The sequence below is a fragment of the Coturnix japonica genome, chromosome 4 (assembly GCF_054131305.1).
Source record: "Coturnix japonica strain WE chromosome 4, WE-NBRP24, whole genome shotgun sequence".
Lineage (NCBI taxonomy): Eukaryota > Metazoa > Chordata > Aves > Galliformes > Phasianidae > Coturnix > Coturnix japonica.
In genome coordinates, this window is record NC_140666.1 from 83713527 (window position 1) to 83949642 (window position 236116).

Below are 236116 nucleotides of genomic sequence, written 5' to 3' on the forward strand. Positions count from 1 at the left end.
AATGAATAGCTCAAGTCAAACAGTTTCTGTGACACAGCACAATAGCCTATTGTCTTGGCTCCCATAAATCAGCCTCTCACAGCCTGTGTTTGGAGAGCCAGATGTTCATTATTAAACAGTGTCCTGTTCTCTCTCTTGCATTTGCTCTTCAGCCCTGTTCTGTGCCTTGCACGGCCATTGTCACCTGGACAGGCCTATGGACATGATAGATTCTGGATGGGCACTGTAGGAATCATCCACTCAATAGCAAAATTTCAGCTCAGGACAGCACTGCATTGCACTGAATTTGGTTCCAATTCCCACTTCTGCTCGGTTCAAGGTCTACTCTCTGGGTTCCTGCTTCATGAATAGGGTGCTGGAAAAAAACACCTTGAAGAATCTTTAGTCAAACCAGGGTAATTGGAGCTGCAAAAATGGTAAATCCAGGCACTTTTAGGCACATACACTATTTGTTTATTTTCAGTGTCTCACCCAGCGTGGGCTTGGGAACAATTCGTTTCTCTTGGCTTCAAGTCAGCCTCTTCCTCTGCTGGCAGAGAGGCGTGTTTGCATTGTAAGATACAATGTAAAACCGAGGCTAGAAGGGCCAGGGCTGGTAAACTAGAGGAGGGAAATTACTTTCTGAGTAAGCATCCATCTCAGAACTGGCGACCTGCCCTTGGAGAGAGTGACATTCCTGCCAGTGCTTTCTGAGAGAGAGATCTGGAAGGAAACAGGGTATTACAAGGAATCCTTAAAAGGTCCTGCACTCAAATCACTCTGTTGGGGCATCAGGGGTGGGTTTGGGTGGGAAATCTGTGCTGCTGGACACTCCTGACCATGTGGAAGCACCTCCAGGCTGCTCAATGCTTTGCAAAAGGGGACAGAGGAGAAATTAAAGCTCTGAGAGAAGTGGCATGAGCTGGTGGCAGGCACACATCTCTCCTCGCTGAGACCTCATCAAAAATGAAAGGCAGAATCCTTGAGCACGCAGTGTCTGACTGGAGGGAGCATTAATAGAATGAAGTCTGGCCACGCAGAGCATCTGTGGCAGCTTGTGAGAAATTGTGACTTACCAGGCAAGGGAAGCAGGATCAAAGAGTCGTGCTGCAGATAAGGACAGACTGAAACAAAAAGCTGTCCAAGTGCAGAGATCAAAGCTCTGAAGATGCGACAGTGTTAATGGAGGATGTTGCATTTGGGAGTAACTCCTCATTTAAGAGGTTAACAGAGGAGGAAGTGCTGGTTATAATATATGGGAAGGAATACGTTCACCTTCCTAATGATTTCCCCCAAATCAGTGCCACTTTTGGCTGTGACTGAGGAGGAACTGGGGGTTGCTCCAGAAGCACTTGCAAACAGGAGAGTGATCTGTGTCTGAGATGTCTGTGACTGCTTCTGCTTTGATTACAAAGCAATACTGGCACCATGGGGCTCATCATCATGGCTTCTAATGCTTCCCGCTGCCTGCATGCTGCAAGTCAATATCTCTGGAGGTGTCCAGCTGGTGGTTGGACTTGATGATTTTAGAGGTCTTCTCCAACCTTTATGATTCTGAGATTCTAAAATGTCCATCTTTCTGGAGTTCTCCTTTATTCCAGCGTGGATGCTCAGAGCTCTCCTTGGCACTGCACAGCCTCCACTGACCCCTTTGGTTTCCTTTGATGCTGCTCCACATGCTTCTACAGCCCACTCTGATTTCTGAACCTCTCTAATTCATGTGCCTGGCAGCTCCCCCTCCCTACCAAAGTCCATGAACTTCACTGCATATGTTTCAGTCTTTTGGCATTTCCGAAAGAGATCGGTCCCTTCAGGCCTGTTTTTCTTGGCACTCACCTCCGTGTTTCTCACCCACTGCTGAGCGGACACACATGCTGCAGGTCTGGAAGCAGCAGAGCCCTGAGAAAGGAAGGAGAGCTGCATTGCCCCATGCCCCAGACTTGAGATGTGATACCTGGAGGAAGCAGGGAGCAGACTGAGGTTTGCCACAGCGTGGAGAATCCCTCACTGCTGGCATAGTGATAGTCATAGTGGCTACAGCTCCTCACAGGGAGCAGAGGGGCAGCACTGAGCTCTGATTCAATGATTAAGACCCTGTTAGATAGTCAGGACTCTCACTGCACGTTGCCCCAACAGTAGCACTGCAACATTGGACCTTCAGGAACTGACACATGGGAACATGAGCTGTGTATGTGCAAAATAATGCACACAACCTAAAGGCACAATAATGTTAAGGAGCTGAGCACGGGGCTTTGGGGTGTTCTCTCCTGGGCAGTGAAATGGTGTTGGGAGCTCCCCATCAGCAGCCCGGCTGTTTTCCCTCTGAAGCTCCTTGAAGGATGCTATACAAGGAGCCGATTAGTTGGAATGAGGTGCACCAGCACTATTTCACTTGAAAAGGCCCATTGTGAAGAAAACATTCCCATTTTGGAAAGTTATTCACAACCAAGTGGTGAGGAACTTTTCGAGGGCCCTTGCAAAATGCAGTCCCATGCCCCAGCTCTCTCAGTAATGTTGGTGTCACTCTGGTGGCAGACAAAAAGCAAATGCAGGATCTCAAAGGCCAGGCAAGGAATTCTGAAGTAAACCCGGGGGTTCTGCAGTGACACCTTTTTGTTGAATGAAGCACAGAAATGGCACACACAATCTAAACCACGTGCACTGGCTGATAGAGCACAAACGGAAGCTCTCCGTGCTTGCAACTGAAGACCAATTGAGAAGACTAATATGCCAAGGAAGCACAGGCCAAGGGCAGAGCCCTGGGGCTCAGCACCTCCAGGCAGAGCTCCAGGCACTGGCACAGAGAAGCTGGCTGGGACAAATCCAGCCCTGCCATCTGCCACAGAGAGCAGCGGAGCTGGGCTGGAAGAAGACCAGAAGGACTTTCTTCTGTTGACTCCAGGGAGCTCATCTAAGCTGTGGAAATCATCTGACGCTCCTTTGTTTCCTGGACATCTGAGAATGTCTTTGGTGGGAGGTCACCGAATGAACAGGAGAAAGCATTGGGACGAGCCTGTAGCAATTATCCTCCTGAGTAACATCAGGAAATGGTGTCTTGGTTAGGGTTAATGCCCCCCAGAAGAGGGGGCACAGCACCTGCTTGTGCCAGAATGAACATTTCAGGGTAGTTTCAGATTCAGGCTCCGGCTCTCTTGCAAAGATATGCTTTACTCATATCCTACCAAACACCCTCTCTAGGGGAAAAACAGTTTCTGCAGACAGAATGACCCTTTTTTTTCTGTCTGAAAGGTCAGAACAGTTCCCAGGCACAGTCAGCTCTGCCAGCAGGATGACTTGCTGCCACCCCAGGTAAGACTGCATCAAGTCTTCTGTCATTAAAAAGGAAAAGTGAATCCCTACCAACACTGTGACACTGGCAGACATCTCTGCAGTTGATCTGTTCTGAAATGGACACGGTGACCTCGCTCAGAGCAAGGTTATAGCTGAGTTTAGGGTTGGTGTAACACTATGTGAGACATGGGGTGAGTGGCTGAGACTGTGCATCAGACACAGGTCCTACATCACTTGTGCAGAACTGGCTGTCCCTGACTGCCAGCCTGGGCCCAAAGGCCTCCCCTTGTATGCAGAGTCTTCTCTTGGCATAACAGCATCTGGAAACAGTGCCCATATGTTTCCCCACTGTGTGGGATTAGCTACACTGGAATAAAATGACCTTATACAGGGCTGGCTTCCTCGACTCTTCCTTTCAAAGTAGTTAAAGCAATATGTCTCTGTGCATAGGCAGAACTTGACATTCTTTTCATGCTAGGAAGGTTTTATTCACAACTATAAAGGCCAGACATTTTGTCTTTTTTTCCTTTGCTTAATGAAAGCCTGAGTCCCAGAGAATCTCAGCAGCTTCAAAACCAAGCTGAGCATGGGGACCTGAGAAACGGACTCATTGCATGGGATGGATCAGTTGGGAACTGTATCTGAGAAACCTTTTTTTCATTAAAATTGCCTTGTCTTGTCTCCACAGCTCCCAGTGGCTGGTATTTGCCTGTGTGTGGCTTTTTTTTTTTTGTTATTATTTTTTATGATCTAATACCACAAACTGCCTCTGAGCACACTCTAACGCTGGGTGCAGCATTGAGGCACATCACATTCTGCCATTCGCTCCAGTTCTCCCTGTGCAGCTCCCACTCCTGCACCAAGATTTGGATCCAGCACTGCTCCAGACACAAATCTGATAGGAATAAACCCCACTGAGGGGTAGACCCTCTGCTGCTGAGGCTGCACCTGATGGGGCTGTGGTATTTTTTTGCCACTGACTGTTGTTATACTCATCACTTTGGATCAGCCCCCTTCCCTTCCCTTCCCTTCCCTTCCCTTCCCTTCCCTTCCCTTCCCTTCCCTTCCCTTCCCTTCCCTTCCCTTCCCTTCCCTTCCCTTCCCTTCCCTTCCCTTCCCTTCCCTTCCCAAGTTTGTGAGAGATGATATGATGGGCTCAGGCTGCTGTGACCTGTTGAATGTATTTACAAGCCTGAGCCCTTTGAGTGATGCTAGTTGTTTCCTAAAACAAAGTAGCTCTAGTGACAGATAGTGAAGAGCAACTATTTCAGAAACCATTAAAACTTGCTCTGTGTTTATATGTGAAGGCAAATGAGTTCATTCTCAGGCCAGGTTTGAATTGACCTACCATGTCTAAACCAACCAGTACAACGAGACATTTTGACAGCTCCTTAGGAAAATGAAACAACACAACAGTACTACAAGAGCACAGAAGTGGTGACTAATGAAGAGCAGCAACTGGAACAATGAAGCACTAACTGAGGAAATATGCTGTCTGCCATAGAGAGAGATAGGAAAACCATGTGGAAGCCTGGGAATGTACTGGATGAAAGAGACAAAATGAAGTCCAGACTACAGTGGACATGCTAAATATAGAGGAAAGAGAAGATGAGATGTTCCTAGACCAAGGTAGGTAGCTAAGCAACTAACCCACAAAGAGCCAAGCACAATTCACCCCAAATTCTTCCAAGAACTGAAATGAACTGAAATAAATCCTGAGTCACTGAGTGAAATCTCAGATAAAAGAGAGAGGGGAAGAGAAAATAGCCACTGGCAATCTTTTGCATCTATTGTGTAAGTACATCAAAATCATACTATATAATGAACTGGAGAAGCAGAAAAATCCATGATACATGCAAGGAAAGAATAATAAAAAAGAACTCAAAAATGGCTCATGTAGAAGTACAGGTGAGTAATACTGCTTCATGTCACACAACCACGTTGCAGGAAGCACAAGGAAAGGACTATAAAAGCCCCCTTAGAAACAGATCAATCTGTTGCATCAGGAGATTAAAGTCTGTTTGTTTGCTCATGGAAACAGTAGAAGTTGTGGGAGAGAACTGTAAAAGCAATTCTGCTGGCACAGACCCATTCCCATTGCCTTCTTGTCAGCATGGCCAATGCATCACCCTTAGGAGAAGTGGGCATAAGTCCTCACGTACAGGACATTTCCCCTCTCTCTGGACCATTATATTTCATTGACAGTCTCTCCTGCAAACTGTTACACATTTCTGACTGAGGTATTTTTTTCCTTGTCTTTGCAGTGTTACCCAGGTGCTGAGTACTTGGTGGGTAACACTGGGCAGGTGCTTGATCTGACTGACTGCAAGGAAGGCAAATCAGATCTTCAGCTGCAGTCAACATACAATAAAAACTCCCACCTGATTTTCCTGATGACAGTCATTCACTGGGCTTGTCAGCATCAAAGTGTTGGCAGAGTGACTTCCTCTTTACTGCATCAAAAAGAGAGGTCTTTCCTCCTTCCAAAGAGATGCAGCACTCACTAAAGGCTTATGCTACTCAGAGCTTCATTCTTCTCAATTTGCTCATGCATCTTCATGCCCTCAACCAGTGTGATGCTCACTGAAGGCACCTGTTAGATTCAACCCTTTCTCTTATAGGTTGTTGTACTTAAGAATCTGAAGATTTTTTTTAATAGAACAGTCATTTCGTGCCACTGCTTTTTTCTTTTCTTTTTTTTTTAATCCTTTGATGGTACAACGACAGGTTTTCTCCTGGATCCCTGCATGAGCAGTTGGCAATGGCGAGCAGGATTGCTGCTACCTCTAATCACCATCAAAGCTGCTTCTCTAAGTGCTATAAACATAACAGTGCATAACAGAGGGGCAGGCAGCAGCAGTGGTTGCTCATGGGACACCTGCTCTTTCAATTTAAATCCTCATTCCTGCAAAATTCAGGGACAGCAAAAGCACAGAATGTAAAGAACTTGTGTAAAGCAGCTCTCACCATCTTCTAATCTCAGTTATGCAGAAAAATATATGGGAACAGACTTTGGAAAAAGAGACATATACTGCACATAGCTTTCCACTTCTTTCCTTGTAACTGCGCATGGAAATAAGGTACAGGTATCCAAATATCTACTGCATCCTCAGCTACAGCTGTTCCTATAGCTCCTATAGCACAAAGCCATGTCATCTTAGGGAGCATCCAGGTACTTGCTCAGATTGTAGTGGTGAAGAGAAAGACCCTGAAAGGCTGTCAGCCCAGTGGTGCTGCTGAAATGAAATGGGTTGTGATTTAGCTGAGATCTGTGAAAATACACAGGCTGAACTGACACCAAAATATTTTGATTCAAGGAGAAAACAATCCCAGTTCTAAAACTCAGTTAGTTTTGGACTACATATAATTGAGGGGGGAAAGGGAGATTTTTCCTATGGATCAGATATGGAAAGGCACTTGTCACTGACATGAATAACGCCAGTAAACAAGGAAGTCCCTGAATAAATCTTTTGAGGCATGGATCTTTAGGCTGATAAAAGGTCGACTGAAAACACAGTATCCCATTTCCACTAAAGTATTCTCCATTCAAGACTTTTGGCTCATCTCAGATAAACTGAAGCCAGCAAAAACACTTCCATCTTTTTCCGCATGTATTAGGTCAGGAACTTTCTGAGGAAGATGCATAACAAACCCAGGACACGGAAGGTAACAGGCATGTTTCTGGCTCTGCAGAATATGTAGCTGGGTCTGGAAAGCAAGCAGGAGAGACAACCATTTCTGCAACGATTTTACAATAATAGCTGACTGCGTGTTCATTCTTTTCCATATTTAATAACATTGACCCCTTGTCCCTTCCCATGCCACTGCCTATTGTATTCAGTCATTGGCTGAAATTCTCCTGCAACAGAAATAAGCAATCAATAAATAATGAGAACATCCCTTGTAAACGCCATAAGCAGAAGTGCCAGACTTTTCACAGATTTTGGCTGGCTTTAACAGTTCCCCGTAGTCCTCTTCTGTGCCCTTCTGGGCTGCATAGTGCCAAAGGACTCCACGACTTTGTCTCAGCCTTTACTAAAATGCTGTTGGGAAGTGCTGAGCCTGCTTGACTCCTCTTAATGACAAGGGTATGGCCAAAGGCACTCAGCAGGTTTCAAGAGACGCTCAGCTCCATGCAGGATCTGGCCATGATATATTGCAGCTGCGTCATGGTCAGAGGGATAAATCTGTTACCAAGTTGTGGACACTGCATTACCCTGATGGTGTGAAAATCAAAAGAAGGGGAGATCGTGAATGCCATGCCACATCATGCTATGCCATCCCATCCCATGCCATCCCATCCCATGCCATCCCATCCCATGCCATCCTATGCCATGCCATGCCATGCCATGCCATGCCATGCCATCCCATCCCATCCCATCCCATCCCATCCCATCCCATCCCATCCCATGAAGTAGTTCATTTTCACTTATGCTGATAGTCTGCATTCCTCCCGAATGCTTTGCACAGATTTTTTGGGCAGTGATAACTGTGCTTCCAACAAATTCTGGAGCATAATCAAACAACAGCAAGTTTTCCATCACCTGTTCTCTTCCCAAGGACATGCTGCCACTCCAGCTTGCTGTCCTGGCACCTTGCTCTGGAGCATCCAGCAAACCTGCTCCCAAGTGCAGGCTGTGTGCTCCCCCACCTTGCTTTCAGACATGCTGTTGCCTGGACAACATTTCTGCTCTCAGCACCGACATTCACCCACACACACATGGACAAAAGTGACTGTGCCCCAGTGATCACCTTCCCTGGCTGTAACAGCAAAGGGCCAGAGTGCTAATTAAAAATAGATCAGAGCAGAGGGGGGGAAACACGCTCCGAGCCTCATCAGAAATGTCTGAAGCAAAGACTTTGGGTGGCATCAGGGAGTGCTGACTAAGTGATCATGTCCCCAAGACTTCCACTGAAATGAAAGCCACAGACTGGAGACCGACTGCTCGGGCTAATGAAGCTGAATCACTGTGAAATCGCTGCGAGATTAAAAATTCACTGCGAGGTGGGTAATGGAGGCGCAGCAGGGCTCTGTGCGAGGGATGCCCTCATATGGAGGGATGAAACCGAGGGCTGCAACGAAGGCAAAGTCCCACTGAGTGACAGCAAATGTCCTTAGAAACATCGGGTGCGGGGTGAGTTAAGTCATTGCGCTGGGTGGCAACGCTCGGTCCCTGCAGAGCTGCGGACATCAGCGGTGCTGAGCACTGACACTGGCTGTGCGGTGCCACCAGGTGGCAGTGCCTCAAAGCAGTACTCGGGGAGTTTTTATTTAACTAACTCGAACAGTAATTGATGTATCACGAGAGGCAAGAGGGCCACCCAGGCACCACTCGTGGCAAAAACACACGTGCCCCTACAGCCCACACTTGGTGCCATCGCTTGCCACGGGCAGCACTTCCCAGCCCAGATTTCTTACAGTCCCAATTCCATTTCCAACTGCAGCAGTGATGGCAGATGGTCAGGTAAGCCCTAGGCTGGGGTTTTATTTTCTCTCACTTTAGAGAATAAAAATCAATGAGGCAGGCTCCTCTCTGATTCTAGCTCACCTCGCTTATGGATCCTTAGTACCACAATGCAGCAGGAGGGCGTTTGTTTGAAAACACATATTTTCTTTTCCAAAGAATCATAAAATCGTTTGAGTTGGAAGGGACCTTTAAAGGCCATCTAGTTCAACTCCCCTGCAATGAACAGGGCCATGCACAGCTCCATCAGGTGCTCAGAGCCCCATCCAACCTGACTTTGGCAACAGAAGCAAACTTCCTGTGTAAAAGCCATGCTGGGTAGGAGGGTACCAAGCAGTCATGCGATGTCCCAGCGAATACAGAACACTGGCACCCAGAGAGGTGGTGGATGCCCATTCCCTGACATTCAGAGTCAGGATGGAAAGGGCTCTGAGCCCCTGACTGAGCTGTAGGTGTCCCTGTTCATTGCAGGGGAGTTGGACTGGAAGGTATTTAAGGCTCCCTTCCAACTCAAAAGAACCTATGAAATAAGCCTTTCTCCTTCACCAGGGCTACCAAGTCACACTCTTGCTTATGTCCATTCCTTTCTTAGCAGAGTAAAACCAAAGCCCAACCGCCCTTAAATTCTGCTCTGAAAAGCAACAGGGTAGGGGAAAGATCCTCAGACCTGACTGTGAACATCCATCAACCTTAACTACCTCAATCACCCATATACACAGCCGCATACAGAGCAGGAGAGGCAGGAAATCTGGCCCAGTGACATCCCACTCATGGGAATGAGAAGTCCCTTGGATATAAACAGGGAGCTGAGCACGAGCAACTGGCAGCACAGTGCAGGGTGATACAAGTCAAGTTGTTTAAGGAAATAAAACAGTGAGAGATGTTGAAGCCAGTCATTGTCTCCTTCTGGAGATCTGCCCGCTCTGCAGGCACTCACTGCTCATCTCAGCTTCCAAACAGAATCCAGTATATCCCCAGTCCTGGAAATGGCCCTATCTGTGTGTGTGTGTGACACGCAGCACAAATACAAACACCTCCTTCTGTAGAGGCATCTGGTTGGATTTCTGCTTTTTTTTTTTTCTTGCCAAAACATCATTTTCTGCCTGGTCTAGAGGAACTTGGCCCATCACCTCAACATGACATTCTTTGGAGCATCGTCAGTGATTTCCTGGCCTACATCAGCACGCAGCCAGCAAGCTTCCAGTCCCCTTAAATATTTCCTAAGCTCTCAGCTCCCCGAGGGAAGAGATCTAAGAGGAAATTGGCGTGCAGTAAAGCTACTCCAATTTGTGCTGCTGCTGTCAGAGAAGCAACTGTGGGCTTTTCTGTAAAGCTGCAGGTCCTGGTGAGTGCTTGGACATGTGGAGAAAAGAAAGTGGATTTGGATGCTGTAGGAAGTCTTCACACATATTCAAGCAGACAGACAGAAGTGAAGCAAATATTGACTGAGTACTTGTGACACTGCCTTGGAAAAAGCCTTCTGTGGCTCAGCACGACACTCGATCAGACCATGTTTTGCTCTAAGGTTTGTAGCACAGAGACATTGTCCCAGTAATGTCATTTCAGTCTGGGAATGTCTACAGAATGTATTTACAATTGAAAGAAATGGAGAAGAAAATCGCTGAGAGAAACCTCAGGCGTGTTACTGTGGCAGGATGATGAAACACAGAATACATGAGAAAATAGGATTTTAAACATCTTTGACATTTCCACCTGAGCTTTCTAATGCCTGCACTGGTAGGAGGATCCTTGGTGCAGATCAAGTGCATCCTGCTGTGCAGGGCTGACACAGGAGGCATGGAATTTTCCCAGGCTATACAGAAGAGCTGCCCAAGTACATCAGTTGGCCATCATTATGGCTGTGTCTGACCAGAAAGGTGAGAGTTTGTAAAGGGCCTTATCTTAGCATAGGGGAACTGTGCACTAGCACTTGGGGGTTTAGATTCTAATGCCTGCTGACCCCCTCTGGCATGCAAGACCTGTACTAGGAAGCAGAGCTATTAGAAGGTGCATACTGGGGCTTGACTTGAGGAAGGCAAATAGGGAAAGTGAATTCTTACAGACATTCAGCTGCTCCCTCCCTATACATGGCGTAAGCAGGCCCAGCCAACACAAGTTTTAAGTGTAACCTCCACTACAAGAAGCTACAACAGCAAACAGCCATAAAGGTTGAGCACTGACTGATAATGAAAACAAACAAGTTACAAACAAACCTTCCTCAGGAAGTGCTTGTATAACTTACTTTGAAAACCAGATTTCTGTGTTTCTGTGCAGGTTTGGGACTTGCAGTGCCGCAGTTGGGCTGTGTTAAGCTCTAACTAGCCTACTCAGCACACAGGCTGAGCAGGCAGATGGCTCCGGGAGGGACGAGGACAGAGAATACCACCATAAGGGAAGAAAAATATGTAGGAGTTCAGTTTACAAAGCAGTCAAACCAACCCATGGGCTACAAACCAAGATGAAGTTAACGCGTCTTACTTCAAGAAGGCCCCAAGCATTGAAAAAAAAAATGAAGCCTGACTAAACTAATTAGACTGATTTGAACATAATGAAAGAGAAATTTGGTGCTGGTGTGACAGCAGAGCATTGCCAAGGCAATCTTTGTGAGACGTGCTAAATTGATCGTTGGCATTGCTGAGTGAGGGATGTTCACACTAGGAAGCTGATCCCAAATCATCTTACATGTCTGGAGCTGCCTGAAGCTGGATGCGTGGAACTACCACTGAAGCAAAGCAGCTGCTTTTCATTGTTGGGTTGGATTCTGGGAAGAATAAGGCTCCATGCTGCACTGAGCACTGTGCATGGGCATGCTTACTTGGCTTTGATTGCAATTCTTAGCCACCAGCAGAAAGAGCTACCTAATATTCACGGGATTACAGCATGGCTTGGGTGGGAAGGGGCCTCAAAGATCATCCAGTTCCAAGCTCCAGCCACAGGCAGCGTTGCCAACCACAAAATCAGGCACCAGATCAGGCTGCCCAGGGCCTCACCCAACCTGGCACTGGATCTTCAAAGGGAAACATGTCATCTCTGGAAGGTTTTGTTTTTAATCCTAGATAAGCAGGACAGCTGGAACTTAAAGCAGAGCTTCAACCACAAGCAAAATACATCAGCCAGAAAAGCATGTTAATTAGCTTTTGAGATATTTGTTTCTCCCTTTTGGAAGTTTCAATTCTCACAACTGAGACACCCATACTCTTCATAGAAATATGAACCACCTAAGCCAAAAGGCACAGCACTGAGTACGTGCATCCCACCCCTATCATGCACAGCCTATGGCAAAACCAAGTCAGCAAAAAGAAACAAAAAGAGGAAAAGCAAAAGAAACAGAGCCAAGAAGTTAAAGAGAGGAGATGACTCTATAGAACTGTGACTCACCAGAAGGCACTAGAAATATGCACCATTAATATTATGGAGCGGGTAGGATGGTGCAGGACTCTAGTGCTAATTGCAGAAGCTGATGTTGAGTCCAGAATGTCCCATGCTGTTCTAGGCAGGGGGCAACTGTTCTGCAGTGGGTTTTGCACCTGAGCAGATTTGTGTTACTATTGAATGGCGTACATCTTGGCTATCAGCTGAGATCAGGTGTCCGCCTCCTCCAAGCTGCTGCACACGATAGAATTGCTTTGAGCCCAGATTACTTGCAGGTGAAACAGGGCAAGATTTAGGAAAACACGATGCGAGTTTCACTCAGCTGATCAGAAAGTGGGGTACACAGGGACTACAAGTGTTCCAAACTCTGGAAGATGAGTTGGCTTGTGATGAGCCTCAAAGCTGTATCTGTGAGCCCTCAGCAAGGAACATCAGTTTGTATTCCCCAGCGAGCTGTGATGGTGATTTGAAGGCAAAGAGAACGCTTTTGTTTCCTAATAATTGCTACAGACAGAGTGTTAGTCTCTCTCTCTGTGTTAGCCTTATGCAAGAACTTGACTTCAGCTCTAATTTTACTTTGAATAGATTTTGAGAGGCTGCAGGCTGACCCAAAAGCCCTCAGCAAGCAGAAGAAAAATGCTACTGCCAACAGCTCAGTGATCACCTATGGCAGCCCAGCAGTGTGCTGAGCAGCAGGAGCATCTCAGTGCCAGCTTGGGAGCTCGCTGCTGCCCATCTCCAATACCTAATTGGCAGAAAACTCTGTAATTGCTGCATGTCAATGGTACCAGGAGTTCAGTGCAGAAATCAAACAGGGGCAAATTAAATGACTGTACATGGCAGGTACACGCTTCTAGCAAGAGAGCCAAAGGCTGTGCACCTCTCAGCAAATGAACTATAAAGCATATTCCTAACACATACATAGATGCCAGAATGCAAATGTACTGACCTCAGGAAATACTGATGAGCAAGGAGTGTGGCATGAATTAAACACCATGTTGTGCCATGGCATGGGCAGGGAAACATTTGCTTTCTTGTGTAAAGGATTTATGAGATATATCTAGACCTTTAAGACCAGACGTAAATCCCTGCTTTACCCTGGCCAAGCTGCTGTTTTAGGATTGACTTTTCCTTGCAGTTACCCCGCTGGATGTGAAGAGCTACCATGTACCATTTCTGGTCAGCGTGCCTCAGCAGTGTCAAGGACTGGTCTACTAATTCAACTCCAACCTCTGCAAGTACAGCAGCAGCCTACACAAAGCCAAGAGCCAAGAGGCCTGTTCAGTCCTTCTGACAGCTGTCAGGCAGTGACTCCAGCACCTTAACTCCACAGCCTTTCCCTAACCAACCACATGAAAACCTTCAGAGACACCTCTCGGTGAAGTGCACAAGACACATCTGGGGTTTATCCCTTTTGATTCACATAACCCCTCTACGTGGCGTCCTGCCTGGGCTCTCACATGGTTTCCTCTGCTGCGTTATCTTGTTTGCCACTTCACTGCAGACTCACAGAAGAGCAGCCAAAATACGAGTGACTTCAAAGCAGTAGTGCCAGCCTGCTCTATAAATAATGCATGGGGATCTTTTGTAGTGGTGAATTTTGCTTCTAAATTGTAAACAGTGTTATCTTTCCGATTTCTGCCTTCTGCTGCAGCCTTCCTATAACCCTTAGCGAAAGACACTAAGAAACTGCAGTTACATCTACAAGCAGTATGGCTGATAAATTATGACTACTTCATGTCCTGAAGGCCTGGGCTTCACTAGTCTCATTGCTGACATTCTGTACTTCACCTACTGAACACTGGGTTCTTCCTATCTATCCCAGGAACAGTTTGGCAGCAGGGTACAATTGCTTGCTAATTGTAAAACTAATTATTGGAATAGTGGAAAATAATACTAAAGAAAGGCTTCCTTTTCTAATGGCAGAATTCTTCATTATCACATTCAGCTTGGGCGTTTTCTAGCAGTGACTTTCAGCAACAAAAGAAAAATGCACTAAAATACTGTAGTTGAAAGTGTGTTAAACCTTATTGACAAGGAAATATCAAGGCTTTGGAGGACTGCGGAACTGAAGCCTTTGGAGAAAGAGATACATTATGTATAAGAATACATTATGGAGCGTAGCCAAAGGGAGAAGTAAGAAGACTTGAACAAGTGTGACAAAGAAGAGGCTTCCAGCCTGGATGCTTAAACTCCTCTTGAAATCTGATGCTGAGAACAGATCAAGAGGCTGAAATCAATGAAAGGCAGCTCACAGGTTTCACACAGCAATGAGCCTCTTTAAGTCGGATGGATGGATGGGGGAGCGACAGGCTGGGGAAAGATGTGGCTGCTCACTTTCTGTTAGATATTAGTCAGAACTGGGTTTTTAATTTCCCTGAGGGACTCAGGAAGAAGTGAAATGTAACTTAACTGTCATAAAGACTCACAGGTAACTGTGAAACTGTGTGAAGTTAACATGAGTGGAAATTAAGTCATCGTTAGCAAATAGGAAACTTCAGCCTGAACTGCTGAGCATACATGGCAGGCAGATCCAGCAGGTACAGGAAAGACCAAGAGGTCCAAATTTACTCCAAACCTTGACAAAAGCTAATAACCAAACAGACAAACATTGCAAAAGAAGGATCAAAAGTAACCAGTCTGAGGCTGACAGCTGGATTTGAACGGCCACAGCCAAAAGCCTTCCTCGTACAGTTCAAGTTCTCTGGTGATCTTAGTTAGCTTTGGTGCCCCACAGCAACTTGTGTTTCAGACACCTAAATGTTTTAATAAAAGGCATTAAAAACTAAAATGCTTTGTTATTTATATACTGGAACTGTATTATATATCTTATAAGGGCTGCTCTGAACTTAATGTCTCCTATTTTATGATGTTGACCCATGACATCGGGGGCAGATGTTGGTGGGATGGCAGTAAGGGCTGAACCTTCCCACCAATATTCTGTTAAGTGTTGTTGCTGTGTGGCAAATGGCAGCAGAGGAGCAGTCTGACAAAATAAGGCATATAAAACCCCTCAACCTTCTGCTCAAACTTTCTGCCTGCCTTATGAAGGCCAGCTCCTCAGCATGGTGACAGCAGACCGCTCAGTATTCTACTCTCAGACCCTGCCCAGCAGTGGCCATTTTGTCTGCTCCCTTGCATGGGCCATTCTAGGGCCTGCAAAGTGGGACCTTGTAAAGGGCACACAGAGTGGCACACAGAGTAGTCTGGTCATGGATTGTGAAGTTTCCTCCTCTTTCATGTTTGTAGCTCTGTACTCACAGATTAGACAGGTCTGCTTATTAGCACCCTGTACTGACAGCCTGGCCCTGCTAGTGACATTCTTTTTGAACTACCAAACTCTTCATGGGTCCATCTGGCCTCTAAAGGCCTTCTGAATTCCCATTCCCATCTACAATGTATGGAATACTACAAGCAAGCTGCTGCATCAAGAGCTAGGAAGAAACATCCATTCTGGATGCAGATAGCATCTATCTTTTGTACTATCACATGGAACACTTTGTGCACAAATACAGCAGGGGGATTGTATGAAATCCAAACAGCAGTTCCATCAGAACAAATACACCGAGTAAACATAGCACTGCGTTAGTTAGTGTCAAACAGGCCTGAGTCACCTTCTGTGCTTTCCAGTGAGTTCGTGAAGAATCCCATGTGGGCAAGTGAAGAATTTGGGCCACAGTGTTGAGAGAACAGCTCTGAAAATGATTTCAGAATAAACAGAAACATATGGAGTTCAAAGAAAGCATTCACACAAGCCAGAGTGAACAAAAAGTCCACACTTTACCAGGGACTTTTCTGCTAAGAGCTGCTGCATGGACAACGTCGTAATGGATGTAGTGAGTTGAAGCTTTAATAATAGATATTAATGAACATCATCATTTATGGTAATACTTTTTCATATACTAGGGACAGTGCTGTGCTTACACACAGAGCATGCAGCTACTAATAGATAGATAACGAGAGCATATAAGTTTGTTCACATTGGGTTTGACCAGAGGTCTTTCTAGGGGAGTAAAAACGACACTTTGTAGGTGACACAGACAGTGGGACTGAGTGCACCCTCAGCAAATCTGCAGATGACAGCAAGCTGAGTGGTGCAGTTGACTCCCTAGAGGGCAGGGATGCCATCCAGAAGGGTCTGGAAAGGCTTGAGAGGTGGGCCCATGCCAACCTCATGAAGTTCAATAAGGCAAAGTGCGAGGTCCTGCCCATGGGTAGGCACAAGAAGCTGTGGAGATGTGCTACCAGGGTTTAGCCAACATCTTTCCTACCCAGAGGAAGTACCACATTAACACAATTATACCAATTCTTTTCTATAGAGAATGTAACTGTGCATGTTTACAGCCTACCACTTCCACTCCATTGTGTTCCAATGCTCTGTGCCCAAGGCTTTCTGCAGCAGCAGTGAAAGGAAAGACACAGCTTGATTTCAAGAGGTCACAGACTTTATCTTGGATCCACAGCAAAATGGTGCTTTGAGTGCTACAACTTCCTGATTTAAGACCTCCTGCAACAAAAACCTTTTGTAAAATGCAGTTTCTTCTAGCATATGGACTTCATGAGCAATAATAAATTAAAGCTACCTAGCTCAGTTTTTAGTTAGCGCTACCTCGCTCATTAAAAGCAGCTTTGCCACAGCTACCAAGTTCAGAGTATGGAGTCTGCACTCTTAGGTTACATCAGTTACGTTAAATCAGCAACAGGACACATCAGACAATGCAGTGCATCTTGAATCTTTATTATTGTAGACAAAGAGGAGTACATCTCATCACTGCTGTCACAGCTGCAAACTTGCAGTGTCCCTGATCCCTTTGGGAGCCATAGAACACCCACCCATCAGTCATCCCACCTCTATCATAATAAGCTGCATATCAAAACTCAGCTGTGTGCAATCACTTTTCTAAATAAAAACACAGCCAAAAACAAGTCAACCCCCCCCAGTCCCAGCATTTGCTAACAGGATTTTGCCCTGTTCTTTAAGGTACCAGCAGAATAAGCGTGCACAACAGCAATACAAGACCACAGACATGCTGCTGTCCCCAGGAAGTGAGCTGAGCTGAAAAACTCACAGCTTCCATGCTGAAATCCTCCCTCCTGCCAAGAATCAGTTCTAGATCTGTGCGTTGCTTATGTTCAAATTGAAGTGGGAGTAAAGCAACCTAAGGCTGGCATCTGAAAGTAGTTGTGTTACGCCCGCTGTTTGAGTTGTCAAATAAACCACTCCATTATGAGACTCTCTCGCTTCCCTTCAGCCAGTTTCCAGTGCTTCAGTGGAGCGTAATGCTTCTACAAGCAACGTGTTGCAGCATCACGATGCTTTCCCTTTTATACAAGCAGGGTCCTGATGACCTATAAAGGGTTTTTCTAAAATACTACAAAGGACAACAAAATTCCTACTTAAAGTGAAGGCAGAAGGATGCTTTTCCTTACTGAGAACCAGCAGCCTTTCAAGTTACTTTGCCAGAGCGCATTCTAATGCTATCTATTACTGGCCAGTGAGAGTGGTACAGCCCAGGCTGTGATTTGCTTAATGAAAGACACTTCTCCGGAAGATTTTGGCAGACACAATCAGTTCTATTGCCAGGCAGCATTCATGTGATTATAAACGTTAGCGATCGCTTTGGATACTGAATAAATCCCTCCAAAAAGATCACAGCTACTGCGTGGCTCTGAAGAAACAAGCGCTGGGTACAGATTACTGTTTGCTGTGTGCTGGATTATTGATACAATTGGGAACAAATACCTCCTGTGGGCTGCCAGGCAGGCACTGACAACTACTAATTTCTGTATAAAAGCACGAGTGCCTGTTTGCAAATTTACAGCAGGGCATCCACTGCAAAGCAGCTTCATTTTCTCTTTAGGGATGCACTTGTAACGTAAATATATAAAAGAATTTGACTCTGCTTACTATGACAGATCTGTGGCAATTCATGTAAGCTGAGGGGTTGGCCTGAGAGTCTAAGGTCAGTTTTTGGCATGAAACAGCAGGAAAGTGAGATGCTGCCCTTACACAAAACCCAGGAATGAGACACTAATGCCTCTCCTTCTTTTGACACTGCAGCAGATGCACTGTGACATACAGTACTGACAAAACACATTAATGGCAAAATGAGCTAACGGGCCTGTATCTGTTTGGATAAAAATTGTTTTCTTGTGGTGTTTCTTCTCTGTACCCTCCTGTAATTTCTTCAACAGCCTTTTGAAAATGAATGCATAATACATGTCCATTGGCCTAATCCCAGCGCTCATTTCAGTGCATGGCAGGAAAGCAGTCACACAGGCCTCTCTTCTCTGCTCTCAGGAGGAGGGTTTCTGTCTGTGGGGAAAAAATAGAGTTAAAAAGAAACAGAAAGAAGGAAAGAAAAAGAAAGGAAGGAAGAAACTGAAAAAAAAAGCACTTTAAAAAGGTACGAGTGTAAAATCGATTGACCTAATTCTGCTACACAGCTGTAGTCAAGGTGCTTTGCTGAGTGAGAAATCATAGTTATTAGGGTTGGCTTCCATCCAGAAAAAGTGACACAAAATAAGCATATTCAGAATCAAGAGTCACGGAGTGTATTTTGGTAACCCAAATGTTTCCATTTCCATCATTAACTTCCAGGGACAGAGCTGTCAATATTATTAAAATGTCCTTTCTAAATGCTGAGCAAAATTCCATTTTCAGCTGCGCTGCTCTTAATTCCTTCCCAGTGATTGATGGCTTCCTGTTGATGAAGCCTTCAGAGCTGTACAATTTAATTGTGCCAGATAGAGTGTGCTAAGGGGCCGATTATGCTCTCCATTACGCTGCTGTTTCTCCACTGGGCTCAATCCCACTGTCAGTCCAACCACCTTGTCTAACTCACCTCTTTTTAGGGCAGATCTGGACTTGAGCTTGTGGCTCTTGTGTCATCCTGAAGTATCTCGGTGGCAGTCGCCTTATTACCAACTCTATTTGGAGCTGTGCCTCTAGATCCCCATCAAAAGCTTAAAAACCATTTTCTGTACAAATCATTTAGAGCTATTTGTTCTGAAAACATACGAATGTTTTCCTGAGCATAAAGTTGTAGTTTTCAACCTGTGGTCTACGGCCCCTTAAGTAGTTTGCAGACTAACTCTGAAGAGTTCCTCGGGGAAAAGAAAAATCCTTAAGCCTTTCCAGGCTTAAATTCAGCATAAATGGATTTCCCATTTGCACTGGGGGAAAAAAAAAACAACAACCAAAGAAATGAGAATACTAAAGCTTGGAGATTTCTTATTAGCAAATGATCAGAAAGTTCTGTGAAACACCAACTCTTCGGCTGGTGTTCCCCTTACAGGATGCTTCCAGACAAAATCAGCAGAGGCCTAATTAATGAAGATACCCAGTTCCCATAGCAATAGCTGGGCACTTCTACCCAAGGATCTACTCTGCCGAGCCCAGACACCCTGACCCCCAGCCCAGTGCCTCCATCCCCAGCCACTCCCACTCTACTGCTCACCTCTTGCTCTCACAGTGCAGGCTTTGCAGGCAGAGGCTATTTGAGAGATGCTTTTTCCTTCCTTCACTTCATTCTTTTCAACCTAAACTTCTGACATCTACCTTTGCATCAAAGACGACTTGCTCACATTCCTTGTCTGCTTTCACTTATCAGCTTAGTGCAATGGCGAGCGTTATTGTTGTACACTCAAGAAGCGCTGCTTCTTGGTTACACAATGCAATCCTGGATGAGTGAATGCTCCCATTGTTGGGAGCCCAATAGAAACCACTGAATCATCTTAATGTCACACAGGCTTATTGGTTTGCACTGTAATGCCAGCGAGCTGTCACTGTTACACAAACCCCGCCAAGGCATCACTCATGACTACATACAGGCAGGAGGAGTAGCTGCGGGACCACTCATCTATAAAGAAAAAGACTTTGAGAGAGAAGCATTGATTACCAAAATTAACTGTGGCCACATTGGCAGTGGTGTAGGAAGTCCCTGACTGATCAGTCCTCCATGAGGTTTGCCCTTAGAAAAAGAATTTTAAAGACTCAAAGCTGTTCAGTGAAGTTATGTGTGTGTAAAACGTGAGCAAACAGAGTTGGGTCAGTACCAGCCAAACCAAAGGAATAAACATGTCCACCTTTCCTCTCTGCCAGCCCTGTTTGCCACCCTATTGCTATTCCATTCACCTGCTGCTCCCACCCATAGAGTGATGAATCCACTGTTAAGAAGCAACATTATGAAACAGAATAAACCTTCTTCCTCACTCTTTTCTCCTACACACATCTCCTTTTCTTCTTTATTTTATGCATGAATTGTCTGGGGTAATCCTTTAGCCTGTTATGCAAGAAGTCAGGCTACTGAAGCTCTCCAACCGGGTGGCAAATAATCTGCACTTGGTACAATCCTATTTGCTGGAACGAAAGTGAGTCAGCAGAGATGTGGTGTCTGCTGTATGCAGACAGGCAGACCTGGCAGCTCGGAGACAAAGGCTAAGGAAAACTTTTCCTACAGAAGCACATACCCGCGTGTCTAGGTTATACGCCATCTTCTTTAAGTCCTGCAACGCCCTCTGCATGAACTCAAACGCATGGCAGTCAACGCAGGGACGGCCTGGAAAAAAAAGGTATAGAAAAAAAAGACATCAGTGACACAGCATGAAATGCGGAATGCAGCAGTACAAAGAGGGAGCACTCAGAGACCTCGTAACGCCACGAGGAAATCCATTGTACCAGGATCCACACCTGCATCTGTGCAAAGTTAAGGCTGCCTATGGCCAGGCTATGTGTGAGTGCCCACTTCTTGAGTGAGGACCAGCAAAAGCATGAGTGCTTTGCTGCTTTGCCTATTCCGAACACAGCCCAAGCTTTGTTCTGCCAGGTGCTGAATGCCTTCAGCCCCCATCCCCTCTCTTTGAAATGGAAATCCTGTTCCTCCCCACACTGGGTTAATTCTCCATAGGTTGGCTGCAAATAACAGTTGCAGTGGATCAAAAATCAGCCAGCCAGCTCCGTTTTTATGAGAGCAAGATCTTACGAGAACATATTGGCAAGGGTCAGCACCAGATCTGTACTTGTTTCCTTCACCTGCTGCTCTGTTTTTTCTCTGCCAGTAATGCAAAGTGTCCCACTGGCTCTGCAGCTGGTGCCAATGTGTAGAGGGACAGGGCAGGAGGAAGGCAGGGAGAGGAAGAAGAAGGGATGTGCCAACAACCTCCTGGGTTGGGCATTTCTGCTCTGCCAGGATTCACCCTGCACCGATCTTGTGCCCTTTAGTAAAAGAATAAATGGAGTATGTGCTTTCAGAGGAAGAAATTGCAGACACAGGGAGACTCAGGAGGAATGGAGAGAGATGAAATCTTACATTGATCACGGAGCCCTGACAGTGTGTGTGGGGAAATGTTAAAATCTTTGTCCCCAGGCAGCCACTTGTGCTGCTCTGACAAAGCGAAATGAGTGCAAAGCTGCTGCTGAGGTGGCTACAGAGCTCCCTGCAGCCTGTTATCAGTATTTAGACAGTCAAACTGCTCTCACTTCTGAGCATGGAGGAAGCCTGAATACTCAGTGTGCTGTTGGCAAACCTGCCACTCTCTTGGGGCCATGGCCTACACCTTCCCATTGCAGGGCTCTTCTCAGAAAGCAGCCTACCCTGGCCTACTTGCCTGCCCTGAAGTGAATGTCACCATATTGCACGTGTAACCAGGAGCTGCACTCAGTGATCCTTGTAGGTCTCTTCCAACTTGGGATATTCTATGACACTGAAACACCCCGGCTGTTCAAACTGACCTACATTTTTCTCACATTAATTTGACATGTCATTTCTTGAATCCATGGGAACTTTCAGCATCTGCATCACGCTGTGCCAATGAGTTCCACAGCTCAGCAGCTCACTCTGTGAACAAACTGTCCATCCTGTAGGTTCTGAAGTTAACTTCAACGGCTGTCACTTTCTGCCTCCAATTTTTTTTGCAGTGAAAGAGACATTTATTACATAATCCCCATCTTTGCCCCACTTCTGACTTTGCTGAACTCCATCACTCCCCACCTCGGTGTCACCCTTCCAGACTGAACAGCTGGCCTGCAAGCTGCCCTACCTAAGCTGGGCTCATCCTCTCTTCATGCTCACTACATTTTCACTAAGACGCTCGTGAACATTTCCTCAGACTAACTCTGCCTGGTTTACAAGGGGGTTGAGCAAATCTAAGTACATTCTGCTTTCTGTCCTCAGCTGCAGGTTCCCACACTTTCCCTTGCTCACAGCAGCAGAGACCATGCACTTTCTCAATCAGCTGAATTGCTGATTACTTTTTCTCCAGACCAGCTCTTGAATGTACAAGTCCTGTGGCCAGAATGAGGACAAGGGAGAAAGGGAGGGCAGAAGTAGCACAGGCTTACATCAGCTTAAAGCAATCGTGGAACCAAACCTTAAGTCCCACCATAGCAAAGTACAGCAGAGTGCTATTAATTCCTTGCTGACAGCTGGGAACAGGCTATCATTCATAGGAAGACTTAACAGGTTTGTGGATTAACATAATGAGAATTATCAAGAGTCAGCTATAATTCTTTAAATGGATCCTGTCAGCATGAGGACTGTGTCTGCCTTTGTGTGTCTGGGGAGAAGTGGGGGAGGAGAGCTTAAAATATGCTTCTTGGCTTCTTCTTGGTGAAAAAACAGAGCTGAAAGCACTGTGACTTTCCCTCGCATACACATGCATTTTCTCTTTGTATCTCTTGCACCTTGGCTCATGCAACCAGACTGACCGGCTTCTTTCTTCAGTTCCACATTTCATCCTTCATACTCTTGAAAGCACTAGCAACACCACTTCAGACTTGAACAGTCTTTGTAAATGCAAAGTAGCATGTATAAAGTATAAGGACCTAATTAATCACTCCTAATCAGCATTATTCAGAGAGAGCTGGGCCTGGCTCTGACTGGCAAAGAGAAAGCAAAGTGGAGCTTAGGAGATGGCACCCCAGGCCAGAGATCAGCGTCACACAGCAGCACAGGACCTGTGCAGCTCTGAGAAGACAACATGGACTTAATCATATCAGCAGCGCTGTCCCCAAAATGGGTCAGTACCCGGGAGGATACAGAGCTCAGTGAGAAATAGCCCGTGGAGCTGACATCAAGCAGGGAAAGATTCAGGAATGTCTGTACTAGATCACATCAAAGCTCTGTCTGGCCCAGTGTCCTGAATTCCAAGCACTGTGTCTCATTTTATGTGTCTAGGAGCATTTCCAGGCTTTGAGAACAGCTGGCACTGATGGGTAAAGGAGGGTAACTGCAGCACTGAGCAACTGTGCAGCATTTCCTCAACCACTGGCTGATGAGGAGCGCTGCAAGCTCCTTGTTGCTTTAAAACACTGCTCCTGCAGCAGCAAGATTTATAATTCATGATGAGTCTGGTGCCTTCCTCCTGGCCTGGCCTCAGACAGAAACACCATTTGTGCATTCACAGCAATGCTGCCAGCCTCTGCGATTCAGGGCAGGGCAGCGTGTCTCTGCAGAAACACTGAGTGCCCTCCTTTCCTCATTCTCACATGCAAAAGCAAAACAAGACAAGGAATCTTTCTCAAGGACTCCTCGGGGGACTTAGTCACAGGATATAAGGAAGGTTAGATCTGATTTGAAGACAGTGGCCAAGCGTTCGTTCTGCAGATAAAATGGGAGTTTCTGCTACACAAGAGGTACAAGGAACCATCGCATACTTCTCCTCCAAGATGTGTTGACTCACCTCTGCTATCACAGACACACAGAAATCACGTAGGATTTATTCTTAAGCATGGTATTCTCCTTGAGCAGACAGTACTGACCACTTGCCACAAAACCGCATGCAATTGCATTCCCCCTTTTTAAAAACAAAAGAATTCCCAGAGGGATTTTAAGCTTTCAGCGAGCAGCTGCTTCAAACTTCCTGACCAAAACACCCTGCGAACACTGCCTCCATTCCCCAGTGTCTTCTAACTACTGCCTCATTTTAGAGCTGAGGAAGTTAAACTAGAGACACTCTCAGAATGATAGAAGAAATTAATACGGAGCTGTGATCCAAAGCCAAGAGCTCCCAGCTCCAAGGTGTCCATGAACCAGTCAGCAAGGTATGTGTGTGTGGCTGCAGGGGTAAGAGGAGGGCGCAAAGCAGGACACGTGCAGCAATGAGAGCAGCACGGCAGTACGTACTTTCAGCAGGAATGACACTCCCCGAGTCCTGGCTGGCCCCCACAAGCCTCACGCTTAGCAGGCCCAGCACCGAGATGAAGGGGATCACCACACGCATCGCACTCCAGGCAGAAGGCAACGCCATCACTCGTGTCAGTAATTCGAACTCTCTTCCCAGCCTGGAATGAGGAGAAAGAGTGAAAATCAGCAGTTTGCTCCCTGCAGAGAAGGAGATGAACTGTGATACGCAAAGACCCACAGGTACACACAAGGCCACACTCATGCATCACGGTGATGACATACTGTGGGCTGCAATACTCCCAAAGGAGCAGTTTGCCCAGTACCTGAGCTTTCTCTTCACCCGTGGAGCAGCTGAAACGAGCAGGCGAGACTCCAGCATTCACTCTGAGCATGCGTCCCCCTGCATCCCCCCTTCCCCGATTAGGGTCATTGCCATGGAGATTTGCTATAGCAACACGGAAAAATTGGAGCTGCCAAGTGGAGGAGAAGATTTAAAGGGACCACAATGCTGTGGATGGTCACTGCTGTTCTCTGCTTTCACCCCTTCCAAGGCCACCTCATCTCCTCAGTGGACACCAGCCACTGCCATCCACGTCAGAGGGTCTTGGGCAATGTTTGGGTTGGCTGCTTTTATTCTTGAAGTGACTGTGCTGAACCATGCAGCTCCCATCCCTTGGCTGAACTGTAACTCAAAGTGAGATTTTATTCCCAGAGATTACAAATAATAAGAAGGAAACTCAGAAGTTTGCTTGGGAGGAGAAAAGATCCAGTGAGTGCTGGCGGTGTCTCAAGCTGCCTTGTGTAGAAGGTCCAAATGTTGTTCTCAGTCACTGGGGTCTTGAGAAGGTCATTCAAGGCACGTGTGTCTACCAAAATATCTCCACTGACACTATAAGACTCCCAGTCCAACCTCTGGAGTTGGGTGCCTGAGGTGAGACTGTTTGAGATGGCCCAATTTAACACCGCCTGTCTCTTAACAAGCTTCAGATCCCTGCTAAATGAGCAGCCCCACAAGAGCCAGGATGTAATGGAACAACACTGTACAGTTTGCCTGTACACTCATCTAGGGATGGTCACATAGTCTAGCCTTGATCTGCAGTTTTAAATAACACCAAATGGAAATTCTGGCACAAAATGTAAACCTTACACTTCCATTTACCCTGGCATATGTGTTTCTAGCACACACACTCATTTTGGGCCTGTGGGCCATATCACACCCTTCATACATGAGCTTAAAGAGGAGGACAGAAAGCAATTACCTACATGTGCAACAGTCTTTGTTAATGTGGGAAGCATTGTTTATCCTAATATTTTTTCGAGGTACTAATACAGTCTTTTCTGTAGTTGTAAAGATTATATAAAATCATTTCCATAGTTGCTTGGTCTTTTCAGTAGGTTGATAGGACAGGCAACACAACCCACAGTGAGATAAGGAAAGGAATGAGACATACTGGGGAAGGAAAGCAACCTCAGAATTAAACAGAGGTCTTTCCCTTCTTAACTGCAAAGTGTAAGAGGGGATCAGAACAGAGAACTTGGGAAAGTTCTGAATAAAGGGAAGTTGAATGTCCTGAAATTTGCCATGCTCAGGATGCCAAGACTCCAGGGATACCTACACATAGTTTGGCAATATCTCATCATTAGGGTCTAGATATCACAGCTGAGTTTTGCTTAGTTGTGTTTACGTGCAATAAAGCTTCTTTGTTAGTGGATGGACTGACTTAGTCTTGTTTTCTGACTGCTCAGCCACCCACTATCCAGGATTAACACTGTGATAGCACCACAGAAGGAGTACTTGCTGAATTGGACTATTGCCATCCAGACAGTGCAACAACACTGAACTTGCTCCCACTTGTAACAGTGGGGGAATCTACAGTAGGGCCCTTTCTATGCACAATCTAATGGGGCAGAAGGCATTATTTCTGTATTAAAACACTCTACTAAGCTTAACATAATGTCCTTTTTTCAATTGCGTGGTGCCAACATAAAATAATCAGACCTTGCACTTGCAGAGTCCATCCAGTTTTTGCCTCCTTAGGAAGCATGAAAAACATTCCCAACACCTCATGTTAGCACAGGTGTGTGGTCCAAGATGCATTTCTCAATTCACAGGGCAAAGAGCCAATATCTGTGGATAACCTCCAGGAATCACCTCCTGCAAAGCTGAAGAAGAGAGCACGAAAGTACTTGAATGACTCCCTTTGCTATTACATTCACTATTGCATACCTCTGTGACTACACTATGTAGCTGTAGCTCCCTGCAAAGTCATTTATTGACTTCTAAATGTTACAGGTACTGAAAATTACAACTTTGTAATGAAAGTCTGGTTACTATTACTTGAATACTAGAGTGGCAATAGAACACAGGAATAACACCAGAATGGTCAAGAAAAAAATGTGATGCAAATATTGAGAAGCACAAAGGCTTTGCGGGTAGGGAAAAGCCAAATTTAATCAACTTCAGGCCATTTTCTGCTATGGGGTCACACGTCTGTGAGAAGAAAAGCAGCAAAACTGGTACAGGGCCCACAGAGCTGGCTGGGTAACTGCCCATAGTCAGCAGTGAGTCACCATCAGCATGGAGGGAAGCGTCACATGGGGTCTGGAAAGACTCAGTTCAAGGGTTATTTGGCATTTTGTTAGTCACCTGGGTATCCAATAAGCAAAGGGATTATTTAAGATCATAGAATCATAGATTTACCCAGGTTGGAAAAGACCTTGAAGATCATCAAGTCCAACCGCAGAGACCTGATGTAACACCAGCTTAGGAAGTTATGAGAAACACTAGGAGAGAAGACTAGAATTGCAAATCATACAGACAAGATGGGGAAAAAAAAAAAAAAAAAGCCTAAAAACAGAATAAAATTTTATAAGGATGAGGACAAGGTGCTACACTTCATCAGGAATAATCAGGAGCTCCCATTTAGAATGGGGAACGGCAGGTGAAGTGGCACTTCTATGGAGGAGTTGGGGAATCATGAGCTGAAATCAGTCTGTAACATTCTGTCATTGCCAAAAAACAGGCAGTTATATCAGGATGTACAAAGAAGAGTGCAAGAGCTCCTCTCCTGTCCATCACAAGGTCTCAACGGTTGTACTACATCTGGTTTGGTCACTGCAGTGCAAGAATGATAGGAACTAGCAGAAATGACTGAGGTTTAGGAGTCGTGCTCCCCCAAAACAGCTGGAAGAACTGAGCTTTGTGGGCTGAAGGACAGAAGGGGACATGAAATGTCTTTAGGAATATAAAATACAGAAGGCTGTTGCAGAGAAACCATAGTTCTGAGGGTCTCTGAAGTACTGGACAAGAAGCAAGAGGTTAAACTTTATCCAGGAGGCACCACCAACAGCCCTAGAAAACTTCTTTATGGTAAGAAAAGCGCAGGAATGGATTGCCTGAGAAAACAGGGGGATATTTAAGACTGTAGGTAGAAATTTTACATCTTTTAGGAATAGAATGGGGATGGCTGACCCTGCAATAAGACAAGAGGTAGACTGGGTGATTTCTTTTACAGTTCCTTTCCTGCTTGTTGTGATTTCTCATATGATTATGAGACTCATTTTGCTTCCCAAGTTGTTACTTCTCAGCTGCCTGTGAAGCAACTCCAGCATGAACACAAACACCCCTGGGAGAAAAAGATTGCCTTTATGCAGCATCTGAAATTCTCCTTCCTCAGTTAGAAGGGCAAAGGCAACGCTTTTCTGGTCTAAACAAGTAACGTGTCAAGAGAGCGTTCCCATTTTGGGATGGTCCTCAGACTTCCATTTCTCAAGGTGAGGCCATAGGGCAGAGAAAGAAAACGAGGCAGGACTGGGTTTATGTTGTACAAAGGAGACTTTCCTATCTGAATAATTGCAGAGATCCTTCTTGGCAGTAGGCAAATGGTTTGCAGCACCATTTCCATCGTTGCAAAATGGAAACATGACTCCTGCTTTGGAGCAGTCTCTGCAATGTACAGGGCTGCAGAAGCACGGCCACTGACCTACTTAAGGGAGGTCTGTGTTATGAGTTTAGGAAGCAGAGTTCATTTTTATACATAAGGACAACTGCACCAGATCACACCACAGATCATTCTACAGCTTGCAGTATCTATTTCTGAGGATAGTATAAAACAATGTCTTCCTAAAGAGCTATTAAACAGCAACAACTCATGTGTCAGGGACCTCTTGAGTGCCTTTATTTTTCACTTGAAATCCAAAAGTTGGTATTTTTATATGTAACAGTCTGAAACAGAGTTTTGAGGCTTGAGTCTGAACATCTGCTTCTTAAACTCGCACAAATATTTAAAATCAGCAGTATCCTGTGGCAAAGATTTCCACAACTTAAATATGCAGCAGGTTATGAGAGTCATTCTTCTATTTGCTCTGACTCCACCACCAGCTGGTTTCGATTCATTGCACTTCTCTTCTTGTATTGGAAGGGGCAGCAAGAAGTCATTCTCAGGACACTCATGGTTTTGTAAACTGCTGTCATCTCTTTCTTCAACCATCTCTTGTCCACACTGCAGATTCCTGATTTGTTCTTTGCTCATTACTATGTATAATCCTTGTCACCTTTGTCAGCAGTTTGCCTGGCTCTGCTGTATTCTTTTGCTCTGGGTGTAATTTCCAGACCTCCTTGCCAATCCTTTTTTATAACTGTGTGACATGTTTGTTGTTTTCTGTTCTCCTGCTGTTATGATGGTTTTGAACAAGCAGTAACCGAGGACAGTTGTTCAAAACTAAATTAAAATAGATAGGGTGGGTTGTGAAGAAGCATGCAGCAATTACCATGAGGAAATTCCTGGTTCTGGTGCAGGCTGAAAGGAATCTCTAATTTTTCATACTCTGAGCAAAAGAATGAGAAAGTTATTCCCTTTCCCCTGCCTACAAACATGGAGGGAGATATCAGTGTTGCTCAGCACCGCGTTCACTCACTCCACAGTAGGTGGGAATGCCACACATTGCTCCTGCAGGGCTGTCAGCTGGATCTAAAGGGATGGCAAACTGAGGAATATCAGTCCCAGCACCCACTCCTGCAACAACTTACACACAATCCTAAGGATGGGGCCAGGGGTTCACCAAGAAATTCCTGGGCTTAGAGAGCAAGTAATGCCAGAATCGAAAGGGGAACAAAGGTTTCACTGGAAAGAAGAGCCAAGGCACGTCCAGAGCAAGCAGAGGAACAAAGCCAAGCTAGAACAAGATGAGGAAGACCTGACTGCAGCAAAAAACTCTGAAAAGCTATTCTACTCTAATCAGAATCAGCTGAAGTCTTCTAAAGGAAGCTTTACTCCTGGCAGAGCAGTATTTGTATGTTCCCTCTTATCTACCTGCAGTAAAGTCCCACCATGTTAGTTAGAGAGGTAAGGCCACAGGCAGGATTAAATTAAATACTTTAATTAAAGACAGTGACACTCTTACACAGGATGTCAGAAATTGAGCACTAACATACAAGCTGTTCTGGTCTAAGCACAGCAGACATAATGCATGCCTCTTTACAGCCAACAGGATGTCTGAACGTGGTCACAGTGTAAACAACAAACAGAAAGGACTTCCATCACCTTTAATATACTGGCAAAGCCCACAGGGACCACAAATACTTGTCTCAATATAGCTGGGTCAGTTGTCACAGAGATACGCTCTAACATGTTAGAGACCAAAACCAGCTGCAAGCATCTCTAGAGCATTGTTGGCTCTATTTATGTCATGGTTACACTTGGCCAACTCTGATTTAAAAATCAAAGCAAGCAAAATTTTCCCCCACTTTAGCACCAAGTAGCAGATTTACTGAACTGAGCCCTTACTGGCAATGCAGTGATGTGAAAAGAGAGGACTATTTAAAAACCATCAGACAGAACAGACACATAAGACACAGCCCCCTCCCCCCAGTTTCCTCAGTAGGGTGGGATGTACGTGTCTGCAACATGAACTCCAAAAGGCTGCTTCATACAGCTGCGCTTTAAAAACCACTGAGCAGGTGATACAGCTGGTCTCCTGGATTCAGTTCAGCAGATTTGCAGTTACACAGTCACACAGATTTCTCTTTTCCACCTGAAGAAGCAGTGTTTCTGTCTGCAAGAGGAAGGGACAAAAGCAACACCGAAAATGAAATGTCAGCTCTATAAAACCACTTAGCTTCCAAAGAAAAATCAATTCCACTTCTGTTCTGAAATTGGGAATTAGTTGTACGAGATGAGTCTTAGCACATCAATATTGCTTTCTGTCTGCAAAGTAATTTAACTTCTGCATGATTAATTGGCATACAAACATGGCAGCACTTCACATGATATGAAGAAATTCAGCTTAGTACCCAATCATTTTTTTCACGTTCTGAAGTTGTGTATGGGAATCAGTGTGATCCAAGACAGAACTTCCTCCTTACTGCTATGGGACAAACCAGCTGTGCAAAGTCCACTTACCAAATCACCAGTTACTGTCTTAAGCAGTTACATGAAAAGGGGCACTATAAAGACTATCAGATCTAAATGCCAATGAAACCCACCCTTCATCTGCCTTTCTTGTGATTTTGCTATCAGATGGGATGGCCTCATGATTAAAGGCTATTTTTTAAAGTTATGACATCTATTCACCTGCAGCAGCTAAAGGCTCTCAGAGAAGAGCTGGGCTACAACACTCTGCTTAACTCCTGCCTTCTCAGTACAGGAAGATGCATCTATTGGGCAGATTGTTTTCTCAGCTGACAAATCTCTCATCACAGCCCTGTGGCATTATCTGAAATCAGATATCACTTTTGATCATTTCAGCTACCCTGCAAGACTGAAAAGATCTGATTAGACTTTACTAATTACCTGAAAGATGCTCAACCACCACCCTCTAACCATCTCCTCCACATCTTTTGCAATGGTTTGAATATGGGAAGTTGACAGCTTTGGAGTTAAGCCTCAAGGCTGCTTACCATCTTATCTATCTTTAATAACATTTCCAAGCTTTGTTTTTACTTTCATGGGTACATCTTACTTAATGGGCTTTGAATGTTCCCAATAACCACTGACAGTTTAGAAAGAAATAAAGAACAGAATGAATGGCACTAAGTACATCTTTACTGACTATTTTGTGAGCAGGATTATAAAGTCATTTGCACAGAGATTTGTTATTATCCCCTTGGTGGGTCAAAGCACACCAAAGAAATAAAACAAAAAACAGGGCAGGGCTCAGATTCTCAGCCTACAAAAAAACTTCTATAAGCCATCTAAAGAAATAATAAATAAATAAAAGCAGATGCAGAGCTTTTTAAAGCTGTAATGCAACAGCCACTGGACTGGATATGTTTTATGGGAGCTGTTTTATTGCTTGTTCCCTGCTGGTCTCTGTCTTGAGCAACTTGCAGATGCAGTAGGGAGCTGTCTGTATGCTGCTGGAATTGTTTTGATGGTCACAGACGAGCCCTCTCCTAGTTTGTGATCAGAGCTGCACCTGCCAGATGCTGTTATTAAGTGGAAAAATCGGGGGTATTCCCACAGAAGATTCCTCAGAGTTGTTTATTGCAGTTAAAACAATTAATCCAACTTGCAGCCTGCTCCAAGGGGCCAGCAAATGGGTGGATTGTAGTATGTGGAAGGACACAAACAAATCTAGTACCTGCACAGGTAGCTGCCAGCCCTTGGAGGTGGTCTGTGACCCTTCTCTCACTGCATGAGTAAAATGCATCCAGTCTATCAATCAGTAAGTGATCACCACTTCAGTGTAGGTTACAAGCATTGCTTGTCTTGTAAAAAGAACAGGATATAGCCTATGACCTCCATAAAAAGTTATCTGACCTATGCTGGAGTCATTCTGCTTTGTTAGACGCCACACAGATCAACACAGGGCCAAATTATGTGTGAAAACTCTCTGAGCTGTGCAATAAAACTACAGAGTTTCCACTGTTAAGAACTCCAGAGTGAGATTTGCAGGCGGAAATTAATGGGAATTTCCTCTCTAAGCTTTTGGGAATCCCTCCCCCTCCAACACAGTTAAAAGCTGTTTAGTCATCAACTAAAATTCCTACCTGCAAACAGAAAAGAATTTTTTAAGGAAATGAGTGTCTCCAGTGGGAATATTAACAAAGGCCATTGTATTTTGGGGACAGAAAATTTGCTCCACTCAGCAGCAAAACAGATCAAAACAGTCAAATGTAAAACATATACGTAGCTGAAAGCAATTGTCTTAAAATACTCAAATTGCATCAAATTGGGCTACAGCAGAAAAAACATAAGAACTGAAGCACTGTAGGCAGCATTTCTATGATCCAAGTAGTCCTCAGGTAGTAAATATTTCAATGTCTTTTTGAAGATGTAGGCAGAACTTCTTCATAACTGGGATAGGCCTGTTCTATCCAGAGACACTGAAGGATTTCGATATGGATTCAATTGTTTGGACTCAAAAGTGGTAAGAAAGAGAGAGATCTGTGGCAAGAACGTATCATGGAGCCACTTTGTCAAGCTTGCTGTCAAACCTACAACTGTGAAACTCAACTGTAGGATATTCCTTTCCTACTGAACCTTTTTTTATAACCTGGTTTCCTTTCCTCGGTCATCTTTTATTTTTATTTTGAAATAGTAAAATGCAGTTGCAGTTTTGGGGCTCAGCTGCTCTATCCGCATTATTAGCTTTCAGCTTTGGATATCTATGTTTTACAAAATCACTGATCATTTGTTAACAAGATTTCTTCATGAAAGAGCCCAAAATGTATTTGACCTGTAACTATTGAACAGATTTTGTTCAACTGCAAATCCGCTACATACGAATTTAGTTTTGCTTGAATGTTTGTTTTCTGTAGCACGTCACAATTCAAACCATCTTTATTCCTGCAGCAGCATTTTCATCACGCGCTCTGCTTGGAGTTACTTCAAAGTATTCTTCAGAAATGTCAGTTTGCAGGCTTTGAACTGCGAATGACCTTGACTGTAGACTGGAAGCACAAAGCAGTTTAAATGCCTTCTGCTGAAAAACCTATGCAAGATGCAGATGCAGCACTTCACCTAAAGGGTACATGGGAGGTGGGGGAAAAGATACCCTACTAAGGCTGCTTTCTGACAGCAGCTGGGATGCAGCTGGACACTGCAGGCTGCAGTAGCAAGACTCAACTTCTCCCACTGAAGGGGGATACTTGGCAAATTCTCCACCCTAACTACAAGCCAAACAAGTTCTGGTTTTGATGCTGTTCTGATTTGTGGCATGCTTCATCTTTAAAGAATCAATGCGATGTAAAAAAAAAGTAATTAAAAATTCTATGAGATGATGTTTCCTCCCTTAGCCTCCCTCCTAGGACAGAAACATGTGCAATAGCATATTTTATTTTAATGTGTTTTTTTGTTTGAGCTGACTCTCTCCTTTTGGGCAATAAGAATGATGTTCTGACCTTACCCTCCCTAACACAAAAATTCATGTGTGCACTCAGCATTTGGAATGAGAATTGCAGTGCTAATAGCTCTAACTTATCCAAGAGAAGGGTAGAGAGCTTAGGTCTGCCAGTTTGCTCTTTATTAAGCTTCCAACTTTCTCTGATAACTCAACTGAGAATTTCACAGGTTACTGCCTGGAGGAATGAAATCTGATTACCCAGCATCACCTTAGAAGACAAGACATTACACTCAACTGACAGAGTCCAGTGCAAAATGCACTTTATCTACTTCTATCCGCAGCATTTTCTTCCATAATAAAATATAAAATCAAAACAAGAAACAAAATAAAAGACCAAAAAGAAGCTGAATGTTTCCTTACCCGTGTGTCTAGATTATATGCTGTTTTCTTTAAATCCTGCAGAGCCCTCTGCATGAACTCGAATGCATGGCAGTCAACACAGGGACGGCCTAGGAAAGCATTTAGGAGAGAGCATGAAGTACCAAGGAGAAGAAATAAACAGTGATTCTGAGCATGATGAATTACAGAAGAAGGTCCATAGTGAATACTGACATAAGTACTCCTAAATAATCCAGATTTTTCTAAGAGGTCCATCATGATGGTCCACCCAATGTCTCAGTGGTAAAAGAATTACTTTGACAAATTTGCATTAATAAAAATCATACGCCTTTCTCCACTGCTTCCTCTGTCATTGTTCTCAACACACATCTTTTCCCTTTCCCACTATCTCTCCTCTTTTGTCACAGTTTGTAGAAGTGTGGAAATACTAAATCTATTACTTGAGTCTTCCCTTTTGTTCCACAGTCTGTGAGCACACGTTCAACCTCATCTTCTCCACAATTCTCTCCAAAGCCATGACGCTGCTTCCCAGGAAAATTCTGTCTCCTATTCTCACAAACTTGAACTTAAAACACAAAGCTGATGGAATACAATTGAGATCATTATCACTAAGATCGCTTTGACTCCAACTCTGAATACAGTACAGCTTTATAGAAAGCAAGTGGAACAAGCAGCAGATAAACACAATGCCCTGTCATTACAGGGTATTGCTGATAAGAAGAGTAGTTGCATTCTGGATTAACTGCACTCTTCAAGGTACCTAGATAATCCACACTTATGGTCACAAGGCTTGCTTTGCCTTGATCATCATAACACAAAGCAGCTCTATAACAAACAGTAGCACAGAACCTGAACAAACAGGGACACGATGTCTTAGAATTATGAGGCTCTCATGAGGAATGACTCCTCTCTCACTGCTGAATCATGACCCAACCTTAGTGTTAACATATATACACTAAATAAAAGGGAAGAACAGCACTTTCCACTTAAACAACTTGATGCATGGACCTGCCATTATGTTTATGACATAGATTGAACTCCACACAGGTTAGCAAAAGAGGTTTAGGTGGTTGAGGGCTGACAAAATGTGCTTCTGTGACACCTTCACTGTGAAATTTTAAAATAAGGACTTCTAACTTTACCAGGAATGAAACAAAAGATGCAAGTCAATGCCAGATGAAATAAATAAGTCTCAAGAATGTCTCTGAAAAGTAAAGATAATGATTCATGACTGAGAAGACTAAAACAATGAAGGAGCTGCGCAAAATAAGAAGTGCAAAACACTGCTGGATTTCAGTTGCAAGCAAGACAGAAATAGGCAGGAGAAAAGGGCAAGAGACTAGAGAGCACTGGATGAAGAGGGAAAACAGCACATATTTCAGATCACAGTTTTAAACCAATATAAACAAGACACTTCCAAAACAGTCAGTAATGTGGTGCCTTGCAATATTAAAACTACAGTGCAAGTTGTAAGAGAGCTGTATGGTACATACTTTCAGCTGGTATGGCTGTTCCTGCTTCTTGATCAGATCTAGCAGGCTCCATGAGAAGTAGTGCAGCCACAAAAACTAAAGGAACTGTAAGGACTGGTCTTCTCAGAAGGCAGGGTACCAGCATTGTGGGAACGGGTGCTTCTTTCTTTATCAAGAGACAGAAACAAGACAGGGAGGAACATTATAAATACAATGCTCTTGTTACAAGGAACTTTCTGTTCCTGATGGCTAAAGCAGTGTCAGTTCTCCTCTGAAAGAAAAGAAACAAACAAACAAACCAATTTAAAACAAGCAATCAAAAGATCTACAGCACAGGCAGAAGTTCTCTGTACTTTTCCAGAGTAGCATATAAAACCCAACTGGGAATATCCATAGTCGTGAAGAAGACCAGAAGTCGCTGGTTTTGGTTTCATGTGAAGGCCAGGATGCCCACACTGTGATGTCAGCCTTGTTCCTAACTACACAGTCAGAGACCAGAGCACGAACCTGGCCTGCTGTCTTGTTCTTAGACACTGAGATCTGACTTGTAAGGATTTTTAATTGGAGCTGCCTGAAATTGACTTGAACCTCAAAATGTGCTTTTTTCCCACTCGTTTGCATTACTGGTATACCATCTTTTTACAAGTACAATAACTACAGCTAATTACTGTCATTAACTGCTCACCACATTCATCATAAAATCTTACTCCAGTATGAAAGCAACTGAAGGACAAGACTTCTGTTAAACCTCTGCAAATTCATAGGCAGAGCAGTGAATACATCAGAACTCTTTGAACTTCTGTTTCCCTCTCCAATCCAAGCTCCAGATAATTTGCAGTCACCTATTTGTTCCCAAACATCACAGCCAGGCCACACAATGTCCCGAAGACAGCTTTAATCTGGTTCTGGAACACCCACCCCTGAATACAAATGTTAAATGTTTGGTAAGTACAAAGGCACCAAACAAAGCATTTTCTTGACCCAACAAGTAAACTGTTCAGATCAAGAGGAAACACAAGCTGCAACTGCTTGTTAGAGATTTCAATCACAAGCCTCAAGCACCCAAACCAATAAGGTGATCCTTAGTTCAGCCAAGTTTACCTTCTGGTCCTGTGTGTTCAAGGAAAGGGAAGAAAGAATCAAATAAGATTGTAACAACACAATAAAATCCACATGAATCATTTCTTTAGCTGAGTTCAGGAAAGCGGGACAACAGACCATTTGATCCTGATTTTTAAGTAGGTACCTACTAAACAGGAGATGCTGCATATGAACATCAAGTGCATGTGTGCTGAAGGCAAGAGAACAGAATTCCCTCAAATAGCTGTTTCACATTCAGCAGTACAATGGAAGGAGACAGAAAGGAAAAGGTTTCTCCCCCCATCTTGCCACAAATACAGAATTGAACAACTTTGATCCACGCCAAGTCACTGTTTCAGACACAGCTCATCTGAAGCTGCAAATTCTGTATGAACACTTGCAGCCTGTGCAAACCAGGAAAGGTGCAGCATTACACACATCCCCTTCCTGTGCATCTCAATCTAAATGTAGGATCAACGTAGGAGTTGCTTTCATACTCAGAAGAAAGACACACATAAGCACATACAGAGTAATGAATATATTTGTGATCATATCAAGCAATGCATCTGATCATTTCTGTAATCACAAAACAGTGTTTCTTATTCCTCCCACTATTTAGAAGTGACCAAATGTGATCCTTTTTCTTATTTCTACAGTCCTTACAATAAAGGGATTAAAATCCTAACAAGTGGCTTGGTTACTCTGTTTCAATTAACGATGACCTGAGATCAAAGCAAGTATAATCAAAGACACCAGGCTTCACAACAGGAGGCAGCAGTGTTTCCAAGTATCACTACATCAGGATGGTATCAATCTCCTTCCAAAGCACCTAATGCAGGAGCCTGCTGGTCAGTGAAGGCTGTTCTCATAGTCAACTATCAGTGCTACAGAGGTGCAAAAAAACAAGGCAGACAGCTCAACTTCTTTCAGGGTACCTCACACACCACCCCAACCTCACCTCAGCTTCCTGTGTGAGCCGTGTTGCCAAATAATGGCTCCCTGAGTGCAGCAGTTACCTCAGGTCACATCTGACAACTGCCTCTCAGTAATTCTATGGGAATTTGCTGTCTGTGAGGAATAATCATGACAGGCTTCCAGGGTGGTCTCTCTCTGCAGCGTAACCAGGAACAGAGACATGTGCACGGTTCTCTTTGTAAGAGAAAAGTCACCCCCTCCAACAAAGGAAAAAAAATATCAGTACCTGATCTCTCTCTTGTCTTTGTGGTGGTCTCTTTGAAATGGCCGCTGCAAACTGCTAACAGAACAAGTGCAGCTTTCTGAGCATGTGCACTGTCTCTTTTTAACCTTCCCCTGAAAGAGGTTATTACTATGGGGAGATTTCTGCCATGGCAACAATGCAGAGCACTGCAGCACAGATTTAAAGAGGAACAGGCTGTGTCTGCCAGGTCTGGGGAAGAATTGTTTCTGCTTTGACATGGCCCTGCTGTGGGTATGGTTGTTAAAGCAGGGCCATTTGAATCAGCTTACTTCAGTTCAGTGAATGGTCTTCCCCCATTCAGCTCAGCTGGATGCAGTGTCGAATTCAAGCAACATTCTCGCTCATACCTGAAAATAATCACGATATATTATACCTGCTTTGTGGGAAAGTAGGAACAGCTATTTGGTTGTATGCAAAAACTGCAGTGCATGTCACAGCTGAGATTTTGGGGAAGGCCAGGAACTGTTCAGCCCACAATATGCCACGTGAAGTGTTGTGGGTTACAGGGCAGTAAGCACTCACACGTGCCTTCCTGGATGTTCCTGCAATCCCAGCCTCAGAGCCATCAGAAACAGCTGCAAGTCAGAAGGCATTAAGCTCCGAAAGGGAACGGGAGTCCAAATTCAGAGTGAACTTCGCCTCCCTTTTTCAGCCTGCATCTCTGTTCTTCTCTCATCTCATGAGGTATATTCCACAACAGAACGCTGAGGGTGCACTTGCTGAATGCAGTGCAGGCATGAAACATAGATGATCAAGTACTCTCATTAAAGCAAAACTAATTTCAGGGGTTCCCCCATCAGAAATTAGACACTTCCAGTTGTTGTTCAAGTGACTGAGCACAGCTGAGGGCAGCTGCAGTGCTGGGAAGCACATATAGATCTTCTCTGTGCTCTGTGTCTTAAAGGCTCTTAAGGCAAAATCTGGGGGGCACACTCAGGAAGGTTGGGGACTATCCACTGTTTCCCAGAAGCAGAAAGTCCTTTTTCAGAGTTACAAATAAATTGCTGGCTAACATTTTTCTTTCCAACAAGCTTCAAGTCCCGTCTTTCTTGTATCGCCCCGGGGGAATGTTTTCACTCCCATTAATTCAACTTTTCAAGTCAGATGCTGAGATTCCTAGTTGTTCAGTGTGCAGCTATGATGTGACATGAAGATCCTGCATCCATGGGCAGTGTCAAGGGAGGATTAACTTCAGCACTTCCATTCTTATACATTAAAAATCCAGAAAGAAGGGGAATATAATTTTTAGAGACTGTTCTTTTGGGCAAACAAGATTTAGCATGGTTCTGGCATAGATAACCATCTAGGATTTGGTCTGATTAAGGATCTGTTATACACAAATCACAAATGCCAAACTTTATTCGTGGTTATTGTCAGCCATCTAATCTCACTTCCTGTCTTCTTGATAAATAACGTACATATACACATATATACATATCAGTATGCCTTTTCTTAACCTGTGCTCCTGATCATTCCAAGTAAATCTTACTTTGTTCTCCCAGCTCCTGCTCCCATCTCCATCACAGTGATATCAACAAGCAGGCAGCCTCTGGCAGTCTGGGTGTTACCCCCGACTCACTCCCCCAGGCAATGGGCTCCTGACTCCTCACTAAATGTAAAATATCTGCATCTGTCATTCCTGGCTGCCAAGTTCCTTGCTCTAATTATCTATTATTCTTAATTTTATGTGCTTCCATCACATTTCCATTTCGCTCACCTCTCCCAGTCCCATGCTGAGCACCAGCTTTTCTCTCCACCGAGGCTCATTACTTTATCATGTGAAAAATATTAGTTTACCGAAGTGGAAGTTTTCCACAGAGAAGGAAGTAACCTGGTTTTAGGATATTTCTACTTGAAAAAAAAAATTGTTTTTGGGGGAAAAAAATCATTTTGACATTTCAAATCGATTGTTTCTGGCTTCGTGCTTCAAAGTTATTTCCTTCTCAAACCTACGCTAAATTGAGTAAAAATATATTTCATGCTCAGTTCATGAAATTGAAGAGTGGGAGCAGCTCTTGTCTTAAGGAGATTAGTGCCCACCCTCACCAAAATGGCACAACTGTGACAAAATCCCTCTGATTTGTTCTTCTCACATGTAAGAAGCGTAGGCAGAGCAGATGCAAGCCCTAGTGCATCCAGATTTCATCCCAAAGGTCTGCAGCTGCTCGGCACTGCACAGCACACACAGGGGGATTTTGCTGGCAGTGCCTGAAGCAACAGCTTGGGCTGGGCACTGATAGTGGCACTGGGTGAGAACTGGAAGCTCCTGTCTGCTCTGCTGCCCTGTGGGGTCGTTCACCAGGCGAGAACGCACAGCTTCATTTTGTGATGAAATCGAACATAATGGATTACTTCTTGAGAGCCCCAGCAGCTAAAAAACATCCAAGCACTGTTTCTGAGGTTTCCATTTTTCATCTCGATAGCAAATGTTTTTATACTATAAATATTTCTGTGGGATTGATAGAAAAGCTCAAGCTTTTTCTCTAAGCTACTGTTTGGTCTCTCCCTGGCTCTTAAATCTAATTCTCTGTCACAGCAGAAAACTCTCTTCTCTCACTAAAGATAACACATTCCATCACTACTTCTGCAGACACCTCTATGCTTTCTCACAGCCTGCCCTCTAAATCATGGTAAGAACCTCCCCATAGAGGTGCCATCCCCACTTGCATCAAAGCCCCTTTAAAGCCTTCCCTCTGCCACAAATCCTACAAAGCCTGGCAGAGCCTGGTGAGAAAGCTGGCTGTGAGTTCTGCTGCTATGCAAATGCACTGCTTCCAGCAATTTCTGCCTCACACCTCTCCCTGATCCACCCCATAAACTGCTGGGCTGGATGCCACAGGGCAGGGCCTTTCCCTGTCAGCATGGCACCATTAAGAAGAAATGGAGTTTTCTTTTGCTCCCCTAACACGTCTCACATAACTTGGTTGTGGCAATGGTTCCTCCTCCCTTTTCCCCACCAGTAATTTTAGGAATAATCTCCTTGTCAGTAATTCTGATTCCTGCAGGCTCTATCTGTCACAGTATGGCTCATATGGAATAATTCGAGGCCCCCAAAGTGTTGAGTTCCAGCACAACCCCAGGGCTGGGCTCATATCCAACTCTGCACAGCTCTCAGGAAAACCTGCCCTGTCAGAACAACTTACAGCTTTTTGGATCAGACACCAGAATAAGGTCAAATCTTTCAGCCTCTCCCTGGGATTTGAGAAGCATTTGAAGATCCCGAGGCAATATGCAGGAAAGGTTGCCATTAGCTGGGCTATCCTTGGCTTGTGCTGTTCCCATCTACCATCCCGCAAACACCTTTGGGGAAATAAACTGTGTTCCAAGTTGTAGTTGAGCTGTTTCTAGGTACATAATTGTTGCAACTTTAACTGTTTGTCAAAGTCCAGAGAGATGCATTGCCTATTTTGCAGCAGCTACACAAATGAGCACACATACGAGTATACGACTTCTTGAACCAGAGGGGAATAAACTGCCATTTTTCCCAGATGTCCATTCTAGAACCAGAGCTTGAGAGCTTTCTTTTAGCTAAGAAGCCATTCTAACATTAAGATCTCTCTGACTTAAGGGCTTAAAGATGGATGTAAATTTATGTTTGAAAACAGTATCTTTAGCCTGAGTTCACATTTACAAGATATTTCAAGCTGATAGGCTTCTCCTTTTTACAATTTTATTCTCTCTTCTACAGTTTCAGTGCTACAAATTGCAAGCTGGTTAGAGCAGTATTAACCTGATGTTGCACCACCAGCTGCTGTAGCTGCAGCTTCCAGCTAAAGGTTTACTCATGTATTCAAAATGGCTTGTTAATGAATTCCTCATTTGTGATCCAAGGATGCTTTTAGACACTGTCCAGTTACAATGAGTAATGAATAGTCTTGATGGGTCATTATAGTGGTCACCATCTTGGTTGAGATGACGGAGAACAGACAAAACTACCCCTGCTCAAAGCATAACTGGTTTTAGCTTTAAGTCAAGAATCATGGACCAGAGCTGGAACAGACTCCATTCGTAGGAGGTCTAGAACTGGCTCTGGCAGAGATCACATACTCATTAATAGATTACACTCCTCAAGTCCTCAGACACACTATACTACTCTTATACTACTCCTATACTACTCTTACCTTCTACTAACTTAGTAGTAGCAACAACTGTCAACCTGTGATAGTACCCCCAGAGCAAAATGTGCTGTCCAAATGTTATGGAGGGCTGTTCTTGTACTGTAGGTGATGGCCATCATGCACTCTGACAACCAGACAGTCTTGATTTCTAAACAGAATCACAGAATTATCAAGGTTGGAAAAGACCTAGAAGATCATCCAGTCCAACCATCACCAATACTTCCCATCTAAATCATATCCCTCAACACAACATCCAAATGCATCCTGGAAAATATTTTTGCTTTCTTCCACACTTGTCCTCCTGGTTGGGTTATTGGCACAACGTGCAAACCACAAGGATGTAAGCAGAATGACAGTGTGTAGACTCGAGTTAGTCTGAGATCTCCATCCAATTTTACGCAGCATGGTGGCTCTTCTTTCAGACTGTTCTTTCACTGTCCACTCCCAATGCCTGTTAGAATACAGTAGTAGCTCATGTCCCAACAACATCCAGCTCATCTTAAGAAATACCAAACAGTTGCACAGTAGTGACACCATGTAAAATATACTTTGAGAGAGCCATGAACAAATCAATCTTGTTGAGGGGAGCTGCACGTATAAAAGTAGCTTCAGAAGTAAGAATCAGAGCTTGGTAATGCAGCAAAATCTTCCTCTTCATAAAAGCCTTTCAATAATCAGCAACCTCCTTAGAGGCTGAAGTGCTCAACTGTAATGCTTCTTTTTCTCCTGATTCCTTTCTTCATATCTGCCCATGTTAAAAGCAAGAAAAGGCCAACTTACGTGTAAAAGAGGAGGAAAGATCCATTTTCTCAAACCTTCTGAGTCCTCAGCTTTAATTATAAAACATATAGCTATAACTGCAATAGACAAGAGTGCTTTACATCTAGGGATGAACAACAAATATTTTACTCTGTACCTCTTGAAAAGTATCTGTACATCACTAGATGTACAGACCTCTGGGGAAGAAACACATATCCTGACTTTGAAGGTCTAGAACTGATCCATGAACCACAAAATGTTGCTGCTGTGGGTTAATGCAGGCAGATAGCTAAGCACCGCTGAGCTGCTCACTCACTTCCTCCCACACACCTCGTGGGACAAGGGAGGAGGAAAAGAAAAGTAAAAGCAAGAAAATCCGGTGGTTTGAGATTAAAATTATTTAGTAAGTGAAGAATAAGTAGAAGAAAGTGAGAGAGAAAACAACGCAAGTGATGCAAAGATAATTGCTCCCATCTCCCATCAGTTCAGCCAGTTCCTGTGCAAAAAGATTGCTGATTCCTAAACCTCACCCCCATCTTGCTCTCCCTTTCTATAGCTGAGAGAGGCACTATATGATATGGGATAACTCTGCTTAGTTCAGGCCATCTGCCTGCTTGTGCACCCCTCCATCCGACTCACTGGGAGGGCAGAGTGAGAAACAGAAGTCCTTTGCACTGTGCATACAGCATTCAGCCATAGCTCAGATAGTGAAATAGCACGTTACCAGTGCTGGTTTTGGTCACAAATCCAAGACACAGCACCACAGGAGGTGCCATGAAGAAAGTTAACTCCATCTCAGCAAAACCCAGTATAGCTGCTTGAGGGATTGTAGACATGAAGGTAACATATCATAAGGAATGGAATGCCATAATACAGCTCTATTGTATGGGGTGCTCTGCAGACACGACCCTTTGCTACGATTTCTCTGGATTACTGTTTTTAGAAACTTAAATCTCAGTGAATCAGGAAGAACAGGATTTTCACTGTCACGCTGGAACCCAGAACTGTCAGAAAGCCTTAAGCATTTCTGTCTGATAGGTGAATCTGCCTGCCAAAACAGCTGAACACCTCCTCCAGTGCTCAGCACTGCCTGAGTGGGAGTTGGGCAGATGCTTATACAATTTTAATAGCCTGAAACAGCCTTATATTTAAAAGTAGGGGCAAGTTATTTACAGTGCTACCAAATTTTCAAGGTGAGGAAGAAGAGGAATCATTCTACCAGGTGCTTAGAGGTGTACTCAGGACATCTCCCACCTTATCCCTCTGCCAAAATATTACTGCTCTCTAGAAAGGCAGCTGGAACAAACATATTGGCTTTTCATTCCCTTGTAGTTGATATCCTGGCATAGTAAACCAGAATGGATCACCGAGTGCTTTGTAAAGGGCAATGTGCAGTGTCATTGGATGACTGCATGCTCATCCCATCTGCCAGAATTAGCAGCAGCTTGGCTGCCTTTCTGCTCCAAACATGGCCAGCTCCAAGCAGTGAAGAATGCAAACAAGGATGTAAATGGATGTAAAAGACAGACACCTGCTTTAAAATACCCTGTAACCACCCAAAGAACTTCAAACATGCACGGAAGTCATTCAGAATATTGCAGAGATAGTGGCATGGGTTCCTTGAGATCAGTCAATAAACCCCGGGACTGTGCTGGATCAGTGAACATTAAATATGAGGGTACAGTAAGGCACAAACATACACACTATGCAAAGGAAATATATAGGAAGGGAAGGGCTGGGAGAAAAATTGGTCCAACTCATCTCCCCCCAAATAACAGCTGGCTCTGAGCTGAACCTTCAGACATTAATAGGGGGCCCTAAGATTGCTGAAAATGCCTTACATAGTTTTTTTTCACCCTTTTCACATTGAGGGTCACCTTGCCTTTTCTAGGACTTTCTACCTGTTTTTAGGGAGATGGGAAAGACCAGGCAGTAAGCACTCACCTATTTCTGTTCATTGTTTCTGGATGAGGAGCCTGCAATGGGGAGGACAACCTTATGCCCAGGAACATGGGCATCCCACAGAACAATCTACATTATTCAAAATATTACATCTGAATCTGTGATAATGCACAGATTACCTTCCCATTGTCTCATCTCAAAAAGAAAGAAAAGAGCAAGGCAGAGCTTTCAGTGGTGTAAATCATTTTCTCTTGCCAAGGAATCTTCTCTGGGCAGGCATCCTGCATTTTTATCCCCAGAGAGCAGCATCCTCTTCAGACAGCAGGTATCTTTAACTTACTTCCCCACTGTGTCCTGGAAATGACATCAGGAGGGGATGGGAGGGGGGGGAAGATTATGTGAGTTAAAAGATCCTATTACTCAAAGTGCTTGTGATGTCTATGCTAGTGGTATATTTGTGATATGCTTATTTTGCTAATATCAGCAGACAACTCTCAAGAATTACAGCCTAATCTAATATAACCCTGAATCACTATAGGGTAATGGGTTCGTGTATGGGGCATGTGATATGCTTCAGGGGGAGATATTTTAGTAGGCAATTTGAAGCAAATATTTTTCAAGACTAAAAAAAACAAACCTTTGCTGAATGTATGTTTATTAACAGCACAGCTGAAGCAAAGACAGGTTTTCCTGTGACACCAGATGAAGTATCCTTTTAAAAGAAGAAGCTTTAGGGCTCCATACAGTGTTTGTAAAAGCGCACTCTATGCATGGCAGATAAACATGGCTACAGTGTTCTCAGTTATTACAGCCCAATTACAACTTTTATAGTGATCCTCACTTAACCTCTCCCATTGCTAATTTTTTCATAGACTGCCTTGGCACAGAAGTAAATTTAGGGAAAGCACTTTGAACAGAACTGATGCTCTGGTTTGAGAACAAAACAAGCCTGCCATTCCTTCTTGGTTCCAGTGCTGTTTTCTTTATGCGCCTGAAACATCCACATTGGCTCCGCTGTTATTGTATTTAAACTCGAATAGTTTTGAGTTAAAAAAAAAACAGTTCAGCAGCTTAAAAACTAGAAATATTTAACATTTTTCCCTTGAAGCGCATGGTTTGATTCAGTGCCCTGTTGGATCGATGTTACTGGAAGGGCTTCATGCATGATTTAGAAGAGATATCAGCAGTGCAGGACACCCAAGATAGCAAGCAGGCAGACAGCATGTTGGGCTGGGACAGGGCCAGGAACCACAGTATCTTTACAGAAGCATTTTTGAGAGTCAGTAGCTCTGAAATTGAGTTCAGATTGAGTTCTGAGCTCAAGCAAGAGAAGCTGCTGCCTTTCAGGGAGGCACGGTGCTCTGTTAGCCACCCAGCCTCAAGATCTTGTTAACATGAGAGGCAAGATTTCCTTGTTCCAGACAGGTTTCTGCAGGAATCAATGGCCTCTTTCAAAGGAGAGAAAAACGAAGCACCTCCAGATTAGCAGAATAGTTCTCTTCACCCTGGACTTCAGGAGTGTCTCTCCTCATTATTATCAATCATCTCTGTTTCTCTACTGGCTAAAAAGAAATAAAAACAAACCAAAAAACTCCCAATCACATGTACATTTCCTACAATTTTAAGTCTTAAAGAGGGGAAAATAGTTTTACCATCAACTATTTTATTATTTGGGTGGGTTTTATTTACTCAGCTATTAATTAAAGAGTGTTGGATGCACCCTTTTTAAGAAAGTCTGTGATTAAGCACAGCCAGGAGTCATTAACTTCACTCAATAAGCCTGCTGCTTCCTATTAACTAATAGCAGCTACCAAAACAGATTTTTATTTAGTTATTTATTTCTATGAGCGAGGCTTGGCTCTAATTGTAAAACTATCTTTGAGGGCAAATACACACACTATACTTTGAGACATCATCTTTGGGACTTTGCACTGGACAATTAGTTCCTTCTAAACTGGAGCTGAAAATTGCTTCTTTCCTAACACCTGGCTTAGCAGAGGATTAATCTGTCACCTTCTGCATAAAAATGAACTTTGAAGATTGACTTCATCATGAGTCACCTTTCACCTTGAGATCAGCCATTTAAATGTAATGCAGGTTGTGCACCTTTGCTAATACTTTTTTCTAGGTAGAAAAGAGACCAGATATTGTTGTGGAACGTTTCTGAATCAGTGAATTATTTTGTATCTAAATAGTGTTAAATTGCAAATGTTACTGTAGAAAGAGAGGAGGATACAACGGTATTAGAAGGGGTAACTGAGAATAAAGAAAAGATAATTTCAAGACCCTACTTTCAGCTGAGACAGGCTAAAAAATGCTAAAGAAAAAGAAGAAAAAAAACAACCCAATTTTTTCTTGCAGTAGCAAAAAAAGCCATAGGAAAATGTTTGGGTGCTGTTCATGTCACACCATATTATGTTGGAATTTCCATTTGACACAGAGTTGTCAGTTTGGAGCATAGCTGTGAACTACAGATGCTTTTAAAGTAAAGGATAGAGGAGATTTATTCCCATTCAAAACAGAACCTGCGCTTAACATTTATTCCAGGTCTAAAAAGGTCTCAAATTAACTGGTCATAAAGTCAGTTTTCCAGTTACGCTGACACTGAGGGAGACAGAGTACACACTGAGTGCCCTCTGTCCTTATCTCTTAAGCTGCTTTTGAAATCTCCAATTGAAATCTCCAAACAGAAGTACTTCCTCTCTTTCTAGAGACCAGCTGTTCAACAAGAGGTGGGAAATACAGGGAGCAACATGCAAACAGCTCTGAAATCTGCTCATGCTGGCATGGCAGAACTGTATTAACACATCCTTTGGTTGACAGCGTGCAGAAGACAAGACAGTTCACAGAGGATCTGCCCACCTGTGCATGTTTAAGTACACAGAAGAAATTGAATTATAGTCTTGTTTTGCCATCTCTCCAACAATAAGTGTTTAAAGTATGACTGGAGAGGGACACGCTGGGGTTTAGTAGGTGCATAACCTTTTTTTTCACTCATTTCCCTTAAGAGCCCCTCCAGACATTGTGCAAAGGTGACTGAACCAACAACAGATAAAACAGAGGGACAAGCTGCAGATGCTGACAGTGCAGGAACATCCATTTGCACAGACAGCAAGAGAGGCGCTGATAATAATCTACCCAGCAGTGCTGTACTGCTGAGGTGCATTTCCTCAAATCTATATGAGTTTTGTCTTCAGTCTGTTATCTACTCCCAAGAAATGCATCTAGGTTGGTAGTTCTGATAGCAACAAAGGATTACAAGTCCTTAGCCATCTCATTGACCTTCCCTGCACCTGTATACTGCTTTGCAACACCGGATTCCATGCTATACTCCTTAATTCTCCACCCAGCCCTGTCTATGAATCAACTTTCTTCATTAAGTTCTGCCTCTAGTTACAGACAACAAAGAGGGGTAGTGTCATGAGGGACTGCTGCTCACTTCTACCCACACCTGTAGGCTGCAGCAGGCAGATGAACTGTGTATATCAAATGGCTTTAGAAAAGCTTCTAGATTAGGACTAGATAGCTGCCGGGGTTTGTACTTCAGGCATGTTTTTAATAGGCAGCTGGTGAACTCAAAAGTAATCCTAAAGTATGCCATAATGATTAGACATATTGTTAGCTTTATGTGCATCTTCTCTTGAGCTGGCAAACGGGGTAACCAAAGTTCTCAACATTCTCAAGCACAGAGAGGCTTTTTTTACCCCGGTAAAAAGATTCATAGCACCTCAGAACGTTGCTGTTAACCACAGCCAACATCCCAGAGTGGTGTCTTTTACTGTCCCCAAGCTAGGCCAAAGGGCAGCTGGAAGATCATGACTGAGACCCCAAGTCTGAGTATGGGAAGGCAGTGCAGAGAGAAAGAATCAGTCTGATATGTTTGTGGGTGCCTTGAGTTGTTAAGGAAACACCTGACGCTGTTGTGTAGCAGTTGTGCTTCCTGAAGACTTGAAGCACTGTACATTATGCAGTATCCCTGCAGATCTGAGGGCAGGTGATACTCCAGAATGGCTTTCTCCACCTCCACATCTCTGTACCAGCCTAAATGGGAAATGGCTATTTTTGAGTCTTTCCAGAAGCCTACAAATTGATGTACTCATGCAGCAAAACTACTGGTACATTCTTATTCTTTCCACTTTGGTATTCTCATCGTACCAAGTATTCGCCCCTCTCCCCTCCTCTGCTGCTATTTCAGATGCCCACCAATATCTTGTCTAGTTACCACAGCAGGAAGTAGCAAAGTAGGAACAGAACTGAGTTCAAACCTGACAAACAGTATCTGTCAGATACTATTGGCACGGGATTCTTAACTATCAATACTGTTGATAAAATTGTTAGGCCCCATAGGTATGTGTCCCTCTTGAAGTTACACAACTGAGCTGAAATGTAACCCCTCTTCAAATCTCGAGGCCCACATGGCTGCCTATCTTTGTGTCCTTGAGTAGGAAACCTGCTTTAGCAGGGAGTTAGACTCAATGATCTCTAGAAGTCCCTTCCAACCCCTATGATTCTGATTCTGTGATCTCCAAAAGTCAGTCAGACTGTCATTGAAACAACTGAATAAAATCACCAGTCTTTGATCTATTCCTGCTTCTATTTAAAGGTGACAAACAGATGAATTCACATCAGATCTCATCAGTGTTCCTTAGTCAGCATGATTGTTCTGGACTTCCTGGCATTCCTACAAACTGAGCAAGTAAGGTTATTTAGGGGCTAGGATAGATGGAAAGTAGATAATATGCTGCCACCTTTTGGTTGCAGAAATGAGAACAGGTGCTATCTGGAAAGATCTATCTAGCTGAAATTAAAGACCATCTGTGCTCATTTTCTGTAATGAAACAATTAGAAAGACCATATAGTGAGAGAAGCATCCCATCATGTCCTACACTGCTGCAATAAGTTTAGCACATATATTTCATATTTTTTCAGTCCTGTTTGGGATAATGAGTAGTTATCAATAATAAAGTACTAATTTATCTCATTTAAGGAATAAGGTTGAGATCAGTCACCTCAAAATAACCCTTTGCATTGCTAAAGAGATTTGAGGAACATAGCTGCAAAAAGAGAACATACAAGATCTCATGAATTAATAGTTTACAACGGTTACTGCATGCTACAACTCCCATTTTACTACTTATACAGATAAACACATTTAAAACAGATGACTGCAGAGAACCTGAAATGTATTTTGCTTGTTTCTTTATTCAGATGTCTGCCTAAGAGAGTAAGAAGACAGAAGAACGTCCACCATAATATTAAGAAATGCAAGACTGTTCTGTCAAAGATTTTGTGCACCTTCTAAGCTGAGGCCTGAAATTAAACAGAGGAGCTATCTGTACTGGGGATGTGCTTCTCACTGCTCCTATGAGTCACTGCACAAATTTGCACCAAGCAACAAGATTTTGAAAATCCCAGTTCAAATATGTTCTGTAAAGACTTATGGGAGCCTGTGAGCGCGAGTCCATGGTGTTCTGTTCCTGACAGCTCCTATGCATTAGAGGCTCTTCGCATTTGCTGTGTACAGACTCACTGAGCATGCCCTATTACAGAGCATAAAAATCCATCAAAGACTTGATCTTGTTTCTCAAGCAAGCAATGACTTTTCAATCACTTATGCTGGCATAAAGGAGGAGGATCCCGTCTGCCTGTTGTAGAAGTGAAGGATGCTCCAAGAACTATCAAAGCAGTGTTGATAAGTCTGTATTGCTCCATATTAGTGACACATTGGTCCTTGAGCCCTGGAACTCTTTACAGTTTGCAAGCTCTAGCTCTGAGATTAATTGACAGGGTGCTCTGAGGGTCTCCTGGGTGGAATGCCAGGCCAATAAAACCTAAGAGTATCTGGCTGATAAGAGATCACCTTACAGGACACTGTTCATACAACTCGGGCAGACTGCACTTCGGTGCATCTCCTACCTGGTACAGCCACAGTCAATCAACCAACCATGTGCAAAGCTATGCAGCAGGCCTGAACAAGGCCCTTGTGCTACATCATGCTGTCATTACAGTTCACACATGGCTGCTTATGCAAAATGTCCCTGCCTCAAGAAAGATTTGCAGTCCTCAGATATACTGATGGTGCCACCCTATGCTGTCTGCTGCATCACCCTTCAAAATCTGTAAGTCAGAAAGTATCTTAGTGCCTCTATGAGTTTTGTGCTTCCTTGCCTTTTGGAAGAGTTCCCAGAGAACCACAGACATAAGAAAAGCACTAGGGATTGTCTTGTTTATTCATTGACCACTCACTGGCAGTCCCAGCAGAGGCACTCACAACCACTATCAGATAAAGATCAAGAAGCTGAAGGAACTCTACAACAAGGATGTTGGTAGGAATTTTAAGGTAAAACAACCCCAATCTCTGCATTCTTCAGGGAATTTATCTCCGTCGATCATCAGGAAAATGGAAAAAGGAACAGATTTTATCTTCCTCATACAAGGAAGTAAGTGGCACATGGATTTGTGATATAGTGCCTGACTCAGCCCCTCAGGGCTGAGGGCATCCTGTTATCTTAAAGGCTCTCACAGGCCAGGACCACACCATTAGCACCTGAACCAGATGTGCGAAACAGAAAGACACATCCTTCCAAGGGTAGATATAGAGGTTTCTGTTCCTACCAGTAAATTCCCCCAGCGCTCTTGGTAACTAGGATTCCTCTCCCCATCTCAGCAATAGTTTTCCACATATCTTACAAACTTTTTCACCCATCTTCCAGGACAAGGTTTCTAATCCAATTTACAACATTATGCCATGTTGTCTCCATAGAACTATGATAGGGCATAGGATGCTATTGCATCTTTCTAGTGGAAAAAAATAATAATAATAAATAAATATATATATATAAAGGGTACAATCTGCTTATTTCTGTTGAGGACATCCAGCTCCATCCAGCTCCATTGGGAAATCTCTTTGAATGAAACATATCTAAGTCAAACTCTATGCCTGTATGAGACAGTTCCGCTGGCTGTGGGAGGAGGTGAACACTGGGAACGCACAAACAATGGCATGTATTGTGGGGAGATACAAATCTATGTCTGGCTGTCAGCCACAAAGGGAGACCCACAGCCCTTGTCTACATGTGTATCATGCCATAGCTGAGTTTCTCCTTGCACTGTCCCAAGTCATCCATAACAACATGCCATCAGTGTCCTGGCTCCTGTGCGGCTAAAGTGGGGTGACCCCAGAGAAACTGTAAGAAATGGATGGCTTCTGGAAATGTCCTGTGCCTACAGCAATAACAAAGATACTGAGTTGCCCAGAGGTTAGAGAAGAAGAAAAATAGCTGAACCATCAGACCCGATAGAAAAAATCTCAGGGACAGGCTTTTTGTTTTCCTTCCCTTACATCTATAGTTCTGTCATTTTTAGGGTAGTATATCTGCCTTGTTGGTGTCCAACTATATATAGCTACAGAGTGGATGTGGATGAATCAGGATTGTGTAATGAATCAGATGCTGTCCAGTGGATCCTGCACTCAGTGTGTGCAGGAAGAAAGAATGGTTGCTGCTCAGGATTCTATTTTTGTCTTTAAGACAGACTATTAAATCACTTAAAAACAAAACATTTTTCATGAATGGCCATAAACTGGGTCTCAAGTTTTCCTAAAAGGCTGAATTCTAACCCTGTGCTTTTATTACTAAAAATGTGGCTGAAATGTAATGTCAGTAGCTGTAATGCCATCCTCTACTTACTGTATGCCATCAGAATGCATTGAGTTCTGCTTGTGAAAATCTGTGAAGCTCCTACACTGTTGTATGCCACTCAAAAGACTGACACAAAATCAGTAGCTGTCTTCAAAGCAGAGTTTGAACAGTAAATAATAAGGCACGGAGTCCTACATTAAGCAGCAGAGAGAACAAAATATTGAATAGCTGCTCATTAAGTAACTACCATATCTTCCATGCATTAAATGGGCTTGTCATTAATGACTACCATTTAAGTGAGCACAAAAAAAAAAGGCAAATCAAAGTGTCTACAGACAACATAAATTCTGGCATTTTCTAACTTCAGAATGCTTAACTTTGCACCCTTAAAAGCTTCAGAGGCATTTTTTTTGTGTGGAATTTAAGAGCATAAAGAACCATAAAATGAATCTCTGTGGATTAAAAGCACATTAAGACTGACATTTCTGAGGCTTCCAGAAGCATCCACTGTTGACACACACAGAGGCTGCAATGAAATAACAATTTAATTTCTGAATTTCTTAGTTAGCATAGAGAAATTGTTTTAACCCTGATTACTGTGGATTAATTTGTACTTATATCAGTGTAAACTTTATTGTCATACTACAATTGTAGAAGATACTACAGAGTTTTGATTTAACTAAGCTACTGAAGTAGTGCATATGAATAGGCTTAAGGAAATAACAAGAAACATTTAGAAAAATAGAGAACATGTAAATTAATAATAGAGTATTTTGCTATTTAAACTAATTATCCCCTTTGGAGCATCACACTAATATAATTATTTGCTATAGCTAGCAGTTTTGGGCTCCTATGTCCCATGCTTCAGTGTATACTTGACTATATACCCTGGGTCTGTAGCACTGCACTGAGTTGTTGTTAAACTCTTTGTGCTGATCCACAGAGGATATGGATTGTTTGAGCTGTCAGCAGCAGATCCTGACTCTTTAGTTCATGCTGTAGGAAGTAAAACACAGTTCCAATTCATCAGCTAAGAAGGTATGATCACACTTGTTAATCAGCTATTAAAATACCACATTTTCATGTTTATGGTTTTACACAGATTCCTTCTATACCCACTTTCATCTGTCCTTGTATCTGATAAAACTTTCAGAAACACGCATTCCAAATATCTTTAACTGAATTTTCTCAGAGATCTGCATGTGTGATTAAATTGCCCCCCACTGATGTTCCTCTCTAAGTTCCTTCTAAAAAGTTGGTTCTGGAACCAATTTGGAAAGGTTCGTATGTGAACCATCAGGGACAAGCATTTCATCTTTGAACATTTCAACAGTGAAAAAGCAAAAAGAGAAAGATGATTAAATATGAATATATATCCATCATTGTTTTCATGTTCCTCACCATCCCATGTATTGCTGGGATCAGCTTTCCCTCTGCTTGCTCGTTTCCTGTTCTACATTTTTGTGCCATGTTGTCAAATGTGCAAAGGACTGGTTCATCCCTGCTCCATTTTACCATGTTATTCACCTAAATACTGTGGAAAGGTTCATTGTAGCCCTCAAGTGAGCACTGTGTATTTCCACTTCACTTTCAAGGCTTGCATTTTATGTGTTAGATTAAACCGATACCTTTACAAGGTTATTTGGCAGTTTGCAAAGCTGGTACACAGTGGTGGAGTACACCTTGTTTTAGATAATTTGGTATGTAATTAAGATACAATTGCACTACTAGGCTTTTCTCGTGTCAGTCTACAAACAGTCCATTCCCCCTAGTCACAGTATATTATATGCACATAATTATTCAGTGAAGCAGTGTAGTTAGCACCTGTGAGTCAGTTATACTCAACAGACAGATTGCTTTGTGCTCAGCATGCTCATTTTCATGCCTGATCTTACCATTAAGCTCAATGATGATGCCCCACTGATTAGGAAAAAAAAAGAAACACCTATGATTTGAAGAAATAAGCTGAAAATTGCTATCATTAACCTTTTGTAAAACATTTAATGCTATAAACATGTTTATATACCCATTCTTTGTAAAATGTGCTCATTTGTCTCTTCCCTGTTTTCATACTTTCCTCCTCCATCAATCTGAAAACCTGTCTAAAATGTCTGCTTTAGCACAGGCTTTCACAGCAGTAGATCAAAAACTCTTACATAGAAGCATCAATTCAATACATTTTCCTTCAAGCTAAGTCCTACCACCCCAAAAAAAAGGATTAACAGATTAAGCTGGATTTAAGCACTCCATCGGTACAACTACAAACTGGGAAAGTACAGCAGTATTTTTAAACTCCAGCTTTCTCCTCCAAGTTTAGTCCAGTTAAATTTCAAACAGTTAAATGAAGAGGAAAAATCATCAATTGGTTGCTGAAGAACTAAGTGAAATATCTGACTTCCTACCTGGTCCAGGAAACATCTCTCTTACTTCTTAGCTTGTTGTTCAACAGGGTCATGTGTATAAGCTTCAAAAATTGCTAGAATTATCAAGCACTGGCATGCAGTAAAATCCAGCTGCAATTAGAACTGTATCAACAGGTACAAATAGTACTTGTAAAGCAAATTTATGCCCTCTGAAATTTCCTGTAAATCAGATAATCAGACCAAATGTAGGGACTGTGACTGCAGAGCCTGTACTTATCACTAACAATTCTGATAGAAGATCTGTCCTCCTACAGTCCTCACCTTTCTTGTAGACTACAATGTTTTTGCTTTAAAAATAAAGGCTTTTACAGAAAACACTTTAATATGGTTGATGAATATCAACAAACGAACATACAAAAAGGCAGAAAACTTGGAACTTTCATAAATTAAGCTTAACATAACTTAGAACTGAAACAGATTAATAGATCTACAAGTTCTCAAAGCAGTATCTGACAGACTAATGCTAGAGATCTTCATTTACACTAATTTACATTTAGTGTTGATTTACTCAGACAAGCTGGAAAACTTGTATGCACTTGAATTATGATGTGAGTGAATCTGTATAATTTTATAATTAACAATTCACATCAACTAATTCTTTTGTTTTTAGTGAATTCTCAGGTTCCCCATTAACTCATAAATGTGAAAAGAGTTTTGGACCCAGATACCTCCAACTCCTAAATCACACCTAGAAGACCCAACTGTATCCCCTGGGAAGTCTCTCAAGCAATGAAATAAGGAATCTGTGATATAATATGACTTTAAGTAGCTTAATTCCTATCAGAGTATTTTGGTGTATCTTTTCTCTGCACCTGGGCTTTTGCCAGCGCTCACTATGGAATCTATGCCTAAAAGGTTACAAATTTTCAGTTCTTTTCTATTTTAATTTATACAGGAGGTAAAAAAAAGCAGACATAACCTATCTGGGAAATCAAAAAGTAGAAATCCTTGTCCTCCTTGTCCCTGGAGGTAATGAACAGAAATGATCTTCCTTGAAAGCTTGGTGACTGTCTGGCCAGAGGTCACAGTGTTGTCCCAGTAAGGGCTGGTGCTGCCTGCCTTTCATAGAGCACAGTTTAATTCTAAAAGCTGAAGCATTACTACTTGTAACAAAACAGGAACATTATGTTTTACACAGCATATTCCATGGCATGTCAAGTAACAGATGATCCTGAAAGATTCACTTGAATACCTTATCTACCAAGCAAGGTCCTTCTACTGCTTTTTCATATCACTACAAGCAGAAAGCTTTTGAGGTGCAGTGCATGCACAAGAGGCCCTGAAGGAACGTGTTTATTGCATGCAGCACTTTGTGTTTTAGGTCCTGATGGTTTTTAAAAACTCCTAATGGTTGTTAATTTTTCACATTGCTATGTCTGATTTGTGCTTACCGTGACTGCATTCTTGTTTATTAAAAAGTAACTGAGAGCATAATTTGGATCTGCATTTATTATACATTTAAAATGATTATTTTAATACCTCCTTTTGCTACAATAATGCATTAAGCAACTTACTACACTTGAGTGAAAGGAAAGCACTGTAGGAGGTAGCAAAGGCAGGTGAGTGGCCCTGTTGGTATCAGTGGAAGCAGCTGTGGTGGCTGCAAACAGAAATGCCCACAAAAACCTGCAGTGTTTAGAACTCCAGTTATACACACAGATGTAGAAATAAAACTGCAGACGAATCTAATTTAGCTCTGAAAAATTCAATTATTCAAAGTTAATGGAAATGTTTTTGTTTTTTTTATGGGGAATGCAGGACATACTGCATAGTAGCACATAACTGCTTTGTCTGCCTGCTGAGGCTGGCTCCTGTCATTGTGGTATGAATCACAGCCTGAACCCTTGTTGGCTCAGAAACTGCCATACTTGCCATTGCAGGATGGGATGCCAGTGGAAACTCAGTGCTGCTGCTAATGCTTGTGTCATGTTTATTGCACATGCCTCGTTGCTTTCTAAAACACAGTAAAAACAGCTTCCTGTTCCCTGGTAGCTGAATGTCAGCACCAACTTCAAACCTCTGCCTGCCACTGTGCCACTCCTGGTGCCCAGCAAAGATGCACTGCCACTTCCAGTCAGCAAGGAAAACCCTAAGCACCATCCCTGTAACTCCTGAGTATACACAATTATTTTCAGTCTGACAGGCAGCACAGCACTCTGCTCTCAGTAGTGCAGGACAAGTCAGGAACTTGCAACAGTTATCTACATAATGCAACATCAGACGGAATATAAAGACTTCGAGAAATATCAAGTATGTCATTTCCAGCATAAGGAATCCCTGAGGAATGGGCATTTTTATATTTGAAACTAACTAATCAAAAAAAGCCCATATTTAAGTAAATAAATGCATAATGCTTTCTTTTATTCAAGCATGAAGTTAAGGTCCTAGTAACAAAATGGGGCAAATACCTCTTTTCTTAAAGCTAGCTGGAACTTTGTCTTAACCTCCACAGCAGCTGCAGGCCCATTCAGTTAATGACTGATAGGGATGAATTTGCAGGTGGTAGAACTGGAGCCATAGAGACTATTTAAAACCTCATATTCCAGATATACTTAATGGAACAGGTTCTCTTTTCAAATCACGCTTCAGATAAGAATGTAAGTGATTACACTAGCTCATACCAGAGAGTCATGCAGCCAAGTGCTTTAACCCTCAACAGCGGCCAAAAATAAGTGCCTCGAGGAAGGCACAGAGACAAGCTATGTAATAATACTCCCCTAGCTTCCATCAGCGCATAACTTCAGTAGGTAGTAAACAACCTTCTTCATAAGAGGGAATTTGTAAAGAAAACTTTTGCATTCAAAAAGCTCAGAACAGCAAAAGTGAGTTTGTTGCATAATCCTACCTCCTCTTTGCTTTGTTTTCAGCTACAGACACTAAAATGAACCGTTTATGCCACACAGAGATAATTCCAAGCCTTCTGGGACTTAAGCAATGAATTAATTTTTCACGTTTAAATAACAGGGAGCTGAATCATGGGGGAATACAAATGCATACTTAATAAGCCTCTATTTCTGAGCACCTACTGCTCATCTCAGTCACAGAGATACCCTCCTACACCCCCAAGGCACCCAGCACTGAAATCTCCAGGAGAAAAAAGATGGAAAGCAGCATTTTAAGTCAGCTGGCAGCATTACACAGGGGTTTCATCACCGTGCCAGCGGGCTGAAAGGAATGCTGAAGGCTGGCGGACTAAGGGAGTGATGAAGAACCCAGAGACGGGGAGTTGGAGGCGTTTTACAGAATCACAGAATGACCCGGGTTGGAAGGGACCTCAAGGATCATGTAGTTCCAACCCCCCTGCCTGGCAGGGCCACCAAACATACACCTTTACTAGATCAGGTTGCCCAGGGCCCCGTCCAACCTGGCCTTGAACACCTCCAAGGACGGGGCATCCACAACCTTCCTGGGCAGCCTGTTCCAGGACCTAACCACTCTCCTAGTAAAGAACTTCCCCCTAACATCCAACCTAAATCTTCCCTCTTTTAACTTAAAACCATTTCCCCGTGTCCTGCTATTGTCAGCCCTTTCCAAGAGTTTACTCCCCTCCCGGGAGTAAGTTCCCTTCAGGTATTGAAAGGCTGCAATGAGGTCACCCCGCAACCTTCTCTTCTCCAGGCTGAACAAACCCAACTCCCTCAGCCTGTCCTCATAGTGGAGGTGCTCCAGCCCCTGATCATCTTCCTGTCCCTCCTCTGGACCCTTTCCAAAATCTCCATATCTTTTTTGTACTGAGGGCTCCACACCTGGACACAGTACAACAGATGGGGCCTCACAAGAGCAGAGTAGAGAGGGACAATCACCTCCCTATCCCTGCTGACCACCCCTCTCCTGATGGAGCCCAGGATCCCATTTGCTTTCCAGGCTGTCAGAGCGCACTGCTGGCTCATGTTGAGTTTCTCATCTATCAGGAGGTTTTGACTTGTTATTAGCCAGGAACACAGCGGCAAGGCGCTGACAGGACCTGGTGGGCACCACTGAGGAGCCATTAAAGGGGAAAGGCCGCCATGGGGGCTGTGAAGAAAGGCAAGGAGCCCAGCCATGGCATAGCCCAGCCCTGTGCTGGAAGGCCGGGTTAACTGTAAAGCCTCAGCCTTCCTCCCGCCTTCAACGCAGCGTCCCGGGCTGTGGGAGGAGCGAACTCCGGCTTCTATCGCGTCTCCTGGTTGCCGGCCCTTCACCTCGGAACGTGAAGGAAGGGCCATGAGGCGCTAACGCGGCGCCATCTTACGTTACGGAATAACCGCCGTGGCAGGCGCCATTTTGCATCTGAGCGGGAGAGGAAAACAGCCTCGCTGTGTTCCGTATGGGCGCCGCCATTTTAGGTTACGGCAGAATCTCCGCCTTCCCTCCAGCGAACTCATAGGGCGCCGCCATTTTGGGTTACGAACAAGGCTGCGACCCGCAGGGGTCCTCGCCCGCCCCTTCCTCCTTTTAGGTGTCTTCATAAAATGCCTGTAGAGAACCCCTTCTTTTTTCGCTCCGCTCCCAAGATGGCGTCGATGCGGGAGAGCGACACCGGCCTGTGGCTGCACAACAAACTGGGCTCCACGGACGAGCTGTGGGCTCCGCCGAGCATCGCCTCGCTGCTCACGGCCTCGGTGATCGACAACATCCGCCTCTGTTTTCACGGCCTTTCCTCGGCCGTCAAACTGAAGCTGCTTTTAGGGATGCTGCACCTGCCCCGCCGGGCGGTGGATGAGGTGAGAGCCGTGTGGGGTGAGGGGGTGCTGCAGTGCCGCTATCATCTCCTCCACGTCCCTTTTGCTCTTCGTTATTTATCGTAGCGTGATCCTTGGGGCCGCTTCGTGCGGCCTGTGGGCGGCTGGAGCCGGCCCTCAAGGGCAGCGCTGGGCAGGGGAGGCCGAGCCCCGCTTCTCCCTCCTCGCCTTATGGGGTGGGTAGAAAGCGAGGTGTCGGCCCATAGAGCTGCTGCTGCTTCGGGTATGAGGGCTTATCAGAGCCCGTTTGCCTTCCAGGATTAGGAGTAGTGGATTAGTGGAGCTGTTCAGCTGGCAAGGCGCAATGATGTGTGTAGGGCTGCCTGTGCTCCTTCCCCACTAGTAGTGGCTGGTTGCGTAGGTGCGAGCTGAGCTTCTAACGTTTAGGAAGGACAGCAGCGAGTGCTGAAACTTTGGGAGTGGAAGATGTGGGGTCTGCACTCAGCGGTGTTTTTCCCCAACTTCTTGTAGTTAGTTTTTCCCCCTCGAGCAGGATCTGACGCTTCTTGCTTTGTGTTACTTGTCTGGGAACAGCTGTTGCTTTCCTTTCCTTCTCTACTCAGTTGGGGTACAGCTGGCACTGCTTACAGGCTTCATAGGTCCAGAAGAGCTCCTTCACTTGTCCCAGCCCATACTTCATCTTCAGCTGCCTTATTCCTACCAAACAGCAGCTGCTGATGGTTGGAACAAGAATAACTTGAGAAACATTAGGTTTCTTCTGCCAAGTTGAGGAGTTTCCATTTGTGCCACGAGTGGCATGGTTTGTGGCCATGGCTATGGAGATAGTGCACATTTAATTACTCAGTGAGATTGCGGAGTCTCCTTCTCTGGAGATATTCAAGACCTGGCTTGATTCTTTCCTATGCAGCCTGCTATGGGGAACCTACTTTAGCAAGGGGTTGGACTTAGTGATCTCCAGAAGTCCCTTCTTACCCCTGGGATTCTGTAATCTGCCCCTCAGCTGTGCTTGCACCAGTCCCTTGGATAGAACACAGGTGCTTTGACTTCATTTATGTGTATACCAGGCAGGGTGTGGGGAGATAATGCATTATTCTGGTTGTATGCTTGGCTTTTATGTACATCAAAGTTGAAAATGCAAGAGGATTGAGGACTATTGAGCTCACACAGGCTGGTTTTTTATGTGAAAATTACCTGTAGTAGTATGGAAAAGCTGTAAAAATTGCCTTTAAAACTACTCAAATTAAGGAACCTTTACCTGCGACAGCATGAAAGCAAAATTCTTCATTCAGAAATAACTCCCACGTGTGGAAATGGTTTAATTCAACTGGGGAAGTGTTTTATTAGTCCCCTCGGAAAGTCATATGTAGGTTTTCCATGCTATGTACCAGTCTGTAGATGATGTGTGAGGAGTTCGGAGCTGGCAATTGGAAACTTAATAGCGTTAGAAAATACATTGCATCAGCTTTGTGAAACTTCGGGCGTCTTGATAGTGGATGCAGGATATAATAGAGGTGTGTTATGCAACACGTTCAATGATATTCCCTTCTCTAGATAACAGCCTGAACTTAGTTTTTCTTCTCAAACATCTTTTAATTATTTTTTTTTCTTTATAATGGCATTTTAACTGGCATAGAATAACATGGAAACAATTTGGGAACAGACACATGAGCAAAAAAATCATGTGGGAATCCAGAAAAGTGTGGTATTCCTTGGCTTAGAAGGGATTTAATTGGCTGCTGGTCCTTTCTGAGACTCTGATCTCTCAGCCCTTAGCTGAAGTGCTGTATTTCTTCTTAAACATAACATCCTGTAGTTTTACACTATATGTTCTCATTCGCTGCTTCAAATACTATATACATATTAGCGACTTAATCCTGTGGGATAAGTAATAAACTCGAATTCTGATCACGCTGTGAACCTCGTTACAGCTTATTTGTTCCTGCTGACTAATAAGATGAATTGGCTCCCGTTTTCATTTTCGCAGTTCAGTGTTTTGTAGGCACTTATCAAAAATATCCTGCTGCCGTTCTCTGGGCAGCATTTACAAGCTCTCCAATCTCTCAGCCTCCAAGCTTTTTGCTGCTGTATATTTCTAGGCTATCATGCTTTAAACTAATGCCTAATGCTCACTGCAGTGGGCTCCTAACCATGGAATAGTAGCACTAAGGACTGAGCCTTGGCCCCCTTGTCAGAAGAGGGAGGCAGTTCTATTTGGCCTATACTTGATGTTCTTTGGATGTAATGGGGTTTATTATTATCTAATGTTACTCTTGGCCCCTTCTGTGCTTTTTCAGGATTAAAATACGGAACATACAATGATGCTATTTGATCCATCTTACTTTTGAATCGAGTAAATATTAATACTGTGCTTTCCAATGCTTTTAGCTTAATGAAAACGCTCTATAATATTACAGATACTTATTAAACACCACCTTCTCTATGGCCCTGAATGTTGAAAACTTGATTGGCTTTATTAGCCAGTGCAGCTGTTTAAAGGTGCGGCTACATGCCAATTTAGGCCTAATGGAAAGCAAATTAATGAGGCTGCCTTACAATAAGTCTTGTTGGAGCTCTGGCTTTGTGTGTTCCTAGTATTATCATCTTTCTTTTCAATACTCATTCCCACAGTGCTGTATCTATGCTCTTCCTTCACAGCCATTATTAATCTCCCTTTGTCTCTGTTCCCAGACTCTTTCCATCCTTCCTGATCCTTTCTTCTCATGTTTCTAGTGATGCCTTATGCCAACAGGCTGAGAAAAGTACTTAAGATCCCTGGGTTCTAGATGAGAGAAGTGCCAGAATACGTTGTTTCAGATCTTGACGTTCATGTTTAACAAGATGCTGATTGGACTCTTGCTTGACCCAGTGTTGCAATCTTAATTATAAGCTTGAGATTATGGCTGTGCTCGGTAGGGAAATATGTAGGATTCTTTTTTAGTGAGCTGCACCTCACAGATTCTCAAACTACAGCCTTTTCTCAGCTGTGATGAGCGTTAACATGAGCCTTAAACAAGAATGCCTAAAGGACAGACTGCCCTGTGTTTTATACCTGACTGAAGTCAGAGGGCAATAACACTGTGTGACTGAAAGGGATTGGGAAATGGCAATGTTTGTCAGCCTCTGAGTGCTGAGAGTTGTGAGTGTTTGGGGAGGCAGATGGAGGGCAAAACTAGGAGCTGTCCTGTAGGACAAAAAGGGGTCCATCTTCATTTAGATGCCTGTTTAAGTAACTTGTTTTCTAGTTAAATATTATCACTGACAAAGGTGTGGGTGGGTACATGGAGTTGTAAGTGGGCTGTAAAACGTACCAAGGCGATACCATAACAATCTGGCCTGTACTGAGTGAAAATGATGAGGTGAACAAAGCTTTGAGCTGTCAGAAGTTCAAAATGCATTTGTTAAATTGACCAAAAGTGACATTAAAAATAGATCTTGGTTCATTCTTTGCTTTGTTCTAGAGTTAATGTTTAACTGTGACACAGTCTCCCTCTTCCCTTCCCTAGTGGTAAAACATTGTGCATGTTTATCCTAGTGTCTTATTATAAATTAACCCAACTTTAGCTTGTTTAAAACTGTTTCCAATTGGCTGATTTTCTTTTTCTTTTTTTGGTAGATGAAGGGGGCACTGACTGAAATTGTCCAGCTCGCTACCTTGGATTCAGACCCCTGGGTCTTAATGGTAGCTGATATTTTAAAATCCTTTCCAGATACTGGCTCCCTTAACCTTGATCTTGAAGAACAGAATCCCAATGTTCAAGATATTTTAGGAGAACTTAGAGAAAAAGGTAAGTGTCTGATGAATGACAGAAATATGACGCCTCTTTTCAGGAATAGCCCGTCTCTGCTCAGGCAGTTGAGGTATCTTAGTGCTATTGGACAAGCTGTATGTCTTCTCTCAACTGCCACAGTTCATGACCTGGTATATTCCTGAACGGGCAACTGTGATACTTGAGGAATGGTAACCTCTTAAATTATCTTTCCACAAATCATCAGAACTTGCGTGTCAGGTCCCTCCGTAATTGTAAAGGGCAGCATAGAAGTTAATGTGGTTTCACTGGCTTTGTAGACAGACTCTTATGTGCACTGTTAGGTAATAACAGCTCACCTTATTAATCTGCTGTAACAGTTTAATATACTTCTGTCTTGTATGTTGTTGTATTAAAGACAGCAGTGAGGCTTTTTTTTTTTGTAGCAGCAGCACCATTTGCATTGGGCACGTGAGGTCCCCTCTGTTCAGTCTTCCTTTAGCCAACAAATGGAGGCACTGGGGGACTGGTCAAAAGGAGAATTGAGTTGCTGATGTCCAGCTAGCAAAGCTATTCCTATTTGGTTGGCTTTGATTTAGCAAATACTCCAGGAAAAAAAAACAAACTCGGGCATTAGCGGTCAAAAGTGGTTTTGGAGTTAGGACTGCTGTAAGGCAATAGTTTGAAAGGGTTGGGGCTCTTCTGCCTGGAGAAGAGAAGGCTCCAAGAAGACCTTATAGTGGCCTTCCAGTACCTGAAGGTGGCCTACAGGAAAGCTGGGGAGGGACATTTATATAAGGGCACATAGTGCCAGGATGAGGCGAAATGGCTTTAAACTGGAAGAGGGTAGATTTAGACTAGATGTTAGGGAGGAATGCTGTACTGTGAGGGTAGTAAGACACTGTAACAGGTTGTGCAGAGAGACTGTGGATGCCCCCAGTATTGAAGGTTTTTAGTCCCAGGCTGGATTGTGTTTGAGCAACCTGGTCTAGTGGGAGGTATCCCTGCCTATAGTGGGGGGTTGGAACTAGATGATCTTACAGGTCCATTCCAACCCAAACCATTCTGATTCAATGATCATTTGTATGTTCACAGTTTTGGTTTGGCTTTTCAGTCAGTAGTTTTCTTTTTCATGGGCAGTTTTTGTAAGGAACCGAGGATTTTATCATTTTTATCTGTCTTAAAACTGTAGCACACTTTAAAATTCCTGTTGTTTGAGTAGATGTATGGGAGCTTACAAACTTAATGTAGAAAACAAACACCCTAATAACTGGCTGTGTACTGTTCAGATCAGAACTCATTTACACATGGTGTTTAAGTGAGTTAGATATACTTCAATAAACACCTATAGAGTCTAGTTGTAGAATGTTTTGCAATGTTCTGTCAAAGAGATGCTTAAAGCCCTGTGTACTATGTTAACTCTTTATGCAGTAAGTGAAGGTGAAACGTCAGCTATGTTGCCGTTGGAATGCCAGTACTTAAACAAAAATGCCTTGACAACACTAGCGGGGCCACTTACCCCCCCAGTGAAACACTTCCAGCTGAAAAGGAAACCTAAAAGTGCCACTCTCCGAGCTGAACTCTTGCAGAAGTGTAAGTATTATTACAGCCAGTTCTAACACTGAGTAACAGCAGTGAAAGGAAAATTTGTCAGTCTTATTTATGCAGTGTGGGGAGACATATGCCAAAATCTCTTGCTGTAAGACATGTGACTGCACCCCAACACCCTCTTGATAGCACATGTGGAAGAGCAGGTGCAAGCCATTCTAGCCATGATTATATTAAGATGCTAATCTTGATTTAAATGCTGTCCAGACTTCAAGGAATACAAAAAGCTGCATCTTTTTAAAGTGTAGGTATGTTCTCTCAAAAGTGTATTTAAGTCAGTGGTGAAGGCTTGAAGGACAGCTTTGGTTAAAGCTCCTGAAACAATTTAATACGCCATATGTTTCTGCAACAGGGAGCAAGAGCTGCTAATTAATGCTTCATGTTGCTCAGTATGGCTGTATGGGGGGTGAAAGCCAATAGTTCTCACTAACAAAAGGCAGCATATGTATACATCTATATATTGGTAGCTAATCTGACTGATCTTAAATTAGTTTCCTGAACCTGCTGCTGTGTTGGAGCAGCTTGATACTTTCTTGCATGTGACCCAAGAAATTGGTGTTAAAAAAGCTGTAAATCTTATATGAAAACGTTACATCTCACTCTTATGTGGAACTTAAATGATTTCAATCTTTGAATAAATTGTCTAATGATTTATTGTAGCTCTGACCGTCCTGTCAGTTGCAGTTGTATCTGTTTTGCATTTCTCCACGTACAGTGTAGCTCGCAAATTACTTGATTGTTTTTTTATTACAATATAGTTCTTGTTGATATTCACAGCATTTATATGTTAATAACATTTTATGTAGGAAGCCGTGTATTTTCTAGCACAGACTTTATAATAACTGAAGTCTTGGGTTTTGTTTTCTTTTTGTAGCGACAGAAACCGCTCAGCAGCTCAAGAAGACGGCAGGAGTGCCTTTTCATGCCAAGGGCAGGGGACTGGTCAAAAAGATTGACACAACAAGTACGGCTCACTCATATCACTTCCCTGAAAGAAAATCTGATAAAATAGCTTTGAAGACTAGAATTACTTTTTCCTACAAAAGCTGAATTCATTCTGAAGCAAAGGATTTATCCCCTTCTTTGTCTCTTTACTTCTATTTGAATGTTGTTACAAGTCTTAGGAGAAGTAAGGGTGGTGTTGTGTTAGATGTCAGTGTATCTGCCATGCTTATTTGAGATGGGTGTAGCTGGATCATGCCTACAGACTTCAGTAAGAACTTAATTTGCAGTAATCCAGGAATAACTTCTGCCTAAGCTGCGTTGCTCCAAGAGGGAGCAGAGTGACTGGATCATGGTAATCTCTGGTCTCTGAACTACTGTGAAGTGGACTGGATCTGGCTTGCATGTATATCATTCCCTATAGAGAAGGGGAGGGGAAAATAACGAAGATAGTGTGTAGAATATATTACTACTACAGAGGATAGTTTAAACATAGGGTATAAGAAAAGTGCAAATCTCAATCACACAGATTCAAGCAGGGATAAGGAGCACTCAGTCCAACAGATCATTCTGCTGTTCTTAACTATTTTGTAAGGGTTAACTGGCACAATATCTTAATGGGAAGGTACTCTTACAGTAGCTAAGAGTGTTTAGTGTTGCTTCTATTTAACAGACATGATAAACACATACAGCTATTAATGTGAGAGTTTCAACTGTTCACTCAAGTTCCAGAATTGCCTAATTGTTTTTTAATAAGTTGTAGGAGTAGGAAGCAGGTTTGAAATTAGTAACACTTTAAATAACATCAGAGTTTTTTTGGCTGTCAATATGATGCTGAGCTATAAAACCTGAGTATTTTCTTGGTGTGATATTTAAAAGCTGAATGTACTGTGTCAGTGCACTTAATACATAGGTTTGAGTACCAGAGTTGAGGGATAACAGTGTGAAGTGTGGGGAAACACCATCACAGGTGTAGCAACTTCTACTGAGCATTGTGGCAGCAAGTTCTTTTATTTGCAGTGTGGAGCTAAGTTGGACGCTTCCTGTGCAGACCATAGCTCCAGCATTTTAAACCCTTCTGTGAAACAGTAATTCCACTGGATTACAAAAGATTTGAGCTTTGCAGAGCCAGTGTTTCAGTGTAATATAACTCGCTAAAGAGCATCTTCATCTGAGACAGTGTCCCACCTTGCAGAATTTTGAAGCTTTATCTTCATTTCTCCAAACTCCAAGGTGTCAGTGCTTCTGTTCCTTCGTGTCTTAATAGGCAGGAACTGGGGAAATTGTGAGGCTGGATGTCCAAGTTGTAGAATCACTGAATTTCACTAGTTGAATGGGACCCATGAGGATCACAGTGTCCAACTCCTGGCTCCCTGTATTACCACCCCAAATTGAAACCATATTTCTGAGAGCAGTGTCCAAATGCTTCTTGAACTGCAGCAGGCTTGGAGCTCTGATTGCTTCTCTCAGATGCTTGTTCCTGTACCAGATTGATGCATCTGTGTTCAGAGGTGCAAAGTGTAATAGTCAGTTTTGTGGAGGAACCAAAAATTTGATTGGATTGATGTAACTTTTAATAAAAGTGGTGATTTGGGACACCATGGAAGAACTGGGATGGCTCCTGTGCTGCTTAAGAACTCTCCAAGTGTGGCTCATAACAACAGTCTTTGGCCAGAGTTCTAGATCTTGAAGCTTAGAGAGTAACTGTAAGTAGTAGGGTTCAGATCGTTCCTGCTTAATAGCTTTATATGGGTTTGAAGTTTGTGTCTGTAAGTAAGGAAAGTATCAATATATGTAGAAGAGTATATTCTGATAGCAGTGTGCTGATTTGATTACTTCATTTACAACGCATAGGAAAATACTGAAGGTAAAACTGTAATAAAAATTACTATGGGATTGTAAACATTAGTGGGGAGTGACTCTGCTCTTGTTTGAAGGGTAAAACCCAATCTGAAGTTTGAAGAGCATTTAGTATTTTGTAGAGTTCCTTTTTTAGACACTTCTGAAGTTAGGGGGAGTATTAAGAAAGGGTAAAAGTTAATACCTCATTGTTGTACTATAATTAGTGATGCAGGTATTTTAATTGTTACTTTCTTATTATTTTTTTTTTTTTGTCTTAAGCGCCACTCAAAGGAATACCAAAACAAGCTCCATTCAGGAGTACTTCAGCACCTAGTGTATTTAACCCTTCTGGAAACAGAAATCCTATTCCTCCTTCAAGAACACCTCTGCGTAAAGAAAGAGGAGTAAAGGTAGGTGAATTCCTGCTCAGATCTCCCTGTTTTAAAATAACTTTTTGGTGCTGTTTTGAATCGAGCATCAGCATGTTAAAGAAAAATTTAAGGATAATATTGAGATAGCAACAGCAACATAAATTAAAACTAAAATTCTGCATTCTTTTCTTCAGCTTTTAGAATTCTCTGAGCTGGATATGGTGGGTGCTGGCCGTGAAGCAAAGAGAAGAAGAAAGACATTAGGTTAGTATGGAGCACTACGGTCAAAGGCTGTTAATATACATGCAAATGTTTTATTCTTGGTGTGCTGAAACTCATCTGCTAAGTTTACAAGAAAAAAGGGCCAGAACATCCTAATTCCACTTATTTTACTTTTTTTTCCTCTGGTTTTGCTGGTCATACTTCCATGTGCCATGGTAGTGACTTGGCTCAGTGGCGTGAAAGGACTGAACCAGCCATTTGTACTTTGCACAGCAAAGCTAGACCTGAAAGTAGCCTCGCATCTGAAATTGTTCTGAGATTATGTGCTTATCCCTACCAGTTGCACAGCCAAGTGAAGGAATGGAAAGTAATCTTGATAAAAATTAAAGAAATCTCTCTTCAAGGCTGTGCCTTAGATTTTAACAAATGAATCACGTCTTTTACTCAAGTGGCAGCTCTACTGAAGCATATCAGGAAGATGTGCTAGGCAGTTTATGTTCTGCAAAAAAGAAAATTAGGGTTTTTTGGTAGCAAATGCAATAATTTTGTTCGAAGACAGTAATTGAAAGTTCTTGGTACTTTTTAATATCAGAAAAATAGGCTAGTTAGCCTTAGCTGCTGCATCTTGATGGATATATCTATTGTGGTTCACTTAATCATTGTGTTGTTCATGAAGTTGTGTAGGAAGGTTACTGTATATTCTTTACTGTAACCTTTCAGCATGTGCTTCTTAAGCATGGTCTAGCAGACTCTTTGAAAATGTGTTTTTTCTAGATCACTGTTTGAGTCAAATTCAATATTTAAGCGTATTTCCTTGAACTGACTTGTGTTTTTATGCAACAGATACAGAAGTGGTGGAAAAGCAAGCCAAAGAAGAAACAGTAGTAGAAAATGCTACTCCAGATTATGCTGCTGGCCTTGTGTCTACACAGGTAAAAACAAAACATGAGAGGAGAAACTCCTACCGCACAATCAATAACAGATGAGAAAACAGTGATGCATGGGGCTCTGTTCTCCATTTTCCTTTGTGATCTTGTGAAAATGTTGCTAAATTTAGAAGGCAGCTTCTTCTGAGGTCTCGCATATGTCTGTAACGAGATCCAAGCCAGCCCCATTACTGAAAAGGAAGGAGAAATACAAGGAATTGATTTCTGTCCAAAATGCCCCTGGCTTATAATCCCTTCCTAGAACCCATGAAGTTCAGAGGTGGCCACTTTCTCTCTTAGTGGTATTGTTTTGTGTTATGAAATGTGCACGATATTGTGCTATAAATACAAAACAGTGATTCCTTTTGCTTGATCCAGGATGGTATCTGCATTGTACATTGGTGTTGATTGCCTGTTTGAGTGGAGACAAAGCCTTACTTAAATTTACTGTGGTTAGGCCCTCTGCGTGTCCCACGTGTCCCAGAGGCCTCTTTGCATTCTTTCTGTGGGTTCTTCACCACGCATAACACTTCTGTGTTTTACAGAAACTCGGCTCACTGAACAATGAGCCAGCGTTACCTTCTACAAGTTATTTACCTGCTACTCCCAGTGTGGTGCCATCGTCCTCATACATCCCAAGTTCTGAAACACAGCCAGGTAAGTAAGACACACTTCTTTTAAAAAACACACCCTTCTGTAGAAATCCTTTTTCTCCACCCTTTAATATACTTTCTTGCCGTTAAATTTCCTTCCTTGCTGTGTGTACAGTCTTACAGGAGCATATCAGCTTGCACTAACACGTGTACGTGACTGGGATTCGTTACCAGAGCTTGTAGTTAACAGAGAACCAGCACTGCAGTTTGTGTTATTTTTGTTCTTGCTTGTTAAATGTTACTGTAGCTTTTGCCTACGTGAGCTGTGGAGTGTTGGTCCCCATAGAAAAAGCCATACAGAAAAACTAATCACTGAACTTGGCTCTGAAACGGTTCAGAATCTCTCTGAAGGTCTGTGCAAATCTCTCTGACAGAAAATTGGCATCTCTGGAAGGAATGCAGCCAAAAGCACATCAGTGTTGTCAGCAGCTAGTATTATTTTCCAGAGCGTTGGCAGTGTATTCCGCATCAGAGAAAGCCTGGTTTAAAATTCTCTATTGTCTTTGTCTCCTGTTGTTGGTGGTGTTTTCTTTTTTCTAGCTTCCCTTACAGACAAGGAATGCAGTGTTCTTGAAGATCTGTGAATCTGGTTTCATCTAATCTGATGTTGTGTAATTAAGATATATGTTACTTTATGCAAATCAATCCTGACATGAGATGAAGCTAGTAATAAAAGTGGAGATTTGTACAAAATAAATGGGTAGCTAGTTATCTTACTGGCTAAGAGCCACGTTGCTAAAGCCAGTGCTGTATCCATGCCTAGATGAATGAGAGTACTAGAACCTTCCCATTCTCTAAAACTTGATCTGAAAGGCATCTGCTGAGTTGTGTTCTGTATCTGCCTTTTGGTCTCTTGTAAACACAGATGAGTTTAGGTTAGTTTAAATCTTAAGAGACTCATAAAGGTACTTAAAGAGCTGTAGCTATGTCAGAGAGCTGCAAGAGAGCATGGAGAGTAGTGAGGTCCTGGAACAGGCTGCCCAGGGAGGTTGTGGATGCCCTGTCCTTGGAGGTGTTCATGATCCTTGAGGTCCCTTCCAACCCAGGTCATTCTGTGTTTCTATGAACGTGCACTGTCTGGCTGTCTGTTGGATAATGCAGTCACTTGTGATATACTTTCCCTCTAGCTGCAGTCAGCTTTGGTATAGGAACTTCTTGGATGGCTGAGTACAGGCAAATAAGTGAACTTCTCAATATTGAGAGGGTTTAGCCCTTTTAGCAGTTAGTGTTTAAAAGAATTCTTTTTGTTTTTGATTTTGATTTTAATCTTATCTGTTTAAACATTTATGTATTTTCAGTATTTTTTACTGTCAGAGCCTGCATTAGTTTAAAAACAGATTGCTGTGCAGAAATCAAAACTGCAGTCTGACAAAGTTGGTGGGGTCAGCATACAAGTGTATAAGCAGCATATGTTATAAAGTAGATCAACTCAAGTTTAATTCATGCCCGTTAAAGATGAAATTTGCTTCTAAACGTAGTGTAATCCACATCGGAGATCTTGTCACTGTCTGATTGTTAGAGGTGATTGAGTACTAGCTCTTCATGTTTTCAGATGGGTGCTAGATGACATAGAGTCATGGTAGGTAGAAGAGTCAGGAATCTTAGATCCTTCTAAAATCCATTGGTGATGAGCCTTGTTTATGGATTATACTTTTAATTTCTGCTTCTTTTTTGCAGCTGGTTCTGCACGAGAGGCTTTGCAGACTAACAGACAGACTGAAGAGCCTGCAGCTCCAAATGCTACCACAACTCTGCCTGCGCAGTTCAAGCAGAGAACTCCCATGTACAACAGTAACTCAAATCCACCTGCAACTACACCTACCTCACCCCTCACCCCTACCACACCTCCTGCCATTTCCCCTGCAGCGCAAGCACCACAAGTGGCTCCTCAAACTCAACAACAGCCACCACCGAAAAAAAGCCTCTCTCTTACAGTAAGTAGCAAATAGGTTGTTCTTAGATGATGCTTTTGATGTAGATTGGAAAAGCACATTTTTATTATTGATCTTACTTTGGGAGAAAGGCATAGTTCCAGCAGTGCCTTTAGCCTTGCTTGTAGCATAAGCTACTAGAAGAGATTGCATTGTTGCATTGGTAGGAATGAAGTTATCAGTAGAATAAAGGCAAAACTCTTGATTTCTTTTCCTGCCTCCCTCCCCCAGTCTGTTATCAGTTTTTAAAAGCTTGGGAGTGCAGAAGTAAATAAATAACAATTGCTTACCCTGAAGCTTCTTATTGCTCCTATGTTTGTATATTTCATGGATGCTTGAAATTAGTCGGGTAATCAATTTGAGATAAAGCTGTCTCTGAAGACTTCACAAAGCACCTCTGTAAGCTCAGCTTAAAAGATCTGAACCCTAAGAAGCTGTGACTTCGGTAGCTTTGCTTTGTTTATAAAGAAAAACTTTCCCTTTGAAATTACTGCAAGTCTGCGTGTTATATGATATAATAGAGGCACTTCTTAACTAAGGTAGTAAAGAACACAATATGGAGTGGAAACAGCAGCTCTCTTAGCACATGTTTCTGTAACTGTTTAAAGTGCTACTTTTTCAGTGTAAGTTTCAGAACTGTCACTGCTGCAAGTGTTAGATCTAAGCATTAAAGATGAAAAGCTTTGAGGTTCAGGTCTTTGTGTTTTTCTGCTGGAATTCATGTTTGTTGTACCTTTTGCAGAGGGAGCAAATGTATGCTGCACAGGAAATGTTCAAGACTGCAAACAAAGTTACAAGGCCAGAAAAGGCTCTTATACTTGGATTCATGGCAGGATCCAGAGGTATGTATTGAAATTAAGTTACTTTGCTTTTCAATTTCCAGTCTGAAGTACAATGTGTTGTTTCAGATTGTGCATATGTGAATAAATGTCTCCTGCTTTACCTGCACTCAGGGTGTGCTAGAATCTAGTTTATTCTGGACTGTGTTTATTTCAATGGATTAAAAGTTTGGCTACCTCGAAGTAGTTTTTTAGTCCTTTTCTAATAAAAATAGAATGTCAGCCACTAAGCACAAAACATACACAGAAGTGAACTGAGCGCATGTAATGCTGCTTAGAAGACACACAGAATCACAGAATGACACGGGTTGGAAGGGACCTCAAGGATCATGTAGTTCCAACCCCCCTGCCTGGCAGGGCCACCAAACATACACCTTTACTAGATCAGGTTGCCCAGGGCCCCGTCCAACCTGGTCTTGAGACACAGGCCAATCCAAGTGGAACAGTGAGCAGCTTGATTGGGTTCTCATATTCTGTCTACAAGACAGAATGTAAGTTCTTCCATAGCAGGCTGAGGAACAAACTGTGTAATATGGAGCCTCTTCACTAGCTCTGGAGCATTAAAAATGTAGCTGCTGTTTTCTCTACTTCAGGGGTAGGTGCTGAAAATCATAGGGAGGTCTGCTCTAGGCTTGATCTTGTTGTACATTGGCCTCGATGGACCAAGATTGTACTACTCAGTCATCTACTAAATGTAAGATGAGAAGGAGCTTAAGAGTCTTTAAGTGAACTCTGTCATCTGCGCTGGCTCTGCTTTCTAGGTTGGTGTTTGAGGGCTCTTGTCACAGGAGTGCTGGAGTCTAAATGTGGCTTATGCATTTGGATTAGTGCAGTACATCATTCAAGACAGCCAGGATAGAGTTACTATGATGATCCTGGGGCTTAAAGAAAGTTTTGTGTTGATTACATTTGTGAGTGCTCTTACTAGTAGATATGACTTCAGAATGCTGTAGCAGGATGTACTTTAATATCTGTATTGATGTTTTTTGTGATGTGAGGTAAGCATTTTTTTAATAGTGTGTGTGTGTGTTTCCTTTGTATGTGAATATACATAAGTAATATAAATTCATAACTAGTAATGTCAGTACTTTTTGAAAGTTGGGTAAATTACTGTTCACGAGGATTTTCCTGATTTTCCTAACAATTGCAGTAGTTGGATGTGTAACATTCAGTTCTTGTGCCTCATAGATCAGTAACTTCAATGAATCTGGTAAGGCTTCCACAATTACTAAAAGCTGTTGAGTTCTTTAAACTATGAAATGTATCTCAAACAGAGGAAGATTGGTAGGTTCAAGCTTAGCAAATGCAAGGCTTAGAGTTCTTGAGGCAGACAGCAGAGGCATTTGCACACTTCACCTGCACTGACTCGCTTTTGTTCTTTGTCATTGAGATCTATATGAGGCTTGGTTTTGTTATAAGAGAAATAAAGTCCGATGTATGGAGTGAAGGTCTGTGGCCACGTGGTGTAGAAATAAACCCAGAACTAATAGAAAACACTAGCGTGTTTTGAGTGTAAGGTTTTGAATCTCTCTCAGGTTCTCTTTGCTTTCTCATAATGCCAAGATGTGCAACTTGTTTCTGTTTTTGTTTCCACAGAGAATCCTTGCCAAGAGCAAGGTGACATCATTCAGATTAAACTTAGTGAGCATACAGAAGATTTACCAAAGGCTGATGGCACTGGCAGCACCACTATGTTGGTTGACACAGTCTTTGAAATGAACTACGCTACCGGTGAATGGACCAGATTCAAGAAGTACAAACCTATTACTAATGTTTCTTAAAAGATGCAGCTACAGCAGACTGGACCAAATGAGGCTTAGAGTCAACCAGCTCATAGAGTATGTCAACTGTACAAACCGGCATCCATGTGTACATTTATTACCCTCCAGCATAGAAGCTGTGGCTCTTCAACCTAACTGGGCTCAGTGAATGCAGAAGAAGTTGATGTTGAATTTCCTTTTTTTTGTCTTGTTTTTTTTTTTTATTATCTGGAAAAGGTGGTTTTAGGGGAGGGAATGGTTGGTGGTTTTTTTTGTTCTGTCTCGTTTTTAAATGTGATTTTAAGATGCTGGAAGAGGAGAGCAGATCACAACTGAATGATTACAGATGGGAGCAGTTTACTTCTGAGTACCTGAAGAGAAGACTACTGCACAGTCGTTCACAGTTTACCATTTAAACAAGGGCACAGATCTTTACTGTTTAAAGAAGCTATTCTCTGTGACTGCATGGGTTCCATGAGCGCTTCAAGCACCACGTGGTGCTTCATTTTATAATTCAGTTGCAGTAGAACTAAATACTGCAGGTGAGAGATGTCTGGTGTCTAGTGGTACCCACTGTACGTTCAGCTTATTTATGCTCGAGGCATAGGATGGGATTGAGTATCTTTAATTTGCTATATTGTCTATGTCCATACACAGCATGAGTTAACCTATGTTTGGCTTTACTTGAGATCAAGAGAAACTGAATATCGTAGTTTTCTGATGGAAAAAAATAGCAAAAGCAGAGAAAAACTGAAAGGGAGCAGTGGGCTGTTGGCAGTGTGGAAACTAGTGTTTTGCCATGGCATTCTTAGGGTAAAAGCTTATCAGTGGCTATTGCATGGCAAGTCCTTCAAACAGCCTGGGAGGAAAGGAAGCTAAAACACATCAAGGCTGACTGCAGCATTTCTGCTTTTTAAATGGCCCTGGAAATGGTTGATGCATCTCTGAATGAGATGATTGGGAGGTGGTGGTAACGTATGTTTGGTTGAGCTGTCATAAGGTGCTTGTTACCTTATCCAAAAAGCTCAGAGTGAGTTTAGCTGTGGTTCCTACCTGTGTAGTTATCAGTATAATCATCAACGTGGCTGCAGTTATTCTTCCATACAAACATACCTTACATGTGCCCCTTCCTAGTAGAAGCACGTCTTCATAACAATGGTTTCGCCTGCCCTTAGATGTTCCACTATAGCCTGCATTTATTGACAGGGACTGTGTACATAGTTCGGGATTCACTGTTTGGACACTCGTTCGCATTCTTTGAGAGGGAGACTTGGTTTAAACGTCTGGTTTTTGCCAGTGCTTGTGTGTGTAGAGCTGTGCTTAGTTGGGAATGGTGCTTGGAAGGAAGGCGGCCAACAGAGCAGGTGGGTCTCCTGGTGCTGAGATGGGACCTTAGGCTGAATGCAGTTTGTGTTAAAGCAGAACTTGTAGGACAAAACGAGGCTTTTCTTTTAATAAAAGAAAGCAGACCAAATCCCCTCAGTGCTCGTAACATAATAAGATGTTCAGGTAATTTAGAATATTTTATATCGGAAAATTTTTTATCGCTTTTTTATTTTGGGTTTCTCAAACTAATGATCCAACTGAAGAGGGAAAGCAACAAGAGAATCTGCATTCACAGCACTGTAAAAGGTGACCAAAATTATGATTCCTTAACTTTATTTGAGCAAATAGAGTTTGAGCTCCTGTAGTGAGCAGCTCATTGAATGGCATCTGCTGACACTGCAGAGCTCTGTGTGTGTTTTAGCGTGATCATTAGGCTCCACCTTCCATCATCACCCCTAGGGCTCCCCTCCACATCTTATTAACCCGTATCAGAAGCAGTGCAGGTTGTGGCTCTGATAGTGTGTTCTCCTTTAAGCAGCTACAAACCAGCCTGTGAGGTTGGTCGTGGGCTTCAGGTTTTAGAATGAGCTCCATTAAAATGTGTTTTCACGGCTGTAACTTATTTGATTGTATCTTACCTAATATCTTTGCTAATAGCAGCATATAAAAGCATCCATCTTTTAAAGCAAAGGTTTAAAAGAAAGCAACATTCCTTTTTTTTTCTGTCTGCATTCAGATTTTTAAAGGGTTATTTTTTGTGATGGCCATTTTTAGACGCGTGTCGTAGTTGTCTTTAAGGCTCCTACTTGCTCAATAAGCTGCAAGCACCAAACGTGATTTTAGAATGAATGTTTTAGGAAGCTGAGGGCCGTGTGCTCACACTGCTCCTTCAATTTGACTCTCAACACTAAAGCATTACCGCAGGTTGCTGTGTGAGTCTTAGGAGGTTTCTTAAATGCCAAAAGAAAGGGAAGTTTTTGCAATGGTTTGGTAAGAAGTGAAAGCACATGGAGCTCTTGGGTTCAGAGAAAGGTGGCGTGGCAGGCAGGGCAACAGCAACATCCAGGTTGCAGTGCAGTGGAATTGCTGCATGCAGAGCAGTTTGTTGGGTGGGGGTGGACAGAACCCACACACGCAGCCAGGCTGCTGAACAACTTGCCCTACAAATCCTGGGTTTCTTCAGGCTCCGTTTTCTTCACGAGTAAAGACTTGAAAGTGAAACGAGCTCAATGACGGTGAGCCCAAGGGGGACGTTGAGTACAAGCACCAATTACAGATCCCTTCCTCCTCCTCTTTCCTGCTCTAGTTCTGTAGTTCTCTCCATACGACGCTGTTGAGACTCGGTGTGATTAACACTCTTGTGTTGGGCCGGTGTTGTGTGGGTTAACTTCATTTTCCACTGGTAGCTCTGCTGGTTCTAACCTTCCAGTTTAACGCCATAGGATGCAATGCGGGGTGGGGGGAAGCCTTTGGTTGCTCGATACCTCTGTGTGACATTGGCAATATCACTAAACAATGTCTCAGTGCAAACCCTTGTCTAGATAGAAGAAGCTCGAGACTTTGACATCATATAAAGAGTGAATCACATTCTCATAGTGTAACCTGACTGGAAAAGACTAAGAAACATTCAACCAGAGCCCTCGGGAGTCTGGTGCCTTTAACAAGAACCATCACTTTGTGAGATGTTACATCTATCGCATAGTCTGTATGTTTTCTATTTGGGTTTGGTTTTTTGTTTTTTGTACAGTTGTAAATTCAGAATATCCTGTCTTTGGGTACGTATTTTCAGTGTACTACAGTATGTATAATAAAACTTTAGATTTTCTATGGACGCAGACTGTTTTATTTCAATAGTCACGTTATGTGCCTCCAATCTAAATCCGTCACCTTTAAATGTCAGCGCTGCAATCCATCCCAGCAGCACGGAAGGTTCTGGCTGGTTCCAGGGCTTTGGAATAGAACTTGCCATTAAAAGATACTTAGTGCTTCTTATGAGGAAGGATTTCACGAAGGAGGCAGGTTGTTAACACTTATTACGAAGGTTCCTGCTGGTACCATTATAAAACATCACTTATTTTGGGTTTAGCATTGACTGAATCGATGTCTTCTTGTTTTTCAAAGCTGTGGTGCCACCCTGTGGCCATTTGGGCTGGTACAGCTTTAGTCTGTTTGGAGCTGTTGTGTTCATGCCTTTGGTTGTGCTGGCAGCTCTGCCTTGATGTTCTCTGTTCTACATGGAGCTGGTTTAACCCTCCCCTGGGCCCAGAGCTGAGGGTGATGGCACTCAGGTCCGTCAGCTAAGCAGGGATGTGGGAAGGGCTGCGCTGCTGGCAGGGTGCTGCTGTAACACACATCTCCCTGTATGGCGTTATGGAGCCCCCCAGCTGCAGTTTGGTGCTTTCAGAGCAGGCTGAGCTCAGCAGAGCCGGGATCTGTGTTGTGGTGGGGCTCATCTGCATCCCCCAGCACAGGAGGAACGTAGAGCAGCTGGAGCAGGTCCATGACAAGTGCTCAGTGCTTTAAGGTCCTTTTCAACCCAAAGCAGGTCTCAGTTAAAATGGGAGCTGCTTTCAGCTGTGGTTCTTTCTAAGTTGTTCTTGCTGCAGGAAGCCCTGGGTATCTATAAGCACAGTCCTTCCCCCTGAGGAGATCACGGGGCCTGGCCTGCAGCCCGGCCCAGTTCTGCCTGTTCCTCTTTCCATAGCGCCGTAGTTTTTACATGGGTAAGGAGTAAAGCGTAAGGTTTGCTCTCCTGCTCCAGGCTTTTCCTGCACCTCCAGGAGGCCTCATTGAGACCTTACAGCCTTTATGCACAAACACCCCCATTCTTTTGGGGGGAGGCTGATCCGGCCCGGCCGCATGATCTCAGTCAGGTGACGGCACCGAGCACAACAGCAGCGTGCAATAAGCAGCTCAGTGCGGGAGATCAGCTGCTGCCCTGGCCCCGCTGCTGGAGCGCAGGGAAAATGAGCCCCTGGTCCCCTCCGCTGCTCTGGAGCTTGGCCACGGCGTGGCTGACAGGTGAGCCCTCCATTTGCTTTGTGGGGCTGAATGTGGGGCTGGATGTGGGGTGTGAAACCACTGGGCTCTTGGAGGTTCTGGTAACTGGGTCATGCTATAGGAGCACATATAAAGTGCCTGGATGCTTTCATACTGATATCCCTGCTCCTGCAGCACTCAGGCACTCAGTGGGTTGGGGACTGGGCCTGTGGCCACCAGCCTCTGTTGGAGCAGAGCCCTGTGGCTCCTTCCCCCTGCCCACAAGGCAGCACTATGGTGCTGGGTGGTGCTGGAGCACCAGCACAGGGGCCAGAGAGTGTGTGGGATCTGCTCCTTGGGGATCTCCAGTAGCTGCCTGGGCACTGTCTGTCCAGGACTCAAAGAAAGTAAGTGCGCTCTGCAGTACAGAGCGGTCAGTATCCACGTAGGAGGGAGCCCTCAGAGCAGCCCGTTTCCATGTGATCATAAGTCTGTAAGGACTCTTTCATTCTCTGTCCTGATTTTGCTGTAGAAATGTAACTGGTGTTACCAGCCGACTTCATTGGCGTGTTGTTGCTTATGCTGGGGTGGTGCTGAGCCCTCACACCAGAGAGTGGGAGAGCGCTCCTGCTCTGACAGGGGGAAGGATTTTGGGATCAAAGCTGGTCTGCCCACAGGCAGGTTCCCTTTGGGTTACTTTACGCATCCAGAGCGGCTTAAATACAAATCCCAAACCCGTGACTTTTCTGCCTCAATCCCTTTAACCAAGATGGGATGAAACAGGCAGCGGCTTGACAAGCATCTTAACTCAGATGGAGGGATCTCAGGGTGAGCTGCGTTCAGCACCACCAGCAAAAACAAGTGTTTCAAGCCGTTCTCACAACCCTTTATCACAGGGAGTCAGAAGTCTCAGCACTGGGATGGGCTTAAGGTTGGTTTTTTTTCCAGACTAAATGATATTTATGATTCTAATGCATGTGCTTGACATGGCTCTAGTGTGCAGGTGATGCTGCATGTGAGACACGTATCCACAAACTGTTTAGGTGTTGTACTGAAGGATGCGGTTTAATGGAGGAATATTGGTGGGGGGTGGTTGGACTCGATCTTGGATTTCTTTTCTAACCTCGGTGATTCCATGGTTCTGTGGTGCCAGTGTTTCTGCATTGCTCTGTAATGGAGTGTATCAGAAGACAATTTCTGGACACCAAACAAGGGCACAAAGGTTAAGACCTGATGGTAAGCCTTCATTAAGGAAAGAACAATAACTTGGCCATTGATTATGTCTATTTTCTTTCTTTTAGGTATTGCTTTAGGCCAGACAACCACCACTCAGACCCGTGTTGCATCAACCCCGCTACTCCTGAGTGCTGCTACCACCCAAGTCCCTGCTGCACCATCCCCAACGTCTTCTATTGCCCCTGCGACCTCAGACCCCACATCCCCACCTGCTGCTGGGACACTCTCAGCTGGAACAGTGACCAACGTCACCACCCCTACAGCTGCACCACCTGCTGTCTCAGGCACAAACCCTCCCTCTCCAGCTCTGCCCAGCACCCCACACATCACCGCTCTCACCTCTGGGACTGCAACCACCCCCCACGTACCCACAGCTCCGATGGCCACATCCAGGGCCGCCCCTCCACATGGAACTGCATCTCCTGGGGTCCCATCAGTGGCCCCATCCCTCAGCACCACTGAGCCCTCAAACTGCAGCGGAGTGAACGTGACAGCGTGTGCTCCTTGCTCCCCAGGGACCATTCCCAGCAATGGTAAGAGCCAGGGCTCACTTTCTCCTATTTTGGGTGGCAAAGGGAGTGACCGAGGGAGGCCAGACCAGCTTGTAGTGGATGCTCTTGGGTAACTGCAGAGGACAGGAGGTAATTTCCACCATGCTGTGTACTGGATGTGCCATAGTGAGACCTTCTCCTCTTGCTCATGATCCACTGCTGTGATCAGTGGACAAGCCAAGGGGATGGACAAGGGGTTGAAGTTAAGGCTCACGGTGCTGATCCTGTTCTCTCTGTCTCTGTTCAGACACCTGGAGCTGCTCATGCTGCACGGAGGGCTCATGTGTGGACCCCAGCACCTGTGCTCCTTGCCCAGTGGGGCACTACCAGCCTGCGATGGGGCAGCAGCAGTGCCTGCCGTGTCCAAAGGGGAGTTACACCAAGTAGGTGACGGCCTCTGCTGGGTCTGGACGTGGTTGTGTTCTCTCTTATAGTGCTTCCCATTTTGTGAGCCCTTGGGGCCCTGCAGAGAGAAGCTGTGGCAGCTGCCCAGGGCTCCAACAGCAGCAGGGCTTCACATTTCTGTCATACTTGGACAACATACATACATACTTGTGAGCAGCTCTGTGTCTGATGCAGCCTTGTGCTAGTTTGTTTTAAGCTCAGTATCTTTAATATCTCCAGAGGAGATTCCGCAGTCCCCCTGAGCTGCCCGTTCCCTATTTCTAGTGGAGCCTCAGTAAGAGAAAACCATTCTAACCTCTGCTCCATTCCCAGCACTACGAGGAGCATCGTGTGCTCACCCTGCCTGCCCGGCCACTATGCCAACGAGTTGGGAGCCACAGCCTGCAGCGTGTGCCAGAAAGGTAGGGCTGTTTGTATGCAACCCCATCCCGCTGCACAGGCTTTTACCCACGGCCAGATGCAATTAACTGGGTTACTTGAAAGCACCGATGAGTAAATGGGTTATTCTGTTCAGGCCAAAAATAGACCAGCGTTATCTCTTCTTATGGATGTTCTTATTAAAAATGGAAGCACAGGTCTCGCATGCAGTCACGCTCCTGTTTGCAACAAGCTCGTACTAATACTGTAGGCAATGCTAAATAGCACATGCAATGGAACAGCTATTCTGGGTGCCAATTAGGAGCTCTTTACACATGCACAAGTCGTCCTTTGGAAATCTGTGCACAAAACTGCTCGTCTCACACCCGAATCTTGGCTGTCGTTTGATACGATTGGGAGGAAAAACACAAATAAGCAGCACTGGGAAGCTGCCATTGGTGACAGTGTGTGACTGGTGGAGGAAAGACCCTGAGAACGTTCTCCTTTTCCCTCCAGGTTATTTTAGCTCCCAGCAAAATGCAGCTGTTTGTCTGCCTTGCCTGCCTGGATCGTTCTGCAAGTAAGAAATCCTCGTGTGACCTCAGCTGGGGTGGGGAGGCACAACTGGTAGCAGCCACTGAGCACCAGCAGTGGCCGGAGGGCTCTGCAGGCTGCAGGGATCGTGGTGCTGAGATTGGGGTGAGATGATGCTACAAAAGGGGGAGGGAGGATTCTGCCAGCTGTGCTGGAGTCAAGTCCTATCCCCATCCCCACCTCAGCTGGGCTGGGGCTGGTGGATGAAGATGGCACCTGGGCTCACGGTGGTCTCGCTGTTCTCTCTCCAGCTCCACCGGCTGCTCGCTGTGTCTGGCCTGTCCTGCTGGGCATGAGGCTCCACGTGAGGCTGCTGAGGAGTGTTCGCTGTGCCGGGCAGGTGAGTCGTGTCAAAGCAGCATTAATGTCTTTGAGATCGTGACTTCCCTGACCTGTCATTCCCACAAAGCTTAGGAAACAGTCCGGTGTTAAACTGCACTCAGCAAGCTCCAAACAGCAGGGAAAGGTGCTTGAACCTGGAATTAGAGGGGATGAAACGCTGCTGACCTCTGGCTCCTGAATCCCCTCTGCTTTAAAGCTGCCATTCAGCACTAATCCAGCTCCCACCTTACTCCCACTGCTTTCAGATTTGAAACCAGGTATCGGTCAGACTCCTTCCCTTTGCTTTTATTCTTCCCTTCCTGCCCCTTTGCTGCTGCCGAAGTTCAAGCTCAGCTTTTGTCATGCACATGAAGTATTTCATGCATTTTCTCCTGGTATCTTTGAAAGCAGACTCATCCATATGCAATTGCAAAGGGCCCTGGGTCCAGTCCCAGATGCTAATGTGTTCTTTTGCTATTTAGGTACATTCAAAGGTCCGGGTGATGCCGCCTGCAAACCCTGCGAGCCAGGGGAATACCAACTGCAGTGGGGCCAGGACAGCTGCGACCTGTGCCCAGAGAACCACTACTGTCCTGTGAGTCTGCTCTGGCTGATTTGGCAGCTGGGATTAATGAGTACAGCTAATAGACTTTTAATTAAGGGCAATTTTAGCTTAGTTTGTTTCCTTTTCTTAAATACAGACAAGAGTCCTTGTAGAGCACTGCGGTTGCAATTAGAGCATTAGGAGGCTGGCTTTGTTCCACCCTTGGCCTTGGTGAGCCATCAGGGCACAGTTAGGGGATAAGACATCCATTAATGAGGTACAGAAGTGTTTAAAACAACAAGACCTGAATTCGATGATAGCAGCTTCAGTTATTGGTCCTTGGATATTGCAGGTCTTCAGGTTTGTGGCTGGCTGCTGGTTCTACCTCTGCCTCAGTTTGTCATTTCTAACATCTATTCTGAGACAGCAAGGCAGTGGGTGCTTCGTTAAGCAGGTTTCACAGCACACCCCAACTCAAGAAGGCATCATAGAATCGTTTGAGTTGGAAGAGACCTATCAGGGCCATCTGGTCCAACTCCAATGCACAGGGACTCCTACGGCTCCATTAGGTGCTCAGAGCTGTGTCCAGCCTGACCTGGAGTGTCTCTAAGGATAACCCATGCCAGTTCCTCCCTGGAACATGCTACACACATGCTATACGTAGTACAGAGACAACACTTACCCTCCTGCTACCCGCTCTGCTGTTTGGCACTGAGGAATTTACTTTTCCTCTTGGTCAGAGCCCAGATGTGAACCCAATCAAGTGCCCTCCCGATGCCTTCTGCCCCATGGGCAGCACAGCACCCCAGTACTGCATGGAGGTCTTCCTGTACAAGGTGGGCAGCTCCTGCCAGCTGACACCGCTGGTGATCGTCCTCCTGGCCCTCATCTCAGCAGGTGAGCATTGCTCTTTACTTATGTCTCCACACAGTGCACATTGTGTTTCTTTGAAGTTGGATTTCTTTAAGTCTTTGTGGTTGTTCATCTGTTTAAATGGGAGCAGAAAGCTGTAGTCCCTTCTTTGTTCATAGCAAAAGCGGCTGTGAGCCATAAGCTCTCCTTGTGCCCGTTCTTCCTTAAGGCTTCCCCCATCCTGACAACACAGTGACCTACAGAGTCATAACATAAAGACTGGAGTCAGGCTGCTGTAATTTGGCCAACAGGGTGAAAGTGGTTTATATGCACAAATTGCCTTTTAAAACACGCCTCCTCCACACCAAACAAGTTGTCATTTTTATGCACTACTTTCTATGCAAACGATTCTCCTTTCCACATTTGCAAGTGGGAAAATCACTGAATATTAAGTAGGGATATTACAGTAGTAAGATGATAGATTTCTGGTTGTTGTTCATCCCTGGGAGGCAGCTGTGTGTAGAGGCTCCAAAAGAGGCGTTTCTCAGCCCAGAAGAAAGCAAATGGACAATGTCCCTTCATGTATGAGACTCTCTTCCATCTCAGGTGTCAGACCGCAGCCAAAAAACGTGCCAGGAAAGATACCAGCTAAAGTATTAATTAGAGAAAGTAGCTCTAAATGAAGCACAGGAAGGGGTCATCTGTGCAGGAACAATGTCCCATTAATCAGCGTCTCTAATAAACAAGTCTGAGAGTCACAGAACAATGTCCCTCAGTGAAGCCCTGGGTGGCAGAGTTTGCTATGAAGAGGGGTAAAAGCAGCAGCCCACACAGGAACCTGCCAGCATCTCATGGCTGGGTAACAGCTGAATTGTTTGCCGTGAGGTTGTCAGCTCACACAGTCCACATTTGGATGCGTTTGTCTGGACATATTGCATCATGGTGACAGATTCACGCTCTTCTGTTTAGATCAATTTTCCCTGATTATGCTTATGCCAGAACCAGACCAACAGAAATGTCACAGTACTTGATATTTTGCAATTATTTCCATGTCTGTGCACAGCCAAAAAGAAATGTTTTCTGACAGCCCTGATCCCAGTCTAGACTCAGAGCTGATCTAGGTCAGTTACTTCTTGAGCTTCATTGGTGCTCAAACCGAAGGAGAAGAAAACACTTTGTTTAGAATCATAGAGTTGAGTTAGAAGGGACCTTTAAAGGCCATCTGGTCCAACTGCCCTGCAATGAACAGGGACACCCACAGCTCCATCGGGTGCTCAGAGCCTGACCTGGGGTGTCTCCAGGGATGGGGCAACCTGTGCCAGTGCCTCACCACCATTACTGTAAAAAAAAACTTCTTTTTAGGTTAACCAGAAGATAATACAGCAATCAGAAAGCACTATAACGAACACTTGACGCTTTACCTTCCTCTCTGAAAGTTAACTATCATTGTTTCTGTTCCTCACAGGTGCAATTCTTATAATCTTCGTACTAATCCTGAGAAGAAAGCAAGCATACAGCACAAAGTCATTGAAGTCCCTGCTGCTACCACGAGGATCAGAACAGCACACAACGTATGGAGTGATGGAGCACACGGAGCCGGTGTATGCTGGCTGGTAGAGGGAGAAATGCAACCTGCAAGCACTGTGTTCCCTTAGCAGCCATGTGCATTGCCCTGCAGATGTTCTACATGAAATGGACTGAACAGCAGAGGCGACCCCTTTTAATTCCCATCTCCACTCACAATAAACATGTTTTTTTTCCCCTTTCCTTAAGAAACTTCAGCAGTCAGCTCAACAGCTGGAGCAAAGAGCAGCTGCTGCAGATACTGGGGTTCCCACAGCACAATTGTTTCTACCCAAGCAGGAGCCAACACGAATGTTAAATGTTCTTCCTTTGAGGGATATGCACATTTACTTATTTATTTGCCACTCTCAACACTTCACACTATACTTGAAATCGAGGGTCAAACGAAAAAAGGAATCCCAAAACTTTCCCCTTCCTATCAACTGTGGGAAAACACGTGCGGCTGAACTTATGGCTGGTTCCCAGACAAATATGTCCCTTCTGTTTCCTGCTGTGGTCTCTGATGCTTTGCTTCATATTACTCCACAGAGCTACAGAAGCAACACCTTCCTCCTCCTCCTCCAGTGAAATTCATTCCCATACCAGGCAGGCTGCAAAGCCCTGCTCAGCTCATCCAGCTGTGATGCTTCCACAGTGCTGTGCTTCATCAGCTCTGAGAGCCCTGGTTAAAAACAGTACTTACTATTATGAGAGCTGTGCTTTCAAGTGAGTGTGCACGGAGGTGGAAGCAGGTGTTACTTCTCACTGGAGTCCTTTCCCTGAGCTAAAGCAGCAGCAGCCAGCTGAAGGATCCCAGCTGCTGGGGGTTAAGTGGCCGCTGCCCTCTGCTGCTCGTTCTTCTCACCCCTGGGGAGGTCGTTGTGCTTTTCAAGAAAAAGGAAATAAACAACCAAAAAAAAGCAGTTCTCTGATCTGTTACAGATGAGTAAATGGACAGGAAGAGAGGTGCGTTATCCTCTGTGGTAAGCAATGATGCAGCTGGTAACCCTGCCACCTGCAGCAGCAGCAGCGTGGACTGATCACACACCAAGCTCAGTCCCATCCCAAGGCCCTTTCTGCCCTCGGTCTCAATAATCCCACTGAAATCTGGTTACCTCCCATCCTCACGCTTTGTTCTTTTCTTCCCACCTCCTCCTCACTCCCAGCAACCTGCTTGAAACGCGCTGGCTCTCAGAATCCCCTGTTTGCAGCAGTGACTGCCTGGGGACAGGATGGGGCCCTCACCTTGTGGCTTAAGTGGCTGCAGGAGATGATGCTCAACACCCTCTTCTGTTCTTCCATCCTGAGAGCTGGGGGACAGGGTGTGCACAGCCCCTCTGCCGGGCTCTTAGATGCTGTCCATAGCACGCAGGCACTAAGTTTCTCAGTGGGCACGGTCAGGGCTTTCTGCAAAAGCAGCAAAAAGGATGGAGTCCTGATATCAGCAGAACACTAAACCAACAGTGCCAAAGCATACTTCTGATTTCCTCTTAAAGAAGCACAGCTGCAGTCAGGCACAGAAATTCCACCCATGAAGGAAACCGGCGCTGACCTAAAACCTGGCTGAGAAAGAAAAATGTGGTTGAATTATAACCTGACCAAACAGGAACAGCAGCATCGACAGCTGAATGGAGCCGGCAGGACGGCGTGACTGCAGCTCAGAATACTTGAAGTCTGTGAAACTCTGAGTAAGAGGAAACAGCACTGAAGAGGACTGCAAGAAAAAAAAGACTTTTCTATGGTAAGCAACGCTGCGGAAACAAGCTGAAATAAATACAGTCATTATCACCTCCACGTGAGCTTAAAGTATCATTTCCAGCGAGTCTCTGAGGAAATGGCAGAGTGCAGGTTTGCACTATGAAAACACCCAGTTCTTTCACTTGCAGACCATGCTCAAACAGCGTTCGATTAAAACATACGGTAAGAAACAAAACCCCAGTGTAAAACACTGCAGAAATATCTATACAGATCTGCTTTTCCCACAGAAAGAATGAGCAACTTCTAGTTCACAGTCTTTTTGTCTGATGTGAGCTTCCATTGGCCAAGCAGCTTAGTAGCAAAGAGCAGAGAAGAGGTAGAAGGAAGCAGAAAGTCAAACAGCCGCTGGCTAAGATCTGTTTGTGTCAATTGACGTTATGAAAAGAGCGCCCAGAGAAAGTTCTTTGAACACTGAAGTCTTTATTTACCCACAGACAGATACAAAAGGGGTGGCTGACCTGCATCCTGCTGTACTAAATGTGCTTGTGGCCCCACCTACCAGGAGGGCAGGGGGCTGTAGGCTCCACAACCGATCTGAGAACCGATGGTGTTTCTGCAGCAGTGACAATCGGTAACTATTGGAGCTGGTGGCTTCTGGAAGGGGGAAATCTACCTATTAGGACATTGGGAACAACTGTTCCAGGGCACCAGAGTTTATGTACGAAGAGAAAAAACAATGAAACAACTACAGATTTAACAAATTATAAAAACAGTGGAATGTAAAGGTAAGATTTTATAATAACTTATTTAAAGGTATCCTTATAAAGTCTTCCTTACATGGTATAGCATTCAAACAAATAATGGTCCCAATGACATACAATTCCTTCATTTTGTTTCAAAGCAATGAGGATCATCTTTCTAATTTACTACCTGATCTCACTTTCCTGAAGAAGCAATAGAAATGTACACAACACCTTTTTTTTTGGTTTCCACTTGAGGCACAGGCCTACGCTTCACTCCTGGCATAACAAATATCTACAGAAGAGGGTAAATCTCCCTCCAACTCAACTAAGAAATCTTCATTGTTTCCTTGAGTGCAAGGCTTGGCATACCAGCTTAAAAACACAAACATGTAACACTTCCCCCCCCCACCATCGTTTTGAACTGAGCTGTTTTTTCCATAATTATTGTTATAGAATTATTTGGGAGGGGAAAAAAAAAAAAACCAACACTTTCCAACAGTGTTTATAGAATGGATTAAAACTAAAAAAAAACAAACAACCATCTGTTGGCTTACAAAATAGAAATCAATGAGTTCAGGACAAGGGCAAGGCTACACTTAAGATCCATTTCAGTTAATAACTCCTAATAACACCAAAGTTTTACGTGTTGGGAACAAGCGGGGATTCCAGCAATTCCAAAAACTGAATCTGTAATCAAATTCTGAAGGAAAAAAATGTTTGGAAAGAATCTTACATTTTATGATATAGCGAGGCTTCAATTTCAAAATGGCTACACAGACTTTCTGCGCTATCAAAGGCAAACTAAGCTAGAACATGCACAAATTCTTCAATGAAGGCACGCATTCTGTTTACATAGGCTGGATAACATGGCACAAGTCAAAACATAATTATAACACTGCCTAATCAGTCACACACCAACGACACGCACTGGGAAGAAACAGGTAAAGACATTTTTCTCTACCATTTTTTCCTAGTTCTAGTATTATTTCCATTAAAACTAAGTCTTGGGTATTTATCTCACTGCAAGAGTAGGAGCCCCACGGGAGCAAAGAAATCAAAACAGCTTTGCTGATGCAACGCAGTGGTCATCAGCTGGTCAAGAGCACAGCTCCTAAAGAAACTCAAGAACGATTCTGAGCAGTCTGCTAAGTCAAGTAGCCAATTGTACATAAATTGTATAAAGGAGAATGGAGTTGGGCTAAGCTTCATGTTGGAAATGTTCCTCATATGCTTCTTTTTTTCCTCAAAATTGCCTTCACTTTTAATTAGTTGTTTGGATAAATCAGATTTAGCACTTGGGCAGCTGGTCAAGCTTCACCTTCTGTTCCATCGCCTCATCCGTGATTTTCTTTTTTGTTCCTTGTTGGGCATTTTTTGCATTGCCATAAAGTTGCAATGCCTGGAATCCAAGAATTCCAAAGAAATGTCTGCCTCTGCATGGTTTGGCATTGAGAAAAGAAACAATTTTTCTTCAAACTTGTAGGCTTGGTATTATTTATTCTTATTAAAACAACAACAAAAAAAATCCTAGGGCACTGGGCCTAGATTGCGAGACGAGACACCTTTAAATCCAGACCTGCACAGTTCTGCAAGATCAAATCATTTCTATTTTTGCTGGGTGAAAATATAGGAAAAAACAGTATAGAAAAAGGTCTCTTACAGTGTAAGATTTCCCATCTCTGGTACAGGGAGTGCCTTTCCTGCCATGTACCATAAATCTTAGTGGGAAGATACTGAAAAACATGGTTTAAGAATCATTGGAGAGTTATTTTCTAAGAGCACAAACAAACTGTTCTGTGTGTGGTTACTGTCGGGATATCCACCTGGATCGTGAATGGCATTCAAGCACTTGCTCAAAAACACACAAGGCAAGCAAATCTCATTGGGACCACAGAGCAAGCCATTTCTCACTTAAAAGGACTCAAGAGCTAATATCTTCTTTCAAGGATATACTATTTTAAACATCTGTTGATTGACAAATACTATCTCAAAATCTATGTTTACGCCTACCTGGTTTGATATTAACCTACCTCCAACCTGAAAGAATATTGGAGGGAACCTTATACTTTCGCAACAATTCAAGTGTAACTGTAATGCTGAGTAATAAGTTTGGTTTGTCCTGAAATTTTCTGAACTATGTAGTTCGTTATCAGTGCAGAAGCAGCAGAAGACTGCTGTGGTTGGCTCAGTGGATTTATAAAACAAAACAAAACAAAAAATCCCCCCCCGATCCCTCCCACCCCGTAACCTTTACAGAATATATGTAAAATTGTGTCCTTCCCTGGTAATATTCACAACTTATCTACAAGATAGTGTTGGCAGTAGTTACTGCAGTCCATGACTATTTGCATTCGGCTCTCATCCATCTGTTCCTCTCCTTTCTCTTAGGCTTCAACTTGTTCAGTTTTTTGCGGGGTTTCTCAGTCTTCTGAGTTTCAACAGAATCCACCCCGAGAACGTGTTCAGAGCAGCATAACTGTCCATTCAATGTAGAATTTAGTACTGTCCCATCTTGGTGTTCCTTGCAAAAAGAATTTGGGCAGAAGTGGCAGAACGAAACAGAAGGTTTGCCACAAACATCGCAGTGGTGCCAAGGACACTCCCACTTCCCTGTAACCAAAAACAAAGAACAGATTAGTAGGGAGTAAAAAATGTCACTTTCTCTTTAAAAGTTTTGCCTTTTAGCATCTGAACAACACACACTGTCCTTCAGAAAACAGCAAAACTTCAGCAAACACTATGGCCAATCTCGAAAATCAAAATGCTACATCGTACTTCTGAAGCTCATCTGACATTATTACGTAGCAGACTTGACATCCTTTCATTTAAATACAGCAGTGAATACAAGTAGAAGAAATTATTCATGTTTTATTCAATAGCATTTTAAGGAACTTGCAGGCTGGCAGAATATTCAAGGAGGCCAACGGCATCCTGGCTCGTATCAGAAATAATGTTGCCAGCAGGAGCAGGAAGGTGATTGTCCCCCTTGTACTCAGACCTGGTGAGTCCACACCTTGAGTACTGTGTCCAGTTTTGGGCCAAAGAAAGATATTTGGGCCTACAAGAAAGACTGGAGTGAGTGGTGGTGGAGTCACCATCCCTAGAGATGTTCAAGAAGCATTTAGATGTTGCACTGAGGGACATGGTTCAGTGGGAAATATTGGTGATAGGTGGATGGTTGAACTGGTTGATCTTGGAGGTCTCACCATACAAAAAGAATGTTTTCAGAGAGATACTTGTGAGGTTTCTGTGCAATAAATGAGTTAAGGCAAGGTGACTCACCAAAAGGACGTTTCACCAAACCAAGACAGGAGAGATGATAGGCTTTAGTACAAGATTTCCTGTCGCACAACACCAGCTGGCCTCCGTCACCACAGCGGAAACAATCATCTTCAGATTCTTTCTTCCCTTCGTTTTTCGTTCTGCGCCTCCTTGTTCTCTTTTTGGTCTTTTTGCCTTTTTCTTCTGAGGCATTAGTGGAAGAATTCTAAAAGATTAAGTTGCAAATCTGTAAATGCCAGTTTTGCAAAAGAAAAATTTAACGCAAATAAGCAAAACTGTTGGCATTTCTGGTACAGTGAATACAGGCAAAAATTAGAGATACTATTCTATCCACCAACGCAGAGAGTCCTGCTGAATGGAACCATAATATTTCATTTCTTCATGGCTGTCTGCATAAACTGATCACAAGCTTATACGAAACCCTGCTTAAGCCTCTCCCTTAGGAAAAAGCAGCAATGCAAATTCTGGCGATGGTAAGCCCACGCTCTGAAGCAACTGATGCTGAGCAGTGTGAACAAGAAGGTTTTTATATCCACAGCTGAGATTTTTTTTTTCTCGCTTGGAAACATACTTGTGCCTTCCCTTGCACTCCTTCACCAGGTCTGGATGACAGGTTTTAAATTAACGTGACCTAAATAATCACACAGGAAATGTTGTGACACAATTTTACATCTATTTTTCCACTTCCCATTATGTTTATTTTTTGAAACTCCCATTTTTTATTACTTAGTTAAACTTCAATTGAAAGATCTTTAATGAACTTAGCGCACGCTCTAGATTTTAGACAGAGGAAATACAAGCTGAGAGCAACTTCACTGGCTACAGCCAGGCTTTACAGGGTAGAATTACTCAATAACGTTCAGTTTTGTGCTGCAGTCTCTCCCTGAGTTCAGTTCAGTGCAGAACTTGAGTCCCTTTGGTCAGTTTGTTCTCGTGTCCAGCTCCTACATCCAAGGGGACTGCAACCAACTGAAGGCTATTCCAGTTAGTGCCAGTACCTAGCCATGTTTCCCATTCAGGACCTGACATGAGTAACTCTTATCACAGCATAAAACTGGTTCATCTATACATACCTCAAAGGGGAAAAAAAAACAAGACTAATAGTTGGACAAGACACTCAAATTCTTGTGATATATTACTTGCCTTTGGTCTGTCCCCAAGAAATCCACTGCAGTTTGGGGCACCACATTTGCAGACTGTTTTTTCATTGCCCAGACAGTCAAGGTTGTAATTGAAGGTCAGCTCTGTCCCTGAGTGAGATAAGATGTACCGTTTTATTACGAAGGACAAGGTAATGAAGTCTATCAAAGTTATTACAACAAATAAAAGTTCTATTATCTCTCTTCTGGTTTTGTACTTGTTGGCTGATCTATTCTAGTAAGTTTTTTCCCCTTTTTTACTGATCACAACCACTGACCTCGTAGGCCACATACCTATATATCTATATGTAGCTGTAGATATGTGCGATACAGCTTTATCTACAGCTAAATACGTACGTGTGTGTGTGTGTACACAAACTAGAATACACATATTTTCAAAGATCCTTTTAAGGTTCACTCAAGTTTATCTTCAGTTGAAGAAAAGATTCAGAAATACCATTTGAGATCTCTGAAACAAATACTGCTCTACTCTTTTGACTGACAACACAAAACAAACACACAGATACTAAGGGCTCTTTGGTGCAACCTTAGAAGTAAGCAATAAAAAAACAGCTATATGATTCACTGTTAAGAAGCAATACATTGAAGGAAGACCAAAAGCAGCTCTTCCATGCACCGAGTCCTCTACAAAATTACTTCTACTGAATCAGTTAAACCATGAGCTCCCATGATTTAATATAACCACACACAGTGTTTAGTTCAGTGAATTAAAATAAAACCAACATAAGCTGAAATACCTGCAGGGATATCACACACAGCAAACAGGCCAACACGAGTATCTCCATTTACTGTCCATTTTAGAGTTTCACAATTTGGTTGGCAGCTGTGATTCATAAAACGAGAATAGTTTCCTTTGGGGCCAGCATCAATAATACGGTCCTGGAGATCAAATCAGCAACAGAATGAATGTTTTTACTTTCAAAACAGATACGGCTTGAGTACCAAGAAAAGTCAAAGTAAATTGATGTTACATGTTGTATTGAAAACTGTAGTGTCCCTCGGGGCCTGAAATGAGACACTCCCAAAGCAATACTGTTGATCTAGCTCACATTGTCCCAGAACCCATCTCAGCCACGTGGCAGGATATGTGTTCTTGTGAGCACTCCGGTGGTCCTGCCAAAAAGCCTCAAAACTCAAGACTCAGTCCATTTACCTTTTGCTTTGCCTTCAAAAAGCTGTTATGCATTTACAAGTACTATGCTTTAAGTCATTCACCACATCACTGAATGATTACTTGCAGAGATTATCAGTTTCTTACCAGCTTTCTCTCCCCAGCCTATTTAACAAGCTGATGATGTATGACAGTTTAGTAGAGGAGAAATTCAAGCACTAAGACAAACATGGTTTCATCATTCTTAGGCAATAATGCCTGTGCAATAACTCCTAGGTTACAGGGCTAACACAAACCAGTAGTGATAGAAATACAGAGCCACACAGTCTTGGGGAAAAGCAATTAGGACTGCAAAAATATGCAGGACTGGCATCCAACTCTTCTTTCCTTGGGGATACTTTTTTTTCCTCCTAAATAGCTGTCTGGAGACTAAAGCAATGAAAAAAGCACGTGTTTATAATCAGTCCACCCTGGTCTGCTGGTTTCCCCACTTTCTTCCTCTCAGGAACAAAACACTCAGAGAGCTGCACAGAGAATTGCAGATGCTGAATTAATTTGGCCAGAATCAATTTGCTCAGTGCTAGGTGGCTACTAATGAGGATGGCACATTCAGGTGAAAGCTACTACGAAAACTATGAGCTTATTTCTGCTATAAGCAAAGAATGGGGTAGACGATTAAAAATATAAGTTCAAATGCCCAATATAGGATGCAGCTTTAAAATTATGTCCCCCACTTCACACAAATTATTTTCTTTACTTGATATTTCAGTAACAGCATCATTAACAGTAATTCTTTCAACTGCAGTTATTTCCCAAAGGTTCGCACTTCCTCTTGAGACTGGGTAGATAAATAGTTCTGCTGGAGTTGATTTCAAGCAGCAAAGCACAAAATGTATGGATCTTAATACGTATGATATCATGTTACTTACTTTGAACCAATGAGACAGATACATGATATATTTCTCCATTCTCATGGAGAAAGCAGGCACAGAAATAGAAACTTATGAATGTTTGAAACAGCAGAGCGCCACAGATAGCTGAGTGACCTACCAGGGTGATCAAAAGAAGGAAATTAAAGTACTGTTACAACTAAAGACATATATTTTTAAGTACTCTACCTTATCAATAGTAAGCATATAGAAGTGAGTAATGTCATTTTCATGTGCATACTTGATTCTTGCCATACATTCCTCTTCATCAATGAGCTCACCAACATACTCATTCACAAACTCTCCCTGAAAGATACCAAATATCACTAGTAAAGTATATACCAAACCCACAGACAATATCACAAGTCAGTAATTCCTTGCTAGGCAAGAATGATTCATACCTTTTTAATGTCCCTCTTGGCAACCAAGCCCCACCCTTTCCCATCTGTTTTGATGATCTCTGTCTCAGGGTATTCACGTTTTGTAAAGCACTGGTTTTGGCATCGTTCTCCTGCTGGACAAACTTGTGGATGACATTCATACATCAACATCCGATTGAGGCACTCAGAATCAAAGCCACAAGGGTTTTCATCTGTGGGTTTGCAGTTGCACTTGGGAATCTCAGAAATGTCAGCAGTATATATCTGCACTTTACCACAAGGTTTATTCACCTGAATAATACATTAAAATAGTTCAAACATCACTTTAAAACATTTGTATTTATGATAAGAATTATTACAGTTGTTAACAAGTTGGTTTTGCAATACTAGATGTTCCAACAGTAATGAAATTTCCTATTACATGACTCTAAAGGAAGAACAGGAAACACAACATTACAACATTACAACCTCTACTCCCCATCTACTGTTCAGCTTCTCCTCCCCAGTACTCCCGTAGACCTCTGAGTATCCAGTGTCATTTCCTCACACTTTACCTTGATATGCTTGTATGGTGGAGGTTTACGTTCATTTTCTTGGGTTTCTTTGGCTTCTCGCTGTAGCTTTATTTCTCGAAATCGAGCTTCAGCTTCTTGCAAAGCTTAAAAAAAAAAAGGACTGTTGTATCAACAGAAACACTAGAAAGAGAATGACTCTCTTCTAATCGACCTGCTTAGTGCCCTGCGTGTTAAGGAAGCATTTCTACCTACTAGCAAAACCATGAATTTTCTTGCAAACAGTGCTTCTAGAGTGTTAACACTCTTGACAAATTTATCAGTTCTACTCTGCTTCCCAGTTCTATTCAAGCTTTGCTTCCCCAAAAGCCAAAGTCATCAGAAGGAATTTTAGTTAGATGCTAGTAATTTACAAGTGATGAAAATAATGCTTTAATTCAAAGTTAATAAGAGTGACGGCTAAGCACTAAATACTAAAACAGAGTTTTGTAATTCATCACTGTAAAACGAATGCGCAGAAACAGTCACAGGACTACATGTGAAAACATACAATATGTATATAACAAGGTTGTTTTTCCTTTGCTTCTAACTACGTACCATTTTTGAAGACTTTCCCAATTCCTTTAATCCCCCGGTATCTACTCCCTCGGTCTCCCTCCATATAAGGGAACACCCGTGCTTGGTGCGTCCAAAAGTAATCCTTAGAACCAAAGAAAAACACAGGAAATTCTCCAATTTCATGTTTCATTTTCTGGATATTTGGGGGGACGTTTTTCGGATGGCAAACTTCTGCAGGCCACCATCTAGCACAGAAATACAAATAGAAAAATACAACATTTCAGTAAGCTTAACAAAATTGCCTTGAACAGCTGTAACTGATTATTATTTCCAAATATGGGATGAAAAAAACCCACCAAAGTGCCTCAAACTGAAATACAAAACGCAGCACCCTGAAGGAGTTATGTTCCTCCCCACACTCCAGCTCACTGGGCACAGGAAGAAGACTGGATAGAAAAGGAAAGCCTGACGCTCAGATCTGTGAGACTTTTGCTTGCTTGCAAGATACACATAAATCTCCTTGCATCTGGTTAGCAAAAATAACATCTTTAACAAAGTCTGCAATCTCTGTATTTGTTAAAGATCAGGAAGGAGTGTGTAATAGCTAACAATGCTTTCTAGGATAAACCCCACCCATATCTATCACACTTAAATCTCAGCCTAAGTGTAAAACTATAACAGCCTGAGCGACTTCACTCCCAGCCAAGGACGGTAGTAATTCAGCCTATTACAAGTTATACACACTCAATTATTTGAAGAGAACTCTGAAACAAAGGACAGAAGGCCAGTATGGCAAAAGCACAGAAGTCTGCAAGGAGTCTTGTATGGGTAATGCTGTGGCAGAGAGTGACAGCAAAGCCTTCATGTATTGGGATGGGTGTTAAGTCAACACTAAGAGAGATGTGATTCCCAGCTTAGAGACATGGGAAATCTGTGTGCAGCAAAGCACAGAAAAGCCAACTGTGTGATCCTTAATTAAAACATGCCAATATCACTGTACAAGGAGACAAATTTTTCATCAGACCTGTAATTTCCCAGTTTAACCCAAATAATATCCTGGAAATGGAGTTTCTTCCCCGCCCTGCAGTCATTGCAGTACCAGCTCCCATCTGGCATTTCAATGTTTAAACAGTCCGGGTGAAATGCTGCAGGACACGACTCGCAGCACAACAAGCTTCCTCCTTCCAAGAGAAAAAAAAAAAAAGATTGAAAAACATCAAGACAAAAAAGACAGATTTGCATTCCAACCAGATTCAAAGCAGTGAGGTTTGTGGTAAGGTCTGCCAGAAAAAACATAGTTAAAACATGCCAGCTTGCAACAAACACACATCGTCTAGCTGAGCACAGAACCCAAATGGTCTTAACTGATTTGAATGCTTGGCAGACTCCAGTTAGTAAATACATACAAATTAAAAAGCAAGCTAATGATATAAATGCCAGAATAATGCACCACAGGAAAATTAGTTTGTTTTACTTTAATGACTACAATATATTTAACATAGCTTAATATATATTAGTAATTCACCATATGTAACATTTTAACAACAAAAATTAAGCCTAATTAGATTTTTCTTCCTCTTTTTCCCTCCTCCCTCTGGAGAAGAGGTAGGGATGAGATTGTTTGTTCCATGAATTACCACTAGAAAGTTAGCTGCTGCTTAATAAGCTGCTAAGCTGTGTGTTAATTTGTTAACAAATCAGGTAAATTCTCATTGCTGGGGTTTAATCAGCACGATGCATTTTGTGCTTCTCAATACGAAACAAATTCATTACTCGGCATAAAGCAAAATGCCCTTAATTAGTGGCACTCCACACAGTAATGCGGGTTCAGTTTGCTTTCTGCTTCTAAAGTAAAAGCAACCCTTAAAATATTTATGTTTTAATATTATGTATTAGCAATAAGGAAACACAAAAAGCTTCAGTACGTTGAACACAGGGGAAAGAACAGATATTGATTTATCATTATGCATCTCTGGTAAAGAATTAAACCAGGTTTCTGGTTGCTGGACAAGGTCTGAGTGAACATATTCTTTAATAAATTATATCTGCAAAGAAAGGACGCTCAAAAACTAAAAGCAGCACAAGCCAACCTGAAGGTATTTCAATACCTAAGGGAGATGAACTTAGCACGCCACGTTTCTAATAGCTTTCTGTAAAGAGATTAGTAAAATAAAATTTAAATTGAAGAGTAAAACGTTTTGATGCTGCGCGTACGTAAGAGCTTTGCATCAGTTTACCTTTGGAACACACAAAGCACCAGCTCACATTGACATGCGCGTGATGACTTTTTCCTTTCATGGCAGTGAAATGATTCGTACAAACAATGCTGTTGGAAGCGATGACTGCACATCCTGCAGCAATGCACACGTCTCCAGCATGGTATGCGACAGGACAGCGAACACAGCGCATCATCTTTCCTAGCAAAGCAGAACACTGCCATATTTATTTCTGAACCAAACCCGTTTATTATTTCATCTTCACAAATAATATCACTGCTGGAAAGTGCTGATAAACACAATAAGTATTTCAATGTTTTCAAGGTTTGCATATTTAATTTTTGCAACAACCCTGAGTTAACAAAGGTTTTTAGAGAACATTATACTGAGCTTAAAGCACTACAACATTTAAATATAAAGGCTTCAGCTATAAACAGAGCAGACAAATCTTTTCTCAGTCATGCAGTGTTTACAAATGTTTCCCAAGGCTAAAAATATGCACAGAATCATAGAGAATCGTAGCAAGATTTGGGTTGGAAGGGACCTTAAAGCCCACCCAGCCCCAACCCCTCATTGTGGGCTGGGTGCCCACACCAGCTCAGGCTGCCCAGGGCCCATCCAACCCGGCCTTCAGTGCTTCCAGGCATAGGGCACCCACAGCTCTCTTGGCAGCCTGTGCCAGAGCCCCAGCACTCTGTGAGTGAAGAACTCACCCCTAACTGTATGTTCACATTCAGCAAGCCTTGCTGCAATACTTGAATCCCTCAGTAGTACCTGCATGCGTGTAATTGCAGTGAGGAACTACTACATGAGCAGATTCCTTACCTTAACATACCACAAACAGACTTAATTTATCAGTCATAAACACGTAAAAAATGAAACTACCTTTTGAAATTCGTGGATGGGAGGGGTTACTAACATGACAACTGAGGCAGCTGTGCAGCGGACATCGAAAACCCCTGTTCTCAAACACGGTAAGATGGAACTTTTTCACACAGGCTTCATGGTAGAATTTTCCACAGTGGGAGACGACACAGCGCTTCAGGTCTGCCTTTCTCTCCTTACACACAAAGCAGGTATGCACACCTAGAGGCAAAAATAACAAGAATCACATAACTGTTTTTTCATTCAGATCTGTGTATTTAAAACACTGCTGGGAGTTTTTGTTGGGGGGGGGAGGCTTTGTTTTGTTGTTTTTAATGCCATTAATTGAAGCAGCAATTTATCTGCTTTTACGCTTCCGTGTTACATACTGATTTGTTTAGATACAGATACATAAAACTCAACAAAAATAAAGTTACAATGGAAATCCACCACAGTTTATGTGTGTATATAACACCCCAAGCCTCACTGATCTGCTTTTGTGTTCTTATTCCGAAGTCTCAGCCTGCCAGATCAACTCTGAGTTTTGTTTTTAAAGCAATGAAACAGGATGCTACTTTGTCTGCAGTAAAAATTGGCTTGTAAGTCCACCAATTACAGACAGATATCCTCCAATCCTCTCTCTGGATTGCGTGGGAAGAACCTTATTTAGAAGCAGTCTTTTTTTTTTTCCCCAGCAAGGTTCACCACCTGCACTGAACTGAGCTTATGAGCAAGAACACAAACCTTTATGTAACATTTTGAGTTTAAGAGCTTCCAAGCAGTTATTGCAGGATTGAAAGCAAATTAAATTAATAGCAGTAAGGTGGTCTCGTAATGGGAAAAGCAAAAAATTTATGTGGACATAAAAAGAACTGAGAAAAGACTTAAAATATTTTCACTTGCTGCTCTTTTTTTCCTGGATTTCTTAGGTTTTGTGGCAGATCTTAAAACTATTCTGCAATTGTACACAGACAGATACAATCTGCAATTATTAAGGCTGTGGAATGCAGAGCAAATCAACCAATTTGCAAGAGATTTCTCACTGAAAACAGAGCGAGCATCCTAAACCATGGCACAGCTAATGGTAATACATGAATTCCCACACCATCGGGCACCAAAGGGTAAGTATAGTTTGTTCACAGATACACAATCTGCATGGGATGATTTCCTGTAACAACATATGGGAAAATGACACCTTTTCTTTTTAAAGTTTAATAGAAAGGGACAAACTTGCCTGATGTGCATTCACTACAAACGAATTTTCCTGCTGGTCTTCCAGAGAGCCCAAGGCAGCTCACGTGAAAAGCTCGATAGCAAAGTCCTTCACACAGCAGGAGATCACCTGTTTTTTCACATAGCTTTTACAACACAAAGGCATTGAATGTTAAAGAAAAGTTCATATGCAGAACAAATAGTATTCACTATTCCTTTCCATAAACTGCTCCTCAAAATCTCTTTTCTCATGGTCGAAAGCAAACTTAACAAGTGAAAGGCAACACTGTATCTTCACGTGCCCTTGCTTCCTGTTGCAACAAATGCCAGTCATTAAACTGAGAAATACCACTGACAGAAACATGGTACATGAGAATATGCCCAGAAAAAAAGAAAACAACATCAGGAATTTCTTCCCTGAGCAAACTGAGAAATCTGAGAAGATTTTATAAGAAACCTTACTTTCCTTTTCTTTGGCAAAAGGAAATTAACCGAGGAGATACAATGACACTTCTATATCCAGGCTGTTAGCAGCGACGAAAAGTAAAGATGAACTTAACAACAGTGCTGGCAGAATAAAAGCAATTTGACGACATTTAAAGACAGATATAACCTCATCAACATTATGCACAGGAAGAAATGGAAATATAACTGCTTTTCCAGTCTGCTGGAAAGAACTTTAATCTGCCCAGAGCTATCGTATTACCCTTCCATAAGCCAAGGACTCTGTAAGCATAGTTCCAGAAGTGTTCTGCTGGCAGTGTGCGTGCTGTAAGTGCAGTGCAGCCACCTCTGCTGTGCGCACAACCATGTCAGGAACAATCATGTTCCTTCTCTGTATTAGCAGACAAGCAAGCAGTTCTCTGTCATTTAACTCAGTGACCTGGCAAACTTCACGTGCTGTCCTTAAGGTACAAAACACATTTATTTTACTGATCTGGAAGCTATGTCAGAAAAGCTAAGTCACATATTTTAGATCAAGAATAAAAAATAAATAGGAAGGATTCCATTTACTGATACAGGGACCTGTTCACTAACGTCTCCTCCATGCGACAGGCACCATAAACCCGTTTTCGCTCTAATATTGTCATTTCCCAATATAAAGATACCTTTTCTGGGATAGCTCACAAAACGCAGCTCCCTGCCCAGCTGCTGGCTCTCACCTGACACACATATTCTTTTTTGGTTCCCGTTCCTCGCTCAGATTTTTTGGATGATATAGACACTTCGGTCTGAGTTTCATCAGCACTTTCATAGGGAGACTCTGAGCGCTCATCTCCTGGACCATCGAAGATCTGAAGATTAAACACACACGTTAGAGAAAGCAGCCACGTACGTGAGTTCTGTTCAGAACGTCAACTGAAGGAAGCAAACAGACGGCAATTCAGGCTAACAGATTGAGGTAAGTTCTTTTGGTTTTGTTTCCCCACCTTTAAAAAGGAAGTTTGATTAAATTCAGGGTACACACCTGTGGAAGTCTCATCAATATAACAGCTATTTTCACAAACTCAACGACTGCCAAAACAAAACACCGGGACTTTGTGATATGGCATTTTATTTGTACTCAGTCCTATAACCCACTTAGCCAGTGCCAAGCCAATAACACAGGGACATCATAAGAACCCACCATTAAAGCTTGAATACATGCTTTACATGGTATTAACAATGTGTTTAAAAGGAAACTCCGTAAAACTTCAATCTTCACCCCAGAGTCTCTGGCTCCAATATTCTTCAAGAGAGTAGCAACGTTATACAGAAGAGAGAAAAACTATGTGTAAGGAATGTCACAGTTAACAATGAATTCAAAACACTCCGAAAGATGACCTTGTCATGCATAGATCTTACATTAAAAGTCTCACCAAAAGCGTTAAAGTTAGAAGACTTCTAAAAAACATTTTCATGATTTACTTCGAGGATAAAAATCCTAACATTTAATGAGAAAACACCGCGCTGTTTTCAGTCCAACAGAATTCAGGGATGGGATGCACACATGAGCCACGTGTCCTAATGCAGAACTTCCTATTGCTGCCCGCAGTCTGAACTGTCTGAATTCTTCTAATTGTTATGGCTACAGACATTCTCTAGGAGAGCATCACGATTCGCAACTGCAAAACAAACCTGTCGCTTCTCTTGATACTTGTTCTAATGGTTATTTACACACATCATCACAAATAATGCCTCAGGTTCTTTCAAAGGCTGTCTAACTGTTACCCACAGCTGATGATGCTTTCTTCAGGTATTTCACTTACATCAAAAGCCCTTTGGATTTTTTTCTGCTGTGGAAGTACATTGCAATTAAACTCATTTCAGTCCTTTCTGGTAAGCCAGAACACAGTCTAAATTTCTCACTACATTTTTTTTTCCCCAGCCTCAGGAGAATTTTGGTTGAGTTTTCTCTGACTGGAGACAGTGTTCCCCAAGTCTCCAAGTACAACATTCAAAGCCAATGAGCCTCTGACTTCTCTGCGCTGCCTCTGTTCCACCGCCTAAGGACCTGCCCAAACCTTTTCAATACAGCATTGAAACCCAGTGCTCAAGAGATCATTTTGCCAAGAGCTGTTTGCCAGGACACAAACATCCCCACTCTACATGCAGAATTTGCTTTCTGTTTTCATACATATAATCTTGTATGAATCCATACTAATATACATTTGATTAAAAATGGTCCGGCTCGGTGAGTAATTCAGACAGCTACATGCACACTCACTATCAGCCCATATCCAGTGATATATTTAGAAATCAGAGATAAAAACACAAAGACATCAGGGCCAGTATTACTCTTTATAACATCCCTGTGAAACGATGGCTTTGACTGATTGCTTCTCACAGTTGCTGCCAGCCAACCTGTATTCCTCCACTTAATGTCTGCTCTCCTTGACTGTCTAAAATTATTTCTTAAGTTACATCTGACTTCTTTTTTTTCCAGATTACTTTCAAGACTCACATTGCAAAACCATTTTCTCTGTGCAAATGCAAGCTATTGAAGTGATTCCTACCTACATTTCGTCTACGAATACTTCTACAACTGGATTCTGCCCAATGGTTTTACAAGCGAGTGGTTTTATATCCTTGGGTTGGTTAAAAGAACCTGAATGTAAAGCCATTGCTTTGTTCAGAGACCAGGAAATATCTGATCTCTGTAAGGAGATGGAAAACAGCAAACTGCAGATGCATGCTGTGTGCATGGCCTGGAGTAGGCAGGTTTTGCTGGGAAATGGTGGATTAAGAAAGGTAGTACTGGAGTTCAGCAGAAAACCATAAGTGTTTTCCCTTAGGTTTAAGTAAACTTACACAACACTATTTCTGTTTAAGCTCTTCCCATAGAAACACTGCTTAGTATACGCAGTGCACTGCTCTCACCTTTTCTAAGTACATTATTACGTTCCTGTTAGGACTAGCCAAAATTAGTCATGTGCACTGATCTAATGCTACTGGTGTCCTGTATTTCCCCTGCATGAAAAACTTCTCCTTAAATCCTAAGTTAAAACTTCTGTACACAGATCTGAAGGGTTTAGAGAATTGTTTTCCCACCATTTGCCCCCTGGAGAAGAGCACCCTGCTGCCCCGGCTCCCTTCTCTGAAGGCAGGGCACAGAAACAGAACAAACCTTAGGAGACATATGCCAAGTCACAGGAGAATAAAGCTTGCTTTAAAACAAGTTTCCTGGTGTGTCCTTAGTTTATATAATAGTAATTATTCAAATGAAGGATGCAGACCTCTATATGGAAGTCTATGGACTACTGAAGCCTTTCATAAACCTCTTAAACATGGGCTAAAAACTCACAGTCGTACATGAACCACTGAAAACCATTTCCTTACAGACTTGGAATTTTACTGCCCTACTTGGAGTTAATGCAACAGCCCTTCAGTGGTTACTGAGCCAAAGGAGTGCTGGCAAGAATCAAGTGCTACCATCACAGCTACGAAACCCAAATTCTTGCCAAATTTCAAGACAAAACTTGGCAATTCACAGCAGCCTAGAAATTCATGAAGGATTTCAAGCATGAATACGCATCACGTGAACAAAATATCTGCAGTCAATCAGCTACAAGGCCACCAGGCTGAGAGTATCTTGCAGGAAAAATATGACCTCTGCTTTACAATCACCAGGAGCCTTCAGCACATCACGGGTCAGACCTCCACTCAGCACCAACACTGCACCATGCAGCCAAGCAGGGACACACTGCTGCAACATTAAAGGCTCACTACATCTCTAAGCATTGGACTTAAATTGCTTTGTGCAGGGTGCTACAATCTCACAGGTGCATCCCATCCAACACTCAGAGCTACTACCATCAACATGTGAGTTTTCATGCTAGCTAATTTTAGGGAGCAAATGAAGGGTGTGGTGAGCAGATTCCCTTTTATACTTGTAAGAGAGGAAGGCCTTTCTGGAGCAGAATTCTGAGTTTAAACTCATGCTCTTAATCTCATTTTCTGCTGGTCACCTCCCTCAGCAAATAACCCTATTCTGTACACTCATCCTTTGGGTCTGCTCCCTGTGATGAGAGCCAGAATCAGGGAGCTCAGCCCCCGAGGCTACCCAGGAAAAGCTGATGGAGATATAACGAAACCAAACGTGTGCCTGTCCCCTGGAGGCCTGTGAGAGGCTGGGACAGTCTGTCGAAAACATTTCTTGGAAGACCTACAACAAAACGGCACGTAGAACAGGAAAAGGCCGGGGAGACTGCCTGCAGCCTGAGCATGCTGCGACAGCACAGCCAGGGCTGCCAGCCACCAGGGAACAGTTCCACAATAAAAATACCTTCCGATTAAAAACGCTCGCTGAAGCGGATTTATAAGACTGCTGGAAATGGCTTTCTACAGTCAAACAGTGCCACCTCTAAAATTAAACATTAACACTCGTGGGGTTTGTTAACACAGCTAATACGTCACATCGCGACAGATGCGACGGATATGCGTTCAGCCAAAACCAATGCAAGTTTTTGTGGTCTTTTTCCTTTTTTCATACGTAAATCTTCCTTGTGATCATGCCAGAACTCGCCCTTCTCTTGTTTTTGTAACATAATCTCCCTAGAAAAGTAAATTGCACGTAATTATCTCTTGTGATATTTAGGCAAAGGTTCAAAGGAAGCCTCGCTTACATTAGTGGCAAAATCTATTAATTAGTAATTCACAGCAGTTGCCGGTTTGCCATGTTATTCTGTTGCACATGTTGAGTAACACCTTATTTTTCATAAAGGCAAAATAAAACTTGTAAGAAAGTGTAGATTTAGGGGAAGAAAGGCAAAGCTGCTCCCTTCAGCTGCGCGGCTGACAAGTTGCAGCCATGAGATCACTCCCAGCCCTATAATCACGGGCGCTTTCCATTAGCAATTAACAAAGTCGCAGCACGGAACCAGCATCCTCACAAACACCAGCACACTTCACGTTCTGCACATCACACGGGCTCTCCTCTCATTTCAACTACAAAACAACTCCGTTTCAGGATAGTCGCTGTTAGAGGCTTTAACACTGCGCTGGTTGAACACAGAGCAACCATAGCTGATATCTGAGAACTCAAATCCAGGTCTTTTTACTGAAAACTGTGCATCTGCGAGCACACAGGAGAGATGGGAGAGAAAGGGAAAAGTCTGACTTGAAAACCAGGACTAATTGAAATCATCAGGAGCTTTACTTCCTATTCCCATCAGATTCCCACAGCTGTCTTTCCTTCTGGAAGTACATTATCCACTGCTCACACATGTGAGACTCAAAGAGAACATGGAAGGACACGTGACTGCTTTTTGTTTAAACAACTTTTTGCTGTTTAAACATGCTCTTTACAGCTCCGTTACTGGGAAAATATTCATTACTGAGTCAAACTGGGATAGAATCTTTGGCATCTCAGTACATTCTTTGATTTTAGTATGGTATTCTTGCCACGTTTTAGCAACTGAAAGACACAAATGCTGGCAGCAGATCACAATATTAAGAATTGGGTCTACTGATCTCAATGTACACTGATCATACATCTCATGTACTTCAACATTTGCGTAACAGTTATTCAGATCTATGACGGCACAACAATCAGGGCATCAAGACTTCACATCTCCAACGTTGTTGTAATTTTCTTTGGAATCAAACCTTTTGCATATGTTAAAACTCCCTATTCACAATAATCAAAAGAAGCATTTAATGGATTCTTTCAGACAAACATTGACCTACTTTTAGAAAGACTGGAAGAATGGTTATAAAAGCCATCTCCAGCATTAATTCTTCACTGAATGAAGATGCTTTGCATACCGCAATACTGGATGTATAAAGGCAGATTACACCCGCAACCAATACAGTGGGTGATTGTTTAATTGCTAAATATAAGGTTTTCTACTGCTTAATTACTGCACCTAAAAGGTTGCGCAAAAGTGATATTCATTGTGTACAGAGATGTGGGGACAGACTGTAGAACAACGTACTTTCCTTCTCGATGTTATGCTGAGTAAGTAACAATTCATTTTTGATGGAGGCTGTTGGGCAGGCTAAGTAAGGGGGGAGAAATGTGTGTGTATTTACATTTAAAATACTACATTAGGAGTACGGAAAGGAAGAAAATTGAGTCAGCAATGTATACAACATGATTTTGTATGTTTATATTCTTAATTTTGTCTTTTTAATTGAAGCCGTCTAGAAAGATACGTGAGAAGAGGGCAGGAAAAGGACTCAACAGAAGCATAATGTGAAAATCACTTTTAAAATGTTTTTCTTGTAATGCTTCCCTCCATTACACCACTGAGAGTTTCAACTCACTGCACCATCAACCAAAGCATTCAGCAGTGAAAGGATAAAGCACGAACGTACGGAGACATCTTTCACTCTTACATCATTCAGTACATCTAAACGTTAAGCTCAACTCCACAACAACTTTTAAAGCATTCTTTGCAACCAGATTCCCGATTCGAGATTCAGCCACAAATTTCAGCGGAAATGTGAGCCAATTCCTTATTCCCTCTGTACTCTGCTTTTGTTAAATGACATGGAGGTTGGCATGTACGCTCAGCTCGCAGATTGCCAGAATGATGTGGATGAACTCTGCAAGTGGCACCGTTAGTTCCTAGTTCCACATCTGGATGGTTGAAATGCACACAAACACATACACACACATATATAATATGGTATTGACACATATTGGATGACTGGATGCCAACTGAGAGTATAATACAAGAAAGGATGACGTGGAATTTAAGAAGTCAAATGATCCTGAGTTTCAAAGAACTGAGTGAGAATGAAGTGAAATGCTTTGTGGATATTTACTCCACCCACCCATTCTTTCTTTCCCATTCAAAACTTTCTACTACATTAACAATTTTCCACATCCTTCCTGACAGCTCCCAAATCAAACAGCAAACATCAGTGCCAGCAAAACTACTCCATCCTAATTTCAAGGAAAAAAGATGTTCAGAAATCCCAGACCTGAAAACAAATGTCTGCACTCATCCACTCTGCAGCCTAAGAATTCAAAGGGGAAAAAAAAGTTGCCAGAGGATGAACATAAATTTAACTGTTCTGACCTTCACGGCTGACTCTCAACCAGCTGTTGATGTGGCCATTAAGTGTGCTTCTTGTTTTAACTTTAGGATTAAGTCTCCGTTTTTAAAAGCTGATACCTAAAAACCATTTTGCTGGCTCGTGTTATCTTAGGGGAGGGGAAAAGAGTGTAGGTGGTGACTTTTTTCCTTCCCTGTCTTTAAAGGATGAGAACATCAATATTTGCTGAGGCAAAAGCACACACCCCATGAAACGTAAGGCCTTCAAAATACTATCCACTCTACATTAGCAATTGCAAAGTGTAAAAGCTTCAAGTACACTTCAGTGCTTATTGGCTTCACCAGGAATTCACATTTCCTGGAGCCAATTCACACACTCTTCCCCTGCCCAGCATATGAAGATTCAAAATGAAATTGGAAATTGAAGTGAGAAAGTTGCTAGCATTTAAGCATCCATGGTACACACACAGGAATGGGCTCCAATAAGTCATCGCTCCACCAGTTGCAAACCCCCTCAGATTTTTCTAGCTACCAAAGTGCAATTTTCATTCAAATGCACATCCTCTTCCTCAGAGCACCTACTTTACTTTATCAACACATTCGGTCTTACGAAAGCAGTTCTTGTATTACTCAAATGTTCTTGTTAAACAGCACACATTAAGAATACAAGCTGTGGTCTCAGTCATACTAAGATCAGGTTGCTCTTCTGTCACGTTGTGCTTAATCAGTTAGAAAATCAACTAAAGGGCAAATACTTTCAGACAGGAAAGTTAACCCTCTGGCCGCCCTTCGTTTGACTCAAAAATCTTTTGTTTTATCATCCCAGCTGTAGAACATAAAATGGAAACAAAATCCACAATGTAGACTACCTTTAAAGCTAGGGGTATAGAAAATGAAAAGAGCATGGCAGAAGCAAGTCACCTCTGCTGCAGGTTCATCAGAATCCACAAAAATAAAGTAACCCACTGCTTTTAGGTCACCCACTATCTCTAGCAGCTATTTTGCATCTTCTTGTAAGCATTTTAGATCATGTTTCCATGAATTCTGAACACTGTTGGCTATTAAGCTCCACTGTTCTTAAAACTAAGGACACTGCTACAAGCTCAGCGACTTCAGTGTCAGTGATGTCCATACCACAATCAGCCAGGAGGAAGTGGACTAGTCCGGCTAAGAGCTTCCTATTGGAAGACTGGAGTATGGATCTTCTGATAAGGAAATTTGTTAGTCCTTCCACAGAGATTTACCAACTGCCTTTTCTTCTTAACAAAAGTCTTAACGACTAGTTGTGTAGTTGATTTTTTCCTTTAAATCTAAGCACAAAATATATAGAAGTATATTAACAACATGCAGATAAATCAGACTGTATTTGAAAGACAATCTATTGTGCACCCACACGCAGACAGAAAAACTGACAGAGCCAATTGAGTTACAGTTAACATTTCCTTTATTTCAGTATAAGAATTCCTGAACTGAAGAATGGTATTTTGGCCCATACTGCTAGACTAGATAAATTCTTAAGTATGCGGTGCCACAAGTGTACACAGTACTATCATAGCAAAAAGACGGCCTGGGACAAGTTTCATTTTTATTATTAGCAGTAGTTAGACGTTTCAGGTAAGGATATTATGCATTTCTGAATTTGCCTGGAAAGTTAATTAGAATTTTGAGAACATTTTAAAACATTATAAAATTGCCTATAGACACCCATGATACTTTGGTACGAGATGTGGAATAAAAACCTACATGAGATAAACATTCAGTAAACAGATTCTCTGCACTCTGAAGCCTAAATAATACACAAGCTGAGAGTAATTACATAAGAAACTTGATTTTCTACACAAAATGTGCTGCCAAAAAACAAGATTCAAACCTAGAACTTCTTTTTTTTTTCCACATGAAAGTGAAAGCATCGTAACAAAGCAGTATGGCCTGGTAGGCAACGCAAGTCATTACAACTGTTAGAGGCTTTGGCAGAGGTTTAGCATGAAAGAAGTCCAATTACTTGCAGTGTTCCACAAAACAATACCCCTGACTGCTTATTGGTGCTTTGAAACAGGGAAGAGAAATCTATAGGCATACAGAAACAAACAGGAAACAACTGTCTGCTGGGTCACAAAGGATGTAAAGAGAAACTAAACCTTATGTTATTCTTAAGCCTTATTTTGACAAAAAAATTATCACTGAAGGAAGCTAGGAATAAAATGCCAGAAACACATCGATACACGTTTTTAAAACAACCTGCTAGGATATCTTCAACTATCTTTTCTTCAGGACAGTAGCTTCTTTAAAATAATGCGAATTTCCTTCTTCCTTTCTGTTCTTAGGATCACAAAGGCAGTTATTTTCACCTTTAGTAAGCATGCCTAGAGTATTTTAGTTGTATAACGTAGGACAACTAGACTCCAGGGTTGATAAATGGAGCTGGCGTACTTAGTTGCAAGTTGTACATGTCTCATGACTGCCTTCTGGTTCAAACAGCTTACCTTTTAAGTTCTGTATGTATTCTTTCCATTCTGTATAGATACTAATACCCATTAAACAAAAACCAAAAAACGCAGATAAAAGAAATCTGCCTCAAATTAGTAATTAAAAAAAAAGTACTGTTTAATAAGCACAAAAAAAGCAAAACTGAAGGCTACTGTCTTACATTATTAGGCATTGGAAATACAAGAAGTTGGAGCTACAAGCACCAGCTGAGCATGTTTTGACACTGGATATTATACAAAGAATTCACTCTAGGGAAGATACAGAACTTGCATTAAAAACATCACTTTCAAGATCTTTCACAGGCTTCTTTCAACTGCCATCTGCTGGTCAGCTCCTACTTCATAAGGGTATGATGAATGACAAACTAGCTAAGAATTTAGAGTATTACATGTTCTTTATTTTGTCCTCTTTAAAGGTATTATGATTCTCTGACCAAGTTCAGAGGTAGCTCCTAGACCCTACAGGGTACTATGACATTTATCTACTGTGAACAAACCCATTCAATTTAATGAAGCCAGCCAATAGTGACAAAAATTGATTGAAAAGCTAGAACAGGTATGTCTTGTGCAAGCACACAAAATGTACTAATAATCCAACAACAATGGTAATGCAAAGCCTTTTTTATTTATTAAAAAATACTGGTTACACTCTACTGGCACCTACTACATTATTGAAGGGTAGAAGGAAAAGGTAAAAGACAGCACTTGCATCTCTTCTCAAAAATACGAGGTTCTGGATGGTAACATCAAATCTTATAGCAGCAGTAAAGCACTACTCTGAACTTTTGTAGACCTGGAAGTGTTGATTAATGTTCTCACACTATGCCCCAAAGCTGCTCGTTACAAAATAGATTTCAAGGAAATTACTGTTGATGCCAAGTGCCTAGAAGTAAAATTAAGTATTTTTCTTCCCCCAAGATTAAATGCAGGTATGACATTTACTCATTCATGTATAAATATCAAATAAAAATAAAGGCAATGCTATTTTCTTGCCCAGTGACTTAGAGAAAATCCCTACTGGTCCTGTCCATCATGGTAAAATAACCAAAACCCTAATTTTCTCAAAGGAGCAAAGGCCTACCTTTTACCCTGTGGTATGTTAAGTCTTCTTTATAAGGAAGAAGCCCACTCCATGGCTCTCTCTCACTTCTAAATTAGACACCTAAAATGTCTTATGGATTAATAATTTGGGCTTCCATTCGTTTTGTGTTATTTCAAGTATTCCCATTAAAAAAATGCCCCAAATAACAATAAAAACCATCCAAAATCTTTGTAAATAGTCAAAATAAGATGATCTTTCAGAGAAGAAAAAATACAACTGTGCACACCCCTCTTTACTGAACACACTTCTACTAAACTTTAGTTGCAATAAGTGACATTTAAAGAGGTTTGCAACTAGCAGACCTTAACAAATAACATTTATATGTAGGTTCCCTTCTAGAACAAACTGTCCACAGGTAGTGCAGGGAAAAATAAAGAAGAAAAAAATAAAACCCCAAATAGCCAGAATCCACTTAATATTGCTTGTGAAGGTGTATGTGCTTGTGGAATATGCAGTATTTTTTTGTCATCTTTGTTAGAAGATCATTTAAGTCAACACTTAGAAGTGTAATAGTGAACACAAATATAAAAGCTTGTCAGCAAATGTATTTAATGTTGAAAAGAATTACATCCTATTCAATTAGCGGAGCAAGGCTTTCAGCACTGCATGACTGTGTTTATTTTTTAAAACTCTTTCCCTTGTCTTCCTGAAGAAGGTTTCTCTTTGGATGACCACACTAAGGACATACATGTATTGAGCTGTGTAGACGAGTGCTAAATGACAATATAAACAGGGAAAAGGTTCTTAAAGCCACCCACAACATCCAAGGTTTATATCTCTCCTTGTTTTGTAGAAGATAGTAAGTTCAGAAACACATGCCTGTCACTTATTTATTTTTTTAATATTTATTTAAAGGCAAAATATATCTATCGTCATAGGAAACAAATTGGGTCCAACCCTTAGCTGGTAAAACTTCACGTCAGTGCAGCTTTAAACCATTTAAGGATCCAGCCCACTGTTATCTACTCCTCAACCTACCCAGTTTCCCTCAAGTCTCTGCTTGTTTTTTTAATAGTACATTTCTGTGATGTTGACTGCAGGCAGGTTGAAAATAGATGATCTTTGATGTCCTTTTCAACCCAGGCCATTCTATGATTCTATGATTCAATTGTTTTGAAATACTAGGAATATGTGAATTCACTTTCTGATCCGTGTATCTGTCTTATGAGCACTGTATGACGCTAATTTTTCTCACACTTTTTGCTGTTCAGCTGTAGCTGAGTAAATTAAGAGCAAAGTTTTAAGTTTTTCATCTCAACCTAAATAATCATTTCAGTTTTTACACCTGAACTGTTAAGACACAACCCAAAATCCTACAAAAATGAGACTTTTATAGAGAAAGATTTCTGTATGCTTCATTCTTTTTTCTATTTTCTTTTTAATAATTCTATAAACAGAAATAGAAAGATCTTTCTCTAGAGATTATAAAATTTAGAGATGCATATTTGGAATGAAAAATATAGTATGATCCTTAAATGGGTCTGGCTTAATAGCTGGTCCCAAATACAAACAGCTTAGATTGCAAGTCCCGACAGTAAAGTCAAAACAGAAGAAAGTGTTATGACAATAACTGGGAGTTTCTCAATTTCAAGAACAAAATGAGAAGTATTACTTTTCTTGACCACTGCCCTGGACATTTTTTTTCTGGTGGGACTTCATTAGTTTATTTTATTGGGGTACAGGAGGGAGAATGTGAAGCTTTTTGGATTTGTTTTTTTTTTTTTTATAAAAGGTCTTTTCAAGTTACAGTTAGATAAACAGCCATTAACATGCAACCTTCCCCACCCCCCAAAGGTAAACCATTTATGAACATAGTCTAAATATTTTAACTGCATTCATTATAATGTCTAAGCGCCTCATGCTTTTTGTTTGGGGAGACTAAAGAGTCTCTAGGATATTTGGAAGCCCTACTCCCTCAGTAGCAGGCAAGTATTTTCTCTACAACTTCTGTAATACAAACTTCTTGAATGTGTTTGTCCATGATATTTTAATAAATCCTATCAACTACATTTCTGAATCCACCTGCAACACAGCATGCAAACTTGACCCTCATGCTGCTACTCTTTGGCTGATTTGTTTTAATAGTGTAGATAACTCGGGGAACGGTTTAATGGATTGTATGAGTAACACTTCTGGTGCATACGTTTCATTTATTGTATGTCAGTTGAAAAGAATTGCAATTCCAAATATGCAGAACTAAGACTATGATTAGTAAGTATCAAAAAGATACATTCTTCACTGCCTGCTTAACTCTACTGATGATGAAGCTATTTGCATCACAGAGAAATAGCACTTAAACAGCCTGAAAACTAATCTGAACTTAAAGGGGCTCTGCTCAGAAAACTGTCCAGTTCTAGATTGGAGGATTAGGAAACTTGCTTCAATATAAAAGCTATGGCAACATGACAATATTGAGTTACATAATGTAACTAATGTAGTACGCTTACATAAAGTCTGTAGAAGAAAATACAGAACACACTGGCATTTTACTTTGCCTCTAACAGAAGGTTACAATTCTAAAACTTTGTTGGTAAATACATTAAAAACCACAATAATATTTTGACGTCCCCAAATCAGACGTTCTTGTTACAATAAATGAATTTGCAATGCACACGTTAACAGGTTTCACAGAGGCCAGAACTGTAACTTGTCTAGAGCACCAACGTTAGAGAATTCGCCTTTGTTTGTTTTTTTTTGCTTTTAAACAAAGAGATTCACACCTGAAAATTTCTGTAATTAAATGGCTGTGTGCAAACACCATTTTTTTTTTACCTCATTCTCAGTTAAGGAAGCTGAAGGAGATGAACTTTTGCTAAAAGCAAGAGTTGAAGATTCTGCTGCTGAAGCTCGATTTCGCTTCTTCAGAGGTTTACATGCATCAGACAGATTTTTCGTTGCTGTAAAATAATTTTGGTTTACAAAGTGAAGTTTGGAACTTTAAAACGTTATCTCCCTGAAGCCATTTGAAATATTCCTTCCAATAAAAGAAGGAATGATTTACGTAGGTCTTCTGGGCAAGTATGTAAGGCTGAGAGAACAAGTAGTTTCTGAAACCACATGTTCTTGCTTGATTTTAAAAACAAAGAGGTTTGTATTAAGCAAATATATACTACAGATGGCTAGAAAATGTTTTCCCCAAGCACTTATGCCTATTAAAAGCAAAACATCTTGTGACTTATGACCTCTTCAAAGCAGAGGTAACAGGCACGTCCACAAGTAAGCACTAGAAGGTCTGTTATCTCATCACAATCTGTGTACCACTAATCGTTCATTAAGAGAAAGCTTATATACAGGGACAAGGTACCAGACGTATCACCACCTCTATGTTGCGCATAAGTTTTGGAAGCTTATTCATCTTTGGGATTTCATTATAATATCTATAGAGACATGCTCTTACAGATGTTATCTTAAACTTGAACATCTGATTTTTGGTTTTTGGTACAAGGTGATTTAGAATTCCCTCTCATGCGCCACACTGCTTCCCATAAAGCATCATTTAAAAGGTCTAAAATTACATAGTAACTGATTGCAGAGATGGTCACTGATCTTGTTTTATTGGGCAAAGGAAGAACAAATTAGAGCAGTAGGATTTGTATCACTGCTCTCCAAGATCACAGGGAAATAGCTTTAATTTGGTGCCATCAAATGGTGATCCTGTGAACTGCTGCTCTAAATCAGCAATACACAATTTCAAGCAAGTATAATGCTGCAAAATGGTGGTAGTGAAGGAAAAGGGCACAGACCCCCCACCCCAATTTGTGGCACAGTGGCTGTATCTTGTTATTGCATCAGCAAATTTAGCTGACTGCCTCAGACAACCTGTTTATTTTTATATTATTTAATTGAAAAAGTTACATTAAAACTTCTTCTGACCACATTACCTGACTGGTTCTTTTGTGAAGAGGAGGTTTCTGTGACCTTAGTAGAGTTTGTTTTGGCTGTTTTGTCATTGCTTGTCTCCCTCTGTCACAAAAAAAAACAGAAAAAAAAAGGAAAAAAAAAAAAAAGAAAAAATAAAAAAACTCCTAATTTATGAGTGGTTGGACAGAACTAGCAATTACTTCTGGATTTATGTTATTAAAGTGCCTTTACAAATACCTGAATGGTAATGTCGTTAAGCTAGCCCCATTTTAAGTAATTTTTTTTAAAGCTCCTGTACAAAAACAGGGTACAAACCCATAAACAAATGAGTAAAATTAAAGAACACGATATTCCAGCATCCCACTTATCCATCCCAAACTCAGCATTTCAGAAAGGGGAGTTCTATATGAAAACAAGACATGTAAATTACCCTTACTATCTTGGTCTGAACTGATCAAATTAAAACCTTTAATTATTAAGGATAAACTGCAGAAGTACCATGTAAATTTGAGAATAAATGCAGAATTTAAGTCTCAATGGCTTGCTTTCAACTCCACAACTTGCAGCAGAGCCATTTTAAAAATTACTATGGTTAAGATTGTTCCAGCATTTCCAAAATATAAACACTCTTATCAAGGGAGCATTTAGAATGAATAAAATTGCTCCAGGTTGAGAATTTATCATTAAAAGTTTAGGCCAAAAACTGGGGAAATTGTTGTCAAAGCTGTGTCAAAATCAGACACTGTTCCTTACAGGATATCACTGTTGTTTTCTTTGTATCTTACAAAATCATTCAAATAGACCATAAAACTGTAGCCAAGAATGCTCAACACTATAAAAATGCTCAAATGAGCAATAAGAAAAAAACTCCACAGAACAAATTTTAGGTACTTTTTCATATATTCTTTATCTGACTGCTTTATAAAAGACGTCCAGGTGAGAAGGTACTGAGAAGGTGAGACTGTATTACAACGGTGCTGCACTACACTTGTAGTAAATAGACTAAGGCATCCTGCCACTGATGCTGCTGTGTACAGTGAATAAATATGTACAGGCTAATTCACGCATTTTAAAGCAGGATTTACAGAATCCCCTCCATTAAAGTGCATTTTACATACATCATGAAAGCATCAATGAATGAAAATTCTTTTTCAAAACTTTCATATAATTTAGTCACTTGTGATACAACACTCAGATTCTCTAAGTAAGAGTATTTGGGGACAGAAAGAAAAGGGTAATGTACAGCAAGAGCTCATGAAAGATCATTACACCTTCACCTATCCCAAAACATTGTACCATAAGTCTACACGCAATCTGGGAATAGAGGGATGTAGTGTACAGCTAGCGTTTGGTTTTTTGAGTCACTGTGTAGACACTGTTGCTGCCATTCACTATATTTTCTACTAAGCAGCAGCACATACAGCCAGGACCCTGGGCTGGTGGAGGCAGGAAGATGACTAAAAGATTATCCAGTGAAAAAAATAGATAAAAGCAGAAAGCAGCCATTCTACAATAACTGATCCTTCTGAGGGCAGAAGCACAGAAATTAAAGCCTTATGCATTTAAAGTTTCCAAATTGCACACCAGACTCCCTGCAACTAATTCTGATTAATTAAACAAAGGACACCACTTTCCAAATGGATGTAGCATGTTACCTAAGCCGGTATTATTCGTGGTGCTTATCATTTATCTCAATTATTTTATTTACTTCCTGTTAATAGGCGCACCTGCATCATGGTATCAAAGATATCAGGACTTCCTCTTTGTATGTTACCCTGTAAACACCCTTCATTCTACTTGAGATGGTCTAGGCCAGTTGTTGCAAACTAAAACTGATCACACTATAAAGAAGAAACTTTTATTTCATTCAAAACAGGGACGTTGTAACAAGGGTTAATTTCAATAAATAAACTTAATTATTTCCCTGTATCCAGTGCATTATAGTAATTCAAATCAATGAGACAAATATGTGAAGTTTCTAAAAATCTCTTGGAATATAAAATGGATACTTGATCACTGGACTCTCAGAGCAGAAAGTGTAAAAACACTTTTGTCCCTCTTCTGTAAAGGTAACAAAACTTCTCTAAGAACTATCTTTGTTCCTTACTAATAAGTTACTTAAGTCTGGTTATCTGAAATTCTACTTACTGTCTACAATGAGCTTTAATCAGTTGTCTGGATGAAATAACAAGCCTACGAGACTGACATCTCTAAATGTGACCTCCAGAATTCATTCAAAAATAAATCTATCATCTTTCCATATATTAGTTTGCTTCATTTAACCACTGTGACACTGAAGTCCTCTGGCAAGGTCTGCAATACCCACACCACAGTATGGTACTCTAGTAACACATCTGAAAACATCTATGAGCTAAACTCTTCACAGAAGTAAAACCCAAGAAATTCACTGGTCTGAAATCACAGCTAAATAAACCTGTCCTGGAGCATCTACAGGATTTGGGCTGACACTTACATACATAATTTTAGTGACCTATGTAAGGAAAATTGTCACAAGCAAGTTAAACTGAAAAGTAGCCTGTAATCTGCCTGATAAAGATGCTGTTTTTATCACTGTTGCCTACCTTATGCAATTAGACAAGATGTCACTAAAATGTACTGTAGGATTCTATCCAGTTCTTGAAAATAAGTTTTCCTATTCTGCTTAACTTGCATTTCTCTCTTCCCCAACTTTTGTCTAAAAGAAGTATCACTAACACATTAAAGATTCTTGTACACATTCTTGTATGCAGGCCTGAAATCTGATTCGCGGGGAAAGGAAAAGTACTATAAGGCTTGGCAATACTGAGATGTCATGTCTCTGCATATTCCTTTGGGAAACAGATTTTCTCAGCACACATTTTCACCACAGTCTAAGTAGCAAAAGCAACTTCACATCTCCTTGCTTGAAACCAAAGAAGAAAACCCATGGCAGTAAGCTCACGTTTCTCTGAATATTTACAACAGTTTAATTTGATACAAAGACATTACTTTTTTAGTCCTGAAAATGGAAATGCTGACAAACTTAACTACAGCAATGTGATTGGTGCTGCTATAAATCCACCCAAACAAACCAACAACATAATTACCTTCCGATTATTCTGTTTATCCATCCTGAGTCTTTTCCTAGGTGCCTCCTGAACTTCAAAATCTTCTGTAGGTTCCTTTGTCCTCTTTTTTTGGTTTCTTTTATTTCCATGTAAGTTACCTTGGGATGGGGGATGGGGGAAACTTACATGAAAAATAATCTAAAACCCACTTTCAAATTATTTTGAACTGATCTAGTTATTATTTAAGTTACTTTTCTTTCAGTCATTATTTCTAAACATGGTTAAACATTAACACAGTTTGATGATCTCTTAATGCCTAAGGTCTGGTTTCTGTTGCTGAAGGCAAGCTATAAACACATCCAAATCAACTGCTTAATTGTCATCTTAGAAAGGCAAGTCTGCCTACATAAGCACTAGATCTGAGTATTGCTGCCCAACGTTTGTCTCATATTGTCAGACTGCAAGTGGTTTTAACTCTTCTGCCACTTTCTAACAACGTCTCATCATGAATCTAATTTTTACATCTCTCCAGTTGATAGTGGTGAAGGCCCTGGAAGCTTAAGGGGCTTCTGGAAAAAAACAAGCTATCACCAACTGTACAGATTAATTCTCTCTCTCTCTCTGGCATAGCAATTCTAGATTCTTTCCAATAAGCTTACTTACGTTTTACAGGAGACCATATGATCCCCTTCCTTTGTGAACCAAAATTCTTAGGAACGGATTCACTTTGGTCATTTTAAACCAAAAACGGACTTATTCACACATCTATATTCACTATGAAGTTCAAAAGCAGCTAGCTAAATAACAAAAGGTCACTGACTAACCTATATATTCTTTCCCTAGGTTCAGCAATTGTGTACACTTGCTCTATCACAAAAAGATAGATGAAGGTTTAAGAAATACACTGGCTCATCCGGATGAAATGACAATCATTACACTCTCCAGTACTCTCTAGTTTATGAAGCTACAGAGTATTATTTCAAAGACTGCAAGCTCCAGGGGCACAAATACGTAAACTGAAAATTGCCCTACAGCTACAAGTATTTCATTCCAGTGGGAACAAATAGTTGTAAATATTAAAAATATAGTAACTTGAAAATATGAATAATTTTCAAATTAATGTTCCTATCTAAAAAAACTAGGACTCTGATTTCATAAAGCAGACTGAAGTGGCTCCAGGAGAACCTGCTACTTACAAAAAGCCAGTAAAACAAATCCCACCATTCCAAGTTTAAGATAAGAGGATTTGGGTAGGGAAACGATTCAATCGACATGTTTTCATCTGTAGATAACTATAAATGTACACAATATATGTACTAGAAACACCTGGTACAGGTACAATTTCAATTACATTTCTTGCAATATGACACTGAGGAAGGTGAACAAAATTCAGCACTACAGCGTTTAGATATTTAATTTTGGATCCATTAAAATTCTATCGTCAAGGAAGACAACATCTGAGATAAAATAAAGAGATGATGATACGTGGGCGATTACATAAAAAAATACACTCAATAGCTACTTATAATGAACTATTTGCACACAACACAAATTTCAATTACTTCTGGATCTTGATCTCCTTTTAGGTGAGTCTTGAAACACTTTACGTTTGGCCTCTCCAATATTCTTCAATGATGAACCTTGAGAGATACAGAATGTGGTTTTTTTTAAACTGATATCCAAATATTTGACACTTAAATTTTAAAGTTAAAAACTTTTCAATTTTCCACAAAATTATGTTATTTCACACACACACAGATAGTTAACAAAACTGACTGCCATTTTTATACAAGTTTTTCCAAGTCTCACAAACTTTCAAACACTCACTCTCATTCTTGTCATTGCCCAAAGCAGCACCTGTTCGTTTCTAATACTTCCACATTGTCTTCTTATAGTGCTGAAAATCTATTTAAATTTGAAACGTGGTAACTACTAAAAAATTGCTAAAATCCATGTAAGTGCCAAACTACCTCCCTCCTTTCTCAAATACATGACTCCACAACCCTCAAGTGCTTTGCAAAATAATTGAGACTGATCATCAGATGCAAATGCTGGACAACAGTGACAAGAAAAAGGAGAAAGAAAAAAAACATATTTGAAGTCCTGTACAATGTCCTACAAATTTTGCATAGTACAATAAAATGCCAAGTGGATGAAGGACAAAGAATAAAGATCAGAATACTTCTTCCTGAGCTGATGATGATGAGGTGATACACTGTAAGTATTCATACTAAGAACAGGTGTAGCACTGATCACCCTTCTGAAGCCATTTACTATCTACCCTATTTTTAAAAAAGGCAACTCTAATTTTACTGGTATTAACACTTCATTTTCCCTTTCCAGCATCCACCTATAACAGGCAGTGGATGCAACGGCAGCTGCTTATGGGCAAAAGAAGAATGAGAAATCATCAGTCTCTAAACAGTAGAAGGTTTACATATAACAACTTTTCAGAACAATGAGCAAGAAATGTAGACTTCATGGGTTGCTTTTATTGTAACCATTGGCATTCCTTTGCTATTGGCACAAACACCAAGAATTAAAACTGGAAAACAGTGAAAGCTGTTTTCCCTACAGGTCTCAAATATGTGCTTAGTTTAACACCACTATGCTTATCAAATTTAGTTAGAGTACACTAGCACAGTTTTACGTTTACCAGAGTCTTCTTCAGATTTGGGAGAGGTCACTATGGCAAACTTTGTGTTATAGCGAGCTTTCTGTTTTTCACTAAGCATGTTCCACTGCGATTCAAGCAACTCTTCAATCTCCTCACTTGAAGCATCGGGATGTTCAGCAACCACCTATACATGCAGAAATAGGGTTTCATTAAAAAAAAAGAAGACCACCGAAAAGGACGGAATCTGTTCTTCCATAGCTTCAGAAAACTGGATACAAACAAGTTATCTAATGCTTCTCCTACACATGGAACTACATTTGAGCATTTTGTACCCAGTTTTGTTGTTTTATTTTTTAATAACCATTTCTTTCTCTAAAAAGAGAATCGTTTAGCAGATTCAGAAGCATTAAGAACCATTTTGGAACCATTTGCCTTTTAATATACAGAAAATTGACTACATGTAAATCCTGTGGCATGATGATTCAAAAACGTTCGATTATTACTGGATGAAGTTAAAGTCTATCCCACAGAAAACAGGCAAATGATATTGGAGTATGTGCTCGCCTATAAAGACATCCAGCAATTTATTGCAGAACTCACTATTCATAGGGAATCTCCTATCTTAGCAGAGAGACCTACTCAAATTAGCATCAGAGGTAACATTTGTCATTTTACAGTATTTACACAAATGCTGGGAATTCAAAAAGCTGTGCATCTTTTCTTAGTAGAAACGCAATACGCAATAGCTATCAACATTGAAATCAACTCACTTCCTAGGTAGTTTATTCAACACAAACAAAAAAGCCAGAAACCCCTTCAGTATTTCCATACTTTCTCTTAAGGAAAGACAGATTTGGTAACGTACAGAAATCAGAAAACTCTTAAGATTCTGCACTGTACCAAAATGAAACACAGCCCTTGGTCACTCGCTCACTACCCAGCATTCTCCAGTTCTAATCAACAGTGCCACCATTTATTACTGTAGTGATGCAACCAATACCCCAAAATCACGGAGCAAAATGAGAAGTAGGCCAATAAAGCCAAGTGTTCAAACAGTAACACCATTCAACAGTAAGACATCTTGTTCTGTGGAACTGATTAACCCTAACTAGTTAGAACTGAGTATTTTAACATTATAAATTCTGGTGTCAAGCAAGGTACAAGCGTGACTAAAGCTTCTCCAGAGGTTGGAATGGTTGTAACATCTTCCTTCCACTGAGATTAATTAGGGCCTAGTAAGAAAACACATGTAATTTTCTCCCTACTTCACTAGAATTCTTTTTGCTTTTAGCTCATATAATTTCCTCGCTCATAGGATATAACTACCTTTGGGGGCCTCTATTCAAAGTCTGATTAAACCTGAGAAGTGCCCAAAAAGTTACCGAGGAGACAACACAAACAGATTTACGAGATACCTCTTCTACACATCTCACTCTGTAAAGCAAACTAGGTAGTATCAATTCTGACCACTGGCTGCTGACCGTATATAGTTCACTCTGTCCAACAAGGGCAAAGAATTACTTAACTTTCTAAGGAATATCTACCTTTGTATGCACAAATGGCCTTAGTGTTACCTCCAGCTCCAATAAAATACAAATAAAAATGTGTCGATCAAATAGGAAAGCAGTGAAATGACAGGCAAAATAAAGCCATGTTTCTTAATGATCAGTGGACGCACGCAAAGTTGGACACCAGCACCTTCATACTACAACATTCAATTCCTCCCATACACAGTTGAAACAGAACATGTGAAAGTCATGCACTTCTTCAAGAGATTTTTCTAAACATGAACAAAATTATGAAAAGTCCTGGATCTAGGATCGATATCTCTACAGGTGTATAAAAAATGGTGCTTAGATCAGGCACATACCAGCTCATCCAAGTAAAGCAAACTACCTCCATTCTTATTTGTCTTGATATTCAACAATTCCTTACACTTGCAGAAAGCTTCAATTGTACACCCTGCTATTGATATTAATGCTTCATTTACTAATGAAATCAGTTCTTAATTTACCTCAAAAAAGACTTAAGGCCCAAATCAAGTCATTAACATAAACGATATGGTTTTGTCTCTCATTGAAAATACCTTTATCTCAAGTCAAAACACCTTTCCTCTAACAGTTATGATGGTTGTATTTCACACAGTGAGTGCACAAGAAAACCAACAGTATAAACTACATTGAAACGCCTTTGGTAACTGCACAAAATACTTCAGTGTCTCACTATAACTATGAAAGTGCTCCAAGTTTAATTGCCTCCTTCTCTCATGGAAGCATTCCTGCTAAATCACTACAAACATTCTCCAGCAGTTCATGGAATTACAGAATGGCTCAGGCTGAAGGGAACCTTAAAGACCATCTGGACCCAACAACCACCATCCAACCTGGCCTTGAATGCCTCCAGGGATGGGGCACCCTCATCTCTCTGGGCAGCCTGTGCCAGAGCCCCACCACTCTGAGTAAAACGTTTGATCCTAATATCTAATCTAAATTTCCCCTCTTTCAGTTTAAATTCATCTCTCTTTGTCCTGTCACTATCACCCTCATGTTCATAAGCTCCCTTTAGGAACTGGAAGGCCGCAATGAGGTCTCTCCTTCTCTTCTCCAATCTAAGCAAGCCCAACTACCTCAACTTTTCTACATAGGAGAGGTGCTCCAGCCCATTAATAATCTTCCCCTGGACCCACTTGAACAGCTCTGCATCCTTCGTTACCCTCAAAGAGCCACTATTAATTTCTGAAAACTTCAACTATTCCTGTACCATTCTCAGAAAATCAATACAGAAAGTAGCAATTAATAAAAACACTGATACAAGAATCCTAATACAAGACTCCAAACAAGACACAGTAGAAATGCATCTACTTTTAAGAAGCCCCACATGAGTAGTTTTTAGTCCTCCCTTCCCATTCACTCTCCCAAGCATGGGAGAAGCACTTGTAAATCCAGTTTTCCTATTTCCCGAGTACCTCTCTGCAAATAATTAAGGAACCATACTCTACTCTTTCAGATGACACCAATGTAAGTGGTTTAGAAAGTGGTCTGTTTTTTAAGCTAATACTACCATTCCATAAAAAATAACTGTATCTACAACAGGAAAAAAAACCAACCATCCAAAAAATCTTATATGGACAGCAAGCTACGCAAGTTGAAACAGATAAGCCACACAGAAGGGAAAACACTGAACATTATTTGTATACAGTCTCCACTGAAGACACAAAACTGCCTTTTAGAAGCAACTTAACAAGCTTGAAGTGTTAACCAAACTTAGGTAGCAGGTATCTAAAATGCCAGTCACCTTCATATCAAGAGAAGGGAAAAATTAGGCCCTAATAGTCTTAATTTGATAGAGGACTGGGAGCTGCTGCTATCCATCACTACTGTAACCTCGTTCTGTTCTATGAATAGAAGTGGTTCAGTATCTACTAGAATGAATCACATTATCACATAGATTTGGGTTTTCATGACTGATTTTTATGACAAGGAATTCTAGGTAGAAAAACAAAGAAGCCCTCTCTATATATGTAATATTTTGAAACTCTGCTTTAAACTCTGCAGGATATTAACCGTTATCATCAGTGTGAATTTTCAATTTTATATAAGTTTCTCAGTGTCTCAAAGTGGCAGGGAAGATGAAGCAATTCCTCAGTGTTTAATGGTGCAATATCCTTTGTATTTTCCATCTATTCAGTTGAGAGCTACAGTATAATCACAGAAAGGAATGACACATGTTAATTGGCACAGAAGATAAAAGTATAACATCAGCGTGTCTCTTCCATGGTAAGATGTGTTTGGATAAAACCAATCATAATAATCTCATTTATCCCAGAGCAGTAATTTCATGTGCCTCAGTGTTGCACAAGGCTTCTTGTTGCATATCTTACAGGCCAAGGAAATATGTTCTTGCCATTACATAAGATGCAAGGTTGTCTACAGAAATGGAAATAGAACTCTCTCAAACATGAGACAGATGTTTCACACATATCGCTTTTCATAACGAATATATCACAATCTGTATTTAATAGTCTAGCTACAAAATGCTCATTTCCAGAGCCAGCAAATTGAACTGCCAATGTTTTTCTCAAGTAAACCAGACCCACTAGAAGCTACATGCACACTGCTGTCATTTTTACTCTCATCAGTATCCTGAGATGTAAAGATCTAAGGAGATCCTGAAATTGAACTACAACTAATTTATCACCATTCAATATAATCTGGCTTTCTATTTTTCTTTGTGACGTTCAGATTTCTTAATACTTTCTAACACAAATATCTTAAATTGAAATCAAACATTTAACAGCTGAAGTCTCTGACCAAGTCATCTCTAACTTTCTGCCTTTGTGGGTATTACAGGAAAGTACAACTAATATAGAACTAATATAAAACATCAGAACTCATCCTTCCACCAGTGCATGGAATAGTGCTGCAAATGCAGCAGAGGGTTGTAAGGAAGAAAAATGACGCTCATGATTTTAAAGTAGTGAGTCAGAACAATAATACTGCTTTTATACCTCTAAATGGCTTCCTATGAAATGCTGATATTATGGTAGTTATTTAATCTACCTTGCCCTGGAGTGTAGTCCTCAAGAAGGCCTAGTTTCTGTCCCAAGATACTGCACACTGACAGTGATTTTCATACACTTTGGTAACTGTTGAAGCTTTTTCTGAAGCTCAGCAAAGGACTCTAGGTAGGGAAATTGAGTTTTTGAGGAGTTAAAAGACATGGGAACACACTGTATAATTTGAGCCATGTTATCAAAATGAACGCACAAACTAACTGCAAGTAGATGACCATAAGCAGTATAACCTCGCTTATATTTGCCTGAGCATATGTATAGCATATCTACTATGTTTTACATATATTAAAAAAATTAAAACTAAGAAAAAGGACCGTTAAGTTATGTAGGAAGATACTAATAAGACACACTTGAAGTGAACAGCATTATCACTATTTTGTTCATATTATTTACATACTTCTTTCCTCTCTCTGTCTGGACCAAGATTTGATGCAGGTGTACTTTGTCAAACTCACAGTATTACGCATTCTAAAGTAATAGTTAGATGCCAACGAAAGAGAAGAATTTCCTTTAAGTACAGAAATGAGCAGAGGCAATCATCCATAGTAACAGCTAAAAAACACTAACCTCATCTCTGTGCTTCTGACAAAAGACCAAAAACTGAGATACTGCATCGCCCTTTCTGCTTCGTGGAGTAGATGCTGGAGTTTTCTTTCTACCGAGAGGGGAGCCTATCCCTCTTTTGGATTCAGCCTGTTCAGATGACTTTTGAGGAGTAGTATTCTTAGTCTCCAACTGACTGCTTTCTTGTATATCATCAGTGGCAGACAATTTTGATGTCCTTCTCCTCCTCTTGTTAGGAATACCAGACTCCTTCATTGATTTCAGATTTTCAGTGGTTTCTTCATTTGAGTAAGATGACTCATCTGCCTCCTCCTCTAAAAGCTCCACAGCAATGCCAACTTCTTTTGCCACCTGAGGATTAAGATGAGGTCTGTCCCTAATGTAGATGAAGGTGTACTTTGCCTTCCGTTCTTCCACTGTCATGCCTACTGCTTCACTTGCTTGCTTAACACCCATCTCCCACTGTGGTCGCAGCTTCCCTGGAACAGGCTTTAACATCTGCAAGATTAAGAAAAGACTGTGAGAAATTTGCTTGTTTTTCATTCCAAGATACATCAACAAAGAACAATTCCAAGAGTCTAAGTGTAATGTATATTTACAATTCAGTTATTCAAATGGAATTGTATTTGAGAGTAATAATACCAAGCATTATTCACTGACAAAGCAGAACAATAATGACTTTTAATAAGTAACAGCTATGTGTCACCCCATGCTTCTTATCTGCAGATAAAATATTAGATAAAATGCCAGCTTAAAAGCTTACCAGAACATCTATTTACATCAATACATACCTATAACAGTAAAATAAAAGTCTGAAAATCTTGCCCTATTTGGTAGCCTCTTACCTTTATTTTCTCTGCTTTAGTGAGGGCTTGTTTTGCACTTTCCTGGCACAACTGTTCAAACTGATCTTTTCCTTTGAAAGGCACAAGGCTCTTCTCAAATATCCAGGCGCGTTCTGGAGCATCTCCAAAAAACTGAACATGATACTGACGAAAACTCTTTTTCTGTCCTGAAAAATAAAAACAAATGTATTTAAGAACCAACTGAAATTATTCTCTAATTTTTGCAAGGTGCTACATTTATTACACTGTTGACCAAAGCACAGAATGAACAGTTGACCTTCCAAGCACCCACTTGCTGTTTTCAAAGTGTCTAGGTTATGTGATTACGTTTGATATAAAAACCCACTAGCTTAACCTAAACAATAATATGCTTTGCTAAAACAACTTACAATAATCTGTCGGTGCATTCTGCATATACTAATTTATATATAAGCCTGCATTTTTCTGAAAATGAATTAAAAATCCAAGGTTTCAAAGCTTGGATCATCTACACACTCAGCCTGACCTCCAATCTGCCTAAACTATTCCTGAATAGAAACACACACACAGCTAATTTTAACAACTGCAATAAAAACTTCATCCTAACCAAGCTTTTAAGGCATCAGAGCAAGAATGGTAAAGGATTTGTGTGGTGGATGGGAGAACAGTTCTGAAATCTAGACGAGAAACATTCTTCTAAGTCATAAAGAGGAATACTGTTTCCTCTAAGAAACAAGCATATAATCTTTCCTCTCTGGAGTATTCTAACAAGAAAGGGGAACAGAACACTTTCAAAATCCATGGTAGAATTCACAGTTAGCAATGAATTTCTAAATGGCAAATGGTGGAGTTAAGAGAAGCAGACTTAAAATATCTTCTAGCATCTCCTTCCTATGTTTTAACATGCAGATTTGTTGTTTGCAAAGTATTAGATTAGGGCATCTTTCATAGAAAAGAAAAGTTTCAACTGTAACAAGCTACACATCTGTGCTTGTCAATCCTGCTAGAAAGGATTAGTTGCCCAGTTTGCAGCATTATATGGTTTTTCAAGGTGCCGCCATATTAGTATATGTAAGATGTTACGCCTTTGATTATTCAGCAGCACAGTACCAAGGCAATCTACCTTTTGCAGTGTAATACAGGGTATCTGTACTTGCCTAATTAATTAGTGTAATAGTGTCTGCTGATAGAATAACTAAAGCTATTTTTGAATTTGCAGGTGTCTCCTGGACAGAATCCATAACAATGCTCCTGGGCAAAAAAAGGGACATTACTAAGGATTATCACAAATAAAGACTCAATTTGTGGCTCAAGGAATCCTGGAACCACCAAGTACTAAAGGGTTAGGAGAGTGTTCTGTGGGGCTTACCACTATTATTCATCTTCTACAATACCCCAGCATCTTTACCACTTTCAGAGAGGATACTGAATGAAATGGGAGCTCTACTCTGAATCAGTATGGGATTTCTTATACACAAGCATGCATCCTGCAAGCTGAAACTTACAAACTTCCCAAGTCAAAGCAGCTGGAATGATGAAATCAAGCATAAACAGCAAGAAATTCAGACTGTTTATACATACTGTTGATCCTACTCCTAGAAATGAGAAATACAAAGACCTAACTGGGGATTTCTACAACTCCCACATTAAAGAACTCTTCTAGTTGGAACAGAAGACTTTTGATGATGTCTCTGCAGTAAACACTAGCGGAAGATAAGACAAGACTGGGAATACATACTGATGTTTTGAAAATCATTAGTGTGCATTTATTAATTATGAAGGCTGCCCAAGAGATAGTCAAACTTTCTGAAGGAAAAGGAAAGCCTCAAACCAACTCCAGAGCAAATATCAGAAAAGTCACCCCTCTCCACGTCCCTCCCCCATATATTTCTTCCAAGAGTTTGAATTTAACATCCGAAAATATGTGGGCTCCTCTTTCTGTTGATACTCCAAAGTTAGACTCAGAAATATGGCACTTTTTTAGCTACATCTGTTTTTACAGTTTCTTTTGAAAAGCTACCATAGAAATTCTTGATAAGGAGGCAACAATCTCACTCCTTTCAATGAGCAGAGTTATTCAGCCAGGAACAGAAACCAGCTTTGTTTCCCTCAAAATCCAGCTCTTCTATGTCATAATAGATCAAAGAGTCAAAACTAAAATCACGAGTTACCTGATGAAAACTCTGAAAGACTGCTACAAGAAAAATTCGTCTGAAGAACCTGTAACAGCCTCTTTAGCAATCGCATGAATGCTTGAAAGGGATGCCAAGAAGCCAGTCAGTTTACTACCAACATGGAGTCTACCTACAGTTCCAGAGATCCTCTTTTGTTTTAAAAACCTACTGTAAACAAGATCATGCAGTATCTCCTAGCAGTTCATTCCAATACTTCACTGTCTTTTTCACCTTCAAGTTGATCTTCATATGTAGTCTAAGTGTTTTTTGTTACTAAGATCGCCTCTTTCCAGAGCAAGAAGCATTTCTGCTTTTTCTCCTTTGCGTATTATTTAGGGGCAGTTAATGGGTTTTCCTCGTGAGCTTAAACAAATCCAGTTCCTTCAGTTTGATCTCACACTACGTTGCTGTTTATGTTCTCTCAGTACCTTCTCCATTTGGTTCACATCTCTTGAAATAAGATGGCTCAAATTGGATGAAATGAACATGGTGCCATCACTGAAAAAGCAGAGGATCTACTTCATGTATTTAATGAACAGCATTATTTACGACAGTATAATTTAGGTCCTACTGCTGACAAAACTATACGGGGCTATTATGACACTCAGATTCTTCTCTGCAATAATGCAGCTTACCACTCACTTTCCAGCTTGGTCTTCTATCATTGTAAAAATCTACTTACTCCTACCAAGCAGAATTTTCCAGACCCCATCCACAAAGCACCAAGATCACTCTCATTTCCAATCCTACATGTTTATAGTCTCTCAACGTAAGACATTTTAAACTCTAATATGAAGCCTGTTTTTCAGGTTCTCAATGCAACCCCAATAACAAACGAGCAGTGAAGGAAGAGAGCCCTTTTCCCCCCCAACTACAAAGAACCCTTCTTTTCCCTGCTCTTTCACACACATACAAAAAAACCCAACAACCCTGGAAATATATACTTAAAAGTTTTGTAGTAACAAGCAGGTGTCCTACTCTATTCCCTGCAAAGGAAAAGGAACCCTTTTATTGATCTAATAAAACGTATCAAAGTATTTAGGAGTACAAATAAAAAAGCAAAATTATGTGCTTCTACTTTGGTTTGATATTCCTATTAACTTGCTTTTCCCCTTAATCTCCAATTTTTTTGGATTCCATTAGCAGGTCTTCCAAACTTTCAGTAAAACTTGAAATAAACACAATAAAACACTTCACAGCGTTCAGATTGAGCTAAAACTAATGAGTGACACAATAGGCCTGGAAAAATACTTTCTCTAAATGCAACAGTAGCAAATGGAAAGCCTAAGGAATGCTCACAGTTTGAAGTACCAAAGGACACTGAACAGGCTGAAACATTCTATGTCTTCACTGCCTCCATATTTTTTTTGGTAATGCCTACCCCAAGCCCTCAGATCCCTTAGTCTAGGTACCAGGACTGTAATGAAGCACCACTCTGAGAATACTGTGGAAGCACTTAAGCAAATTGGACATATATTATATTATGGAACCAGATGGGATGCTTTAGTCCAACTAGACAGCAAAAAAAGGAGCAGGGTCCTTGTAGACATCAAATTAAACTTGAAACAACGGTGCAAAATTGTAGTGAAGAGGGCCAGGTACTTGCATTAGGAAGAATAAAGCCTGCCAGATATGCTTATTGCCTTCTCTTCAGCCCCCATAAGACCTCTGAAATACTCTACCTACTTTTGGGTTCCTCAGAAAAATGAAGACGGGGGCCAACAAAAAGCTAAATTACATGATGTACACAGTAAGACGTCCAGAGAATATCTCCATAAAAACAATGGAAAGCATCAGGTAATTTTTAATAGGGTTTCACTCTGTTTCACAGATCAAAAAGTTGATCTCTTTTTGACAATGTTCAGGTTAAAATAAACCCAAAAAACAAAACACCAATACAGCAGAAAAAACAAACTCAGGTTGCTGTGTGCTCAAAAATAGTGCTTGCATGATACTAACATCCCTCTTGACAGTGATGAACTGGTTCAGTTACTGATACAAACAAACAGATAAAACGAACAGAACTTTCCCAAAATAATGTTTACATTCTGATAGAAAACCAAATGTTTGTAGCATCGTGGACATACCTTTTAGTTTAGTGTAGGAATGAAGAATAGGATCAGCAGAAACCATACATGGCCACCATGGAAAACCTGACACTTTAGACCACACTAGATCTCCTATATTATACTTCAACAGATGGACTTTGTCATCTTTGACGGTAATTTGTGTTGAATCTCTCTTAGCAGGAGCCTTAAAAAGAAAAAAAAGGGAAAAATATTATTACATTTCTCCTTTAGATATACACTAGAATTATTAACATCACTCAAAAATAAACAACAAACATTTGTATTCTGTTGAAACATTCAAGTAGAACGTAAAATCATAGTGATAGTGAAAAAAAGTAAGAACTAGAACACTAAAATAAAGGGTTATAGTATTTGCCAGGAAACAATAATTATAGTTCATATATAACAAAAAATAAGACATATTTTTTCATCTTTCACAGCAAAGAAATCTCAGTTCCATTTGTTCTTCTTTTTAGTTTGAAATATCAGCATGGAAGCTGTGGTTTGCCTTTATCGTTCTGAGTAACTGCTGAGAGACCATCGGGAAGGCTTTAATTCCAAACACATTCACTGAGCAGCAACTGAAGATGCAGAAGTGTCAATCTGTTTTTATTGAACATTATCAGTCAAGTTAAGTGCTATACAAACAAAAATTGTCTTGAATTCAAATCTAGAGTAGACTGCAATGGCTTTATGTCTAAACAGTAACCGTGTGCATAACCAGTCAAGGAAAAAAATCCCCAAATTTTGCATTTTTAGCTCTCTTTCTACATTGTAAAGAAAACATGACACAAACCCTCCACCCCCACACCCTTTTGCAATGTCATTTTTCCCCATTCCAGTTTTAGAAGCCAAAGTTTGTGAGTGTCCAGTTCATGCTTTAAAGGTAGTTCAGTAGCTGGAAAACTATCACAAATCTCTTTCTGCCTCAATGGATAGATTTAAACAGTACAAGGGAGTTTTATGTTTCCCACTGACAGGACCACATTTGTTATTATTGATAATGAAATTCACCAGTGCAGGCATTTGTTCAGAAAATAAAACCATGTCACATTCTATGAAGCTAGTGACGTTCTTTTTATCTTCATTTTGTTCTATCTGATGTAAATAACAAAAGCCCTTATCTAGGTAAACTTTAACATTGGATGTGAGAAAGCACAGAACATTTCTCATTGCAGGTGTCAGTAAAAATAAGTAATTATTTTGCATTTCTGTTATTCTATATTTATGTACAATGCATTATATTATTCATCTCCTGTACTACTAGATCAACAAACAGAAGGCAGAGCAGGGCTTCAGGCTTTCAGTGGATTTAATGTTAGAGCTGGAACAAAATTCTGCTTTAATTAATACAAGTGGCAAGAGGAAAGAGGAAATACTGTTAAGAACCTGAAAATCTACAATGTGGAAATGTATAGTATTTGAAACATCGTGTTGAATCAAAACAGACAAGGTTAACTTATAAATAGACTTTTAAACCCAGAGAACGCTATTAAGACTAACACTGTTGTACAAAAGCAAACAACAAATCTTTGACACGCTGTAACAGCAATACTCAAACAGAGGTACATCCTGCTAGAATCATAGAATTACCCAGGTTGGAAAAGACTTTGAAGATCATCAAGTCCAACCGCAGCCTAACCAGTACCCTAACTCTAAAAACCCTCCACTAAATCATACCCCTGAGCACCACATCCAAACGGCTCTTAAACACAACCAGGGATGGCGATTCAACCACCTCCCTGGGGAGCCTGTTCCAGTACCTAACTACCCTTTCTGTAAAGAAGTGCTTCCTAATATCCAACCTAAACTTGCCCTGGTGCAACTTGAGGCCATAACAGAAAAGAAACTTAAAGCTCATAGCACTGAGAAACTCCTTTCCTCAAAGCTTCTAAAGCTGCTCCTGGTAAACACACATGACACCATGTCATCTGACGGTTAGGAGCAGTTACTCATCCAGTGATTCAGCTTTTTGGATGTATTTAGATCTGGTTCATGTGCCTGCAGCAAGAGCTGTGTTCCCATGTCTCAAGGTTTTTGGCTCTCTAAGGAATCTGCAAGACTGTCAGAAATCCCCTGCTGCTGAGCCTGCCTCAAGTCCGGCACTCTCAAAAGACATGAGAGATTCCAAGCAGATGTGAAAAACCCAATGCTCTTTCTAGCAGTTAAACATGACATAAAAAGTTAAGCTGAAAAGCTACGAATTAAGAAACACGTACACTAGGAACACGTCCGGAAAAAAACGTTAATCTTAAGATACAAAAACCAACTTCAACATTTAAACAACATAGATGGGATGAAAATATTTTCAGAAAAATCTAACTGAAAATGTGGAAGTTCTTCAGGATTCTCAGCCTCGTTTTTAATTTACAGCCCCCAGGATTTTTCATGATACGCAACTAAGCTGAAAAGATTTACAGCTACAATCTGAGAGGGATCTGGCTGGAATAATGAAAAGGCTCCAGCAGTGCTTCTTACTGCCACATAATCTAAAAGGGATGGCACTACGGGGGTGAATATTGCATTTCAACACATCTACAAGCGCGTCACGAATTTCAGCTTCTTTGATGGATCATGATTAAAAAAACTGGGAAAACAACAGCCCTCTGATAAGAACCGCAAGGCTGATCTATGTGATACTTTCTGTATTTATGCTTTCTTTTATTGACAAAATGTTACTTAAAACCCTACAGACTGTACTGGCGTGAGCTCATTCTCATTCATCCTCCTTTCCCATATCACCCTGATTTCATTTGATTTCCTCATTCCTGAAGTTACTCTGATCCATTTCATTAGGTATCTCAGCTCTAAATCGTGAGGTGAAATGCCTGCCATGTACTTCTGAAACAAGCAGCCCTCTGATCCTAACAGCCTCTTTAATATTTCCTCTGTAAAGCATTTTTGCACAGCATAGCATTAGAAATCTTAAGTATTAAAGTTACTCAAAAACCATCAGGACAAGATAAGACACCGGCAGGCGGTCACATACATAGATTTAATCTGTGTCATTGTATGAATAGAGCTGGAGCTTTTTCAGGAGACACTTGTATTCACAGTACAGAAACAATGTGGCTCGCAGCATTTTTTCTCTGGAGGAAAACAGGAATTGCTGTTTGGGCCATTTTTTATTAAGCAATAATTGAGTATCCCTAACAAGATGCAGTTAATAACACAGGCAATCACTGTGCATCTGTAGAACATGGAGAGGCAGGGCTGGAAGCATTCCTGTGGTGGTCTGTGATGAGTAACTCATATTGCTGCAACAGCAGACCAGTTCTTTTTGTGATGATTCTTAAACAAGCAAAATACGATGAAAATCTCCTTGTTTTAGAACACAACTGCAAAGCGAAGGAAGCTCAAATGAATCAAGTTACTTTAAAATACCTTCTCCTCAATTTTTGCATGTAATGATGACACTCTTGCATGAAGTAGAAAACATATAGGCTTCCTTAAAACGGTTCAAATCTCTAATAGGATAACCTACCACAAACATAAACAAGTGGAAGCCCATAGGATTTTCTATGCTGTAGAGGAGCATAGATCACTCACAGCTTACTGTAAGTGCTAAACTAAGTCAGGCCTGCTGTTTCGCCCTGTCCTATTACATTTTCCTGTCCTTTTGACAGAAGCAAACACATATAGTTTCAGAATCTCCCCTTCTTCTCCCATATAAGCAAGCTCTGCAACTGCTGAGATAGATACCCACAGTCACCTGCGCCAGACTTCAAGCCTTCTGCACCCAACGGGAAGGCAGAAACAGTTTGGGAGCTTCTTTCTTTCCTACCTCGACCAATAATTTCAGTGGCTTTTTTTCCCTTTTTCAAACACTGAATTGCAGAGAAGTTACACAAATAGGACGGCTGAAGCCCGGGCGAGCAGGTGATGACTGAAGATCACACAGGCCATTTGATAGGCTCCACATTCCTTAGTATTGCAGACGCTGGTTTCAACAGAAATCTCTGGCTTTCTGGATTTGAACCCTAATGAAAGCCTTGCTCTGAAAGGCAGCTAGACAGATTTCAAGTTTATTTTGTCTGGGGGACTGTGGAATAGAGTAACCCAATTACCATAACTGAGTTTTTCTGCAAGAAATTATGCCTTGAAGAATACCAGCATTCTTAAAAATTCATCCAAGACAGCAACTGCAACAGGCTGAGATATACCAAAGAAGAAAAGAATATTTAACATGTCTTTCCTCTCCTCTGAACATTTCCAAGATTTGTTTGCCATTTCTCTCAGCACTTTCATAAGTGATGAGTGACAGGCAGATTGACAGGAATTCCTGACAATTCTGTTAGCATTCTACCAGACCAAAGAAGTGAAATGCGATGGCTTGGTCATAGAAAACATTTGCATTTAATTTGTCTACAACCCATCAAAAGAATTCATCCAGCTTTCATTTAATTCTGGGCTGACTATGAATGTGAAGAGACAAGAACATATTGTGTCTGATGGGTAATTTCAAAGTTTAAAATCATTTTAAAGCAACTACAGAGCGTGATGCATTTAAGAACAACATTGTTGCTGTGCTGAATGCAGAGCTTCACATTTGTCTGTATTGCAGCCTTTCAATACCTGAAGGGAACTTACACCCAGTAGGGGAGCAAACTCTTGGAAAGGGCTGACAATAGCAGGACAAGGGGAAATGGTTTTAAGTTGAAAGAGGGAAGATTTAGGTTGGATGTTAGGAGGAAGTTCTTCACTAGGAGAGTGGTTAGGCCCTGGAACAGGCTGCCCAGGGAGGTTGTGGATGCCCCGTCCTTGGAGGTGTTCAAGGCCAGGTTGGACGGGGCCCTGGGCAACCTGATCTAGTAAAGGTGTATGTTTGGTGGCCCTGCCAGGCAGGGGGGTTGGAACTACATGATCCTTGAGGTCCCTTCCAACCCGGGTCATTCTGTGATTCTGTGTCTGTAGACTTGGTTATGAAAGTACTATGAACATTTTTAAGCTGGCAAGGGACTAATATACTCTTTAAAAACCCACCTACAAGGCTTACCAGGTAATGTCGGACTGAGCTAAGTTATCTGTTTTGAAATTATCAGTGGTGAAGAATAAAGATATTAATAGAATGGTAGATATCAATAAAATAGTAATGATCTATTTAGTGTATATGTGCATTAATGTGTAAGGAATTAAACCCTCAAATTAACTGTGAATTAACTGAAATGTCAAGAAGAATAGTATTCCACTGAACTAACTTTGGAAGCTACAGAAATCGTCAACTTCATGTAACTGTAAATCGCCACAAGGATTAGACACAGAACACCATCCAGAAGTGATGGAGAATGAATTAGTGGATGAAACAGAGTATTTTTTATCCCAGACTTGTGTAATAAAAATAAAAATGACATGGTTTTGTCTTCTCTTGCCTCTTGCCTCTCTGTCAGTTAAGATAGTGAACTAAGGAGGTGCCTATAGAAATATGTTCCTTGGAGAGGTTCAGGAGACATGGGAACTTGTCTGAAGGAAAAGGGCACAACAAAGCAGAAAAGACTTTTTGTCACTTAAAATGTGACCAATGACTGGGTTCACTATTAACAAACAGACAAATATACTCCTTATAAAAAGACAGTGGTTCCAAGCTTATCTTCCTTGAGAACTAACCATCATAATTATGCTGTGAGGAAAGCTCTTGCTTCCTGGAAAATTCAAGACTTTAATTTGACAAAGGACAAATCACTGTTCAGCCTTCAGGCAACAGAATGGAAGGACGCAGCTACTTTCCTAATGAGTTACGTTCTATCATTCAGGACAAAGAAGTGGCTTCTCACTCTCATTAAATGTAAAAATCTCATTAAGTCCCTTCAAAACCCCAAATCAGAACCTAAGCTTGATTAAAATCAGTGCAAATCCCTCAATATATACTACAGCTTCAAATGAAAAGGTTAATAACACAAGACTCATTCCAAAGTGAGGCCAGTACTTATTCCAAATGATTCTATTAAATATAGTATCCTCATAGAAATTACCACCTTAGTGACGCTTTTTTGGAAAAAGCTCAATTATTGCTAGAAAATGGAGAATGATGAGGAAACATGAAGAAGCAATGAAGTGCTGACGTTTCGTGTCTTATCTTCAGCACAACAGAAAAGGACACTACAGAGAATCCAAAGACTGCAGTTCTCAAAACATCACTGCACCCATGTCTGCAAACTGTGCCTTGCTCCAAACGTCTGCAGGACTTCTGCCAAAGATGCATCATATTGTGTAACGAGCTACAGCCTGCAGGGGAAGTGGACATAAAAAGCTCATATATCAAAATAAAATGAGATTTCTAACTGCTTTATACCAACACAGATATTTTACTAAAACCATTAATATTCAGTTTTTAAAACTACCTTCAAGTTGTCTTTTCTTCTGTTACTAAGCACCTGAAAAAAGGAGGTGTTGAGATCATGACACTGTGAAGAATTACCTCTGAAGATATTAAATTTCATTTATTTAGGGGGAAGTTCTTCACTAGGAGAGTGGTTAGGTCCTGGAACAGGCTGCCCAGGGAGGTTGTGGATGCCCCGTCCTTGGAGGTGTTCAAGACCAGGTTGGACAGGGCCCTGGGCAACCTGATCTAGTAAAGGTGTATGTTTGGTGGCCCTGCCAGGCAGGGGGGTTGGAACTACATGATCCTTGAGGTCCCTTCCAACCTGGCTCATTCTGTGATTCTTCCCAGTACAACCACAGTTGTTTTTATTCCATGTGATCATATGGCGGGTAGAGAAAAACAAATAAATCTCTGCTCTACTTGTAGATCCCCTAAAAGCTTTGCTGGGATGGCTGAGGCTCTTCAAAAGCCAAATGCAAGTTTAATTACAAGAGCTTTCTTTCCTCCATTTCCCTCTACAGACTCATCTAGGAGCAGCTCACAGCACCATGCAGTATCCTCCCTTCTGAGATGAAAGAAAGCAGACAAAGAGTAAGTTTAGATGGGGATTCATAATTTAGATTATGGATTTTAAAATACAAGATCAAATTTGTATTTCAAATCGATGACATTTCAATTATTTTTTCTGGCTTCGCTTCCCTCGTTATCGAGTTCCAAGCTGACGACATGTTTTCTAGATGCTTTTACAGTTAAAAACAAATCTGTCTACCCCAGTCAGCAATCTTCCCTTACACAAACACTATATGAGCAAGCAGTTTAGAAATAATCTTCACATGGCATTTCACTAACTAGGACACTATCTTTATTTCACAATATAGGGTTGAAAGGAAACAGATTCAATCATTCACAGATAGACCCAGTAGATAGAAGTTCTGGAACACTTCCCAACCCTCAATCCTTCTGCAAATGTGGAGAGCAGTTTCATTCAGCAGCTTTACTGAATTTCTACATTTACATTTAGATGACCTCTTAAATCACGAGCTACTAGCTTACTGCTGAAAAGTTCCATGTTCCAAAAAATCAGTATTTAAATTAGATACGACTTGATCAGAATGAATGAAACTTTCTTTTATAGCAAGAATTGTAAAAAGATTTCTGCCTACACTCAACTTATCCAACATTTGCCCATCCTCAGAAGTTTTAACTGTGGTATCTCAGTATATAAGACAACGTGGGTATGAGATGCTATAGAAGTGTGGAAAAGCACCATGACAGAGCCATGAGGAAGCTTACAACAGGAATTCTTAGCACTCTCCTAACACCCTCATAGGGCTGAGTAAATAAGAGATTTCCCAAAGCACTTTGTTATAAACAGATACGCTCTTGGCAGCTCACAGAGATCCAAGGTAGCGCAGGTAGAAGTTCAGAATCCTAATGATCTGGGTAGAAAAACCCAAGCCCAGATAACACCATCAAATCCCAGACCTACCAAACATTGTCTTCTGGTAGAGACAAATACTTGTCTCTACATTTTCTTGCTATAGTGTAGGTTTAAGGAGAACGAATGCTGATTTGGTGTAAAGGGAGTCCATGGCAGAGTCCAGATACTACTTAGATTGGGAGAGTAGGCCTTTAAACTGAACACCACACATAAAAGCAGGCAAGAGAGGTTTCCAGGTGAGTAATTTCCGCTGTGTTGCTACACACAGCTAAAAGGTCCTCCAGTTGTAAAGGTTAAACACAAGAGTATCAGTCTACTGGCAAGTGGGAAAAAACAAATAAACATAACCTTGATTTGGCAACAATGAAACATATTTCATAAACATTTCTTATTTTCAGGAATAAAGATGTGCTGAAAACCCCAATCAGGAATACCCGAACCCCATATAAATGAGGTGATCATTGCAGAATAACATAAAGCACAAATTCAAAGCACTATCATTTCCATACGACGAAGATCCCAAAATATTTCAGTCTGTTTCAATCATCCTCAACATACATTCAAATTTACATGTATTGATCCACTTTCTCCTTCCTCCCAAAAAAAGAAAAATGAAGCTTTTCTATCATTAGGTGCCTTGAAGCCACAGATTTTACCGTATAAAGGTATCTGGGTTTGCTTGGCAATGGTCTGGGCAAGATCCAGTTTTCCCCCCTGTGCTCGATTTCTAAACCAGAGTATTTGTATGAGCTCCTTTTGTGACAAAGAGATTTATTCCTTACTCCTGACAAATTACATTTTTAGTGGCTGTCCATTTTATGATGCTCAATAAAACAACTCCTTCAAGTGCTCGCACAAAAAGCAGCCACAGAAATGTTAGCCAGGTTGGGGCTATTTACTCAAAATAAAATGATAACTAAACAGTGGCAATAGGCAAACTGACCATTAGTGTCTGTGAACTGAGTTCCTGAAGTCCACGTGCCCTGTGAAATCCACTCCAGAAGAAGGAAACTTGTAAAGAAGGATGATCCCATGACTCCAAGACAGATCAAAATATTTTGCTTCTGTTACTTTCTTTAGCAGTTACTACAAACCATCCTTCTTTGCTGACAAAAGGAAGCTTTAAGGGCCAGAAATGACATCTGGTACGTATCATTAACATTTCCCAAAGATCTGTCTGTAAATCCATCCAAATAGCACAGCGTTGAACTGGAGATCTAACTCTCAGCTAAATGCACAAGTTAGACATGCATTATTTTGGTTCAGTAAAGCAACACAAAGGCTTCACCTATCTTGGACAGAAAAGCAATGAAAACAACCAAACTGACCTGACAAACACACACACATACGCAAGACCTGGCTCAAAGACTTTCAGGTACATCCATGACTTCTGTGACAGGTGGCTTGGAAGCAGTCAAAAATGAACAAAATACCATTATATTTTCTCAATATTTATATATATATATATATTATATAAAACACTATTTATAATATGGACAATAATAGAGACATATCATGCTGTTGTGCTAACTCTTACCCTCCAAGCCTAGATGTTGAGTTAAGCAGTTCTTACACTGACTTGTTACAGCTATTTTTAAGTATCATTTTTGTCATCGCATCAAGATACTATTTCCTTTTTGATTTGGATTCTTCCAGATACGTGTTTATGAATAGATGTGAATGTGAAAACTTTTTTTTTTCCACCTGGGACACAAAAAAATGTAACGAGACAAGAGCTTGATGCAGAAAGCACACTTAATTTGGCTACTTCTGTGCACTACAAAGAGGAAAGCCTTGAACAAATACTTCAGCTTTCTGCAATTGATTTTGCATTCACTCTGAGAGAGCCCATAGCTTCTAATCTCCTCTGAAACAAACACACTCTGTATGCTTCAGGTGCTATGTAACACACTAGCAGTTCTTTAAAATACTATTCCTAGGAGCCATTAAGAATGAATGGTTTGAAATTCCGAAGTAACAATTACTGCTGCACATTGTGAGCTGCTGAGAACAAACAAATGTTCAGGGCGTAGCTAAACAATCCTTTACTGAGGGCTAAAAAGTAACAGCAGCTATGGAACCCTTGAGCAGAAGAATTCATTTCTCCTGCTCCTAAAGGGATCACCCTGAAGAGATATCGAGGTATTTCCTACTCCACTGGGATTCTGGTGACAGCAGCCAGGAATTCTGCCTTATCATTTGCCTGAAGAGAGGCTCTGAAAACTCAACAGTTATTAAAAAGTTATAGAGTCCCAACTGCAGACACTAATTCACGTGGCTGTTTAGCTGCACATTTAACAGCAAGTCGACCACGATTTCCTAATGACTGACAATGAAAAACAGTTAAGTCCTCTTCGTGGAAAAGATCTATTTATTTGCCATTTTTTATTCCTGTACTTAGAACAAAACAGGTCATCTCAGGATCTGGCTGTTTTCTCCACTCTTAGTAGCCATAAACAGGATAATAAACAGGATAATCAATTATCTGATGAGAGCAGCTCTCCAGTCTTATGAAGGGAACTTGGTTTCTACCCAGCTCTACTAATTAGATACAAGATGGGGCCAGAGCAACAGCAACACCTCCAGTGGTGCCCATCTTCCAGCACTAAGCACCAGATAATCCTGAGACTGCTTCTGTTCTACCCTTGCTTGGTTTCTAAATCATTACCATTCACTGGCAAAGGCACTATAACATGATGTAGTCATCAGATAGAATGAAGTTAGCCAGGACAGTTTTTCTCTGTGAACACAAAACAGCAACGCAAACACAAGACACAGACTAGTGGCATTTCTCCAGCAACTCGCAGCTGCCCCCCAGGTAGCCAATGTAAAATCATTATACACTGTGCTGAGTACAAAGTGCAATGAACTGCCAAGTTTCTGGTACAATACTACATGAGGACCACAAGAAAACATGATAGGAAGCTTTGTGAAAGGTACAGCTTTTAGATCACATCCATTGGGCACAGCTGGAATCTCTAAGCTAGCAAGTACAGCAGCGCAGACCCTCCAGGTTTGTTATGGACACAGCGTTGCTGCTTTTCTGAGCTACTGCAGCCATGCTATGTAGATATGCCAGGAAGCGATGCCAGATGGGCAGGCTGCCACTTCCAGGCCCAAACTGGCTTATGTAGAGCAGGCTCAGATGTGCCAGTATAGTACACTGAACTCTTACCAGGGCTGCAGAGCACTGCAGACTGACTTTGGGATCACAAGCCTAAGAGCTAGAAATATATGTATTCTCTCATACTAAAAAATGTCTTGATTACTTTAGTGCTTAATCTGGATTACTTTGTGTTACTGCATTAAGTAAATCTCTGCCATGCTCCAACAAGGAAGAAAATCACAGCACCTCTAACAAAAGCAATACGTGAGAAAAATCTACCAAGTCCCCATTCGTAACTGCTAGCACTGCGAGGATGCAGCCATGACAAGATCTAGAATAGAAGCATCCTGCCACTTCACCAGCACCACATAGTGAGCAACTATCAGACTCTGTGGGTTTGGTGTTGACTCAAGCATCCAACACTTAATACTTCACAGTCAAAGGTGTTCTTGGCCTGGTAGCAATGTAGTTCCTCAGAGTAGAAGCTGCTAATTGCTAAATTATTAAACTAGGCCTGGATTTTAAAGAGAACTCCTTATGGAGAGATAAGGGAGTAGATGGAAAATGGTGAAATGCAGGAGGGCAGGAAAGGAAGAGCCATGATTTGTCCAACTTCCCCTCCTTCAAACTGGGAAACTGAAAGCACTACAGCTGTCCCTCAGAGGGCTGGGAAAAGCTGTGATATCAGCAGAAATCTAATTCACATCAGAGCTGAGTAGATCACATTTATTCCCAACTGAAAACAGATTTGCAGCTAGATTTTGAAACGACTTTCCTTTATGTTAATGAAAAACGTCCAAACAAGACAGCCCAACAACAGAGCAGTTGAACATTTGTTAAATGATACGCCTCTCACCTCAGCACGATAGTAATCTGGTATGTTCATCAGAGATATAATTACCTTACACAAAAGGCAGTATTTGAACCATGGCAATTTTTGCTGAATAAAAGAATGAGAGCTTGGACAAGGAGAAATCAAGGGAGAAAAACAGTCCAGAAACAAAACCTGACAAACAGGTTCTATATTAACTTGTAACCTGCAATAAACAGGTATCTAGAAACAACATTTATCAGCTTTTACTCCATGGACATTTTCCCAACTTTTGCTTTGCGACCACAGCCAAGAACATAAAAGCAAAGTACGACACACTAATTAAGCCTTGGGTTAATGGCAGTGAAACAACACCTAGAGCAGGAGCTTGGAACTTTAATACACTGATAATGAAGATATTACAGCTGTTGTCACAGAGAATACATTTTTATCACTAGTTCATGTGTGGATAAACATGCTCCCTAATAAGGTTTTTCTACCTTTAGTTTAAACCTGTAGGGTTGAAAGCTGCCCTTGAAAAAGAAAGAGCCTGAGTCTTTTTACAGTTCACACTCTGTGATCTTCCAATCTGTTTGCCCTTTGTGCTCTAAAGTGCAAGAAAAAGAACCAGAGGCTCGAGCTGTTATTCCAAATGCTCTGAAAAGAACAGTGTTATAACACTGGGCGGGCTGTGATCAAACAGTGGGTTGCCCTGCTCTGGCTCTTTGGTAGCCCACGGCTTCAGCACTTCAGCACTGCTCTCCTGCCATAGTGTCCCTGGTGTTCTGGGCAATGTATTTACACAGTTCGCCCCTGACAGTTTCTGATCACAGGCCAACACAGAGAAAACAGATCAATCTTTTAATCTCAAACAAATTGTACATCACAAAACATTACAGGCCAGCTTTAATCCACAACCAATATGAAAGGATGATCAGGCTGAACTAGTATGATGGGCAAACTAAATACTGCCTTTGATTTAATAACTAAATAGTGTAATAATAGAGTTGCTAAAGCTAACAAATATACCACTTTTTAATTTCCATTTATGTTCACTCATTAACGATGAGCAGACTAGCTGGATCACAGATGTTAATAACATCATTAGAGTATCTAGCGTTTTCAACTAGTACAACTCCCTAGGTTATAGCAAGCAAAGCTAGTTAGGTCACAAGTAAGTGTAAAAACTACAGCTGAACTGCCAAAAACAGTTATATAGGGCTATATGTGAATTTCAAGGTCTCCCAAGCTCCCTTGCCCAGGTGCACATCCTGTCTATGCTTTGGCTGTATCTCTGGATGAAGCTTCTCTTTCATTCATCCCATACTACTACAAGCCCCGATCTCTAATAAAGACTGATTTTACTTATTTGGAATTGATTCAGGAAGTCCTTCAAATCTAGACAAAGAAACTTGGACCATAACTACAGTGCATTAATGCTCAGTTGGGACACTGAGAACACCACAGAAAGTGAACTGCTCAGTTGAAGTACCCGTGGAAGCACTTAAAATAATGATAAACACATGAACAAATGAGGTGACAGTATGAATAACAAACATAACAAAAGAAAACATGTTAAAAAGTACCTTATTTTCAGGGGAGCTTGAAGTCTTTGACACCAACGCTGCTTCAACAAGACCCTGCTCAAGTAAGGAGTCATATTTTATGCTTCTTTTTCTGTTTCTCCTCTCCTTGTTTGTTGTTTTTTGTTCATTTTCCTCTGATTGAGACACATCTGCACCATTGTCTCCACAAATGGAAGATTCAAACAGAGGTTTTCCATTCATGTAGGTTTTAGTGATTTTCAGCTTGATTTCTGGTGAACCATTCTTGATAGGAGTAGTGTTTGGTGGTGTTCCAACTCCTTTTATTTCCTGGGGTTCAAAGCGCAGCTTGGCATCCTGGGCCCCAGACTCACCATTGAACACACGAGAAGTCAGATCTTTCAACTTATCAGCTGGGATGAATGGAAGAGCGTCGTGGCCATTGTATTTTTGCATGACACCTTCCTGTAGAGTGGCAGAAAGTTGTGCTTTGCCCAAGTAGACGGAACACTCACGATTCACTTCACAATTCTGTGTTTTCCCATTGGTATTTCCAAGGATCTCTGGTACTTGCTTCATTTTTAAGTAGTTAATTTTTCGAGTTAAAAGTTGAGAACTTCTTTTGATGCTAAAGTCCATCCAGCCCAGATGTTTCCAGTCTTACACTGCTATATGAAGACAAAAAAATACCAAACAGAAAATGTTTTTAGCAACACAGAAATGAGAAAAGCTTCTAAGTATTTAGATAGAGATGTCTCCAACAATGTAACATTAAGAATGTATTTATTCAAGCTTTCCTAATAAAAAGTGTTGCTTAGAAACATCATTATCAAAATAATATCTACTAATACGTGTCATGAAAAATGCCAAGAAAAACAGAAACATTATCAGTATTATTAAAATAAAAACATAGAGCAAAATCACAGCTTTCATTTTAATAATCTATTATTGATCTACAGCAGGGCTCTACCCAGACTAATTACTCAGAATTACTGCACCGTTTAAATCAAGTAAGATTTAGACACAAGTTAATATTACTTATAACAATGGAATGAGTTTAGTTCTAAGAGGTTGCAGTATTACTGTAGTACTACACCATGGACAGCAGCATGACAGGCTTCCCCAGCTCATTCTAAGAGCAGGCCCTCGATTTTCCACTGAAGCACTCAGAGGAAACCACCCACACAGCTCAGCCTTTCACCATTGCTCACAGATTTCTGACTATGAGAATGAATAAAAGGCCGTTGCTCTGTTTCATAAACACCAGCCCAACAGGAACCAGCTCATCCTACAAGCCAGTGGATACACTGTGAAAAATATAACTTCTCAAGGTAACTGCTGTTATTGTTATTAAAAAGCCAAAGCTCCATTATCTAACAATGTTTTGTTTGTTTTTCATGCAGACATTTGAGAAAAAAAATGAAAAATCCAACAAGCCAAATCTACAAACCCACACTATCAACAGCCCTGGGCAGGTTTTCTGAGCGTTCTGAAATCTAGCCCTGCCCATTTCACCTTTATACCATCTTAGCAAACAAGCATAACTGGCAGAAAGGTTCCTTTGTGCAGGCAGTACCTCCTGGATCAGGCAATATGATCATTTTTTGTTTATAAAATTCATATGCACAGACCCTTCACATCAGCAAGGCCAGTATACATGATATACAGAAAAACACTGCCGTAAGTATTATAAAATCTCCATGCAATAATCATTATATCTATGCTTAAGATAACCCATTTCATGTATGATAAAGCCCAAGAAGCCAAGTCAGTCCCAATGCAAGATTCACCACATCCATTCTCATGTATCTATCTCCATACAAGTTATAAGGACTCATCTGAGAGATGCAAGCATGGGGTTAAAGTAATTTACATTCTCAAGGACAAGCAGCCTGAAAATCCGGCATTAACAAAGTAAGGAAGAACAAGTGCACCTGAACCCAAGGGAGAAAAGGCTTTGATTTTTTTTTAAGGCTGAATTAACAGTAAAATCTCTGATAGCATGAGTAGAAACTAGTCAAATGTATTAACTGCTTCCAGAGAAGAATCAGAAGTAAATGGAAAGCCTAAACTTCACCAGAGCAAAACAAAGAACTCACTAAATCAAAACAGAACTCATGTAATTTTGCAAGATCTTCTCGAAAAACACGGACGGCTTTTAAAAGGATTCTCAACCCAATTAATAACATGACAGTGTTTCCAACTGTAATTCAGCAGATTTAACTGAAATCACATTTATTTTAAGTAACCACCGATGACAAATTCAATAAATTTTAGCAGAAAGACCATCCCGTGACAGAATGTGCGAGGGTTACAGTTACACATGAGAGCAAAATATCTTCAAACAAACAACAGCAAAACCCTAAAACACTGAATTTTTACAAAATACCCCAGATTCTTGATAGGGGAAACCAGAAACCAAAGCAGAGATTTGATCTCAGCTTCTACATTCAGTCTACCTACAAAAATAAGCTCACGCAGCCTCAGCAGCTGTGAACAGCTCAGGTTGTGGTGCTCCTTGTTTTGTAGCTGTGGACGCCCTCCAGTGGCTCTTTGGACAGCCAGAGCATCAAATGGCACAGCTCACTGCTTCCCTGCCCATCAGGAATGCTGCAGACCACAGCTCCTTATAACACAACCAGCACCAAAAGCGTCTTGTGCAACTACTTGAAATCCATGAACTAAGCAGCAACTAAGAAAGTAAATAAATAAGTGGCTCCATTAACTGCTTACCAGGCTCTGGATTTCTGAATCAAGATGTCTGCATTTTGTAACACTGTTGATTTCCATCTGTAATTCTACTAGTATTCTTTTTTATTCCTGCTTAATAATAACTCTTATTTTCATTGCTTATTTCCTTAAGCTACAAAGCCATCAAGCTTGAGGCAGACCAGGACAACTGGAAAAAAAGCAAGAACTAATCAAATCAGACTATATTCTTAGTGTGCTGCATACAAAAAACTGGATGAGCTGCAGAAGTGACAGCTGCAGAGTAAAGGTTTGGTTAATGACACCCAGTAATACGGATCACATTAAAAGCTGAATGCACTGAAAAACACTCCTCAAATTGCAGGAGCCTAAAGAGAGAAGAATTCCAGGTGCATGATGTAAAAGGAAATCAGTGCAGCCAGGTCTATGGTAAATGCAAAGATGAAAACAAAGACCATAATCTGAGTCAGAAGAACCATCACAACCGGCAGCACGCAGACTTTAGATTGTGAGAGATAGATTATACAAAGAATATCTGTGCCAAATGAAAAGAGGAGTAGAGGTGCAATAATGGTAAAATCCAAAGATATGAGTACCTAGAAGCAAATCAAGTCAAGTAGCCCCATGATGGAAATGAGACTTGTAGAAAGCAACCAGCAGGTCAGCCACCATTTCTAGGACAACACAATAGAAGGGAGGAAAACAGTCAATTCACTTGTCACGTCTCAGTCCTTATTTTGAAACAGAAACTACGCTGTGGGATTCTGTTAAAATGAGGAAACCAGGAAATGTGCACTTACAGGAATAACAGAGAGCCTTGGGAAAGAATGGCAAATTCAAAGCTAGTAAAACTTAGCACAAATTTTGCCGTCTTAAATTTATGGTAGAACAATACCATAAACAAAAAGGATCAAGCATTTTGTGCAAAGAGGACAATAGAGCAGAGATGAAGAAAAAAACAATCAGCAACAGTTACAGGCTGTACTGCGAGCTTAGAATTAAGGCAAGAAGAACTAGAACATGAAGGGATGAAGTAAGATAGATCACAGAAAAGATCTGGCTGATCAGAGTTGTAAGAGCAAAGTCCTGAAGCAGCTCAGCATATGAATAGGTTTTGTGGTTAAATTAACTTCATTCTTAGACAGCCGTATCACAAAGAAACAAAAGCAATCCCTTATCTTTTTCTAGATGACACTGTATAGAGAAGGAAGCTTGGGGGAGGGGAGGGAAAGGCAGGACAATAGCACCATACAGTAATAGCTGCTAATGAGCTTAAGCTAGTAGCTCCCATATTGACTGTCTGGTGACCCAACAAGTAGCATTTTCTTTAATGAAGAGGAAAAAACATGAGAGCCAAGAAGTCTGCTGAATAAACATGGTATTTTGGCCTATGAACAAATAGTTTTCAGTAAGCCAACACGGATATGACTTACCAGAGAAAGGTCTCTAGATATTTTAATGGGACAAAGATATGCCCTGGTAGTGGCTTTGTATGTACTCTCATAGCTAAACACAGGTTTTATGTAAGGCAAATTATTTTGCAGACAATTTAAGTGGTTTTATTAATTAAAGGCCTGTCATCTGACAGGAGTCATGAGCCAGAGTTTGCCTGCATGTCACGTTCTTCCTTTACTGTCCAGGCCACTATCAATTATGTGATATTTATTATTCACTTCTTCCACATCTGCTTCAATTTCAGAGATGTTTTTCTTGTGTGTCAGAAATAATGGAGCAGTCCATTCTTTCCAGTTTGGTCAAAGGGAGTGACCAGAGTAAGTAACCAACAACAAACATCACATGAAACACCACTTCTGTTTTCTCTAAGTGTTCTCTTCAAGTCATTTCTCAGGTACACAAATTTACAGTAAGAGAACATGTACAAAAGCTACATTTATTATCTACACATCAGGTTTCAGCTGGTATTAAAAAGCTAATAGAGGGCTACTGTTTGTTTTTTTTCCCTGTAAGTCCTCTCTATTCTCTAACCAATTTTAAGGTCAAAGGCCTTAAATTCCTGTCTTCAGATCAGAATTAAACGTAATACTTAAAGATGAGCATAGTTATAACACATTCTGCTAACACAGCTGATCATTCCTACTACACCATATAAAAGAACAAACCAGAATATCAAATAGGAATAAAATCACATGATGTACTCTCTGTCAAGCATTTTACTGTGACCATTCTTCCCTGCATTAAAGTAATGAAAGGTTACTAAAGGACTACTAAACACAATTTACTTTTAGGGGAAAAAAAAAGGTACAGCTGAAAATTGCATTGTGGATCTGCCAATGGTTGTTATAAACCAGCTCTATCCAGCAAATTCAAAAGCATTCTCTCACAAAGTAGATTACTAGAGCAGCGAGCAGGTAACTGGAAATCATCACACCAAGACTTTCTAACAATTCAGCAGTCTTAGAAATGACTGGAAGAATGAGAAAGGTAAAAACTCCAGTATGGAGAGACCACTTTAATTGTAAAAGCACCTGAAGAGCTTCATTAATCTTGCAATGCTGATTCCAGTTAAAGTGTCACCTGGCAAAGCTGACCAACGAGGTCTTTTTAAGGCAGCCCATGAACATTTCTTATGCTTACAGAACAGAACAATGATTATATTGAGTCTTACTATGCATTTACACAAGACTAAGCTTATTTTGAAAACTGTGTGAGAAGTTCACAGTAATCAGGTTTTACTAACAGTTGCACTTGTTTGCCACCAACTTGTTCTTTAAGTAGCATCAGCATTTTTGTTTAGTTTTGTTTGTTCTTTTTCCCAGTGAATAAAACTTCAGAACTTAATTGTAACAATCTGTTTTCATTGACCAAACCAAGTATTTACTGCCTTCTCCTGAAGGCAACAGGCAATACCAGCTTGTACAAAACACCAGCAGTTAGGAATTGTACAATGGCAAGTAAACAATTTCTTCACTCTAAATGTTACTTGCTATTGCTAAAGCAAACTTACTTACAAAACTGATTCACTTAACATTTTGTTCCTCCCCAGAAAAACTTTTTGTATCCAGCCCTTGGTGCTGAGGATAAGCCTAGAAGATTCCACAAAGGGACTCTCCCCCATTAATTTGTTTTCTTCAAGATTGCGAGAAAGTTGACTTTTTTCACTTCTGAAGAAATTGAATTTTGTTAATTTTTTCCTCCTGAGGGTGGGTGTGAAGGAAGAGGGATAGATGTGAGCAAATTCCTGTAACACGTGGTATGTTTGACTGAAGCGAGATTGTAGATCTCTTTTTCATTTGCAGGGCCACAAATCAAATAGAAAAGAATTGCTGCTTCTCTGACGATAAGCAGAGAGGAACATCAATGGCTGAAACAGCAGAAATGACAAGGTTTACCACCAGGATACAACAGAATAGGTGGCTCTATGCCACCTTGTGCTCATCAAGTGGCACAAGAATTCCATTATGTTTTCAAACGTGTACTTGAGACATTACTCTCTTCTAGGGGGTTCCAAATGGCTCAGCTTTAAGGCGGCTGCTCAATGGCAAAACAGGACTCAACAATACACCACAGTCAGAATCTGTGCAGTCTAGGTACTTGCTCACCAGTGAAATGCCTCTCTCTTAAGCGGGCCTGAATTGTGTTTCTGACTTCTATTTTAGACTGGGAATGAAGAGCAAATGCAATCTCAGATAACTGAGCTCCTTACTTGCACAGCTCCTTCTTCATTTATGCTGCTGTGTTCTTTTTTTCCCTGTCCCGAGCCTACCTTAATTTCCCACTCCTCCCTTAGTCCCTATTGCTTCTTCTTGTCAGCATCCTACCTCTGCTCCTTGCACCATGAGCTTCAGGACCTGGATCCTCTGGTTCTACATAATATTCACTGCTGCAGATTAATGCACTCTAATTTGTTTGTTTCCTCTTCACTGTAGCCAATGATTCTGCCCTTTCTCCCATGAAGTGATGGTAGCACAGTGATTGTCTGAAGCCTTGCTGCGAGCACCATGAAAATTTCTGATCATGCTTATTCTGAGGATGGATGATCAAATCTGGGATGACATCACAAAATAAGTTATCAATGTAAGTAATAAATTAAACAGCAGTATTACCAAAACATTCTGCTACACCTCTATAAAGAGATCAGTTCAGTTGCCCAGATCAGTTTGCAACTAATTTTAATAAAAAAGATACATTCATTTTGTATGGTCTTTGGAGAACTCTATCTATCACTGCATTAAAAACTGTTTACCCAAGTAGGTGGATTTAGATGCCAGAAGTGCACTCAGTGCATTGAAATCATTCTGAAAAGCACTGCTGTGCCACTAGATACATGAGGCCTTGTCAATAGCATGGGAGCCTGGCTATGCAAATTGTATCACCCTTAGCACAGAGCAGTACTTGCCTGTGTTTTCTGTTTGTACAAATAGAGACACAATGAACTGACAATGCACCTCTAACACAGACAGGAAACTCCTATAAAAATATACAGAACTTCTTCCATCCAGCATGTTCAATTTCATGTTCACAGAATCATAGAACCACAAGGTTGGAAAGGACCTACTGATAGACTTGTACCTATCGCCTCATCTGAGCAACATAATTCTGTTTGCAACGTACTCCTGGTCACACAGTGCTAATGCTGGTGTATTTCTCAGGTATAATGTACCGTAACTACATACATCCAGTTATGTTACATACGCTATCAATGCATTACGTCAAAGTAAACTAGCACACGCATCTGGCAGGCGTATGCCAGCAGTACTCAAACCAAGCCCAAGCTCACAGGAGTCTTGGAACATTAGACACTCATCAAACAAATCCAAATACTTCCTAGTAAGTGGCCCTTCTGGTTGGATACCATTTAAAGTATGAAGCACTTCCCTGTGCGTTAATGTACTCTTACCAAAATGCATTACCATCATTCCCATGGCTCTTCATTCCCTACTTTTGTTTTTTTACACTTAATCCACATCAAGAATGTCTCCAGAGCAGGGATTAGTATGACTGTTACAGTTAATGGGAGCACAATTCGAAGCCGGTTTTAGGTTTCCGCAGATATACTGTGGGTTACCCATTGAACACGGAGACAGAAAGGTAAAGCACTTTCCTGTCCAACAATCCAGTTCTTTTAACCTTCTTACCTACTTCCCAAACACTGCATTGAGGAATGTACATCGGGTATTTTTGGCTGTTTTTGCTCTCCTTTTATTTAGTATACTATTAGTTCTTGCACATTAGTCTTATTTAGTTGTTTGGTGTTTTTTTAGAGAAATTGAGGTAACTGCTTATCAGAACACCCAGAGCTCTGACTGCAGAAATATTAAGCAATTGTAGTTGCTGTCGTTAGTTGATAAAGTTCTTAAGACTCAACTACCATGACCACTTCAGAGCCAGGCCTTCTACTACTGAACAGATACTGCACACACACTTTCTACTCTACATTTTGAGCCCATTACATTTTACTTCTTCAATGATATACCTTATTTTGGTACTAGTGCTGAATTCTAGTCATTTTCCAGACTGGATCGCAGAATTGGTTTCCAGTTTATTCAGTTGCGCTACTATCCAAGAGCTTCTGATAAACTACATTTTGCATCCATAGAAAAATCGTATCTTTAATTTCATTCTGAAGAGTCTGATTGAAAGTTCTTGGCGACTATTCCATATAGCAAAATTATCCATATTCATATCTTTCATCCTACGCTGCTCTCCAAGGTTAGTCTTCTGGCTTAAATCCCACTGGCTTTATTACCAGACTAGAATCTGGGCATCCTTTACTACAGACACCTCCCCAATTTAGAATGTTTATGAGTACCAGCACAGCCAGGTTCTGTGCTCTGATGGCATCCCACCAAGGCTGGCAAGTTCCACAATTGTTTTATCTGATACATCATCTTACGAACTTCAGCTCCACAGACTAATCCATGCCACAGCAGGAACATTTACACTTCAACATATTACAATGAATAATAAATGAAACGGGTCTCAAACACTGCGATGGGATGCCATTTTACTGCATCTTCTTCCTATTGCTTCTTTTAATCACTAGTTTTTCAAAGCATTTCATATGGAGTTCGTATCATATTTCTAATCAAATCTTACCTAACATCAGCTTTCTTTCTTGAAAATAATCTTGACACATAATATTCATCTTCTGTCCCTTGGTGTATCTATTATTTAGCAAGGCAGAACCTGGAGAACGGGACAACATCCACTCTATTATGTTTTTGATCATGGCTAAGAAAAGATGGAATTCCAATATTAGCCCTCGAGGCTAAGTATTTTTAATGATAATTATTTTAAAATACAGCTCTCCTAATTTGTTATGTGTTTTAGCACAGATGGAAGACATCAGTATTTAATTACAAGGTGCAGAACAGGAAAGGTTTCACAAAGACAGTTAAATGCTCATCTCTGTTGGCCAACAGAGCAAGATCACCCTGTGCTTCTTCAAAGAGTCACGTGGAAACCTGGCTGTCTTTCACAGATAGCAGAAGAAAAACGTTAAACCTGCTATGAAAGTCTGCTCCAATGTAAGAATTCCTTATATAGAATGTAAATAGGCCTTAAAATTACTGAAATATTTGGTCTGCTGTTGTTTTTTTTTCTCCCTTTGTTAGCTCTGTATGTGTTTGTGCTGCAAAAGGATACAGGTAGGAGGAAAGGAGCGCGTCAACCTGTAGTATTTCAGTGATTCACCCCAAATATGGATGAATATAAAACAGCTCCAATTAGTGCTGGGAAGCTGAATAACGAAGTTCAAAACAAGACTGAATTGCTATCTTGCACCAAGTTAAAAATAGGACAAGTTAAAAGGATGGGGACAAAACTGGAAATTGAACCATCACCTGTTGAGTAACCCTTGTAATTTAACACGTCCTTTAAGTCATGTATTTTATTAGCTCCAAATTACATCAAATATTAGTATCTGTAACAATGATGTCCAAAGTGAGGATACTCTGAGGTACATATGGGCCAGCACTTCACTTTTCCATACTCGGTCAATTTAATTTCCATGCCATGAAACACTCAAATCAAGTTTTTCTAACATCTCCTTCCACACGTAGCTCATCACAATGGAAGCTGCCCTTAACATTGTCAAAGAGTAGAAAAACCTTACTCTTGGTCCAACCATGATTAACAGGATTTGTTTGCTGCACACAAAAAAGAGGCTTTGGAACAGCCCATTTCATGCCTCAGACAGAAGCAGCTTTCCAGACATACCAGAGACAGTAGATTACCTGGTGCTAACGTTTAGAGCTGCTTGTGAGCACGGTAATGCACAGTGGACTATATGCATTAACCTCTCATCACCAGACTCATGTTGTAAGCAGAGATGGTTTATTCTCCAGCAATCTTGGGTATTTTTGTAGTCTGCTGATCCTCAGAGGGGCAGCAGAACAGAGTATGATCTGTTTCCTTTATAGCATGTTCCAAGTACTTCCTACTGATGCTAGAAAACACAAAAAAAACCCTATGCTGGCCATCATCAACTGGACAAAATGCCTAAAAATAGTGCTTGATATATCATTTTTGTAATTTCAGTGTAAATTCTAAGTACATTTATATAGCTGTCTTATCACCTGCAATGACCGCAAGTCACAGAGAAGCTAATCTGTAGTGAAGGGTTAATTCAGGTAGTTTCTCTCTTGTCCTTTAACGATGTTCTCAGAAGTCCTCCCAGTAACCATTAATTTTACAAGATCACTAACTGAGCCATCCAAAAGGCCGCTGGATTTACAAGCTGCAGGGTGACAACTGACACGCCAACAAGGATCTCCTCACCCTGCCCCCAAATCCTCCACAATTATTTGCCAGAAGAAATCTGGACTCCTGCGCCAAGCTCCGATGGGAAATTTCTTCTCTCTCCACTTGACCACATGGCTCCATTTACTCCACTTATCCTGCTTGGCATATTCCCTCTCCACCTTCTCATTTACACCACCAACACGTGGGTACATCCTCAGGGAAGGCGTTTTTCAAAGCTACATTCTAACTGGAAAGCGATGCCTCCTAGAACCACGGACTTACTTATCCACTTAGATCCACTTCAGTATCTCCATTCTTTCTTCACCCAGAGGCTGAATAAAAGAATTATACCAGATCATATTTACTCAACCATAAAGCCATAGCATTTGTCTTTGCAGAAAATGAAAGACTTCAAACAGCAAGCCACAAACACAGCATTAAAAAATGCAGCCATCATCTCTGGCTTTATTACTATCTCCATCACGCGTTTCTCTGTGGATGCCTGTTTAGAGTCGGGGTATCTGCTGCTTCCAGCAGCACCACTTAATGGTGCTTTCCATTGTGCAGCACAGTGCAAAATCCTCCCTTAGAAAAGACACAGTGTTTTGCCTCATTCCACACAGAAAACAACACTTGCAATTTCCACACATCCAACCATCTTCTGAGCTTAAAACCTAAGAGATATTTTGCTGTTACGTAAGCAGGAATGACCAGAGGTGACCAAAACTGCTCTTATATCTTCATAACCCGCACCCTTGATCCATTCATCTGCCCAGAGCAGGTGAACTTTTATATATGCACGGTTACCGTGCAGTCAATAGGCTTTCATCAACCACAAGGAAAGACGTGCATTTATCAGCCCACAGGAATAAGGCCTTGCCTTGTGAGCATATCGACACCGGTGGAACAAAAAACAGCCTCAGTGCAAAAAGTGAGAGGTGAATGGGCCACAAACAATAGGACACTGAAAAACAACCCCTTCTTCCCATTCCTATCCTGCCTTGCTGGTGTTATAGTCTGGAAATGAACACACATACACATATATGTACAAGCCTACACTCACACTGATCAGTTTCACCATCCAAATATTAGAAAGCAACCACCCACCCCAACCCCCCCCCCAATCATTTTTGCTTCCAATCTAAATAAATAGGGTTTTTTAAGGTTGTAATAACCAGTCCTTTGCATGCAGCCCTAATCTAAATGCAATATGCTCATCTGCACAGCAACCACAGGCTTCACCGAAAGCACGCAGCCCTACTGATAGTCAAACACGCTATTTTCCTATTCTTACTAAAAGGAAATACGTATTTACATTGAACTCCGAATGGATAAACGACTTCAATTCCACACCCTCGAAATATCACGGCCTACTTTTCTCCTGACATTCTCAAATAACGTGTGATAAATTAATAGTCTTTGCTGTATTTCCCATATCTGAATTTTTATCAACGTGCAGGAGGGTGAAATTCCTGTAATCACAACATAGAACATCCAGGAATAGCCAGAGCTTTTACATTTCAGCTCAGTGGAAAATTGTCATATTATTCTGATGGCTACAAACAAGATGGCAATCTCAGCGTGTTCTAATAAATGGGATATAGATACCCACTGCAACAAGCAAAATGCTGCAGACGTGGGGAGTATGGAGCCCAGAACAGCCCTGCAGAACAGTGGTTTTATTCAGTGATTACATCCATGCTTGGAAATCGAGGAGTTTATTAAGGCTGCTATGCTGCATTTCCTAAGCGAAATCCCCACAGCAAAACAAGCAAATAATAACCTCACAATCCATTCACAGAGATCCTACAAATGGAGGCAGGTTTGGGTGAGGAACCCATTGATTCCTTCAGCTGAAGCCACGTACTCCATGTTTAAGGAATTCAGTGAACATCCAAGCGCATACAAACCAGCAGCAATGGCTCTTTGCAAGCTCTGTTACAAACTTCATTGCCAGCCTTTCATGTTTACAGTTACCTTTAGACGTCTGAAAATGCTTGTAAGCCAAACACATCTTCCTTTTTTGTTGTTGTTTTTAAGGCAAATAAACACAGAGAACTCGTTGAGTTTCCTCAGCGCCAAGCAGCACCAGCTCCTAAATCTAGTCGTTATAAACCGATTTGAATGCAAATGTCAATAAGGAAACACAAAATACACGGGCAATGAGCGATACCAGCCTCCTGACTGCTTAATGGCTGGGAGCAAGAGGCCTGTTTTCTCTGTAATCTATTGAAACACAGTGTTTACCATCCCTGCACTTCTACCAGTCCGTAATCCTCCTTTCACCCGACGTTATTAAAAAGAAAACAACAACAACAAAACCAACAAAAACCAAAACCAAAATGCAAGCAGAAATACATTCAAGAAGTGTGGCGAATTCCCTCCTCCACCCCCCAGAGCGGTAAAGCCACAGCAGATGAGCTGTAACTATGGCCTTGGGAATACAAGTTCCCCAGGCTCTTTACCACACAAATACCAATTCAAGTTGGAGCCCCATCCTCTCATCACTGAGGATGGAGACGAGGAGCCCTCAGCCCTCGCGGGAGCGTTTCCTCCCGTGTGTTGGGGTGCAGGATGGAGCTCAGGAGGGTGGAAGTGGCAGCAGGATCATCGCACCAGCGTTCAGAGGAGGAATAAATCAAACATGGCTGCTTCCCCCTCCATACATCTCCCGAGTTACACGCACTCCCGCTGCCGGGCGAGCCGGTCCTACCCGCGGCTTAGGGCACGGGGCACCTCCCCGATCCCACAGCCAGGGGGGCAACGCAGCCGCCCCCCATCTCAAAGGGGCAGGGGGTGAGGCTCTTACGGAAGGCTTTTTGTGTGTGTGTTTTTTCCCCTTCTCACCAATCCCCCCCCTCCCCCCCCCCGGTTTCTCCGTCCTTCTCTATGCACTGATTGCTCCCCCCGGCCCGCGGCGCTTTATGCAGCACCGACCTCCCGCAGCGCCCACAGAGGAGGAGGAGGAGGAGGAGGAGGAGGAGGAGGAAGGCAGAACAGCATCGCTGCTTTCCGCCACACAGCGATCAGACCGCAGCCCGGGGGCGGCGGGGGACACCGGATTATATATATATATATATATATATAAAATATACCAAATCACACGGGGATAGCGGAGCTGTGTCCCCCTGAGGAGCGGACCCTGAGGGGGTCCAGGGCTGGTGGGGGGTGGGGGGGGGAGCGTGTGCCGGCCCCCAGCCCCACACCGGCCCCACACCGCTCCCCTACAGCATCACCCCGGGCGCCGCTGCCGCCGCTCCCGCCTCCCGCCCGGGGCCTGTGGGACCGTGTGCCCCGCCGCTGCTGCTGCTGCTGCCGCCACCGCCTCCTCCTTCTCCTCCTTCTCCTCCTCCTCCTCCTCCTCTCCTCCCTTCCTCTGGGAGAGCAGCCCTCCCGGCCCCACCGACCTGTGGCCTAGCGCATCCTTATCCCCTGGGAGTCGGGCGGTGAGCTCGGGGCCGGGAAACCGGCGGGAGCCGAAGCGACTCGGTAACGGCGGCGGTAACGGCGGTAACTAACGGCGGCTCCGGCGATCCTGCGCGGCCGGCCCCGCCCCCTCCTCCGGCCAGAACCAGCGCGAAAAATCCGGCTCGTTGATTGGCCAACTCCGCTGCGCTGCCCCCGGAGCGGCTGTTTCAAATCCCCCCGCACGGAGCCGCCCGCACCGCGCGGCACCGAACGGCGCCCCATGGACCAGCGGCACCGCGGGACACAGCGGGAGCGGCAGGGACAGGCCAGGAGGTGCAGGCGGCGGGGAGGAAGAGGAGGGAGGGCCGGGACCTGGGCTCCATCAGGAGAGGGGTGGTCAACAGGGATAGGGAGGTGATTGTCCCTCTCTACTCGGCTCTTGTGAGGCCCCATCTGTTGTACTGTGTCCAGGTGTGGAGCCCTCAGTACAAAAAAAGATATGGAGATTTTGGAAAGGGTCCAGAGGAGGGACAGGAAGATGATCAGGGGGCTGGAGCACCTCCCCTATGAGGACAGGCTGAGGGAGTTGGGTTTGTTCAGCCTGGAGAAGAGAAGGTTGCGGGGTGACCTCATTGCAGCCTTTCAATACCTGAAGGGAACCTACATCCATGAGAGGAGTAAACTCTTGGAAAGGGCTGACAATAGCAGGACACGGGGAAATGGTTTTAAGTTGAAAGAGGGAAGATTTAGGTTGGATGTTAGGGGGAAGTTCTTCACTAGGAGAGTGGTTAGGCCCTGGAACAGGCTGCCCAGGGAGGTTGTGGATGCCCCGTCCTTGGAGGTGTTCAAGACCAGGTTGGACGGGGCCCTGGGCAACCTGATCTAGTAAAGGTGTATGTTTGGTGGCCCTGCCAGGCAGGGGGGTTGGAACTACATGATCCTTGAGGTCCCTTCCAACCCGGGTCATTCTGTGATTCATGGCACGCTGTGTGGTGAATGTGCCTTCCCCAATGGCCCTACATGAGTATCTTAGGAAAGGATAAAAGAAACCCAACCTGCCAGGGTGAGCGGTTGTGCCCCCAGAGAGGCTCCCAGTGGCAGCAGATATGTTGTATGGTTGTATGTACCCTCCTCAGACTGGCAGTTAGCAGCCAAACAGTTTGTGCTAATTGCTTAGTAATGAGAGTGTTAATCATGGGCTGATTGAAACTCTTAATTGGCTCAAGGAGGCATATCTGTGATGATAGAGTTGTTTAACTTGCTTACAGCCTGTCCATAAGGAAAAAGAAGCACCAAACGTGCTTCAAGGTGAGAGGTTTGTGGGGTTTAGCATCTGTGTATCTATTGTATGGTGTTAAAGAAAAAGAGTTGTCTCAGAAGTTGGATATTAGGAACAATTTCTTCTCAGAAAGAGATAAGAATTGCAATAGGTACCCAGATGGTGGTGGACTCTCCCTGAAGAGAGAAAAGAGGTGGTACTAAGGGACGTGGGCATTGGTAACAGTCTGACAGTCAGACTAGGTGATTTTAGTAGTCTTTTCCAACCTTAATGGTTCAATGATTCTGAAACAGCAAATTTGAGTTGAACATCGTTGGCAAGTTTCCTGTTTCTTCAAGTTCAGTTATGTTTGCAGGAGGGAAAAAAAAAAGATGCTTTCTAATTAAAGGTTAAGTGTCAGTACAGATTAATAGACGTATGAGTGTGTGGATCCTATGGTTTTGCTGTGGAATGGCATGTATAGGAGTGCTTTTCTGTATTGAGCAATAATGTGAAAATATACTAAAAGCCTCAAGTGTGGTTTGTGCTCGAGAGCTGCTGTTTTCTGTTGAAAGAATTTGTCAGAAACGAGGTTAATTATCAATAACTGATATGTCACGAATGCTTTCTCTACTCTCTTGGCAGCAAGTTCTGTGCTCAGGCTTGGTAATAGAAATCCTTCTATTCACAGCTTTTAAGAAAGAAGGAAACAGATTTATTTATTCTGTACTTATTTCTAATCTACGAGATCCTCCAGATAACACAGTTCTCATGCTTGCCTCCTCTGTTGTTGCAGGTTGAAGCAGAGGATTTTGCCACCATGGTCAAGATGACATAAAATCTTCCTTCACCTTTCAGTTCATACAGATAATTGGCCTTGTTTGCGACATTAAGGTTTGCAACCATGTAACAGCGTCTTTAACTGGAATGGCACTGACTTACACTGTACGTAGGCATCGATGTGAATAATAAGTTAAGGCCTGTTTACAGATAAACTGCATATGCCATATTTTTAATTTCAGAACTCACAAAACCAGTTCTTTTCATCAATTTTCTTGAACTCGGGCCGTGATACTGAAGTCTGTTTTTCTTTAGCAGTACACAACAAGGTTGATACTGTGACAGTAGATGTTTGTTATGCTTTTGGAAACAGTCTTAATTCTGCTACACAGGTGCAAGTGACTGCACGTGTATTGCAGAGTGAGGTTATGCTGACACACAGGAGTCGCAGCGCCTTGTTTTTGAATGATGGCCTTGAAATAATTGAAGTTAACATCCCCTAATCTGTTTTTGCTGGTTGCAAATTTCCAGACCGAACCTCTAGGGGGGTTTTACACTTTCATTAGCTGTCCTTATAATTCTGAATTAGCTGGTGGTTTTTTAGCAGTTTGATGGTTCTCAGACAGCAGAACAGGTCATTGAAGCCAAATGATCTATACCCAGAGCTGATCATAGTACTCATTTATTGAGTCCTGTTTCATTTGGTACCTAAAATGTTATTGCTCTTTACGTTTAACTTTTGTTAACAAATAGTATCAAGATCAATATCTCTGTTCAACACTGCAAATGAATTCAAATAAATGTAGCAGTTGCATATCGTTCTAGAAACATTTATATGTATTAGAGATTACTAATTAGTTTCTAGGCTGAAGGATAATTTGCAATTTAAACACTTTTCCAAGAACGTTTCCACTATTTATTCAGCAATAACAGTAGTCAGTGCCCTTGGCCTTAGGCATGCATTAGGGTACTCTGAGGTTCTAAAGCAAAGGAAGATAATTATTTTTGTTGCCACCACAGGGACAGGCTGTGCCTGAAAGGCTGAGGCCTGTGCTGCATTTGGTGTAGTTTCACTGCATTAGCCAGAGCTCTGAAACAAATTGAATGTGCATGGCACTATTCCACGCAACAGTGCAAAAATCTCTCCCTTGAGAGTCTGGTCAGCCCTGCTAACAAGGGGATGGGGCACATTTTGGGGCATCTTTCACTATTAGAAATAATGGAGTTTTGCGTTCTCTGTACTGAATCTTCGCCTTTCTCGTGCCAAAGGCCGAACAGAACAAAGGTGCTGTTAGCAAGGACATTTAATCTAATTGTAGATCTTTGTGGTAAGAGCTTCGAGTTTATATTTATGTCCTGTACAGATTCTAGGGACTGATTGCTCTCTAAATTCTTCTCCAAATCCCTTTTTATTTTTGTTTCAGTTATGGGAGTTGACGAATTAATCAGACCTGTAGTAAAACAGGCCATCCACAGTTTTTACTGTTCTACAGGTGTTTAATGAGATAAGAGATGTTAACAGGCTGTTTAGAACCCACAAATGGAGGTATCTTTTGTTTTGCTGCTTTGTATCACTTCTTCACCTTTTAAGGTTAAACACTGAATACATTTGTAGTTCTAATAAAAACGTGAATGCACTGGGAGAGTTAATGCTGCCTGTTGTGTTTTGTGGTAGCATTGATGCAGAGATATCTTCCCAGTGTCACCCTTCATCACTGTTACTGCTCTTTCATGCTGTCAGTTGGTAACCCATCACCTGAGCTCTGGCTTCAGCCAGCGGTCTGTGATTTTTTTTCTTAGGATTAACACTGAATAATGGTTGTTTCCAACCTGCCCTGAACCCTGTCTGAACCCATCCTTAGCTGTCGTAGGTATAGATAGAGCCACTGATCTGTCAGTATGTCAGTCCACGTGTCATCAAGACTTGCAGAGAAAAATCTTCTTAAGCACGTGTGTATTTGTCTTCAGCCATGCAATATACTGTGTTCTGCTGAATACCAAGAGAGCAAGCTGCTGATGTAAAATTAAGAATGACTTAAAGCAGTGTTTCCAAATAGTCAACATTAATTGTAGCACAGTAATATTAAAATTGTAGTTCTAAATGAACCCTCAAGAGTCTACATTTGGTGATCAATTTGAATGAAAGTTCATTGGGAAACTTATCTATTAGAACTTCTGAAGTGTTAGAACTCAATTCCTACCCATTTTAAAATTATTTTAAACTTCTTTGCATGGTTTTTTTTTTTTTTTGCATTTTTGCATAAAAATGGAGTCATAGTGTTTTTAATTGCAAGTTGATTCTTCAGGAAGAAGAAAATAATCTGCTTAGAGAATTTCTAACATAATTAGTCTATCCAAATGAGAGACATCTGAAGTGCAACTGTACCTTGTAGCTCCAATGCTGTTCAGAGTAAGAAATGAAAACCTTAGTGAAAACAGACAGTTAAATGTGGATCTTCTTCGTGCCATGAGTTATACACCAGTCTGTTCAGCAGACTCATTTTTCAGTGGGGAAAATAATGGGAGTAAATGTCACCTCTCGCAAATAAGCTATTTCTGTTTGCATCACTTGTGCTGAGCAGAAGGAAGGGAAGTGTCAGTGAGGGAGCAAAAGGGAGAGGAATGTTGAAGGCATGACAGAGTGGGTTACATCTTCAGGGGAAAGCAGAGGTCAGGAGAAAGGAGAACTGAGGATCATATCCCTGCTGCTGTCCAGTGTTGGGATGATAAAAAACAGCTGTATACCAGTTAGAAGTAGCTAACATGATCCAACCTAATATAAGTAACTTCAGTGTACTGATAAGTTATCTATAGAAGTTATATGCCTCTAATTGTCTTCAACATCAGTATGACTTAATTTAAACATTGCTGACATTTAGAATAAAATAAACCTATGTAGAAATACACAGCTTGATTCAAAATGTTAACTCTTCTCTCTGCCTGCATAGTACACTCCTATGTACATAAACATAACGTCCTTTAGAAATATACTGAAATTCATTAATAATCAGAATTAATGTTTAGCTTTAGAGTGGAATTACCATTGAGTATAATTTTCTAGATCTGAGCTTTTTAAAACTAAAGCTCATCTCTAACTCTTGGCTTTTGGGAGCCTATACTGGTAGGTTTTACTGTTAACTCTGTTACAGTTCAGATTTAGGACTCTGTGCTTAATCTCCATATAATTATTGTTCAGTGATAAGCACAAAGTGGTGAGCTTTATATTAATGTCTTGAAGCTTTCTTCATTTTGGCAGAGAAGTGACCAGTGATATTTCTCCTCTATGCCAGTGCCAAAGAGTAAAGTTTGTTAAGGGTTGAATAGACCAGATAGATAATGCTACTTCTGTTTTCAGCAGACTCTAACGCAGTGTTTTATTTTGCACATATATTAATCTTTGCTGCCTCAATGCAGAATGGTGAGGGTAACTATGTCAGTCCTAAAGGTTAATTTCATTCTTCTTTAAGGCATGCCATTATTCTGTTAACAGTAATTGCTCTTTTTTGAATGATTAATTTCATCGTGTGAACTGTTTCTAATTATGTTGGTGGCTGGCAATTTCCTGGGCTGAGAAGCTGTAGCTGTGATCACATGCTATTTACTCAGTATATATGCTTTGAGAAGAATGCCCACTGACATTTTCAGAAACATCCGCTAATTTTGAGAACTGATTGTGAATTTATATAAGATTTCTAGCACTTGTTTTATATTGATGTTGGGTACTTTCAAGTGTGCTTGACAAATAAGGGTTGAAACAACTGGATTTAAGCCATAGGATGAGCAGACTTGCAAATGCAGACCTAACCACTAAATTATCACCTGTCCTGTTTTTGCTGTGAAAACTGAAAGGAGTAGGATGTGTTTCTTGCACATTTTACCGTGTTCTTACACTGTTCTTGAGCTTGATATGCTGGCTTCTCTAAGCTATATTTATTCGCTTCAGTTATTGTTAATGAGCCAGAGCTTACACTTTGCAAATGCAGTGCAGACGCTTGGTGAACAAGCCCTAGCAGGAGGTGCAAGGTGGCTGCTGAGCTGCCTGCGGGAGTTATGTGGTTCACTATCAGCAGCTCAACCCTAAATGCAAGAGTGATTCCACTGTGGCAGTTCTAACTCCAGTTCTGGGTCTACATGCATTTTACATGGAGTGCAAAGACATCGCTCTGTCTCAGCTGTGTTTACAGCAGTTGAATTAAACAGTAATTCAGATTAAGAATGGACTCATTGGAGGTGTTGGGCTTAGGCATACGCTATCATGTGTTGGGCACCTCTCCTCTTGAAATTGCTATAACCATTGGGCGTATGGTATTTGCTGAAGGGCTGAGGTTATGTGAATCTTTTGGATTTGAAACTGCTCTTCAAGGCAAGAAAGAGCTGTTTACGGTATCCAAAGAAGAAGGTAAGCACCTTAAACAGCGCTTGGAGAATTCAGGAGTCTTACCTGCATTAACTCAAATATGTGCTGTAGCTTGTAAGAAATAAATTCTAGGTCAGCTTAAATAATCTGTTATTCTAGTCTTCCATTTCCCTTTCATGGCATTGTTGGCAAATTAATTTTAAGACTTGATTTATGACCCAACTGCACTTGCCTTCTAAAAGCTCTACAGAGCTGGGACTTAATCTTTGTAATGTTTGCAAGGCTCTGGTACAGGAGCTCTCTGTGTGTTGGTGTTCGGTATGCAATACTGAAATATAAATGCTAAATAATGGTGTCTTCAGAAGTATGAACCATGTGTTTGGTAAGATTTTGGCACGCTCACAAGTGTGTGCCAGGTAGAGAAGCTTTGGAGTTTGAAAGTTGAGCCCCTTTTGAACTGTAAGCATCTCATTTTGGCATGATTCCTAGGGAGCAAATCTTTTTCTCTTGTCCAAACCTCTTGGATTTATGTAGGCTCTGTGGAGTTCACTGGTGGGTTTATTTGGCAGGTGGGCCTTATTAACCTGCCAGCGAGAGACTGTTTGACCTGCATAGGTTTGTACAGCTTGTAAATAAAGATTCTGTCAGGGAAGGGAGATTCTCTTGTGCTTTGGACTATTTATATCTCTTAACAACTGTGGCTGCTAAAGCTGAGAAAGAAACAGAAGGTCTGGGATGCGAGACAGAAAGCCCCGAGAGAGCCTTATGTGTTGTATTTGGATTGCTGTGTTAACATCCTAAAATAAACACAGCGTGTGAGAAAATGAGGAAAACTTTTTATAATTATTAATTCAAAGACCTAAATTATTGGTTATTGAATGGAATATGGCTGAGCTTGGCTGCAGAAGACAATAACATACCTCTTAATTTAACACTAGAAGCTATTGGCAATCAATGGGAGCAAGATGCTTTATGAGCTTAATTTCCCTTGTTTGTTTTTTCGTTTTGCATTGTTCTCTAAATAATAACTACTCATCTTCAAGCTTTTATTGGTCAGGTTAATAATATAGCAATAATTCTACAGTAAATTATAATAAAGATCATAGAATCATAGAATGGCTTGATTTGGAAGGGACCTCAAGGATCATCAAGCTCCAACTCCCTGCTGCAGGCAGGGCCACCAACCTCCATATCTAATGCTAGCTGTGACTGGTAGACTCTCCATCAATGGACATACTTAATCTGGAAGAAAAAAACAAAGGTATTGAATGAATCCTTTCAGAGAGTCTGTTGGTTTGTCTGATGCAGGCCTACCTGTAAAGTTCTCTATAAAATATAATTTATTTATAGGTGTATTTTTATCAATGGAAATAATTTTAATGAAGTTAAAATGTTTTATTCAGAAGCCACCAGTGGGACTAGCTATAAGCAGTACTTTCTGAGAAAGATTTCCTTCTGCTCCAGTTGACCTACTCAGATACATCCAGCTGCTGCTGCAGATCAAATGACTCTGAGTTCAGCATCTGCCAGAGTTGAGATTTTGAGTATGTGCTCCTTGTTCGTTAATTTGAAAGTCAATTTTACACTATTTCCACCTTCTCTTCTAAAGGGCTCAATAAATGTTCTTTGGTCTTAGGTTATACTGATCTGCTGCTTATATATACTAGTTATGCTTTTAAATATTAACAACCACCAGATTACAGAAAATCAGCTGAATTTATAATCATAAACATATTGGCTGTAAAAGTACTTGAACCAGAGGTTGCTGCTGTGGCCCAGGAGAACTCAGTCTTGGGAAAGGACAGGTAGACTATTACCACTAATGTACACTGAGTGATGAAAGGCTTCCAAATTCCATTAAGCCACCATAATTTTACCAGCAGAAAACACTCATGAGAGATAACAAAGCAGGTAGTGCCCTTTCTTGGTTTGTTCAATTTCTTTTCCAAATGGGCATCCCTTCTATGAGCTGCATCCCCTGGCTCCTGGCCCTGAAATGAAGAGGGACTGGCAAACCACTGTGCACCTGTTCCAGATGGATTAGCCACTGGTGACAGCCCAGACCCAGAATTTCCTCTGCAGATGCTCCCACTCTTCAAGTGAGTCAGAACCATTTGACTTGGAGCTTTTTATAGTTGCTGAGGGTGATGATATTCATCCTATCAAAGTCTAATTCTTAATCTCTCATACTTAATGTTGTGGCATTGGTCAAAGATGATACCATGGTTTTTCTTCATTCTCATCCCTATTTGCTTGACCAGCATAGCAAAACATTGTTAAGCTTTTGTGATCATCTGTCATTATGCAGGAAAGTGAGTGTTGTCTGGTGGATAAGATGCCAGGCTGAGCTCAGAATTGACTCTGTTAATGAATTCACCATTGGGAAATCTAAGGCTATATTACTTCCTCTGCTGTTTTGATTTTTTTCCTACCAATAAATACATTCATTTAAGAATTCAATAAACAACTCATGCTGTAAGTCAGGCATTCTAGACTGGACTTTACACAAAGTCCAAATTTTGTCCATATTTATACCTCTTGATGTGTACCATATACAAATATGGTACTAACTGATTATTAAAATGTGGATTTCTCCTTTGTTCTACTACATAAGGGAACAAAAGTCTCAAGTTTGAGTCCCTCCAAGTTTTTGTATTTTTTTTTTCCCTTCTTCTGTTCACAGATACATTAAAAGAATCAAGCGCTTCCTGTTATGCTCTAAGCGCAAATTTAGTTCCTGCTATATCCACTCTAACGTATTCAGGAAGGAAGGAATAATCTCTTTCAGTCCGTAGTGGCTTTGCAGTGCCTGCGTTACCTGCAGCTCAAACGGTCCATATGCAGCTAATACTGGAGGTGTTGTGTAATATTTGATCTTTGGAAGTAATAAGGAACAGGCCCTTTCATAGGTGAGAATAATATGCTTGGGTTAGCACTGTGCAATACACTGAAGCAGACAATATTCCTGCACTGAGGAAACTACCATCTGTGAAAGCTAAACAAAATATTCTTATCAGTAATGAAATGCACTGAAGAAAAAGAATTCTAAAATAAAGCCCTTTGCTTTCCAGACAGCATAAAGTAAGATAGATTAGACACCACTTGTAGAAGGTAGAATTTGCAAAAGAGGAGGATGTTAAGTGCTCTACAGAAGGATTTGCAAGGGAAGGATGATAAGATAAAGATTTGTCCAAAACAGGCCTGGGAAGTGGCTAAGTGGGAACTATGAGCTGAGTGTGTGGGAGGGAAGGATGCAGACGTTCATTTCACTGCATACTATGAACAGAAAAGGGGGGGATGGGGGACTGATTTTTCTTAGTTCACTTATAATTAAATGACCTGTTGATTTTAATTCTGTAAGATACTGAAGATGTGTTCATTGGGCTTGTACTGTTAAATTATCAAACAGTTTGTTATGGATAGTTTGTCCTTTCTTTAGAAGTGAATTGGGAACTGGCCGAACTCAGAGGGTGGGTTATCACTGGCACAGAGTTTGCTTGTAACGGGTGGTATTCCCCATGGGGTTGGTGCTGGGTCTGGTCTTGTTCAACACATTCATCAATGACCTGGATGTAGAGCTAGAATCCACCCTTGGGAAGTTTGTTGATGATACCAAGCTGGGAGGAGTGGCTGACACACCAAAAGGCTGTGCTGCCATTCAACAAGAGCTTGACAGACTGGAGAGTTCTCTCTCCACCTCACCCCCCCAAAAAAAACCAAGAATTAAAGAATCCAACTTGATTCACCTCTCAGTCTAATAAGAGTTTTACTTGTTCTAAATCCAACTACTTTGGTTTATGGATAACATCTATTATTTTGAAGGGATGTGCTAGTCTAACCTGCTTGCAGTTAGAAATAGGTCCAACAAACCCTCACCACATAGAAAAGTCTTTCCTAGGTCCCCGTGGCTGATATTTGCACAGAATAGCATATAATAGGTTATTCTGCTGGAGTTGGAGTAAAACAGAACTGCTTGGTAAAGCAGTTTTTCAGCCTTTTGTGTAGTGTACTGGGAATCGGGAGACGGCCATTTTGCCCTAAATTATCTGTTTATTGAAAGTTTCCTGCAGCTTTTAATAAATAGATTGTTTCATCTTTTTTACTTATTAAGATGCTCTTATCACTGCAGTAAACATGTATTTACCTGGGAGAGATTCCTGAGCGATGGAGTGGATTTATGAAAATGTGTCTGCATTATGTTTTTCTGCTGCTTTCAGCCCTGTTCTTGGATTTGCTGGCTGAGACAATGTTTGGACTAACTCACATGCATTTTCTAGCCGTCCTCTTGAACTGTTGCACTAGTGTTTTTCATGCTAGGTAGTCTGTTGATCAATCTATATAAGCTTCATTTTTTTTTTAAGGCAATAAATCAAGATTATACAGTGTTAATGATTTCAGTCAGAGAGATCATGTCAGAATTAGAACATTCCTGAGAGAAAGTCATATAAATCAACCCTTCAGTTATTCCATTTTCAGTTCCATTGTAACGAACAGTGCCCTGCTTGCAGTGTGAAGCTTATGGTGCCGGAATACTGATAAGATGATATTGCATTCAGAGTACATTTTCTGCTATTGAATGAAATCTGCAATGCGATATATGACATACGTACTGTGCTGAAATATCTTGGAATTGTCGAATTATAATGTTCTAGAGATGAGGTTGGTTTGTAAAATCACTGAATCACCTTTATTGCAGAATTTTAATGATCAAAAGAATAACAAAGCTTTTGTAGCAGAAATGTGAAAGAAAAACACTTGTCACTTTCAAAGCTAGAATATTAAACAAGTTAATGGGATATCATTGTGCATTCCTAATACTGGATTAGTATTAGTTAGCATCACTTTTCATATTTTAAGTACTTGACAAATTATATCTAATATTATTATGTAGCTAAGCAGCCATTTTAATTGCTTGTGGAACTGTAACATGGAAGTAAGGAATGTGAGATTAGGATCAGACTGTTAGTACTTGGTGCATGCTGCTGATTCTTTAGGTCGTTGTCTAAATTTCTCTGCATATAACCTATAAATACTTTTCAGTGTGTATTGAACCTATCTCACAGGACAGTGTGAAGCAAATACTGTTCTTTGAATGCAATCCTACTCACTTTACCCTGGGGTAATAGCTAAAGCATGCACACCTGTATTTATTAACTTACTATGCACAACCTTCCACTGATATGCCAGTATACGAGGGTTTGTATCCTCTTTAATGGCCATACTCGCTTCCCAGCTCCCCTGTTCAGACACTTAGGGTTACCAGTCACCTTGATGTACACTTGACTCGCCCTACCCTCGGGCCCCATGCCCCGCACAGATGCTCATGGAGGCAGCAGGAAGATGAGGAGCTCTCCAGGGTTCTGCTCAAGCTGAGCTGCAAGCAGCTGGAGGAGAAATTTAGGAGAAATTTAGGGAGAAATACCTCCAAACTGCTCTTTGATCCAGCCAGCTCGAATCAGCTTTGCAAAAAGGAGGGTACAGCCAATGGCTAAATGGGGTAAATAATGCACTAAACTGCTAATGACTCTCTGCTGCAAGATTAAAGATGGAAACTAATTCAGGCAAATTCCCATCTACCTGCCTATGTCATGATGTTCTGAACAGCACATTGCATCTTCCACATGATGTTTCTGGAAGAAAACACTTCAGGAATAATCTAATGCTGAAGAGCAGTCCTGAAGCAAAGTGAAGCATGTTTTTAAACAAAAAATGTTACAGGAATTTTTATGGAGATTACTTAAATGTTATCTTTCTGGTTACACTGGAAATATAACTTTCACCTTTTTATCAGCTGCTTGAGCTGGACATCAGGAGTCAACCTCTTTACCTGACTTCATAGATTGACTAGGGCTAAGCAGTCCAGGTAAAACACTTACAGAGTCTTTACACTGCTCTAAGCATGTCTTCTGGAGCCAAGGAACTGGGGAATGACAAGTTTAAGACAAAGCACAAGAACTATAAGGCCTGGTGGTGATAACCATGTGAAAAATAAAGGAATTAGTAAGAATAGGGGAGAGTGAAAGGGGCACAATAAGAAGTGCAGTGGGACTGTAGTCAGCTCTTGCAGGAAACAAATCACACATGTTAAGCAGCTCGTTAGTGAGGCACAAGTCTCTAAATGGTAATACCAGACCTGGCCAATTACAACACGAATGTGTAGGTGCCTTAGCGTGGATTGTGTGTGCCTCTGCAGTGCAGAGGCTGGAAGACAGGTTTGTCACAAGCGCACATGCACACAAGCTGGGACGCAGCAATAGAGAAGTAACCTTGGTGACAGCAGCAGGACTGAAATGCACATTCATAGCTTCCAGCTCTGTACTCAGACCACTAGACTACCTTCTGTGTCATCAGCAGTGATGAAATACAACAGCCACTGCTGCAGGCAGAGTAAGCTAATGGCAGCAGTGCTCTGCTTGCCCTATTTCCTATATTCTTTCCCTAAGCACTCGTTTGTGACTGTGATCAGAGATTGGATAAAGGGACTCATAGGCCTTTGGTCTATGCCAGTACAGTTGTTCTAGTTTCCCTAATGCCCAACAAAGCTCTCTTCCACTGTAAATAAAGAACAGGATGTGGCACAGCAAGTTTCTTTGTTTACAGTGTCTTAATAAATTCCAGAACAAATGTACTCAATTTGGAAGCAAAGGAACGTTTTCTTACTGTCAGCACTACAAGCTCATCTTGAAAGCTGATAGTCATTGCTTGCTTGCTTTCCTGTACATCAATGCAAATAAAGCTCTGGAGACAGAATCTGTGATTTTCTGCAGTATCTTCTGCCTGCCTTCAGCAGCATCGACAGTTCTTACCTTCAACAGGTTTATGACATGTCTCAGCTGAATAAAAATGTGTTGTTACCGACACAGGAATTTACTTCATCTATTTTACGGTAAAATGAAATTAATTCTGTTATCTCAGTTTTAAAGGGAGCGACAATGACTTTTTTTTTTTAATCTATGCTGGTAAAATGACACTTGACAATCCTGGTACGCTATATAGAAAAACTATTTCTGTATGATGCTGTTTCAGAGAATACACAAGTTACGTGGGTATTAGTAAGGGCTGAATTAGCTCAGAGCAAATGATTAATGACGCTGTTTTGTTTGGTGTTTTGTTTTTTTTCAGTTAGACTCCAGTGTATCCTCATTTACCGATCCTCCTTGTGTTACTGAAGTTTGCCATAATAAAGACTCTGTTGGGATTCTAATTAGTAACTTTTGAGGAGCACCATTACCACAGCGAAGTGAGAAGGTCAGTGCATCAGGGAATCTGTGAAAGTACTTGTGTTGGAGCAAAATGTTGTTTCTGCCCCTTTATTTAGATAATTCAGAGCTTTAAACAAAAGGATGGCAGATAGTGATTACTACAAAGCCTACTACCACTAGAGAAAAGCATTATTATCAAAGCCTGATACAAAAATCTCTCCCAGCCAGATCTGTCATCTTCCATTTGGAGAACACTGGCCTGTTCATCTTGTTTTTCGAAATGTGCTTAAACAGACAGAAATTCAGAGTAGTCACAGCAGTGAAACACCTTTGAGATTCATTTCTAATGTTTTTTCATTAATCTGAATAGAGTAACAGCAATAGTATTTAGTCTAAATAGATTGCAAAGGAGAGAAATGCAGTTCCATGACAAAAGGCATGCTCTGGTTAAATCAATTTCTATAGCATCTTGTCTCGACATATTTGAGAGCACTATCTTTCTCAATTAACGTCAGCTCTGCTCTGGGAATACTCTTTGGTAGTTAACTATTGCTGTTAGTGAGCTAACTTTAGACATAACACAGCTGGCTTATGTATTTTGCTGTTAATATTTTTGGTAATGGAACAGCAAATTGTAAGTAAATAATCTATTAAGCAGAATCCAGCAGATTTTCCACCCAAGTAAGTCCATTTTAAGGATAAGAAAGCTCAAGTGTAAATGTCTTTTGACTGGCTCGAGATTGAAAAATCAATTATAAACCTTGGATCCTAGGGATTTCTTTTTCCCAGATTCCTAAGTCTCTGGAGTACTGGGGTCTACACACATGTCTGTGCAAAAACCAACAATCTCTGGAATATTTAGTTTAAAATTAATTACTGGTCAGCTTCTTTTTCACTGCCACTTACATCCAAGTGAAATAGAAAACCCTCAACAGCCTAAATCCTCACATAACACAAGAATCAAGGAAGAGAAAGATATGATGTTCAGAAGGTATCAAGAAAACTGAATGATTTGGGGAAAGAAAAAAGATCATGAAGCACAGAAGAAGAAAGAACTGAGGAAGAAGATAAGAGGAAGCAAGTGCAAAGCAAATTTCTAACACGTGTGTTCCTATTGCTTCCACAGGTTACTACCCACTAGAGGGAGATAGATTGTAACTCGTAGCCATGAGGCTTGTGGTAGAATTTGAAGTTTGCCAAGATTTGGAAGGAGGAAGCATTATAGTATGAATGCCAAAGATGATGCGAGTTCCCTACCACAGTAGAATTTCATGGTGCAAAGTCACCAATTGGACTTAAATCCTTCACCCTTCTGGCCTGCTTTCATTACACCTTTGTTCATAAAATCCCAATCTCTGTTAGCCTGTTTGTTCTCTTGTTGGTGACAGCAGCACCAGGAGCTAAGGATGGCAGAAACAGTGTGCTATCAACGTGCTCTATGGGATTTGTGGACCTGTCACAGCCCCCCAGCAGTGGCTAGTCACACGGGCCTGAAATCAACTGGCTTGAGACCTACCAACAGTGACCCTGCAGTTCACCTCAAACACCTCTTCCTTAGTTGCAATTTACAACTCAATTCGTCCGGTTTTCATTAGCTGCCTGTGGGGAATCATTTATGGTCTCTTATTCCTGCCTCTCTTTATCTGCAGAATGAAAATGGCTTTTAAACTTAAAAGCAAGCTCAGCCATGTCCACTCCTCAAGGAAAACCAAGAAGCAAAGTACATAGTAACGTATGTCTAGAACTGGAAATGGGGCATAGGAAAATTAGCCCTTCTCTGGTTGTGTCATACACACTTCTCAAAATCAGTAGTTTAGGGATTTCCTGACACAGATATATCTAGATAAGCAAGTGTCAGAGACATTGTTGAGCTTAGCTCCCATGAATTTGTCTCTTTTCTTTTTGAACCTATTTATTTGTACCTTGGGATTTTACAACATCCTGTGGCAAGAAATTCATACGAAATGTATTTCCTCCTGTTCTTTTTAAAGTCTGCTCCCTGATAGACCGAATTAAGATGGTATTATGCGAAGCGGTAATAACCATTTTCTGTTTGCTTTCCTCCCACCTTTGTTATTTTCCAGACCTCTGTGTATCTCCCTGTGTTTGCAGTACAGAATGAAAGTCCCAGCCTGCCCCTGTTTATACTATGACTTGTGGATGACATGAGGGCTTTTCAATGTTAAGCTATTAGTAGTGACAGTAGTCTTCTCTCAGCAGACTGCATAAGAACTGTTGGATAAATAAGTACGTAATGCAGACTCAGAGAAGACTCATAGTTATTTCCACACACTGAAAGAAAGAAACACAGGAAGTCTGCAGTAGATACTTTGGTGTCACAGATAGAAATGACTCGTCTAACGTGCAGTCAACCAACTTGGAGCCAAAGCAATTATCTAATGCATGTGAACCCTCAGGGTCAACTACACTCTGCTACCCTCCCCGATGCCAGAAAAGTTCTGTGACAAACACCAGCCATCAAAAACACTTCTTCCTCTCAAACACCATGTGACCAGTTTCCAAAGTGGCCTGCAGTTATATCCTGCTCATCTTCAGATTCCATGAGACATAGCACAGGGATATTGGGCACTACTGTGCACAAACTAGGGCACTACAACAGCCCTAGTTTGAGGACTATTATAAAGATGCCATAGCTCTGTTTCTTGGTGCCCTGTTAGAATCCTTAGGACAAAGCAGGCTAAAGGGATTTTAAAACAGAATATCTGCAAAAATCCACATGCAACACGCTAACATTGCTAATCCAAAGCAATGTACAGAAAGGAAAAGAAATAGGGTGTACAGGACATTTATGGACCTGGATGAGCAGCTGGCCTCGCTCTGTAAGAAAACTAGGCACAGGTGCTGGGATCCAGCCCAGGGCCCTGATTCCCAGCTGGCACAGTGAAAGAGGCTTCCAGCTCAGAGAGAGTTAGATGTCTGTTCCTTGGGAGGAGAGGCCTCGGAAAGGGGAGGAGGTTGTTCCCTTAGCATGACAAGAAAGCTCTGTTGCCTGAGCCAAAGGGGAATGGAATCTTTCTTTTTTTTCTGCTATCTGTTGGTATACTTCCTCTTTCATCTGTTAGATTAGTGATACAAAAAATAGAAAATGAGAGATATGTGTCATAGCGGAATGAGTGTGGGGCTTGTAATCCTGGCTGACAAGCAGCCTGGATGGCTGACTTTTACCTGCTGCTCAGATTAGTCCGAGTTTCCCTCGCTGTATCCAATGCAGCTGATGAACTGCGAGATATGTGTGGCCCCAGCTGCGCCCTCGGCTCTCACACAAAGCTCCCTCCTGAAGTTGCTTTCAGAGAAGAGTTTCCGGTTTGGGGGACTTTACCTCCCCAGTATACTATTCAAATCCAACAGTAAAGCTCTTTTACATCAACTTTGTGGTTCCTTATATACAGATACAACTTGCTAGCCACACTTTGTGCAATCACATAGCCGAGATTAAAGCATGTAATGCATTACTGAGAAGAAAAACAAAAATAGCTTTAAGGTAACAGGACGTCTGGGGGTGAATGCCTCCTTAGGCTGTCTCTGGGGGACACTATAATAGTAGTAAAGTGAATAGAGGTCTAAGACACAGGAGAGAGGTTGCTGATTACATGGGAAAACCCAGACAAAGCGTCTTCTGTTTCTGATGACTGAAATTCGGCCACATAGGAGAAAAGCAGGATACAGGCAAAGCACCACTAGCATGTACTTGTGCTTGATGGCTTTTTGTTATTTTTCTATAGCTTCCCATCACATTTTACAAGGTATTTCCCCTCACGATTCTTATATACCTACACATCAGTCCAAACCAAATGTCAGCAGAGTTGTGCTTTGCTTGCCTTGGAAGTTGCTTCCTGTATCACACAAAGATTTAGAAAATGTTTATTTTCAGCCCTTTCCAATACTTTCATGATATCTGCAAGTACCACGATTTGATCCTACAAACACCTAACCGTGCCTGTTCCCTTACCACACCGTATCTGTTAATGCTGCTAATAGCAAAGGGACATGACATGCATATGCATGCATAAAACTGGGGCCCAGCAGCTTAGGTCCTGCTGAGGTCAAGGCACAGACATTCAGACAAACACTGATTTAGAAAATTTACAGTATTAGAGGATGGTTGTAGAAAGGGAAAGCTCACTGACCATTCCAAAGGAACCAACTCCTTTCTTAAATCTCTTAATCTGCTTTTCATTATCTCTGTGGGGAGGCCTCTTGAGAAAAGCAGCTCTTTGACTTGAATAAAGGAGGGGCTGTGGGCTCGCATACTGGAATGGGAAGGTCATTGTATGGCAGCACAGAAGATGGGAGTATTAGTCAGGTCAAGGAGAACAGGATAAAAAAGTGTGAGATCTGTGTTATAGCCTCGGTCTGGATTATGTAAGGTAGCGAGTTTAAACCAGAAAAGGTAAACAAGAGAGAGTGATTCAAAGGCTGAAATATATTCTGGTAGGGTCATTCAGACTGATTGTTAGGAAAAAATATATGGGCCAGGACTGATAGGATCATCAGCAAAACCAGCAAGAAAGAGGTAACAATAGCTGAGGCCCAAGAGGGCTAAATTCTACACAGGAATTCTTTGCGTCAGGCTTCAGCAAATCAACCTTTCCATCCTCAATATCTTTCTTATTTGTTCTTTTAAAAGAAATGCTCAGTTCTTCCCTCCTTTCAGGCAGACAAAGCCCAAATATGCCTGGGAGACAATGAGACATAGCATTTCCCCTGCTACCCAGTGGTACAGCTGCGTACGTGTGCTTGTAATCCTCTCTCTTCTAAAGCAGTGCTTATCACAAGCAGCCTCGGCTTCACCAAATTGCTAAAGAAAGTTAGGCTATTGCTACTAAAACGGCCCTTGGAAGTAGCCCATTTGTCTTTTGTAATACAAAGCTAACAGTTCTCCTACAATGGTGCGCAGCCCTTCTGCTGTTTCTTTAATGGACACAGACTAGAAAGTATCTGGCTTGCAGGACCTTCGTATTCCCCAGCACTCCTGTAATCCTGGCTGACTTCACCAGGAGTTTTAAGATCTATAAGGCGTGCAGGATCAGGTCCACTAAATCTGGGATTGGGTGGGGGGGGACCTTCCATGTATGCAGGATTTTCTTGCCTTGCTTCCTGATGGGTTTCTGAAAGTAGAGGTGGCAGATTTCAGGCTTTTATTGACAGTAACACAACATTTGGTGTTTTCTTAAAGACCCAACTCTGAGAAGCAGATGATGGCACAAGATTGTCAGCTTCCTCTGTTTCTAATTGCAGACAGGAACTTGCAAACGCTCCAGACTAAAAAAAAACCAACAAAACATAACAAAACCTGGAGGCAAAGAATAACTCAAAACGCATATTTTTAAAGCCTGTAATTGATAAAATCAAATTGATGAACTGGAAGGTATTTTAATTACAGCACTGGTAATACTGTAACAAAATCTCAGCCTCCTTCATATCAGCTGGCACTAGCAGGTGCATTTCTCACATCAGAGACTCCTTTTGTTATCCTTTTTTTCCTCCATATTTGTCAGTGTTTCAATCAGTTTACACATCACAGCTATTTGCTATTTTATATCTCTTTTTCCCCCCTACGTGTGTAGTCTCAACACTGCCTACTTCCCTCCTCTGCTGGCTCCTGCCTTGCCCAGAACCTTCTAGCTTTTTCCCCATGTCCTCCTCCACTCCTATAGACCGCAGTGACCCAAAACACCGCTTTGTGCAATGATTCTGCATCTTTTCAGCTCGTTTCTTTCACATAAGCTCCACCTGGTGGTTAAAGCTAGAATCTCTACGACTTTTCACTGCGACCTACTAATACTCCTTATCCCTCACTTTGAAAACAGACCACATCCGTATTCTTCCAGTGGTGTCCTCGTGTCTGCCTACAGGTAAAATTTAATTAATGACCACCGAATCTATTATTTTACAGGGCCAATTACCAACAGGTAATGACTGTTATGGAAATCTCTCTGGCACTGCATGCAGCTCCCACTGTTTCTATGCTGTTGCTAATGTGTAGCCACTACTGTTTGCTTTTGGCACATAAGGAACAGGAGTGAACTTGTGACCTGGATGTTCATAGAGAGTGAGTCTGTAATCCAGCTACCACTTGAACTTTTACCTTTGGGTTTTAACGTTTAGAAAGCAATGGGCTTTGAATCCAAAATATCTATGATTATGAATGGGAGTATTTTTAAAGAACTACTGATTATCCTTTGGTTTTCTCCCTCGAGTGGAAACTTAGTGTAACTGCCTACGCAGTGAGGTCTTTTTCTCTCATTTATGCTGAACAGTGGTGAATACAGATGAGGTTGATTCCATATTGTTGAATCTATTCAATGAGACAACCCGGTAATTGCCATAGAAACAGTTTCTGCAGACTAAAACCTTAATTCTACTTTAAAATATCATATATAGGCCTAGATCACTACAGAGCGTATCATCAGGCTGTGTAAACAAAAATGATTCTGCATCAGAGAAACAGCAAGTCTGTCTTTCATCCCATCAGATGCTAATTTTGTTCCCACCTCCCCCCACTTCCAGCCCACAGCATCACAAATTGCACCTCTTTCCCCTTCATGCACCGAGTCTTACCTCCCCAATGCCTTGCTGTCAGTTCAGCTTGTCACTGGTGCAATGGGGAACCGAGGCCATGTCTGTGAAATGAATGTGGTCCTGGCAGGAGTGTCCCAGACTTCCTATTGCTACACAGCCACTTGCACAAGCTATAGGGCCAGCTGTATCTGAACCTGGGAGTGGAGGTTCTACCTGCTACTCAATCTCCAAAAGCAAAGAGGGATGCTCCTTCCAACCAGTATTTATTAGCAGGCCACAGGGGAATCCTGTTCCCCATATGTATTGGTTTTGCTCCCTGTTCATATTCATGTGTGTTCCTCAGTTTCTAGGCAAATTTCTAACTGAAGGTTTTCTCTGCACCCTTTTCATGTCCATGCCAGCAAAACATGGATGTAGGCATGATATGTGTTTTCATAAATCTTATGTACATCTCTCTTTAAACAAATAAAACATTCTTGCTTTTTTTTTCTTTTTTCCATATCACTGGGTTATGCTCTTTGTTTTTGTTGTGGTTTCCATGGTAATAAATAGAAGGCATTACTTTTGGAGCAACTATGTAATTGTTTAGCCAGCTCTAATGCTGCTATTTAACATTTGTGGGGGGAGGGAAGGGGGGGGGAGCTGCTGCTTAATAAGAAATAATAACCTTAATTTTGTTTAAATACTGCATTTATTTTCATCATTCTCTGATCCTCATTAAATCCATCTAAAAAGAAGGGCCTGTGTTTCTTCCTTTTAGTCTCCCCCTATTCCTGCCAGAAAACACATCATTTTCAACAAGATGGCTGACAGCTTTTCCAAACAACATGGTTGCTTGAAGAAGCTGCTCTAAAATGGCTGCAGTAGCTTAAGGTTTTTCAAACCAAAACCCCAGTAACAATGTGTTTTGTGTCTTATTCTGTTCTTGTGAGCTTGCAGGCTGTTTGAATGTACTGGAATATGCTTTTCTTTATAGCTTTATGCTTCCAGGTATAAACAAATCTGGAACAAAAGGCTGTACATAAACATAACTGATTCAGGTCTGAAAGGCTTGTCTGGGGTGCTGCATCCCACTGGAATTAATGAAACTGTTGAGAGTCTGATTACTCGTCTGCTTAAGTGTATTGAGTTCACTGTAATCATCTGTTTGCTGTCTGAAGGCTCTTGTCAATAGTTTAATGACTTCAGAGCATATTCTTTTCGTTCTATAGACTTCATATACTGTTTCTACATAATTAAGCAGCTTTGTTAAAGGAACCGCCATTAGTTGCCACACTTCATTTAGCTTAGTTATCATCCAACCAGAAAGAAAAAAGAATAACAAGAGAAGGCTACAAATCCACCACTGAGAAGAGCCTGGCCTTATCTAATTGCTTCCCACACTTTATATACTTACAAACATTGATCTGATCCTCTATCTTCTCTAAGAACAGACCAGGGTTTCTCAGCCTTTCCTTACACAGGAGATGCTCCAGGTCCTTTATCACCTTTGTTACCTTTTCTACGAGACTCTAAGAGATCCCTATTTTTTCCAACAGGGGAGCCCAGAATTGGACACAGGGGTCTAAATGTGGCCTCATCAGGGCAGACTACAGGAGGATCACCATGCTGGCCACACAGTTTTAAATGTACCCCAGGACACCATTGGCCTTTTTGGCAGATGAAGAAACAGAACCTCTGTTTTCTTTAGGGCTTAAGTGTGTGTATAGGTGAACAACATAAACAGAAGGGAAATGCCAGAGGTCCATAGGAGAGGAACCTCTGTGGCTGTTCAGAGCTGCCCTTGTGGCAGCCATCTTGTTGCCAGTGGTGTCGGCCATCTTGTTGAGCAACACTCACAGCAGGTTTTAACCCCCCATTTTCAAAAGGAATTTCCACCCAAACGTCACGCACCTCACTCTTAATTATTCTTTAACATGACAATAACTGCATTATTGCCTTATTAAATCATCACTTCTGCTGTATGATCCCGGTTGTTCCCTAGATCTCTGTGATCAAAGCAAAATGAATGGCACGATTTATGCTGTATTTGGTATAAGATGCTCACAGACCGGTGCTTGTGGAACAGCATCCACCCTGCATCCTACATCCATCACTAGCAAAGCACCGCTGCTGCCTGTTGCTTTAGGTACTATTTTAGCTCTAAAATATCCCAACTCAGGTACACATGCACTCAATAAAACGACTGAGCACTAATTAGTTTTATCCTCAGCCACTGGGGCTCGCTTAGCGGCGTCTCCCCTCAACGAGAGCCCCGCCTCAGTGTCGCCCTCCCCCATAAGCGTCACTCCATCTCCCGGCCCCCCAATAGAACTACGCTTCCCATCGTGCCCGGCCCCGCCGTGTGGGTGGTGCCATGCGGATGAACCGGCCGGGACACGAGCAGGCCGGCCGCCCAGCGCCAAGATGGCGTCCATGCTGCTCCAGAGCTGCGGCCGGCGGGCCTGCCGCCTGCCCCGAGCGCTGCGCCGCCAGGCCCCGCTAGGTGAGGCCTTGTGTCGCCGGAGGGGTGAGGAGGGAGCGAGGGATGGAGCGGGAGAGGCGCTTTGTGGGCTGAAAGGTCGCGGCCTGTGCTGAGGGCGGCTGTCTCGGTCGGGGGCTGAGGGCGAGCCGGGTGTGCCATGCTCGCTCCGCGGCCCTTACCGCCCCGTTGGCAGCTGTGGGGTGCTGCCCTTCACATCTCACCCTTCATTTCTTACCTTATGTTACAAAAGCGTTGTTCTTTCGATTTCATCCGAGTGTCTTTGAAGGAGGGGTGAAACAAAAAAGAAGCTTAGCCATATGCGGGATATGGTTTCTATTGCTGAGATAACTTGGCAGTTGAAATATCTCAGCGTGGTGCGGTTTAAGGACGTGGAGCAGCTGATGCCCTGTGACGTCCGTGAGCCTCGCGCCTGCTTTTTACGTCCAGGATCTGGAGCTGCGAGGGTTTAGTTGTGGTGTGAGAGCTCAGCTGGCACTGCTTTCCTGCCTGTTACAAAGCTCATCCCGGAGGAAAACCTGTTTGCTTGAATACTGTGGAAAAATCGGATAGCTTTTGTGCTGTAGTGCTCTATGCTTGTGGTGTCTTCGGTACTTTTAATGGAGCGTTAATCCTTTGGTAATATGGTATTTTATAGCATCATTTTTTTTCATGGAAGCACTAAGGTTGGACAAGACCATTAAAGTAGTCCAGTCCAACCATCAACCCATCCCTACCGTGTCCCTCAGTCCCACATGTCCCCATTTCCTGAACATCTCCAGGCACAGAGACCCTGCCACTTCACTGAGCAGCCTGTTCCAGTGCCTCGTGTCTCTCACAGACTGGTTTTTATGTGGTGTTTTGCTTTACTTACCTCATCTCCTTTGCTTTACATGTCGGCCATCTAAGATTAAAGTTAATCTAAGTTAAAGCTAAGTGCTTCTAAGAATCCTAAATGTTCTTCCTGTACAGATCAAGCTGCTTACGCTTTGTAGGGACCTGCTTCCTGTCAGCAAACCTCTTATTACAATAACAGAACACAGCTATTCCACATTAAGAGCTTTCATTTTAATGTTTTATTACATTTAAAACTTTCCCATGGCATCTTTTCCATGAGGAATATGTCTACACATGTCTTTTGTGACACTTGTTTTCATTACTTCCCAAGCAACTCATCCTATTTATATATAAATCCTATGTATATATATGTGGCCTATTTATATGTAAGTTTCTTAAATTAACAGTGTTGATCATGGTGAGCTGTTTCCATCTTGCTTGGACACATTTCTGTCCTAACCCCAGCAGCCAGAATCATCGACTTTGCTCTCTTCTGAAGAAAGTAGGTATTTCACTTCAGGGCTGGGTTGCTCCCAGGTACTGTGGTTTGAACACAGATTCAGTGTAACATATAGAGCTCTTGTAGTCAGAACTAGACAAGATCCAATTAAGTTATTCCCTAGAATGCTCCGGTGACATCCATATTTCCATGTGCCCATTTGGCAATGTGACAAGAGTTGTTGGAGTCAGCGTGTTTTCTTTTGTATGGTAACTATGGAGTTTTGTTCTTTGCCCTTTTCCTTGGAATTAATGAGTCCTAGCTGGAAGACAAAGTTAAATGAAAGCCTCTTGCCCTTGCTGAGTTTTATCGAAGAAACTTAAAACCAACTTTGATCTTTTCCATATCATCCTTCTTTGTTCTGTGAGCACCTGTGTGTCCTCTGCCAGTAGGACTCTCATTTTTAGAATCAGAATCACAGGGTTGGAATGGACCTACAACCATGACATCAAAGCCCACTTAGCATAGTACATCCAGTGATTATTGAGAGTGTTCTTTGGTAGGTCAACTTCTCTTTTGTTTTTCCCCCCCTCTTCTTCCATCTGTGCCTTTTGATTCCCCTTCCTGATGCTGGAGATTCTCTCCCTGTAATAATTAAGCTGTGTTGCTGGGAAATGCTTTTGCCAGTCAGATTTGGTACTCAGGTATGACCACGTCTACTTCAGTTTCTTTTATTTGTTGTATTTTGTTGATGGAAAAGTTGACCAGTAACCTTGAAAATGGCTCTTACACCTCGCCATCTCTTGGAACTGACCAGAATTATTGTAGAAGCTGGTAATCCATCTGAGTCATTTAATACTGTGTTGTTATGGAATCATTCAAAAACAGCATTTGCTTTCAGTGAGGTTGTTCAGAGTTGCAGTTACTTGTCCAAAGCTCCTCTTTCTTGGATGTTTAAGATGAACAGTCATCCCAAGGTTGAATGTGCTTACTATAAAAATCTAATTGCTTAACAGCAGTTCATTATGTTTTTATTGGTAGCTGCTTCTTAGTAAGACTGGTCTTTTAAAATCACGTTTGTGTACAGTTCACTGTATGGATAAATGTATTTCTGAGTTTAGAATGAATGCTAATAGTTGGTGTTTTTCTAGGTAACTTGGGAGATCGTGCTTGTCTTAGTTGTACGTCCCTGAGGTTGGCAAACAAAATGTAAGTAAATATGAAACCTCTTTTCCAAGCTGTACCAAACTCTTGGTTATTACGCTATAACGAAACACTGGTTTCACTTCTGTACTCAAAATGTGAAAATACCAGCTTTATCCTGTTACTGATAGATATAAGGAAGTCTGAGAATAATTCTTTTCACCTGCTTGTATGTGGGAGAAAGAAAGTGGCATCTTTTCCTTTTTTATCCACTTTCACTTTTCCTTTCCTTAAGATCTGAAAGGAATAGAGTATTATTTTTCTGTTCTTGCCTGATTCCAGGTGACATAGTGGCATATCCTGGGTTTCATGCATCCTTTCTTTGTGGAGTTTCATAGACTCTTATTTCAAACTAGCTTTAATTGAATGATTAAAATTATCAGTTAGGAACTTAATCACTGGAGCTGTATCTTGTTCAAACCAAGGCAGTGTACTGTACATTACAGCCTTGACTGAGGCTCATCGAGGAGATTATGGTCTCTTGCAAGTAAATCCAGTTGTTTTGTGCTCTTATGTCACGTAAGGAGCTGGATGAGAGAGTCCATTCTCTTTCTGACCTGTCTAACAAGGCATATTTATGGAAATGAATTTTCTATTGCTTTTTTTTTTTTTTAATATTAAAATATGTTGGCTGTTTATTTAGTCTGACTGTTCAGTAAACAGTGACCATTCCTCAGTTTAAGTTTCTATTTTATCATAAGGGTGTGTCTGATACAAAACATTGGTTTGTTTTGAGAAGCTCTTTTGCTGAATGCTGCTGTTAAAGTGATGTTGCTCCTTAAAATAAAATAAACTGATGCCTGCACACAACCCAGATCCAAAGCAGGGGACTCCAGTAATACCAGTACTGAGGAGAGCTTAGAAGGAAGCCCTGTGTCCAACAACTTATAGTGAAAGTGTATTTATATATATATATTTCTCAAATGGTGCACCAAACATTATTAGTTTTTGAATGCTCTTTCTTCTTTTCTTTTGAAGGACTGTACACTTTAAATATTGCACTAGTGTCGCTCCTGTTTACTCATACTCCAAAAAAGATCACTACTGTTGCTGGACTAAAGGATCGGAACGAACGTACTTTACTCTTATGAGCCCTTCTGGCTCATGGACTGCCCTGGCAGCCATGGGTGTTTTAGGACCCAAGTATCTTCCAGTTAGGTGGTGGCATTCTTCGCGTTCTCTTCAAGATGACTCCATAGTTGAAAAGTCCCTGAAGTCCTTAAAGGACAAAAACAAGAAGTTGGAAGAAGGAGGTCCTGTATATAGTCCAACAGAAGTGGAAGTTGTGAAAAAATCTATTGGACAGAGGATTGTGGATGAGCTGAAGCACTATTACCACGGTTTTCGATTACTCTGGATTGACACAAAAATAGCTGCAAGGATGCTTTGGAGAATACTGCATGGAAATACTCTGTCACGTCGAGAAAGGAGACAGGTACTGAGTAAATTCCAATTTCATTTTGGTATCCTTATTGATTGCTCCATTTATTTAACCCAAAGGCATTCCTTTTGTTGTGTTTTGTTCTTAGAGTTTAAATGACTTTGATTCCCAGCTGTTTTAAAGTCTTGCTCCCTGGTATAGCTCTTTGAACCTGCCATTAAAACTACACAATACGTTGTTTAGAAATGTGACTATTCTGTTTCTAAATGATGCATGAGCATCTTTTCTTGCTGTGTGTCCGGAGGAAGAAAAAAGTTGGAGATAAATTTATTTGCTAGATAGAAAAGGAGATTTTTCTGTGTTGGCTTGTGAGTGGCAACAGTGGTTTCTTTTCATGTTTACTCAAGTAACTGGATTGGAACACAGTTACTTTCTCTATTTTGCCTAGTTAGCTGGAAAGATGGAAGCAAAACGCTTCTAGCAAAGGTTGGTTTGTGCTCACTTGGTTTTAAAAGCAAAACCGAAAAAAAGAAAGTAAAGTAGAAGATGTGGTTTAACTTCATGGCTAATATTGAGATATCATAAAATTACCCAGGTTAGAAAAGACCTTGAAGATCATCAAGTCCAACCGCAGCCTAACTAGAACCCTAACTCAAAACCCAACACTAAATGATATCCCTGAGCACCACATCCAAACGGCTCTTAACCACAATCAGGGATGGCGATTCTGTTTGAGTTATAAGCGTGTTTGTGAGATAATCCTACTCCAAACAGATAACTTGAGAGAAGTCTTTGTTGTATGCTTCTGTTTTTCCATGCAGCTTTTCCAGTCTCTGGAACTATGTAAAAATGACTGATAATTATTAAAAAGCTTTAAAGAATTTTGGAGTAGGGGAAAACTGGATGCGTTTGGTATTCAAGTTCACCAGGTCATTGGTAATGTATGAAAGGCACTAATTTAGTTCTCGTTTGGCTGCTTTTTGTAAACGATATATGCAAACAGCTTATACAGATAATCAAATCTCTTCTTTTAAAGCACAAAACACTTCATCTATCATTGAAAAAACTGCAGTGGATGAGATGTTGGAGTATTAAACGTGCCTGTATTCTGGCAGCAGGATGGTTGGTGCCTCTGGTAATGAAGTGTAAACATCTGCAGATTGTACACTGCAAAGGCAATGTGTTAGATTTACATCTGCATGTCTAAAAATGGTCCTAAAGCTTCAAATATATGAATGCTTTAATGATTTATTGATAAGCTTAGTGGCGTAATCGAGTAGTTTCATGGATAATTAGAAAACAGTGAACTATGCAGTTTCTTGTATATCCACCAGATCAGACAAATGACAGGAAGGCATGTGTAGCAGTTTTCATCATTTATTATGTTCAGGCTCTCTCTGCGGCAGCAGTGGTTGATGGCATTTGGTTTCAGCATCTTCACACTACTTATTTTTGCTCTAGTCTTTAATGCTGGTGCGACAGTGTATTTGACAGCTGAGCCAGCTGAAGCGTTGCTCAGCAATAAATATAAAAGCGTATGCTGACATAAGATAGGGGATTATGTAGTGCCAAGACAGAGCAGCTGAGGAGAGCAGGGGAAATGAGGACAGCAGGACCTTGGGAAGTTCTTGTTCAGAGCTCTGCAGTACCAGAAAGACCAAGCAAAACCAGTTAATTCACAAAAGCCATCCATAAGGCAGGATTGGAATCACTGGCGTTTCTACCCAATTCAGATCTGCTGAGCCATACTTCTGAGAAATTACACAGACAGGAAAGAGAGAAATCCCACAGAAGTATTTCTGCTGAAAGATGAGAAGCCTGTACTAGAAGGCTTGAACCTTTAGGAGCAGTGTGTTATCTTTGGATCAGTATGGGCTATCCAGTCAATAGAGGAATTTGTTCACTACATTCCTCTTCAGTGCTGTTGTCCAGTGAGCGTAGCACTGTCTTTCTTACAGTTGTGTAGTTGTTTGGCCTTCCTGAATTTGATTTATTTATTGCAGATGAGAGCTTCCACTGTTGATTGTCTTATTTAAAATTAAATAGAAGTTACTTGCATGGATAGAAGTTGGTTTTTACGTTGATAAAACTTCTCTAATGATGAAATCTAAGGGCAGTCCAGCATGCAAATTGTAGGAACAAATAATTCTGAGAACTATAGCTGTTACATTCTCCATCTCAAAGTTTCATATGGAGGTAGAGATATCCTGACTCTGGAATGGCAAAGTTGAGGTAGGCCTTGAACCCAAGTCAGGGAAGAGCAAGCAGGTCTACAGCTGAACAAAACTCTTTGCACGTGCTTCTTAGAAGCCTTATGTAGGTTTGTTTCAGCACAGGTTTTTATTGCTTTTAAATCAGATCGTCCCTTAAGTTCACAGAATCACACAGAATGACCCGGGTTGGAAGGGACCTCAAGGATCATGTAGTTCCAAACCCCCTGATGATTGGTTTTTAAGAGGTCTTAAATCTTTGATGCCAGGTTTGTAAGAGTTGTGCCTGAAATTCTTAGTATTTCAAGTATGTACTGCTTTAAATGTAATGAGCCATGTATGAACCAACAGTCCTAGAAAAAACTTATCTTTACTCAGACTGACAAATGAGTTATTTCTGCTTGCCTTTTCCTTCCTCTTTGGAGGCAATAATGGAAAGATATCTGAGTAATCTAACCACATTAACAAGCAATTGCAGCGTGGTTAATGCAAGGGAGCTATTGCTTATGTAAACCAAAACTGAGTTACAAAATTCTGCTTGTACAATTGCTGGCAGGCTTTAGATTCAACAGCATCACTTATGTACACTTAGGAGATAAGTCAGGAAATACTTAATGTGTAAAATACTATCTGACTGGTTTAAAACTATTATCTCTAAGCGATGCTTTTTGCAGCAGGGAAATTCAGGGCATTGAATGCTACAGAATTTGTTGCAAATATTATTGTCTTTGCCTTCTGTCCTGCAGAGAAGTAAAGAGCTGAGTGCTGCAGTACATGGGCTTGTAGCAGCAGATACGGAGCAATCACAGGTTCTTCATGCTGCTGCCAAGCAATGTCTGGAATCACTCACCATTGTATTTGGTTTCTGTGCTGAGCTCTTAGTGCAGGCCTGTGATTTATGTAAGCTGATCCAGGACTGTGCTGCTGCAGCCTGGCTTGGTGCTTAAATGCAAGTTCACCCCCTTGACTACTCCGTCCACTTTTGTTTTTCACTGTTCTGCATCGTGTGTGTGTGTGTTTATGGGTTAGTTTTAGCTGGACCGGGTGTGTGCCTTCGCACTGTGCCTGCTGGTGCACATTTAATATAGCAGGTTAACTTAATCTGGTTGTAAAACTGCTTCCTTAGGTTGGATTTCATCCTGCATGAGTATCTGCAGTGCCTGAAAATAGAGTGGGTAGAAATAGGAGCAGTATATTGTATTCTGTGTATTTTTGAAGTCTTTTTTTCCTGGGAAAATGTCCATTCTTCTGAACTTTCTTACATCCTTTTGAACTCTCTGGTTGTCATTTATCTGCTATTGTTGGAGTGAATGGAAATGCCTTGGAGTCTATAAACAATGGACAAAGGTTCCTTGCTGGGAAACTGCTTTCTTTTTTTAATATTCAAATTAAAATGCCGGCCTTTGCATCTGCAAAGCTTGTGCTCAAACTGCATATAATCCTTCTGGATGGTTTTATGCTGAGAAAATGGATTAAAGCTGTATTGGTTTTGTTCTGTAGCAACATGCAGCCTGTTGCCCTTGGTGTTTGAGTTGGTACAAGCTGTGGGGAGGGGATGCAGGCTGAAACATATTTACTTGTGCGCTTGCATTTCTGTTGCTGGTTTTTGCCAGTCATAACTGTGTTTATTAAGGCACAGTGGTGACTGACAGTGCTGGGGCAGTTGTGCACTTCTGGCCTTCGGTCTCTGATGTAGAAACTGACATTATTCCCAGGAACTGGTTATTTACATTATAAAACGAGATTAGTCAGGCAGCAAACTCTTCCAATATAAACCAAATTATTAAGCTTCAGAGTTGTAAAAGTTGGATTATAGACTGTACAGCCTAATATATACAGTTGTGGGTGCACACAAATCAAAAGGGTGTTATTTATTTCAGGCCATTTGCAGTTTAGTAACTAATGCATCTGCCTGCTGCAGAGGGTTACTGCTCCAGAAAAGCCATGATTTAAAAACAACAACAACAACAAAATCCCTCTACAAAGCAGAGCTCATTACCCTGGATTTAAATGTATATAACAATTGTTAGAAGGCAGAGGGTAGGAGTCTTTCATTTTACTCTTGATTACTCAGTCCGCAGCAGCTCATGCATGTCAGAAGTGGTGGAGCCCAAATAAAGATGAATAAAAGAGGTTAAGCAGCTTTAACAACAACAAATGACCACCTCCTGTTTTCAGGTGCTTTTAAGAGGTTTATATGAGATAGTTGCTCATTAATCCTATTGAGACACAGTGAAGGTCTTGAAATGCTTTCTATGGTATTGAGAACTGGTGACACTGTGCTCTGTAGCATACAGTAACTGTAAGAAAAATATACCAGAGATTGACTGACATCTTCACATTTTCTTTTTGTGTTATTTTCTATTTCTTTTCTAACAAATACATATCTGCACGTGCTAGTGGTAAGGCAGATGAGAACATCAAATGTTTTAAAATAAACAGATGAAACTTTGCTTATCTGTACATTTATTTTATATCTTCCAGTTCCTTCGAATATGTGCTGATCTCTTCCGCCTGGTTCCTTTCCTTGTTTTTCTTGTTGTCCCATTTATGGAGTTTCTGCTTCCAGTAGCTCTGAAGTTGTTCCCTAACATGCTTCCGTCTACGTTTGAGACTAAGTCTAAAAAGGTGAGTCTGAATTTGTGATCCAGGAAGATGACTGGAGAAACTTAAGCTTATGTAGTTGCAAGAAGATTTGGCAACTTGCATTCAATTGATATTGAGCTCTTCTAATGATGTGTAAAGCTTTACGTTGTTGTATAAAGTCATACTATACTATTACTAAATAAACATATATTTTTAAGCCAAAGTATAACTTTACATGAGTTACCAAGAGATAGGGAATGGGGAAATCTACATGGGCATTATTGGTAGCTATGCATTCCAGTGAGCTTCAGCAGTCAGGATTTTAAAGTAAACTGTTTCAATATTTGCTTAATAGTGTTTCAGTTTTGTGTTTTGTCAAATATAGGGAAAATTGTTAAATATAAACACCAAAAAAGCTGCTTATTTTTTGAAGTGGGAACTAATGCTCAGAAGTTACTTATAAGCAACTAAACTTGCTATGTGTTCTGTTAAGACTGAGAGGGATTTTAATGCTGATCACTCCAAATGATCTAGTATAGGCCTAACTGTGTTCTGAGTACTTTTTATATTCTAGTATTTGACCTAAATAATGCTTTAGCTGCATCCAGCACTTCTTTTAGGTCATTTTTAAAGATGACTATAATCAAAGTATTGGTGAATGTTATTGTCTGTCTTCATGCTGTTTTGGTGGGTGCATGTCAGCAGTAGCAGGTGAGGTCTTAAGATATACTTCCCTGTTGGCATTGCACCTCCAGCTTTGTGGAGCTGCTTGGCCTGTCTTTCAGTGTGATGTGGTGATCTTTGAGTACATGTCCTCTTGTTTTATGTGTTACAGCAGAAGTTCAGAAACAAATAACTTGTCTGAGGGCAAAAGTCGTTGTATTTTAGTACAGACGTTTCTGGGTAAAACCTAAAAGCCAACTTTTTTTGCTTGTTTGTTTTTAACAGGAGGAAAGATTGAAGAAACAACTGAGAGTAAAGCTTGAATTAGCTAAATTCCTTCAAGATACAATTGAGGAGATGGCCTTAAAAAATAAGGCAGCCAAAGGAAATGTTACAAAAGATTTTTCAACATTCTTTCAAAAGGTAATTGTCCTTTTTTAAAGCGTTTTTCTTTGTTTGTTCCAACCCCCTGCTATAAGCAGGCACATCTCCCTTTAGACCAGGTTACTCAAAGCTCCATCCAACCTGGCCTTGAATGCTTCCAGAGAAGGGGGCGTTCTTTTCATGTTTTCTCTTTGTTTGTTAGTTAATTCAGACATCGAAAAGACAACAAGTGCAGTTGATAGTTCATGGAGTTTTTGGCTTGTTTTTATGAACATTGGATATAAAATGTGGAAAAAAATATATATATATATTTCTTAATTACCTGATTAAAACTCTGTGAGGGAATTATAAAATTTGCCCCTGCCCCCCTCCTTTTTTTTTTATATATTAAATCCTGTGTATAAAAATGTTAGAAGAACATGTGCTGCTGTGCCGCTGAAATCCTTCATGATAATGACTAGAACTTGGGATTTTGGTGATATGCTTGGTACAGAATTTCTCTATTAGCAAGCAGTTGCTGGAAAAAAGGTTGAATGTCTGATATCTGCCTCCAAAACTGACTGTCTTTAGGTTGTTAGTGTTTCCTTTCACTGAGTTAGAGGTAAGTTATTTTCTGGGGAGATAAAGGAACCTTCCTAAATCTTATCAGCATAAGATTCATCTCTATCCATGCACATTTCTAGTTTCTGTAGTCATGGGGCCGTCAAGACAATAACCATTTACTGCTGCCAGATGCTGAGAGTTTTAAGCACTGAAAAAGGCTCAAAACTCCAGGTATTTTAGACCTGGGCTTTTCAAGCTTGAGCTTTTCCTGACAATGAAGTTTTTAGAAGGTGAGGCGGTAAGTTGATGGCAGCAAATTGTATTGCCTCAGATAATGGTAGTGTTGTTGAAAGGTTGTGCAAGTATCTGCTTGCAAAGGACAGGTACTTGCAAACTTATTTGCAGTCATTTGTTTCAATTCTTTTTCATGTGCAGAAGATCTCAATTGGTTAGTTGCCATGACTAGTAGCTGAAGCATGCCTCTACTCCTTATGTCTGTGGAATCCGGGGATCACGCCACTGCTGTGATTCATATTTGGAGCATTTCATTTTCATCTGAACCAGCTACTAAGAATTTAAATTCAAAGTTTGGTTTCTATGGAAATTAACGTATATCACTCCATCTTTGCTAGGGGGAGTTCCACCTTCTTGTGATGACTAAAATGACTAAAAAGTAGTTTCAGGATCTGCTTTCTGTATGTGTGGGTGTGCTTTTTGTGACCGTAGCTTTCTCATTTGTGCCACAGAGATGAACCTTATTGATGTCATTTCACTGTAATAAGAAATACAGAAGAAAGGTGAAATGTTTCCCCACCTTTCTGCTGTTCTTTTATGCTGCTTCTGAGGTGAAGTATTTGCCAGAAGCCGTGAATTACAGTCATAACATGTTTCCTTCAGAATTCCAGAACTTAACTGCCTGGCTTTGGAACTCATGATGAAGTTTGTGTCAACTCTTAGGTTTTCTTCCTTTTCTGTACAATCATAGGATCATTTGAATTGGAAAGGACCCCTTAAAGGCCATCTAGTCCAACCTCCTACAATGAACGGGGACACTTACAGCTCCATGGTGCTCAGTGCCCCATCCAGCCTGACCTTGAGCATCTCCAGGGATAGGTGCATCCATCACCTCCCTGGAAAGAAGAGAGATGGTAGATGAAGAAACTAGTTTTCTTCTATCTAATCTAAATCTCCTCTCTTTTAGTATGGAGCAAATGCAGTTCTGGAGAGAGCTTAGGGTAGGTGAAAATTAGCGTTTCATAGGGACACAAAGGTCGCAGAAGTTTTGCCATTTGAAATCAGCGAGCTTCTTGGTATATCTTCTGAGAGAGGTATTTCCAATGCACTTTTATATTTACTAAGTATGGTGCCATGAAGTACAGTTGCCTGTGTGACTTCTGTAGCTACTATTTATCCTCTCATATATTGAGTTATCTCAAGGCAGTGCCAATTTAGAGAGAGCTACTCATTAGTGTACACATGCATCTAGTTGTTAGCTTTAATGGGTTTTATCAAGCCATGTGTATTATATTTTGCTGTTGGAAACTGTTATATAATATCATCAATAATGTTCTTTTGCCTTTTATAGCAAAAAAAGTACCTCATGAAACAAAAATTCTTCCATAACTTCCTTATATCCTCTTTCCTATTAGTAGAACTGGTGCAAAGTACCTGACGAGTGAGAGCAGTTTTTACTGCTCAATTGTGAGATTTGTTTTGAAAAGCTTTTTGTATCTCTGCTTTTCTTACAGATCAGGGAGACTGGTGAAAGACCCAGTAACGAGGAGATCCTGAGGTTCTCAAAACTATTTGAAGATGAATTGACTCTGGACAATCTAACCAGGCCTCAGTTGGTGGCACTTTGTAAACTACTGGAACTTCAGTCAATTGGGACAAATAACTTTCTCCGCTTCCAGCTGACTATGAGGTTGAGAACTATAAAAGCAGATGACAAAGTGAGTCATTCTAGATATGTATTGGTTAATAATGTTTTTGTGTAAGAAGAGAAAAGTGTGTATATATAGTTTTTCTAGGCATTTTCCTCTTGAAATAAGGAGACACGTCATCAAAATCTTCTCTCCTTAATTATAAAGAATAAGCCTGCCCTTTTTATCCACCATTGAATTGCAGTGAAATTAATCATATAACAAAGAGCGTTTCTACACAACTATCATTTGTGAAGGAACAAATGAGAACTTGGGGAGAGCTTTGACTGCAGTGGAACATTGGTGCTGTTTTGTGAAGGGGAGGCTGCTTTGTGTTACCACAGCAGCCTCTAGTGGGCTGTTCTGAAAATACAGACTTCTGAGTGTACGTTGGTGATTCTTCAGATTTAAGCAGTTATGTACTGAAGTTTGCTTTATGCTTTGTGCAGATGATTGCTGAAGAAGGAGTTGACAGTCTGACTGTTAAAGAGCTGCAGGCAGCGTGTCGTGCACGAGGAATGAGAGCCCTTGGTGTGACAGAAGAGCGTCTCAAGGAACAGCTTAAACAGGTACGTTCTTGCAAGACTGTATACACAGGCTTAATTTGAATAGCTGTGATTTTTGTTATCGTTCTGATGAAATCATTTTGCTTTACTCTCATTGAAGACTTGGCTAAAATAATCTTTTTAATAAGCATTTGTGATGTGTTCCCTGTAACAACATAATAGTGGTAGACTTCTGGTTATTTAGGTGGCTCGTGATGTTTTGATGATGATGTTTAAACATATTCAAAATGTTTTCAGTTATGCCTCTTTTTCTTGTGAATTATCTCTGTTAATCCATAAAGTATGTTTCTCCTGGTAAATCTTGGAGAAAAGAAATCTTATCTTTTGGTTACCTGATTCAGAAGAAAATACGTATGAAGCAAAATATTCTGTTTTTCTTCAGGTGCTTCTTTAATGCAATCACTGTATTTCTTTACTGTTACAGACTGTAGTTCCTGTGTTAGGATATTTGTCAATAACTAGAGGTTAAAAAAGAATCAGAGTTTGCACTTTTTTGTATGCATGTGTTAATTTGTAAGAAGAAAAAGACTTCCAAAAGCTGAAGGCATCTGTTTTATGTGTTTCATTTACAGTGGCTAGATCTGCACTTGAACCAGGAAATCCCTACTTCATTGCTCATTTTATCCAGAGCCATGTATCTTCCAGACACGCTTTCTCCAGCTGATCAGCTCAAAACAACACTTCAGACACTGCCAGAGAGCGTTGTAAGTGTGATTTATACAATCTGTAACTAACTTGTAGTACAATCACTGAATGTCTGAGAGGTTTACATGGATGATGTTAAAACATGGCAATGGGCAGTGGATGGATTTTATCAGGCAAATGAAAGGTGGTATTTTGTTACACAGGGTAGACAGTAGCAGTGTAGGAAGGTACAGCATACGCTTCTTATTCCTATTTATGTTGTAGGCAATACAAAGGTTCTGAGGTAGAATGTTCGTAGGCTCTCTACTGCTATGCTAATTATTTTTAATAAGAGATGGAAGTGAAGTTTGAATTACTCTGGATTTTTTGCTTTTTGTTTCACCAGATCTGTTCTTTTCTGAGTTATTTTTCCAGTGTTACTGTTCAGGCCTTTGGTTTGTGGAAGAAAGATCTACTGAAATAAATCATTTTCACTTGTGGATTTGGGTGGTTTTTTTAATGAGAGGTCTTTCTTTTCTATCATAATGGAGGTAGTTATCACATAAAAATGTTGAAATTAGTGCTAGTCCGTTTCTTATAATTCAGAAACAGAACATTTCATGGGGTTTCCAGATGTATTTATTGGAGTACCACATTAAAAAATATAACAAACTAAAGAACCATTTTTCTTGGCTTATCTTATTTATAAAAACTGTATTTTATTCAGTGTTAGGCTCAGCTAGCAGTTGTGCACATTTAACATCTTAATTTAGTTCCTCAACCTAGAGGCCATAAACCAAACTTACATAGGACATAGAATTAGAAACTGCAAATTAGAAATGGCAAAAGCAAAACTTGTAATCCAGACAAGTTCAAAAAATACATTAAATTCAGTGTTTTACGATGAATATCTTCATGTTGTGTATTGGAAAAAAAAGTGTTGGTGCTCTTGAGAGAATGAAGAAAACATTACATTTTCAGAATGGAAAATTCCTATTTTCAAAGAGAATTTTTCTGAAAAAATGAAAAAATAAGACAACTTTTTTTGCAATTTTAGCTGTCCATTAGCATTCCTATACTACCTGTCTCAATATTTGAACTTTTTTGCATTGTATCAACATACGGAGACTTTTATATACTTCTTGCATTATTTTTAGGCAAAAGAGGCTCAGGTCAAAGTGGCAGAAGTTGAAGGTGAAAAAGTAGATAACAAAGCACGACTGGAAGCAACACTTCAGGAGGAAGAAGCCATCAGAAAGGAAAATGAAGAAAAAGAGATGGAAAGAATAACTGAAGCTGCAGAGAAAGCCAAAGAAACTCTTCAAGTTCCAGCCATGGTAAGTTCTGTTCTCAGCTGCTGATAAATAAATGTTAGCAGTATAAATTAGCATGTTGTCTCTGTTTTGGGTGCTGTCTGTAAGAAACCAGACTTCAAATCCACTTACAGAAAATGGGGGAAAGTACTAAAACAAGATGCAGTAAAGGAGGGTTCAGTGTGAAACCCTGCTGCCTGTCTTCAATATCTCTGATTCCTCTTAATCAGAGTGATAAAACTTTCCTATCAAAAGTGTTTGAGGTTTGTGTTCATTTTGTTTTTTAATTTTTGGGTGTGTTTTCTTGCATTTTCCTTAGTGTAAATTATGATTGTCCTTACCTATTGGCTCTTCTCTTTTTTCCATTAGTCAGGTAGTATCATTGGTATAATGCTTGAGCATAAATGCTGCTGGCCTGGCTTATTACATGCATTAAGCTTTATGTGCTCACCTGCATGGTCCATTAAGTGCAGTTGGGCATTTTAGTATGAAACCACTGAAAGTTTGTAATGTTATCATTAAAATGTCTGCGTCTCCTTTGGCAGTTACTTGTATTTTAAGAAACCATTCTTTGCTGGTGCTAATACAGGTAATGGTGTCTTTGTTTTAATTAAACTTCTTGCATCTGTAAAATTTAGAAAGAAGTGGAATCAGCAGTAGATCTTGAACCAGCGGTTCTGCAAGCTAAAGAAAGTCAGGTGGCCATAGACAGCAAACAAGAGCTGGCAAAAGCAGATATGGAAACACTGAAAGATACAGCACCCGTACTAGAAGGCATTAAGGTAATGTGACTGCAAACTCTTAATCACCAATGCAACAACTGAAATTGGCACGTAAAAAAAAAAATCAGTATCTCCTTTGTCTGTATTTATTTGTTTAATGAACAGGTTCTACTGGTAACAACATAATTTGAGGAGCACTGAAAGATTGTTCAGTGTTGGATAATTAAGGGAACTAAACATTTTGCTTCAGACTTTTTTTTTTCCACATCAGTATGCCATGTTGTCTGTTGCAAGGGGGGAAGGGGTGAATATTACACCACTGACTTCTTGACAATGTTTAATTTTATTTGTGGCAGAGGAATTCTTCAAACAGAGCTACTTCTGGTTGTTGAGTTGTTTTGTGGGGTGAGGGTTTTTACACTTAAAATCAGAAACAAGGCATTTGTCTGTATAGGTAGAAGTATACTGGAACTGAGTTGTTTAAGGAGCTGAATGTAGTCTGTGAAGTTCTGTGTTTGTTTCTTAGAAGTATATTGTCCTTCTGTTTGTTTCATTGCATTCTTCTTTACACACCTTTCTGTGCTGTGCTCCTATGACTGTTCAGAGCTCTTTCCTTCAGAACAAAAGCTGGTATCTGGGTAGAATTTATGCTGTGCATTAGCTGGATCTGCTGTCATGGGATTTTAGCATTTTTTTTTTTATGAATCATTTTTGAAATTGTATTTTTGTTGTATTCTGTTGAGGGGAGGGAGGGTTCAGTTTTATTATTGTTTCAACTCAACAACCTGAACTTGCTCTTCTAAATCTTCTGTGTGATATTTCCTGTATATGATGTCTGAGTCATTTCTCAGTTATTCAGGTTTTCCATTCAGCAGAGAAGGAGGTAGAACATGTTGGTTTTTTTTTTTTTAATGAGACAGCTACGTACAGGATTTCAAATAGCCAAAACCCATGTAATGAATCATAGTACCTAATCTTGTTACTAACGTGCTTAAAAAGTATTATGGCAAGCTAATTCTCGTAGTATTTGTGATCTCTGTGTGAGCTTCAGAATGCCAGTCTATAGTGCGTTGATTCTGAACATGGATGAAGAATCTGAAGCATGTCCTTTCTATCTTGTGGTTTTTAGGAAAATGACATACATGTCTCTCACTACTTTGCATGTATTTTCTGTTACAGGGTGAGGAAATAACGAAGGAGGAGATTGACATGCTGAGTGATGCTTGTAACAAGCTGCAGGAACAGAAGAAAGCACTAACAAAGGAAAAGGAGGAGCTTGAGGAATTGAAGGGTGATATCCAGGAGTATAATGAAGTGAGTTTTCTTAAATACTACTAATAAAATCTGTGCTTGTTCAGTTTTAGCATAAATGACCCATGTACTTAAAGATGATCTTACTTGGATGTCTGTTAGCTTGTATTTGATAGCTGAGTTTTATACTGCTTTAGAGGACAGTGCAGGGTTTTATGCTTTAAACACATTTAACAAGTAGTTAAAATCATTGGGGTAGTTCTCTTCAGAAGAGAGTCCTGTTCTTACTCTTATTCCCTGTGTGACCAGACTAACAAGTTTTGAACATGTTGCAGTTCTTTCTTACAAACTTAAGGCATCTAAAATATTGACGTGAAGTTAATTTAAAAGAATTGTGTTCAGTCTCTTGAAGGTTGTGTCTGGGTGCTGAAATGGGCTGCCCAGGGAGGTGGTGGAGACACTGTCTGTGGAGGTGTTGAAGGAATGTTTAGATGTGTTGAGGGATGTGGTTTAGTGAGAACTATTGGTGACGGGCAGATGGTTGGACTGGATGATCTTGGAGGTCTTTTCCAACCTTAGTGATTCTGTGATTGTGGAAAATTTTAAAGAATTTATGAAAATGACTACACTGTTAAGAACTGGTTCTAATTTCACTTTGGCTTTGTATGTCTTTTCATTTAGATTTCATTTACAAAGGGCACCTCTCTTGAAATGCTCATCTCGTAGGCTAGGCTGCAGCATCACTGAGAATTCAGACTTACAAAAACTTTTCTTCCTGACCATTTCTTTTAGGATTTGCAAGAAATAAAGGAACTTTCTAAAGCTGGCCAGGAAGAAGTAGTGGAAGAATCAAAGGCGAGCAAGCGACTGACCAAAAGAGTGAACCGGATGATTGGACAGATAGACAAGATTATTAATGAGTTAGAGACAAATCAAAGGACGGTGGATGTAAAGCTTGACAGAGGTGGTAGTTCTCCTGCTGGGTAAGTGACTTGGGAGCACTGAATGTTTTTCTTCTTTCTGAAATGTGTTAGATATGGTTGAAATAAGAGTGAAAAAGTAATGGGTATGATTTGCTTGGATGTTAACCTGATGGTATGATATGTTTGACAGCCTGATTTTCAGAACCCCATCTTTTTCATGTAGGTCTAATGATGCTGCAGGTGAAATCACACCTTCAGTTGTGCTACTAAGGCAGTGAGTTTGCCACGTGTCATTAATTGAAAGAGTATGCAACAGTTTGAACATACTTTTGTTCTGCTTCAGTAGTGAACATATGGGGGGAAAAATGGCAATAAATTCCATTTTGTCAGGTGTAAGGAGATGACTCTTTGAAGAGAGATGTGAGTACATTTAAAGGAAATAATTTTACATGGTTTCTTTCTGAAGACTTAGTCACGATAAGAGACCTAAATGAAATCTAACAATTTTCATTTCAAATGTAATTTATGAAGACCTGTAGAAGTGTCGATGTTACTGGAGGGTCTTTCAAGCAATCGTGTTCCACAGTCATATGTTACTCATTATGAGTACTGAGATGCAGATAAACTGTGACAGAATTTTTCAATCTGCATTTGTAAATGCAGTATTCATCTAGTTTGTTTGCTTCTCAGCTTCCAAAAAACATAACCCAAACAAAAATAAGGATTTTCTTTCAGTTCCATCCAAACTGTCTTCTTCCAGTCCCCAGGGAAGCAGTCATTCGTGTCTGATTTTGTATGAGATTGAGGAGGCCATGTGAAAGGTGCTGCAGGGAGTTGTTAATCAAAACCATCCTAATTCGTAAATTAAAAATAAAATACAGCAGCTGTTTGCACTAAACGTTGTCGTACTTAATGTTATGAATGACTTTGGGAGGAACACTAAATTTGTAGGAGCCTGATAGTAGTGAGTGGCAGCACTGTCCATGGCTGGGGTTTGGAGCTAGGTGGTCTTAAAGGTCACTTCCAGCCCATGCCATTCAAGGATTTCTGTAACTAAAAATGATTAAATTAAACTTTTCTCAGTTTTTTTGCATTCTGTTCAGGATTGTAAATGATTGTTTAATGTTTTACAAGTTACCTGCAACATAGTGACTTTCACTGCTTGTTTTTTGTGACTTTTACTCCTTTGGAGTAACTGTTTGCCATATACAGATTGTGCTTCCTCTCTAGGGAGAATCTCATCAGTATTGCTGAGCTAATTAATGCAATGAAACAAATCCAGAAGATTCCAGAGGAGAAACTAACGAGGATTGCAGAGGCATTAGATGAAAACAAAGATGGCAAAATTGATATAGATAATGTTGTTAAGGTAAGTCTGTGGACTATTTGAAGAAAATAAGCTTAGGCATTCTTTTAATGTTGTGCCTGTGACAATCATGACTTAAATTCATATCAATTCATATCACTGTTTTTTGCAAGGATTTAAAGCTGTAGGTATTTCATGCATGTGTAAAGGTGTGTGTGTATACACATATATGATAAATACTATTTATAAAATATGAGGATGGAAAGGAGTTTTGAAAGAACTACTTTATATGTTAAGACTTCAGTAATACTATAGATGTATACCTTAAATATTTGATTATGATGTATTTCCTATGGTTGAAAGACATCAGACCACTGTCTTACTTTTTTGTTGAGACTGAGCTCAGATCATGTATGTTTTGGAGTTACCAGCTGCTACTTCTACTGCTAGATAATTTGGCCATTCTGTTCATTTCTGCTCCTTTTGAAGTAATGTCTTAATGCTTTTGAGAGACGTTTTATACTAGGTGACTATTGAATTCCTTATGTGATACTGTACTTTCATATGTCTCTTCTTAGCCTGCTTTGGTCTTTTTTTTTTCTTATTTTGCAGTTTTCTCAGGTTGTCCCCTGCGTTCTTCTTTGTTTTCTTGCTTCTTTTCTATTGTAGTGATGTCCTGAAACTTAAAAATATTTTAAAATATTTTTAAAAAATATTGTAAATTTCATTCACTCCTTTTGTAGGTAGTAGAATTGATAGATAAAGAAGATGTTGATATTGGCACCAGCCAGGTTGCTGAGATTATGGCACTGCTTCAGAAAGAAGAAAAACTGGAAGAAAAGGAGAAAGCAAAGGAAAAGCATGATAAAGAAGCCGCAGAAGTAAAGAATTAAGCTTCAGAATCTGAAGCAAAGCCCAACTGTAACCAAAACTGTGTATATCTTTGTGTCTAATGGCTACATATTACTGGAGCTTTTGTGATTATGGAAAGTGTTTTGAGCTGATACTAGTAATAAATTATAGATATGTTTTCTGATATATGGAATGAAATTTCCGTTCATCAAAGAAGTGATTTATTGTCATTCCATACAGATGAAAACAAAATATGCTGCTTCAGCAGTGTTCCTGTCCACAAAAATCATGTATTTGCACTCATTGTTGTGGTACAGTGATCCAAAAGTGTTTCTAATTTATTTACTTTCACCGTTACATGGGGCCCAACCTTGCTGTGCTTCTACCTTCTAGCTTTTGCAGAATTTAATACAAAAATTTCCTTCTGTCACAATATCACATTTTTTGTAACCTGTTAGTGAAGATTCTGTGGCTTCAGTAGTAGCTCTTCAGATTGAGCTTTATTTAAGCTGAATATCACCGAGCCGTTGCCTCACTGACAGAGAATGTGACATTCTAATCACTTACAAATTCGTTTTCTTTTGAAGGGAAAATGGGATTAATTTTTCCCTAGAACTGAAACTTCCCATGAAGTTTGTTTCTTACGGGTGCCTTAAACTAAGACCAGGGAGTAGAACATTTCACTTCTACTCAGAGTTCCATGAACTACTAAAGCATTGGAATCACAGGAGCCTTTCACGTAGTTTCAGAACAGATGACGTGTTTGTCTAAATAGCAAAATGAAATTAACTGTAAGGGGAAAAATGTCAGTTGTGATCTCTTCACATGTATTTTTTAAAAATGCAGTTATGGAGGCATGCTTGTTGTTCAAATGACAATTACTTATGCCATAACTAATTCTTACCTCTCGGTTGTCATCTCAGGTGTAACATCACTAACCAAGTACATTCGAAGTACTTACATACTGTCATCTGGCTGTGCAGTCAGCAAGTGATGCCTGAAATTGGCAGTGTCTTGATTGCAACTTTGGCTTTCTAATTAACTGATTGAGTCTTTTGACTCAGTACTGACAGTAGGTCAAAGTTTACTCATTAATGTCTGTCCTTAGTAGTAATTTTTTAAGATTTAAAACTAATATGCCACCTGTAGGATCTTCATAATTCCTGATAGCCTGAACTTCCCTGATTCTTACAATTGGGAATTATTTGTAAAAATGCATTTGAAGTTAGTGGAACAAAGAAACGTTTGGGTGGTCTCAGAGCCTTGAGTAATTATGGAATCATAGAAGGGCTTGAGTTGGAAGGGACCTCAAAGACCATCCAGTTCCAGCCTCCTGCTGTGGACTGGTTGTCCCCTACCAGATCAGGCTGGCCAAGACCCATCCAACCAGGCTTTAAACAGAGTTTGTTTTGGATCTGGTAATAATCCTTTAATGGAGTTGAAACATCCAACATAGGAGATTTGGTATACAGTGACTCCCTGTACTGAAACATCAAAGCTTTGGTACAGTCCTGGAAGTCCATCTGCCATGGCAGTTTTAACAATAAAGTCACCAGATCCCTGGAGCTGCTGCTCAGCAGCACCTTTTAGATAGCTGTAGGTAACAAAGTTTGCCCAAAGGCTAATGGATATTCTAAGCATTGGGATGTTACTCCTGTGGCTCTAGCAGAAGCCAGATTTGACAAAAACTTTTTCCAGAATTGTTTCTCCACTTTGGACGTGAGAATCCCTTTTCATTAAAAGCAACGTTTAGAAGCCTGTATTTGAAAATACTAAATAACATTTGACAAGTGGCCATGCAAGAAGCTGAAAAATCCTTGCTCCCTGGGGACTCACAAAAGGCGGTAGATCATACCTTAGTACTGCTGATCCACCCGGCTCTGTTTGAACAAGGCAGCAGCTCCATCTGCTGTGTGGCCATCTTGGAGATAATGGACCATTGCATTTAGTTGTTTCCAAAGCAGGATGTACAGTATAATACAGCTCTAGAAAACAGGGTCAGCGTTTTAAGTGTGTGTTGGATTAATATTCTCTGCATTTTGAAGGGTTGCTTACAGTAAGCGATGTGACTGATCTCCCTGAGAATTACTGTAATTATAGAATTATTTGAGTGGAAGGGACCTTTAAAGGCCATCTTGTCCAACTCCTCTACACTGATCAGAGGCAGCTACAGCTTGAGCAGGTGCTCAGAGCCCAATCCATCCTGACCTTGAGTCTCTCTGGGGATGGGGGAATCCACCGCCTCTCTGGGCAGCCTTTGCTGGTGCTTCGCTGCCCTTGTGGGGAAGAAAAAGTTCAACAAACCACCATGTTTTCTTCAATCTAAATCTCCCCACTTTTAGTTTGAAGCCTTTTCCCCTCTTCCTGTCACAGCAGACCCTACTAAAGAGTCTGTTACCTTCTTATTTAGATGATGCATGTGCTGCTGTCAGATCTCCCTGGAGCCCCTCTAAGCTGAAGAGCCTCAGCTCTCAGTTGTCTCTTAGGGGAGGTGTTCCATGCCTTGAAACGTCATTATTTTATATAAAATTGCTTTGACAAAACTGGCATTTCAAATTGAAACAAACTTCTCAATTCATGTACCTCTCACCAAACAAGTCATTCTCTTTCCTATAAAATAGGATTTACTTGGAGATTTCAGCATGGAATTTTGAAGGTTGGACTTCACTAGATGCATTTTAAGGCTAAAAATTTTTTATAGCTGAAAATGTATGAAGAAAATTCATGCCAAAATGCAATTTCAAACCTCTTACATTGTATAAATTAACAGATTGGAATTAATGGACTTTGAAGTGCACTAAGTTTTCCATGTGCGTATTTTCCATGTGTAAGCAGCGTGTAACAGTCTTACTTAACATTCCTGAGATGTCATCAAGTTATTCTAACTCAAGTGGTCTGCTAGCTTTCATTGCAGTAGCGAAAGCTGAAGAGTGGTGTGGACTTGAATGCATACAAGTTTAAACAGGGAAGCAGCAGAATAAGCTGTTTTCAAAGCTTTACGGATTTAAGTCTCATGCAGCTTTAATTCACCTGGTGTGACGTTAGCGGGGTGTTCAGGTGCTTAGGACACACTGTTGCTTGTCTTGTCCCGTGTTTGCCATTCACTTAAATTTGCTGTGAATTAAGTAAGAAGGGAGCCATAAGCAGCCAATTCTTCTTTTATAGACACAAATGTCAGTTTTCCCCTGTTATCTAAAGACTTGATGCGCTCATTAACCACAGTGGCGCGTTTTGCAGGACACCTCTCTTCTCACGCTCTGATGTTGCAAGTAGGCAAACCCGTGACGTCGAGGCTTTAATGGCCATTCTGCAAGCTTAAAAAGCTTAGGAAGCTCTTGGTGGCTGATGCTCGCCTGGTTTTGAACCTTCACAAACAGCTCCGTGCGGCCGAGTCAGACAGTGTGAGCAGGTCAGTGCACTGGCTTCAGGTAACCTGCTTTGTCTTTCGTGTTGACCAAAAGCCCAGAAGCCACAGTACTTTCAGAGAAAGGATGACTTCCAAGTGTACAGTAACCGGTCAGAACTTATTCCTGAATGAATATTTAATCAGGAGATGTAAATATTTGTTAAAATAATTAAGAGATGTATGAGATTTGTGTGACGTTGTTACTTAACGCGGGGCAAAACCTCTTAAGCTCAGAGTTGGGTTATCAGCAAAGCCATTGCTGGAGTTGTTTGAGATTCACGTGGGGTCAGAGTTTGATTATAATCTGTCCAAAGGAAGAAATGAATAAAAAAGTGATAAGAAAAGTTTAAAACAGTAGCAAGAGGGAAGTAAAGTATGATTTCCTCCCCATCAAAACGGGTTGTAGGACCTATTTTATTGAAGCATTGATTTCCAACTGGTGTCATCTCAAAAAATGGCTTTTACTGTGATTTGACTAAGTCTGCGTGTACGTTAACTACCAGAAAACCAACCTAATAGGTGGTTTGTCAGCAGGATTGCATGCGGATTGAGACAGCTCTCTTGACAAGGCGATGTATTGCACTGCAGGCTTTGTCTGGGGGAAGATGTTGTACCTTTTTATACAACTCCGGAATACTTCTTGAACTTATTGTCTGCCTACCTTCCTAATCGTATGAACTTCAGCTTCTTCAGCATGTATTTAAATCCTTTCAGATTGATGATAGGAAATTATTGGGGTATATTTAATTAAAAGAATGATCCAAGATTCTGTTCTTTATTCCAAAGTTTACTTTTGGGTTTATGGATTTCAGCCCACGTTAAAAATTGTCTGTGCTCTGAGCATACCGGTCCTATGTTTGCCATAATGCAATATAAAGTTTTTAAGTTAATAATTGGAGCTTGTGTCCTTTGTTTAGTTTTAATAAATGTATCATTTTGAAGCCTGCTCTGTCCATTACTTTTTCTTTCCGTTGCTTTCCATTGGTCAGTATTGGCTGTTGCTTACGTGAGATGGTCGGTGATGAGCTCAGTACTGTAACTAAAACTATTATACCGCATGGTTTCCCTGGCTGAGGGACCTTGCTTTTCTCATTGCACGTATATTGAAAAGTGTTTCTGGTATTTTCTCGATTTCTCGACTCCGATGCAAACAGGAGGATGTTTGTAGTCTGTTTCTAATTCCTCGTCCTCTGTGCTCACTTCCATTTTGTGTATTACTGGATATAAATCTTTCTCAGTAGTTAAATACCCTTCGCAGGTCGAAATTCTTTGGGGGCTCATTAGCATGTACGGTTTCACATGTGCCAAACCTTCTGTGGTTTTCAAACATCGGCTTCTCTCATCTGACTGGCGTAAAAGATTTCTGCTATGCAAGAGATGGATCTAATTCAGATTTGCCTCTTTCCGTCTAGTATTTCTCTCTATGTATATTGGCAGAGCCGGCCCCTTCATGAATGGCCTGATTTATGGCTCAGTGAGTGCTGCAGCCAGCAGTTCAAGATGTCAAATCTCCTGTGCGTGTTGGGAGCGGCTGTGGATTCTCCCTCCCCTGCTTTATGTCTTGGCTCCATTGCGAGAGCGAGCAAAGAAGCTTCCTCCTCGTGTTTTCTAACCATGTTTTCAGAGCCTTGGTTAAGCCAGGTCTTCAGAACCTGTCCATGGAGAGCTTCTGTGAAGAGTGCCATCCTTTCAAGTCTCATGTGCTTATATCACCGGGAGCTGCATGTGCCCCATCATAAGCCGCAATGTATTAGCGGGAAGGTATACTCTTAAGCTTCATCTTCAAAAGCTGCAGTGACATGGAGAGGGGAGGCACACACACCTGTGAGTAGTACATAAACCACTCGAGTCACCCTTTTCATCTAGAAAATTCTTTGTACCCATCCTGTCTATAAGATCCTTTTGGCTGCTTTGGATTTGGATCTGCGAGCTCAAGAAATAGGCGGTGAATGAGCTGCAGCTGCGGGGTTCGGCCGCTGGGTGGAGGTATGGGACTGCCCGGCGAGGGTCGGGGTGGGACGGGGTGGAATGAGATGGGCTGGGATGATGCAAGTTATGGGATAGGATGGGATGGATCCGGATGACATGGGACATGAGGATGAGCTGGGACAGGACGGGTCAGGGTCACAGTAGGTCATCCCTGCTCAGTGCTCTTCCCCTCTCCCATCCCAAGCCAGGTCCCACATTTCCTTCTCTTTTAACAGCATGACAGCGCTTGCTTGCAAACCAAAATCAACCTTTGGCGGCCGGTCTTTCTGAAATTAATCCCTATTTGAAATACAACATAATTTCCAAGAAATTCTCCAAATCTCCTGTTTAAAAACTGACAGTGAAAGAGAATCCACCACAATCCCTTGGTGAGCCCTTGTACTGGTTTATTGCTATCACTCTGTGGTTTGTGGGGGGTTTTCTTGTGGAGGAAAGGAGAGAGGAAAACGAAATTAATTCCTCACCCTTGGAAAATCAAATAACAAAAAGCCAAACTGTTTCTAATGACAGTTTCTAACACCAATTTCTGTTCATTTGGCTTCAATTTGCTTGGTGGAAAAGCCCCTGAATAGGTTTTCTTTGTTGGAGCCAGATCAGGTTGCCCAGTACCCCAACAAACCCGGCCTTGAGCACCTCCAGGGATGGGGCAGCCACAGCTCTCTATGCAGCCTGTGCATGGACTTTACATGGACTTCTCCCCCAGTGTGGGACTTTGTTTTTGGTGCTATATGACTTTGTGATGTTCCCATTCGGTTTCCCCAGCCCATTGCGTTCCTGTGAGCTCCACGCTGGGGGAGAAGAGCGTGTAAGAGAGTTAGCAACGAAAACAAGAAGGTCAGAAGCACAACGTGGAGCAGTTCAGTCTCACTTGCCAAATGCATGGGGTTATTCAGGGTAAAACCAGCACCATGGCAGACATGGAACTGATGACAATTTACGCAATTGTTATAAAGTGAACAAACTACCATGTGCTGTTGTAGAAGGTCTGAACAAATAAATTAAGAGGCTGGTGGTGGTTCAAATATGAAAGCACTAAACTCATCGACCGTGATGTGCTCTAAAAATAGAGGCTTCGAGCCTCTGCATCAAAAACATAACGTTTCCCTTAGGATGACTTACCCAGGCCTACAGACCCAAGCTGAAAAGCTCTCTGGCTGATGCCCAACTCCTTTTCTTTTTATATACACAGTATCGTAATTAACTTTCTTAATCTTTATTTCTTTTGGTGGGAAGTTTTCCTTTCTCTTTCCCCCACCTTGGTGTAGCAGTGGTTTGTGTGTGCAGTTGCTATGAGGACAAGAACGATGGCATTCCTGCTGCTGCGAGATGTAAAGTTGAAAAGTTTATGTCATTTTGTACGGACTGGACTGGCAGGTTAGAAATGACTTGTTCACTATTTACCTTCAACAAAAAAGCTGCTCTTCCATTCACCTTCCCATTGTGTCCTTTCTGCTCTGCGCTTTTGTGTGGGGTTGTTCAACACATTTAGCAGCGCTGGTCACTGAGGTTCAAAGCTGCTGTGTTGCAGTGCTGGAACTCACCAGACCTTTGTCCAAAGTCAATGGGCTGTGAGGTTTTTACTCACAGATTCCTGCACTGTTTTGCCCAGGTCTCGCTGCCCTACGGTGCTGGTTAAAATCCTGCCTCGGCAGTTCAGAGCTGCTGGGTGTTATAAAGTACTCTGCAGCCATAGGGACCACTGGGGTACTTGTTTCTCAGCTGTAAAATACTGATCAACTCCTTGAATTTCCAGTTTTAGATCAGGCTGCCCAGGGTCCCATCCAACCTGGCTTTGAACACCTCCAAGGATGGGGCATCCCTGCTGTCCTTCCTTGTACAGCATGGACAACCCTTAACGGGGAAAAGGATTCATTGTCTGAAAGATTCGACTGAGAATCTTACATCAAAGATATAAGCAGGAAGGTCTGACTCAGCACACGGCTTCATAATGACGAGGCAACAACTGACGAGGCTGTGGTGTGATGGAGAAACATCTGAATGCAATGGGAGTCTGTTCCCAAATGAGTGACACCATGTGGCTGCTGCTGGATGCTCTGGGCCATCCTCACAGCAGTGCTTACAGGTTTACAATTTGAGGTGTTAGATGAGGGGGGATGTTATTTCCAAGAACCAAATTACAGCAAGTCCCCCTCAAGACAATGCAAAAAGAGAGTTCAAGTCTATTACAAAACAAGCGTGTCTATGGCTTCCTAAGCTTCTAATATCCTTTAGTATCAGGGGGAAAGGGGAAAGGAGAGTCAGGCAGCCAGAACAGGAATCTGTCTCTATTGGGAAACCCTTAGAAAGATGCAATGTGGTGGCTGGCACCCAGACAGCACTTGAATATCATCCCTATTCTATAAATCATGTATGAGCATCATCACATTTTTAAATGCAGAGCTCAGAGGGAAATACTCTCTCTCTCTTGAGCTGAGACATTGTGTTATGGAGTGGAATCTGGGAGTCTCAAGTGGAGGGGCAAAGGAGCAAATGGCAGGGCTGCAGCCTCTGGCCTTGAGCGATGTCCAGGAGGAATTACAGTGGGATGTTTGCTATCACTTGTATTTCCTTGCTGGACCACATGAGGGGTTATTGACCACCTGGTCCTGGAGACACAGGGCTGCCTTGGTGTCAGATCAGAGTGATGCAGCTCAGACAGAAAGCTTGTGTGGATTTGGCTTGGAAGGCTCTGAGGGTGAAGCATTGCTTGAGTTTTCTCTGCTGCTAATAAGAAAGGAGAATATAACTTTTTGCCCCTGTTGCAGTCTCATATAATGCTAAAAATTATATGCAATATGTGTCACACGTTTTTACAAGGACTGCGTATCTACACAGCCCATCCCCCTGCACCACAGAAAACTGATGGAAGGGAAACAAAGTGGTTACTAATTAGCAACCACTTCATTTATAGAAGGCATCTGTTTCACATTAGGCAGCGAGAGATGAAGAAGGCTGGATCTCACACCCTCAGTGTTTGCTGCTTATGGGATGGGCATTAAAGTAGAAATCAGTTGTTCTTTTCAGGTGATGTGATATTAAGAAAAATAAAATCCTAATGCAAAAAAAGCCTGATCATACAAAATGCCCTTTCTGCCTTGAAAGCAATTAAACTGGTTGTGTTTGAACCTTCTCCTGTTGAAACAGCAAAATTCCCCTTGATTTCAGGAGCTGTGGAATGAGGTTTGATGCCCCTGAGGACATCAGGCTCCAGAATGATCCTTTCCCCATCACCATATGGATTTTCTGCCTATGGTCTGGGTGCTTTTGTATTTTGAGGTTTGTCTACCAGGCACAGTTGACCAGAATAACAGAATAAGAGTTGTTCTGTAGCTGCTGCTCATCTGAACTCTATTTAGTGATCAAAGAGAGCATGTACCAGAGCAATTACTTTTCTTTGGAGGAGAGCATTAGTTATTCTGCCGTAGGATGACTCTTACTGTGGATGACAGTGGTCTGAGCAGGGAGCTATTCCAAAGCAGTTATTGTGGAGCAGCTCATTCTGCAATAGCTGTTCAGATCAAGCTCCTTGTGTTGGCACCAGGGGTGGAGGCACGCAGCTCTATGGGCTGGCATGCTGCTGTGAGCTGATGGCTCCAACTATGGTCAGTGAGAATCACTCTCACATCCCTGTTAATGCGCTGTCTGCTGGACTTTTCCATTAGGTGTCGTGCACTCCCTTTGCTTCTTTCCATGCAGGTAGGCAGGATTGTTCACCCTTTCTCCATGAAAAATGGCCAAGGAGGTGAGGTGGAAGCAGGTCTCCATGAGCCGTTCCTGCCTTTGCTGTCATCTCAGGCAGCTTTCAATCCACATGACAGCGTTTTCCTGCTGTAGCCAACTTAATTTGGAGCATAAGATTTCAGGAGACAGTATCAACCCCTTCAGACAAATCCAAATAGATTGCAGCTGTTCTGCGCTCTATTAGCCCTGTAATTTTGCAACTCTGTCCCCAAAAACTGGGGGAAGGGCAAAGAAAGCTGGAGGGATTTTGATTCCACAGAATCAAATGGAAGTCAGAAAAAACATAGGGAGCTCTTTCTTTGGGCAGGTCTGACGGATTTCTATGTCTATCACATGGGCTTCTACCTATAAGCCAGCAAGCCCCTTATATCTGCAATTAATGACTGACATCCCCCCTAAAGTGCAAGTATTGAGGTCTCTCATGGCTAGCGTAAAATTTTCTACAGCAAATTTTGGCTTTTAGGTTCTTAGCTATTAGTATTGATCATTGATATTATTGGCTACCAGAGAGACTTCTGTTCCTCAAGGCAGGGTTCTTCATAACGGTTAAATGTGGGGGAAAAAAAGCCCAAATAATAATAAAACATCTACTGTGTACCAAAGACTAGAGATAAACAACTCAGTCTGAAGCTCTGTAGACTGGAACTAAGCCAGTGTGGTTTTATAGTTTAAGAAGTGGCTTTGGAGATGCACCACCCGCTCACCTTTCAGCACAATGTGACATTCCCTGGGGATGACTCCAGCCTAGAGGACAGTTTTGGTGTTGAGGAATCCCAGAGCATCCCAGAACAGTTTGGGTTGGCAGGGATCTCTGGGTGCCTTTGGCCCAACCCCATCAAGGCTCCCCAGGGCAGGGTGCCCACACCAGGCTTCCTAATTGCTCCTGGCTCTGTTGTCTTCCAGCTTTTGATGGTCTTTTTTCATCCAGTCGTTGCTGTTTCTTCCTCCCCCTCATTAGGTGGCTTCTGGCTTTGTAATGATCTTTGGTATTTGCTGTTCGCCATGTATAGGCATGTCTTGGTCTTCAAGCTCAGGACTGAAAACCAAACCAGAAGCAAACATCTTGATGGTATGAAGACCTGCCAGATAATCCCCACACTGGAATAAGAGGAGCTGAGCAAGCTTATTTCTGTGCCTTCAGTTTTTCCAGGAAATAAGAATTTTATCCTTCCCAACTAATCTGTCTGGAGCTGCTAAAATATAGAACCATATGCCATCAAAGAAAAACTCTCTGAAGGAGAACCAATGCAGTGAATTTATTGGGATGGTTGTTGAATCGCTGGGTGTTGTGGAAGGTTGGGGATGTGTCTGTGTATCACCTAAGGCAACAGGGATGTTTAAGCAACTGAAAGTGCAAGGTGTGGTAATGAAAGAAGCCTCTAATAGCCCCTGACTCAAGGTATTGGGCTGTATACATGGTGCTGCACTGGTAACTCAACTTGGGCATCCCTTGCCCTTTACGCCCTCCCTGCTGAAAGAACTCATGGCACAAAGCAGGTATTCCCATGTACAGTGCCTGTGGCTCTGTGGCAGTGAGGATGTAACTAAATCTCCCTTGAGTTTGCGTAGGAAATTGGATGTTCTCCGGCATTTCTGCTGAGTGGGGCCAGGCTGTGGTTACACAGTTCAGCACTGTGTGGGATTTGCCAATCTCAGTATAGTCCATATCAGAGCAGGGAGGGAATGAAATTCAAGATAAAACCTCGGGAGCTGATTTCTGCTGTATTCATCTCACCTTCCTCCCAGACACAACATCTCCCAGAACATTCACATGGGAGCACTGAGATGTCTTTGCCATCTTTTGCCATGAGATACCCCAGCAGCCAAATCTCTCTCTGCTGCTCATTTTGTCTTCCTCTAAGGAATGAATAAAACCCTCAATAAAACCAAATTTCCTCTCCGGGCTCCCAACTCCACTATATACTTTTAAGCAGAAGAGCTCCATTTCATTAAAGTCTGTAAATTACTTCTGAAGAAAGAAGGTTGTGATAGAACATCTCTTAATATAAATAGCTGGAACACATCTGAAGCCAGTCTTTAACTCTGGTACTGACTCCCATTGGGAACCTTCTTAGGAGACCCTGTATGAGGATAAGGTGCCTTGGGCTCTTCTCATGCTCAGCTTTATATTCCTGAGCCTCACTTTTCTTGTCTACAAAGCACAGGTAGTGCCACAAACCCAGCTCAGCTCCAGTTCTCAACTAAGGCCAACAAAAGCAGCCCTTGCATAGTCGGTGTTAGCTATATACTCATCTGCTTACATTGCATATGGCTCTTACCCTCATGTCATCTCTCATCTGGTGATTTATTTGTCCTTTCATGCTGTCATGTCTTGATTTATGCCATTGCTGCTGATAGCAAGGCCTTGGCATGATGCTCTGTGCCTGGTGTGCTCTATGCTGCCCAAAAGTAATTAACAGTAGCAGAGACCAGGAGGTTAATTCCAGGCTCCTTTCCTCTGACTGAGCCAAGCATAAATCCTCGCTAAGAACAACTGTGCAAGCAGCTGCCACTCAGAACAGAAATTAATAAACCGAGGTTTAAGCAAGCAATAATTTTGCCCTAAGCATAACAGCAGAGGTAATATTTAAGGCTATTTTTGTGGTTTCATCATTAAACTTTCTATATAGAGGCTCAAATATTGATTAGCTCAGTCTCTTCATTCAAAACTCAGCATGCATGCTCTGAATGAAGCAGAGATCTCTATAGAGGGGTTCAGAGCAATAAATTCTGGCTTGATGACTGTTAAAAACATCACAAAAGGGAACTAGAACTGGGTTACACAGTCCATGGGTTGCAAGTGATGTCTAGAGCCAAGGTTAAGGTGCAAGCATAACCCCCATGATATGTTTGCTGCCATGGAGTTGGAGGGCAGCCTGGAGCAATGGCTGTAGTGTTCAGGTGGCATTCAGCAGAGCTGCAGTCCTCAGCACTGGGTGATTACACCTGGGAAGCCACCAAAACTCATCTGAAAGAGCTGGATGAGCTTTAAGGTCCCTCCCAACTTCAGCCAATTAATGAGCTGTGAGAAAGCAGATCTCCCTGCAGATGCTGCTCAGCAGGCTCAGCCCCTTCAGCCCTGCTCCTGCAGCTGCTGCACACACCACTTACTGTCAGAAGCACACGTACCTGCACGTCCCATTGTAATTACACTCCTGTGAACGTTTTGGCTGGACCCAAGGACTTAATCCCACAAACCTCACTGATCACATCGCTGTGTGTAAATTTATGCTTGCAGGATTAAAACCTGCCTTCAGCTATGAAGCAAATAATTGCAAGCAGAAAATGTGTGTGTGTGTGTGGGGGGGGGGGGGGGCGGCTGAGGAAGAAGGGCAAGGTTAAAATGCTCGCGCTAGGTGAGAGATCTTCCATGCTGGTAGGTATGGATTTCTGTCACTAGGGTCTATTGCTGTCCCAGGCTCCTGGTTACATGGCAAATGATTATTTACTCTGTGTGATACAGAGCAGGAAACAAGACCTGATTTTAATTCCAGCTGCCTAAGTGTGAATGCTCCAGGAGCCCTGTGCAGTTTGTAAGTAAAACATGCTGAAGTCACCTGGTTACTTGGAGAGGCCTCATCCATATCCCAGTGATTCTGATGGTGAATCTCACCAGGTGTAAATCAAGAACAACACTGCTGAAGGCATTACCTTGCTGTTATAATTGATCACAGTCCAAGGCACATAACTGAAAATCTAGACCAGACCATTTGTCTCTTTTACTTTCCTTTCTAACAGTAAGGAGATAAACCAGGATTTCCAAGAAGCAGTATGGGAGCTGGCATACAGCCCTCCCTGCTCAGCACAAGCTCATCCCTTGCCTTCAGTAAATTTTAGGGCAGTCAATAGGTTCAGTATTGGCACTGCAGATGTACTGAGCAGCTCTGCGCTGTTGCGACTCTGATAGTCAAAGGCTACATCTAAAGCCATGCTGGAATTGTCCTCATCCACCTCACCTGAATGTTTAGGGGCTAAGGGTGCCTTGACAATGATGTTTAACACTTACGTTTGAACAAGTAGATTGAAGACATTCGGGGTGCTCTGCCAGAAGCCCGAATGCTTTGGCACATTTCCTGAAGCTCATGCCTCTTCTTGTTTTCATTGATGTCCATCTTAATTATTTTATATATATGGTTCCTTGCTGCATGAAAGGGTTCAGAATATGTGAGAACAGGGCTTTGTTGTCTGTTATTACTCATGTAATTAGGCAGTACTGCTAACTTCATGTAAAAGAATATGAAAATAATTAGGTTGCTTTTGGCCAAGCTCATCGCAAACATCAGGAGACCCAGAATTCAGATTAACACATGTTTTCTGGGGTTGCTGTAGTCTTGATTTTCATTCAACTTAGTCAGTGGCATAGCCAGGATCACGGAGTCTTCCTGTCCCTTTGCTGTTATGTATCAATATCTTAAGTCATGAATTATGGCAATGTCACTAGTAATATCTGGGAAACGTTCTTATAGTTAAAGCTAAACTGGCTCACGTGCTTTAACAATCTGCAGCAAAAATGTTTGTCACTACTTCTGCTAGCAGTGGAGCAAGCAAGTCTGGGACAGAAATGGCTACACAGGACTAAAGAAAGAAATTGAAGTCTTCCTGTTTTATTAGCTCAACAAACTATTTTTCACTCCTGTCTCTATTATTTCCCTTTCTGCACAGCGATGTATGTCTCTTTTCCAAAATGCTTATGTAAATAATTGAAAGGAAAGCCTTTTGTGTGGCTTTCACTGAATTTGCAAGCTGTGTGGTCAATATAACTCCACTTCAATGGGATTTGTTAACCTCTGAGTGCATAAGAAAAGATTTAATAACTCATATTTTCTCTTTCTCACCTGTTTTTCTTGACGTGGTGGTATATGTACAAAAGAAGAAAGGGGCTCTTTACAGGCTTGGATGTCTGCACCATTTACAAAAAGGGGGTAAGACTATTACCTTGCCTCCTTTCTACAGAAGCAGTGAAAGGAACCTACAGTCTGCATTAGGTAGGAGGCAAAGGCCAAGCAGCACCATGTAGATCAAAGATGCCATGTGTAAAAGTGGGTAAGGTAGGTGGGGTTGGGAAACAGAAGGCAAAACAATCTCATCCACAACTTAATATTAAAAGGACAAAAGTCTGAGATGCAGAGGCCATCTGGAAAAGGATTTAAGTTGCACATGTAGTTAATTGGCTATGTCAGAAGGATGGCTCAGATAAGTGTGGGCTCATGGGCTAATCCAGGTATTGTGTCTGCTGCCTGCTCAAAGCATGGAAGAGGCTTTAGGCAGAAATGATGTGTAGGTCAGGAAACACACAGGTTTGGTGTGTGGTTTGTCTTGCACAGAAATTTGTATATATTCTCTTAAATCATGAAGCTTGGCGGTGTTTGAGCATGTAGATGCATGCTCTGAAGTTCTTACTGGTGTTAAGCAAATAACACTGAAGAATACAGAATGGAAGAAATTTAAAAGGAAAATGTCTATCAGGTTGTTACACAAATATCTACCGAAGTCAAACATGTCCTTGGGAGTGGTGGATTTACAGATACTGGGGTAGATGGTTATTGTCAGAGTGGGCAGGTGTATCCCAGAGGACTGAGAGTGGGCCAAGGTTCTCTGCTTAATTGGAGGACATCTTCTCATGTTTCATTCTCTCTCCAGAATCTCAGATCTGAACTTTCCCAAATCCTGTTAGCCACGTCAGCTCTTTCAGTGAAAAAGCGTGGGATGCCCTGACTTCTGTTTGCAAGTGGAAGACTTGGAGTGGATCCACTGCAGGCAGAAAGGTGACTGCCGTGGCAAACTCTGCCAGCAGTAATGGAGGCATTTCTGCTGCCATTGGCACCAGCTGGGCTCCTTGTTTTGTTCTTGGCAAGCAGCAGTGGTGCTGATGTCCTGGGTGAGTGGGTGCAATGGGGAACTGCGCACAGTGGGGTGCTGGATTGAGATCTCCGTTAGGGAAAGCCTCTGTTCCCATTCTAGCACAGTCACTGCTCCAGAGCATCAGAAGAAAATACCTCTCTCAATCTTGTAATGCGCTGCCCGAGCAAATGTAAAATATTTAATCTGGCATTGCCAAAGGGGTGCTTTATGACTTATGCCAAATTACATTATATAAACATAATTAAAGGGTTAGCTTTGTTTGAATCTGTCATTCTAAGCAATAAAGATGTCAGATAATTTAGTGTTACATTTTGATACTCACCTTATTAAGCTAGTAAGTGTTTTTGTGTGTGCATGTATGTGTGCACAAGCAGTGTTCTCTGGGTAAGGTTCATTTTAAAGATGACTGAGTCTGAAGATGTTGCTGATGGAGTCAGGGAATATTGTTTGCTGAAAAACTGGCTTCTGATATTGCTCTTGAGCCTGGACATCTATGGTTCCCAAAAGTGGAGGCTGGGAGAAGTAGGGTACCCTGCTGCCCCTACAGTAGAAGGAGAGGGCAGGTTCTGGTGAAACTGCTGGGGTTGAGCTGGGACTGTGCTAGGAACTCTTTGCATCCATGGTGGGACGTGACTCTGCAGACCAAAAGTATCAATCTGGTGTGCAATGAGTAAATAACAGAAAAAGTCTGTAAAAAGTTAATGCTTTTCTTCTGCCCTGCAGACTTTTTGTGTCTGGAATTTCACATTTTCACCTACTAGTGAATAGCATTCTTTGAGTCTACTACTTCAGCCAAATCTCATCTTGGTTGTTGAGTTGTGGACGTTGAGGTGACTAACTGGTTTATTGATGACACTGGAGGATTCGACCAGTTATTGCTCACGCTCTGGGTACCATCCCTGAGCAGCATCACTATGAACCAAAGCATTTGCTGGAGCCCAGGGCACATTCACCCTTTGCTACTGGGGAGGTTTCAGCTCACAATGTTAGGTGCTGTGTGTGCCACTATGCTGAGCCTGGCATAGCTTGATATGCTGGGTATGTGCTGGCTTCTGGAGCTAAAAAACACCCTCCCTCCCCCAGCTCCTCTATTTTGAGACCTGTGTTACAACTGCTATGTCAATGGAAAAACAAACCCAGATCCTGTCAAGTGCTAGGACAAATATTTTTAAGGTTATTTTAAGGTTTGTAAAAAAAAATAAATAAATTAAACTAGAGAGTAAAATGTACTTTGCATGATGAAACTGTCCCAGTTTTACAGAATTGAACTCATTCTGGGATATAAAAATGAAAGGTGTCTCTGAGCCTGAGACTTGCATTATTGGTATCTGAGACCATTTATGAATTAGTGGATGCAATTACCCTTTTGAAACCTGTTGTCAAGATAGGCTTTGTTTGAAGTTGGCTTTCCTTTTGGCTGCTATTAAGTAAACTGATCGAGCTATAACATGCTGTTTGTTCACCTTTCCAGAACAGCGGGTACACACAGAGCTGAGTTTGTCATTCGTTCATCATTCAAACAGCATAAAGCCTCCTATTTAATATTGAGGAGTTGCTGCTGGATGCCTGAACAGCTCGGGCATATTAGGGGATTAAAAAAAATATATACACCATTCAATTAAAGACCAGGGCAAAAATAGATGCAGGGTTTTCTGTTTCAAATTAAGCTCTTAAAAGCCACTTTCATGAATTTCTTCCATTTGAGTTTTGGATCCAGTCCTAAATGCTGGGTCTCAAATCCTGAATTACTCCACAGTAATGCTGGTGATAGGCTGGTTCCAAATGGTAGATCTGATGACACTGAAGCTTTGAGTCTCCTGCCTACGTTCAGCAGAGCCCTGTGCTCATGTGGATCCACAAAAAACCTCCATCTGCCTCTCTATATCCTATCCAGCTCCAAACAACCCACCCCATGCCCATCTGAATAAATATAATCAAGTATCTAAGGCCAGAAAAATATCTCATCTTTGCCTACCTCTGCTTTAAGTTCCATCACAGGCATGCGGGATTTTGTTTGTCATGACCATGCAGTACATTTGCTGTAGGATTCATACTAGCTGTGGGAGCTGGTAGGGGTTAAGTCTTTTATAAGTTCAATTAATAAATTAAACTTAGCGGGAGACCTGCAATGTTTCCCAGTCATTCTCCGAGTATCACAACAAACCTTCCTCATCTTGGGAATGGTATCTAGGGAGGTATCTGGCTTTCTAATCTGGTTTGGTTTGGGCTCATCTCTACCCAAAATATTATTTTAACCACTCTTTGTATTTCATTTCCATACTTTCCCTTCAGTGTGCTTTGAGAAAAGATTCTGCCAAAGACAGAAATGCTTTGAGCCCTGGAAAACATAGGGTTTTTTTTGTTTTTTTTTTTTTTTGCCATGTATATGGAAGGCGGTGTTTTGCTTGGCTTAACTTGTGAAATACATGGCACAACCTGCATGAAATATTTGAGGCTGTGAGGAGACATGAGCAGCTTTTGAAGAAAAAAAAAAATAATAAGGATTGGGGGGGGGGGGGGGGAAAGAAAGTTATTTTTTCATTCAGTGGTCTCATTTGCTTAAAGCCACACCCAGATGTGAGGTATGGGGCTGAGCGGGGAAGAAGAGTTGATTTATGAACTTGTAAAATTAAAGTTCTTTTTAAAATTAAAGAGAAACAAAGCAGTCTCCCAAAAAAACTCAGACTCGTGGTGAAGCTTCTACGTATGAGAGCAGGAATTAAGCCATTAATGCTTGATAAAAATTCATGAGGCTTCCTAGGCAGCAGGGGCTGAGATGAAAGCACTGCCTCATGTACTCAGGCTGCTGGGAAAAGGGCTGCCAAGTGCCCCGTTCTCATCAGGATGGGCTTTTCCTGCAGAGGGCCACAGCATGAGGTAGAAGGGTAAACAGGAGTTTATAGGGTCTTAAGATATCTCAGGCTGGCAGGGATCTCTCGATGATTTCAGTTCATCCTCTGGACGTTTCCAGTCCAACATCCATCTCAAAGCAGGGTCAGAATGAATTGGTGTCTTCTGCCCTTGGATTGGCCAACTGGCTCCCAATAAAAGGGTGGTGAAGACATGGAAGAAGCGATATTTGTCCCACTTTTCAGCACCCAGCCCTAAAGAGAGCAGTCCTTGGGCTGTCCTGGTTCACATTAGCCTGTTGGTGCCCCTCAGGGGCCCTGGCACAACCTCAATGCAGCAATCATCAACATCAGCAAAAGTCCTGTCTCTTTGATCTGGGCATCCCCCAGGAAGGAAGGGTGCTGTGGTTACTGTTTGCTTTCTGCTCTTCACGGCAAGTCTGAAGCAGTTTGTTTCTCAGAATGACCAGATCAGCACAGGCCAATTCCAGACTCTCACTGTGTCATCACAGTGTGGGCTGCACACCAGCAGCTCAGTCACATCCCACATCTGGATACCTCTTCCTTTTGCTCATAGCTTTTAAGGATCTTACAGGAAACAGTGGTGTTGTGGGGGGCGAGGAGGAGACTTATGGACATTTAAAGCAGAAAAATAATGAAACTGGCCCAAATTCCTTGATCCCACCATTTCTTTCAGTAACCTGTATTATGGCTGGAGCTACCGCTTGTCCTTCACAGCATGGTGGTGTGTGGTCCTCAGCATAACCATGTGTTATTTCTGGAGTGTCCTAAGAAGTAAATTTCTTCTGCAGACCTCCACAACTCCAGTGCAACTCTGGGTCCAGGTTCAATAAACCAAAGAAGGCTAAAAGCAGCACTTCTAAAAGGCAGAACTGGAGAATATATGATGTCCATAGCGGTTCCCACAGTGACTTCTCAAATCAGTCTTTTCCTTCAGCAATGTAAGAGAAAATGTAGGTAGAAATGAAAACAATGCACTGGGAGGAATGAGAGCACAATCATCAGGAAGACTCTGGTGAATGGTTCCTGATATAGTCTGTCTGTGATGGTTCCTCCCCATACTAGTAGCTCCTCCAATCTGAGTATCAACCATCCAAGCCAACAGCTGCAGCTTGTTTCCAGCATGAGCTTTTATCATAACTGACAGGGAAAATTGCCTTTTGGGTAGAAGAGAAGTTCTCCCTGTTGGGTTCCAGAAGCAGAGCACGTGTGCGGGGCCCTGGCACTTCTGTTGCAGGAGTCATTACGTCTATTTAATTTGGATGTTATTGGCATTCCTCCTGCGTGGCCCACAAGCAAGCACTGACATCAGCCCTGGTACAGAAAGTGCTGAGCTTCAGAAGAAAGGGAAAAAGGGGAAGGGGAAATTGGAAAACTGCTCTCAGGGGGCAAGGACTTGCCATCACTTGATGAGGGTTATTTAAATACTGCATTAAGGCGGGAGAAAGGAGCATTGCCTGCTGCGCTCCACTGACAAGAGCAACTTGCTGTTGTTTTCTAGTCAGCAGACAATTTTTTTTTGGACCCAGAAACAGAAGTTATCGTGTCCAGCAGGAGGGTGGGCTCAGTAGAGTAAGGAAGGATGTTTTTTGCTTAAGCTCTGAGCAGGTGAAATAAGCACAGTGGCGATTTCTCTCATTCTGATGTATGGCCTAAACATAATTTTGAAGAGTTAAAAATTGGGCAAAAAATCATCCAGGTGCTTGACATAATGAGCATGAGTCCCACGTGGGCACCCTATTCAGCCAGACAGGTTCTGCCATCCGTGCTTAGTTTGATCTTCCAAAATAACTGGGTGTGAACTTGGATATTTCCATGTGTACGGCAAGAAATAACGTGCCTGTAACAGTACTAATCCTGGGTATTACCTCTTCTCCAAACTTCAGAGATGTTCTGATATACACACCCTGCCTTCCCGCATGCGGGTGGATAATTAGGAAGACTAAATCCTGTTGCTTGTATGTTCATACACGTCTTTCTGAGCAACTCTGTTTTTCCTATCAAACACGTGTGGTGGAAGCACAGTTGTTATTGGATACTCTGCATACTGCGCTTGTAACCCAAAAGTGAGACAGATTTTGGTACATAATCATCCTACATGACAGAGTTAAATGATGGATTCCAAGCCCTGTGCCAATGCAGGAATGAATAATGTGCCTGACATGCCTTAGAGGAAATTTCAAGACAGGACAAATTGAATATATTGAGTTGAATGACCATGTGGACTGTTACCTTTGCCTGATTTTCTTTAATATATTTTCATGATAAAAGCAACACCAACAAAACAAAATTATCTGATTAAAATCCTCTTGCCTGGTAAAATGAATAACATTTAAATGTTTCTATTTCATAGCTACACTTCCAAAGTGAGAGTACAGAAATGCATAGGTAATATTTCTTCCACTAATCTGTTATCAGCCTGGTTCAGTTGTCTGCATGTTGCCAGGTTACTCTGCCATAATTCATGAAAAAGACCCTCAAATCTAAGGCATTTATAAGGAATCTTGATTAATATTTTTCCTTCTTATATTTTAAATTAATATTAATTTTAAAAGCCTTGCATTTTCCTCTAGGTGAATTTCAGCTCTTAAAAGAGAGACTCTAAATAACCTTAAAATCCTTTTGCCAGCTCAGAACCATAGAATCTTAGATTTATTTAGGTTGTAAAAGGTCTCTAAAATTATCGCGTCCAGTGCCTCTATTTCTGCTTTAAATTCTAGGATAACTGTTTTGGTGATGTTAATTGAGTTATTAGGATAGCTGGATGCAGGACGAAATATGAGTCCATGAGATGAATCCATACAGCGGTTAGAGAGATGGGGAATAAAACGTATTTGGAATTGTAATGAAATTATTCCAAAGTATCTTCCTTGAAATGAACATATTTATCTTGGATGCCTTCTCAAAAATTGTCTCTAAAACTTTTTTTGGCTGACTTGACATTTTTTGAGGGAAAAAAAACAGTTGTAGAATTGTAGGGAGGTTCACATGAGTGAAACAGGATGGCTTTGTCCCAGAGTTTGAAGCTAATCATTGAGCCTTTTCTGTGCCAGTGCCACTGCTTCAAAGGTGTGTGGAGTTCCAAGCGCTGTGATTAATGCAGCATTATCACAGGTGGTACCTGGTGGTCCTAGATGGGTCACTGAAATGGGAGCACACAGAACAACCCAGCCCTTCCTGGACATTGGACACAGATGGAGAAAGCTTCAGATGCAAGTTTCTGAGCAGGCAGGATCAGTCCTGGCTGGTAACTCATCAGCTGTGTAGCAGTACATAGGAAATAACTCTCTTATGTTCAACAGGCAGAATAAAAGGATGGAAAATGGGTTAAATCACTTGCAAAGAATCAACCTTTTGTGTATGAAATGACAAATGGTTATTTTAAAGGGCAGTGAGGGATGTCCTCACAGTATTGAGGGGATTATGAGTTAAACCTTGACGTGTATGAAGCCCTGGAAATGAAAGGATAAGCTTTCAAAGTGAGCATGTACAGCTGCTTGTACTTGCTCACTAACCCTTCCAACATGGGTCCCATGGGCATTCCCCCACAGCTTCAAGCACATCACTGAGGCAGGACGGAGGCATGCTGGATGTACAGTAGCAGTGAAGCAGGGGTTGCTTTCCTCTATGCACATGGTGTTCTGGTTGAGTTCAGCCTGTTCCTTCTCACCTGGTTGCAATCTTTGTCATAAGATCGAATATGGAAATGTTAGTGCAAAATACTTAGACTGCAGTGCGCTGCATGTTTCTGACCTGACAATACTTTATAGGAAGACCTCTATAAAATGTTCTGCTGCTACTGGGCAGTTATTCAAGGCTCATGAACACAAGGAAAGACAGTTATTGTGTAACACCAGTCTGGTGGCTCTTGCTCTCCTAAAACACAGTGCAGAATGAGGAGCTGGAGATCAAGGGCTGCAGAACTGAACTGAAATGCACCGTGTGTCTTTAACATAATATTTTAACATGAGAGAACACATGATCCTCTTGTCCTAAGGAGAGACTGATAAGAGACTTGAGGTTGGCATTATGTGAGCCCTAAGGGAATCGTAGTGGTGAATTTGCATAACAAAGATAAAGTTGCATAATCGTTTCCATTCTAACTCATTTTCAGTAAGCAATTCCTTGAAATTTTCAGCTTTCGGATTGAAATTTTTCTGGGCTTGTATTCAACATGGAAAAAATGCATATATACATGTGTAAAAATACTAAAGCCAAGAATTACTAAGTTGTCTCTGCATCTAATAGAAAAAAAAAAAAGAGAGAGAAAACATTTCTCCCATTACAATTATTTTTTATAATTCCTTCTATGAATGTTGATAGAGAAGAAACAGCTGTTTTTGTGTGTTGAAATGTGGCTTGGGAATAGCCTTTGCAGAGCAGTGTCTGTCTTTGTTAGGATAATGCAATAAATCTGTTCTAACCTTGTAAGTTTGGGGTTCAAGAACATCACCGTCAGGGAGCTGAGCTGCAAACAAGTTGTGGAGTGCAGCTCTTCACTTAGAAGTGGCTGTGAAACATTCCTGCACTGAGGCAAATGTAATGAATGACATAGTTTGTGCTGAGCCTCCATAGGCTTCAGTTAAGGAAGGGACAGTAGTGATGAGGGAAGGAGCTCCTGCTGAATAGTTGGGCCCACATAGCTGCAGCTTTATATTGGATAGCTGGGGGCTGTGACCATATCCTCGCATCAGCTTTTGCACCTCCTCAGTGTACAAGATGAAGAGAAGCATTATCTCATCTCCTAACATTGTCTCACAGGGGTCATTCTTTGCTGTGTGAGGCAAACCGTGTGCTGGGCTGATGCTGTGATATCATGGCCAAACACGTCCCATGCATGGGGGCTGACCTCACGTGAGCTGCTGCTGTTCTTTTTCTTTTCAGGATTTTTCTTTTTTTTTTTTTGTTTATTTTTCAGACCTGGAAAACTCTCCTTTTGCAGCATAGTCTCTATAGAGTGCAATGCCCTTTGGCCGAGCTGTGTAGCATCCCATTGCACACTGACTTCCCAGAATGAAGACCCCTGTGCTGAAACTACAGCAGAGCTTGCTTGCAATGATCCCCACATTTGACATTTTGTTTCAAACAGCACATTTTAAACTTAATTCACATGTGTGAATTAATCTCCTGTTGGGCTCCTTGTGAGGCTGACACCTCTCCCTGTGTCAGCCAAGCAGTTCCTGGGTGCAATGGATCCACTTCTGCATTTAGTGTTTTTTGATATTAATCAAAGCCACTCAGAATCAACTTAATGAGTCTGTTCTACTCTTAGTGCCATAGTTTAAAACCCAGCGTAAAATACGCTGACGGTGATGCTAAGAACACTGATTTGAAAATCATCCCTTAAATCATCCCTTTTTCCCCTTAAAATGCATGTAAATGCAGATCCTGACATTTGAGCTGGTGGAACTTTCCTGTGATACATAAAATTAGATTGTTGTATTTGTTTGTATTTGCTATCTGCCATTCATGTTGTTTGCCTTGGTTAGGTTTCCAATTTTCTTTTTATACAGTCTTTGCATACTGATTAATCAGACTCAGTGGGAACATTCTTACTTTCTGCCTGCTCTGTCAGAAGATGCTTTGCTGAGCTGGACCTGCACTGATTCCAGGCAAAGAGGCTGCAAATAGCCACCTTCCCTGGATTCCTAGCATGTATTTTTCCCTTGTGATATCAGGTCCACTAGCAAATACCGCACCTCAATTATCACACCAGGTGGAGACAGGGAAATAGCCTGGGTGCTGTCCTTAATGGTAGGGGCAAAAATCCTAGAGCTGGATATGATATTCTTGTCTCTGTTCACTGTAGAAATGGATTTTAGCCACAATCATAATCTATCCACAAAGCTACAAACATGCAGCAGGGCAGCCCCATCCCTAAGTTCACAAGTACTGCTGGCAGAAAAAAATGAGCTTTGAGAAACAAAGTGTTTGTTTCAGTTACAATTACTTTGTGTTCAAAGCCCAGAATTATCACAGTGATTTGTTTGACTGTTCTTTATAGACAAGAGAAACTGACCTATTTGTATCTACACTGCAGAGACTGAAAATCAAGGCAGAGACTCAAAGAATTGTTTGAGCTGGAAGGGACCCATAAAGGCCACCTAGTCCAACTCCTCTACAGTGAACAGGGACACCTACAGCTCCATCAGGTGCTCAGAGCCCCATTCAGCCTGACCTGCAGGCATCCTTATTCATTGCAGGGGGTTTGGACTAGATGACCTTTGGAGGGCCCTTCTAACTCAAACGATTCTGTGATTCTATTTATGCTGGTCTCTATGCCTCAGAGAGAGACTGAGAAGAGTTACCTTGGTAGGAAGGAAGAAAAGGAACACAATGGTCATGGTAGTGCTTCTGGTTCTCCTTTCAGGGTTGGCAAAGAGAAGTAAGGAAAGACTCATTACATTTGAACACTGAAGAATTCAAACCAATAGGATACAATCTCATAGCGTAAGCCTGCAGGGTTATGGCCCCAGGATGGCCAAGAATTCATTCTGCTTTGAATATGGAACAGAATTTTATTTAAAGTAAAAGTATTCACCTGGAGGACTCTGCACCCAGCTCTTGGCATAGGGCTCTCCTTGGTTCCTCCCATGCCTGGAGGCATCACAGATAACAGGTACAGCTGAGCAGCACTGGGTCTGGATAGGAATGGTGAACATCCCAGCCAGCCACTGCCAGTTCTGCACACTTGGTCCACACAGAGGCACCCTGAATGCATCCAGACTTCAGGTCATGGTGAGACTTTGGGTCTGTATCCCCTCCCTCAGCATCCAGACCCCTCCTGAGGCATTAAATCCTGAAAGAGTTAAATCCTGAGAGGGATACAAAATGAGCCCAGCATGCAGAGCACTTCCTTGCCGAGCTGTGCAGTGAGCCAGCCCCTGGGGAATGCTGAGAGGAATGCAGTGATCAGGGCATAACTCACTCCATTAAGTACTTTTTTTGCCTCTATCTCATGGAGAGTTTATTTTGGCAACTGCGGAGCGTGAAGAGAAAATGAATGTTCCAGTTATAAGTATTGCATATCTTCAGTGATCTGAAGAGAGCTGACCAGATGGGATAGGACAGGGTTACTTTCCTGAGAATGAAGCTCAAGTCTTATCCTTCTGCTTGCTCAGATCCATAGATGGAGTCCATAGGAGGAAGGATAAAGCTTTCTTGCTGAAACCAAAGGAAAACCTTCTTCTGTTTCTGGTCCATGTCAATAGCAGACAGAAAATTGCAGACCAGAATTTGTAAGTGGAATTAATCCTTGCAGAAGGTTTGGGTAGAGCTTGAGAGTGAATGTGGAATTGCACTCAGTTCCAGAAAGGAGAGAGTTACTTTTACAATGTAGTTACGTGTACATGTCAGAAATATTGCTGGAAGATCCTTTGGGAGACAAGGCTGTGTTTTATTGCAAGGCAGAAAGGCAAAGCAGGTGTGGGTTGGGTGCTGGTTGACAACAACTTTGACTCAGGCTGGGAAAACCTGCAGAACCTGGTACAGTGCACATCATCCGCCAGTTCTCATAGTGGATAAACATCAGGCTCAAAGAAAAACACAACATCAAAATAATCCTCCTGCCACTCTCTATTGATGTGCAAAGAATGACCATCTTACAAAGGTCTTTTGATGAACTAATCCAAAATAACTGTTGTTCCTAACGTCGTGTTGCCAAAACTTGTGAGAGCTCTGTATAAACACCATTATCTGCTCTTCTGTTTTGTGTCCCTTTATGTGGAAAGAAGTCCAGAGGGTGTGTCTGCCAGCATGGTAGATATCCTCATACATCTGTGGCCCCTGAGCAGGCAGGATAGGCCATATTATCCTTTGGTGTGGGGATCCCATTAGGAACAAACCCTGGATTGTTTCTTTACCTGGATATGCATCTCCACGTGGCAGCCACAAGACTTGCAAACACATGTGCTCATGCGGTCTCTAACAGCAGAGGAACTTGCATTTTCCAGTCATCTGAGCACTACTCAGGTATTACTGAGGGCTTTGACATCAAATCACCTCTCTAGAGGAATAAAAGGCTATAGATGGCACAGCACACTGCGACCACTGCAGGTGGAGCCTTTGCTCCTCAGATATTGTCTTGATCCTGAATGTGAGCCAGAGCCTGTGCAGTGATGAGCTTTGGCTTGTGGTGGCTTCAGTCTGTACTTGGCACTCAGCTGAAATGTAGATGAAGAATATGACTACAGGGTCAGTGAAGCCAATGAAAATACAGATACTGCTGCTACTAATGTCCCAAGGAAAAGCCTAAGGGACATGTCCTCAGAAGAGAAGCTTAGCAAAGTAAATACCTCTTTGTTCATCTTACATCAAACTTCACCATTCAGGGCTTAAGGCTAGAATCTGAAACCTATCTAACCTACAGATATCCCATGGCAGTTGGAGGTATTCCTTTACCTTCAGATTTAGTCAGTGTAGACAGCAGGCCCCGTGGTCACCTTGTTGGTTTAACTGCCCCAAGTCTTCTGGCTCACATAGCCTGATATCTCTTTGAACTCTCAGTCTTGTAAAGCATTTTGTCTTTAAACAAGGAGTCAATTATTGCTGCAGGCCAAGTCCTTTAAGCCAAACCCGAATAACTGGTTAGTTACAGTCCTCCATGTCTTTGGTTTTCAGTGTTCCTCTACTCTTTTGTAATGATCAGCAACAAGCAAATGACAATGAGAACAGGGTGTTTTCTTCTCTCGTAGATGATCAGAAAATTTATTCCCTTAAGAAATTTTGACTGAACTCATGAGTACTTTTAATTGTTATGACTGTAATCTTTCATTTTGGCAAATTCTCCTGATCACTGTTATTATCTGGCACCGAAACAAGCAACAAAACCATTCTCATTTTGACTGACAGATCTACCCAACCTCTGTAGTTCACAAAGCAATGCTGAACACTGCTGTCCCTCTGGGAATGTCCAAATGCTTGAATTTAGGAGTCACCTTGAGAAAAGGCCTAAAAACTCTGCTATTTAGCACTCTTAGCGCTGCTATGCATGTTTTTTCTTCTTGGGCTTCTTTGTGTTTTTTTTCAACTGATCCAATTCTGCAAACCTAGAATTTCTTTCCCTAACGACTACATTATTTTGGTAGGAACTTTCATTTTTCATTTTCTTGGCAATGTTATAACAGTACCAATGCAACAAGCAAAGCTTTCAGTGTTGTGAGGAGCACTAACGTTTTTCCAGCTGTGAACTCTGAATGGTTAAATAAAATTAATTATCTTGTATATTTTATATCTGAATAACACATGTTAACTGCCAAATAACCAATACTCCATGGACTCCTGCAATTGCATAGGAAAGCTATAAGAATGCCTCTGATAAGCTTTATCTCGGTCAATATTTATGCAAAGAAAGCCACTTCAAATGAATCACTGTAAGTTTCCTTCTTTCCCAAGTAAATTACTATGTTCACTATAAATTATGTCCCCGTGAATTCTGAATTATTTGTGTTTCTGTGAAAATCTTTTTCCTCTGTACACTCTGTGAAAATCTCTATTATTCCCTTTCCAGAACATTTCCTTCCAGTGACTGGGCTCACTCCGAACCTGTCTGTGCCGTGTGATGAAAACTGATCATTGCAAGTGTTCTGAGATTGTTTCAGCTGTGGTTGTGTGTATTTATTCTGAGCTTGGCTGAACCCTAACACAGATGAAATAGGGATGGTTTGTTTTCCCGTGGCTGCACCCATTCCATGGATACTTCTATGTCCAGCAGATTTTACTCTGGTTGAGTGTTTTATTGAAGAAAGGACTGACAAATGTGCTTTTCTAAAAGAGTCTGCCAGAATAATAGATTATTGCACACACCCATATATAAAATAAAGCTTGTGTTGCAAAAATCACCTGCGATTATCAGAAATGAAAACATTTTAGAAATGCAATTAATTTGTTACTATTTAATCACATCATAATGTGTGCTGCTACTCCTGATTTTGCTGATGGTCACAAACACCACAATATTTTGGCTTTGTGCAGTACAATGAAATAGAAAAACAGAAAGCTGTACAGTTTCTAAAAGCTGCCATGAAAATTCTTCCATTAGTGGGTGGCCAAATAAAAAAGATATTCAGTAAACATGAAAACGGGCATATAAGGGCATGCCTGCACGAATGGATGCAAATAGATGCGAGCTCCTCTCTTCCTGCCCAAGCCAACTGAGCACAAGCCAGCTGCATCTAGAAGCCATGAAGCTACACTCACTAAGTGCTGGACTTAAATATTATACACTGTTCGTTAGTAGTGGGCGTTAGATCTCTTCAAGTAGAGAGAGAGTTTGTGTGAGCATAGTGTGATGCTGAAACCAGCTCCAGTCAAGATGACTTGGAAGGCAGACAAAGGAGCCTGCATGTGTCTGCCCATCTGTGTAGACATGCCCTAAGCCAGGCTGAGTGCAATCTGGTACCTCAATTAAAAACGATGTTAATTAATTCAATAGGCCAAAATTTTTGCCTACCCTCGGCACGAATTTCTATTGGAACAAGAAGAATGTTTTTACATTTCCTGCACAGACAAAATAATAGAGCTTATATCTTTGAAGTCAGAGATGACAAAATTGACTTAGATTACTTCTGTTTGAAAATGCCTTTTTTGGTGTGTTTTCATCTCATGTTGGGTGCCCATGTGGTTCCCATTCACATAGAGCCTGGGCACCTTGTGGTCTTTGATGTTTCAACTCTAACAACACCCCCATGAAAAAGAGACATGCTTGGGTGGATGAGGAACAGAGGCCCGGAGACAGAAAGCAGCTTTCCTAAGGCTATGTGCCTCATCATGCAGTGTCATCCTGACCCAGATCTTCCAAAGAGCCATTCAGTGTCTTAAGCATCCCTCTGAAATTCTCTTTGGGCCTCTTTCATCTGAAAAATAAATAAATAAATAAATAAATATATATATATATATATATGTATATATAGTTGTTTTTTCTTTCCAGATTCTGTGTGTAACAGGCCATGCACTGATGGGGCAGCATGAGGTCAGTGCAAGCAGATCCCTGCGCTTCACGGCCATCACACCTGACCATATCACGGTCTTGAGCAATGGCCTATGACTATGCACACAGATTCAATGTTAGCAAATGCCTTGGCAGAGATTTGGCCTGAATTATAATGTATTCCTTGAGCCTGCATCTTGCAAGTGTTCTGGGGAATGCAAGAGCACGGGGCTGTTCCCAGAGCTCATCCATTGTGATAGAGGGAGTGTATGCTCATTTCTGCTGGGACAGGATGGAGAGAGGAATGCCATGCTGTGGGAAACCATCCAGATTATGAGTACCTTTGGGGGTGAATGGTTTCATACTGATGACTGGGAAGCAGCAAAGCAGGCTGAATTAGTGTAGTAAAGTATTAATTAAGGAGGAGATTGCCATAATGTTACAAAAAATATTTCTATGCTGTTTTTCCAGCTCTGCCTTCAGGAAAGTCAAAATATCAAGCCACGCATCCTAGATGTGATTGTGTATTTACTCATTTGATTATGGAAAAGTCTTTGAACCAGCACAGATTTTTCAGCAATATGCAGTGGGAAATGATGTGAAGCATCAGGGATTTCGATGCTTTGTAACAGTGCGGCTGCAAAGTAGGGCACAGGCTTCTGTTTCATCTCAGTTAGTGAGAGCAGGTCATCAGTGCTTTGCAGGTGCACAAGGAGGTGTGTTTTTAGGGTGCTTCTTGATTCCCAAGGTAAGCAGATGCGCTTTGAAGCAGCTGAGGTTTCTGAGCTTTTCTCATGGCCCCACTAGCCTAAGGATAGGGAATGGGGCTGGGCTTCAAACGATGAGTTGAATCCTACCCTCTTTGAAGTCACTGGCAGAAATTCCTGGTACTGGCTATGAGCACTGTGAGTCTGGAGGAGCATCAGACAGGTGAGGTACCTTGTCTTCTGCTGACCAGTTTAACTGGACCAGCTTGGACTGGGAGGACGCTGCAGGGCACACAGGTTAGGTTGGCCAGGCAGACACGCAGAGTGCTTCACTGACTTGTGCCTTGAGGTCTCCTTAGAGCACCCTGTTAGTATTCATTACAACCAATCCCTGCTTCCTCCCTCATTTAAGAATCTGTTCACAACTTGTGTGAACAGCCCTTAGTCCTAGGCTATGCAGCTACAGTTTAACAGGCTCTAAGAAGAGCTGACAATTAAGAATATAAAATATTTTCAGCCTTTCATCATGGGAAACTAATGTGATTTTGCTGTTTCATGTGATTTGTTGTGTTTCTGGTGGCTGACTTGAGGCTCTGCAAGTGGTGCCTGGCACAGCTAAAGTGGAGAGAAAACGGTGAAAGGTGAAGTGACAGACGGTGGTTGGCCTTATATTTACTATAGACGAAGTGGCCTTGAATTCTTCACCTGCACCTGAGAACTTGTGCTATGCTCCAGTATGTATGATCTGGCATATAGCTATAGGTACTAATACACACCAGCAGCATACAGCCATACAAGAAACAACTGGATATATTGCATTTTCCAAGATGTAAGAAAGTGATGTTGAAAATTCACATTACCATGTAGTCAGTGATGGTACTGAGAAAGTTACCTGGATCACAAGCTTTTCTCTGGCTGTCCTCATGCTCTCTGAAGCCAGTGGTACCAAAGGGTCCAGAAAACCAGAAATGGGATCTGCCTGAGCTTGCCTTCGTTTCTCAGGGCTGCAATGGCTCCAACAGCAGCTGCATGCAACATTTCTCTTGGGGATATCTCTACTTCATCAGCTGGATGGATGATCCCAGCTGTGTGAGAGGCAACACCATGGCTCCTTGCTGCATCCACTTCTTTTTGTTTCCCATTATGCAAAATATCAGGCTCGTCTGATGCCATCTTTTATACAGACTCATAGGGTAGATATTTCAGAACTAGGAAACCTTCAAGGTTGAGCTGCCAGCAATTCACCCTCTGCTTATTTGACTGCTGTTTGTCTGTAACCTATTCCTCCCCCTGCTTCCAAGACAAATTTGCTGCTATCAAAGTCCTGCAGCTGACATATTTCTAATCATCTCTTCATTGCAGCCTATCTTCTGTAAACAATTAGTGAACCCTCTTTGGGACAAGGAGTTATTGTGATAACTTCCTAATTACTTAGCTTTTTTGGCTCTTTTATTGCTTGGCAAGAAAGATTTAGTGGCCAGAAGACATTTATATGCTTGCTTTCCAAGTTCCTAGGCTTTGGTTAATCGCTCCAGCTGAAGCTTATTGATGTTGGATGATTTCTGGAACTTTATTTTGTGAGTTTTAATAGTAAATTTAACAAAGGAGCAATAAATGAACTAGGTGGCAGGCATATTTCTGTGATGGAAATTGCTTTCCCTCTGGGACGGGATCCAAAGACCACTGAAGAGAAGGAGATTCTTTCCACCAACTTGGTGGGTCTTTGATCTGGCCGCTGATGGAGCATATCAGGAGGATTGTCACACAACTCTTGGCTGGAACTCCTTTGTTCTCATTGTACCCTGTGCTGATCTGGGCTGCATGATGGTTCTGGATAAGAACAACTGATGAGAAGCAGTGGTACCTATGGCCTTAGTCATGACCCTAGACTTACTGTTGGGATTTTGGAAGTACTTATTCAATGCTAGCTGTGCTCAGTAAATTTGACTAAGAAAGTGCTTTCTCTGAATATCTCCAGTTGTTGTGGTTCTAAAATAACTTGTATAAGGCAAAATGGTTTTAAAGTATTTTTTCTCAAGTTGCAACGGTGATTATGATCTTTAACTTACATGAAACCAGAATACAGCGACTAACTGGGTTTGGCGCATAGGACTACACAAGGATTCTCAAAATCATCTTTGGTTGAGCTCAGATATATCCACCGTAACAAAATGACTCAGACTAGCCTTTTCTGACTGTGAACGTCAGGCCTCTTCTTTAATCTCCACGGGCTGTGTCATCGTAATACCTTCATGCTGAAAAATTCCTTTGTTAAGCTGGTCGAAACTACTTACTCATTGGACTTGGAAGGGGTCTGCTGTCTTGTCTCAGCAAGCTGCTGCCCTGAGCTAGTCCAGGGTAACTTGAGCTTCTGAACTTACAGAATGATTGAGATTGGAAAGAGTCCACTTCAACACCCTGCTCAAGCAGGTCCACCCAGAGCAGTGTGCCCAACCATGGCCAGATGGATGGATATGATCCCTTTTCAGAGGAAAAAGGATTCATCCCACAATTTTTCTGAGCATTTTCAATGTCATTATTATATTAAGTCATGCATTGTTTAAAGCTATGTTAACATTGCTCTTTTTCTTGATTACTCCATCTTTTAGTGCTATGTCAGCATGTTAGTTTGTTTTCTTTCCCTTTAGCTTTTCAAGAGCTTGGCTCAAGCCTTCATATATGTTCATGCTCTCATCCAGCCAAAGTTAAGGGTCACTGCATGAATCATCTTTATGTGGGGAAAAAGAGCATCCATGCAGCACACTGGGCACCGTATGGGACAGGATTAATAGATTTCAGAAGAGAAATGACTGAGAAAACACCAAGGTTTAGGGTCTGGAGTCATCCAATCAGAAATTTTTCCTTTCTTGGAGCTTTGGGATCCCTCTTCCTTCAGCTGGGAGAGTCAGATCACTCTAAAGGGAAACTTGCTTCTTTGAAGATTGTGTTTTCCTTCTGGAGAAGAACATCCCTGCCCACTAAACACAGGAGTAGCTCGATGGAGCCCTCATCCCAAACTTATCACCTCAGAGAAGTGTTTGCTGTGGATATTACCTCCACATGGACTAGAGGTAACTCTTACTATTGGAGGCCCCAAAGCTTGGACCTGGTCAGGTGCCCAAGAAAGTTTCATCACTTTTCTGAGGGGAAGAACTGGAGAAAGCTGTAATATTGTACTTCCCCCCTCCTCCCTGCACCCAGACCATTAATTAAAGTACTCATCTAATATATGGGAGACTACCGTGAGTGTTTTTCCTCTGCTTGATGGGACTTGAAACTGCTTTCCCCAAAGAAATGTCCAAACCCAGCTCTCAAAGCCTCTCCCAGCCTCTAAAACTTTTAAAGATGTTCCCATTTGTATAACATAATTAAACTGTGACTGGAGCAGTCCAGGTCTTTCCCCTTCCCAGCTGAATGCCCTAATAAGAGGGTGTAATGATTCAGAAAACCTGCCCACACAATTCGTGGCTTTTGTTTGAAAGTCTGAACTCTCAAAGCCTACCTCCATTAAGAAACCTTTTCTTGGCTGGGTGCCCTGTTCCCAGTAGGGTCTTTCCACTGAACATCAGGGTGTGTTAAGTGAAGGTGGTCCTCTCTTCAAACGCAGACATCATGAACAGTACATCGGATCCTATGGAGCCTACCACGTGGATCAATTTTATGTTCTTCTGTTCATTTTTTATTTTCAAGCTTGCACTCAGTAAAGCCATGGTCTTTCAGGCCCACTGTATCACAGATTTGCTGCTGAGGAAAGCGTGGTGGGCCCCTTCTGTACCAAGTATAATATTTCTCTCCAAATGAGATTTTTGTATTAGTTGTGATATAAATAAACAGTAAAAAATAATTATTCAGTCAGTAAGAACCACTGTATTTCATCAGCATTCAAGCAGGGATTCATTAATGTTCTAGTTATATTTTTACACATTTTTTTTAAGCATTAAAAAAAATCCATTCACTTTGCAGTAAAATATTTTATTTTCTGATTGAGGGGGGGTCCTATTCTAAAGGCATACATTGTATGTGAGTTTATATATTTTTATATACATATGTATATGTATATATATAAAAAATATGTGTAAGTGTGCATGTGTGTTTAATATAATATAGGCCTGTGTGTCTATATTATATTTGGCCAACATCCACTCTGGCCTGACTGCCCTGAGCTTAGAAACTAAACAGTTGCAGGTTTGGCTGGTGTTGGGACTGGGACCACCTGGGAACCTGGGTGCTACAGGGACTAGCCAAGGAGTCGCGGTTAGACACGTGGTGAATTTTAGACCGCAAGAACTGCACGAATGGAAAGACTTCATTTGGCACCACTGTCGCTGTTGAGCTGATGGATGAGAGTTAAAAAAAAATTTATATATATATAAAATCCTCCTCCTCACGTCTGGGTGTGGTTCCTTAGATGTCTGAAGTGCGGAGCCTCCCTACCCTCTGGAGCTTATACTCTGAGGCCTTGAACCCAAAAAAACAAAAACAAATATGCTTAATATTATGCGTGTGAGAACTTGCATAACTGTTTGCAGGTCTGGAGTCTAGAATTGCTCAGCTCAGGGTGCTGGAGAAAAGCTCACACTGGGCATCAGGAGAGAATTCAATTTGGAGCAGCATTGGCATGGATTGTCCCTGTCTGTATTTTACCCTTCTGTCTTGAGTGTGGTGAGGATCACCCTGGGAGGTTTGGCAGAGAGTCAAGGGGAGAGTTTTGCTTTGGTTTACATCACTCCTGGAAGCCCATCTTTTATATCTTTTCCAACCTTGGTGATTCTATGATTATTTCATACTAAAGGGAGGCCTCATGGCAGCCTTCAGCTTCTTCACAAGAAGCAGTGCTGATCTCTGCTCACTGGTGAGCCTGAGGGAAAGGCATGGAGCTTTCAGCAGTGTCAGGGGAGGGTCAGCTGGTGTTAAGGAAAGTTTCTGCACCAAAGTATAGGGGGCATGGCCCCAAGCTTGCCAGAGCTAAAGGAGCATTTGGACAATGCTCGCAGACATGGCGTTTGGATTTTGGATGGTTGCTATGTAGAACCAGGAGCTGGGCTCAGTGACCCTTGTGGATCCCTCCCAGCATAGTCTATTATATGATTCTATAACTTGTAACTGGATATCTGTAACTATATCGATAACAGGGGCTGGCCCTGGTGATGTGCCTGGCAGCTCCTGTCCATGTTGCGTTGTCTACAAAGGCCCCCAGACAAAAGCAGAGATATGAATGAGGGCCAAGGATCATTACCTTGGGCAACAAAAGCCGTCTGGGAGAACAAAAATAACACAGAAAGAGCCCACAAAAGGCAGAAAATCCTTCCTTCCTGCCGGCTTCTCTTCAGGCCTTGCCTTCAGCCCACGGGAGTGCAAGGGCAGGCAAGACCCTCGGAGCAGGAGCTCAACAAAGAGCGCATCAGCATGGCCCGGCCTGGGGCTACCTCCGTATCCCCTCCATGCCCTTCCCTGAATGCTGTCCCATTGTGTGGGGACACAATGGCGGAGAACCCCACGGTGACACTGAATGAGTTACAATGCCAACATCTGTGTGACAGTTTCTTTGCCGGGTAATGGAGAAGAGGCAATAAATTCCTGATAGGCTGACTTGGGAGAGCAGTCACCCATAGCAGGGCTGGGGCATGCAGGGAAGAAGTCTCCTATTTAAAGTTGCCGCATGTGTCCCCATCTCCTTCTCTGTGCCTGGGAACGGGGGTCAAACGTTGCAGCCCCCTCTGATGAGGCGCTGGCGAAAGTCAACAGAGAATTAGGGACAGGCGTGGACACCGAGCCGCTCAGCTCGTCTTCTTGTTGCTGTCTGCTCTTTGTACAGCTTAATGTGAATTGACCCGGTGATTGTTTGACTAATTCTTCAAATCTGAGCCTAGATGCCAGCTTTTTGTTGTTTTTTTGCTTTTTTTTTTTTTTTTTTTTTTTAATTGAAATGACTTTTCCAGCTGCCTCATCTTCTCCCAAGGGCTAAAGCAGCCTGCAGGGTAATTAGACAGCAATAATGATTTGAAGTTTGAGGAATATTCATTGAGTGTAACTTCTGGCCAGTTATCTGGCTGGTGAAGATCTTTGTGCTCATCTCTGATTATTTACTCAACTGTAGATCAACAAAAGATGGATATTTTCTGATTAAAAGCAAGCTGCTTGCAGCCTTTGGGACTACCGTTTTTCAGATTAATATTGCTTTGCTCTTTATCTGATGCAGGTTGTGTAGTATCACCCAGTGCCTCCAATACTGCAGATCTTTAATGAGAATGCAAAATTTCAAATTTGATTTTTCTCTTTCCTCCCAATTGTACATCTATTCATCGTCAAAGATCAATTACCTACTAGAAAATAAGGCTGGCATTTACATTTACTCCTTCCCAAGGATCTCTAAAGAACACAGAAATGCTGATTAATGATCCTGTTGCTGATTAATTATCAGAGTTTTAAGAGGCCACTTCTATCTGCACGGCAGCATGAGCCCATATATGTTTAAACATTCTTTTTCTACATTATACACCCTGCTCTTGGGACTACTCCCCATACAGCTTGGAAAGCATTACAACTTTCAGCTCTTGTTTTTTTCTAAGGACTAACCTCCCTTTCAATGTCTGTGCAAACCTGTATAAACTTGTGGGTGAGCTAAAGCAAATTTCTCTTCTGAATTCAAACATCAGTATTTAGTGATGTGCAAAATTATTTTTGGCAGAGTCCCTCTCCAGTCAACGTGCTATCTCAAGTTAATTATTACAATTTGACCTAAAACTGTTACATGTTCTGGTAACTCTTTGAGATTGAAGGGAATTCCTTTCAGTTTCGAATCCCTTAGCATGAAATCTAAAACCAACTAAAAGCTGATGCATTGATCTGTATTTGAAATTTTCTCTCTGAGAATATTAAAAAAAACCCCAAAACTGCTGATACAAGATACCCTCCGTTTGTCAGCAAAAAAAACTGCAGATTTATTTATTTGTTCTTCTACAGATCTTTAGTTCAGTTTGCTGACCCCAAATCCCCTTGTG

The 236116-nt window shown here is 41.5% G+C and overlaps 6 protein-coding genes and 2 long non-coding RNA genes across 26 annotated transcripts; 4 read left to right on the forward strand and 4 right to left on the reverse strand.

Annotated features, from left to right (window-relative positions):
• The first annotated feature begins 7965 nt into the window (after positions 1 to 7965).
• LOC146761157 (uncharacterized) lies at positions 7966 to 14898 on the forward strand. Its single transcript, XR_014945542.1, has 2 exons — positions 7966 to 8275; positions 13246 to 14898. It is a non-coding gene; the product is annotated as an uncharacterized LOC146761157 (long non-coding RNA).
• A 1926-nt stretch (positions 14899 to 16824) lies between these two features.
• Positions 16825 to 24618, reverse strand: NICOL1 (NELL2 interacting cell ontogeny regulator 1). Of its 3 annotated transcripts, none has more exons than XM_015862909.3 (4): positions 24556 to 24618; positions 24233 to 24390; positions 20580 to 20668; positions 16825 to 18423 (listed from the first exon to the last, which is right to left on the reverse strand). In XM_015862909.3, exons 1-4 carry the CDS (start codon positions 24609 to 24611, stop codon positions 18358 to 18360), a joined length of 369 nt encoding a protein of 122 aa, XP_015718395.2. In that variant the 5' UTR covers positions 24612 to 24618; the 3' UTR covers positions 16825 to 18357. The 3 variants fall into 3 exon arrangements, with proteins under 3 accessions (XP_015718395.2, XP_085401953.1, XP_085401952.1); XM_085545827.1 differs by having other exon boundaries at positions 24522 to 24618; XM_085545826.1 differs by having other exon boundaries at positions 24515 to 24618.
• A 4977-nt stretch (positions 24619 to 29595) lies between these two features.
• Positions 29596 to 37739, reverse strand: LOC107314042 (NELL2-interacting cell ontogeny regulator 1-like). Its single transcript, XM_015862910.3, has 4 exons — positions 37670 to 37739; positions 35410 to 35554; positions 33938 to 34026; positions 29596 to 30286 (listed from the first exon to the last, which is right to left on the reverse strand). The coding sequence occupies exons 2-4, from the start codon at positions 35531 to 35533 to the stop codon at positions 30215 to 30217; spliced, it is 285 nt and encodes a 94-aa protein (XP_015718396.1). The 5' UTR covers positions 35534 to 35554; positions 37670 to 37739; the 3' UTR covers positions 29596 to 30214.
• Positions 37740 to 59013: 21274 nt separating this feature from the next.
• NELFA (negative elongation factor complex member A) lies at positions 59014 to 77208 on the forward strand. Of its 2 annotated transcripts, none has more exons than XM_015862564.3 (11): positions 59014 to 59232; positions 62825 to 62996; positions 64389 to 64550; positions 65440 to 65529; positions 67629 to 67759; positions 67915 to 67984; positions 68786 to 68874; positions 69414 to 69525; positions 71199 to 71455; positions 72195 to 72294; positions 73888 to 77208. In XM_015862564.3, exons 1-11 carry the CDS (start codon positions 59023 to 59025, stop codon positions 74070 to 74072), a joined length of 1578 nt encoding a protein of 525 aa, XP_015718050.2. In that variant the 5' UTR covers positions 59014 to 59022; the 3' UTR covers positions 74073 to 77208. The 2 variants fall into 2 exon arrangements, with proteins under 2 accessions (XP_015718050.2, XP_085401962.1); XM_085545836.1 differs by having other exon boundaries at positions 62919 to 62996.
• An 821-nt stretch (positions 77209 to 78029) lies between these two features.
• LOC107313896 (uncharacterized) lies at positions 78030 to 85702 on the forward strand. 3 transcript variants are annotated; one of them, XM_015862565.3, is made up of 9 exons: positions 78030 to 78398; positions 79658 to 80125; positions 80391 to 80526; positions 80861 to 80949; positions 81422 to 81485; positions 81751 to 81839; positions 82303 to 82415; positions 83105 to 83261; positions 84682 to 85702. In XM_015862565.3, the coding sequence occupies exons 1-9, from the start codon at positions 78344 to 78346 to the stop codon at positions 84831 to 84833; spliced, it is 1323 nt and encodes a 440-aa protein (XP_015718051.2). In that variant the 5' UTR covers positions 78030 to 78343; the 3' UTR covers positions 84834 to 85702. The 3 variants fall into 3 exon arrangements, 2 of the variants coding, with proteins under 2 accessions (XP_015718051.2, XP_085401963.1); XM_085545837.1 differs by lacking the exon at positions 83105 to 83261; XR_014945543.1 differs by lacking the exons at positions 82303 to 82415; positions 83105 to 83261; positions 84682 to 85702 and having other exon boundaries at positions 81422 to 81604.
• LOC146761158 (uncharacterized) lies at positions 83497 to 84710 on the reverse strand. Its single transcript, XR_014945544.1, has 2 exons — positions 84638 to 84710; positions 83497 to 84554 (listed from the first exon to the last, which is right to left on the reverse strand). It is a non-coding gene; the product is annotated as an uncharacterized LOC146761158 (long non-coding RNA).
• A 1235-nt stretch (positions 85703 to 86937) lies between the features above and the next one.
• NSD2 (nuclear receptor binding SET domain protein 2) lies at positions 86938 to 180396 on the reverse strand. Of its 11 annotated transcripts, XM_085545828.1 has the most exons (25): positions 157287 to 157407; positions 152233 to 152322; positions 149955 to 150179; positions 143509 to 144134; positions 130264 to 130429; positions 126024 to 126190; positions 125182 to 125676; positions 120081 to 120225; positions 118987 to 119064; positions 117464 to 117582; positions 114398 to 114479; positions 113289 to 113413; positions 100608 to 100739; positions 99467 to 99590; positions 98254 to 98454; positions 97390 to 97569; positions 96177 to 96333; positions 95192 to 95397; positions 94637 to 94740; positions 94104 to 94373; positions 93892 to 94008; positions 92400 to 92541; positions 91646 to 91752; positions 90503 to 90707; positions 86938 to 89830 (listed from the first exon to the last, which is right to left on the reverse strand). In XM_085545828.1, the coding sequence occupies exons 4-25, from the start codon at positions 144103 to 144105 to the stop codon at positions 89562 to 89564; spliced, it is 4188 nt and encodes a 1395-aa protein (XP_085401954.1). In that variant the 5' UTR covers positions 144106 to 144134; positions 149955 to 150179; positions 152233 to 152322; positions 157287 to 157407; the 3' UTR covers positions 86938 to 89561. The 11 variants fall into 11 exon arrangements, with proteins under 11 accessions (XP_085401954.1, XP_085401956.1, XP_085401958.1 ...); XM_085545830.1 differs by lacking the exon at positions 152233 to 152322; XM_085545832.1 differs by lacking the exon at positions 149955 to 150179.
• Positions 157424 to 203960, forward strand: LETM1 (leucine zipper and EF-hand containing transmembrane protein 1). Of its 4 annotated transcripts, XM_085545835.1 has the most exons (16): positions 157504 to 157620; positions 159342 to 159439; positions 170805 to 170930; positions 182316 to 182373; positions 183346 to 183802; positions 188443 to 188586; positions 189493 to 189630; positions 191883 to 192086; positions 192506 to 192625; positions 193195 to 193326; positions 194404 to 194583; positions 195198 to 195341; positions 196461 to 196595; positions 197325 to 197515; positions 198668 to 198824; positions 199505 to 203960. In XM_085545835.1, coding segments are annotated over exons 4-16 (2154 nt in total). In that variant the 5' UTR covers positions 157504 to 157620; positions 159342 to 159439; positions 170805 to 170930; positions 182316 to 182371; the 3' UTR covers positions 199655 to 203960. The 4 variants fall into 4 exon arrangements, with proteins under 4 accessions (XP_085401960.1, XP_085401961.1, XP_015718048.1 ...); XM_085545834.1 differs by lacking the exon at positions 170805 to 170930 and having other exon boundaries at positions 157424 to 157620; positions 159342 to 159490; XM_015862562.3 differs by lacking the exons at positions 157504 to 157620; positions 159342 to 159439; positions 170805 to 170930 and adding an exon at positions 179821 to 179912.
• The last annotated feature ends 32156 nt before the right edge of the window (positions 203961 to 236116 follow it).

What these genes read in the sequence shown, in the direction of transcription:
- NICOL1 (XM_015862909.3), bottom strand. Translation starts at nt 24,611, where the DNA reads ATGCTGGAGTCTCGCCTGCTCGTTTCAGCTGCTCCACGGGTGAAGAGA. An exon ending in GAGTGTCATTCCTGCTGAAA is followed by an intron (nt 20,669 to 24,232) that starts GTACGTACTGCC and finishes TTTTTTTTCCAG; the next exon opens with GCCGTCCCTGCGTTGACTGC. An exon ending in CGTATAACCTAGACACGCGG is followed by an intron (nt 18,424 to 20,579) that starts GTATGTGCTTCT and finishes TTTTCCCCACAG; the next exon opens with ACAGAAACCCTCCTCCTGAG.
- LOC107314042 (XM_015862910.3), bottom strand. Translation starts at nt 35,533, where the DNA reads ATGCTGGTACCCTGCCTTCTGAGAAGACCAGTCCTTACAGTTCCTTTA. An exon ending in AACAGCCATACCAGCTGAAA is followed by an intron (nt 34,027 to 35,409) that starts GTATGTACCATA and finishes ATGCTTTCCTAG; the next exon opens with GCCGTCCCTGTGTTGACTGC. An exon ending in CATATAATCTAGACACACGG is followed by an intron (nt 30,287 to 33,937) that starts GTAAGGAAACAT and finishes TTCCTCTTGCAG; the next exon opens with ACAGAAACACTGCTTCTTCA.
- NELFA (XM_015862564.3), top strand. Translation starts at nt 59,023, where the DNA reads ATGGCGTCGATGCGGGAGAGCGACACCGGCCTGTGGCTGCACAACAAA. An exon ending in AGCTGAACTCTTGCAGAAGT is followed by an intron (nt 64,551 to 65,439) that starts GTAAGTATTATT and finishes TTCTTTTTGTAG; the next exon opens with CGACAGAAACCGCTCAGCAG. An exon ending in GAGAAGAAGAAAGACATTAG is followed by an intron (nt 67,985 to 68,785) that starts GTTAGTATGGAG and finishes TTTATGCAACAG; the next exon opens with ATACAGAAGTGGTGGAAAAG.
- LOC107313896 (XM_015862565.3), top strand. Translation starts at nt 78,344, where the DNA reads ATGAGCCCCTGGTCCCCTCCGCTGCTCTGGAGCTTGGCCACGGCGTGG. An exon ending in GTGTTCGCTGTGCCGGGCAG is followed by an intron (nt 81,840 to 82,302) that starts GTGAGTCGTGTC and finishes TTTGCTATTTAG; the next exon opens with GTACATTCAAAGGTCCGGGT. An exon ending in CAGAGAACCACTACTGTCCT is followed by an intron (nt 82,416 to 83,104) that starts GTGAGTCTGCTC and finishes CCTCTTGGTCAG; the next exon opens with AGCCCAGATGTGAACCCAAT.
- NSD2 (XM_015862556.3), bottom strand. Translation starts at nt 144,105, where the DNA reads ATGGACTTTAGCATCAAAAGAAGTTCTCAACTTTTAACTCGAAAAATT. An exon ending in CTTCCTTAACTGAGAATGAG is followed by an intron (nt 100,740 to 113,288) that starts GTAAAAAAAAAA and finishes TTTAATCTTCAG; the next exon opens with ATCTTCGATGGTCCAGGAGA. An exon ending in TTTGGTGAAACGTCCTTTTG is followed by an intron (nt 89,831 to 90,502) that starts GTGAGTCACCTT and finishes TTTTGGTTACAG; the next exon opens with GGAAGTGGGAGTGTCCTTGG.
- LETM1 (XM_015862562.3), top strand. Translation starts at nt 179,834, where the DNA reads ATGGCGTCCATGCTGCTCCAGAGCTGCGGCCGGCGGGCCTGCCGCCTG. An exon ending in GCGCCGCCAGGCCCCGCTAG is followed by an intron (nt 179,913 to 182,315) that starts GTGAGGCCTTGT and finishes GTGTTTTTCTAG; the next exon opens with GTAACTTGGGAGATCGTGCT. An exon ending in GGTGGTAGTTCTCCTGCTGG is followed by an intron (nt 197,516 to 198,667) that starts GTAAGTGACTTG and finishes TGCCATATACAG; the next exon opens with ATTGTGCTTCCTCTCTAGGG.